We start from the raw sequence: 288,358 nt of genomic DNA, 5'->3' as shown, positions 1-288,358 counted from the left end.
CTGTGCGATAGCTTCTTCCCCCAAAGCATTGACTCCTGCAGCCACATCCATTAGGCCTGCACCACACCATCGATGTCACTTATGTCGTATTCTCATAACATTTCTATAAGCTGCTTGAAGTCTCTGTAAGCTAGTTAAGTGTAAAAGTATAACGAGGTGTACAAGTAGAGACAAATGTACACAGACTAACCCACTGTGACAGAACGTTTGCATGTGCATACAGCCTGCAGCATGCCTGTCAGTATTTACTTATTATCTGATGATGACGGACAGTAAACACCTGTCACACATTTACATGGATGATTCATGTGCACACAAACATCCACTGTGTCTTTAAATCATGATATATATATATGTTTTCAATGTTTGAATACACGCTGATTTGTAGATTTAGCTGTCACAATCACTGCAGAAACGCAGTAAAATAAAAACATGCTTAAATATCAGAGAGACTGCAAAACAAACATTTTTAAATGGGAAGCGTCCTGGAGCCCAACTTGACAACATTTGTATATTTAAATTGATTGCTTTGACGTCTTCAACAATGACATGTTAGATTATATAAAGTTATGTATGCTTTTGTCCTTGACACACAGTTTGGATAAATTCCTCTTAGTCATTTGTACCATGTGAGTGTGCAACTGTAGCTGTGTGTATCCTTATCTTGTCTTTACAATATGTTGAGGGTGCTGGTGGCCTAGTGGATTGGCCGCACGCCCACATTGAAGCTATAAACTCTCTTATTCATTGTTGTTGTTGTTGTTCTGTTTGTCTCTGTCCTTCTCTCTCTCTCTGCATCTCCCTCCATCGCCTCCTAACCCCCTAACATTTCTACATATAACTGTTCAACATGAGTCTGGTTCTACTCGAGGCAGAAGCCTCTTGCTCTAAATGTTATTGCTGTGCTCGTAGTGGATTAATGTTGGGTCTTAAATAATACAACGTCATGTACGGTCTAGAGCTGCTTTTTATGAAAGGTGTCAGGCAGCTTACATTGTTGTGAATTGGCGCTACACAAATAAAGATAAACAGATTGATAGATATCGGAGTGTGCGATATATATTGTCGAAGATAATATCGTAAACGTTAAATGATCATTTAAATGATAACATCGAGTCAGTTATTATGATCAACAAATGTCTTGACGACTCATACTCGCACCGCTGGATCTCAACACTTGCTCTGGTGATTTCAGTGTTTTTGTTCTGCGTTTACCTGGATGACTCCGTTTGAAGGTAATGACTAAGACCTTTTCAAAACATTTTTGAGTTTTTTTTTTACACATTTTGAGTGATACAAAATATGGTCAATTATCGTTATAAAAACATCAACATATTATTTTTTGTCAACATCGCACACTCCTAGATATAAGTTATATAATTGTTATATCTTTTCAGCTTCTTTAACACTCTCCACTATCTTACTGAACAAAAGTTGTTCTTGTTGTTACTCTTAAAAGTTTATATTCTAACGTTTATGATCAGCTGTAGATCATGTTTTCTTGGTTTTACGTCTCTGTCTGTTATTAATGTGTATTTACATTGTAAAGTAAGTATTCTCATTTCTTGTATCGATCTTTATTTGTAAAGCGCCAATCAATTAATAACAAATGTTATATAAAGACACTTAACACAAGAGCAGGTAAAACACCCAACATTAGTCCACGATTAGCACAGCACTAAGCAACTTTTAGCAAAGTTACAGAAGCAAGAAATAGGAGCAGAACCAGACTCATGAAGAGCCATCTGTAGAAACTGTGCTGGACTTAGTTCAGGTTCAAGTTAAGTTATCTTTATTAGTCAAATGCACAACATAACAGGCAAAGCAGTCATAGCTGGCAATCAGATTTTTGTGTTCCAAGCTCTCCCTAACAATGCAAAAATAAATAAATTTAAATAAAATACAATAAAATAAATAAAAAATTAAATTAAATAAAATTAAAAAAATTAAAAATAGTATAGAAGACTATTTTTGTGTTCCAAGCTCTCTTTAACAATGCAAAAATAAATAAAATAAAATAAATTAAAATCAATTAAAATAAATAAATAATAAACAATAAAATTAATAAATAAATAAAATAAATAATAAAATAAAGAAATATTTAAAAAATAAAAAATAGTATAGAAGACTATTTCTGTGTTCCAAGCTATCCTTAACAATGCAAAAATAAATAAAATAAAAATAAATAAATAAATAATAAATAGTATAGAAGACTTATATAGATAGAGATACAGGAATAAGGAGAAGAATAGAGACTTATTTGTACACACATTTACCCAAAGCAGCAGAACATTTAACCCTTTTACAGAAACAGATATCATCATTATAACATGTTGTGATTATGAAAGATAATTCACTTTATTAAAAGACAAACAAAGGCCGTGTTTTTGTTTTTACCTTGGAGTACTCCTGAGCCAGCTTGCTGTATTTAGTCTGCAGGTCTGTGACGTTAGCCATGATGCTAGTTAGCTTCAACTGTTCCGTTAACGGCTAACTCCGGTTAGCTTAGCTCACCGTGACAACTTCACTATTGTTCGTCCCGTTACTTTGTTAACATTATGACAGCTAGCCGGTAATGAGTCCCACAGGAAGACCTGCTCGGTGGTCATGTGATTTACAATAATTTACAAAGCCGGATGTTTTAATCTGACATGACAGCGACGCGCTAAGTGTGAGTGAGCTAACAAGCTAACCGTGTAGCAAAACAAATCCCGACATCCGAGTCACACATGCAGCTCATGTTATCGCGATACTCCGCTGCTGCGTCCGCAAATCGTATTAGAGCGCGATCACAGCCAGTGCTAAGCTAAACTAACAGCCACTGAGGATCCATTCATGAGACGAAACAACAAACAGTTTCATTTTCGGACCCGCAAAATCCTCCTCCACTGATGCTGCGTTCAAGTTCCGTCGGAATATATGTAAAATGTACATTCTTATTCTTCTTCTTTTAGATATTGTGGCAGTTTAGACGCATCTAGGCGTGTTACTGCCCCCTACAGGCAGACATAAGATAAATCATTTGACTGAACATCACTGACATGTAAATACAATCCTGTGGCATGTAAGAAATTAATAAATGCTTTTGCAATCGAGTGGTGGTCCTCATATTAGCCAGGCAAAAAAATAAGAAATCTGGGCTGCCACGTTCACAAAGTAGAATATTTATTTATTCTGTAAATACTGTCTTAACCCACCCAGAGGTGCTGCTTGGGGCCCCAGACCAGTAGGGGGGCCCAACCGAGGACTGACAAACTTTAAACCATACGTAAAAGTGACTCAGAATTTTACAATGACAGTAGAAAACCTCCCTAAGGGGGGTCCCATCTGACAGTACTCACTGTTGTTTCAGCGCTAAGCGTCCCAATATTCCTGTGGAAACTTAAATGTGTCACTTTTAAGTTGCCGAACATAATGGTGATGAATGCTAGTTGGAGGGGCCCCCAGCGAATTTTGCTTAGGGCCCAAACAGACTCTAGATTCGCCCCTGAACCCACCGTGCCCCAAGTCTCAGTCTAGTTATCTTATCTACATGTCCTGAATAACAGATATACTTCCTAATGGTTGTAGATTTAAATAATGTACCTACAATTTTCCCACTTGTTTTCTTGCCACTCCAGACCTTCTTTGATTTTGCTTCTATATTCAGTTTTTCCAAAAACTGTAGTTTGTGTCATTCAATCCAATTAAAACAACTTTATTAATCCTTCATGTGTCAATTGGTTGTTGTCATAAATGTCCTGTAACTGTTGTGCATTTGATATTGGCCAACTGTTAAGAAGTTCAGGCAAAGATGATGTGATTTAATTCTTGATAAAATTGATTTGCTTTTATGTTGGACGCATGTATGACCTCATAATCAGTCTCTTCTTTTAAAAACATCCTGAAAACTCACTTTTACAGACTTGTTTTTCTGTGATGTCATCTTCTGTCTTTTAAAAAAATAGATGTAAATGAGTTCTGAAATATTGTCTTCTTTGTTCACAGATACATTGTAAATGCTCACGTAGATTAAAATCGGAAAATTAAGACATCTTCTTCGTGGTGTTCATCGACGTAACGCCAGCAGTCTACCAAACTTGAGAGATTAAACTATCCGAGGAACACTTGAACGCATCATGAGCTCCTACAAAAGCGTCAGAGGTCAGGAAACAGAAAAGTGTGAGCTGGTTTTAAAAGGGCGCCATCTAGCGTTTCAATTCTCTCTTCTTCTTTTAAAGTTTAATGGCTGTTTAAATACTTTTACAGGTGCATTAGCGCCACCTTGTGGACTAGAAAGATAGATAGATAGATAGAGAGATAGAGAGATAGATAGATAGATAGATAGATAGATAGATAGATAGAGAGATAGATAGATAGATAGATAGATAGATAGATAGATAGATAAATTTCACAACTAAGATTTTTTAAAGTTTGTTTTTTTATGCCTTTATTTGAGAGATTGAACAGTGGATAGAGGTACAGGTCGGATCCAAACCCAGGCCGCCCGCTTGGAGGACCACGGTCCCCTTACATAGGGCGTGCACCCTGACTACTGGCGTCCCCACAGATCTTTTAAAAAAAATCAAATTTTCTGGCTTTGCAGATCTGACATTTTAAATTTAATTGATCAGCTACATTTTTTTTTACAATTTCTGCCCGTTGAAAAGGTCACTAAATGTCCACATTTTTGATCCGAAAACTTTTTCAACCCTGCATGCAGAGAGGCCTCTTTTTGAGAGCTGCCTTTATCTGTCTAAAGGTGAAGAAACACTGGGCTAAAAGGGACTGGGCCTTACATCGAGATGGGCTCTTATTTGAAGTTTTCTGGTACTTATTATTCACACAGGTTTTATTAATCCACAAAGCAGGCTATAAACTGCACTGTGTATATTTGTACTGGTTGTGCAGAAAGATCAGGAAATGAAAGATAAAATAATAAGATAAAAATAAAGATATGATATTCTAACTCCATCCTTTCCTCTCCTTTTAAGATGTGCATAAAGGCATTTACATTTAAGTACAGTGATGCTTCCTTTAAATTATTTACTGCTGAGTTTCATTGGGCTTTGGATGCACGAACAAAAAACAAGGTCAGAAATCACCAGCGTGCTGCAGCCCTGTGAAGGATAGTCTCCTTTAAAACTCACATGACCTCGTTTGGGGGACGACAAGTGAAACGGCACGTTGCTAACGCAGCCATCACTGCCTCAAATCCTGCACGATTATTTCACCTAATCCATAATAATCTCCTCGTCGTTTCACCACATACAGCAAGCAGTAACACTGCTTCTTTAAAGAAACTGTTTCTTTTTAAATTCAATCAGCTGTTTTTCTTATCTGAAACATGCAAAAACATTCAGGAGAAGGAGTTTTATGCTGAAATAAAGACGTCTCCTCTGCTGCTGTTTTCTCCTGATCTTAAATGCACACAGGGAGAACACAAACTCGCGAACACACACGCACTCACAGCCAGTGGCTCCAGCATTGTCTGGTTGCCTGGCAACTGTCGGCGTGGCGTGGTTGCTAGGGCCGTGTGGGAGGGGAGGGGGGGTGATGCTGCTCTGATTTCCAGCTGAATTGAGGCAGTCAGTAGGGAGAACTCCCCCCCCCCCTTTCTCTCTCCCTCCCTCCCTCTTCCAGTCGACACACAGGACTCTATTGAACAATAGAGCCGTGCCAGCGGGCCTGAGGCTAGTCAGACAAGCCCTTGTTCAGGGTCACACTGTGTTCATCCCACAGTCCTCCATGACTAATTAACTTACAGCCCAGAGTGTCGTTAGGACATCTGATGATGCATCCATCAACTGGCACAGCCCAGGAATCTACATTAATGTGAGGTGTGGAGCTGGCTGGCTGCCATGTCGGTGCATTCAACAAACTCAAAGAAGAAAGAGAAAGAAAGAGAGGGAGTTCTTGTTTGTTTTCGACTGTTGGATTCAGGAAAGAAGTTAACGTAACCTGGAGATTTCTGCAGAAATATCTCAGACTTCATTATTAACTAATCTGAATAGTTGCCGTCTGATTAAAGCTCCTGTGAGGAGTTTTTAGCCGATTATGAAACAGACTGAAATTAATTCTCTTCATGACCTTAAAAAGCAAACGAGACCCTCACTGAAAAGGCTGATTATTTCTATTAAGGGCTGCCACACTCTGCAGAAAGCCTTTTAAAAAAAATATTTATTCTTGGGATTTTGATGCCTTTTGACCGCAGAGTCGAAGAGTGGACAGAAGAGGAAATCAGGGAGCGAGAGAGAGAAAGCGGGGAATGACATGCAGGAATAAAAGCGACAGGTCGGGACCAGAACCTGGACCCATCAGCCTCCGTACATGGAGAGGAAGCTTTTCGATCCTGATGTCGATCCTGTGGCCGTCACAGCAGGTGGCATCGTTGCTCAGAAATGTTGCTAATGCAGACTGCTAATGTAAAGCAATGCAGTCTTTTGTTGTCGACGTCAGAAGAAGAAGAAGATGCTCACAGGGTTTAACAAGAACAGGTTTTTATTAATATTTTGTAATACCATATATAATGCAATTGCATATCTTTGGCGAAAATAAATCTTATAAACATTTTATCAACAGAGGTTAGCATACAAAAACCAAAAAAGGTGTGTCGGCCCCCGATAGACGTTGGCAGACAACTGACACAAACTGATACTGGGTTGGCAGCTTCGTCAACAAAATGATCATCATACCCCCTAAAAAAAAAGGAACTGCAACAGAAGTTTGAGACTCACATAACCAATAATCAATAACAGCCGATGAGCAGTAAAGCGGATGGGGGGGTTTGAGTCGGCCGCTCGTCCACTTCCAGACCGACATTACATTTGTTTGTTTTTTTGCAAGTGCTACAGAAAGAGCGAGCGAGATTCTTCCCCTACAAGCCTCTCCATAATTTCTCTGCAGTTGTCCCAGACACTCAAGACGGGACGACTCGTTTCAACGTCCCGTAACAATACCCTGGAAGCATGAGTTACGATGGCAGTATTCGTTTCTTTAGATTTCTAATCTGTGATGAGAGCTTCAGTTTGTGACTACTTAAGTCTAAACATGAACATGAGACAAATATAAAAAAAAAAAAAGATTCAATCGTCTTTAAATAACCTCTAGGGTACGTGGGGGGAGTGAGTTCGCTTCAGATTTCTTCCCCCCCAGCTGTACGTTCAAATTTGGCAAACGACAGATTTTCAGGATCAGTGTTAATAAAGAGTCCTCTATCAGGACCAACACAAAGCAAAACAAAACATCAACAAAACCTGGCAGTCATGGTTAAAGTGAAAATAAAAACACCCGCTCTAAAATTAAAAACATTGGCAAAAAAATACTTCATCACTATGACATAGTGAAAGGAACAAAAAAAAGGCGTATTGCTGTCAAATAAAACGAGGAAAAAGAAAAACGCATTTAAAGGAGTTCACAGAAGGAGAAAAATCTATGTGCCTAGCCCGTTTCAAACGACCAGTGTTTGATAAGAGTATGCATTCAATAATCCCATAAATTAAAGTCATAAATAATGATGATTAATGAACAATTATTTTGTTCTGTTGTCTTTTTTTTTTCTTCACAGCTAAACAAGACCAGTGTATGCAAGTCGAACTTTTGGAGAACTGCAGCTTATTCTCTCTGTTCTGAGAGCAGTTCCCACTCTAAAGCGACAAAAATAAATCAAAAAAAAAAAAAAAGATTGGTTAAGTCACTGCGCTTGACCAGAGTCCTCTCCTGCTCATTTCCTGCTCGGATGAATCAGAGAAGTAGGGCATCGTTACTCTAACTCAGAAAAAAGGACATCGTGGCAGCAGGGGGAATAAAAGAGAGCACGGCCCCCCCTTTGCAGTCTAACATCAGTGGCACGAGGAAACATTTGGCACCCACCATGCATGCTATACTAACATTGTCAGTGACACCATGTGGTCAAGTACTGTGGGAAAAAAAATCTTGTGTGTGTGTGTGTGCTTCCATGCTACCTTGTGTTGTGCACTGCAAGTGTGCAAACTGTTTAAAAACCCAAATTAAAAAAAAAAGAAACTGACTGTGGCATTTTTACACAACTTCCCGTCAGCGAGCTGCATGCAATCAACTGACAATAAACACTGCGCTTTACCGCCTGAGAAGAGAGCGTGCACTTCCTTATTTTTGTTCTAAGAGGAAGGGCAATGAGGGAAACGCTAGAAGCCTGCAAGACTGAACTGAGGGCACAACATGAGAGCAGCAGAAGGTCGTCAACTTCTCACCTGTTGAGCCTGATTTATACTTCTGCGTCGACGCGCTGTATTAATACACATCTGTGCATTTGGCCTGCATAGCTCTGCAATACTCTGCAGCCTGATTTCTATTCTAGACATATTGGCAGTTTTCGGTTCCCCCACACGCTCTGCTTGTTTGTCTACAGGAAACCATGGCAACTGAAAGTGAGCATATTCTATATTGTTTTGGAGCTGGCACATAATGTGCAGCAGATGATCATACTGGTTTGTAGCGCTCTTACTTTGGCAGAATTTTGAAAAACGGTAGTGACACCTGGAAAGGTTGTTAATGCAGGAAATACGATGCAACCCAGTGGTCCAATCAGGGCTGGCGGTTGGGGTCGTTTGGACGCGTAGTTACTTTTTTGAGGAGAGAGCATGTCAGGCTTTTCTGTGACTACAAGGCAGTGCAGCAGTGCTAACCTAAAGACTATAAATCAGGCTTTCGACCTCTGCACCAAAGAGCGTATAAAGAATGGACAGCTCAATCCCTCCCCTAAGGTGAAGCCAAAACATTTAGCGCTCCCCCTACTGGCTGGCTGCAGTACAGGTCATAAACCTCCACCTCGGAGGAGACACAGGTCAAACAAAAACACATTTTTCTCAAACCCAGTTTGGGTCTAGAAAGAAAGTTAGTTATTATCACACTGATTTGTTTTCAATCATCTTCTTCTGAGAAGTTTATTTATAATTAGTTATTCGATGCTATAAAAAAGTATAAAACGCGATGACAGCTCTGTCGTTGAATGCGGCTCCCGCGGCGTTGTGTTTGACAGTAATGAACGCGATCACAGGAAGTCAGATCTTTCATTAACAGTGAGCGTCTGCTTCAAACTGTCAGCGCCCATATCGGGGGGTATTTTGGCTTCATTTCTGTTCAGCAGGGGGAGGCGGGAACACGTCGTCCATTCTTTATACAGTCTGTGGAGCGCGCTCACGGAGTTCCTGTTCTTTTTATTTTCCCCTTTAACGCCCCGACATCTCTCGTTTATGTTAACTGAAAGCAGACACGCTGGTTCTCAAGGTGGGAATTAAGTTGGCCACAGAAAAATGAGCCATGTTGTGATTTTCTAAACTACATGGTTAAAAAAAAGAAGAAGAAAAAAAAAAAACACAATCTGTAAATCCAAATGAAGGAGAGTGAAGAGGTGGTAACTTTTGACCACTGTTATTTCACGTTCAGGCTGAAGCTGACATGCACTATGATACACACACACACACACACACACGCTAAAATAAAATAAAAGCTATGGAGGAGAACCTATGAGCACACGGTGAACATCTGGCAACACGTGCCAGATGTTCACTTTGCATAGGTTGTGGACAAACATGTGACTATATGTCCTGGCGTCTGCACAGAAAATGTCAAAAAACACACACTGATGGATGAGCGAAAAAATAAAAACAAGCTTTCATTCCGATGGCCGCGCGTTAACCGAAGAGAAGTAGTTCAGCTAACTTTGCAACTGAATTTGGCAGTGGCAGAGGAATACTATTTCAACATCTTGCTAATCCTGAAATAGAGCCCCGAGCTCGTCTGTGGCATAACAAGATCGTAGTACTGCTCCGTTCATTCTCTTAATTGTAAAAGTTGAACTTTCATACTCGACTCTGGAAAAAAAAAAAACGCCCACGGTGAACTCAAGTCAATAAAGTTAAGGTTGTGGATTAATTATTGCATCTCTCATAAAAGAGGATTCATAGAGCAAAGAATTCCTTTCAGAAAACAGTGGCATTTTTTTTTTTTTTTTTGTCTTTAGCACAAAAAAAGGAGAAACCGATAACACCAGGAGGTTAGATTTCGTCTGTTACAAACATGCACTCATTCGCTTCATAAATAGATTCACTTGGAAGAGGATACAGGTTTGAGGAGGAAGCATGCAACGCTTTGAGTTATAAAAAAAACCTTCAGCTTTTTTCCCCAGTCTTTGTCTTTCAGAGGGGAAACTCCTGAATCACAATCTTCTCATCCGACAGAAGCAGGCAGGTCGTTTTGGATAGGTTTGTTTTTCTTGATGGTTCTCCACAGCTCCCCAAAAAAAACCGAACCCCCCGGCAGTCACCCCCCGAGTTACAAAAGTCTCTATATGGCTTTGTTCTCCTGTGTGAACGATACTATTGCCATTTGTTTTGTTGGACAGGGGTAATCCCGAACAGAAAAAAAGGCTCATAATGGTCAATGAACGATCAGATAAGGAGAAGGAGGCACACTGGGACACACGATCAGGGGTCAGACCTTAGGGTTCACAGGGAGTCTGATGGGGGGGGGGCTAAAATGAAACAAAAAAAATCTTCATTTCCTGTTAAGTTTTGTGCTCTTGACAGTGCGTTTGGAGCTCTCTGTGCAGCTGCGTATACCGGCGAGGTGCAGCAACGAGCCCGCCGCCTCCTTCAGCTCCTCGTCCAGCTCTGGCTTGGCCTCTCGGCGCGGCCTTTTGCCGACGGGCCACTTGATGGTGGGCGGGCGGCGAGACGTCTGGTGGACGCCCCTCTCGTCCCAGAGGTCGGAGTCCTCGTCGCTGTGGAAGCCCTCGCTGCCGGCGCGGTGGGACTGCCGGCGGTCGCAGCCCCCTTCGTCCAGGGAGGAGAGGGATGAGGAGGAGGAGCGGGAGGAGCAGCGCTGCAGTGCCACGCTGCTGTAGTTGTGGTCCTGCTTTGGATCGCTGCTCACCAGGACCGAGTCGGGCCGGGACAGGTCCAGAGGGCCTTCAGAATTGCCTGCAGAGCAGAAAATAAAAAAGGGAGTAATTACGCATTCAAATGCAAACAGCCTTACTAAAGCTTTCACTGTGAATGTTATGGTCGTGTTAAACTAACGTTACAGACGAGCTGAGGAAAGGGGGCGAGCTTTGTTAGTTTCAAGTTCAGGACAAAACATGAGAAACCTCTCGGAAAAGGATTTTAACATCTAGAAAGTCAAACAATGAAAGTAGTGTTTTGGATTTATCTTTGAGGCAGGCGTCCACTGATGGAGTTTGTTTTTGCACTCGCAGCGCCAATTTTCTATCCAAAACTATCACAGCAAAAAAACACAACTCTATGGAAGTCTGCGCGTCTCATTTCTTGTCAAAAACATCTAATCACATTTATTTGAAGCCACATTGAAGTCCTGCCTTTCTCACCTTGAGTTAAAAATAAATCTGTCTCTAGAGCAAGCGAAATGTTGTTGAGTGTCTCAGTCTCGAGATCACTTTATGAAGGTCTCGTCTCGTCTCGGAGTTGAAAGCATTTTTACTCGGTCTTGTCTCGGTCTCATTTCATTTGTAGTTTGATTTTTATCTCCTGGTTACTGCTGCAACCTTCCCGGTGTTACGATCTAAATGCCTGCTGCACACAAGATAGTGACTTTTCTGTGATATTTATGGTCTTGATCTTGACTCGGTCTAAATGTTTTGGTCTTGTCTCAGTCTTGGAGCACTCTGGTCTCGGGTGTGTCTTGGTCTTGACTACAACACTAGTTGAGTGTCTTAAAATGAGATGCCCGTATCTAAATCAGTTCTTACACTCAACAAGAACTTTTTTCTCGCTCTATTGGCAGATTTGTTTCAGGTCTTCTTTCTTATAATACAATGTATTGCTTGGATTTGAAGTTTTTTGCAGTGAGTTTTTTTCCTTGGTGTCTGAGGGTTTTTTCCAATCTCAGTTGAAAAAAGTTAAAAATATTGAAACACCTGCTCTCGTCAAAGTCACTCCTATCTCACCGATCAATCAAAACCAAGAAGAGGCAGAACTTCTGATGTCACGTTTGTCAATAGCAGAGGAGAAACTAATCCTGATCCTTGCACGGTTTATTTCATGCACCTAGACTCGAGGGTACAGTCCAGAGCTCCAGGTCACGACTCATTTCCAGCGTTTTTATGGTTTCTTTGTAAAATCTCCTTAAATCAACGGAAATAATATTTAACATCAAGAGCAAGTTTAAAACAGATTTTAACGGTCAAAACCAAGGCACACAACTCTGGTGACCTAGCAACAGTAAACAGGGATTAGATAACAGAAGATAGAACTTTATTAATCCCAGAGGAAATATTGGATGAGAAGCTCTCGGAAATTAAGACGGTCGTCCCCGCCTGCACATAAAACGCCCCAAGTGAACACTGACCCTCAAACTACCAGGAACAGGACAACACATGACCTAGATGTTTTTAAAAAAGGATGTGACTGATACAGAGTAAGAGTTTAAAATAACTTTAACTTTTTTTTTTTCTATTTTTCTTTCTGTGGCACTTTGAGATTTTTTTGAAAAATGTAAAGTGCATTACAAATTAAATGTATTATTATTATTATTATTATTATTATTATTACTGTACACAGCCTTCTACTTGCTTTTAAAAATAAGCAGAAATCAGACAGCGTGAAGGGAACACTGACGCTCTAAGCGGCTTTGTTTACACGAGGAAAGCAGAACTAAGACTTAGCCTCGTTTAAAAATATCTTTCATGCTAAAAGTGTGTCTCATACACAGGATGTAACGTCAGTTCTTGATTATCAGACGGTTTTTCCAACGACATGGTCGCAGCCTAAAATAGTCCGAGACACAACCTTTATAAACACAAAGAATTGGGCATTTCTAACCAGCACGATTTACAGTTTAAATGAGTGAGAATTAGAAGCGCTACAACTTGGATTTGGTCACCTCAGGTTGAAGCATTTCTAGCTTTCCCCCCCAGAGTCTCCGGTGTTCATCCTCAGCCAGGTAAACCATTTGTTGGCTTTAGTATTTCCCAAATATTAAAAACTAATCCTTAAATGTCTTTTAAAGATTTTTGACGGGCAGAATTGGGTGCAACGTTTCTTGATTACGATTCTGTGCATGAACCAACATTTTTTACTTTGTAAGAACATGTACACATCACAAAGAAAAGCACACAAAAGAAAAAGAGGAAACAAAGCAATGAAAGGGTGGTATATGTGTGAGAGTGGAATCAGACAAACAGTTTGGAAGAACAGGTGACAGTATGGCTGCTCGTGGATTCTCTTACATGGGTCAACGTGGTGCCCGGGGGCAGAGTTTAAGAGCATCATGGCAGTGGCAGCATCAATGTCAGACTCTGGAAGAGGAGAGAACATGCATGATGGTCAGTCCTACGGCGCGTGAAAGCAATGAAAGCTATGGCATCTCAACTCTTTCAGGACTGGGAGGACTGTGTTTGTAATGGGATCATTTTAAACTACAAGTTGCCCTTTTCACACCTGCACTCCTGACATTTGGTACACAATTCAAGACTCACACACATGCACCTCACAGCGCGAGATAATCTGCAGCCGATGCCCTCTCACAACTCAAAATACTTTATGTTTAGTTTGGGGGAGGGCGGGGGGCTGGGTAGTGCGTGCATTAGGAGGTGGAGCCTTCAGTAACTGTTTCTGGTTTTGCATCCCTACAACTTGTAGGAGGATGTTCCAAAAGACGCCCCAACTTCTTGCAGACATTTTTACTTTGAGGCTGGCAGAAAAAACTAAAGTCGGGAGGAAAAACTCATGCAGGCCACCTGGACATTTTTGGGCATGCAGTTCAAGTGTGAAAAGGGGCTAGCGTCTACTGGACTGATTTGATAAATAGAAGGCTCAACAAAACCAAAAACAATCAAGAGGATGAATTCAAGCCACCGATACTGAGAGTGCATCCCGATCTTTTCAGACCTGAAGTGTGTTAAGAGCCTCAGAGCTCACTTCTGGGGCTCTAAATTATTAATGATTACAGTGAGACTGAGTGCTCGACACTCTGCACCGGCAGAACCTCTGCCTGTCGTCAAGGTTACAAATCCAAGAGGCAGAGGAGGGGAGAGGGGAGAGGAGGAGGAGGCTGAGACTTCGACTGGGAGCTCTCCACATCACGGTCTACACGAGGGCATCAATGACTTGAAAAGCGATACACATTAAAAACCAAGAGTTGAGGATAAAAGCGCAGTGATGCTGAATGTTCTGGAGCTGAAATGTGCAAAAGGCAACAAAATCAAAATACTGCACAAACACAAAAGTGGAAAACTGCACAAGTTGGATTTGTTTCTGATTCTTGCAGTGCAGGCAGCTTTAACGGTGAACATTTGGAACTTTAAACACTGAGATGAGTCTGCAACGCTCTCACCTTTGAATGAGCAGCCTTGAAGAAAGAGATGGCGAGGGGGTGAGGAGGCACTGCAGGAGGTAAACAAAGGACAAAGACAAAGTGAGATGTGACCTTTCAAAAGTTTCAGTTACAGGAATACAGACCTCACACATCAAATACAAAGCCCCGCAAATCAATGGATAATGACTGAAGCCAATACATGATCTGCTGTAACCCAGACGGGGGTCGGGGGGGATGTTTACCTGGGTGGGGAGGCGGGTGGTGTGCAGAAGGCATGTGCGGCAGGGAAGTGCTGCTTCTTTAGAGCTTGGATCAGGTTGGGGCGGTACTCGGGGTCGACGCACCACAGAGAACCTTTCCCATTGGCCTGCAAGAAAAGAGAAAGAATAAAATTAAACGTCTACAACCCAGATTAACAAAGTCTCGCTGTTTTTACATGTAGAGTTCTCTAAGACGTCAGGACAGCCTCACAGTGGGAGGGGTTCCCTGTCAGCTGGGAGGGCGGGGGGGTGTCAGGAGGCATGACATGGGGTAAAAAGGAGGCTGAGGTCGTGATGTTTACAAGATATCAAGGATGACAAGTCTGACGCTATGACAGTTTTTGTTTCAGATGTTAAGAGTCTCAATGAAACAGTGGTGACGTGATATAAATGTCAGAATTGAATTCCTCGCTTGCCCATGATGAAATTTCCAGACTTTTTAACTGCTGCGTTAACAGATCGGCTTCTGCCCCCCCCCCGAAGTCTGGGTAAAGTGGGAGTGAACTTTTTTTAAAAACATCATGACATTTTCAGGAGTTTTTTTGCACGTGTAAAAAAGCTAATTTGGACTCGCAGAGGATCGGGATGTTCTGCAAAAGGGGAGGAGAGATATGCTGAAGTGAAATAGGATTGTTTGTTTTAGAACTTATTCTGTTCAGAACTTATTCTGTTCAGAACTTTTATTCAAAAAGTTCAAGAAGCCCCCACAGTGACGTCTAGTAAACAGAATTAAGTTGATTTTGTTTTTTCCCCTCCAGAATACTTCAAGTATATTTCAACCCCAAAATAAAACATGGCTTCATAAAACATTTACTTCATTAAATAATGCATTGTTTAGTTTCATGTTTGCAAACTTTCAATCCCTTTGTCTCTCTCTTCATGAGCTCGTATGCTGCAACATGTGAAAAAAACAACAACAGCAGATGTGAAGATTCAATGAGAGGACACAATCAGTTTATTTGGCTGATTGCAAAGTGAGTAAAGACGATTATTATTCAGAGATTAGTCTTTATGTCAAAGTGATCATCTTTAAGACAGCGAGCCTCACAGCAGATCCAGAACAAGAACTCTAAGATGAGAATGCTTTCAAGAAATAACTCAGAGCTTTAGAGTATTTGTGGCATTTTACTTATTGTGCAGACATGAAAAGAAGCACAAACGTATTTGTCAAGAGGCTTACACTCACATCCAGCCAGGCTCAGTTTCTCAATTTGCACAAAAGGCAAAACTTGAGAGTGAAACTTTCTCAGAGGAAACACAAGAGATGGAAAGTAGAATATGCATCACTAAGAATTCCTTAACAGCCTCAACAAAGGGAGGAAATAAGTCCTCCAGACAGAGCTGCTCCAGGATTCATTTGTCTGTTGGTGATGATGTGTGCAGGAGTGTGTTAACTGTCACTTTATCTGATGGCAGCGCTTTGCCCAGTCTGGGAGGAGAGCATAGAGAGAGAGCGAGCGAGGGAGCGAGCGAGCGAGCAAAGGAGGGAGGAGAATAACCTTGACTCAGATTACCAACCGGCCCTGATGCAGGAAGAAGGAAATGTCTCCATGGCAACGGAAACCACCAGCCAGTGTCATGTGAAACTGGCGCTGGTGTCTCAGCAGACGAAGGGCTCACGCTGAGCACCTGCACGCTGAGCGGCCTGCGCCTTCACCATGTCACTGCTCGCCGAGTGCTAACCGCCATCCCCCTCCCACGGTGGGAAAATATGAGGTCTCAGCCAGGCACAGCGCTGGCATCACAGACTCTGCCGGTCACAAGCATGAACTCACACTGAAGCTCAATATGGCCGCTGCTGACGATGATCACTGACGGTTTCAAATCATATAAAAAGCTTTTTTTTCTACTTTTAAATCTGACTCAAGTTTCCTCATGACTTCCTCTTGCTCCTCACTCTGTTTTATTTAATCTCCCTTATTCCTATTTCATCACTTTCTGGGTTTATGAATGAAGGGACTTGACAGTTTAAATCCATTAATTAGTCGAGAAACATGAAAGTTAGGTCGAACGTTAAAGGATGGACAAAATATCCATACGGCAATGTAACAAAAACTGACACAATTATTGAATTGCTGGTGCCAAACATACTTTTTTTTTATATACAGCACTCTTAACATATGTCCCCTTCATCACTACCTCATGACTCATTAGTTTACAGTTAGGACATGAATATGAGGGGGATGTGAACGCAAGTTAATTGGCCAAAGAAGAAATTGACAGCGGGAATAAGAAGAAGACAATGGGAAAAGAGGAGAAGAAGAAGAACACAGAGATAAGAGAAGAAGAAGAAGACGGGGATAAGATAAGAAGAAGTCAGCGGGATAAGAGAAGAAGAAGAAGACGGGGATAAGAGAAGAAGAAGAAGACGAGGATAAGAGAAGAAGAAGAAAGCAAGATAAGAGAAGAAGAAGAAAGCAGGATAAGAGAAGAAGAAGAAGACAGGGATAAGAGAAGAAGAAGACGAGGATAAGAGAAGAAGAAGACGAGGATAAGAGAAGAAGAAAGCAGGATAAGAGAAGAAGAAGAAAGCAGGATAAGAGAAGAAGAAGACGAGGATAAGAGAAGAAGAAAGCGGGATAATGTGGGACAGCGCTGAAAAGAAGTGTGATAAACTCAGAAACTGACACCAAGTTGCAGAGAATAAATGAACTCATCCTGAATTTGATCTTTTTAGGGGCGTTTTCTAATCTTCAGTTCATGATGTTTCCTTTATGATGCATCATTAAGAGAACGTCTTACAGTAAATCAGTAAATCCCAGAATCGCTGTGTCATGATGTCATCATTACCGTAGGCCAGTCACCGTGTGATTCTCAACCCTTATTATTCAACAAGTCTAACACAGGAGGGACTGTACACACAGACATCATGTGACTACACTGTAAAACTCTGACAATTAAAACTTGACTGAAACTAAACACAAAATCAATTCTTCACGGTCGTATCAAAGTCATATTTTGATGTTTTGTAATGACCGTCATTGAAACAGTTTTTTGGCTATGTCACTGGATTCTGTTTCTCTGCGTTACATAACAGAGCGACTAGGATTGAGCAACGTTTGATTAACCTGTGATGACAGGTTTTGGCTTTGTTTGCAAACGTTGCCGTTGCCACTGTCGATCAAATATGAAGAAACGCCACCCTGACAGGCTGGGCACAGAGGTTTGGTGACTCTATCAGGATTAAGTTCACACAAAGGACATGAAAGATTGTTTTGTTATGAGCTTAAAACTTCCCAGGAAAACAAAACCAGTAATTAGGTTTATTTGTGCGGCACAGAAACAAGCATACGAGTGATGTAGTAACCGAAAGCTGCTGCGAGAGAAAGAGAGAGAGAGCACTGTCTGAATGTTTGGGTATGGACATGTTGGCAATAAATTTGTGCAATCTATAAAGTTTTTAAAAACAGAGAATTAGCCAATTTCCGGGGCCTAGGATTGGTATTTTTGTTGCCATGGTATCAAAACAGCCAGGTGGTGATTCTTTTTGATTTTACCAGTAGCATCATTTCAAACTAACTGATAAAGACAAATACCGGTAAGTGGTTTTGGGAATTCCTGATGACATCACAGTTTGGGCGTTCCTGGAAAATAATTTTTAAAATGTTGATTACTCATACTAAACTGCTGCTTCCTAAGAAACGCTTTCTCAGCTTTTTTCCCCAAAGAAGCATAGGACGTGCCTGCCTACTACGAGCTGGTTACTGGTTCTCTTTTGTGTTTTTTGCCTGAATGTTCGCACAATCGGTGCTTTTGGAAAGTCTTGATGCTCTGTCATGACTCCTAAACGCCCCCCTCTGACCTCAAAGAGGAACATAACAGACTCAGATTGAACGCTGCAAACTATTAAGATATTTAAAATTTTAGTGTTGCTTAAGCCTTTATTCACCCTCACACAAAACTCCTGAAGTACACGGGTTGAGCTTCATGTGTGAACGTAAACAGGATGTATTTTCACAGACTTCACCCGGAGTTTCTCCTGCCGGTCCCTTTAGTATTTTTTCCAGATGAAGTCAGAGTGAGCGGATGTGAGAGCGCAGCAGGATATAATCAGGAGAATTCCACCTTGATCGAGTGGGAGGGGGGTGATGACGTGTATTCCCTGCAATCAGTGCACGACTATAGACTACATCCATAAGACTGATGCCATCTCTGTGCTGTAATGAACCTGCTGCGTTATGTTTCCTGTTCTCCAGGATGTTCTTCTCCACTCTTTTGTTGATATTGTGATTCTGTCAAACTGCACATAGCATTGATATAAAGACAAATATTCTCATTATGGAGTCGCATAGTGGACTGTCACTTCAAGGTCGTTCTTTTAAAGTCAGGTCTTGCATCAGGAATCCCCCCCACCACGCCGTCTGACAGGGATATTCTCCCACTATGAGGTGCATGTATGAACAACCAGATCAGGACGATTTCAGGGGCCCTCCTCCTCAAATTAAAATAGAAAATTTCAGTGGTGCACAAGTGAAACCGGCTTTATTTAGTCGTTTTGTATTCCTTCTTTTTTATACCATTTCTGCTGGTCAGCACATTTTCCATCACTAAGGTTTGCTTGATGAATGAACATCATAACAGTTAGGAAGTAAATCAACAATTGCCTGACAAAAAGAAGACTTATTTCCCATTCATTGCATTCAAAAGTCTTTCTCTTTGTCACATGAGAGGGTCAACTTCTCTATTTTCTTCTCTACACCGGGACACTGACTGATGTGAATGAGTGACACACATTCCTCCTGTAAACTCTTTAGTGCCCTTTAGTTCACATCTCCTTCCTACTCTCAGTGAGACTTTGAGGTTTTGATAAGCGACTCTCTCTCTCTGCTGGGTTAAAACAGTTGCTCTGCCTATGTGGTGCTTTGGGAGATAGAGTGCTATCTCAGTGCGCTGTGTTTGCAGTTTTCTTCTGGAGGAGTATATCGGTGACCTTGACTGGATTCCAGCTTTATCTCAGCAGAGTCAGAGGTCTCGGCGACTGTGTTACAGCCAGCAGTGTCACATGAGACTTACTGCAGCTTCACCAAAAAAAAATAAAAAATGTTCACCTTCAGCGTTTGGCCAAACAATCGAGCCACATCTTGAAGGTTTAACATCATACCATCAAAAAATAACACAATGTTACAGTTTTAGAAAGAGTGAACTGTTTAAATTTTTAACTTTACAATCCCAAAGAATGTGATAATTTACAAAACCAATGAGAGACCATATTTATTTGAAAAGGGCGCAAAGACGATTCAAAAATATTCCAGTAGAAAACAGACTCTGTGAGATGTGTGAGTTGGACGAAGTTGAAATGGAGTTTTGCATTGTACAAAATATGATGATTTAAGAGAATTATTGTTTCATGAAGTAAAATCAGAAATATCGGGGCGGTCAGATGTGCAGAAACTGGAATGGCTGTTTAAGTTTGATGTGTTTAAACTTGCTCATTTTGTTTCAAATGCTTGGAAAAAAAGACACAATATTCTGTTTGATTAGTTTGACCTCTTGTTTTCTCTTTTTGTTTCTTAGATGAATATAGCTTACCTAGTGCACTCTGATCCGGGAACGTTTTTAATTTATGGTGTCATGTAAGCCCATGCGGGATATGGATGTATGTATGACACAATAATAAAATGAAAAACTAAATCTAACACTATTAAACTGAGATTGTTTTTGGAAAAATGTATAATGCCCACATTGAATTTGATGCAAACAAAATGTTTCTAAAAAGCTGGGACAGGGGCAACTAAAGACTGGAAAAGTTAAGAAATGTCTTTTCTGTATATCTGTGTGAAGTGAAAGTCAGGAGAGAGCTTGTTAACGTACCTTTCCCAAACTCCGTTCCACCTTGCGGAAGCATTTGTTCAGAGACAAGTTGTGACGAACCGAGTTCTTCCAGCCGGTGGGAGCGTTGGAGAAATAAGGGAAGTGCTCGAGAATCCAGCCGTAGATTTCTTTCACAGGCAGAGATTTGCTGGGAGACTGCTCGATGGCCATGTAGATGAGGAGGGAGAAGGAGAAAGGGGGCTTCGACTTCATCGAGTCCCGCTCCCGGCCTCGGCCGTTTGGCGATGATGACGACGAGGAGGAAGACGGGCCCTGGCTCGACCCGTAATCTCCTTCTATGTCGAAGAGGGGGCTGCCGCTGGGCTGAGCCTCGGGACCCCCCAGAGTGAAGTTCTGAAGCAGGTTCTCGTGCAGCCAGTTGAGGTTGGTGAGTTCCTCATCCTCCGCGCCTCCTGCGCGATCCACGCTCGTCGCCAGCGGACTGGACGCGCACTCCGCCTCGGGCAGCGTTCCCACACCGCAAACACCTCGGAGGCCCGTCCGCTCCTCTTGCATACCCGGAATTTCCGTTTTCTTATCTGGTGACATCCCAATGATTGGACCCATTAAATCAAAGAGGTCTGGAGAGAGAGAGAGAGAGAGAAGAGAAAAACAGGTGTTAAAGTAAGAAATCTGCTTTAATTATTTAAAAAAGGAAAATAACTTTATAACAGAGAGTCTCTTTAAAGGCTTTATATCTGATTTTTTGATCCAGCAGATGAGCACCAGCATGAAACCAAAACAACTCGCGCTGCATTGTTGTGTTAGCATGCTAATGCTAGCGATCTTTATTATGCTCGTATCTTCACACTGCATGTAAATTTACCTGAAATGAGCGTGATCTAGAAACACAGTTAAGCAGTGAGTACAGTATGTTATTCTTCTTTTCTCTAGTCCCTCAATTAAACAACTTTTATACACGAGGGGAGGAGTCAGCCGGCCGTCCGGGCGATGTAAACAAAGTGAAGATAGGACTCTGAAAACTCTGAAAACATCACAGACAGTGGGACTCGGGTGTTACACCCATTGTAGACAGTCATGACTCACAGAGTTATTTTCAGAGGATATACTTGATTTATATTATATTTAAGAGTGAAAAATCACATATTAAGCCTTTAAGCATCTCTGAATATCTGACTGCAGATCAATGTTTCTATATCGTAGAAAACAAACTTGCCATTTGGGTTTTATGTTGCTTCAGTGTTTGACAGAAAATCACAGTTTTTGACTGACTTCTAAACAACGTTGGCAGTATGACAAAACTGGATGTGACATATTGGAATGATGTGCTCGTCCAAGCGTTGACCCTGTTTTCTTAAGTCTTCCCCCCGGGGCCACACCCCCCTGCGGCTGTGCCTGTCTCTTGCCTCTGTTGCTCCCCCTGTGGCCCTCTCACTGCCCCCTCTCGGACGCAGGAAGAGGCTCTCAGCCGTCCCTCTCCTCTTGACTCGAGTCGAGGAGGAGGACCTCTCAAGAAACTGCGCCGACTTAAGGCTCCACTCCTCGACGCCCACCTCGTTTTGAGACGAGGCCCAGCTGCTCGTTATGTGTAAATGAGCGTGAAACCATGAGACGGCCGCAGGAATGAGTGGAGGGTCTCCATCTTACAGAGTGGATGGCTCTCACAGACTGATCTGCATACAGCGAGGATCAAGACTCAATTTGTCACATGTCAGATGAAGTAGTGTGAAGAGGCTACAGAGCTGGAAGTCGTCGGTCATTAAACAGCACTAGGAAATGTAATACAGCCTTCAGCCCTGTACTTAGCCAAGTACCCTTATTAATAAGACAATGATACTCCAGCTTTGGAGGAATTGTTGGTATGTCATCTTGTAAAGCAGCAGCATAATGTGAACCTAACGTATGAAGTTCAGAGATCCCTCTTTGGCTCGGCTAACAACAAGCCTTTTGTCCCGAGCGTCACCATGACAAACACACCGTGCCCTTAATTAAGAGCAGAAATCCCACAAACAGCATGTAAAGATGCAGAGGAGTAAGTAGCTGTCTCTGCCTGCTACAGATGACCACTTTAGTAGAAACCCCGTGGCTGGACACAAGATGGTCCAGACCAGAAAAAGGGGGATCCAGGATGTTCTGGAGGGGTTGGAGAGCAAAAGGTAACACAGAGAGAGAGAGAGACGGATATCTTTTTTATTTCTGCGATAAGATAAGAATTGGGTCAACCTCGAGAGTGTTTGCACCGTGGGTGAGACAGGAGAGGGAGTGTACACACGCACACACACACAAATCAGTTTGTCAACGAGGACATGGGGGGGGGGGGGGAGGAGGCATTAGTGCATTTGCAAAATGACCACTCAGCTCTCAACGAGGGGGATAAACATATAGCAGGGATCCTCTTTTTTATAGTGGGACTTCTAAGTCTACCATCATGATTTATTCAGCCTTTTAAAGCACTTCCTGTCTGCTCTTTAGATGACGTCATGTGAGCTACATTTTGTCCTGGATTCTGCCTCTCCATTGTCTTCGTTTTATATGTCAGCGTCATTGAAATGATCGGTCTACTCGTTATACTTCTACGATTTGGAACACTTAAAAAAAAAAAGAGGAAGTCACAGAGCTTTCCAGGCCAAAGGCAAAGGGACAGGATGAGTGTTCAGAGGAAGGGACATAACAATAGGGAAATCCTTTTATGGAAGGCAGAGAGAGAGAGAGAGAGAGAGAGAGAGAGAGACTCAGTGAGGTGGGCTATGTAAGTTATCCTCAGTCTAGGATGAATCACAGCTCTCAGCAAAGTAGAGCAATCAGATGTGTCAGCCGGCGAGAGAACTGCCCATTTGTGTTAAAAGAAAACCTCAGCTCAAGAGACCAAAACACAAAAAGATATCCCTCAACATGACAGGCTCCTACTCTGGATGAATTTACAAATAGACAAGGGAGCAATGCAGACAGACTATAGTCTGCAGGGTCTGAAAGACAAAAATCATTCCTCTACTTCCAAGAATGATTTCTAAATTAAGACTTTGGCAGAGTGCACCAGCCGAACATCCAGTGCATTTCAAATCAAGATAGAAAGATAGATACTTTATTGATCCCGAGGGAAATTCAAATCAAATGTTGAGGCAAGGATTTGGTGACACGGGGAACGACATAAACACAATAACTATGCCGATAATTATCTTTATTTGTATTAATCACAACATATAATTTGACAATGCTGCCAGCTTGAATATCGTTTTTAATAAAGGAAGCTTGTAGAAAGTAGTACGTTTATTTGTGTCGATCTTAGCGCCCCCTGTAGACAAAGCAGTATCTCTTTGCTTTCTAAATTGTCTCTAATGGTTTTGTTTACTTTTTGTGTCGCGTCAAAGCACCATCATCCGTCCGTTTCAGTGAGGTTCACTTGTGGACAAAAAGATCAGGAGAATTTCAGGGGGCAGTCGTCCTGAAATTCTCTAGAAGTTTTCAGGAGTTCATATGTGAAAACGACCAAAGTCTATCGATATGCTCTAAAGTTTTTTTGACATTTTAAAGTCTTTATATGTGATTTTTCACACTTAAATATAATAGAAATCAAGTATATCCTCTGAAAATAACTCTGTGAGTCATGACTGTCTACAATGGGTGTAACACACGAGTCCCACTGTCTGTGATGTTTTCAGAGTTTTCAGAGTCATATCTTCAGTTTGTTTACATCGCCTGGACGGCCGGCTGACTCCTCCCCTTGTGTATAAAAGTTGTTTAATTGAGGGACTAGAGAAAAGAAGAATACCATACTGTACTCACTGCTTAACTGTGTTTCTAGATCACGCTCATTTCAGGTAACTTTACATGCAGTGTGAAGATACGAGCATAATAAAGATCGCTAGCATTAGCATGCTAACACAACAATGCATTGCGAGTTGTTTTGGTTTCATGCTGAGTGAGTAAGGTAATGAGTAATGAGTAAGGTATTTTACCTGCTTCTTGTAAAGTGTCTCGAGATAACAATTGTTATGAGTTGACGCTATACAAATAAAAATTGATTGATTGATGCTGGTGCTCAAGGGCGACATCTGCTGGATCAAAAAATCGCATATAAAGACTTATAAAGGCAAATCACTTTTTATATTTGTGTGGATTTCATAAAGAACCAAGACAGGATTGAGAACGCTATTTGACAAGGATCCCTGGATGTCTCATTTCATGCTGTTAGCTGTGAGTTTAAGTCAAGTCTACATCAATGACTGTGTTACCTAACAGATGTGGATGACAAACATTTAGGTCACACACTAAACCACAAGCCAACACAGGTGTGGCAAAAAAAAGGCCTTGTGGCTGAATTTGGTCTTTGTTTGATTACAGGTGTGGCCAAAGTGTTTTATGGACCCAGGGGTCGGCTGTAAACACTCCATAAGGTTCTCTTTTCTTCTTCTTCCACGGGCCATAAATGCCCAGGCTGTAATCTTTATTCAGTCTTAAGGGCGGAGCGATGAGAAGAAGAAGTCCAGGCTGGGTAAAGTGTCAGGACTCTGATTAACCTTAAAGCACAAGAGAGCTTCACCTCCGTCCGTCTCCACAGCCCTGACCTCTCAGCTGGGCCCTTGGGTTGTCAGAGAGTGCTTACCCTCGTTTGAGAAGCTCCTCCAGAGGACCGCCAATTTGAATATCAACGGAGGCGGGGTGGACGACCGAGAGAGAGGGAGAGCCGCAGCCAAACACAGGAAGTGTTTTACAGTGACTGCAGCTGGTCAATTACCACTGGTGTTGCAATGATCGCAGTTATCATTGCTCTTATGAAAAAGGCATCAAAGAGAGGCGGCTGGGAATGCAGTGAATAATGGGACACTCGTGTGCAAAAGAGTGGCGAGGGGGAGAGGGAGCTAATAAGCCGCGCTGGCCTGTTGACTGCAAGCTCATCCTTGAAAATACACCAAAGCTGCGACGGTGCTGACCTGGTGGCTCATCTGCAAGTTAAAATAGCCTCGCACACCGCCCAGCCTCATCATATTCATGTGCAAACAGGCAGCCACTAACAGCAGGTGCCAAGCCACATATCCCCCCCCCCCCCCTTTTTTTTTCAAACTGCTCTTTTATCCTGTTAAGCACTTAGCCTATTCAAAAAAATACACAAAGACATATGGAGATGGCTGTAAGTGGCAAATCAAGCCATTGATGTGTCAAATATGTACGGGGGGGAATGTAAAGGAGACGATAGCATCGCTAAAAATGAAGAGGTTTGAGATGTTCTCTGGAAAGCGAAATCCCACGATCAGGACTCAGTTGCCACGGCAGCCAACGTTGTAAGGGGAAGCAATTGTGCTCATGTCTGTGCATGAAGAGAGAGCTAATGTGGGGAGATCAATACAGGCGGAAAATGCTGAGGCCAGCAGTCTGCCGCTGTTCTCCACAAACCTGTCTGACAAAGAGCAGCGGGGAGGTTCCAAAGCCAACCTGGATGTCATGGCAATAATTACTGAGTGACATTAAGGCGTCCTTTATGACAGCCTTTTCCATGCAGCACAAAGCATATCTTTCTGGCAACAGATACAAGTATAAAATAAATAACAGGTTCTATTTTTTACTATAAACATAAGACATTTAGATGCAACTGCCTTCAGTAGCCACACCCTTTTCACACAAAATAAACCAGTTGACACAAACCAGTTACACGTCTGTAACAGATACACAAAGGTGTGTCGCAAAGCCCCATGGCAAAGGCTGTTATTTGAAACCCTAACTGATATTTAGGTGACTACCCAGTCTGGCTGGAGCTCTGAAAATGTGAATGAGACAAAGGGGGAGTGAGTTAGAGTGGGGAGAGAGAGAGAGAGAGAGAGAGAGAGAGGGTTGTCCAGAGCGAGGTAGCCAACTAGCTGTCCTCTAGTTTATGTGAGAGGAGAATTATGTCATGCTAAATAAAGCACCCGAGGCTAATCAGGCTATCGATAAAATGGTTCATTTTAAATAGAACTTCTGAATGGATCAAAACAAATCCACTAAACGAGGTTAAAAAAAGAAATGAGAAAGCTTGTGAAAGTGTTACGATTGGCCCCGCACTGGGCTCGCACAAAGGAGCAGTTGTTTTTTTTTGCTCTAGTCATGTTTCTGCAGCGTTCAGTATTCACCTCACAGTTTTTCACACCGAGGACTGGGGAGGGGAAAGGAAACACCTCCTGCCTGTTGAGGAAGTTCATTTTCAGAAAACAATTTCAGACTTCACACAGAGACAGTTCGGCCCCTGCTCCACGCCAAAACAGTGGACTCTGAGCAGCGAGGGGGGCCGGGGAGGTAGCGATTATTGGGAGCAGCAGCGTTTACTTTGGCAATCTATGAATTCCAGCGGCGCGTAGCTTACAGACTGCTGACAAACAACCGAGCAAAATCTAATGAATTGACTGATGCAATCACCAAACAGTCCGGGGACAAAATGAGCAAACAAGACGATGGATAATAATGATTGTGATGTTCATCGAGGCATTAACTTCTCACAGTGATTTTAAACTCAAAACACACACACGAGTGAACTACGAGGGCAGGCTCACCCTCAGCCAACAGTGAAACCTTATCTCTTGGGTCATGTGGCTTAGAGTTCAGTGTACAAACAACGTACACAACAACAACTTCATACACTTACCAAAAACAGCACTAAGAAAGCAGAGCAGTGTTCCAGAGCCGTGTAATAAACAATGAAACATGTATTCTCATTTTGTACTTTTAAAAGGAACAATAAATGTCCCTTTAACAGTTCAGCTGAAGTTTCAACATAAACCCTTCCAGGAATGTGCGCTGGGTGAGATTACCTTCCATGTAAATACTACAAGTGTTTGCAAATGAAATTTTGTGCACAAGGAAACTCACCCCTCGCTGTAAGGCTCTGCAGGAAAATCAAGAGACAAAAGCCTTCATTTCTGAGTCAGAGCAAACTCTTAAAAATAATCTGTAAAAGGTTTTCAATGTGAAATAAATAGAGGATAAACAGAACTCTCATAAAGAGAAAAGAAAAGAGCATGAGGCCTTGGCTTTGGAGGCTTGAAAACATATTTACACAAGATTCTGAGGTGTGTAAATCAACAACAACAAAAAAGGCTGCAAAAACAAAAGATGACTGTGTCGTTAAAAGCTTTAATCTATAAATTCAGTTCTCTGAAGCGTGCGTCCATCACCACTAAAAGCCTGGCTATGTGCTTCTTACATTACGGTCTTTATTATTTTCCTTCCACTCGCTTCACTTCATCTTCATGTTCTGAAAAACAAGGCTCTATCAAAATAGAGTATTTTGCCTCTTATCAAGTTTGAGTAATAAACCTGACATCAGTTCCCTCCAACACCAGTACTTTAATAGAAAGTTACATTATTATCACCATGGTTAACAGCTGAATTATTAACCCTGTATTAGTGAGATATTATTGATAAACTGACATACGGCCGAGCTCAGAACTGGATCTCTTCCTTTAAAACGAGCTAACTAGTGTTAGCAACAGCTCAGCTCGCAGCCTCCTGCCAATGATCTTTACTGCTTTATTGGGTTTACTGGTTTTAATCATCCAAACTTTGAATGAGTAATGGGGAAACACCAACTCCTTCGCTAGCAGAGAACTGTTATTCACTATCAGGAAACATTTTTCTCCCTGAAATCAATCCTTTATTGTTGCGTACACCCATTTGTACCAACTGTAAGGATGAAAAAAAGTTCTACTGTGCGATGCTACAAAAGTACTTAAGGTATATTTACCTATTTAACTCTACAGTGGATTCATAAAATGAGTTGGAATAATCAACTCATTATTGCAACTCACTTGTTGCATGACATGCTCATGAGAAACCAAAATCATAAAAATAAGAGAGTTTGAGGTATCATCTTTATGTTTTTATTTCAGTTTGACCAAAACACCTCACTAAGACTTTACCATCTTTCTTCTAACTATCACACAAAGTGTTAAAGTTCTGTTGCAACGTGCAGAGCTCACATCGAGAAAGGATCCTCATCGTTTGCACTCAAGCGGGTCAGCCCCGAGTCCTTGTTGTCATAACTACCATCAATTAAGTAAGTCCCGTTAATTCAGCCAGGGGTTAACGAGACAAAGAGCCATTGTGACACGGGACACAGCCGTCGGCCCTCTTCCTTTTCTCTCGATCGAGGAAACTGTTACATCAGTGGTGCCTTCAAGGAGGCGGGACCTAATGAGCTGCATCTCGAGTCCCACTCCACATAAACGAGACAGGCACGGGGACAGTTAAGGGTTAAAGAGGGGCAGGGAGGTGACAGAGAGTGTGTGTGTGTGTGTGGGGGGGGTGCTTTTTATAGAGTCAGGGCCTAACCAGAGTGACCAATTGAAACAGTAAACAGGGAAGAGAGGGGGATGCAGCTTCTGTATAATCACAGATTATAAAGAAATGTGGCCGAAACTTTCAACTGTTATTTTTAGATTTCCTGACCTAAATATCATCATGCTGAGTTTTAGATCAGGACATAAACAACAGGGTTCACCTCTGTAAGAGATGCTACATAGAGTCTGTAAAAACCGAACCAACAAAAAGCGAGTTGATGATGACCAGACAAACTTAAGAAAAAGGAGGCAACACGTGTGTGTGTGTAAACTCTCGGCAGGCATTAACTTCTCAAACTCAGAGCTCCCACCTCTTGTTTGATTAGCAGAATGACACCGACCCGAGACAGCAGAAGCCGACACGCTCTCGGGGAAACCCCTCCTTCACAAACAAACACACACGGGGGGGGGGGGGGGGCATGAGCAGGTGATGCAACATGTGCCGTTTCAATCACCCAACAACCACAAACTCCACAAGCCAGATAGGTCAAGCTGTGAGTTCACCGTGGGAGGCAGAAGGGGAACGATATGATATCATATCGAGTACTTTCATATCCTTAAAACTCAATTTTATTTTTAGTCATTTTCCACTTTGCATGTGTGAAAACACGGCAAGCGAGCACAACCACAGCACAAAAATGGCAACAACAGTCGCTTTCAAGTGAACCCAAAAACTGTCAACTTCCTCATTCTGCCAGTCATCGAATTATTCAACCCTCCTCCATTACACCGGTAATGGCTAGCTGCGTCAAACTGCGCGGGTACAGTCTGTGAAATCAAAGTCACAAAACGTCTCAGTAATTACAGGGGTCTCTCAGTGAACAGCGGGTTATAAAACTTTGAGTCTTTTTTTCTGCTCCGGCCAATCCGTGAGAAAAAACAATTCAGTTAAGCAATTCAAAAAGGGAGACAACAACATTTTAAAACCACAGTCGCTCATTTAGCCCCCCGAACACCGCGGTGGATTTTATAGAGGACGCAACCTTTCATTCACTCTGGGTCAGAGTACACACTGTCTGATAAGACTGATTACATGGCAACAGCTCCATTTTGAAGGGCAGAATCCTCTCGACTCTGAGCTATCTCACATAGTAAGGAAGGAGTCACAGCTTCAAGATAACAATCCCACATCAAGTCATTTTCCTTTTAAATGGTTAAAGTCTGTTCAGTGTCTTTTGTAGACTGAGCCTCATTGGGTTAAAAAAGTACAATGGTGATCTCTTTTGTCACCTGCTTCATTGTCATCATACTTCCTCAGAGAAATACCTTCCTTCTATTGTCAAAATAATAACGCATGCTCTCAGAAAAGTGACACCAAAGTGTTGTAAAAAAAAAAAAATAAATAAAAAAAAAATAAAAAAAGATGTGACATTCTCCAGATTTCAAGACTGCACCTTGAGATCTATTTGATAGCGCTGCTGTATAGTGGATTCATATAGAAATGGAACAATACATTGAAGTATGTGACCGTCAGGAATAACTGCTTCACAGAAATGTCTAGACTTTGATCTTAGATAATAAAAGAAGTCGGGCCAACGCTGCAGGTTTTTTACAGTCAGCATTATATGACTAAAACAACAAACCGTACTATGACTCATGTAATCATGTGGTCATGTCAACTGGTTGTAAATTTTTGGTTTTAAGTTTCCAAACATTTTGCTCTGTAAGCTGACCTACAAAAAGAGAGACCAGAATAATCACAAAGACGGTGACAGGCGGCCTCAGGTTTCATCAGCATTTCACCTCTTATTGACGTCCAAAAGAACCTGAAACCTCAGTGTAATGCTATCCAATGCCAGGGGTTGACATTAAGCTACATTTGCCTTTTCCAGATCCGACCCCCACCACTGCAAGCACCGATTTACTCCAGAAATGAAGGACATGAACTGATCTGATTCAAAAGCAATTTAAAAAATGTTCTAATTCATCTTAACTTGTCCGCAAGTCTCTGCAATGATCGGCAGATTAGGCAAGGGACTCAATTTTTAGCGGCATCGTGTTCCAGCAAACTCTCTCTGGACACTTCCAATGATTTTCTTTAATGTTGACCGCTCATTTTGAAACTCACATATAGTGTTACAATGCTGCGGCTGCCTTTCAAATGCGACACACGAGATGATATCACAAAAATCACTTCTGAAATACCTGAATCAAAAAGGTAAACGATGTGAAAATATGATTTATGTGTTACTGTATATTACTATTTTAATTATTTTTGAAGATTTATTTTCAGGCTTTTTATTCCTTAATTGGAGAGACAGGACGGTGGAGTCAGAAATCAGGAAGAGAGCGAGTGGGGAACGTCATGCAGCAAAGGAGCCATGTTGGATTTGGACCCTACAATTCTACAATTCACTTAGCAGACGCCTTTATCCAAAGCAACGTACATCAGAGAGTAAGTACAACACAAGCAAGGGAACAATGTCAGTAAGAGCAAACGATCAGCTTTGAGTCTGATTGGACACACAGGTGCTGACAGGAAGTGACCAGAGGCAAAGCACAACATTGAGGGCAGTTCTTGAGAGCTCTAATCAGTATAGAAACCATCTTATAAGTCGTCGTTATCAAACAAAAACCATCGTCATTACCATCATCATCATCAATAATATGGAGACCATCATCATTAAGTTAGTAGGTATTCATGAAAGAGCTGGGTCTTTAGCTTTTTCTTAAAGGTGCAGAGGTTTCATATGGGGTGCACGAACTAGACACTAGTCCACTGGAGCCCCACTGTTTTTTATTTTTAAGGCCGTGCAATCAGCTGGCCTGAAGTCATCATGGGTGTCCGGGGCCAGTTGTAATGTCGAGCGCTGCTATTCTAAGTACAATGATGTAGAGGTATGTTCCAGCTATTTAAATAACCTCATGATGCTCCTCCTCCACTAAAGATAATTCTGTTCACTGACAATCTTTTAAATCCATGTGCTTATTAAAGCCAGTTTTTCATCAGCAATGATACTTGCATCACTGGGTTTCCACGAGGCTTATTTATAGTAATGAATGTCAGTCAACTTAGCAGACCCTCGTCTATTTCTGGGAGGCAGAGGTAGTTACCCTTCAGAGGCTCCTGTACTCACAAACAGGACCCGGAGAGGGTACATGCTAACATGCTACTACTACAAACAACAGATGGTTTGACCTACAACGACCATGGAGGTTGTGTCTACACTGTAATGGCAGATTGACAACATCTGCTTCTTTTCTTTTTTCTTTTTGTCTTCTTCTGTTTTTAAAGCTCCTGCTGACTTTGTCTTCTGTGCAGCACCGGAGCTTTAAAAACCCGACAGGCAAGAGAGAAAGGAAACGTCTCTCTCCATTAATGTCACAACCTTTTTACAAAATAAACACATAAACCTCGGCGCTCACAATGAATTTTAGATGAGGTTTCTCCAGTTGGGTAAATACAAAAACTGACAGGTTGCAGGTAAATAGACTGTGAGGGGAAGATGCCTGAACCCACAATAACAACATGTATAAAGTGTATAAAACTGGATATTTTTCCAACACTCTGGCATTGTTTGTAGAGCACTCCATATCTGGGATAATCTTGTCATAATCCATTACATCATGTGCTTAGCTACACGATGAAGCCGCCTAACCTCTGGTGCCGTTGGTATAGTATTTTAAACTATATTGAAATGTTGCACCACTTGTACATTTGAGGAGAAGATTGTTTCTGTCTTCAATTTGCAGCAGCAGCAATGTAAGGGACACTGAAGACAGCTACAAGAAAGTGTTACTCCTCCAATCAGAGACGTGCTACAGATACTCGTTCTGCACATGCTCAGTTAGACGTTCCTCCCACCAGGAAGACAGAAGTCACATTGAACACTGCTACTGCTTTAATTGAATACATTGAGAACATCTTGGGCATGAAAGTATTTCTGTCATGAGCGGATTTGTCTCCTTTCTGTCCTCAATCTTTGTATGTGTAAATCTAAACTATGACTTTGATGCGATCCTTGATTTGTTGACTTTTAAGTGACACAGAAGTCAATGTATATTCTTAGCACATGCTGTTCTGTCATGGCTGGATGGGTTTTATTTATTAAATTAATACATGATTGACTAAACGGTGTTAGAAAAAGGTCTCAGCTTCGGTTAGGGCTGTGAAATTAATCAAAAAATAATCTAAACCAACATTCAGAACCTCTAACCGATGTAATCTTGCCCATGTCGATTATTTTGATTATTTTCAGGGCAGAGTCATGTGACTACACGTCCAATCAAACATGGAAGCAATGTCCGTCGTTTGGACACATTTAGACGACACTGAACTAAAAGAAGTTAAATGTAAACACTGCGGAAAAAAAAAACTTTTGCAGGAAATACAAGTTATTTATTGTCTACTGTTTCAGAGAACTTAATTTCTACTTTAAAACTAAAATGTGTCGTTTTCATTTCAAGCGATGCTTTAATTTCAGTTTGAAATATTCAATAAATAACCACAAAATAGTTCCTCAGATATGACACTCTTTCATTAGAAACATATCCCAGCTTTAATAGTTGAACATATTTACAGTATAGAGACCTCATCAGTGAACTATGAGGGCAAAAAACAAAAACTAAATACTAATTCATTAATTGTAATCGAGGTAAAATGTGCAATTAATCTAATCGTGAGGTCAAATCGCCCAGCCCTAAGATGGGATCAGCAATATCAAAGTTTTCACATTTAAATAAACACTGTGAACATATGTGTGTAAGCATCTGTAAATGCTTTGAATTAGCAGAAAGAAGTAGGTTTAATAAATATAAATAAGGTTGTATTTTTGTAGTCCAAAAATTCCCAAAGGTGTCACATCTGTTCCCAGTCTCCCCTGTTTTCTTCTTCTTCTACAACCTGAGAAACTACGCCGTAAACAAAGACACAACATCAATCATTAGGTGTGAAAAAAAGATTAACTCAAAAGTGTTGAAAGCAAAGAAAACAAAAGCAGGTCTGAAGCTATAAAGGCTGAGAAGAGAAATACTGAGGACTCGACACACACTCAGCAGTAACACAATGAGGAACACAAAGTTACACGTCATGACGTTTGGACGTTATTGCACAACACAGCCCCGACACACGGGACTCGTTATGAAGTTATTTATACACTGATACAGCTCGGGAAAGAGTTGTGTGAGTTTTAATGAGATTCACAAAAAGCTGTGAGGGTTTACCGACAGTGTTAGCCCAACCAAAAGAAGCAGAAGCAAACCGTGAGTCGGAGCTGGCGTTAGCTCGATGGGTACAGCTAGCGGTTAGCATAACATTTTTAACTCCCCGTGTTAATTTCCCATTCTGGTTTCGCACATCAAAGTGTAAGCCGCCTTTGAGCGTTTCCATGGATACCCGTCTGTTAACTCGTCAAGCTTCAACACGGAGAAGTAAACGTTTGACGTGGAGCTAGCTGGCCACATGCTGACGCTTGATCTGCCATGCTGGTCTCTAAAAGCAAAGTCACTTGACCACATTTACTTTTAGCTTGTTCGAAACACGAACCGCACAAACGCCGAGACAAAAAAACACAATAAAAATGAAAACACTCACAATCATCCAACGGCGTCGCCTCGGTCCGGTGTTGTTTTTTATTTTTAAAAAAGCGACACGTCTTGTGCGCAGTTTTATATTCAGATGTCTCTCACACAATGTCAGAGATCAGATCAGCAGCTGCTTCCTCCATACACGGCAGCAGCAGCAGCAGCAAGCGCGGATCACACACACACACACACACACACACACACAAGCGCAAGGCAACGCTACCAAAACCCCTAGCCGTCGTCATGGCAACAGGCCCTACTTCAGCCAATCAAAACCCCTCCCCTCCTATCTCCCCTGGCAACTGCCGCAGCGACCGGAGCTCCCCGGGAGCGCGCACGCAACGCTCTCCACCATCCTATTTTGCATCGTGCAGTGTTGCTTTCACTTTTATACAGAGAGGAGGGAAATATGTCGTAGTATGTCGTGTTTTTTTAAACACATGTATTTAATAACGAGGGTTTTTATTTATAGGATAGGATAATACTTTATTGATCCCCAGAGGGGATTACAGCAGCACAGACATGAAAGCTCAAAATACACATTAAACAGAATAGATAAGATAAATAAAAATAAAAACAGGGGGTATATGCAAGGAAAAAATAGCAGCAAGTAATGTAAAACAGCAGAGAAGAGAGGCAGTGTTCTGCCACAGTAATGCAGAGTGCAGTTATATAATATAATGTAGTATAATATAATATAATGTAGTATAATATAATATAATATAGTGTAATATAATTAAATTGTATATAATATAGACTAATATAATAATATAATAAAATTATATAGAATGTACAGTAAATATGTATATATATATATATTATAGTGATTTAGTTAGGGAATTAGTTATGAATTAATAAAAAGTGTCTTGACATACTAATCTAATTTTCTGACATACTAAATTACTACATACTACATTTACTACATACATACGGACATACTAATTTTCATGTCATGTACGTCTTGTAACCTGATACTGGATGCTTTGAATTTCCCTCGGGATCAATAAAGTATCTATCTATCTATCTATTTGTATATCTATCTATCTATCTATCTGTCTGTCTGTCTGTCTGTCTGTCTGGCTGGCTGGCTGTCTGTCTGTCTATCTGTCTTTCTGTCTATCTATCTATCTATCTATCTATCTATCTATCTAATCCCACACAAACACTCACGGCATTATTTAGGCTACATAAGCACCTCGGGGCGGGGAGAAAGGATGTGTCACCACACCCAGCCTCGTGACGATACAGACCCCTCAACAGGGCCCCTCCTAGAGTAAACGGTGACACAAGGGGTTAACATGACTTGTGTATACTAAACAGACACATGCTGGCTGATGCTGGAGCGTTTAGATAAAGCAAAGACAAGAATCAGAAGGAATCATTTACTTTTCCACGTGTAGATAAATCACCTTTTGCACGCATGTTGGAAACATTTAATTGCAGAAAGGTGTGCTATAACAAGCCTGTTTTGTGTCTTTTCCAGTTTATCTGATGAGTGACGCTTTCCCCCGGCCAGCAGACTTCACACCAAACTGTAACTTTCACACAGTGGTGATACCTAACTCATCTCACTTACTCTATTTCATAAGCGTACCCAAGTGGCTCTCTGTGAACGGATCCAATAGCCTCTTTAATTTGCTTTTTTTACACTGTATAAACTCCAGATACCTGCCACGCACTAGTGCAGTAAATACTTCTGCAGCCGTGTCGATGCACACCCTTGTTTTTCAGTTCCTTTTAACTGGACAAACAGGCTTTGCAGCTACGTGATGTCAGAGTGAATACCTGAACTGACACTGTGGAAAGTACGGTACTTGAAACAATTAGAGTCACTGATGTGGCCTTAATAACAAAGTGGCATGGCTGTGTTTGTTTTAAACAGAAAAATTACAACACACAGGCAAAAGAAAACATCACACAACTTAAAAACGAGTTCTTCAATTTATAGGTGTCGCACATATTTGTATCTCTTCTTTGTCTCATGAACATTAGGATGCTTTGTTGCATTTTTGTTTCTTGTGTTAACATGCACAAAAGATTCACTCAATTTAGCAATTTCCCAGCAAAGAAAGCAGTATTAGTTATTAGTCAGCGGTTGCAGAGCACCCTTTGAATTCATTCATACATTCACGTTTTTTTTTTTCAGGCTTTGCTCAGGTTTGCTGTGGCATCATTTTCCTGCAACACTGAGCTATTCTTAGGGCCTGCATGCTGCATAGACTCTGCCCCATTTTTTCCCCCCTTTCCTTTCCTGTACGACTCCTCGGGACGATGAAGTTGCAACGCTAGCAAATGAGAGAGAGAGGGGGGAGAAGAAGATGCATCAATCACTGCAGGGAAACAGGTGATTGAGGATGCCTTGAAAAGGACAGAGCGCATTAGTCTGTGTGCCTGGGATGGTGCTAATCCGATTGTAAAACTGTTAGGCTAAAACAACATGCCCTAATGACCACCATCAGATATAAGTTCATAACTGCATTGAAGCATTACCTGGTCAATATAGCACGCTATCTTGAAATGTTGGTAAGAAGGGACTTTAGGAATCATTTGTTTTGTGTCCTGAAAATATAACACTGAAAAATGCATTGTGAGAAAAATCACAATTTTTTTTATCAACGGGAGCGAGGTGAAGAATAGCCGGATTACAGACTATGAGAGGAGTCCATGTAGGGCTGTTAAAGTGGTCCTGATGATGGGATGAACAATGAGGAAGCTCGCCCGTGATGGAGGGTAGTGACCGAGCATGAATGAGGGTTGCAGTGTGTCTCTCTGCAGCCAAGCCTATGGTGGCACAGCGGTCAGGAGGCCTGCTGCTTTAATGGTCCATAAATCTGCGCGGACTGGCTGGTCTGATGCCGCCCCAGTGGGACCCTCTCATGCGGAAAATGAATCAGACCATTTTTAACGGAGCGCAAGTGTGGAAGCTCTCACCCTCCCCTGCTGCCAGCGAGCCGATAAGAGCTGCTGCACGCGCACCGCACTCCATTTCAGCAGGTCTGGAGCTCATAAAACTCTCTATTAGTGACAACCCTTGTTTGTGTGTGCTCCCCTTCATTCAATCAGTCCTCTTGCCTTTGTTGTTCCCTCTCTGTTTTCTTTCTCTTTTTTTCTCATTACACCTAGCTTTGGTTTCTGGAATGGAAACAGGGAAGGTTATAGTTTGGTACACACAGACAGTAAAGAGGAGATAACCAGCTAAAAGAGGAGACTCTGGAATGTTATATAACCTAGATTCAGAATCATCTTGGACATTCATAAGAAACCAATCCTTGTAAGAAACTGATCTTCAAAAGTAACCAATCTTCAAAATGACATATTGGGTCTGGTGGCAACAGCCAATAGTTTGGGGTAGCTGTTGTAGCTAGGTGTTAGTTGGATAAGTGTCAGGTACATCCAGGACTTCCTTTTCCCCTCACTGGCTAATCTTTACAGTCTATAACAAGCAACTTGAGAGGTGGGAATTAAATTGGAAACATTGTTATCAGTAAAGATACCTGATTTATAGAGATAAAAAAAAACACTGAATCTTTGTCAAACATTTGTTGCTGGGTTCTACTTGGGGGAAAGCCAATGTGTGGTTGAAAATTCACCCTCATTATTGCAACCTGACAATTCGCTGCTCAAAGTATGCTGGGATACCGAGCTATAGATAGATAGATAGATAGACAGATAGATGGATAGATAGATAGATAGATAGATAGATAGATAGATAGATAGATAGATGGATAGATGGATAGATAGATAGATAGATAGATAGATAGATAGATAGATAGATAGATACTTTATTGATCCTGAGGGAAATTCAAAGCATCCAGTATCAGGTTACAAAGACGTACATGACATGAAACATTTGTTACAAATTAACCACAAAAATGACGGCCGACTTTCCAACCATATATATTAACCCGAAAAAAAGATTTATAGAATCCCCTAGATGAATCAAACTTAAACTGTGCGATTAAAAATAGACTTATACAAGAAATGTACATAACCCGTGCAGGGATAAAAATATATGTGTAATTTAAACAAGAACTTAAAAACAGTTGAGGAAAAAAAATCTGTAATTAGACCTGAATGTAAAAAATAAAAAAGTGTTGACCTTCTGAGGTTGTGTTGTTTATATATGTAGCAATGTTTAAAGAGAAGATAGTTCAAAATGATCAAAAACCAGACATTAGATAACAGTCAGTGCAAATATATGAACCGGGCTGGTGGTGCCAAAATGACCCATACTGTTTAGTTTTAAATAAACCTTGTAGGGTACTGGTTTGTTTGAAAAGACAACTTAACTCAAGTCTACAAGTGACACACAAAGGGGGAGGGGCAACGCGACTCGAGGCAATTTGGTTGCTTTCAGGGTAAACACAGTATGAATTCATTACGGCTGTTGTTTACCACTTCTTCTGCTCTGCACATTGAAACAACATTATGGAGGAATTCAGATTTAGTGTGCTTTGGCTCACAACTGAAAGTGCAACTTCCTGTACACCCGTGACCTCTAAAAACCCGACCTATTAACCAAAACCGTTAAAGTAAAATACATAATTATAGACAGTAAATTTGCTCCGACATCTATAAAAGTTTTTATAACAAAAGGTCAAGTGCTGGCTCATTTTTCACTGCTAGTATTTTGTAATTTTTATTGAAGTGTAGAATTATGTATAGTGATATAACAGCATATGTGTTTCTTCATATCTGTACTGTTATGGGATGTTACATCATTGAAAATTAGACGCTGTGTAGTTTATTACTCTGCACTTGTAAAGGCTCTGTGCCATACATCAGTTACATGCTCTGGATTGGATCTATGTTAGGATTGCATCATCCCTATCAAATAAAATGAACACAGTTCAATTCTATTACTCTCCTGCTTAGTTGCACTTTAAGTATCTTGGACAGGTAAGGATATCTAAGAGTGTTTAGCAGCTTTTAAAAGTCCCTGTTCTGGTCCCTTGCAGAGGATTCACAATCTCCTGCAGTTGTTACGGCAGCGAGAGTTGACAGACAACCCTGAGCTAATTAGTTTGAACCTCCTTTGAAATGAGAGGCAGAGGAGTCATCGAGAGAATTGTGACGTAGATTAAAGAGTGCTAACACACACGAGCGTGTATGTGTGTGCAAGAAAAAGACATGTGTGCACGTGCACGGGGGTGGGGGGGGGGGAAGGGGGGGGGGACCGCATGTCCTCACTGAGTCTGGTCAGAGTGGTAACAGGTTAAACAGGTAGTATTTGCATTCTCTCCCAGGAAAAAGAGGGACACATCAACCGTCTGAGAAGCTGCCAGAGGCAAAGACACACACTAAGAGATAAGACTATTCCTCTAAACCAAGAAAAAACACTTTAGTTTACAACAAGCACTGCAGAGAGCTTATATTTATCCTCAAGTGCTGCAGCAAAATACTCAGAAGCTAAATTATCTACATTGTAGGTGAAAAAAAAGAAGTGTGAATGCCACTTGTAAACGCCCTCTAACTGTCAGCAGATCAACCAGGCGTGGTCAACTTGTTTCAAATTCAACACTTTCTTTGTTCTCCAGGTTTTTTGTTTTCCCTGGAGGCTCTCCCGGCGTTTGCCCGCAGTTATCCTGAAGCCGAGGAGCGTGTTTGCCTACAGAAGCCTTTGTTTGACGATCCTCTCTGCTTATGAATTGTGTCAGCGGTGTGCTGATGGTCTGTTATCTGTCAGCCGATAAGTACCTCCTTTAATGCACAGGCAATAAAATACTCGACTCGATGTAGGGCATGGGGGTGGAATGATCTCCTCAACAGTCAAACAAATATCCTGTAATTCTGTATTGATTCAGTCTATTTGTCAAGGTTAGTCTGGGCAAACGCTTGTGTAAATAGACGCCAGTGTCAGTTTGCTCCAGTGGAGGATTAAACATGTCGGTAAATGAATTAAGAACAGTAAATGTAAAAACTGTATTAGGGCTTAATCAAAAAGAACTCAAGTGTTTAATGAGACAAGAATGGGCTGATTAGTCAAAATTGGATTTGTATCTTTGAATTTAGAAGTATTAGGGGTTAGCTTTTTGTCACAAACATGGTGAAACTACCCATCCTGATTTTCTGTAACATGTCATCAGTTAGAGATAAAGCAGGTTTTAATTTTAAATTCAGAAGAAGAAGAAGAAGACATGCTTTATAAATCCCTGAAGGGAAATCAATTGTTTTACACTCAAACATGTGACACACAAAGGCGAGGATTACACACACAAGCACAAACATGATCCTCATGCACTATGATGGAGAGATGTCAGGATTAGGGGCTACACCTGAAAGAGCGCATGCACGAGCAGATAGGGTTGACTTGCTCAAGGGCACCACAGCAGTTGCTCAGGGAATGACGGGGCACCTGTGGGACGGCTGTGGCTCATTTGGTAGAGTCGGTCGTCTCCTAACTGGAAGGGGGTTTGATCCCCAGCTCCTGCAGCAACATGTCCGATGTGTCCTTGGGCAAGACACTTAACCCCAAGTTGCTCCCGCTGCTTCTGATGGTCTCACTAAACAGCAACCACTGCCATCAGTGTGTGAATGTGTAGGTGTGACCTGTAAAAGCGCTTTGAGTAGTCAGAAGACTAGAAAACGACACAAGATCAAGTCCATTTACCTCTCCAGCAAAGAGACCAAAATCCATACTTTTGGTCTGAACAGGGACTTGAACCAGGGTCCCTCTGGTTCCAAACCCAACTCCCTCTAGACTGAGATACGTCCACCCCAATTTAAAGAAGCTCCTGCACAAGTTCAGTCAAGAACACAATAAAAATGTCTTCATGGTCGGGTCTAACTGCAGTACTCATCCAACCAATCGCATGGCGTTCCTCCATCATTGTCGGCCTATCATCGATCTGCTCCCCTTTTAAATATTCTCTACCTTTAGTTCCTTCATGCCGATGTTTTTTCGCGCGCCCCTCCACCTGTTGTTGTTAGTCACCATTACAGCAGACAGACTTTGGTTCCTCTGAATCACTGAACACACTGTGATTCGACTCACTGCAAGCTCAATCAAAACATACAAATAAATGTACATGAAACCGAGCGGCTGCTCTGTGGTATCCATGGACACAAACAAAAGGTGCAGTAGAATGTTTGGGTTGCTTGGCAACAGGTCAGATTCAGTTAAACTGTGAAAGTAGTTGAATTGGTGGAGACAAATGTATGCCTATAATCTGTAGTTTGTTTTACTGCTGTCTTCTTTATGTGCTGTTTGTTTTACTGTCTCGATGCTGAGACGTTGTTCTGGATATCAGCACTGCTGTGATTGTCTTCAGCACTCTGTCTGCAGCTTCCTCATGCCTTTACGACCGACTCACAGCTCATGTGATGTTGCTTTAATTGCAGGTGTTTTATTAGAAAGTGCAACCCATGTAGATGTGCTATACCATGCAGCTCTGTGCAGTTCTGGCTCAATGGTAGAGTCAGTCGTCTCTCAACCGGGAGGTCAAGGGTTTGATCCCCAGTTTCCCCAGGCATGTGAATGTGTATAAATGGGATTAAGAGTTTTATTATAGAGTATCAAAGCACGCTTCCTGTTTCCTTCAACTACAAAGTGCAAATGCAGCGAGTGGTGTTTTAAAGTGATTCACTGGGAGCATTATCTGATAAGGTGATAATTGTTCGTAGATATATGCTTCCCTGTAATCTCTTCCCTGATTACTATAAACCATGAGGATTTTTTTTCTGTCTGCATTCACACCGCCAGGGTACCTACTCTGAAGCAGGAACTAAAAAGGTTCCTCTAAAAGGGGTTCTAAGTACTAAAATAGTTCATGGTTCCTGTGGTGTGGAATCGATAGAAAAGGGGGTTTCATAGAACTAGGAAAAAGATCCTGCAGTCCGAGAACAGAGTACCAACATTTGCTCTCCATACTACAACAAGCATTCATGTGGAGTGACCGGTGAATTACTGTGATTTTATTTTGTTAGGGGATGCAGATTTTGATTGGGGACACAAATGGCCTCTGCTATTGCTGAACTTTTGGTTTCTAAAACGCTCAAATGAAAGGAGGAAAATAACGGAAAATGATCTTCTTCAATGAGTATCAATGAAAAATCACAAAAGACACACACATCCGTCAGTGGGTGCTGGATCCAAAAAACACCAAAGGTAAGGAAAGAAAAACAAGACATGCACACCAAGAAGCTCCGTTTGAAGGATTTACTATGGAGCGAACATGTTCTTCCTCAGACTCGGGTTAGGGTTAGGGCGGAGTCTGAGCTTCTTGGTGTGCAGGTCTTGTTTCCTTTCTTCAATCAGGATCATCCAGTTCAAATCTTTCTGGTAGATTTCTGAAGAGTGGAAGCCGAACCTTCATAAATATAAACTGATATTAAGTGCTGACTAAAGAAAGAGTTGAACAAATGTAACAAGTGGCCCACTAGATTCTCATCAACAACACCAAACACAGACACAAACAAAGCAACTGGCTTTCATCTTAAAAAAGGACCAAAGAAGGGGCGTTGCTAGAGATGCTTCCTCCTCCCTGAAGAGATTCGACACTCTGCCCCCTCCTAATTAGTGCGCATAATTAGTTCAAAACCCCTTTTGTCTAGTGTAAAGACTCCTCCACACCCACAAAACTTGATAAACATTGATTATAAGTAGGACACGGGGAGAATGGATTATCTGCAACGTAACTGGATTCATCTGGCCATGCGGTCCCAGGTACCACAGCGGTCAAAGGAACGCCAAACCTCCCTGAATGATTTGAAAAACGGGGCAGAAATCCCAGAATACTCTTCTCAAGGATGGTGTTTGATATCTGCTGTTTTAACCTTCTTTCTAAAAGTATGGTCATTCTCTTTGTGGATTAAAGTTAGCATTTTTTTTTACACTTTTCAAAGGACAAATGTTAAGGAAATGTTTAAATAACAATAATAATAATAATAATAATAATACTTTATTTAAGTAACAAAGTGCTTTACAACAGAAAATAAAAGCAGAGAGACAATTAAAGCAACAGGCAGAGAGTAAACAAGCAGACAACAAAATCAGACTAATAAAATAAAAATAAGAACAATTACCGAAATCACAGAGTAAAAGCATTTTTTTTATAAAAGAATGTCTTGAGTAGGGATGTAAAACAAGGGACTGAATCTGCAAGTCTGATCTCCTCTGGCAGGCCGGTTCCAAAAGGCCCTGTCCCCTTTAGTTTTTAGCCTGGACTTTGGAACAGCCAGTAGAGGATCTCAGACTGCGTAGTGGTTCATAAGGGGTTAAAAGCTCAGAAATATACAGTGTAAGTTACATCTGGTCATCAATCAAATAAATCCAAAATAAACAGAAGTTTTAAGTTCTCATTTGTACTGCAAACACTGTACACGGTGACAGCGTTTCCAGTAAGTGAAGTAAAGCCTGCCTCTTTGGTCCTCTGGTTATACGTGTCTGTTTTGTTGTTGTCACCAAACACACAGCTCTGAACTTTGCTCTTTGTTTCTTTTCCTTTATTGCTCTTTTTTTCTCTCTCTCTTCATTGGCCAGTATATCCGTGCTATCTCATTGCACTTTTAAGCACACTAAAACTGCAGGACTCCTGTATAAAGACCTTCAAATGGTCCCGACTATACAATGCACCACATGCAGAGGCAATTGAATTAACCCATTGATCCCTGGCTGTTCTATTGCTAAGCTAAACTCTGTTATTCAACCTAAATGACTGCTCCTCGCAGGCAAATGAACACTTGAAGTAAATTAACTGTGAAGCGGGAGGAGGACAAAGGAAAAACAACAAACCGCAGCGTGTACCTGGGATCAGAAAGATCCCGCCGATGACTTCACTGTAAACAAAAACACAACAACAAAAGCCTTGTTCGTTGACACTCCCTTATCTCTCACAGCCTCTGGTCCTCCCCGCCTCGCCTTGGTCACAAACGCACTTTATCTTGTGGGACAATGGGGGTCTTGTGCCCGGCAGTATCGTCTGGCACAACCAGCTCCGTAGTGGGCTATGACACGTATGAGAGATTGCTAATGTTCCTCCAGCCTTGTGAATGAATGTGCTGTGTGTAAACGCTGCAATAATCCGTTTGGCTGCTGCTTGGTGATATACGTCATACACACACATATGAACAATTCCTACAAGATTTTGTTTTGTACAATTCCAATTTCTCCAATATGTACTCACAAAAGCAACATATTGTAGTGACCATTTTTGTGTTAGCTAGCGGCCAATTCACATCAGGAAGTGATGGAGCACCTGGTCACCTGCTCCAATTATTATTATTGTCCGACAACAGAAGACAAGCGATCCGATTTGGTTTAGTAAAGTTTGGTACAGTCAACCGAGATCTTGTTTGTGTTTCCACAACCAACCGCGCCTTGGTAGGCGGGGTCTAAGCCGGACGGCGAGTTAGGCAATAGTGTGAAATCATAGCAGCGTGACACATTGTAGCCTGCCAATAATTTCAACAAAGAAGAAGAATGCTTCACAGTTAACAAAAATTAATGAACCCTAGGAAGGTCTGCACCTCCCCAGGGGGGTCAATGGGGCAGTGCTAGGCCCTGAAATTCTCAAATATTTTAAATATGATGCATTCTGTGTTTGTCCGAGGTGAGGATTCCATTCGACCAATCAACGGACTGCAGTGTTTCTAGCTCCACTCTTTAAGGGTTTGGATTTGTTCGCTTGTCACCCCAAACAGAAGGGTAGCAAAAAACTGTGACGGTACAGAACGGTCATTTTTGCACCATTCCCAACTCTTGAAGGTGAAAATGTCAATAAATGCGTCCCACACTAACACTGAACAGAACTGGACTGCTTGGATGGAAACAGAGCCAAAGTGTCTAAAGAAACATCTCCAAGAAAACATGAAAACGATGTAGAGGTAACATGTTCTGGTGTTAGCAGCAGCTCTACACCTTGAAACTTTTACCCTCGAAAAGACGAGTCAGACTAGCGTATCCTCGGCCGTTGTTGACAAAGCTGATCTCAGAAGTCCCGCCCCTTCTTGATTTTGATTGGTCAGTGAGGAGAAAATGAGATTGACAGGCGTGGCGCTGTTCTAAAAGTTGAACGTCTTTCAACTGAGATTCAAATGGGCGCTACCAATTTTAAAAAAAAACGCTGTCTGTGGACACAAAATCAGGCTTTATAGATGTTTTTTTAATTGTTTTTATTTAAGCAGGAAAAAGTCTCATTGATTACAGGGTTTCAGACATAAAATACATGAATACAGGAATCACAAAAAGAAACATTCATCAGAATCTGTCATAAGTCATCAGCAACAAAGTGATCAAAAAGAGGCAATACGAGTTAGCTAAAAACATCTACAGTCCGATATTTCTGCCTCCAGATCATTAAGACGACCTTTAAAAAGATTCAAGGAAACCAGCTCCCGAAGATTTAAAGTATCTTGCGACCGATTCCAAGAAGAGGGAGCAGCATACTTGAACGCCCTTTTTCCTAATTCAGTCCGGGCTTTAGGGATGGTTTTACTATCCAATATCTTTTCTGTGGCTGGTTAATCAAGAAATGGAGATTTCACAGCACTTTTTCAAATTCCCTTAATTTTAGGTCTTATATTCCAGTATAACATAATTCAGCATTGAGTGTGACTGGAGGAAAATGGCCTTCTTGTAAATATACTGTATCAAACCAAATCATTTGGAGTATGTCGTGTCGGCCTATAAACAAAAAGCTTGATTTTGTCCAACATGTTCTCTAGGTATGTCGGCCAAAACAGACTGGGAACCCACATTTTGCTGCAAACCTCCCAGTGTTGTCTGCACTGTGCATGTAAAGTGAGTGTGACCCGATGCCTGAGGGGCGGCATATACCCTGCCTGGGTCTGAGGGGAGCCTGGCTGTGAGCGGGCACACGTCTGTAGTGTGGAGAAAGTGGTGCAGTGCCTCTCTGTGCCTGGCTGAGCACTGGGTAATGAAGCATGGCAGAGGAGAGAGGAAAGGAGTGTGTCTGCAGGGTAGTAGGCATGGCCCTCGTGTTCCTATGCAACCAGGGCGGATGGCTAGGTGAAGCAGGACCGCCTCCATTCTGCTTACTTGTCATGCTGCTGCCACGCTTTCTGGATAGTTTGTTCTTTTCCTTCCCTCCATTCTCATCCATCTTGCCTCCCAACACATGCATTAAGCACATTTACATAGCTGCCATTTTCCTCTGAGAGCACAGTCAGGGACAGAAGGTCAAACGCTGTCATAACGTTGTACTGCTGTATTTCAGTTAGTGTGTTAAATAAATGTTGGGTATGTGACACTCAATTTATCACTCAACAGACAAGTGAGAGCGAAAAACTGAAGGAAACCTAGCCATATAGAAAATACATTTGATAACCCCTTTAGTCTCCTTCAGCTAACGTTAGTATTCAGGCGCTTTTTAAGTGATCTTTTTGGGGCCTATATATTTGGGACAGCTGAAGAAAGACATGCAACGCTGGGAGGAGAGAATAAGGGATGTCATACAGCAAAGGGCCGGGGTCAGATTTGAACCCAAGGTCATTGTGATGTGGACCATTATGTTTTCTGTTTGTCAGTATGTTCTTCTCCACTGCAATGATGATACTACAAATATGCCCAACAACACGCAGGATTTTTTTTTAAAAAGGCTAAAACTGCCATTAAGCTTCAGAGTCTTGGTGCATCCTTTTTACTTCCTGTATTACCCCTCCCATGACCCGATCAGCGCTCAGGCCGTCTGAAATCGTCTAGAAGTCAGTAGTGCATGTGTTTTTCAACATTACAATAGGCAACAAATCGCTTTCAAAGACTTCCAAGCTAAAATTGTCAAGTTGGTGGCATAGACTGTATATAAATATGGACGTAGTCTAAGTGATGTTTACCATTGGTTTCTGAAGCGGACTTTTGAAGTCCGTCAGTGGAGGTGGCCATATTGGAAATGCTGTCTCACCCTCACTTTTAGTCAACCAAGTAAAAAGTAAAGAGCTGGGACTGACTGAAGAGGCCGGGCCTCCAGACAAACAACAAAACCCCGTCTGTCAGGGAACTCAACAGCGCCCCCCTTTTTTAAAAATAAATAACTCATATCCTTTATAAACTCAAAAGGGATATGAGTTATAAATACAAAAGGACTAGCAGTACGGTGTGTGAGCCAATCAAGGACATTTGTTTTTCAAACCAGGCAGTAAACATGTTCATTTCTGCTGTAAAAATTTGCTTTTTTGAATGGGGTGTGTATGTGACTTCTTGGGATTTTGCAGCCAGCCTCAAGTGGACACTCGAGGAACTGCAACACCGCAGATTGTCCCCTGGTTGGTGGGCTGGATGCTTATGTCAGCAAACAGTTTCTAAATTGTATCAACTTGTAAGTTTATTTGCTGGTCAATCTGGAAGACGTGAATCTAGTGTCAGAAACCTGAAATCTAAAACCACATCTGAGCTTCCCTCTCTGACGTCAGAGGGAAACCTCGACGGGACGCTGTCAAACATCCTGCTCCAAATCCCTAAAGGACAATATGCAAAACAAATCTCCCAAATCTAATCAACCAACATTAATGATTGTGGTAAATGACAAGAGATTAAACACATTTAACAATGACAAAACAACCATTTAGTAATTGCAAACATATTTTAAGCTAACATGTTTTATTCATTTAGATCCGACGCTAACATTTTGTTTATTGATTCACCTTTCTGTCTGTGTGTGTGACAGTTGGCTGCTCTTGCCCTTTTAACCGGAGGTCTAGTGAGAGCAGATGTGCTATTGTTTCAGAGGTGGTGTCTTGACTGATATACTTTCCGAGGGCCTCACCTCACCCGTCCGGCTCTCTCCTATTTTTGGCGCACATTTTGTATTTGCATACGGATGAATAGATAGGACATAGCACACAATGGGGGGGTCATTTAAAACAAGGGAAAATGACTGGAGTGCTCAGATGAATATCAAAAATAACAGAAAAAAATAATGTCTACATTATTATCACTGTCATTGCCAGGTTTTGTGTGTGTGTGTTTGAGCGTGCATGTATTATTTTCCCTTTTTCAATAAGTGACCAAATCATTGCCACGGATTGTTTAGACACTTAATAGCAGAAATAGACAACCTATGATTATCCTCAGTGAGTGATTTTGGAGCTAGAGAGAGCATTACACTACTACAAAGACTAACTCTCAACATATTATCATCTATTGTGCAGCCACACGTTTCCTGTGGGCAACAAGTGTGGATGTATTTTTAGCCGGTGGCCTGGGCTTCAGCACTTCTCTGCTCCCGCTCCTCATAGGTTGGGACGGGACGAGGTGTGATCCACTCCTGCCAGGTCCCACTGTGTCCGTGTAGCCCGCGTCCAGCTGTAGAGACGGTGGGGCCCATCGACCATCTGTCCCCACCGACCAGCAGATTCAAGGCTCGGTCCCCAGAGCAGGCAGCGAGAGGGGGCGGGAGGTAGATGAGGTCGGATTGGGGGGGGGGGGGGGGGGGGGATCAGCTTTGTGTTGCCATAAAGCTGTCTTTACTCTCTCCTAGCAACGGCCTCCCATTTCCTCGTTTTTTTGGGCGGCCTGGTCCTGTCAGTCGGTCTGCACGGCCCCCTCGCTCACTCTCTCTCTGTCCTATTTATGGTAATGAGCCATCTGCCCTCTCTGTAACAGCCGCCCAAATAGAGGAGCGGCTGAGTGGGGGGGTGGGGGGGGGGGTCTCTGACAGACAGGAGTCTGAGACAAAGACGCTTATCCTGTTGTGTCTGCCTCTGCCCCGGTGGATGCCTTCAGATATGGACTCGATGATGACCAAGAATGAAAACATGAAAACAGTCCCTTCACATGTTCAGTGTTTTTATTAGAGGATGACCTGAAATAGGGTTTTTATGTGAAGTTAGCCTAAAAACTAATTTTACTCCTAATATTTCTTATCTTACATACCTTATGTTATCTGGATTGTAATCTAGTATATGTTTGAAGTCTTATTTGTGGATTATATATCATCTGTAGTGCATTCTGTTTTTCATCCATATTTAACAGATTTATGTTTCTTATCATGTCTTAAGTTTATTTTTTCACATGTTCTTTGTATGAAGTATAAGTGTACATTCCCATATGATATTGATTTTTTTCTCTGCCCCTCATATGCAGCGTAGGAACTGACAATTGTGCATCAATTGGTAACTGTTTTTATCTGTGCTGCTGGCCGTTTTCTGGATATGTAAGAGCTTTCTTTTTAGCCGCTTTCCATAGTTTTTATTTTGCATTCATGTCCTGTGTTGTTGTTAAGATTCTTTCACTCTGTTTTATTATTATTTCATAGATTTTTTTTCCTTTTTACTTGCTATTATTTGCACGACGTCACTGTAAAACCTCAGTGTCTTTCAAGTTAAAATAACAGTTTTGAATTGAATTGAGTTTTAGTGTCTTGTATTTCTATTTCTATGCAGTGATTTCATTATAGATGTACATGCTATAAGTCTGTGTGTACATGACTTTATCTTCTTGCATGACAGTGAAAGTGACCCAGACAGAGAGCAGGTCACTACATTAGGTAGTTCAACACAAAGAGCATTTGTCATGTCAGAGCATGGTTGACCCCTCCCCAATCACAAACACACACATGCACACATGCATGCACACTCGCACAGACACACAAACGCACACATAATTCTGACTCCTTAGCTGCATATTACACAACCCCCTCCATTATTCAGAGCTGTTATAAGGATGAGCCTCTGTGACTCGGTGACACAGGAGAGTGGTGGGCACGCACCAGCCAATACACACTCACCCACCCAGCATTCAATACACCTCTGTTGCCACTGGATACTAGATTGGTTACCAAGCCAACACATGTTCCTCACTGTCATATCTCTGGAAGATTAGTGCAGAAAAACACACATCTTTACAGTTAATCTCTCTGTTTCACAGGTTTTCTTTTTTTTTCTTTTTGTGGGGGATTCAGCCGAAGAAATAAAAAAAAAACTAGTAAAAAAAGTGGAGATGATGTAAGACGGGGCGAAAAATGTTCCTTCCAGCCATGGCAACACTGAGTCAAAGCATTTTAGCATCAGAGGAAAACAGCAAGTGCTCTGTGAACACAAAGGCGATCACTGACGACGGACAAAGAAAAGTCCACTCAGGAAATAAAGTGATCATCCTGATTAAATCATTGATAACTGTTTTGAAAGGTAAATCATTAATGACATGAATCTGAGTTTTATAAATGAGGACATTGAAGCCTGCCAGATGCTTACTTGTCAGCGTGTGATGTGTGCACTCCTCAGGGGATTCTGAGTCCTGAGAGGGCTGACAGGTGATAGGAGTGTTTTTATCTCTTTGAGGGTTAGGAGTCACAAAGTAACAGATTTCAGACACATTGCAGTGAATCAGTTTGAACCCTTAAAGGCTTAATATGTGATTTTTCACACTTAAATATAATAGAAATCAAGTATATCCTCTGAAAATAACTCTGTGAGTCATGACTGTCTACAATGGGTGTAACACCCGAGTCCCACTGTCTGTGATGTTTTCAGAGTTTTCAGAGTCCTATCTTCAGTTTGTTTACATCACCGGGACGGCCGGCTGACTCCTCCCCTCGTGTATAAAAGTTGTTTAATTGAGGGACTAGAGAAAAGAAGAATAACATACTGTACTCACTGCTTAACTGTGTTTCTAGATCACGCTCATTTCAGGTAAATTTACATGCAGTGTGAAGATACGAGCATAATAAAGATTGCTAGCATTAGCATGCTAACACAACAATGCAGCGCAAGTTGTTTTGGTTTCATGCTGGTGCTCAAGGGCGACATCTGCTGGATCAAAAAATCACATATAAAACCTTTAAGGTTTGCTGTATACCTCAGCTTTTTCCTTAAAGGGAATATGTGCAACTTTTTGATCCAGTAGATGTCGCCCATCATGAAACCAAAACAAACGCTGCAGACGCCTCCACCTTACCGCTACACTGCTTCAGGTGAGGATGCTAGGTGGGCTTGTTACGATTTTCTCTTGGACCTCTCCACCCACATTTCAATAGGTGATGCACATCAGTGGATGCACCTGATTGGATGAATGCTCAGCTAGTCCAGGTGGTCCCTAGACTCATTTGCATAGAATAGAGCTCTCTCAAAACTTGCCTCAACGGTCTCAAAATGACACAGCATGACTCCTCACCTAACCTCAGATGGCATGATTGATTATTATAACTAAGACTGAACTTCACATGCAGCTCCTCCTGCAAATATCAGGAGTTTTTCAGAAGTTTTGTGCATGTGTGAAAGCGGATTTAACCTGTCAGACAAAGGTGGGGAGTCTCAGGAGGGGAGATATGACTTAAAAAAAGTGTTGAAAGTCATTCACAGTCCAATGCATACAACATATCCGAGGAGGCAGATGCTGCGACAGTGACAGGTTTTTTGCCTTAATCAATGCTTCTTGTAATTGGACGAATTCACAGTATAACAAAAAAGTGGAAAAAACAATGCTGGCGGAAGACAAGAGCATGAAGCAGCTTCAATAACGTGCACAAAGTTAAAACTGGTTGCTTAGGTATGTGCATGCAAATGTTTGCTTCCAGGGAGTATTTACCTGCTGCATTCACGCATCAGCTTACCTGACTTCTTGCTGACATTTTACAGTGCTGGATCAGGACAAATATTTCCGTTTGTGTTGATACATGCAGCTCACTCCCCAAACATTTCAAGAGTTTTGTGCAAGCACTCATTTGAGGCAAAGGTTACAAACATCAACATTCACTGTGTAATAATAACCATGGCTGACACTGATGGTCTTGTTTGGCGTCGTTGGTCATAAATAGTCCTCAATATTAATTTCAGTCTGTTTCACAATCAGCTAAACAGTCCTGACAGCAGCTTTAGGACACAAGCCAACAGGGTTTTTTTTTTGTAGAAAACAACGGCCGCCACGAGACTCCCCAGTTGACTCCTTTCATGAGGTCAATCACCATTAACCTCGTCAGACCGTCAGACTGACAGAGCAGCTCACAGATGGGTCAGTGACCACGCAGCAGATGATCACAGATGGTCCTGCTGATAGGCGTTGGGGCTTGATTGGGGACATAAAACAAAAACATTATGAAAGCAAACAGATGCATAAACAGGAAATATAAACACCACAAATGTGTGTGGAAGCTGAGAGTTCATCTGTTGTGTGGAGGCTGCCATCTAAAGGCAGTAAGCGGGAGGTTTGAGCTCGGTGTGACACATTTGCTGTAGGTAGTTAATTAATCAGTGGAGCCGTATTCATTAAGAGCAGCCAAGACACGTGCTAATTAATTAGCATGTTGTCAACACATGCAGGCACATATTGATATCCCACAACCATATTATGACATAATCACAACGTTGAGCGGTGTAAAAAAACTGGTTTCAGTTTCCTGAGATCATTAGTCATCGATTTAGAAATAAGACACAAACAGTAGGACAAACACGGTTGTCATGGCAGCAGCCTGGAGCAAAAGGTAAGAGGTCATGATTTACAGTGACTGCATGAGGGGCAAATCTTCTATTTTTAGCATCCGTAAAAAAAAAAAAAAAGCTGAGCTGGATTTCCCAATAAACATACATTTAGAGGTCCAAAGTGATGCTCATCTTACACACAGCATGAACACCCAGAGGTGGAGATGAGGAGACATCTAGTGGACAAGTGGGGGTACTGCGCATGATAATTAAGACAAGCGTCTTCATTAAGTTGAACAATTAGACTTAAAAGAAACCCATGCTAATGAACCTTTTTGACCTACACCAATCACAAAACACTTTTCAACATGTCACAGTAAATTAATAACCAAATATTTATAATATATTTTCTTTAAGGGCGACTTTCAAAGCACTCAAGGTCACCTTCATACCAAGCAGAGATGAAAACAACACAGTAACAATACATTGATAAAATTAACATTAAACATGCAAATGTACAGGATGTTGAGGATTTATGAGACCGGATGGAGAATGATCAGACAGATGTGTTTTGAGATGAGATTAGTACAGTTAGTTGAATGGAAGAAGAAGACCTGAGAGTCGATGCGGGATGTAACCGGGGTGTTAGAATAAAGACTTAATGCTTCTAAATTTTGTCAGTGAAAAAAATAAAATCTCAAGACTGTAACAGATCCTACAAGAAACAAAGAATGAATTGAATTTGAATGTATTTATTCAATAGGGACAATGCAATTTAACATAGTTTCCATACAGAGCATGAAGCTGATGTGCTGCATAAAGAATATGAAGAGATTCCTAATTTCCAACTCTTGTCCCTCGTTGTGCCTTTGGGTAAACAAACGATCACATTCGATCACATAAAACCACATAACACAACAAAATGACAATACAAATTACAGATTTAAGATGGATGATGTGGGTACAGCTCTGGTTTGCTTTCAGCCAGCATTTCACCTTTTTTAGTCTGAGATGAATTTGATTTCAGGTAGTAATAATAATCCAGAGTTTACCGCCTCTGATGGAGGAAGCTGATTGTACAAATGTAGATCTACGTCGTTGTATGCTACAGTATCTTTGTACAGCTTGAGCCTTGATCAGGGGCACCTCTGCAGCTCTCAGTATCTTTGAATCTTTTCTTTCATTTTTATATTGCAAATGAAGCTGCTGGCATGCAAGACAAGTTTTTATTTTTTAATTTTTATAGAATTTATTAATCCCTGAGGGGAAATTCTGGTTTTACAATCTGTTATTTGACATACATGCCTCTCACACAAACAGGACCGGTGGACATGCGTTAGTGGCGCGGTGTCCGGAGTGGGGCTGCTACACAGGGAGCGTAGCAGAGCGGTTGGATGTTTGGTACCTTGCTCAAGGGCTCCTCTCCAGCTACCAGACAGACTTCCATATCATAGTCCTCATCAGGACTCGAGCCGGCGACCGTCCGGTTCCCAACCCAAGTCCCTACAGACTGAGCTACTGAAGCCCCGATTTTAGATCATGTCTGACAATAAAGTTCTTTCAGTCAATAAAAATAAATCATTTAGTGATGCTGAATAGCACCACCATCAGACGAAACACCAGACTTTACTCCCTTTCTCTTAACTCTGATCATCCATCGAGCCATCCATAGCCTTCACCAGAGAGCCTTTTAAACACACACACACACACACACACACACACAGACACACACAGACACACACACACACACACACACACACACACACACACACACACACACAGACACACACACACACACACACACACACACACACACACACACACACCCACACACACACAGACACACACACACACACACACACACACACACACACACACACACACACACAGACACACACAGACACACACACACACACACACACACACACACACACACACACACACACACACACACACACACACACACAAACACACACACAAACACACACACAAACACACACACAAACACACATACACACACAGACACACACACAGACACACATACATGCAGTAACCCTAATGTTGTTTCTTTAACATCTGTTATTATTGCTCCTTTAATAGTCATTCTATGATGTACCCCATTGGAGCGGTCTTTGTTCGTGAACTGGGTTTAAACTCTCTCCTCACCAAAGTCAGAATTAGCAGATTTATTATCAAAAGACAGACAGTAAAAAGGTCCACTCAGAAACTAATTTAACTAAACAACAACACACAATCCCTGACTGAGAGGCACAGCAGGCCCGACTCCAAACGCCTCTCTCTCCTCCTGAACTCAGCACTGAGGCCAGGTGTGCCTCGTAGCTTCGCCTGGGCTGGAGACAACAGAAGGTGAGAAGGGACAAACAGCACGGGGAACATACAGCTGTAACATACTAAAGGACATGGGGATAAATCTAGATCTATATGATTGTCAACTTTTACCCATCAACATCAGCTTTATATGACCCCCTAAAAATTGTCACAAGTATCCCAACATCTCATCCCTCTGTTTTTGAAGTGGCTTAGATGAGGACATTTTCCCACAAATGACTTTGCAATGCCGTAAAATACAAAGATTTTGGTAGGAAGCATGTGACACTTTCTCTCTAGCATTAATGATGAACAAGGATATTTGTCTTACAACTTAACATCAACTTTATAAACTCTAACTTTGAAAAATCAATTAAATCTGTAGTTCAGAAACAAATGCTGCAAAATGCCAAAGAGTGTACTGTATTCAACATAAACTGAGTTTCTCCTCCCAATATGTCTCTCTGAAATTATATTCTTATCCTTCCTGGATTATGTTTAAACGACACCAAATTGATTTCGTCACCAAATCATCCAAATGGGATTTGATATCACTTAATGACCCTTAAATTGAGTGCACAAGATAATTACTTTGTGCAAACAAGATATACTTAAGTTATTATCTTGCGCACAAGATATCAACTTGTGCTCAAAACATGATCTTGGTTGCACAAGTTAGAAGATAAAAAGATTATTATCTTGAGCGCACAATATAACTTGTGCTGAAGCTAAAATCTTGTGCAATTAAGTTATCTTGCGCTCAAAATATCATCTAATGTGCATGCACAACATATCTTGGGCACACAAGTTAGATGATAACAATAACATCTAACTTTTGCGCACAAGATAATTATATTACATTATATATATATATATATATCCATATATCCTCACACACAAAGCCCTTAACCACCAGGCCCCCTCCTACCTCACGGCTCTCCTTCACCCTCACACTCCTGCACGCAGCCTCCGTTCTTCAAAAGCCAACCTCCTATCTCCCCCTCTTAGAACAAAGCACCGAACCTGGGGGGACAGAGCCTTCTCCATAGCTGCCCCCCCCCTGGAACTCACTCCCTACACACATTCAACACTGCACCGACCCTCCTACTTTCAAATCACTTATCAAAACTCACCTCTTCAAACAAGCTTTTAATGTATGATTGTGATGTATTTTCTGTTTTCTGTAGTTTTACCTTTATTGTTGTTATCTTTATGATTTGTGTGTAATGTTGCAATGTCTGTTAGTCTGTCCTTACTGTGCTGTTATTTCTGTTTGTAACTATTGTACAGTGTCTTTGAGTTTTTTTAAAAGCGCTTATAAATAAAATGTATTATTATTATTATTATTATTATTATTGTTATTATCATTATTATTATTATCATTATTATTATTATTATTATTATTATTATTATATTGTGTGCACAAGATAGCCTATATATTTTTGTTTTTGTTTACTTTTCGGGACTTCTGGGGCTCCGTAGCCTATTATTGGTGTTAAAAACATGAAAAGGTTAAACAAAATATCAAGGCTTTAATGTAAAATGTTGTTTTTGTCTCTTGATGGATGCTTGAATGGTAGAAGTAGTAGTAGTAGTAGTAGTAGTAAATATTTATTCCGGTCCATGACCACAAAGCATAGAACATACACGAATAATAATACAATTTAAAAAAAAAAAACAATGGCCGAAAAGGTGTAGGATGAAGCCGAGGCTTATTATGCCTACCCTTTGACATTTCATTTATACAGTATATCAAAACAAGAATAGCTGCCAAAAAAACCAAACAAACAAAGTAACCTGATTTCACAAAACAGAAAACAGTTGTCAGTTAACTAAATCAAAACAATAAAAGGAAATTTAAAAAAAATGAAAAGCTTCCATAAATGATTAATTATAGTCTAATTAATTAAGGATAAGAATAAAAACTGATCCCCAGAGAAATTTGGGTGTTACAGCAGCACAGACAAGAAAGCTCAAAATACACATTAAACAGAATAGAAAATAAAAATAAAAATAAAAATAAAAATAAAAATAAAAATAAAAATAAAAATAAAAATAAAAATAATAAAAACAGGGGGTATATACAGTACGAAATGAATGATGAAGTTAACTGGGGGGAATTGAGAATTGAGACAGTATTTGCAGAAAATGACAAGATAAAGTGACAAGTGATTAAAGTGATGATGGTATGATAAAATAGCAGCAAGTAATGTAAACAGCAGAGAAGAATATAATGTAGTATAATATAATATAATATAGTGCAATATGAATATAGTGTAATATAATGAAATGTTATATAATATAGACTAGTATAATAATATAATAAAATATATAGAATGTACAGTAAATATGTATATATATATATTGATGCTAAATAATAACAATAATACAATTATTATTATATCACTGAGTTTGAAAAGTTTTTTTTTATTTTCTAATTGAGCTGCACATTTTTAATTGGTTGAGCTGGATAAGTGAAAGACATCACCGTGACCGCCAGAGGTCCTGCCCCCCCCTCCCCCCCTCCGCCCCCCCCCGCCCCCCCCCGCGCTGTGACTGAAGCCTGACCGAGCCTGTCTCTGTTACGGCTCCTCCTGCTTCACTTCACCGGGGCCGGAGACGTAACAGCAGCGCAGGGGAATAACACACGGCGAGACGGTGTTCAGGAGCGGACGGCTAAAAGATGGCAGACCGTGCACTGCTGGAGAAAAAGACATAAGATTATGTACCCGGAGGCGCCTCTTCTGCTGTGAAGGCTTCGACGTTTTTCTTCAGGATTAACAACACCCCCAAATGAACTCCGTCAGAGCAAGCAACGTTAGCAGAAGACCCAGGCGAGTGTCGAGGCCGCGCCCGGTGCAGCCGGAGAGGAACCACCAGGAAAGAGGTAACGCTAGCTCTCCTGGACGGCTAGTCATAAGACTGCAGCCAGGGTTGATTGTGTGCTGTGATTTGGGTGGTTTCCGTGTCGCTAATGTTAACACGGAATGAGTACTTTAGGGCCACAGTGCGAGAAAACAGTCGGGTTTCGAAGCGTCGCTCTGCGGTCAGGAAACACCGAGGCTTTGTGTTAGCAGCTAGCATTTAGGCCGCGCTTTGTTTTGCTTGATTTTATGCCCCGACTCGTCCTATCTTTTTATCCACTGTTTCATTTATACTTTCTTTTTTTGCAAACTTACGATATATGTATGTCGAGAAATACAAGCGAGATTACAACAGTTGCTTGATTCGTGGTTGACAAACGCAGGGAAGGGTACACAAAGTGGGTTTGCCAGTTGTCGTAGCAAGCTAACTGAACCTAGCATGTGCTAGCTGTTATTATTATGCTGCATTTACATGCTCGTTGGATGCTCGGAGTTCCCAACGTTTGGGCTTCAGTGTGTTTATGAGCTTTTAGGTCGTGATTTGGTGACATTAAAGTAATGGAAAGCAGATTTATTAGAATTATCTAGTTAGTTATTAAACAATACATTTGCCTTGTTTGACAACTGACACTTTAAGCCTGAGAAAGTGAATTTGCAGCACATTAATTATCAGGGTTCCCAAACAGTCATGGCATGAGAGAAAAAGCAAACTTATTCACCCAATTTCAAAACCGAATCTAAAAGGGCTAAATCATGTTAAGAATCAAATATAATACTGACAGTAGTTTATAGACAATAGTATGAAGAGAGGGAATGAGTGTCACAATTTGTTTTTGGCCACTTTGCTTGTCGAATATCCATGATTTTTAGTTATTTCTAAATTACCATTTGTTGTTATCATTATCAATATTATAATTTTGAGTCTTGCAGGTGCGAGATACTTCCGTTGGCCCTCTTTTTTAAACATATCATCGTTATCAACATCTTTATTGACAGACTCAGGAGTCCATTAGAAATCAGTTAAAAACAAACAGACTAAACACTGCCAATACTATAAAGACAGATATACCAGTGTCTCCACGTGGATGACTGGTGTGCACAGAAATACGACTGGGATTTGTCCGCAGCATAGTAATAAAGTTCTGAGAATTCATCAAACTGCTGTTTAATTGGTACATCAAGTTTCTCATTAGATCATGAAAAGTGTTAAAGCATGCGTTACAAAATACTTCACACTTGCACAAGTCCATAGCCAAGTTTGTATTTTATTTTTAGAGAGGAAAAATTGTTTTTAATTATTGTAACATACTCTTATGAAGAAGTATACGTCTGCAGGTGTATTTGCATTTATTCTACGATCAATTTGTCATCATTTATAAGCATGTAAGAGTTCATGGTTACAACCAAAAGCTGCACAACTTTTTAAATCACACACAGAAAATAGCACACTGAAGGTGTATGGGCACGATGCATTCCTGTCATTTCAGTTTATTTGTCCTGGAAAAGAATCTCCAGAAAATAGCGAGAACCCTGAATAAAAAAGGAGAAAAAACTAAGCCAGCATCAACTTTGATCCACAATGTTTCTGATAAATGTGTAAATTATCTGACTTTTACAGTTTTATGGCTTAAGAGAGCTGTTATGAGTGTATCCTAATGGAAAAACTAATTTTTCCGATTTTTCCATCATCACGTGAATGCATTGTTAGCATGTTAGGCTAGCCATCTGCTTGCTAGGAGTTTTTTTTTTAGCTGTTATAAAGCCCCAACCTCTGCGCGGTGTAAATGACTGATTGTGTGATTATAATTCGTTTATGATTGTAGTCACGTCTTTGTAACAGTTATTAACTTTATATTTATGTTTTTTTCTTTCGTATTTAAGTGTGAAAACAGACGGTGTAACGTTACAAACTGATTACTGGCTGTAATCTTTCAAAGTAAACATTAGCTGAGGATGCTCACTTAACTACTGTTGCCATGGCTGAACTCAAATAGGAGTTATATGGAGAAGCTGATCAGTAAAGTTCATGATGCATGTGTGAATCTGATTCAGTGTTAGTAGGTTGAAACGTGAAATGCATTAATGATGATATAACAGCATCAGTTAAATGGCTGTAAGAAGGAGAGCAGTAACCCATGTGGAGTAAAACAGAAATGATTGACAATAACTTTATTAATTTGATCACATTTTTATCACGATTGATGCACAACTTCTGCCACTGAAAGCACACTCTGAAAGATATTCTGAAATTAGCACTCACACCTCTCTTGTATGTTGCATTGTGGCTGCTAAGGTTGTCATGATAGCAACATTTTTAACTAAGAAACAACACTTAGTTACAATTAATCCGGGTAGCGTCACGCACATAACGAGAATCATAACAGATGTTCTTCTCCATAATCCCAAACATGCACACACTACAAGATATTTAAACATCACGGCACATGACATGCTGCAGGAGTTTACGAAGATTATCGTGCCGGGTGGAGGAACCCAACGACTCACTTGACCTCGTGTAAACAAAAGAGCCGGCAGTTGAATATGCAATTATGTAGAGGAATTAAAAATAAACCGGACAGACATGTTTTGGGTGAAAATATGTTTGGGGAGATGCAGACACCATTGATGGAGTGTTCTTTAGTAAGAGCTGGAGGTCAGATTGTACCTGTCATATATTGTCCAGCGACCTGTACAGGTTCAGCCCCGTTTCCAACAAGAAGTACAGTACGGTTTGGTTCAGTTGGGTACTGTAGACCCTGAATTTGCTTGCTTTTCCACAGCCGACCATATCCTTATTTTGTAAGCGGAGTGTAAGCCAGATGGAGATGGCAGCGTCAGCTATGTATTAGTGTGACATCATAGCAGCCCAACAAAGTGTAGCCCCCTATTAATTAAGTTCAACGTAGAAGAAGAAGAACAGGACAGGATTGGATCGGTACCCGTGGCACCCCGACAGAAGGGTACCAAAAAAGTAGGATGGTACGGATCCCTTGTCTTGGTACCATCCCCAACTTTTGACGGTGGAAACGCCAATAAATGGTTACTGTTCTGAACTGAACCAGACCGCTTGGTGGAAACGGGCTCGCTGCCACTGGTTGCAACTCCTGTCCCATTGTCTCTCGCGAGACGTTTAATGTGGTTAAGAGTCAATGCAATGAAATGAAGTTCACAAACATTCATGATCAAAGGTAAACATAGACACAAATCAAAACATTACTTTCATCCAGAGGGAAACGGAGATTCGCTCAAGTCACTCTGAAAAGCATCAAACAAAGAGAAACAAGCTATTTGAACTGTTATGCTCTGTGCATTATCAGGTTTCTTGAGTGCTTCTCTCCGTCTTAATTCATCAATTAAATCATGACCAGCACCTAGATGTCCGCAGCAGCGCTCTGTAGTCATATTGTGTTGACATTAAATGAATCAACCATTGGTAGCAGAGATGCAACAGTGTAGTGTTTCCTATTTCACAACATTCACAACATAGTGAATGTGTGCTATCAGATCCATTTACATTTCTGGTCATCATTGTGTTTGTTTTGGTCAAACAACACTTGGAGAAAGCACACATTATGTCAGTTTACAACTGTAGAGAATTTGCCTCAGGTGGTCAGGCGTGTTTCTCAGACCGTGTTTGTATTGGTTACTGGGAGAGTAGCCGGGGAGAGTCCTCTCTGCAACCAGAGCAACAAACAGGGAGTTTACATCTCCCATCTGGGGTAGCTATCAACTTATCATGCCATGGTGAATGCACGTTGAATGTCTGCATAAATAGATGTCTGGTTTGGATCGGGGTCGCTGCTTTTGTTTGTTTTGTTGATCCTCTTGATTGCATCCCCTCTTGATAGGATATGATGTCAAATTGTAGCTAAACGAGCAGGTAATGACGAACCTTTCCTGTGTTTCCTGGGTTCAAATGTGTGATAGTGTTTAGGTGATTGCCTCTGTTAAACTATTCTTATATTGTATCGCTTGTTACTGACAAACGAGTGTCTAAAATTCTACATATCTGCAGTAGACAATGAGTTAAAGGTTTATATGTTTGTCCTTCATTTAACTAGAGATGCACATCAGCTTTTCTTCATGATATACGGCCCCCTCCCCAACAAGACAGTAAGTGAATAAAATCTGTATGTTATTATAGTCATAGGGCCTCTTGTTAGTGTTAAGGCAAGATATTAATTTGCAGAGTCACAAGGGACGTTTTAAAAACCTGACATAAGCCGTTTTCACACACGCACTCCTGAAAAATATCTAGTTAATTTCAGGAGAACTGCTCTGGATATTCTCCAGAGCAGATCTCACTCGGACTTGTTGCAGAAAAAATACTAGGGTGCTGTCAGGAGAAACTCCGGGTGAATCCGAGTGAAAAATTCAGCTGTTTGCGTTCAGACATGCAGCTCCTCCTGGAAATATCCTCAAAGAAGCCCTAATAATGAATATATTGCTAAGGACACACCAAAGCGCTCGTTCTTGTATTTCCTCCCACTGCATCATTACAGTATTTCAGGCTAAAGGAAAGCATCACTAAACCATCACTAAACCATCATTGTTTTTTTTTAATGTTTTCACTATTTGCAGATGAGGACGTTGCTGCAGATATGGTCGCAGAAGAATCCGGTCCAGGAGCTCAGAATAGTCCCTACCAACTTAGAAGAAAGTCTCTACCCAAGAGAACAGTGTGTCCGACGAAGACAAACATGGAGGTGCGTGCAGCAGGATTAACAACAGAGGGAGGCACACGTGTCTAAAGAGAGAAATGTTTGATTCTATGGAAACACAAAGAATAACACCATGTCTTCTCTGCCTCAGGGTGCTTCCACTTCCACCACAGAGAACTTTGGGCACCGACCTAAGCGCCCCAGAGTTTCGGGAAAATGTCAAGACTTACCAGGTAACGAGGAACACATTCCACAAAGGTGCATTCATCACTGTTTGTGAGGGCTTGTTTCAGTAAGGTGACATTAATTACTTCTCCCTCAGTTCAATGACAGCAGTGTGTTGACTCATAACGAGATGTGAATGAGGAAGAAATGTCAGCACGCCTCGTACAAAGTGTCCAGTTGCTCTTCACAAAGTCTGTTTCGAAAGTTGCATTTCGAAGCAAATTCAAAAAATGTTAGGTTTCACTTTCCTTTTCAGAACAAAGGCCCCGGTCTTACTGCCAACTTTCCACATAGTCTGTGTGAGTTTGGAGGAAGTGTTCATTCAGGTTTTGGGATGACGACTTTAGAAAATCAGTGCTCTGAGGGGTTTTTACCAATGGTCAAGAATTCTGGTCGACCTGTTAAAACATTGTAGCTAAAGACCTGAAGGGTTTGGGCAGGTAGAGTCTTTTTCTGCCAAAGAATCAGAGATCAATGTTTGTCCTGTTAGGCCCCGTGTCCACTTAGCGCAGCACCCAGCATCATTTTCCTGAGCGCTCTGTCTCTTTTGTGCTGCGGCTCCGTGTGTTCAAGTTGAAAATCTTTTAACTTTTCAGAAAGGCGTTTTTTAAATTTTTTAAAAGATTTATTTTTGGGCTTTTTGTACCTTTTAGTGGAGAGATAGAGGACAGTGGATAGAGTTGGAAATAAGGGAGAGAGTAGGGAATGACATGTGGGAAAGGAGCCACAGGTGGGATTCTAACCTGGGTCGCCCGCTTGGAGGACCATATCCTCCATACATGGGGTACCTACATCCTCTATGCTCCGTGTCTGATCGGGAAATTAATCTAAAAGATTTTAAAAAAGCAGTAAAAAGTAACCGAGCAGTGAGGGCAGCTGTGGTCAGAGAGACAGGACAGACGTGCAGCGCTTTTCTTCTCGGCGCACAAACACTACCGACCTCACAGCCAGCGCTTTTCTGCCCCGGAAAAAACACTATGTGGACACGGGGCCTAAGATGGCATTTGATCCGGGATTTGTGATGTCAAAGTAAAAAGCTGCATCGCCTGGTTACGAGTGCACACAAAGCTCCGATGCCTCCGGGAACTTGAACAACTCGAGCAGTAAAAACTAAAGCTGATTAGGTTTCCATGAGTATGCTCTTATAGTCTGCTGGTGTCTAAACCCCTTAAAGAACCTCAAGCATTAATCTGAATCCACCGCCCATCTCTCCTCCTCCTCAGCAGCTCCGGCAGAGCAGTATTTGCAGGAGAAGCTTCCAGACGAGGTGGTGCTGAAGATCTTCTCGTACCTGTTGGAGCAGGACCTTTGCCGCGCCGCGTGTGTGTGCAAACGCTTCAGTGAGCTGGCCAATGACCCCATCCTCTGGTGAGACTCTTTGAGTATTGGCTGTTGGTTTGTTGGAGACTTTCTTCTTGACCAGTGTGCTCCTTTAACGATTGTGCTATGAATGCTCTTACAGCAGCTTTACTATATAAGTCACAGGGCTACTTGTTCAACTCATTTTACTGAGGTAGCGTCTTCTATTTTGAATTTTTTATCTGATCTCTGAAGTGGTAACATACATTAGAAAGTTTAATGCAGTGTGAAGCATTAAAAGGAATGTGTACGCTTTGTTTTTAGTGATCAGAAACAACCAAAAAAAAACAATTTGATAGGTTATTGAATCAGAACGTGTCTACAGGTCAGCTTAATTCTACATACGTTGAAGAAATCTGTATCATAAAATGTTCCTCTAGTCCTTTCTTCTGATGCATTAGTGCTGCACAAACAATCCTTACACATGACACATTTATCTGCTGATTATTTCCACCATTGAAGGCAGGGTTGGTAGTTTTGTCCAGCAAACATTGTTTGTTATATTTGTTAAAACGTTCTTTAAACCCGGCAGCAATCAATAAATCATGAGCTGCTGTATTCTTGTAAAAACTCTGACCTATCACTGCTGTGAGAGATCGTGATGGAAAGTACCAATCGAATGTCTCCCTTGCTCCCTGTGCGTACTCTACCCTCGCCGTGCATCAGCCAGCGCTCTAAGCACTTCACCGCCTGCTGGAGGTCTTCCACGTCTATCGGAGGATCTCAGAGAAAAGCTCAGCTCAAGTTAGTTGTAACGGCTCGGCCTGCTGAACAGAGCAAGAAAAAAAAAAAGCCAGAAGCAGAGAAGGCTGCGATGACACAGAGTTCAGATAAAGCTAGAGGACGGCGTTCAGAAAGCTTTCAGTGATGGCGGCAACAGAGGAAGTTGAAGAGTCTGAAACACAAATACCTTCTTTTTTTAAAACCAAAAGTTCAAATCAAAGACTCCTAATTTACAAAATAAACAGAAGTTTGAAATCCTGACATTTAGGAAGCTGAAAACATGAAGTGTTCAGCTTCATTGCTTTTCAAAATGACCTCAATGATTAATGCAGCAACACTGTACACATCCTGTTTTTGTTTCATTTTAAAGGCAAATTTCAAAACATCGACAGGACTGCTTACCGAGGTGATTGGACCAAAGCTTCTAGAGTTTCTTTTTTTTTAATATGAATTGTTGTTGTGTCTTCGTCTTTAAGGAAGAGGCTGTACATGGAAGTGTTTGAATACACACGACCCATGATGCACCCCGAGGCAGGGAAGTTTTACCAGATAAACCCAGAAGAGTACGAGCAGCCGAACCCGTGGAAGGAGAGTTTTCAGCAGCTGGTAAGAAACCTCAAGTGGACTGACTTCCTGATTTGTTAATTTCACAGTTTGTTTGGTCACATTTTCAGAACATTTGTGCTGCTCGTTTTACGGCATGTGTGGTAGATATGTCATGGAAAATGTGTTTGAAAGTTGAGGTATGTGCAACTGGAACTGTAAAGCATTAAGTGCATTTCAGAAACAGTGTTTCGTTAAAGGAGCGGTATGTAACTCTGACCCCTAGTGTTTAAAATGGGTACTGCAGTCCAAATTCAAAACATTGCAACGAGCTGTCGCCCCCTCCTCTCTAGAGTCGATGCTCACACAGGTCACCATGTGGTGGACTCTGAAGCTTCAGTGTTTATCCAGCTCTGCATGGGTCTGTAAACCTTTCTGTGTTCTAACCTCTCTCCATTTTTCAAAAAGCATCTCCAATATTGATCCTAGTTTGAGCACGTTTCTGCTCGTGGAGCTTATTAGAAACATGCAGAGGCTTTTTAGGTCTTCTATCTGAACCACTTCTCTTGCCCGCTTCCAGGCTGCCCGGCAGGAAGACTGTAGCTTCTGCATACGGGGCGCCGGCGCTAACCACTAGGCTACCGGCGCCCCATGAGATGTTATTTTGAGCAGGACATTTTTGCCTTGGGCTGCTTCTCCAACGCATGTGGAGACATTTCTATTTTCTCTTGTGGAAACTGCAAACCACATGATGATTATTGACGATGCTTTAAAGTAGTGGTTCTCAACTGGTGGGTTGGGACCCAAAGGTGGGTCGCGGAGCTGTTTTCAGTGGGACGCGAAGGTCTGCCTGGAAGAAAAATGCTGACAGAAAGTCCATGAAGCGTTTTTTTAAGAAGTTTGTTTCTTTGTTATATCACGTTTTGTACTATCTGAGGTCCAGGCTGCACAATTCTTTTATCAAATAAAATCTGATTGATTGAAAAATATCAGAAATTGAGGTCACGATTTTTCATGAAGTTGTTGGGTCCTGAGGCTTCTTCACTATTCTCTCTTGTTTTAAAAAGATTGGGTGCTGCTTCAGTGAAATCTAGATGTGGTTCAGAACGGTCGAGAGGGTAAAAATGTAGTGTCGTCCCCGCTTCCTTTTCATCTTTAAAGGTCCCATATTTTGCTTTTTCTGGTTTTATATGCCCTTTAGTGTGTTTTCCATGTGTCCTGTGCATGTTTAGGCACATCTATGTGCGAAAACTCAAAGTCCGCGGAAACGCGGCTTCTCCTACGTCCTCCTGTTAGCTGTAGCATTAGCTGCGTGTAACGCTCGGTTCTAGCCCCCCTCAATAAAAATGTGTCAGTGCGGCGTCATTGTCAGTGTGAGATCACTGATCTAAGCCCATTGGCTCGTTGTGGCCCTGCAGCTCATGTTGAAATTTCCAAGACGCGTGCTGAACAACTGACCAATAACGACAGAACGGATCGGCAGACCAATCAGAGCAGACTTGGCCCACGTGGGGTCTAACAGTGTGGGCTCAGCAGAGCGTAGCTGACGGACTCAGAGCGGAGAGGGAGCAAGGAGGAGCAGTACATGAAAACAGACACTTCTTTCGGACTTTAGCTATTGTGAACGTACAAAAGTAGATACATAGATTAAATATACAAACTCCAAAAAGGGCAGAATATGGGCTCTTCAAATCCGTAGTTTTGAATCTGCCTCAGTAATGCTTGTAATATTCTATTATTGTATTTTTTTATTTAACTGATGTAAATATGCTTGATTTTTAACTTTTTTATTTTTTTTTATAATTATATTCCTGTTTCCTGTTTTGTTGAGCTGCTGTAGTGCAAACATTTCCTCCATGGGGGATCAATAAAGTTTATCTTTATCTTTAAAACTTTCAATCCTCTGGTTTACAGACAGCTGATGTTGTTTAAAGAGCAACACCGCGGGCCATTCAGAAACCAGACGGACAAAAGAACCTTTTGTTTAAACTGTGTTCCTTTTTCTGATGTGTTGACCTCCAGGATCGTTTGTAAAGACACAAATCTCTCAGGGACTTTCCTTGTCTTGAGCCAAACAGTGTCCCTGTTGTCTTTAACAGTTAACTGTGATTTATTCTGTGATTTTTATCTTCTCAGTATAAAGGAGCACACGTGAAGCCGGGCTTTGCAGAGCACTTCTACAGTAATCCTGCCAGATACAAAGGGAGAGATAACATGTTTGTAAGTGAGCTCTTGCTGTTTTTTTTCCATCAAATGTTCCTCCCCCGGTCTGTACCCTGACCTGTGATGTTTTCTTCAGTACTATGACACCATCGAGGACGCTCTGGGAGGCGGTCAGGAGCCTCACTTTGACGGCCTCATATTCGTCCACTCTGGTATCTACACAGACGAATGGATCTACATCGAGTCGCCCATCACCATGATCGGAGCTGGTATGTTAACTTTCCCCGAGGTTGTTTCGTTGTGTTCACCTTTAGTCTCCATTTTTATTGAACTTTTCTGGTTATTTCGCAGCTCCTGGAAAAGTAGCAGAGAAGGTCATCATTGAAAACACCCGAGACTCGACGTTTGTGTTCATGGAGGGTTCTGAAGATGCTTATGTGGGATACATGACCATCAGGGTAAGACTGTCGCGGTGTACATTTAAAGTATTAGAGGTGAACCTACATGGTTCTTGTGTTGTTCTGACAGTTAAATGTTCTCGTCCCCGCTGCAGTTCAATCCTGACGATAAATCCGCTCAGCACCACAACGCACACCACTGCTTGGAGATCACGGTCAACTGCAGCCCCATCATCGACCACTGCATCATACGCAGCACGTGTACAGGTATCTGACAACTTCCTCTCACTCCATCAGCTGCATGCACTACAGCACCATTCGCTGTCAAGTGCAGTCAAAATACGCTTCAAGTCTGTTTTTGATGATGCACTGCAGGCACCCGTCAAGCTGGACTGATTAGATCGAGCCGGTCAATTTCAAAATAAAACACAACATACAGACTGACAGCCGTATTTGTCACTTTATCATCAGGCACCAAATTAATAACAAAGCAACATGTTTGCACGTTTTTCTCTGTATTCCCGCGTGATCTTGTAGTTCTCCTGTGATGTGTGTTCAAACCCGTGTCAGCATGCACAGACTTTGTGGAAATCTGCAGTAATTCGGCTCCTCCGTCATCAGTATGTTCCTGTATTTAAAGATCTCACATTTCATGTTGTCAGTCTGTGGAACCTATAGAGAAGCTTTGCAGCTCAGAACAAGCCGTTTAGCGCCCTCTGCTGGATTATCCTGGGATTACTTCAGCAAACATTTACCTCATGATCTGAAACTTTGCCCGCCATAAATATGGAAATCCAGCTTTGTAACACCATATGTGAGTTTTAAAATGCAAACTATGTCACCTTTAAAAGTGCGTGATCTAAAGGGCATGGCGCGAGTGTACTGAGGGCGGGTTTAACCCCCTGCTGCTTGTGAGATTGTACAAAACTGGGTGGAGAAATAGGCGCAGGTGGAAAAGGATTGTAAAGATTCTCCTTATTATTCCTAAGTGTATTTCGGTCAGAGCATGAATCAAAACGACTCGAGTATTGTCTACTATTCCCTTTTGATAGCAAGGTGCACTCGAATCAGGCACATTTCTGCACACTGATAGTCGTTTTTTTAATGAACAGGATTCAAAGAACCCAGGCTGATTAAAGCTCCTCCTCCCACTGTGTCGCTGTATGAAATATAGAAATGCACAGATTGGAGTAAATGTTGGAGTGAAACTTGGATTCTCCTCGATGGAGCTGAGATTGTTTTTGTTTATTTTGACGGACCTGAGTGCACTGATTCATTTCCTTTTCCTTGTTTGATTTAGTGGGCTCAGCGGTGTGCGTCAGCGGCCAGGGTGCTTGTCCCACGATCAAGCACTGTAACATTAGCGACTGTGAAAATGTCGGCCTTTACATCACGGACCACGCACAGGTAATAAACGACTTTGAGTCACCTTCTCAGATTGTGTCAGTCAGCATATTAATTATAGAGTAACATGAAGTAGAACCAGATAAAGATTAACCTTCTCCATCTTCAGGGAATCTATGAAGACAACGAGATCTCAAACAACGCGCTGGCTGGGATCTGGGTGAAAAACCACGGCAACCCCATCATCCGACGTAATCACATCCACCATGGGAGAGACGTGGGTGTTTTCACGTTCGACCACGGCATGGTAAGCTCCGCCTTACAGACAAAAAAACTGCTGACCGACAGCTGCTCTGATGAGAAATTCTGCCTTTGCAATGTGACTGTGACACGAGGTAATTCTGTTCTCTCCCCGTCTTATTTCCAGGGTTACTTTGAAAGCTGTAACATCCACCGGAATCGCATCGCCGGCTTCGAGGTGAAGGCGTACGCCAATCCGACCGTGGTCAGGTGCGAGATCCATCACGGGCAGACGGGGGGCATCTACGTGCACGAGAAAGGCCGAGGCCAGTTCATCGAAAACAAGATCTATGCAAATAACTTTGCCGGCGTCTGGATAACGTCTAACAGTGACCCCACGATAAGGTCAGTGTCATTTAAAAAACGTGTCTGAAGCCTTTTCACACACGCACGCCAAAAACTTGAGGTCGACCACACTTCCCAGATGAAGTGGAGCTGAGAAAGTTGTTTTCTTCTTTTGTGAAAAATCTGTCTAATAAAATAATTTGTTCTGTCCACTTACAGGGGCAACGCAATTTTTAACGGCAACCAAGGCGGCGTTTACATTTTCGGCGACGGCCGAGGCCTCATCGAGGGAAACGACATCTACGGGAACGCGCTGGCAGGAATCCAGATCAGGACGAACAGCTGCCCCATCGTCAGACACAACAAGATCCATGACGGCCAGCATGGGGGCATTTACGTGGTCGGTATTTTTTTTTTACACTTTGACTTTTTTTTATGTCCTCATTGTTTTTTAAACACGGCAGGGATTTATGTTTCATTATTCTACACGCAGCATGAAAAGGGGCAGGGCGTCATAGAGGAGAACGAGGTGTACAGCAACACGCTAGCGGGCGTGTGGGTGACGACGGGCAGTACGCCAGTGCTGCGGAGGAACAGGATACACAGCGGGAAGCAGGTAAGAAGAAGATTTACTTTATTAATCCAGAGAGGGGAAATGTAATTCACACTCTGTTGTTGAGACATGCTACACACACACACACACGCACAAACAGGATGCTATAGACATGCACTGATGGAGAGATGTCAGAGTGAGCGCCCACAGCGAGCGATACTAACGTTAATGTTAGTCTGGCGTTGTGCATTTTAACATCAGGGATAACCAGAAGCTAAAACCTGGCACACACTTTAAGATTTTAAAAATTGTGAGAGAGCCCAAACATGACGACAAATCATCACAGATTTAACAGTTTTGTTGAGATCGTATAAATTGAACATGTTATTAATTAATATCTGCGGTTTCAAATTGGGGCGGCTCTGATTTTCCGAGCAGATCGGTGGGAGGTTAAAATCCCTCTTAAAGCACCTTTCACCTCAGGAGAATCTGGAAAGAACATCTTTGGACCCGTCAGATAATCAGGCCTCTGCTGACTTTGGTCGGAAGGAAGGAGTCGGGCTGAATATCATGTGGTGTGTACCACGCTTAATGTCTTTCTTTTTCAAAACAGGTTGGGGTCTACTTCTACGACAATGGCCATGGCGTCCTGGAAGACAATGACATCTACAATCACATGTACTCTGGAGTTCAAATTAGGTTTGTGCCAAAAGATGATGTGGAAATATTCTCTGAGACACTTAAATGATGTTTGGACAGAATGTGTTTGTGTTTAATGCATTTAGTGATAAGCAGCGTCTCTGTGTGTCCTCCCTTTCTAACAGGACCGGCAGCAATCCCAAGATCCGGCGGAATAAGATCTGGGGAGGTCAGAACGGAGGCATTTTGGTTTACAACTCAGGTGAGATCAGAGGGAACTCTCCTGCTTTATTTAATGTGGACTGCCTTTTTTTTTCAAGTAGACTATTGTGTTGTTTTCTTTATAATGAAAAACACATTTTTTTTTTTCATCTTGCAGGCTTAGGCTTCATCGAGGACAACGAGATCTTTGACAACGCCATGGCAGGAGTGTGGATAAAGACGGACAGTAACCCGACTCTGCGGAGGAATAAGATCCACGACGGGCGAGACGGAGGCATCTGTATATTCAACGGAGGAAGAGGTAACTAAACAACTTCTTCACCCCCAATAATGTCTCTCAGTTCAACAGTATAATTCAGGGGTGCAAACTCATCAGGGATGAAAAAGGTGACATGGATCCAAACCCCCTAGGGTGGTCCAGGGGCATGCTCCCCCGGGAAGATTTTTATTTTTATTTTTTAATATCAGCTTTAAAAATGAATTGAAGAGTGAATTTACAAACGATTTTAGCATTCAGACCAAAAAGAAAGAAGCGGTGCAAACAATAAGAAAAACACAATTGCTTGTTTATATCTATGTTCTGTTTTAACTTTTTGATAAAGTTTCAGTGAAACATGAAAACCCCATGCTCTCAACCTTTAGTCCCTTTTTATAAATGCCCCCCCCCCCCTTCTAAATGTTTGTATTGCCGATCTAAATGAATCACACAAATGACCTATTTGGGATCCAAAACAGAATTTCGCCGAAAGGTGACAAGTTTGCACCCCTGCTAATTCCATAACACCTATATACGTAGAAATATATCATATATAGATATGCACAACTTGCCGTGTCGATTCTTTGAGCACAGCCCTAGTTTGTGCTTAAATGTCTTTTTCCTGTCGTCAGGTTTGTTAGAGGAAAACGACATCTTCAGAAACGCCCAAGCAGGAGTCCTCATCAGCACCAACAGTCACCCCGTCCTGAGGAAAAACAGGATATTTGACGGCTTCGCTGCAGGTATAGAATGATAATAATCCATCGTCGTTTAACAAACCTAGGTGAACAAAAAGGTTCTTAAAATTGACCCTTTTTTTTCTGTTAGGTATTGAGATCACCAATCACGCCACAGCGACTCTCGAGGGCAATCAGATCTTCAACAATCGCTTCGGGGGATTGTTTCTAGCATCGGGTGTCAACGTCACAATGAAAGGTGGTCACACGTTCTCTAGATCGACGCTGTCTCTCGCCGTGTGTGCATAAAAATAAAAAAAAACGAGCGCTGCCGCTAACGGATTCCTTTTGTGTCTTTCTCTTCCAGATAATAAAATAATGAACAATCAGGATGCCATTGAGAAGGCTGTGAGCAGAGGTCAGTGCCTGTACAAGATTTCAAGTTACACCAGCTACCCAATGCACGATTTTTACAGGTAATCTGATGTTTACGCTCGCCACCAAAGGAGACCGGTTCATCCTTCAGCCGATTGGTCGGTTCTGCGATCTTTTAACACGCACGCTTTTGTGTCCCCGCAGGTGTCACACCTGTAACACGACAGACCGCAACGCCATCTGTGTGAACTGCATCAAGAAGTGTCACCAAGGACACGACGTGGAGTTCATCAGACACGATAGGTCAGTGTCGATGTCGCACACGACCACAATAAACACCCGGTGTGACGCCGTAGCTCGACCAAAGACGGGCAGAGAATTAAAGACTGAATTCCACCTGCTGCGTGTTCGGTCTGTTTCCGTCCTGTTTATAACGGCGCTCATAGGTTTTTACTTTATTCAATGTGTGTGTGCTTCCACTGGCCCCGCTGCTCCTCGGCTCCGTCTCAGCTCCTAAGACTCTATTTTTGCCGTATCCCAGGGCTGCAAACTCACCTTTCGGCAAAATTCGCATGATTCATTTAGATCTGCAAAACAAATATTTGGAGGAAGAGGGGGGGGGATAAATCTGTGAGCTGTCATGAATCTAAAACCTTATTCATGCTTCTTGCGGCCGGCGAGCACGGTCCCTGCGAACGTCGAGTTGTTTCAACACTGCGGTCAGAGCGCTCAGCGATCAACACGGCCTGAATAAAGTACTTCCAGGCCCTGTAGCCAATCGCTGCAATGGCGCAAACCTGTCTGCGTTATTACAAAATCTTGGAGGTGCGCGGCTGGGCGCTCAGACACTCCGCGGACCCTCCTCACGCCGGCCGTGATTGCGCAATGTCGCTGTGCCGACCGCAAGAAGCATGAAACCTGATTCAATGAGTCGCAGTGTGCAGCTCATGGCTAATTTACATAACATTTTTTATATATATATATATAATATATATACCCCCGGACCCCCGTGGGAGGTTTGAAACCATGTCACCTTTTTCATCCCTGGTTGTTTGCATCCCTGCAATTAATTGGAATAATGACAAAATCTGCCATGAAATCATGAAAACCAGAAAAATGTCCATCATAATATTTGAGTTAAATTTGAGACAAAACTGACTAATTGCTTTTGGAAACTACAATTTGGCGCTCTGGCAGTGGGAATTAAATTAATGTGGCCCTTGCTGTGACCAAAGTTGCCCAACCCTGGTCGAGATAATGTCATAAGACACAGACCTAGGGGGCGCTATAGCCCCATCACAAATCTGTCTAGCCCAGGTTAAGCCCCCTCATGTAGGTCTGCTTTTATTTGGGAAAAGAAAGAACTTAAAAAGTAACTGAATTCATGAAAATAGACTCGTATCATAGCAACCAAAATATTAATCAAGCGCCGTCACTGCTGCAGACACGCTCGCTTAGAGACGAGGATGAAGGATTTTCTTTCTGTCTTGTTGAAAATCTTTAATCTGAACTGTTCCTTCATTCTTTGGATGCATTGAACAAATAGATGAAAGAAGGAACTGTCGTCTGCTTGTTTTGAAACCCGACCTGTGCTCGTCCCTGACATTAATCTGTCTTCTCTCTCTCCTCCCTCAGATTCTTCTGTGACTGTGGTGCCGGGACGCTGTCGAATCCCTGCACGTTAGCGGGAGAGCCGACTCACGACACGGACACACTGTATGACTCGGCTCCTCCTATAGAGTCCAACACGCTGCAGCACAACTGAGCCCCACAAACCCCCCCCCTCCCCCCGGTTTGTGCTTCTGCAGCAACGGACACGAGACACTTTACGCTGTGCAGCGGAGGAAATCCAGATTCACTTTCTCAGAGCGGACACAGGGACTTTAAGAAGACATGGATATGCTAACAGGAGACATTAAGAGAAGACAACAAGGTGATTAAGGATGCCTCGCTTTTTCTTTTTTTGGTTATTTGAACAAAAAAAAAAGACAACAGCAGGGGGGCGGAGCCGGACGAGCAGCTGACTCAGGGTTTGTGGGTGTGTTTGTTTTGTGAGTGAAAAACCGCCGAGAGACGGACGAAAAGCTGCCGAGGCTCGTCTGCTTTTAGAGAGAGAAAAAAAAAGGAGGAAGATCCCCGCAGTCATGTACAGCCCCATCGTGGACGGACGCTCAGAAGTCAAAACAACTTTATTCATATGAGGCCGCAAAAAAAGAAACGGCCCCCGAAATTCAACAATGCTTCCATCACTGAGCAAAACCAACGAGCTCGGACGAAAAAGTTCGAGAAAAACGACCTAGCACTTCAGCTTTTTTTTTTTCCCCCCACTTGTCCCCCTCAAACTGTTGAGATTTGATTTTAAATGCTTTTTGTGTAGTTTTGTATTTTCATGCAAAAATCTTACTGTACTTGAATGTCTTTATTTTATTAAATGTGTTTCATTTGTTTTGTTATCATACCCTAGAAATGCTGTAATTTTACATGTCGCAGTATCTAAAACTTCTTTCTGTGAAAGAGATCAGAGACGAGAGGAAAACACTAAAAAAATAAAACATTCTCCAGCCACGTTGACTCGATGACAGAAAATCACAGATTCATGAGGCTCGTTTTGCTGTTTGGAATATCATCGTTAACGTTTGTTTATGCAGTAACGCCGACATTTTAGTGTTTCTTTTTTTACTCCTATGCATTTTTTCTCTCGATTAAAGTTGTGCAAACTCGAGCGTTTGTGCGACAACTTAAGGACGATGTTTAACCCGTTTTATTTGAATGAAGACACTGCCTCTTTACGTTTTTTAAACCATGAGGAAATCTCATTTCCTGTTACGTTCCCATGAGAAAAAGCAGAACGAGTCGACCTCGATGTGTTCGTTTGTTTTTTGCCAACGTTGCTGGAGAATTGAAGAAGCTCTTACTCTCCTGACGCTGAGACAAGTATCTATATATGCAGCGCTATATTGTTTCATTACCCCCCCGCCTCCTCTCCATCCATGTGTACTGGTGATTGTGGGTTCCCATACAGACTGAAATGTATGCATGTATCATAACATCTAGACTTAATATATTGTGAAGTATTCAATAACCGTTATGTAGGCGCTAGCGTGAATTAAAAGGGTTTAATTTCCTAGATGAAACATTGTCCTTTTTTAAAAATAAACTTTATTAGATCATAACAGTAGTGTTTATTCACCTGCCGAGGAAACAAACAGCAGAAACTAAAGAGTGCGTGTACAAACTAGACGCTGTGCAGCATCTGAACCAGTGAAGAAAACTGTGTGTTTCCGGGTGTGGCGTCTTCAGCAAAGTGGCACAGCTTCCTGCGAGAGAGGAAAGATCACATGTTACTATGGGGCGTTAATCTTCACTTCACACGATACAGCAGGTGCATATTTGTAGACGTACTTGAAGAGGCGCAGGCTGAGGGTGCTCTTTTCAAACTCGCGGGCCTTCCTGTGCCCCGATTGGATGACCTCCTCGGGGAGGTTTGCGAGTCTGGCGGCGTTGAAGCCGTAACTCTTAGGGCAGGCGCCGGAGATGAACTTGTAGAGGAAGGTGATGGTCTCCTGACTCGGGTCCTCGCACTCGTTCTCCACCATGCACGCCTGAGATACAGACAGACCAGATTAAACCAAATACCAAGATTCAAAACACATTTAAAAAATTCAGGGGACTCTCAGTGTTTGCTGCACATTACTGCAGAAGAAGAAACTTCTGTTACAGCTTGTGGTTAGGAGAATCTCCCACATTAACGATGACAGCAGCAGGATCACAGGTGTGCCCACAAACAGCTGCATACATTTTCTCATAACACATTATATTTCAGGTATTTACTGCAGGGGGAGGGATTGTAGAGCAGCTAGAGCGATTACTAATGCACAAATAATCAGCAAGTGGATCGGTGGGAGCTGCAGGAACATGCACAGTCCTTAAAGTAATTTGTAACCATGGAACAGAAGAACTGAGGTTATTGTTTGTGCACATTATAAAACAGATTTGACACTTTTTTGGAAAAGGTTTACTTTGCAGCTTTCACTGCGGGTTCAAACTTGCCACTTTATAAGCACAGAGCAAAATAAAACCAAAACTTGTGAAGTGCTTTATTCCATAGCCACTTACATCAATCACAAGAAAATGTGTTCGCACAAAAAACACCAAACTGATTGTATTCAGGAAATTGTCAAAAGTTTTTGCACCCAAAATATTTAAGTTGTTTCAAAGTTTGAAATAGATATCTGTGTTCTAATGAATGGATTAGGACCTGAACTTGCATGAAACGTTTGTGCGCTGAGAAGAAAAGCAATGCACGTCCGTCCTGTCTCTATGACAACGGCCGCTGTATGACCGACACGGCTCCGTACCTTTTCACTGCATGTTTTATATTTGAGATCGTTTATTTCCCCATCAGTGGGCACAAGACACGATCCGTGCAAACTACATTGAATATCAGATTTGGAAAAGAGCGCCGATGACGCCCCGGCAGCCGTCTGACGCTGCACAGATCTTCACTTTGACTCGGGGTATAAAGTGTTTTCTGCGTCGTCGTACTCACCATGTGGCCGAGCCGCACGGCGGAGTTGTTGGCGTAGTCCTCCACCAGCGAGTGGTAATGAGTCGAGAAGAGCGTGCGGCAGCAGATCTTCTCAGCGAGCTCCTTCACCACGGCGCTGGCGATCGCTGTGCCGTCATATGTGGCCGTGCCCCTTCCTGCAAACAGACCACAGCAGAGAGGGGGGGGGGACAAAGTGAAACACGAGGCGAGAACTGAGGAGGCCTTTGACACACACACACACACACACTTTGAATACGATTAAAGTCACAGCAGGAACGTACCTAATTCATCGAGGAGCACGAGGGAGTGTTTGGTGGCGTGGTGCAGGATGCTGGCCGTCTCACTCAGCTCCACAAAGAAGGTGCTCTCTCCTGCAGAGTGAAGATCAGACATTAAGTTTTAAACATCAAGTGGAGGAAAAAGACGACGCCCCATGAGCAGAGTATTCTTAACTTAATACCAGTTAAGATGCAGAGATGAGCAGCTGATATCTGTGAAGCTGAGTCTTAACTCAGCTTCACACTACTAAACTTATAAACATTTTTAATTTAACTGAGAAAATACACAAATATACAGATCTAGAAATAATTTAAAATGCGTAATACAGCCATTTCTTCGTCTTGTGTCTGCAGAGAAGCATCAGAGACACACTTAATTGTTTTTAATTAGAAGGCTTGTTTTATGAGATTCTCTTTTTCAGTAGGGGTCTTCCTAGGCGACTAACGTCCTAGTTAGTTACCGTAAAATCTGGAATATAAGTGCAAAGACACAGTCAGAAAAAAGGTTTCTATTGTGTGCAGCTTCTGTGCAGCTCTTTTAGTACCACAGTTTATTTAAGAGTTCCTTTGTTCCTCCCTGCAGGTTCACATCAACATGACTGTGTTCAATGCGGACGCCCACTGCTCCGGTCGATACTCCAGTTTGACCCGACACGTCCTACAAACCTTTTTATCTCCGTTTTATTTGGATCAAAAATGCTGCCAACCCGAGCTGCGAGTTTTAATCCGTTCCATGTTTTCAACTTCTCTTGTGGTAAACACATGAAGAGTTGGAATAGCTCAGAAATGTGTTGATGTCAGAAAGATTTGTAGTGAATTGTCCTGATTTTGTTATATTGGCTTCATACTGTATGTCCTGTTATGCTCCATTTTTATGTTTTCAATGTTTGTTTGTAATTTTCAATTGGGGTAAATTTAATTTGTGATAGTAAATATTCTTTGTTATTTTTACTGTATTTTATGTTAACTTTGTTTAATCTCTTACAGTGAGGTTTTGAGATAAGCCCTCATGGGTTTCTACCTCACCTGCACATGTGTTTTATTTTTTATTTTTCTGTTTGACTCTTCTTTAAAAAAATGTGCAAATAAACTAAAATTAAAAAACTAAAATAAAACAAAGCCCATTGAGTGAAAGGTTACAGGAGGTCGTGATGTTACCTGCCATAATCCGATCTGAAGCCCCCAGCCGAGTGAAGACCCTGTCGACGGGGGAGAAGCGAAGGCTCTCAGCTGGAACATAACAACCCAGCTGAGCGAGCATGATCACCAGTCCACACTGCACGAGAAGAGCAACACGCTGCATCAATAAGAGCCAAACCAGAGGGTTAAAACACACCTGCAGCGTCCTGCTGTGAGATCACTACCTCACCTGTCTCATGAGAGTCGACTTTCCGCCCATGTTCGGCCCCGTGACGAGCACACACGAGGCCCGAGCGTTGTCGTCCTCGCCGCCTCCGGGACAGCCGATGAAGACGTCGTTTGGGATGAAGTCGTCGCCGAAAAAGGTCTTTGTGACGCAAGGGTGCCGGGATCCAGTGAGGTCGAGGAAGGGCGCCGCCCGGTCATCGCCTTCAGGGAGCACCACCTGCGGCCTGGTCATCGGCCCGTCTCCACCCTGACTGTAGCGTGACAGAGCCAGCAGCACGTCTGAGAACGAGAGAAAACACTCACTGAAGACTAAAGTCAAGAGAAACCTGCGCTGTGTTTATGTAGAGTCTGACCACTACGGGTGTTTTAGACCTTTATAGGGAAATATTCACTTATTGCCAACATGGCGTTCCAGCGTTCATTCATTCAACTTAGCCACTCCCTCTGGTGATCATGCTGCATTCATGTGGTGTCAGACAAATCGGAAAAACAAGTTTCCCAGTTGTAAAATGTACATGAACACCTGCTCAAGTCGGAACAACAACTCAGAAACTCTGAAAAGAATGAGGTGCCCGACTTCCCGACTTGACGTCAGAATCGTCATCACGAGGGGCAAAATATGTTTCGTTAATGTTAACATACTTTTAATTAATTCAAGTATTGCAAATCAACTTTTTGTTCAAATATAACTTTTAACAGTTACATTTCACTGATCTTCTTCTTCGTACCATCAACGCTGTTTGGTGCTGTTGTTACAACATTCTGACTTTCCGAACTGAAATCACATGAACACTGAAGTCGGAAGAACGACTTCCCAACTCGGGAACTTGGACCACCCGAGCAGCATCAGCTGATTGTGGGCGTTGACTCTTTAACTAATTAACCAACCAGATTCTGTCACAGCTTCTCTCGACCAATCATCATCATCCTGCTGCCGACAAGATTTTAAAATCTGTTCTCTCTCTTCCGCAGTCAATTTGTCTTTTCAGTGCGATCGCTGCGACCCTCCACTCCAGCGCAGCAGAGTTCAGATCCAGCCTCAGAAACCCACTCCTCATCACATCCTGCACACCTCCATCACCACCAGGGTCTAGACTCCATAGGGGGGGGATCCTATCCTGCTGAGTGCATGAAGTCTAACTTTTTTCCTTCTTTCAAGATTCATTTTTGGGCTTTTATTTGATTGGACAGAGGACAGAGTAGGAAGTCAGGGACGAGCACGCAGGAAAAGAGCCACAGGTTGGACTTGAACCCGGGCTGCCCGCAACCTCGGCTCCTGCAGGGTTTAAGGATTTTGATTTCTAGCCACAGATGAGAATAATACTGACAGGCATGCTGCGAGCTGTATGCACAAGCAAACATTGTTGCTTGTTCTCCTACATTGCACCTTTTGTACATTTTGTGTTTTTTTTTTTAATATTTTTAAATTCAATTTTCTATATTGTAATATCTTCTTATTCTGTATTATTTAAGTTATTACTAGTTCTGCTTTATTTCCTTGTTAATTGTTTAGCACCAATACACCAAGTCAAATTCCTTGTATGTGTAAATGTACTTGGCAAAAAACCCAGACTCTGATTCTGATTGTTTATGTACTTCATTAAACCGCTCTGCCATACTGATGGATGTATGTTGAATAAGTCTCGTTCAAAAGGTAAAAAAGAAAAAAAAAAAAGGATGTAATTACCGAGCACAGCCATGCACTCCACGCCGGTCTTCCAGTCTTTGTAGTTCTTGTCGAAGTTGAAGAAGAGTCTCCTCATGCAGTCCTTCAGGGCGGCGTCTCTCTTCTCCTCGAATCCCTGCAGCTCCGCAAACAGCCGCTCCGACTCCTTGGTCACGTAACGCTTCCAGCCTTTCTTTGTGGACTTCACCTCGTACTCCTCGGGAATATTCCTCTCCGAGACGCTGTCGTGCACCTCCATCTGGAAGCGGTTTCGCCCGGTTCCCCAGTAAGCCATGTTTTTGAAGCCGAGTCTCTTCTTCTGTCTGTCCAGGTACTCCTGCAGCTCGCGCTCGCAGCGTTTGATCGAGGTCAGAGCCTGGTCGTACTCGGCGTCGAAGCCGGTTTTCGGGCTTATGACGCCTGTCGTGCGCGCTTTCTGGTGGTCGAAGGCGGTCTCCCAGCGCCTGAGCTCGCCGGAGAGGTCGGGAAAGAGGCCGTCCTTTTCGGTTTTCCGAGTCACAACCTGGCGGAGCAGCGAGGACCGGGTCTCCTCCGCGACCGGAGCGAGCACGGAAATGATCTCCTGCATGGTTTTGAAGCCTTCCAGCGCCGACAGGAAGTCCGCTATCTTGCGTTTGCTGTAGGTGACCTCCTCGTAGAGAACGGCCCGGCTGTCGGGGTGATCCTGCCCCTTCAGAGCGCCGATGCTGTGGATCTTACTCAGGAGACGCTCCAGGTCTGGCAGCGTCTTCAGCAGGTCTGAAACCTCTGCGGCCTGACCCGGAGCGGCCATCATATCCTCCACGGCGTCCAGTCGGTCCTTTATGGAGGCGGGGTTACACAGGGGGGCGCAGAGCCACTGCTTCAACAGCCTCTTGCCGAACGGGGTGCAGCAGGTGTCCAACCTCTCCAGCAGGGTCCCCTCCAGTCCTCCTGAGCCGTTCTGGAAGATTTCCAAGTTGGCCAGGGTCACCCCGTCGACGACCATGCGCTGACGAGTCTGAGCGAAGAAACTGGCCGTCCCCGCGGCGTTCTCCATCTCGACGTCAACGGGGACGTACTCTTCAAAGTTGGCCATGGAGAGCAGCTCTCGATCCACCAGACATTTCTTCAGGTAGAAGACGCACCCGCCCAGCGCCGACAGAGCGAGCTCGTAGCCCTCTTTGGGAGTCAGGCCCAGAGAGTCGCTCTCAGACGTCATCTTTTTTACGAGAGGAGGGAGAAAACTTCTTCCCGCTTCCTGATCCTTCCCAGAAGTCTCTCTGAAGTAATCCTCTTCCGAGAAGGTTTTAAGAGTCTTCTGCGCGTCCCAGAACTGAGCGCCTGAGTTCAGTCCTTCCTGGAGCGCCGACGACAGAGACGCTTTGAGTATCTTCCTCGTTTCGGCGGACGGGTTCCCCTTTTCAAAGAGCACCTCGGCGGGCGCGAAGTGAGCGATCAGCGTGCGCAGACGCGAGCAGTGGCGGTCGTCCGGGAACTGACCGACGTGGAAGTAACCGACGGAGGTGTCGACGAAGCAGACGCCGTAGGTGCGGCAGCGCCCGGAGCTCTCCTCCTCGGCCTTCTCCTTCAGACTCAGCAGGAACTTGCTCTGGCTCTCCGAGGGAGCGCCGTCCAGCACGCTGTACGTCTGCGTTCCCCGCGTGATGATGCGGCAGACCTCTCTCCGCACGACCTTGTCGAACTTCGTGGGCCTCAATAAGGTCTTGCAGCGGGCTTCCATCATCTCCGGCGTCTCCGTCTGCTCCACGCGCGCCACCTTGTAGCCCTTTTGGACGAGGCCGTCGGAGAAACGGGCGAAGCCGATCTCTGGGAAGCCGGAGTGCGCCCAGGTTCCCTTCATGAACGTCAGCCCCAGCTCGTTGACTCCGACCACGGCGTCCATGTGGTAGAGCTCGTAGAACTTCCCCACCTTGTAGAAGATGACCGTGTCGAGCATCTTGGATTTGAGCTGCCACCAGCGCCGCATCCCGGGCGTGACCCTGTTCAGGAAGTCGTCGGGCACGTAGAGGCTGCTGGGATCGTAATCCTCCTCCGACTGTCTCCGCCTGCGCCCGTCTTTCCTCCTGCCGTCCTGCAACCACTCCAGCTTCTCGTGGTCCCAAACGGTCGGACCGCCGCTCGTCCCTGATCCCTTCTCCTGGCTCTCGAAGGTCTCGGGAGCGGAGAAGGCGGACAGGCGAGATTTTGTGTCGACTTTCACGGCTGCGGGAGCTCGTTTGGGCGTGCTGGCCGGGACGGACGGCGTCTTCGCTTTAGTGGAAGAAGAAGAAGAAGAAGACTTCTCTGCAGGACGTTTGCGCTTCACCGGCTTCACAGGACTATCTGCTTCTGACTCCTCCTTCTCTTCTTCTTCTTCTTCTTCTTCTTCTTCACTAACCACCTCTTCCTCCTCCTCGTCCTCACTGCTGGACGCCGCCTGATCCGGTTTGAATTCGTCATCGGATCCGCTGTCCGAGTCGAGGACGATGCGACGGCGCTTGGCCTTGTTTCCGTCGTCTTTATTTGCACGGGACGAACGGCGGCTGACCTTGGGGGACTTCACGTCCTCGTTTTTGTACTCGTCCTCGTCAGTGAGCTCTTCATCGGTCAGGGTTGACTTGTCGAGCTGGAAAAAAACAAAAGGAGGAAGTAGAAGAAGAATTATAATTTCTACAATACTGGTGATTTAATAAATATTCTGTGTTCTGCCCTTCATGTGTTTTATATGTTAAAGGACAAAGTTTCACTGTCGTTTGAATAAAAGATTATTGTTCCTTTATTTTGAAATCTGTAAAGACACAGGAAGCAGGAAACAGGAAGTAGAAAGTGTGTAAACAGAGAAGGAAAACGATGGCTCTAAGTCTAACTTGTTGTTTACATGTTTGATCGTCTATATTGAGACATTTTATGTACGTTTATAGGAGTTTAATGCAAATTTACACTCTACTACTGTTTCATGCCAACTACTAAATGCAGCTTGTATTTTCTTTTCTAGTTTCACTCCGATTCATTTTCATCTTGTCTACTTTGAAGAAGTAATTTAAAGGAGCAGGCACGCTCACTTCCTGTTTCTTGAAAATTTGTTTGGCTGGCTGTTTATTTATGCTAACACTTGTGAAGTACAACACATAGAAAGAACGGTACATTCTGTCTGCATTCAGGTTTATTATCCAGGCCGGGGAATCCCCGACAGCATCAGGGAATTACATCAGAAATATTAGATTTTTATTAGATATTGATTATGTATTTTTTTAACTGTTGTTGTGTGAGAATGTTTTTGTTTCTTTTATTTATTTTTTTCTTTCATCATTAGCTCAGTATTATTATTATTATTCTTGTCTGTACATGAATTTGATGACATCTAGATGTTGCTTTGCGCGGGGGGGGGGGGGGGGGGGGGGGGGTCTGTGAACTGCTGGTACTGTCTTGTCTGCAATGTGTCTATTGTTTGGGGTAAAATTAATTAAAATAAAATAACTGAAAAAAAGAAACATGAGATTTTAAAAGTTCACTTCTGACCGGTAACAAAAATGATTCTGCGGCTGGTCATGAACAAAATGTTGTGAGAAGTTTTAAAAAAGCTGAATACAGAATTTGTGAAGAAAACAGAATAAAGACATTTTATGGAAAGAGAAACAAATCCCAATGTCACCTCCATCTCTTCATCATCGTCTTCATCATCCGACGGGTCCATGCAGAGCGGCATCTTTAATCTCTTTTCCAGGCTGTCAGACAGAGCGTCATCAGCGAGCTCCATCGCCCGACGGATTACAGGCTTCCCGCTGAAGAACGTCCCGCCTGATTTAGCCTCACTGTGGTTGGAGCCTGCGGAACATGTAAAAAAAACAAAACACTTAATTGGAGGAAAAATAACAAAATAAAACCACAGCGACAGATTCAAATTCACTAATAAAAAAAATAATGAAAGGAGAAGTTGTCGCCCACCTTTGTACTCTTTGACATATTTGGTGCTGACCCATCCTCTGGTGGGCGGCTCATCGAAGAAATGGACGTGGATCCGCTGGCTCCGCCCCTTTCCCCTCATCTGCTGCCCTGTCAGAGGTTGGGGTATGACCATGCACGGCCACCAGGGGTGCCCCTCCAGTTTGGTCCACACGAGAGCCCCACCGTGTAGAGGGCATGTTGGGCTGCTGGGAGAAGGAAGAGAAAGAGACATATTTGAGCTACTGTTTACAAAAGTAATGAATTCTTAGAATCAGGACATTTCCTAAGAATTTCCTCTTAAAGTGACGACTAAAGATGAAAGTTATTCACAAAGTGTCTCAGCCCTTCAGAGAGCTCCTCAGGTGTCAAACTGTGAAGAGTGAGGAGGACTTCTAACGGGCGTTTCTAAAGCTGAGGAGGAAAAGGAGAAATGTTTTTCAAACACGACATGAAGATTATTATTATTGCATCACAGAAAAATTATTTGTGCAGACATTTCAAGCCCACAATTACTTTTTATTAGTGCAAAGTGAGACTTGAATGCATGTTGAGTTTCTCTACATTTGGATACCTCCACAGGTGCATCTAATCTCTAATTAAAGCTCTTCACATACTGATACAAGATCAAAATAATAAATAATATTTAGACATCCAAATTAAGACTTTGTCAAAGCAAGCTGAAAAGATTATGAAATACAAATTCCGATTTCTGTGAAACAGCCCACAAATAAAACTCAACATTTGAGTCTCTTAGGTAACTAAATGTCACATATTATACAAACTTCATGTTTCTCTAACACTAATATGTCTCCTTAGTCTGTCAACAAAACCCCCCAATGATGAGGAAAGTCCATCCTAGGGTAGGACTATTTCAAGACACTTAAGAACCTCTTTCGTTTACATTTAAGAAAACATATTAAAATGTATATTCAGGACATTGCTTTACTCTTTTAGCATATTTAAAAAGTGCATGCATTGAGTTATTATCGAGGGAGGAGACTGGCATGACATGACAAGTTTCCTCAACAAATAACAACTTCTGACGGTCTGTCTAATCAATCAATCAAACTTTATTTATAAAGCACCTTTCAGACAAATGAAATTGCAGTTCAAAGTGCAGAAAAGTAGTTTATAAAATCATTGAGAGACTAATGCACACCAATAAGAATTAAAAAATAGGTATGAAAATAAAATAAAATACGACACATAAAAGCAACAAGATATTAAAATAAATACATAAGAGGAAAATATTAAAAACTGTAGTAGGATAAAAAAGACAGATTTGAATTTATATAAAAGCCAGACTGAATAATTGAGTTTTAAGACTGCGTTTAAGAATGCTAAATGACTTTATTAAATTCTAATAAATGACATGTTGTGTTTATTCCCTGTGTTATGAGCACACATGGGCTAAAACTTCCTGCAAAATGCATCGTGTCGAGTTTTCTGCATGATTCCAAAACATGACTTTTTACACTTTCAGCAGACGAAAGATGTTGTTAAAGAAACATCAGGCACACATGAGTCGACTAACTAAGAAAGCTGTGTTTTTTAATTTAAGATAAATTCCCTTTTCGGCCTTGCACACTTTGATCTGCAGCGGGGATTAAACAGTGACTCCAGTAATTAGACAGATCCCAACACTGACTCACTTGTGTTTGGCAGCAGGAGCTTTGTCTCCAAACAGTTTGTTAAATCCTCCTTTAGCGGACTTCGAGTGACTTTTCGGTTTGTTGCACTTGGCTGGCTGCTGCTGCTGCTGCTGCGGGGTCTGTTTAGCTTCCTCTTTCGGAGACGAGTTGGATTTCTTCACCGAGGAAGGCAGGTCCGCCTCGGTCGGAGAGGGGCCCGGCTTCGTCTTGGAGGAGACCGGCGGAGGAGACTTGGGGAAGAAGTTGAAGAGGGAGCTTTGTTTCGCCATTTTTCCCCAATTTCAAAGTTTTTTATTTTATTTTGCTTTTGCACGAGAAAGCGCTGAACCTTCCCGCATCACCTAGCATCCAGCTAGTGACGGAAACACGGCGGCAATTCGCGGGAAAGATACGCATGGAACGTAGTGGGCGTGGAAAAGAGGCTCCTCCAATCACAAGCCGGGATACTACAACCCGGAAATGATGTGACTCGTCTTGGCGCTAAGAGTTTTATTTTTTTTTATCTCAACTTTATTTGGATTAAAGAGGATACAAACATGAACCCTACTGTGAGTACTGTGCACATTACTTCTTCTTTTATTTACAAAAAGCACCGAAATTAACTTCAATGTAATGATTAAAAAACATGTTAAACAACTAAAAACAAATAATACAATTAAAACTGATAATGCACATTTTGAGTGAACAGATAGAATATAATAGAATTACTTTATTGATCCCAAACTGGGAAATTGTGGCTTTACAGCTGCAGGTTGTCCAAACACACAATATGAGCAAAAAAACACAATGTTAGCAAATCTAAACACAATATAATATTAAATACAAAGTAAATAAGTACTAAAAAATATCAAAACTAAGAATGAGAATATATACAACCAGGATTTAACTAAGAAAATAATGAATACAACATACTTAAGGTGACATAGATAAGGTTACAAACCTCTAAATGCCTAATAATAAATACAAGACAAGAAGTGAAATCAAGCAACCAACATACATATTTTATTACAATAATAATCATTTAATTCTGAATATTATTCAGTTTTTCGTCGGGCTGCTCGATTATGCCAAACAAAGAAATCTTAATCATGGTGATTGTGATATATATTTTACTTATTTCCCCTAGGAAGTTCTAAAAATAAATATGTATAATCCTCATTATAAATGTTCCCACATCGTCTCCGGGTGGTTGAATTATATAAATATCAAATATCAGAATCAAAATACACTTTCCCTCAGGTGACAGTATCAGAATCAGAATCAGATTTATTGGCCAGGTATGCTTACACACACACAAGGAATTTAACTTTGGTGAACTGTGCTCTCTTATGTACAGGTACAACATTAAATATCAACAATAAACATAAAAAGAAAAGACTAATATTTACATGACTAAATATGAAACAGTGCAGTGGTGAATAGTGTAAAAGATGCTGAAGTAACATGATAATAAGTAAAATTAAGTTATGTGACAGATGAGTCAATTAAGATGTCAATTACAGTATTTACATAAATAAGTGTGCGTATATCGATCATTTAAATTAAATAATATATAGCTTGCAATGTACTAATTTATGCAGGGCTGAAACAGAGGAAAATGAAGAACATACAGAAGCTGTGCACAAACGTTTGTCAATATGTTATCAAGAAATAAACGTCCAATAATGCAGCTGGTAACGGAAAACACACCCTTATAGTCATTCATATCACCTGGAGCCATATGAGAATGTTTAAAGCTTTTATATTTAAGAAAATAGCACAAAGAGCAGTTTACATATTCATGTTTTGAAAGTGCATGGGTTCCCAAACTTTGCCGTGCCAATCACTTTTCTAAATCACTTTGAACTGCACGTTGAATTTAACTGAAATGTGATTTATAAATAAAGTTTGATGTTGTCTAATATTGCCTATTGCTTGTGCATCAAATACGATGTATTAATCAATTTTCCTGGCCTTTAAGTTGTTGTTGAAAAGTGGAAATGGGGGATAAATAAATAAGAGTAAACTTCATGCTCTTCTTTATCTAACATGTCGTTTTGTTTTGTGTTGACTAAGTGAGTCAATATCACTGTTTAGATTCCCTTTTCATATTTTCTGCTGCTTTTCTTGCCTTAATCTTTCGTATTTTATAATATGTTTGAAATAAATATAACTCAATGTTCTTCCTTTATTCAGTGTGTGTCATAATGATAGACTGACTCTATGAGCTGCACTTGTTATTTACCACCAGCAGAGGGCAGTAGAGCCCCGGAAGGTTGATTTCTTTACATTACATTCATTCACTCAGCTGAGGGATGACATCGTTATAAACACTTTAATTTATTTCCAACATTTAATTGTTAAATATTCTTCACAAATATGAATCAAATACTTTCTCTTCCCTTTTATCTTAGCTTTAAAAACCCACAATAGCACTCACACATAGAGGATGATTTTGAGTCCTTTTTTTTATTAAACATTTTCTGTTACACACATAGCTCAATGAGCATTAAAGCATGACTCAGCATTTTATATATACAGTACAGTGGGGCTTGTTTCTGCAGAAATCTATCAGCTGAAATATTACCGTCCACCAAAGTTACTTTAAATGCCCGACTGCATGTCTGAAGTAAATTTAGAAGCACCGGAAAAAGATAGTGAAAGTCATTCACAACAACTAACAATCCACCTACTTGTGACTTTTTTGGACATAAGTGGGAGACAGAAATCCTCTAATGATGACAGTATAGTGTTGTAGTCAAGACCACAATAACAGAGACAACAAGACCTACCCGAGACCAGAATGCTCCAAGACCAAGACCATGACCAAGACCAAGACCAAGACCAAGACAGGGAAGACGTAACCGAAGGATAAAAATGAAATTATGAATGAATTGAAATTATTAGTTTTTTAAGAAAGAGGCGTTTTCCTTGTATTCACATTTCAATTCAATTCAATTCAAAAAGCTTTATTGGCATGAATGTGTAAAATATATTGCCAAAGCATATAATAACATATAATACAATAGTAATAATGAAAAGTAATAATCAGCAATTAAATATTTTAACAATGAAAAAAATAAACAAATAAAAAAAATTATAATGAAAAAAAAAAGAAGTGTAATTTATTATTTTATAGTGTGTGCGTGTGTATGAGATTAACACAAGTGTTATGTGTATTTGTGCCTTGTTTGTGTCACATTCTCAGTGCTGCCTCTTTGCCATTGCAACGTCACATTTTCCTTTCCTTGCTGTGCAGGATGACCCTTTATCCCAGCTTGGTTTTCAGTCCTCTAAATTGGTGTTTTTGTCTCTCAAAGGCAAACTAATAAAGCCGATGCTGCTGTGTAGCGCCGACAAGGTTGATGGTTGATGCTGTGAGTGTCTGTTTACGACTTAATCTGTAAAACTTTTATAATGTCAAATGTTTTCTCACCTCTGACCCCTTTTTAAGAAACGAAACCTTCAGAGCAGAATGGACACAGAGAGAGAGAGAGAGAGAGAGAGAGAGAGAGAGAGAGAGAGAGAGACACAAAGAGCGAGAGAGAGAGCGAGAGAGAGAGAGATACACAAAGAGAGAGAGAGAGAGCGAGAGAGAGCGAGAGAGAGAGACACAAAGAGAGAGCGAGAGAGAGAGAGAGACACAAAGAGAGAGAGCGAGAGAGAGAGAGACACAAAGAGAGAGAGAGAGAGCGAGAGAGAGAGAGACACAAAGAGAGAGAGAGAGAGCGAGAGAGAGAGACACAAAGAGAGAGAGAGAGAGAGAGAGAGCGAGAGAGAGAGAGAGACACAAAGAGAGAGCGAGAGAGAGAGAGAGAGAGAGACACAGAGCGAGAGAGAGAGCGAGAGAGAGAGCGAGAGAGAGAGAGAGAGAGAGAGAGAGACGGAGAGAGAGAGAGAGACACAAAGAGAGAGAGAGAGAGCGAGAGAGAGAGAGAGAGAGACACAAAGAGAGAGAGAGAGAGCGAGAGAGAGAGACACAAAGAGAGAGAGAGAGCGAGAGAGAGAGAGACACAAAGAGAGAGCGAGAGAGAGAGCGAGAGAGAGAGAGAGAGACACAGAGCGAGAGAGAGAGCGAGAGAGAGAGCGAGAGAGAGAGAGAGAGAGAGAGACACAGAGCGAGAGAGAGCGAGAGAGAGAGAAATACATCCAGCTGTGTTCGCCTTGTAAAGAAATAAGATTCCCAGAAGAGCAATTCAAATCCTCTTTAAATAACAAAGACATTTCCAAGAACAAATGCCACTTTAACCGTCAGGTACTTTATCAAATTAAACGGGTGCAGCCTTGACTTGAGCATTATGAAATGTTACATCTTGCTCCGCCCTCGCTCGGGACGACGGCCTTCACCCGGTTTTTGAAGCTGCTCCAGGAAAAGATTTACGTCCCAGATTCACGCCTCATCTCATCTGCCTAAACCTTGAATAAGGCTGCAAGACTAAAGATGTGTCAACGGCTTCAGATTAAAAAGTCATGCTCCGGGAATGGTCACTTGTCTTTGAGCAGAGGAAATGAAAAATTCAACCTTGTGAGAAGAAAAAAAAAAATTGTCCTCCCCTTAGCGCTGCAAGGAAGCTGGACTCTGCAGTTGGAAGATAAACCTGCCCCTGATGGATTTCTTTTTTATCAACTCCCCTCTGACAAGTTATCGAGAAGAGGATGTTAAAAACACTCGCTGTGTGATGTCTGGATGATGACAAACATCAATCACTTGTTGTCCGTTTTAAACATCATCTTCAGCTCTCTTGTTTTTTGTGCACATTGGAGTTTTCAGAAGCAGAGCGGGATTTTGTCAGGCACAACTTCACCAGCTACCAAGATGCATGAAGATTGAAAGGAACAGTTAACACTTGTAGTATGAAGATCAACTTCATGATCTTTTGTTTTGATCTTATTAAGATTATGTTCAGGGGAACTGAAGGAGTAGCCGAGGAGATCGTCGGCCGATTTGACATGTTGAATCAGCATCAGCGGTCACTGAGAGGAGTCTCTCTGATTGGCTGTTGGGAGGTTTCATTCCTCTCCAGCTCTCCTCTCAGGTTCAGTAAAGCCCCTTGAGCATGCCGCTGTAGTCTCCATGCTTTCACCCATTAGTGCGGTTTCTCCTTATTTGTCTCCTCCTCCTCTGCTTTTCTTTTTTCCACTAAAAGACCAAGAGCTGACAACGCCAGCGCCATTTTCAACTTTTTATCAGACATTATTCTCCATTAGTAGGCGACCTATAATACGAGTGGTGAGCGACAGCGGTGTGAAAATGGACTTCTTGTATCATAACAACGAGCTACCGCCCCCTGCTGGCAATGGAGAGATATTTCCTCTCATGCAGGAACAGAACAGTACGTGGTGGTTGGCCGTCGGCTGTAGTCTTTGCGGTGCGTTCAAGTGCAACTTTTTGGAGGTATAAATCTCCAGCTCCTCTGATTAGCAGATCATCTTCAGGAGGTGATGGGAACAGATCTCAGCGGGGTGGCCATGTGGAGCAGGAGCAACACAAAACGGCCGGATCTTTGTAATATAGCAATAAGTAAGGTCTTTTTACCTGCTTTTTGTAAAGTGTCTCGAGATAACACTTGTTATGAGTTGACGCTATACAAATAAAAATTGATGATTGATTGATTGAAAACACAGACCGGTCAGGACGTAACAACTTTATTCGGCTTGTGCAAGCACATGACCCTGATGAAGTCCACAAGCTGGAACGTTTCAGTCTAATAAAGTCAAAAAAGTTGATCTTCATTCTGGTGCAGTTTGAAGGAAACGTTCTTCACTGCAGGTTTCCGTTATCCCTCAAAGGCAGAGAATAAAGCTGAAGCGACACAGTACCTAAAACATCCAGCTTTGCTTCTAAATCACAAATTTACACTCTGTTGCCTGAATAATCAGTGCAGAAATCTTAATGTAAAACCTTAATTTCCATGATTAATACGGGTAATATGCCAGCCAAGAAATAGTCCCGCATGTTAATCGTCTTCATCCATCAAGTCCTGGGACTGAGAAGCTCAAATTCAAATCATCATTATTTCATTGCTTCCTGATCGATCGCCGACTAAAAATGAAATAGATATTTAAAATACAGAATCAACGCGCTCATACTTCAAGGCAGAAACTAACATAATGATAAGCGAGGCCGAGGGGTTGATTTCATCCAGCTGGATTTATGACCAAGCTTGAAAAAAGGCGGGTTGATATGTGAGGGATAATGTACAGTGAGCGGGTTGTTATCCCGGAATCAAACCCCAACATGGGTGAAGATGACCCTCACAGCAAGGCGATAATATCCTGCTCTCTGTAGGCTACATTGTGCAGAAGGGGGCGTGGCCTGAGTTGAGGCTTGTCGCAGACTGATTATTTGTCCAAACAATCCTCAAGTGTGTCGACTCCACTGTGAAACCATTACCACAAACAACAGAGCTGTGTCTGACCACGCCCCCTCTCTGGAAGGGCTTGGGTGGTGTAGGTTGCATGGTATATCATTTTGGATTTGCATTTTCTTGCAGAAGAAATTATGTGAGATAAACTGACTTCGTCTTGAAACATATGTGAGTAAAACTTTCCTTTGGAGACAGAATTTGGAGTTAAAGGTGACATACCCTCCTCCTCTTCAACAAGTTTAAATAAGTCTCAGAACTCCTCAAAACATGTGTGTGAAGTTTTTTATTCTAAATCCACTCTGATCCTGTATTTGATCATGTCTATAAACCCCTCTATTTCAGTCCTGCTCAGAACAGGCTGTTTCTGTGTCTGTACCTTTAAATATGTAAATGAGCTGTGTCTGACCACGCCCCCTCTCTGGAAGGGCTTTGGGTGTACTCGGTGCTTTCTCGCTCCATGTCCTATTGTTTACGGTGAGAAGGCAGACTCAGAGGGCAGAACAAACACCTAGCTGTGGGAGTGTCACCCACCTGGGGGAGGGGCTACTGCCCTTTGTGATGTCATGAAGGGGAAATCTCCAAATGGCCTGTTTGAGCACACATTTTCTGAACAGTGGAGCAGGCAGAAGACGGAGAGGATGGACTTTTCTCATCATTAGGGGGGTTTGTAGACGGACTAGAGACACATATTAGAGTTAGAGAAACATGGAGAAGAGGATTTAACATTATATGTGACCTTTAAAACAGCTGTTACCATCAGAACCACCACTGGGAATACAAAATACTCTTGATTTCTTAGTATGAACTTTAAAAGGAAGTGAGCGGCAGAGCTCAGCCTGCTCTATTTTTTTATCGCTCTTGTGTAAGAGAGAAAGAGGATATCTGTCAAATAGACACTGACGTCGTTTGAGACGCATCCAGTGAGGTGCTGAATTATATTTCTATCCATCAGTGCTGAGAAAGTTGTGAACACTTGGTAAGAAAAACGCAAATATCTTCAAACGAAAAGGCTATTTTTAATATTTAATATAACAAACAATCTCTGTGGACGTCTCAGAGAAGCAATAAAGAGATTTCCTGCAGCATCTCCCTTCTTCCTCTGACATGCTACTCCGTCTGTATTACCTCATGTAATTTATGTTACCCCCCCCCCCCCCCCCCCCTTCTCCTGGGGGTCTTTCCTCCCCAGTTCACTCCTGAAGCCGCGCTATTGGAAAGCAGGCTCTGTGGGACTCCTCTTCGCATAATGACGAGCGCACATCAGGCTCATGTAGATCCCCGAGGCGCTGCTGGGACTGTAGACGAAGACGTGAAGTAATCGCTCCATCCTTCCTCTCCTCCTCCTCTCTTACTTCCTCCCTTCCTTCCTTCCTCTTCTCTTCACTGTGCAGCCACTTCTCTCTTTGTTGTTTCGCTCACTTTACACCAACATAAAACAGATTTTATGATCACAGGCTTTTTATTTTTCCCCCTGATTTCTTCAACACAGAGGCCAATTAAAAGTACTAATCCGAGTGATGAATACCTCTTGCAGGGTTTGCATCCGCTCTGTTCTGCAGCTGAACCTTATTGAAACGCCATAAATGTGTAGAGAGGTTTCACATTAATTCAGCCGCCCTCCGGGGGAGCTGAAGTGGGGGACAGCCGCTGATAGTGGAGTGATAGTGCAGTCAGCAGATTTAACCGCAGAGCCGCAGAATCTATTTCTCTCCAGACAGAAAAAGAGGGAGTATTTGTACAGATGAGACAGAGGGGGGAAAACGAGACTAAAGAGAGAATGAGAAAGATATTGCAATTGTCCTCCTCCTGGTGCTGTAGGAACAATTTGGTCTATATTTAGGCGCATTTAGTCGCTGCAAACAAGATTATCCGCAACACCCACACAGATAAAAAAAAAGAAACATGCAGAAAGTGTTCATAAAAGATCAGCAAGAATATACCTGCTGCTTTTTACTTTTCTCTTCCTCTCTACCGGCTCCCCTCTTCTACAAATGATGCACCACAGTAGTGCACACTGATTTGCAATTCAAAAGGCAATTTACCCACCCCCCCATTTTTAGAATCTAATTCTCACTCAAGAGTTTCAGAAATACCGTTGTGTCTATCACAAAGCGGTGGAGCTTTCTCTTTGCCTCTAACAGCGTAAACAAGCGAACAATTCGATCCATCATCTCAGGACCTCTTCATGCTCTTTTGGGAAATTGGGAAAAGTGCTTTTGGGTACTCTGCACCCTCAGCCCTGGAATCTGTTGCAGAGTGACTTAAAGCTCAAGTGAAAGACATGGAAGCAGATTCTATAGGATGTCGATGTTTTAGCTCGGCTGTTTGAACGACTGATTCCCAGATCTGACTCATAGATGGTTTCTATTTTAATCCAAAATGTTGTGTTTTGTAAATCGTACTTTGTCTCTCTTTGTATTTCCGTCTTTAACTTTGTGTTTTTGCTGCTGCCTGTCTTATCCAGGTCTCCCTTGAAAAAGAGGTTTTTAATCTCAATTGGACCAACCTGGTTAAATAAAGGTTAAAGGCTTTATATGCGATTTTTTTGATCCAGCAGATGTCGCCCTTGAGCACCAGCATGAAACCAAAACAACTCGCGCTGCATTGTTGTGTTAGCATGCTAATGCTAGCGATCTTTATTATGCTCGTATCTTCACACTGCATGTAAATTTACCTGAAATGAGCGTGATCTAGAAACACAGTTAAGCAGTGAGTACAGTATGTTATTCTTCTTTTCTCTAGTCCCTCAATTAAACAACTTTTATACACGAGGGGAGGAGTCAGCCGGCCGTCCAGGCGATGTAAACAAAGTGAAGATAGGACTCTGAAAACTCTGAAAACATCACAGACAGTGGGACTCGGATGTTACACCCATTGTAGACAGTCATGACTCACAGAGTTATTTTCAGAGGATAGACTTGATTTATATTATATTTAAGTGTGAAAAATCACATAGAAAGACTTTAAATAAAAAAAAATTAAAAAGTGAACAGCATCGTGAAGTTATATTATAGCTGCCTTTTCATCAGAAGAAGAGGGCCCAGATGCAAGCCTGTAAGTTTTACTGTTTCTGAAAGGAGAGGAGAGGTAAGTTAAGCAACGCTCAACATGAAATAACTAATGAGAGACAACAAATGAAAACATAACCTAAGAGGCTGGGATGGACATGACACCTTTTACATAAAAAAAAAAAAAAACAACTGCAAATTTTGCAGAATCTGCTACAACAGGAGTGTACACGTTGAAACCTGCATCCAATATTTCTTGGTCAGAATCAGATTTTTATTCAAATGCAGAAAGAGTTCAATGAGAGTGTACCGATTTTTTTTACCTGCACTTTATAACCTAGAGCTTCACCTGCTGTGCAGCACATCGTCATGTGGAAGAAGGTCGGACAAACATTGAGAGAAGATAGAAGAGGGTGAATCTCTTTGACTGTGAATGTGCAGGAATGTTTTATTAAGCAGGAAGTCAGAACGTTTGAAGCGGTGCAGTTCAAAAGTCAGCTGTGCACCTGAGATGAAATAAAAATGCTCAATCACTTGGAAGGTTTAACCCTGTAGCACTTTAACGAGCAGCAGAGTTTCATCTTTAAAGATCTTTCTCCCCGAACATTTAAATGATCTTTCCAAGCGTCTGACATCGTCTTCAAGTTTAACCAATTAAGGTAATTGTGTGATCGTGGTAGCTGCAATTTATTCCAGCAGATTTAAAAAAAGCTGTAGCCACATTTTCAGTAACAATGTCTCCTTATTATATTTGTAAGATAAACCTGGAACACACCTGTTGATGCACAGGAAGGGGAGATCTCAGACAGACCTGCAAAAAACACTTTTATTATAGGAACAAAAGAAGTGAACCTGCCGAAAACAGAAATATAAGTAAGAAAAAAAAACAAAAAAACCCGGCAAACTGGAAATTACTGTGACTGCGGGAATTTGCATAAATGTCTTATTACACTGTCAGCCGCTCGGAGATGAGCTACCGAGAGTTTGCTCTGCACCTGTGAAGAAAACATAATGTTGGATTATTTCGAGTTTTTCTCCCAACTCGCAGGCTCTCTCTGTACTTCCAGTTTGATCATTTATGGGGACACTTTTCTCTGAGATTTTCACATATTTCTAAAGAGGCTTGTCCCCTAACTGTGGGTACATATGAACATGGAGACTTTATACTAAAGGGGGGGGGGGGGCATCACAGATGGGGGGGCACGCTGAGGGAAGGGCAGGAAGAACAGGAAACATGAGGAAAACAAAAAGTAGAAAGTAAAAAATCAGAGTTAAAGCAATGAAACGGGGCGCTGGTGGTGCAGTGGTGCAGTGGTTAGTGCGCACACCCCATGTGTGAAGGCTGTGGTCCACCAGGCAGGTTGCCCAGGTTCGAATCCTTTCCCGCATGTCATTCCCCACTCTCTCTCTCTCTCTCTCTCTCTCTCTATCCACTGTCCTGTCTCTCCATTAAAGGCACAAAAAATAATCTTTAAAAAAAAAAAAAGCAATAAGACGAAGATGATATCACAGAAAAGCAAATCTACAAAAGTGAGTTTTAAGAAGTGTCTCATTCACCCCCCTCAGGGAAGTCGTTCCATATTTGAGGAGTCCTGAAGGCAAATTGGATTTATCTTCATCTGACCACAGGTCCTTTCTTTGGTCTCATGCCGAGTTTAATATTTGAAAACATGGATTCAAAGAGGATGATCCAATCATCTTGTGTAGAGAGACTTCTTCTTTATTTCATTTTTTTGAGATTAAAACCTGGATGAAGACAATTCCTTTAATCTCTACATTTTTATCAGAGAACCATGAAGAAGAAGCGGGACGTTTTTCTCTTCTTTTCTGCTTCAGATGATAAAAAAAAAACATTCTCATTGTCTTCACTTCTCCTCGATCTGAGTCTCAGAGGTGTTCAGAGCTGCGCTGTTTTTCTCTCCTCTCCTCTTGATTAGTATTCATTTAAGTTTATCTGCTGTGAACTGTGCGCTTTATTCCATTGACACTGAAGGATTCCTGCCGCGGGTGAGCACAGCGCTGCGTTGTAATCTGACCAAGAGATCATATTAAACTTCATTAGCTGAATCGGAGTGTTTCCCTTATCTATTAACCTCTCTCTCTCTCTCTCTCGCTCTCTCTCTCTCTCTCTCGCTCTTTGCATTGTAATTGAAAGAGCAGATGTTATAAGGTAATTGCCTCATCGCTCAGGCCCCTCTACATGCAAACTGTCGCATCCCCACAATGACTTCTGATTTCCACGCTCTGCCTTTAACGGCCGACACGCTCGCTGCTGTCTCTTCAGATTCACTAACAGCTCTGCAGGCTTTTCTCTCTCTCCACCCACCCTGTGCATTCTGGGTAGGCTGATGTAACCTCCACACATGAAAGACTCGGTAAAAGGAGGGCTGCGGGGTTCAAAGTGACTCTTAATGTGGCCTCACATATCATGGCCTCAGGTGGATATGAAGAGAAAGCGAGCCTGAAGGAGAGATGTTACTATAAACGTCTAAATTTATTCCAGAGACATTTTTAAGTGTTGTAGGTCAGCGCTTTGTCCTTATCACATATTCAAGAGTCCTTTTTTGTCCTTCTTTTTTATTCTGAAGAGACGGTCTGTTTTTTTAAAAGCAACAGTTTAACGTTTCCTCCTCAGAGCAGTAGCTTCAAAGTCGATCTGATAGTACAGTAACTTTCAACAGCGTCTCTCTCATGTCCACAGAGTGCGCTTCAGTCACCTGTTTTCAGCACTATGTAACTTTGGCAGCGAGCCACAGCTCCCTCGCAAAGTGAATATAGAGCGCCGCAGGAATGAGTCCTATGAGTCCCCCGGAAGTAAGTTAGCATTTGAGCGCCATGGGGTCTAACGTCTAAAAGTCAACGGGGATTTTGAATGTGTTTGTGGTTAGACTCCTGAAATAAGGTCTGTGGTTAACACAAGCTGAAGAGATGTTGGTGTTTTGTTAGACCACATAAACTACGTTAGGTAATACCTCCACTTGTGAAGTTTTTACTCGTCTTTAAAAAGGCGGTTGCTAACAAGTGGCTAAATGTGACTACAGCGGTCGTCGGGGACATTAAACGTCATCACGCCGGACACAGAGGGCGGGAACTCTCTCACTAGTCGGAGATGTCTCCTGTAGGTTTAATCTTTAGGTTAAGGTGAATATTATGTTAGTAAACTATTTATTAAGCTACGTGGATTAGTTTATCGGAGATCGTCTGAAGCGTAACGCTAGTGACGTCACAATCATCCGACCGTGGTGTAGTTAGCTTGTAGCGTAACGTTAGCTTTTCACTTCTGTCGGCCGCGTTAACGCTTCAAACATCATAAAAATGGCGTTCATCTGTGAAGATTATCCTGCTGAACAAAACGCCTACGCTTCAGAAACGTGTGTTTAACACAGAGATTATTTTCTGCAATGATCCAAAATCCAATGAAACAATCCCAGAGGAGGATTCTGGTTAGACCCCGTGGAGATGCTACTTCAGGGTTGGCCTACAAAAATACGTCATATGGTTTGTTCTCTGTAGCTTTACAGCACTAGTTCACACAGCAGCCTGCAGTTTAAAAGAAGCTTTACTGTTTGATACAACGGCTGAGGCCAAGAGACGATAGAGGACGGTGACTGATGAAGCCAATGAGAGAAAGAGAGAGAGTGACCGAGCAAGACGCTGGACTAGAGTAAATATATGAAAGGCTTGAATATGTTGGCGAGACAGTCTGACCCCGAGTTGCTTCTGTCAGTACATTATGTGTTTTAATCAATCAATCATTATTTGTAAAGCGCCAATTCATACCAAGTGTTGTATTGAGACGCTTTACGAAAAGAGCATATGGGATAATAGGCAGGATTTCTATTCCTCGCGTTCCTGTTGTCCACATGTCCTTGCCGCTGAGGTGGAGGTCGGAGAAGGGCGTGCATGAATGAGGACGGCGATGGTTGTGGGTATGACACAAAAAAAGTCCGATGGTGTCGGGTGTTGGTTGAGGGACGATACGGTTTAAAACCTTCAGAGGGCGCCAAAGTGCACAAATCCAAATTCCTTCCAAATGTTGCCTCACAACGTGTCGTGCTCAGCACCTTGTTACCAGAGGCTGCAACAACTTCTTAAATACGGTCAATGGGGCAATAAGAAGAAAAAAAATTAAACTGTGACGCCCTATAAATTCTACAATTCTTAAATTCACTTAGCAGACGCTTTTATCCAAAGCGACGTACATCAGAGAGTAAGAACAACACAAGCAAGGATCTAGAAAAAAGGGAACAATGTCAGTAAGAGCAAACGATCAGCTTTGAGTCTGATTGGACACACAGGTGCTGACAGGAAGTGACCAGAGGCAAAGCACAACATTGAGGGCAGTTCTTGAGAGCTCTAATCAGTATAGAAACCATCTTATAAGTCGTCGTTATCAAACAAAAACCATCGTCATTACCATCATCATCATCAATAATATGGAGACCATCATCATTAAGTCAGTAGGTATTCATGAAAGAGCTGGGTCTTTAGCTTTTTCTTAAAGGTGCAGAGGGACTCTGCAGATCACATGGAGTTTGGTAGTTTGTTCCACCACCGGGGGGCGACAGAGGAGAAGAGTCTAGTCAGCGTCTTAAGACCCTGCTGTGAAGGTTGAATCAGACGCCTTTCATTGGCAGAGCGAGAATTCTGTAGGATTAACAAAAAATAAACGCCATTGTGTGATATTAAGAAGAGCTTCCAAATATAGCGATCAGGACGCTATAATCTTCAAAGGTCGACCATCTGAGCGCGTGTCGCTGCTCTCTCCTCACAGACTGATCAAAGCGTTTATTTCATCTGACAAGTGTTTGATTCTCAACAGCTGGTCGACCAAATCACTTGTGACATTTCTTAAAATGAAGACAAATGACATGTTCCTGTAATGTGAGCGTGAAAGGGAAGAGCCGGAGTCCACATCTTTATCTCCTGCTATCGTGTAACCAGATCAATTCATCTCCGAGCAGTTTGTAGAAATAGATCGATCAGTAATGTGAGTGTTTATGTTTGAAAAAAAATAAATCTGAAGTGAGGAGAGAGAGAGTGAAGAGGAAACAGGAGGAGACGCGGAGAGACAGTGGGGATCAGTTCATGGCAAACAGCGGGAATCTGAGTTTTTCTGCCGCAGTGAAGGAATTGACTCTGACATGCACGGGCACACACACACACACACACACACACACACACACACGCACAAACACACACACACACACACACTGACAGAGACCCAGAGGAAACACTTCAGTCTGCTGCTGGAGGTTTAACTGCAGTCCTGTCTCCCTGTGGGATAATGAAACTGTGTTACACTGTGTGTGTGTGCGTGTGTGTGTGCGTGTGTGCGTGTGTGTGTGTGTGTGTGTGTGTGTGTGTGTGTGTGTGTGTGAAGGAGAGCTTTGTTTGTATGCACAGCAAGGGAAAATTACTTCAGAGAAACAGGCTTTAAAAAAAATAAACAGTTTTCTTCTGCTGTGTTTATCCTCAAATTGTTTTTTGTGCTTATTTTTACACTTCAATTGGACTCTAATTAAAAATTTATCATAATAATAAGTTTCTTTTAATTGTATCTAATGTTATCTTTTCCATTTGTTTAATTTTACCTTTTTTTAAACCTTATTTATACAAATTGCTTCTAATTTTTCTATTAAAGCAGTAAAGACAGACTGCTTCTATCTCCAGCATTAGCAGAGTCTTTCTAACTTTGTAATAATTCCCCCGACAACATCCCTGGACTCTTTAATGTCCCGGTTAATCGCAGAACGCTGGCCTCTCGCTGAACAGAAAATGACCGGTCGGGCTCAGACTTTGTGGCACATTTCCTCCTCACGGACTCATTTCAACCCCGGAGCGGTGAGATCATTCATGTTGTTTTTCCAGCATCATATTCCAGGATTAGACTCATTTCAATAATGAATGCAATTACAGGTTCCCCCCCTTTATGACTTACATCCTGATCTGAACTATTACTGAAGAGCCACGCTGTTCCTTAGGTTCCTCCCGACAGGCTGCATTTGTTTTCTGAATACAGGAACCAGTGAGGCTGGATTAAAGAGGGATGCACTGGGGAACATTTGAACCAGCTGTTTGAATGTAAACACCATCAAATTTATTTTAATGAAAGGAAAAACACACCCAGATTCTTTGGTCTTTGACACAGCAGCTCTATAATCACAAAGTCATCAACCTCCGGTGTTGAAAAATGAAGCCAATGCGGAAGTGCAAAATCCTGCAGTTCCTCGAGTGTCCACTTGAGGTTCAGCGTTCAGCGTTCCAATAACTACATACAATCATAGACTGTAAATATTCATGTTTGAAGCCTGAGTGACGTCACCTATCTGTTCCTGCAGGGGGCGCTGGAGGCTCATCAGCAGCATCCGCCATGTTGGAAATGCTGTCTCAGCCTAACTTTTCAGTCAACCTAACGACAGGCTGAGAGCTGGAGCTGAGGCGGGTTTTAAGCCTCTTGATGAACTGTTACATCGCGCCCACCTGTCAATCATGTCAGCTACGCGGCTAACTATGGATAACATGTATTGTTTTTAAAATAAAAAAAGAGCCGTTTTAGAAAAATTCACCCCTGTACAGTGTGTGCCCATGATGACAATAACTAATCAGACCTATTTTTTTTTGTACCAGGCTGTAAACATGTTAATTCATGCTGTAAAAACAATTTTTTTTGGCTGTCGTGTTAATGTGACTTCCTGTTCTTCTGCAGACAGCCTCAAGTGGACACTTGATGAACTGCAGGATTTTGCACTTCTTCATTGGCTTCATTTTTCAACACCGCAGGTTGCTGCTTTCATACGACACATAACAATATAAATGCTGAAGACCCGCTGGCTGGCTGCAGAAACACAGGAAGTCACATACACACCCATTAAAAAACAAAACCTGGTTCTACTTCTTTTGTTTTCTGATTGCGATTAGCTATCAGCTTATCGTCTGACGGTTACAACCAGTCATCGGCAGAAAAATTTAAAAATATGTTTTTAAAATGAGATAAAAGTTAAATTAACTGTATTCTTTTTATTAATGACTTCTCATATAGATTTATAACCAATCATGACCCATCCCATATGCTGCAACCTTGGCAAGTTTTCTTTTATGCACATGATCATTCTGAAGAATAACAACTGAGGAAATCAGAGAAATGTCAGTAAATATCAGTGTTTAATGGAACCCCGTCTTCTTCATTACATAAATATAAAAAGTACAATCATTGGTATAAATGTGCAACTTGCAGACAGAATAAATTTGCATACATTAACCGGATGTGAACACCACAATGCAAGCAACATGAGACACACACGTGAAGGTGTAGAAATATGTTGTTAGAGCAACATACACAGACTTTTTATGTTGAGATCTGAACGTGGTCTGTAGCTCCACGTAATTGGACTTCATAGTGAAATCAAGCGCCTCGTGTCGCGTCGATTTGGACATCCTGATCCAGATCAGAGCCGGCCATGTGACTCTCGTTAAAGATCAGAAGCGGCCGAGCCGAGCAGCCGTAAATCATTCTGTTACGGAGCCACTCAGCTGTTTACCAGGCATGCTCAGTGAGCGCCATGTGAGTGTTTTATTCCTGACACGAGCGGCTTTAACAGTCTCAAAATATTGGAGTATACACGCTCCTCCTGCAGAGAGAGAGTGTGATGGATCAGACTGTGATTACAGAGAAATAAAAGCTTTGCTGAATATATAATTATGCCATTAGCTGAACACCAACATCAGTTTCTGCTTCTTTAAGACAAATTGTTTTATTATGAGGCCGGTAATGGCTGCGGAGCATGACACTTTAATGGCGCTATTTTACAGTCATATTATTGTCTTCACTTCAGAGCAGATTTTCAAGGGGGAACGGAGTGAAATCTGCTTTTTTGTTGGCAGATTTCTGCTCAATTTACAAGCAAATTAATGCAGTTCCGCTGTGATCCAAGTCTGCTACGTTCACCCGGTGGTGTTCGATAATAACTGAATATAATTTAGCTTCAGATAGGAACATGAGAGGCAATAACTACACACAAAGAAAAAGTCAGTGATGTCACATTTAAGAGCATTTCCTGCTGAGAACAAACACGGACGTACAGTAAATCCTAAGACCACCTGTCTCCTCTTACAGAAGACACAGAGGACAGCGGGGCAGTTAGAACCATTGCAATCAATGGAGATCAATTTTGCAAAATGCAAAAGGATTGTATAGTACAACACACAAGCTCTACACTAAAATCTTTTTTCAATAAGGAACCTTTTTTTTGTAATATGCAAGGACTAAAAGTAAGGCATTTGATTTCAAGCCAGGCATGCGTTTTAGTCGAGCAAATTACTCTAAACACTATTTTCATGTTTAAAAGCTTTTTTTTTTCAGGAAAAATACATTTGAATGAATATTATTTTAAATTGAATATCTTCTGGGGGGAGAGAGGGGGGCATTTCATTTAAGATATAATCCTTTTATTCTCATTTCCAGTCGGTGTAGACGGATGCAAACATACACACATGCTCCTTTGCAAATGGTCAACGATACAATGCAGCTAGCGACACCCCCAGAGGCTACAGACGCTTTTAAAAATCAGTAAGTACATCCTGAACCCTCTGCTGTCGGAACCTTAACTCTCAGGGGGAACGTTTAGGCGTGCCTCATTATTCAGGGAATAAACGTAGTGTGATCTAAAACGTCTCCTGTGACACATTACAGCAGGCTGAACGCCTTTGAATCCAGACTACAGTATGCGATCACTTGCTACAACATGCCGTCCTCCTGCCCAATTATCTCCTGCGTTTTGACACTTTTCCATGTCTGCCACGTCACAGCGGGGGGGCTCCACATCTGTGACACCGCGAGCTTCACAGCACATCACCAGGAGGAGCTCAGACTGCGTCCCATGAGCCACTGCTGGGAAGTGATAAGGGTCCTGACACACCAAGCAGACGGCAAAGAACTATAGTGGCAACCTCACGTCGCCTTTACTTCTTGGCCAAAAAAGTTGCACTTGAACGCACCGCAAAGACTACAGCCGACAGCCAACCACCACGTACGTTCTGCGCATGCCAGAGGGGAAATAACTCTCCATGCCAGCAGGCGGCGGTAGTCTGTAATCGTCAATCCAAAAAGGGGAAACCGGAAGAGGAAGAGGACGAGGACGAGGACGGAGAAGAATTTGGATAAATAAACCGTTGCTAGGATACGAGAAGACCATTTTCACACCGCTGTTGCAAACCACTCGTAATATAGGTAGCCTTCTAATCGAGAATAAGTTATGATAAAAAGTTGCCTCTTGACTGTATTTGTCACTTCCGTTTTTCTTCTCGTAGCTGAACAGCCAATCAGAGTGATTCCTCTCACCAACCATGATTAACATGTCGAAACGACTGAAAAAAGGCCGACGGGTAGCGACGGAGCTGGACAAGCCGCAAAGAGTAGAGCGACGATCGCTCACCGACGCTCCATGTGGGACCGACGGCCGACGATCTCTTTGGTGTGTCAGGGCCTTTAAAGGAATACCACAACATTTTGGGAAACACACCAAACCCACCATTCACTCCCTCACAAAGAGTACGATGAGAAGGTTAATACCACTCTACTGTCTTCACAGTCCAGTCTAGTGCACGGTTATCTTCTTTTAGTAGGACTGGAAGTAGCTTGTTAGCCACCTTGCTAGAAACTATATTGAATTTCTCTTCAAATTTAGGTGTAAATCTCACATTTGAGATCGAATGTGTTTATGCCCTTAAGACGTGTCCTTAACTTTAATTTACTATCTTGGGACGGAGCCAGGAAATTGCAGTGATTAGTTGGTTAGCTTAGCAGAAAAGGAAACTGTTAGCACTGCGATTCACTTATTATCTCGACAAATCATTCTTTAACGTAATGCTATTGTTGTTTGAAATGACTGATACCAAAAAGGCTGAGAATGTTACTTTTAACTATGGGAATTCTTTCTCCATCGTTGCAAATTTCAGCACCATGGACAGAGACCCTGCTATTCCAAGGAATGGGAACCACTGGCCCGAAAGCATCCCCTGCGTATAGCATCAATTAAAAACTGTTACCATCATGGTATTGATATTAAAAAGATGTGAAAGTTGCATATTGTGGTTGAACACCTCGCTCGCTCCAGTCTTTATCCCAAACAAAGCTAACAAACTCTGCAGACACAACAGTGGTATCAATCTTCTTACCCATGACAAGACTGAAGTGAATCGGCATGTTCCCAAAATGTCACACTTCTCTTTAAAATCTGAAAAAACAGCGTTGCATTTGTAACCTAACATCCATGATTCTTCACTTCTGACTGCTGCTCCAGTAAGATAAATATGACAGTGAGACTTCTTCAATCATTCACGTGTAGATATTTGAAAGCTATATGTAGAAAAATAGACTTGAAAGAGTCCTCTGTTTTTATATACAGCTATCTTTTATGGCTTTACCGTAATGGCATGCAGGAAAAAAGACTAAAGACGAGCCTGAAGATTTAACTACCTGAGTCATTTTCTCTCTATTCCTCCGCGTGGAGTAGTATCGGAGTACAGGAAATTATTCAGATCTATGCACAAACAGGATGAAAATAAACAGAGATACCAAACCAATTCACGCCTTTTTGTAAAAGCGCTTTGTAAGACATCTCAATGTGATAAATATATATATATATATATAGATTTATGGCATGTCTCATCTTATTCACAGTGTACGGGTGATGAGCGTGAGGAGAGAGCAGAGGTCTGCGAGGAAAAGGAAGCAGGAGGATTTTTAGTAGGGGTGTGTCCAGGGGTGGCCTGGGGTGTGGTGGCCCCCCCTTTAAAAAAAAAAAAAACCATGGTGCAAAAAATATCAAACTAAACTCTGATTGGTTGTTTTCCTGGTCAGAGGCGGGACTTAGTTCAAAGCAACTTCTTTGGCCTTGTTTTTAGAGGCTTTAACCTGCCACCTATAACAGGAAGCACATTGTTTTGTTTGGGTTTTGAGTCTTTAAAGAATGAAATATGGAAGGTTTGAAGGGGCCACATTGTTCAACACAAGACCGAATGAGTTGAAGTATCGAAAAAGGAACTTAAAATTCAAAGTATTTTCCAACATGTATGTTTGTGCACACACACACAAATCATGCCTACGCTGCATTATTTTTTTTCCCCAGTTGGGCCAACCCGACTCAAAAAAGGTCTGGACACGCCCCTGTGCTTTGGTGCAGTGTGTTTAAAGATAATGCAGAGATGACAGGGAAGAAGTGAGTGGCCTTGGAGGATATTGGTTTTTGAAGATGGACGCCAAGAAAAGTCTTGCTCGTGGCTTAGAGAGTGCCATCGATTTTTCAATCGGGCATGAATTTGGATATGAAGGGGGAGGATTAACACCCTCTCTACCCCCGTCTCTTCTGCTGTCACCGGGGCCGTGTATCTAGTCCACTTCCTCCTTCACCGCCTTCCAGACAGTTAAACTAAAAACGTCTCCTCCTCTGTCTGCTGTTCACAAAATGTCAAACACCATCGCGTTGCTTTTAATCACTGATGTCTAAGAAGGGATGGCTGCCTGCATTGGAGGACATTGATCGTGCAGCCTGACAGGGAAGAAACATATCCTCTGCAAACACCTCCCATCCGTTAATCCTTGGCTACACTTAAACACTTTATTCAAGGGGAAAGCCATCCTCTGCAGGCATTTGGTTCATGCTTTGTATCTGCAAAGAAAGAAAAAAAAATCCTCACAAAAGTTTAATCGATAAGTGGTAGAATCCTGGAGGGTTTTTGTTTTCCACTTCAGCGTCTTAGATTGACCCGGCTTCTTTTTAACATAATACGCCTGCTGGATAAATCCATCTATAGTTTACCTCCTTCTTCTTCTTCTTCTTGACTCCCTTACTATTCACTTAAAAAGACATAAACTTCCCCCTCATTTATTCTGCTTTATAAATACACGAGTCTAAATACTGCTTTTGAAGAGAAATAAACACATTGCATGACTTTATCATTTTTTTCCCCTTGCAGACAGACGTTAGCTTAGGTGCCTTCTTTACACCCTCCGAGTCAAAGTCTTTGGACGCAGAAGCATTTTCTGAGCTGATAAGAAGGCAAGTTCCCCTCTCACGAGAAATGGATTTTCATTCTTCAACTCAAGCTGGAGCTCTAGGAAATAAACTCTCTCGTAGTCCGTTAGTGCGGCAGACTTACAACAGCTCTGTCACAATCAGCAGCATCGCAGCCATGCTAAGCTAAACGCTTCTTTCCTTTCCCGCCTCCAGATTAAAAAAAAAAGAAAAATCCATCACGAGGGTAGAACTTGAACCATGTCAAGGAAAAAACGGTTGTTACACAATCAATGGAAGGTCTAGAAATGGTGCAAAAAAATGCATGAGAAGTAAAATGCATAGATCTGTATGTGCTATATCATTCAGTGATTACACTTTATATGTCAGCATTCAATATGTACATTCAAATAAAAACCCAGAAACAATTGCACTGGTCGCTTGTCTCGGCTCCATCACAGCTCGACATGTCCGAGATATATTGAGCGTGTGTGGCAGATTAAATTCTCTGCGGCCTAACACTGACATTAAGGAGACTCTCGGGGATTTGTTCTGCGTTGTGTTGGAGGTTAATGAAATGGATGATGGGTTGGTATCCATGCTTCCAGGTAGGGCTGCCCCGGGCTAAATCATTTCCCCTTTCGACTTGTCGTCATTATTTTTAGCCAACAGGCAAAGGTAGCCACATGTTTTTTTTAAATGAATTGAATAATATAATTATATATATATATGTTGAGGAGGTTGTCAGTTAACATTCTCATCTGCTGCTGTGCTTCATTACAGAACAAAAAGGTCATAATAAGCCTTCAAGATTTCAACTTAGCAATTATTATAAGCGAGTTGCCTGCTAATGACAATGCTAACAACAAAAGGGGTCGCCTCTATGATCCTTTATGTAATGGAAAATACAGAAAGGAGACACCTTTTTTTACAGTATAATAAGGTGCCTGCACTTCTTCATACTCAAAACTGCAGTTTGAATACTTCCTGTATTTTGTATAAGCTGATTCAGTTACCTTAAGCCTGGCAGCCTGGCGTAGCTGCTAACTAGCAAACTAAGTAGTGAAGAATGGTTCTGAGATGTCATGTCAACTTAGACTTAGGCATAAATCAGGCTCTTAGTTTCATGTGCAGTAGACTACATACACAGCTGTTTGCACAGCCACAGCACTTGACACTGTATTTAAATGCATCCTTTCTGCAGACTACTGTAACGTAACAACTCATGAGCTTCACTGCGTCTGTGGTACATCTTTATGGAGAGGACACTTCCCACAATAAACCTGCAGAAAGAAGCACAGTACAACAATCAGTCCCTCCAGAAATCCGGGACGTTGCGATCACAACCGTTATTGCAAATTCAACCAAGTCCTACCGCCGCAACTTTTCCACAATCTCGATGAGAGTGAATTGTGGCAAAGCAATCAGCTAAACGTGCACACTCCCCGGCTCAGCAAATAACAACATGAAGTGGGTGTTGCTCGCCTGCAGCGCAACTCTGTCTGTTCAGGGCTTTGACACAGGCTTTGTGCTGGAATGGATTTGCATCTTCATTACAACGGGATCCCTCGTTTAAACTGATGTCTCGCATGCATTGAGTCCAAGATTATCAAAAGAAGCCGATGCAAAATAAAAAGCCTGTGAAATCCTGCAGGTACTGAACGATGTGCAAACCCTTCTTTGGTCCTCAAAACTGTAGTTTTGAGACTTCCTGTTGATTCAGCTGATTCCGTTACCTTTAGCCTGGCGTAGCTGCTAGCTAGCAAACTAAGTAGTGAAGAAAGATTCTGAGAGGTCAGGGTAACTTGGCATAAATCAGGTGCTTGATTTACTCAGTGCTGTGGACAGAATACACATCTGTTTGAACAGCCTCGATACTTGAGACTGTGTACACTCTCTGCAGACGGCTGTAACTGAAATCCTTGTGCTGTTCAAGGAAGACTCACTTCTCATAACAAACCTGTTGAGTCTTGTTTCCTTTGAATCCAACTAAGGCTGGGTTTGGTAAAACTACAAACAGGTGCACACACTGGCTGACAACAAATAAATAGCAGCTCTTCAATGTAGTTTGAGGTCTTTTTATTCCTTGACTACCTGACCTATAAAAACTTGGACGGCTAAGATGCTTTTCCTCGACTAACGCGCGGCCGGGTATGCCGGGGCAGCCCTACTTCCTGGTCAACCTGGGTTATTTTGTTGACTCTGTGGTTCTCTCATCATGCCATCATCAAACCATTGCTACAACCATCACCAACATTAACCTGTTTTCTCACCCACAGGCTTTTTAATTCCAACCAAAAAAATCATATGCGTCATGCATAACAAGTTTCATTCGCAATCCATGAAAACAAAGCCTTATATTTTTTCAAACAACCTCAGATTTTGTTACACAGTTTAAGTATTAAGAGCTCCCATGCTCTGTTTTCCATGTTGCTGCGTCTACCTGGAGTTACTTGTCTCTGCCAGCCTATTGTTCATGATACCGAGGGCGCCGACCCCCCCAGAGAATCCGTTGTGGCGCGAGCTGCCGCAGACCGTTCTGGGATATCCATTCGCTGACTCAGACAGCTGCTTCTGCATGATGGCAAGCGACACCTTGTTTGAGGCCGCCAAGTCTTTCATTGAAATCATCTCCCCTGACAGTCTGCGTCCCTCAGTGTCGCTGTCACAAGGTCCGTCTGAGTCGGGCGACGTGGCAGACCGAGCCTGCCGACCCTTGGAGCCCGGACGGATGGCGTTACGTCTCCCCAGGAGGACGTTGGCCTTGTTACAGCGCTGGCAAAACAAGCAGCTCATTTTCTCCAGCATCCAGTTGAGCACCTGCTTGATGACAATAGAGATGACATTGAAGAGCGAGTAGATGCAGCAGACGCCCGTCAGCATGAAGAGGAAGTTAGCCACCCTGTAGAGGCTCTGATACTCGTACGCCGCGCTCTGACTGCTCACAAAGTCTCCGAAGCCGATGGTGCTGAAGGTGACAAAGCAGAAGTAGAGCGAGTCTAAGTAGGCCCAGCCCTCCACGGGGGTGTACATGGCTGACGCGCAGCAGGAGATCGTGATGGCTGACAGGGCGAGGATCAGCATCACATGGTACACAGATGGCTTCCAGCCCGGGAGGGAGTACTTTGAGAAGTCGTGGCGAATCCCCGGTGGAAGCAAACCGCTGTTAATGATCCGTCGCTCCCTCACCGCCTTCATCACCACGGCCAGCAGCGTGATAATTCGCTCCAGGAAGAGGTTGAAGAAGAGGATGGTGGCAGCGCAGCCCAGGAGCCCGTAAAAGATTAGGAACACCTTGCCGGCAACTGTCACAGGTGTTGTCATCCCGAAGCCTGCAAAGACAGAGAAGAAGATATCAGCAGTTAGTCTGAGGCCAAAAAAACAGATTTTCACCCAACTGGAAGTTTTCAGATTTCTCTCAAGAAGTTCCTGATTAGAGGCAAATGAAGCGAAGCATGAAAGCGGAAAAAGCCCTCAAATCCAAATGAGGTTTCTGAATTAGGCTTTAGTTATGTTTCTTAACGTTTGTGAAAAATGAGCTAAGAGTGGATTAAGTGGAGTGCAGACAAGTGCTGCACAGAAAAAGGGCTGGATGCGAAGTTCTGTTGAGGCGTACATACGACTGCAAGCTTTTTCTGCAACGTGAAAAAATGGACAGAGAAGATGTAGACAGAAAGTAATTGTGGGGTGATTAAGAAAAACGTCTTTGCAAATGAAGTTTCATGTTGTTGAGAAAAAGAGAATGAACAAAACGGGCCCGTTAAGTGACCAAGCATAACTTTTATTAGCTACAAAACAAAAACTCAAAGCTGTGTTCCAACAAACTTTTAGTCCCAGGTTCCCTCAGCTTGTCTGCATTTTCCAACAAGGTCCAAAGGGGTCCATCAAGACTTGGAAAGTGTACCCGCTGCTGATGTGATTTAATGTTCTGAAGTGCTCTTCCCTTTAGAAATGTTCAGCCCAACCTCAGAGTCCCTGTACTTTTAGATAGCAGTAGCCCTTATCAGCAATGTTTTGAATGGTACATTTAGCCCCTGAGACATCATTCAGAACCCATATTCTAATGGGGGAAAGGCACCAAAGTCCATCCCGGGAGCCTAGTGGTGATGACGCACGCCCCCATGTGCAGAGGCTGTAGTCCTCGATTGCAGATTGCAGTTTGGTCCGAGTCCGACCTCGGCCCCTTTGCTGCATGTCATCCCTCGCTATCTCCTCCCAACACTTCCTGTCTCTCTTCAGCCGTCCTATCTAATAAAAGCAAACATGGCCCAACAAATATATTTAAGAAAAAACTCATGGCAAAGTCCCTGCAGCTGGACATCCTTAAGATACACTGACATTATTGAAGATGACATTACAATGCACCTGATACTCATACCTCTAATGTGATTGGCAGGGCGACAAAGCACAAGGTCACAGGAGGAGTAACCTTGAGCGGAGGGGTAAGGATGCCAGGGGTAAGCTCAGGTGAGGCTGTGATTTTTTTTTTTTTCTGGGCTGTGTGGTTTTTGGCTTCCTGCTATCTCTGGATATCTGAGTCAATTAGTCTGAGTGTTCAAGCTGAGGACGGGGTTACTGGAGGAGACGAGGAGAGGATGTTTATGGATTCAGCTGAAACTTGAAGAAGCACTCCGCGGTCTCGACGAGAGTCACAGGTGCAGCTCTGACTCTGCCAGCTCTGATGTTTAAATAAGACGACGAGTCTGTTAGTGTTTCAAAATCATTTCTATTTATTCTGAAGAGGGCTACGACTTTCAGGACTGGCGACTGGCAAGAACGATCGAGGAAAGATCGTTTAGCTCAGTTTTTAATTGCGTTGAAGGTCAGGTTCACGACCTTTTTGTCTAGTAATGCCTGAAAGTGAAGTAGAATAGATGCCACATGTAGTATTTCGTAAAAAAAAAAAAAGGTTTTGTACATGTTTTTGATGATATCTTTGATTGTTAACTGTTATGGAAAATGAACATCATGTGTTTACAAGGAAAATAAAGGCCTTCTCAAGTTTTACTACCCAGTGATTTCTAATTCCCCCAGTCACAGTCAGCTCAACTAATTAAATCTTATTTGTAAAGCAATGTGCTCTACAGTGAGATATGGGGAAGCACTTTGCAGCAGTAACATGGAAAAGCTTCCTTTCAACAAACCTCGAGCAGAACCAGACTCGTTGAATCAGAACCAGGCAGACATCGGCTTCGACTGGTGTGGGTGTCCAGAATGCAAAACCTAACGACTGGTATACGATGTCTACAAGCCAATTCATGTGACATTGGAAATAAGGCTGATTTAACACCACATTATAGGACATGATCATCGTGTAGACACATGTTGTGAGCATCTACTACTTCAAATCACAGGACAACTCGAAGACGCCCTCTTTTAACGATTAAAAGTGTTGAAGAGTCAGTTATATTTTAAACCTTAGCTGCCATGAGAGAGAGAGAGAGAGAGAGAGAGAGAGAGAGAGAGAGAACTGTTTAAATTGCACAAACACATTAGCCATGTTTTATACCAAAATGTTACCAATGTATTGGTGCAATTTGGACAGTATGCAGAAGTTTTCCCTCACTTTTTTGTACATTAATAACGAGAAATGACCCTGTATTGGGTGCCTCAGACTTCTATTTTTGATGCTTTGGTATCAAAACAGGTATCGATATCGTTTGATACTAGCATCAAAGTTTTATATTGTGGTATTGAGACAACCCTAGTATAGCCATGGTTGTGTAAGACCTTTAAACAACCTGTGACATGTTTCGGCACCAGGGCCTTGACTTCCTTCAAGTGTGATCGAGGCTTGATAACACAAGTTGGAATATTTTTTTTTGCGTCTAACGTCAACATGCTGTGACAAAAAGGCATTTATTGGTCCAAAAAAGACAGCACCTTGAAGTTTTCCTGATCCAGTCATCTCTAAAGTCGTCCCAAAATAACTCTTTTTGATGCTGTGAAGTTATCCTTTTTCAGGATCTAAATTTTTCCCCGAGACATTTTTCTCAAAACTGAAACTGTAAAGCGTGTTAGCACTGAGGATAAAATCAGGGGATCACCAAAGCCTGTAGGATCCATCCTCTGGGAAATTTAACGACAATCCACAAAATTGTTCCACATCTGAAGTCCAAAAGGACAAAGTGCAGTATAATGTCAAAATAACAAAGATGACTTTATGTTTTCTCTTTTGAATCTTGTGACCATTCCTGCTCTTCCCCTTGTGGAGTCCCATTGCAGGTTAAGAATAAATCCTTTACCACCTAAAAATGATGTTCTTATATTCTAAACATGTGAAATCTAGAAAAGAGTGCAGGACTTTTTTAGCATCAGGCAGCAAATGCAAGCACATGCATTTGCAATATTTCTTATTTGCTGATGTTGGATTTTTCATGTGCAAATTTTCTGCCTCAAACATTATATGGTTATTTTTATGCACACTTACAAGCACTCATCCTCTCGTCCAGGGCTGATGTAAGCACACACACATGCACACACTCTTCTTTAAAGCACACACACACACACACACACACACAGAGTCATTCCCCTTATCCACAGAACAGCAGATGGTATATTTGTCAACAAATAAAATCGTGCTGAAACATCAAGCGGTTCACTTCCAGGCCAAGGTTAATTGATTTTTCCATCATGTCGATCCTCCGTTTCAGTCTTCTCAGAACATTAGGAGCAAAGCTTTTCCCATTTTTTCAACCGAACCTGGCCGTAATCATACTTGTCAGGTAATAAATGACATCAATATCTGGACAATGCTTCCTTTATGATACCCAAAATGGCTTTTCTGGCCTCATCGTTCGCACTGAAACCACTCTCCTGTGGGCCTGCTGTTGACTCGCTGGGTCATTTAGATCAACACTGATTGATACAGATTGTTTTATAGAGACAAGAGGGAATACAGGCCCCACATATCTACAAATGTACACACACACACACACACACACACACACACACACACACTTTAAGGTCTAGGCCTGGCTGACAAAAAAATCTTGACAAGAGTTGAAGAAAATGTGAGCGACCCGACACCCGATGACAAGGAATAAAAGCTTTAAACGTACAATATGTAAAGTTTTACGACAATATTTACATTAAAATATCTAAATTAATTAAAAATTTGACTAAGCCTTTGTTATATTTTTTTTTTTTGTTGAGTTCTTACATTACCTCAATTTTTTTCCAACAGTTATCAAAGCCAGAGAAATCCGTAGTTTTATAGTTCTTACAGGATTTATCTTGTTAAGACAGCCGCCATGACAGACAGAATGTTTACCGTTGCCATGGAAACACCGGATGTTAGGTCATGGATTGCTACTTAAGGAAGCGTGAGCTGCTGCTGAAAGCTGCCGTTCTGTTGCTGTTTGTGCTGCTGTGATAAAGACGTCGTGTAAATTATACTCGGATACATCAGCTCGTCTGTAAACACGTTCTCTTCCTCAGGTCGGATTCACCCGGTCGTCATGACTACGGTCAACACGGAGTAGAGTAGCAGAGAGAACTCCCATGATTCCCCCGCCAGCTTCGACGTCATCTTTTGTTATTGTAGTTTTGATTGAGAGCCCCCTGGTGGTGGAATCTACATACTGTATCTTTAACAGTTTTGTTCGCACAGTTTGGAGAGCAACAATGAGGGTCTGTTTCCACAGGTTCCCCGTTTTCAATACAAAACCAATATCAATCCACTGTGACAATCTGTTCTCGGGGATCCCCATGTGTTATCGAAAAGTATGAAAGTATCAGACGTTTTGATAACCTTACTCTTAACATATCTCACAGCGCAGGAAAATGTGGCAAGATAATCTCTGAACCATCAAAAAAAGAAGAAGAGAGAATTGGCTCTTTTTCCTGACGCCTTTGAACGACATGCTTTGGTAAAAGGATCGAGACAAAGTTCAGGATCAGACGTTTAAAGCTGCTGAAAGGGGTTGAGGGGCAGCGATTACCCAAATGAAGCCTTCCAAGTCAAATCCTATTTCAGTTTTTCATAGCTAATTAATTAGCAGCACCAAGTCTTTTTAACCCGACTTAATAATAGGCAAAGCAGATTACATCTAGAGAGCGCGCGCAGAGACGGCCTCCTGCACCGTCTCTCATTACAGAGTAAATTACCTCAGAGAGGAAAAAAGCACCAGGCATCGATTCAGTGTAGCATTTCAGAGCCATTACTCCAGACCAGTGTGTCGGGACGCATTAGTGAAAACAGAACAATAATAGAACGTAAAAGGAGAAGAAAAGCTGCAAGTGAAGATGCAGACTCCACTTTGTGCGTCTTTGTTTGCTCGTACATTCACATCTGCATACTTACCGAGTAGTTCAATAACGATGCCATTATTGACGTAGTTAATTCATGAAGCTACAAACTAGTTAAAGCCATAAAAGGAAAGGGATGATGCTGATGTATAACTTTACTGCTGAACTCCCTTTGAGCCAGTTCTTTCTTTGATCCTGACCGCTGTGACGACATGCCCCGGAGATGCATTACTCATACGTTTTGAAAACCAAAAAATTTGCATGAAAAGTTGTTTCGTGCAGTTTGAGAAGTTATCCGAGTGAGTTAAACTGCTTGGCTCGATATCTCCACCTGAAGTCGAGTTTCTGGAAGGTCAGTGTCTGACTGATGGACGCTCTGAGCTGATATTCTTTTCTACTCTCCCATGACGGTGAGAAGAAAAATACATTTATTGCAAAGATTTGGGGTCGATGTACGGGTCAAACAACACAGGACTGTTAGTTATACTCACTTCATGTAGGTGCAATACAAATCACCAGAAGAAGAAGAAGACCGATCTGGTCCTAATGTTGTCATTATTAAAAAACCTTTGGTGGCATTTGAGAGAGTGCGGTCATACGTCTTCTTCTCTCTAACTTTTAAACCTACTAAACATTTTTCTGGGATTCCCGAGTTTTTTGTTCCTAGACCTAACCAAAGAAGCCGTTTGACTTCTATGACAGAAAGAAAAAACAGACGCCATCGTTTGCATCTGTATGACGGACATTAGACACAACCTGAGGTGTGTTTGTATACGGCACAATGAAACTGATTATGTCAGCTGCGGTCTCTTTAAGGCCTCCCTCTTCTTGGGTGCGGGTAGCGTTGTGGTTAGTAGGTCCGACTTGTGGCTCTTTTCCTGCATGTCGCTCCCCTCTCTCTGATTTCTGACTCTATCTACAGACCTATCTCTACAATATCTCTTCACTTCACGTGCCGACTTTCTTCTGATTGGTCAGCTGTGTTTGCAGTCTTAGGGAATTTTGAGTGAGCTTCTTAGTGGGCGTGTCCTTGAAAGACCGTATAAGGGCGTATAAGTTTGCTCTATGCCACTCTAGTCAATGATTGTGTTTCCACAGCGAGCGTCACAGTCCGTCTCTGGAGCGTGCTGCGTTTCAAAGACGCTGTGAGTCTAATTTTGAGGGGGTACGCATGCAAGCATGTGTCAAGCTGGACTGAATAGATCGACCCGAACAGGAAGTCACTCAAGGAAACACACAGGACATCGGGCCAATTTCAGAATAAAACTTTATCAACATGACGTCAAAACAGAAACCGGATGAACAACAACCCGTCCTCAGAAAGACAAAGCTGCGCTCACATTCCAGAAAGGGATCCAGTGGGGCAGGGCGGGCGTTGACTGACCACGCCGTGCACAGTCTATGTGGGAATTTGGGGTTCCCACGTTAGCAGAATATGACGCCCGGTTCTGGCAAAGTCTCGCTAAGTTCTCGTAACATCTCGTTGCGCAGCAGGAAACCACGTCTGGGGATTTTATACCAACAACTGTGTATCTTAGACGTCTAACATCGTAACCTTATATTTACTTAAACATCGATCAGCATAATAGATCTCTTTAAAGAGCCCATATTATGCCCTTTTTGGGGTTCATATATTTAATCTATGTACCTACTAAAGTATGTTCACAAAATACAAATATAAATTAGTTTAACCGTCTAATAATGCAGGTGTTGACTTTTTCAACATTATCTCACCCATGCCTGATTTGAATACCTGAGGTAAGAACAGGATGAACTTTTTTCTTGGCTTGAATAGATTTTTCCCTTGGGTAGCTTTTCCCCTCTTTGTCTTCATCCAGTGCAGTAATTGGTATCTTGTTAAAGCTTTCAACGCAGCTACCATACACGGGTGACTTTCTGTCATTTGGATATTTTTTAAACTCTTAATTGTTACGACTGGAGCCGCGCCGTCCAAACCAAACGCTCCTGCTGCTGACCTCAGAGGAGTCGTTTGAATCCAGCAGAAAAGAAACAAACCATGTGGGTTTTATCCCATTAAATCAAAGCTTTGGTCGATTATTTATTCACCATATTAGTTCATGTATTCTCGAGCCGCTGTAGAAAAATAACGTGATGCTCTAATAGCTAATGATTCTCACATCACACACATAATTACACACTGGAGATTCAGAAAATGGTGCCATCAGTTTCCATTAATTACGATTTGACAGATTTAAGAGAACAAGAAGGGGGGGGGGGGGGGGGGGGGGGGGAGAGATGCTCGGACGGTTATCAGACTGCTGGGAAATCAAAAAGCAGAGGGAGACTTAAAAATAGATCGCTAGTGATTGGAGCGTTCGGGTCAAGTTTAAATCACACGTGCTCTGCAGCCATCAAATCCAAATTTAGATTAAGAGGACTCGTTACAAAGCGATGGAAAAATGATAATGTCTCATCGAGTTAAATCAGGATGCAAACAAATAGAAGAGCTCGTCGACGGACTCTTCATTTCATTTGTTACACTTAGAAGAGCGGCTCTCCTCTCAGCAGTAATCACTCATCAGATCTATAGCCGCTCTTGTGATGTGAAAGAAATCTGCACAGATCTACAACCCTCAGCACACACTTCATTATCAGGAGAGTCTGCAGTGCAGCGGCGTTGACAGCAGCTATTAAATGTTAACCTATAAAGGGCACTGGGTGAAATCACCTCAGGCGAGAGATTTTTATTTTCTGTTATTCCAGAGCTGCGTGTGTGTGTGTGTGTGTGTGTGTGTGTGTGTGTGTGTGTGTGTGTGTGTGTGTGTGTGTGTTTCTTAACAATGAAGCAGGCGGAATGATTTTTCAATAAGCTCATAATCAGAATATCACAACAGCTACATCGATGTACTCTCAGCGTTTTTTACAACGATGAAAGGCTCAGCGAGGGCGGCCATGTTTTCTTTTCTTTTTTAAGACAACAAATGGATGTAATGATGATGAGCCAAATATGTGTGAGTTCATTTCTCAGTAGTTTCAAACTTGATACCCCGTCTGTTACCCTCTCAAACTCTGGGAAGACTAGTCTGAGCTGTGGAAATGATCTCACATGAAGACCCCAAACAAACCAGACTGCTTCTTATCTACCGCTGTGACTTATATTCAGCAGTTACAGTAAGTTCACCATTAAAACCAAAAGACATCAGTGATGAGTTTAGTTTGTTTACGCTGACCCAATGTAGCAAAACGACTTCTTATCAATTCATATTAGTTTTCAGCAAATGCGTCTAATAAAGGAGTCAAGTAATTTGTTGGCTGCATGTTTTAAGCTGCTCATTTGGTTCACTAGTGAGTAACTAGGGCAGCAGGGCAGTTTACAAGGGGAGGACTCAAAATAAACTTTGGCCAAAGCCCATCAGTGCACGACTTTGAAGGGCCCGACCGATAAAAAATCCAGTACAGATATATCGGCCAATATCTTTATTAGCTCTATGTTCGACCGGTAGACCTAGATAGAGTAAGATAAACAATTAGTGTATTGATCCGTCAAATGCAGTCATCAAACACTTGTGGGAAAGATTTATAACGATGACAAGATGGTCGCTCAACTGGAAAGTAACTGAGCATGTACGTGCATCACCGCTCGACACTCTGGAGAGTGATGATGTTTGTTGTAATCCATATAGCGCCCTCTGCTGGTGAATGAGAACGGCTAGTGTAATACAATGAAACTCAAATGAAATGCTATTTGACTGGTTATTAAATCGAGTTATATCGGTGCAAAATTAGCCGATACTGATTGTCACTGGATTTGCTGATATCGGCCGATATTATCGGCTGGCCGTATTATTCTCTATCTCCCTTTACAGGTTTGAGCACATCTGTAAAAAAGCAAGCAAGAATAATCTATTCAGTACTCGATGTAGACGAGTTCAGAAGAGTTCACCTTGGGAGCGTGCGGCAAGTTTGGTCGATGCAAATTTGACACCGTTTAGAAAAAGTATCCAGAAACAGACATTGATGAGACAATCACAAAGAAGAGAACATTTCATTCTTAGGTCTGAAAATGTTGCATTTAGGGCCGTGATAATAGAGTGAATACAATCGTGGTTGATTTTAATGGCTTCAGCTACAATCACAATAAAGAGAGGGCGGGCGGGCGTGCAGCTCCTAATGTACCGCCATGTCAGACTATATAGGGTTATAAAGGGGGAGTATAGGCACTCAGGCATGTTCCTGTGTCTGAATGAAGGACATGAGCTGTACATTCACTCGTCTCCGAGCTGTATTGAATCTGAAGGTCGCTGAGAGTCATCGAGGTCACACGGCTCCCACAGGGTCTGAAATGGACCCAAAGATTTATTGTAAGACCGTTTTGCAAACTTAAAAAAATCTAATCTCTGCCTCCTATTGCCCGTGCATGTCTCCACTTAACGAGCTAAAAAAAACAAAGCTCCAGGTCAATCCGAGCGTATCCCACTGGTGGGAATAGTCTTAAATCGACCTGATAGAAGCCGCAACAGAGAACGCCACCTCCCTTCTGATGACTGTGTTTCTGCAAGAGAACAGGAAGTAATTAGTCACGGGGAGGCGTGGCGGGGGTCTGCGGAGAGGACAGAGGGCTGAGGAAGCAGAAACATGGCCAGACCCCGAGACAGCATCACCACACCATCTGCCGAGGAGCCGCGAGGAGTGATGGCAGACGGGATAATAAAAGGAACAATCACACTTTGCACCGCAGAAACCTGAATGAAGATTAGGTCAAATATGTGGATGTTTTCTTAAAGCTCCCAAGAACCAAATCCAAAACATCCTCATCATATGTTACTTATACATTATGTAGAAAACAGCAAGCAGCTGAAAGTGCCGTAAAGTAGTTTAATCCATGTTATAAGTATCTATTGGGCAATAATATGCAGGACCTCTCATATAAGGAGTACAACATTAGGACCTGTGTCCACCTGGCGTTTTGTCCCGGGCAGAAAAGCGCTGGCTGTGCGATCAGGACTGCTTGCATGAACTGTTGTGCGCTGAGAAGAAAAGCACTGCACGTCCCTCTTGTCACTATGACAACAGTCTGTGGACAACTGCTGCTGTATGACCGGCACAACTCTGTTGCTTTTTTTTGTATGTTTTTTGGTAACTGAATGTCCAAGAGAAAGCAGACCAACTGTCCGTCATATTTCCCGGTTTGAACGTGCTCAAACAGGCCGTTTGGAGATTTTCCCTTCACATCACAAAGGGCTGTAGCCCCTCCCCCCAGGTAGGTGACACTCCCACAGCTAGGTGTTTGTTCTGCCCTCTGAGTCTGCCTCCTCACCGTAAACAATAGGACATGGAGCGAGAAAGCACAGAGTACACCCAAGCACCTTCCAGAGAGGGGGCGTGGTCAGACACAGCTCATTTACATATTTAAAGGTACAGACACAGAAACAGCCTGTTCTGAGCAGGGCTGAAATATATATATATAATATGATCAAATACAGGATCAGAGTGGATTTAGAACAAGAAACTTCACACACATGTTTTGAGGAGCTCTGAGACTTATTTAAACTGAAGAAGAGGAGGAGGATATGTGACCATTAACAACAAATAAAGGCATTTCAGCTGACGTTGCACATTTATGCTAACTTCTATGATATGGATTTTCCAGCTCGCTATTCAGTTACCACTTACATTCATTTTCTCTTCTACTTTCTACTCTCAGAAAACACAAACACACTGGATCTCACATTTTTTTGCCATGTAGATGTCTATCAAAATGAGATCTGACCCGCCCACACAGTCTTAAACCGCAGCAGTTTATTTTCACTCATCAATCTGATATCATGAATGCATGTTTACTAATTCAAGTCAATTTTCCAGAGGCTTTGAATTCATCCCGGTCTAGCTATATTTATAAAACACCTGAAGCTTCCTCATGCAATATTTTATATAGCGCGCTGAAGCAAAACAGCATCGCTCTGAATTTCACACCCACACACAATACATGCAATATGTAAACACAGCCTGTTCTGCATGTCAAGGCTCTGATAACGAGTGTTTTGTGACACACATGGCTGTGCAATAATTAGAAATAATTGACTGAGGTGTTCTGAGTCAATGCAGGTACAAATTACAGCTCAGACCTGCAAATAACGAGATAAGAGCAACACAAACGTGCGAGATAAAGCACAAACAAAAGGACTTTCTCTCTCTGATTTTCTGCTTTGTTTAACCTCTGTGTTTCTGAATCCACTCTGTTTTAAATTGTATCTCAGTGCTTGATTCACTCGCAAAAGAGAGCCTGGAGGATTGATGACTCCGCCGCTGTCTGCATTGATTTGTTGTCCAAATATGCTGCATCGTCTTTGGATCAGCGCCAACGGTTACTTCTCTTTTTTCTGCTTCATTTTTCAATCTGTTTTTCATCTTTGCAGATTTTTTTTAAAAACAACTGCAAAGACTCCAACATGCATGGATAACATCGCCGTGCAGCCTCACAGATAAGGAAGTGCATTTCAAACCGATAATGAAATAAAATAGAAGGAGGACTCGTGGGGCTTTATCGTCCGTCTGCAAACAGTAAGAACAGATTTTGTCCTTTCATGTGAGCGCCGTCCTCCTCTCATCAGACTGATAGCTTCTCCCTGATTGATCTAAAGGGTACGTCCTTGTGTTTCCTATTATCTCGCACTGTATGCACAGTCAGTGTTTGAATAAAAGCTCAGCTTCATAAAGCCGACCTGTACGATTCCCTAAAGTAAACACACCTGTCCAGGTGGTGCTTTTGAAACACTATCGTCCTCAGATCCCTGCGGTAACCCTTCATGTTATATCGAACATATCAACACTTTTAAATGTACTGTGAGACTTTCACTAAAGACTTCAGAGGAGATCTTAAGACATCAGATGCAGAAATGGAAAGTAACAAAGTAGATATAAAAAAAATGTTTGGGCCTTTTTGCAGCTGAAGAGAGAGACAGGAAGTAATGGGAGGAAAGATCGGAGGACGACATGCAGCAAAGGGCAGAGGTGGAATTCGAACCCACATCCGCTGCGCTGAGACCTCTAGCCTCTGTACATGGGAGCTCAACATAGCCGCTAGGCGATCAGTGCTACAAAGTATTTTTTTGACAAGCTTTTTCTTTTACCGTCTACTGTTTATACTCCTTACATTTTCAAAAAGGCTTTTACTCTGGCTTCGTTTCTTTTGAGAGGATTATTTAGATTTTCAAATGTATGAACGCCTTTAAAACATCAAGACTGATTTAAACATGAATGGACGGGTTTATTAGTTTCTATCTTATACTGGGACAAGGACAGTGGTCCAATTAGTGACATTAGTGGTCGATCTATAACAGCAGCTTGACTTGACTGTGCATGCAAACGTACTGACTGGTAGACTCAGTCATCCCTCAACCAGTAGGGGTTTTATTTTATCCAAATTGCTCCTGCAGTCACACGTTGAACTGTCCTCCAGCAAGACACTGAACCCTGAAATTACTCGAGCTCTGAATGTGTGTGAACGGATCAGTACTGTTGGATTACAATGGCATTCACAGCATCAATGGACCAGTGGAGGAGATCATACCGGTCGAGCAGAAAAGAGTTTCAAACAGCTTCATTACATGCATGAAGATTGCACCATGTTGCATTACAAACATGCACTTGCTTGCTGTGAAGTTTCATACATTTGTCCAGCTGTGCTCACACATCAGCTCACCCCGACTTCCCACGCAAAGAAAGGGTCTGTCAGGGAAAAGTCCAGGTAGCTGTTCACCCTGAATATTTCAGAAAGTTTCCAGGCGTCCAGTGGATGTGTACAGAAGAAACACCGGTAGAGCTCAGTTAGCTCAAACAGAAACAGTCTGCAGAAATGTCCCTCAGAGAGACACTTTTTTTTCAACTTTAACGCTGTGAGTAAATTTCAGAGTCTGCACTTTTTCCTTTTTACGTCAATGGATTCAGCACCTCTACACTGTTATTTTCACTCTTCCTGGGTTAAGGAATATGTGTACTATTGCCCCCTGTGAACTGTGGAATCAGACACCAGCAGGACATAAATGCTTCAGGTTCAGCTGACGTACCGTTTAAAGATTTTTCATGCGGACTAATATGAAAGCACAACTCCCTGAAATTTAAGTCTGTGCAGGAACTTGATTAGTGTCAGGGGCCGCTCAGCCACTGACAGCTGCAATAATCATCTCGGATCAAACGCGGATCACACCGCCTAGGAGAAATGAAGAAGCAATGCTCTGTTGCACGCAATCAAACGTTCTATATTCTATTAACTGAATGTGCCCACTATGAGTCTGACACTCTTTGACTCTGCCAGCAACAGAGGAGGCTGGGTAATTTGTAAAGGCATGGCCAAAGACAAGCGTTTCAGCACATTCAGCGACGTGTGATCCCAGTGTTTTTCCAGGGATAATAAATCTTGCATGATGAAAAATCAAAATGCATGCCAGATGATTGTAAGAGACGTACAACTGTTTCTTGAATTATTTAGGTTCTTGTGTGCATGGCAATGAACCACCAGCTCATAAAAATCCAGTCTGTCAATCCGATTTGCACTCAGAAAATCACATTTTTACACGAGAGAAACACTCTATTCTGAAATTAAAAAGACACAAGAGTGTTGTTGTGTTTCATCCTGATACATTTTCTACCATGGCCAGTATCATGGCCAGTTGGTTCCAGTACTCAAAGCTCTGGTGTGGAGTTAATAAACCAGCAAATTAATTGAGCCAAATTTGTCTTGTAATTATTCATAAAAGAATTAAGAATTGAAATCTATTATCAAAAATGTCTTATTGGACCATTTGCGACGCACAAGCCAAGCTCAAGAATCAGTACTCACACTGAACGTGACAACTGTCAAAGATTTCTTTGAAAACGGTCACAGACGGAAGCTGAAGTCAGATCTGTACATTTCAGTTCGAACACAAACACAGTCAAAGCACTCGTCCTCTCACCCGCACACACTCTGACCAACAAACACAAGCTAACAAATCATAAAACATATCCTCCAGCAGCTGGACGTCTGCTGATGTTTCCTTCTCTTGTTCATATCTTTCATTATAAGAGGGGGAAGACACATCAAACAGACATGATGATGTTGCCATGGTGCTTTCAGACGCTGTCTGCTATTTTGTAGAGTCGCAATCAGGAGAAAAAAAAGCCTGGATATCAGGGGAACAGCTTGTGGTTCTGCTCTCACTGTGCCAGAGACTGCAGCTGTTTGAACAAAAATTTCACACATGACAGAAAAGTTTCTAGTGGTTTGGTAGCAGCTGATCAGGCTGTGACCAGCCCCCGTGCCCCCCGTGCCCCCCTTTACACTGCACGTTAAAGCTAAGCACCATCGAGCTAAAATTTGGTCCAACTTCAAAATCAGTGGTGCATCCAGAAATAAATAAATGGTCAGAATTGGTCTCAATTCTCAGGTAAAATTGGTGTATTACAGGCCGAAGACACAAAAAATACGATTCAGACTGCTTATTCAAGGTGCGATATTGTCGTCCCTGTGATGTTTCAGCTTCACTGTGAATGTCACAGAGCTGTAATGGGACGACTAAGTGATCCCCCCTCAGTGTGTGTGCATCACCTCCAGCTGTTTCTCTGCTTCCACAACAGCATAGTGAACTCACAGACCTGCACACCAGGTATATCACATCACTGTGGAGTTAATATGTACAAAGACATAACCAAGATGCTGTCACAGAATCAAACTCTGGAAGAAGGCTAAAGTCTCCAAAACTCTTACAAACGCCGTACAAACTTAAACTAACTTTAATCATCAAGGCATTGTTTTGTTTTTCATGAAGATTGTCATTTTAATTTTATATTTATAGCGATCAAAACGACTTCTGTACAAGGTTACTAACATGTTTAATTCTGTTGTAAAGTTAACCATTTTAACATGGAGCCTAATGAGGATTGACTCACTTTAGGAGCCAGCCTCTAGTGACCACTCGAGGAACTGCAGCTTTTTGTTGCTCTTAGCCGTCAGCTCTGAAGGTTGCCGTTCGGTCTAACAAAGAAAATGTAAATGTCTTCCCTCTTGGCACATCACTCTTCAAACTTGCCCTTCAAGAGCATAAAAGAGCGGGCCACGGTCCGGCATTCAGCCATTTGTCTTGAAAGCTGATGTGTAATATGTCGTAGCCATGACTCCCACTCGCATGATTCACATTTCAGGCTTCAGGGATGACAGAGTGGCTCCGTCACTGTTTCCATCTCGTAATGACATCATAATGATCAACCGTCTAACTGATTCAAGGTCGTACTCAAATGTCATGTGTGCCTTCGCTTTGCCAAGTCCGACATTGATTTATACAGTTTTTTACTCCGGTTTGAAGGCTGCTCTAAAAAATATGAAATTTAATCAGCTACAAATCTTTTGCTTTAAAAGCATTCAGTATTTTGTTTGCATTGAAGGATTTAAGATACTAAAGTGCAGAACGTCCTCTTGACTCTCTTTTCTATCACAAAGTGCTTGTGTACTTCACGCTGACAGACCGTTGGCTGCCAAATGACGCCGCTCGCCAACTTGCTGTTCGCTTATTATCATTGATAAAGATTAATATCAATAACCTCCAAATTGCAAATGAATGCTCTGCTGGAGCAGGAGGGCAATATCAATGCAGGCTTCCCACAAAAAGGGCAACACTTTTCCACTGCGGCAAAGGTTGCCAACTCTCCCAAAAAGTTTGTGGAGAATGACTTTTCTGCTTATGGGGGGGAAGTTTAAACTCTTGTAGCTGCAAGTCAGCATTATCAGCAGCACCAGTGCTAATTTAGAGTGATCATGACGGAAATATTAACACCAGAATAGGAAGTGGAAATAAGGCCTGATAGGAAGCAGGTCAGAGGCACACAGGGTTTATTCGCTCCTTGTCTTTTCTGTGCAAAGAGCAGAATCAGTGAAATGCTAATCAGTTTAAAAAGGAGGAGGAGGAGGAGGAGGAGGAGGAGGAGGAAGCGCGGCAAATCTGCTGTGTCCTCTAAAATGATCTTGGTATCACTTCTCGGCCATGATGGTTTGAGCCTGAGAGTTAAGTCGAGGACGCACTTTTAGCGAGAGCCGGGGCTGATTTATGACCCGCAGAGACAGAGCGCGGAGGTGTGTACAGCCATCCTGTACAGCAGCAGTTAAGGATGGGATTTATTGAAGCCTGTGCCTCTCAGCAGGTCTGCCTTTGCACACACACACACACACACACACACACACACACACACACACACACACACACACACACACAAAACGCCGAAACACACATGCACTATTGCACTCATCACCTGGAAGCACCCGGTCAGGAGGAGGGAGAGGGTTCAGAAAGTGTGGGGATGTTTTAATCAGTCAGAGCATATATTGATTAATTTTATGAAATTTAAAGTAGAGCTTGTTTTAATTGGGGAACAAATACCTTTCAAAAATATATTACTATGTATATTACCATTACGAATTAATGTAGTATTCATCAATTTAAGCATCAAGTAGTTTTATTTTGTTTGTTCTTTAAGGATGTTAGCTGCAAAATGGGTCAGTAGGTCGGTTCGTTGGTCAATCACCAACGTCCACACAGATTTATGTTTAAACTAAAGAGCTAAACAGTGTGGTTCTAGAAGTCAAAATCCCGTTTGTTTTCTCCATAGCGGTTTCGATTATTACCCAGGATGTCATAACCATCAGAGGCAGATTGACCCCGAGCTACCTGAGTGTGAAACGATTGGTTTATAATGCTCCTGTAGAAGACACAAGTCATCATCATCGTTATGTCATCATGGTTTATTCTTGATCTCAGGAAATGGAACTACATTACCCATGATCCTAGAGTGTCTGATTGGTTGAGACACATTGTTACCATGGAGATTTTTACAATACGACAACATTTTGATTAACAATATAAATACTACGAGATAGATAAATGTAGAAAGAAGGTCCTTGTACGTTCAGATAAAAGCGCACCAAACTATCCAACGTTGGGTCTCTCGCAATGGATTCTGGGATGCGTAGTTCTTTCACTCCTGGAAAAGAAATATGTTCAAAGTATGTGCCTTTTATTTGTTTCCAATTGTTTTTTTTTGCGCTGATTCAAATGTTTTATAGTCAGGAGTATTCAGGTAGCTGGTTGGCTTTTTTTCCAGGATTAAAAATATTGATTTTAGGATTTTCTGAAACGTCAACGGAGGATTTGAATGGAGAAATTATTTCCCGAACCAGAGCGTCTGAAAAAGTGGGTGGTCACTGTTGAGCTCTATTAGATGGCCTGAGAGGAAATGTTGCTCCTACTTTTTGTGGTTCCCATCTGATTCATTTGTATGATTCTGATGAGTGACTTTGAAGACGGCGTCCTGCTGCAGCTAGAAACAAGTGATTGTGAGAGCAGCAGTGACCAGATAGAGCTGCAGTGAAAGGTCCAAGATTGAATCAGCAGCTGAGAGAAACCCAGAGCTGACTCACATCTTGTCATTTGAATACTTTTTTCTTTTTTAGCAGAGTCATTGTTCACAGAGCACGGCAGCAGCACAAGCATGACAGGCTGTAAACTTTACAAAGTGAGGTCCAAAACAAACTGACCTGTTGACCCAAGTTAACCCCCTACATAGAGCAGTTTAAAGATCTAAAAAAAACCCCTCTCCTTTGGTCGAGGAAGAGGTGGCTCTGCAAGATGAGCTGCTGCCATAGAGAGTATAAAACATGACTAAAACGTCACTGACGTCACCCATTGGTTTCTGAAGAGGGGTTTTGTAGCTCAACGATGGCGGTCGCCGTATCGTAAAAGCTAACTCAACCTAACTTTTGATCCATCTAGAAACAGACAATGAGGAAGAGTTGAGCCTCCTGGTGAACAGATACAACACACCCAGCTGTCAATCAACTCAACCATGACCATAGGTATGCAAATTGTGAATAACTCTGAGCCTTAATATCTTCAAAACGGATGAGTTGTAAAAATCTTCACCCCTTCTACCAAAAAAGGACAGAAAAAACAACAACTTCTGTCGAAATTTGATTTCTGACATGAGACCTTAATGGGGATTAAATGGACACTGGAGGTACCGCAAGTTTTTGCACTTCTGCATTGGCTTCATTTTTCAACACTGCAGATTGCTGTTTGCTTGTTTCAAGAAACTCAGCTGTTGTTAAAGGCTTGTTCACAAAGTGTTTTTACTGAAGCTGAATCATCCTCAGAGGTCTCCTTATTTCTAAAATACACTGACCAGAAAATGAAACCAGTAAAAACAATGAATAACAGGCTAAACATCTGGGACTCTCAGCTCATACTCAGCGTGGGCAAAGTGTCAGATCATGAGGAAAACGTGTGTTGGAGTAATCCCAGGATAAGTCTGCAGCGGGCTTCCCTGATATAAAACCAAGAATCTCACAAGACGGCTTCAAGCGTCTATGTAAGCTGACATGGGGGCTCTCGTCTCCCAATGTGGAGAGCAGCCATTCCCTGGAAGCCCTGCAGCGTTCTGCCACCCAAAAGGCTTCCAGATAACCGGCCAATCAGAAGAAAATGGGCACTTTGGGACCCCCTCCTTAAAGAGGCAGCAGCTGAAACAAACTGTTTCAGGCAGAGGTTGAAATGTTTTTTTTTTTTTCTGAGGCCAGTATCAGAGAAATGAGATGTTTTTCGAGCTGCAAATCATGCAAAGCTGATCTAAAGGTTTCACAGACTGAAACTGAGACAGAACATGAAAGGTGTAGATGAGGGGAATAATCGGCTTCTAAATTATACAGTTACAAAGAATAGTATAGAAGTCTGCTACAAATGCTTTAATTTTCCCTGATGTTTAAGGCTTATCGAAAACTCACCAATAATTTGTTTCAGAAACTATCACACATGTAGGCTTGTATAGACGAATAAGAGTCATTGAAGTTGGGTGCAGCCCTGTACGTTTATCTGTGGGTTGTAAACCTCAGCAGTTAAAGTAGTCCTCTTCTATCCAAATAAAACACAACAGCTTGGTTGGTGCAGCTTTAAGGTAGAAATCAGGCGTGTAACACAGCGACTGGGTTCGTTTAGTCACAGCCTCGTGGACCGTCCATGCAGCAGCGGTGCAATTTGGCTCCTCTGCCTCACTGGGGACAACATTTTTGTGCTGAGCTTTTGGACTGCACACAATCTGAAGCGACCCCCAGTGCCTTTCATGTGGCTGAAGGTCCCTCTGTTTTCCATTTTTAACAGTGACATTTTCTCTGAGTCTGTGATTTCACAGAGCAGCCCATGAGATCTAAAGAGAGAGGGGGGGGGGGGGGTAAAAAAAGACGTCAGCAGCAGCAGAGATGAGGTAAAGAAAAAGAGTCACGATGACCGGCTTACTGCTTGTGTAACTCGCGCGTATACTCTGTTTTGTAACAGTTGAATTGTCAGTCTGCCGGGATGTTTGGGCATAGCCTCAATGACATCATCAGTTTGTTTTGTTGGCTGCATTTTTTGAAGCTGTTGGATTCAGCATTTTGGCTGTTGCCATGTGGGATTTCTGGAGCCATGAGTGACAATATTTGAACCAAAGGATGGACCTGGAACCCAAGGATGGACCTGGAACCAAAGGATGGACCTGGAACCAAAGGATGGACCTGGAACCAAAAGTCCGGAGCTGGAACTAAAGGCCGGACCTGGAGCCAGAAGGCTGGAGCTGGAGAGGACTGAAGGGTCACCAAACACCGTATATGGAGTATGTTTCTGTGGCTGACTCATTTCCAGTCAAGTGAACTATTTAACCACAATTTCTCCTATTGAATAAAAAACTTTTTGTGGTCTTTGCTGACTGGAGATATTTATTATTAGACCAAAGAAGTTGAGAGAGCTTGTGAATCGAAGCTGACTCACCACTCGCTCCAATCTCCCTTGAGAACCAACAGGGAAACTTAAAACTTCCAATCTTCCCATAACTTGACGCAGTGGTCTACTTAATCTACAAGAGTAATTTTTGAGCCTTTAGTGGAGAAACAGGACGGCGGATAGAGTTGGAAATTGGGGCGAGACAGAGAGAGAAAGTGAGGAGTGCCGTGCGGGAAAGCAGCCACAGGTCGGATTCAAACCCTGACCGCCTGCTTCAATGACTTCAGCCTCTGCACATGGTGTGAATTGACCACTCTGGCACCTCTGAAAGTGCTGTCTCAACCCAACTTTTGGTCAAGTAGCAGTCAAAGAGGTGGAGCTAAGGCTGGCTGTAAGCGTCCACTCGCAGTTATATGTTACATGTTTCCTCCTGTGCTACATTATCATACAGTATATGTATACCTGTGTACCAACCATATGGGGGACAATAAAGTGTTGTAATGTATATCAGTCACGCCCCAATTGATGCATAACTATCCCTCAATTATCTTGCCATTCCCTGCACATACTGTCTTAATTCCCTGCATAATTAACTTCATCATTCATTTTGTACTTGTACCCCCTATTTTTATTTATCTTATCTAATCTATTCTGTTCAATGTGTATTTTGTATGACCTTACATGTCTGTGCTGCTGCAACACCCGATCAATAAAGTACTATCCTCTCCTCCTATCCTATCCTAATTTTAAACAAATAAGTTACAAAATGTGCACTCCCTGTACAGTTGGTCCCGATAAAGAAATTGAATATTCAGGTTCAGGCCGAAAAATGTTTTTTGTACCAGGCTGTAAACATGTTTATTTCTGCTGTAAAAATTGGCATTGGAACATTGGGTGTGTACGGGATGTCAGGGGCTTTTGCAGCCTGCCTCAAGTGGACACTAGAGGAACTGCACTTCCACGCTGGCTTTACTTTTCAAAACCAGAGGTAACTGCTCAGGATTCAAATAATACCTAAAACGTTTCTACAATGTTTCTACATTGTTTGTTACAAACAGAAGACGAGTTGGATTTCCAGATGTCACACAGGATATCCAGATGTTAGACAGGAGTTAAGACGGTCTGTGAATGTCTAGAAACATTATCTTAAGTGAGAGACAGAAGGCGAGGAGAAGTGTGAAACATTACTGCATATCGATGAATCTTCTTTCACAGATTGCAAACCTTTTCCCTCCCGCCTCCTGAAAGCACATTTATAACATACACCAACAGTAACACCAACACAGATGGTTTCTGTCCCAGCGAGGCGGTTAATCTAAACAAGAACACGACATCAAAGCAAAAAAACACAACCTGCCTCCAGGGATCCACGCTGTCTATCATGTGACATTTCAAACTGCTTGAATGCCAAAATGCACGCTCTGCTAGTCCGAGGTGGTTGATGTCTTGTAACGTCTGAGACATGTGAATTTCACAAGGCGGAGCACGGTGCCGAGAGCAACATTTGGTTTGCAGTTTCATTCAGGGATACATGGGTTCTGGTCAGGGAGGCGTGTAATAGTCACACAGACCTCACAAAGGTTTCAAATCAGCAGTTTTTTAACAACGGCACAAGTGGAGGAGGACGATAAACTGACTAAACCATTCGACTTGTTGTTTACTCACACTGCACAGTGACACAACGAGGGAGAGGATGTGCATGACATAATAAGCGTTTAGTGTTGTTTGGGTTGTCAAAAGTATGATTAATTAATTTGCACACGCTTGTTTCTGTTTGTTTGATCACAAATAATCACTTTCTTGATCACAGCAACTCAAATATTTTTAGGCAATTACAGGCATGTCCTCTTTGGCTTTGTGTAGCGGAGGCAGAGGGTCAGAGCTAGTGTTCATTAACTGGACTCTGCAGACTGTTCGCTGAGTCTGTAACATCTGTACTCATTTCTCAGCCTCTACATGGTGCAGAGTTACACAAAACAAGACTGGATGATGCATCGTCTCTCTTACTCGGGGGGGAACTCTAATGTGCCTGATGTGATTTTGCAAATAAACTTGAGATCCTAAACACAGACGGGGCGATTTCTAAATTCTCATTCCGATTCTGCAAATGTAGAGGAACAATGTATTTCGGCTCTATGGCTTGACTTTTAGAGGTAAAATGTTCTTTGAGTTTCCTGTCAGAGGCGCTGAAGTTTTATAACAGACAACGTTTCAAACCCATAAGTGCCATTTGAGATGCGTAAAAAATCAGCTTCTTTGAAAACTGGAAGTTTCATTCTAGGACTGTGATCTGAGTGAAAAAAGACTGAAATACATGTATGACTTAAAAGGTATAATATGTGACATTCTTTACATTAATATAGCAAAATCTGGAGCTTTACAGCAGTGGCTCTGATTCAAATATACACCAATAAGTCTATTTTCGACAGAGCACGCTGCAAGCACTCGTCAAGCTGAATAGAATAGATCGACCCGGAGAGGAAGAGAGACGAGGAAACACACATCTGGTCAATTTCAAAATAAAAGACAATACACAGACTCCCAAATGTATATTCCATCACTTTATCAACATTACGTCAAGACAGGAAGCGAATGAACAGCAAATCTACCTCACATGACAAATCAACATGCTGTATGCATGTTTTTATACAGACCCAGTGGGGCAGTGCACAGGCCATCAGATGGAGCAAAACTGTGGCGCTGATGTAAGGCACAGTATGCGTGATAGTTGCGGGTTAGCCCTGCAACCACTTGGGGGAAGAAAATGGCCCCACCCACTCACTAATTCTGCTTGCAGAGGCATAACTGCGGAGTGTCATTGCAAGAGTGCAACTGAAGAAGAAACAACAGACTTTCCAAACTGAAGAAAAGACTAAAAAGATATAATTCAAACCAACTTTGGGATGCAAACCCAGAACCCGTGGAGATTCCCTCAAACGGCTGCACTCGGCTCAAACTTGAATGTTGGGACACGGAGGTGAGAGGGGACAGAGGGACAGAGGAGGCGTGGCCAAAGAGAAGTTTTTTTTAAGTTTCAGAGACTGATGCTAAAGTGCGACATCGACTGGACATCTACTCTGAAAGTCTCATTTTATACTTTGAAGGGAAGGTGAAGAAACTTAAACAAAAGGGAGCTCATGCTTAAATGACCAATATGTGACTCTGACCCCTAGTGTTTAAAATGGGTACTACAGTCCAAATTCAAAATATAGGAGAGAGCTGTCTCCACCCGCCCCCTTCCTCCCTTGAGTCAGTGAGCATGCAGGTTGCCATGTCGCAGAGACTGAAGCTTCAGCGTTTAGCCAGCTCTGCATCGTAACCTTTCTACATTCTAACTTCTCTCCATTTTTCAAAATAATAATCTAATAATTCAAAACTGTACCCAAAAGGAAACTGGTTCCCATCCCCAAAGGCTTCTCTGGATCTGAACTGAAGAAGCCTATTGATGAGATGTGAAACATCTTTAAGAACATCAAACATGCCAAGTTGCCTTTTGGATAAAACTTTGAAAAACTGTACACACAAATTTCATGTGATATCAGCAGTCACAGATGATTCATGTTTTTTTTTTTTGTTCTCGACCAACGCTGGAGGGAACAATCTGTCTTTTAAGTTACTGGATGCTCTTTTATGTTCAACAGTTTTTCAGATTTTCTCTTTAGTTTTGGGTGCTTTTGCTGAAAACCCCATGCACGCTGTTACGGGAAACAAAGTCAATACCAAACACACACAGGACCACAGGTTTCAATTTTGATTTGTGCAGCTTTAAGCTGCATGTTTAAAGGTATTTCTCATACAAACTGATGTGACACTAACAAACAGCAACCCAGAAGAGAAGGGAAACCATACAGCTGCTCCAACACCTCTCTTTGCAGTCTTAACTGAGAGTGTACATCACAGTACAGCTATTAGCTTAATGAGACCCCTTTGAATACCACAGTTCATCCTAGAATCAGCGCTTTTGAGAGGGAAGAGACGATGCCTGTCCCTGTGAATCTTTAGAGAAGATCACGCTGTCATCTTACAGCAGCACCAGTTCCATGCAGTCAGGGTTTAGCAGGATGTCATCTTCTCCTAACTGTGCCCTCCCCTGACAACTGCCTGGTGGTTAAATGTGCCTCATTTAAAGGACAAAACTGCACCGAATGTCTGTTTTTGTGCTGTTTGTTAAACTGTCCTATTTGCTTTGTCTAGCTTTTGTGGCTTCTCTGAGTGGGCGGATAATCTTGTGATGGAGCAAGAAGCTGCAGCAGTGGCTGCCAGGGGCAAGAGGAGGCGAGTCGAGTCCATCCCCAGGAATAAATAGCCCAGAACACAATCCAAAACTCGCAGCTGAGTATTATGTAAAAAACCTGCCAAACCACTAACTGCCATAACTGGTCGGTCCCACTTCATCTTAACAAGTTGAAAGTCTCAGATCAAACAGCCGTCAGTAAGTACTCTTGCATTTTCGATGAGTGTTCCCATTGAACCACTTCAAACGCAACACAGCGTTCCCTCCAAAATGTCATTACAGTAACTTACAATTAGACCAACGGGCCCTGCAAACGGCCGCAGAGAGCCGTCCTAATTGGCAGGCAGCAGCTATCAATCAGCCTGGCGCGCTATAAATAGCTTTTCTTATGAATAGAAACAAACTCTTGTGCCCTCTTTAATGAGCGTGATTACAGTAAAGCTGCGTCTGAAGATGTAGGGCAGGACAACCCATCTTAGAGTTTTGATGCTGACAAAAACACAAACTCTTCGATCCAAGGCTTCAACGAGATGAGACAAAACTACAACAAGAGCCTCAAGAGCCACGCTGGCAGCACTTTGGGTTTGCAGAGAAAATGCTGATCATCCACTGATCGTAAGATTTGCTGTTTGATCAACATCTCAAAAAGTGTCCTCCTCGGGCAAGATACTGAGCCGTTGGTGTGTGAATGACAAAGATTAGATCCTGATGGGCAGGTTGGCATCTTGTACAGCAGCTTCTGCCATCGGCGTATGATTGTGTGTACAAGAGAGTAAATGTGGTTTGTAGCCTAAACGCTTTGAGTTGTCCAAAGATTTAAAAGACAGTGTGAGTGAAGAACATCGACTATTTACCATCTTTGCAGGCTGTACTTACACACAGCTGTCCTTCAAGCTCGATGGTAATAATGATGCTAAAATGGTAACTGAGGCAATGGCAACATATTGATGCTAACCATGGATGTATTATCGGAAATGCATACCATGTCAATTTTAATTTTTTTCATACTTTCGAGTACCATAGAGATGTCAGAATATTTCACTGCACTACAGAAAAACTCACAGGATCCCCAAAGTCCTCAGGACCCATCCTCTGGGGTCCTGTGTGTGATGGTCTCTGCATAATTTAATGCCAAACCATGAATCAGATCAGATTTGATTGAATCTCTGTTCTTGTTTGATGAAGATATTTAGAGAAAAGTCAGCTGGATTCATCCTCTAAGCACCAAATAAATCTGTACTAAATGCCACATCAATACCTCCAATGGTTGTTGGGATATTAAAGTCTAGGCTGTGTTGGGGAACTGACTGTAAGACCGACCAGTATATATTAAAATGTCCAGCCATGCCCGCCACATGGCTGAAAAGTTGAGGCCGACAGGAAGTCTGTGACCTTTGAAACATCTCTTCTTGTTTTGTTGCCAGCTGAGACATTTCCATGACACCTGGGCGACTGCAGAAGAAGTTTGAGTGAAAACCTCCAGCACAACATTTTAAAAGTGTTTTTTTTTTGCCCAGTGCTGTTTGCAAGGACATGAATACACATCTGAACCTTTCAGTCCTTAAAGTGCTCAGAGGAAATGGAAATTTTAAGAAAAAATCGACAATTTCATGACAACTGGGCAGGAAGGACAATGTGAGACGATCAAAAGCTCAAGAACTTCTACTGAGTGGACTCTGTGATGAGATTTGAGTTTTCAGAGGAAAGCTTAAGTTGTAAAAAATAAAAAAAAATAAAACAAAGAGCTGATTCTGTTGCATATGTTTTTGTGCCTCTGTGAACAGAAATCTGCAGAGTCTGAAAGCAGAGGACAAGTTTGTCAGTGTGGGCAGCGTTCTTCTTTCCATTTGGAGTATGAGTCGTTTTGTCCTTTAGTGTTTCTGCAGGATCTGGTTATGTAAAGGTAAAGAGTCCATGTGGAGCGAAAAAAGGTGGACTGCACCAGCCTTAAAATGCTATCCTGGAACCATAAGGTCATCATCTGATGAAAATGTGTTATTGTAGAGAGCTCTATGAACAGATTCTGGCATTAACGGGCAGATAAAACCAAGCAGAAATCACTCACTCATTCCCACCTCCCTTTTCACTATATAGTGAGTTATATGTAGTGGACTATATAATGCATTTATTCTGCAAAATTTAAAAAACATGTCCGACACTACTCGCCCACAGTGCCGTCATTGTTGTTGCAAAACTAAAACTTGCAGCTCAACTCCGCCCGAGGATCGAGAATAACCTAAACTAATTATTTGTACTCACAGACTGGTCGTGTGCTTGTCATCACCATTTGGACAAACTACCGTTACTTCCCTGACAATCTTTCTTGATTAAAAAAGATCATAGATTTCAATAAAAATGCTCCAAATAGGGGGCGCTGGTGGCGCAGTTGTTAGTGCGCGCGCCCCATGTATGGAGGCTGTGGTCTTCCAAGCGGACGGCCCAGGTTCAAATCCAGCCTGTGGCTCCTTTCCCGCATGTCATTCCCTACTCTCTCTCTCTCTCCCTGATTTCTGACTCTATCCACTTTCCTATCTCTCCATAAAATGCACAAAAAGCCCAAAAATAAATCTATAAATCTAAAAAAAAAAAAAAATGCTGCCAATATGAACTTTATTGTGTTTCTGTGGTCCTCCTCTCGTCAGTCAGAGAGTTAAACACCACTACCAGCTCATGAAATATATTTAAAACGCAATGCATGTTGGTATATATTGCTCGGATAGTGACCATCGGTTGTACACTACTTTTCACAATGCATTGTGGGATACAATGAGTGGACTACATAGGGTATGATCACGCACGCTCTGAGAATTTGGACAAGCATCAAGTCAAAGATGTTGCTTCTACACTCCAACTCTATTCTTGTGTCTGAAGTTAATAGTTGGGTTTGTAAGTACCTCAAGTTAAAAGACGTTTTGCCCTGAATAACCTTGATGTCACTTGTGTGAGGAAATGCTTGCAGCAGAGCTCGAGACAAACATGCAGTCCCTCCCAAAGGCTACACTGCCATCAGATGATTAACCAGACTGCATTTGTTAAAACTAGTTTTTTAGGCAAAGCTGAGATATGTTGGGTTTTTTTTGTTTCCTGTTTGTCCCGAAGCTGGAAAACAGAACACTAGTTGCAACACAAATGACCATTAAATCTGTCCAAACCTCTGTGTAAACGAGTGCCTCAACCGGCCGCAGCCTTACTTTTCATGCTTCAAAGTAAAAAGTGTGGAGGCGCATCAAGGGGAGCAGTCGAGTGTCACTGCTGATTTTAAAACCTGCAGCAGAGTCAGAGCAGGGAGGAGCATGCAGAGTGCACAGGGGATGCCAAGGCTGATAGAGATGTGTGGGGAGGCCCCCCCAAAATCCCTTTTATATCCGCAGCTCACAAGCGTGTTGAAAAAGTAGCACACAAGCCTGAGGGAAGGAGGGGGGGGGGGGGGGGGGGGGAGAGAAGGAGATCAAAGAGAGACAGAAATCCAGACAGAAAACCCCGTGCAAGTCTGAGGAAAAAGACAAAAACCTGCAGACAGACATCATCCTTTGTTCCCCCCCAAGCAGCTGAGTCAGTTTATCTGATCCGCTAGGCTAGGGGAAGACTGCGCTGTTGCATGACAACTGGAGCACAAAGACATTCAACCTGCTTCGGACATGTATACAAACACAGCTGCCGTGGTTTACCCTCCTGCGTCTGTGTATCTGAGAGCAGAAAGTGGAGGGGGCCAATAAAGCTCTCCTCCTGACAGGTCTACAGTAAATAAAGTTCTGACAGGTCTTCTGCTCCTGTGGAGCCATCAGTTTTCCTTATCACTCCCTACACCCCCTGCTTTCAATTACCCGGAGGAGCTGGAGGCATCCCAGAGTGTATGTTTGGTGTATTTGTGTCTTCAGCGCAAGGTCAGAGATAGACGGATGCTGTCAGCTCCAGTGATCACCTGGACCTTGTTTATTTGTTCACCCATCCACACTCACTCCCTCACTCCCTCACGCCTCTCCAGCAGTCAGCGAGGGAGGGGCAGAGGATACAACCAAGCGGGCGTTGGGGTCCATCAGGCATGCAGTGCAGCTCACCATTGGCCCTCAGGCTGCCCTGCGAGGGACACTTGCTCTTTTCTGACCTATCGCACGAGTAAATGTTAAAATGAGGGGGGGGGGAGCAGACGGGGCTTCTCATTGACATTCCTGCCGGTTTTTGAATGAAAATGTGGCAAAAAAAAAAAGAGCGAGAGACTGCACCCATGGGTGCTGTCCTATAGCCAGAGATGAGTGTGCCGTTCCTGGCATGCAAGGCGAGTCAGATGTCGCCCCGTTGCCAGAGTCCCCTCGCAGCCAAAATGTAACACATGAGTGGAAAAAAACTAAAAAATGTTAATCTGTTATTCTGCATGTACAACCAGTGGAAAGAGGCAGCCTGAGGGATGGAAGCTCCACTCCTTTTCCCATCCAGACTGTCACTAATAATGAGGTTATTTAACAAGCAGGACACATATTATTATTAATTATGTAACTTATTGGCATGCATGTTAATTTGAGAGAAAAGGTCCTCAAATTGGCTGCCAATGCCACCCCCACTTGGTCAAATAATCAAATTATCTTAATTGTGTAAACTGATGCATTGTTGATTTTTATCCTCTCTTACTATGTGCTTGGAAACACATGGTTTCATGTGAAATAGTGCATGTTTTTAACAAGTATGCCTGCAACCAAAATGGACATAAAGGTCAGGGGAATTAGTAAAATGCTGCATATAGATCACCAACCTATAGTCGACACCACAGTTCCAACAAAATAAAAAGCTCCTGTAAAATCCCATCGTGGCCTCAGAGCGTCCGCCCGGATCCCGGCGGCGATGGCAGCCTCGTACTCCCGCAGGAAGGAGTTGAGGTCCTGCAGGCTGATGTTGAAGGTCTCGCTGAAGTTGTGGAGCGTCCCGTTCCAGCGGCCGTGAGCCCGCAGCTCGGAGGGCCTCTCGATGGCCGAGAAGACCGCGGCGCCGCACAGCAGGTACAGGACGATGAGGACGGCGAGCAGCACGAATCGCCCGTTGTCCTCGTTCAGGTGCAGGGAGCGGCAGTCTTGCAGTCGCTGGCCAGGCATCATCCAAATTTCAGCACCAGGCGCGCGTCGGACAGCGACAAGCTCCACATCGGAGGCGGCATTCACTCCGCTGCAGGTGTCCCCTGGAAGTCACTGTCCTGCTGCTCTCTCACTGCACTTCTTCTGAGGGAAACATTTCCACTGGCGAGCCCTCCACGTTGTCCCATTGTAGTTGTAAAGTGAGATTACGTAAAGCGGAGAGGCTGAGAAAAAAAACGCTCCACTTGTGGATTTTAAGTCTGTACATCCACGACAGAGTTCACGAGGAAAGCTGCAGGCGCACGGTTTCTTATCAGACACATTTTCTGAATAGTTGTTGCAATGCAGTTAGTGTTTTTTTTAGTGGACTGCAGCTTAAATCCAACCAGACGCGCGCCCAACGCTTCTTTGTCCAAAATGCAAGCAGTGGTGTGGTAGTATCCTCTGGTGTCCCCTGCACCAAAAATGTCTCACAGCAAAAGACCAGCAGGACGCACGAATCCCTGCAAGTTACAGATCTAAATCCCGATCATGTCCTCAGATAAAGTCATCTATCCTCAAGGCTCGCTCAGAGTGTGGATCTGCAGCTTTTCATGTGTGGCACATAACATCCTGTCAGCGCATATGGTGAGATCATTCTTCGCTATATGAACTGGAGGCTACAGCATCCCGACACTTTAAAAAAGGAAGAAAAAAAAACCAGCAGATTGAATGAGGCGTTCAGGCTGTGCAGAGGGCTGAGGAGAAGCAGTATATCCCCGTGCGTCCTTAGATGAGGTAGTCCTCAGATAACAGATCTACATGTTCACTTGGAGAGCAGCCGCGTTACTTCGTGCCATGCGCACTGAGGGGCTTACACACTCACTGTGGACTGGACTCACATGCAGAAGCAAATACACACTCTGGAATTAAGCTGCTCAATAAGTGTCTTACATCTTCAACACGGAGCTGGAACAATAATAATATGGACAATGGAGAAGTCATCAGTTATGGAGAAAGCATTCAGATCATAAAGTGAAAGAAGCCATGAAACTGTCTCACTTTCAAATTAAATCTCCAAATTCCCAAGATCTAAATTTTGCATAGTTACCTTGAACTTAATCCTGATTGGATATTTTTAGTCAGTACAACGGTTTATCAAAACAAACCAAGTACAGCTCACAGATCAGACAAATATTTAAAGAGACATTTGAATTTGATGTTGTTAGTGACATGCAATGACCAAAACATTAGATTAGAACTAAATTAGAACCAATTCTTAAAAAAAGAAAAGAAAAGAAGAGGGACAGTGGATTCAGAGTCAGAAATCTGGAGGAGAGAGAGTGGGGAATGGCTGTAGGGGCGCCACAGGCTGGACTCGAACCTGGGCCGCCCGCTTGGACATGCACACATTATAAAAACCACTAATGAATATTCTAAAGAAATGATGTTTCATACTGCTGCTTTAAGCGTAAAAGTATTGCCAACAAATTATGCTTCAAGTAATGAAATCAGAAGTGATCCAGAAGTGATGACATGGCATCCATGTTTTAATTAATGATAAAAAAAAGTCTATAAATATCACAGATTTATAAAGAAGTGGTTCACAACCTTAACTTTGGAGCCCCCCTATTGCACAGAAGAAAAAGCTGAGACCGCCCCCTCAGGACACACACAAAAAAAAAATGATACAAAAATGAACATGCCTTAATTGATTTAATTAGAACCCAAATTACAAGTGTGGCTTATTCATTTTGTTTAACATAGAGACAGTGTACATTAATGAACATGAACATGTAAATATGCCAGATGTTTGCCCCGGGCTCATTTCCATCTGTAGTCACTTGGCAGGTCGGTGGTTCACACGTATACAAATATATATATAATCACAGTGACAAGCAAAAACCAAACCACAATTAAGTATTAAGTAGCCTTTGAGTGAGGAGACATGAACTTTGAACAAGGTGTAAGTGTGGTATCATTATTTTGGTCAATATGTGCAAATCTAATTCATCCAGATTAATCTCAAGGTTTTTAAATTTGTCTTTTTTTATCCCTTTATTCTAGAGACAGGACAGTGGGTAGAGTCAGAAACCGGAGAGAGAGAGAGAGAGTGAGGATCGACATGAGGGAAATGAGCCTCAGGTCAGATTTGAACCCTGGCCGCCTATTCTCAAGGATTTAAGCCTCTGTACATTGGACGTGCACACTAACTGCTAGACCATCAGTCCCCTATCTCATGTGTTTTTTCACAACTGATCAATAAACCAATCAGTCTTATCGATGTAGGAAACCTAAAGGTCAAATCTGTAAGATGTAAAACAACAGGAGGAAAACGCAGATCCTCAAAGTTTGAACACTAGATGTTGAGATTAAAAAAAAAAAAGATCAGACTCATAGATGACGATGCATTATGCACTGAAATGTTTGACCTCAGTCCACAAAGTGCCTAGATGTAAAATCTCAGTTTGCAAAGCAATGAACCTACAGTGTGTCTCTCTGAAACGAAGAGAAGTGATATACTTATTAAGAACGACAACATTATACCAAAACACAACACATCAATCTGCCCAAAGGATTTATTTGTGGGTCTATGCAAACTGCAGGACAGTGGTCAAAGACAGACATGATCTCATCCTGCTGTCACTGTTTCACCTGATTTAAGGGGAAAAGCAGCCTGCATGCTTTTACAACCTGACACAGGTTTTATTGGGAAGATTAGGAGTTTTCCAAAGCCCTCATTTAACGGGATTCACTTCCAGGTTTGTCCCTGTGGCAGAAAAAAGATAACTACAGACCCTGCATGGCTGAACACATTTACAGCAAGTCAGCACTTCCTATTGACATTCTGCAGAACAAAAGACATGCGTGAGTGAACTCTTACAAGGCGCACAAGGCTCAAATTACGGTTTTAAAAAGAAAAAAGAAAAAGAAGAAGAGGGAATATCCTTTTTGGGTTTGTTGGACACGCAGTGGAGAATGTAACAAAATCAATGACGACCTAGAGGAGCTGATCCGTGAGACTACCTGAGGAAACATCGACTGAGGCTTAAAAAAAAGACACATTCAGAGACTGGTAGAGTAAGCGGTGATTCAGGAGTGACGTTAAAGTGTTATAAAAATAAAGACAAATAATAACTAATCCTAAAGAATGATGGCGGTTAAGAAGAGAAGAAAAGTTTGCTTTGGATCCGACCTGTTGTGATTATTCCTGTAATGAGACGACTCAGTGAGGTCACATAGGATGGCTGTATTGATTAGGCTTTCTAATCCCGCTAATTGACTTACAAATATCAAGGCAGAATACAGAACGAGGCCATGCTCAGCGCGGTCATCTCAGCGGCTCACAGTCTGTCCTTGTCAGTCCCCGTCACTGGCTCAAAAAATGTCCAGAAGCGGCGGGACATTAATGTAATAGAAGAAGACAGTCAATAAAACTCTGCAGCATTGACAGGAGGCTGGAACGGTACTTAACTCTTTGTCATACAGAAAATGTGCATTCATAGATCCAGCCTCTTGGTTTCAAATGCAAACCAATGTTAAAGTGCTTTTGACCATCCGATGTAGCATAAGACGGAGCTGGATCGATAGGTACGGCGAGCGGCAACTAGTGAAAGTGACCTCAAATCGGTTTGCTGAGTGTTGTAGTACTTGAAATAGGTCTTGGTCTCAAGTCCACTTTTTTGAAGGTCTCGGTCTCATCCTGGAATCGAAACTATTTTGACTCGGTCTTGTCTCGGTCTCAGACTGAGCAGAATCTGGACTTTAAATCAAGGCCGGTCAAGACCACCACTATTTTTCCACGTCATTACTGTGATTAGAAGGACCTTCCGGTTTTAGATGCGACGACTCTACCATCTGAGCTACAGCCGCCCTAGATGCCTTGGTCTCGGAGCACTCCGGTCTCCGTAATGCAAACGTTAGCAAAGCTAACACCGACGTCCTCCTTGCAGCTAAACGTCTTTAATGTGGTTAAATTATTGATCAGGTGCCAGTTTATCCTGACACAGCTTACATACACCTGTATCTCCATTTTCTACATCAACATACTCCCATGTGATGTGCTGCTCCTGTGAGATGCTATCCGTCCTCTGAGCTTGTTTACATCCAGGTAGTAGAGCAGAGAGAGTTGAAACCTACAGCCGAGTGGTGAGCGGCTGCATTTCAGCTTGGGCACAATATTTCAACGGCAAAGAGGGCCCACAAAGAGAATTATCAATCATTAGTTTAACCCTCTTCCTGGTTCTCCTGGTGCTGACTAGTGAGGGTCACAACGTTTAATTGTTTAGTCGGCGAGTGACGCAGATTCCCAGTCGATACGGCATGAAGTTCATTTTGCTAATTGTTGCCCGTTTTAAAATTGACGATTCAGCAGGGTGGGCTTTTGTTATGGCATGCTTTGAAGTGTCAAAGACACACTAACACAAATCCACTCTGTGTCTTAATGGTCACTTCTGGAACTAAAAATACCGACATGGCGATGGCCAAAACGTCAAATTGGAGGATGTAAACGAGGATTCACAAACCAAATGTGTGACGTCAAAAGTAACTGTGTGCATTTCTTTTCCGCACACTTGTTCCTTGAATGCTCGGAAGCTTCCAGACAAACACTAAACATTCGATTCAGAGAGCATCAATGATGAGACATGCGAGGAAAACACTCATCAGTGGAAATGATGTGAAATACAATATGTTCCCCCTCTTCTGTCGTTTACATTCTCCTCCCACTAATTTACTCTCAGGGTCACGGGAGGCAGTAGACAATCCCAGCATGCACTGGGTGGAAGGCAGGGGCGTCATTAGAGACTCTCAGACTCACAGTGCAGACACTCATGCAAACCTCCCCAGGCAATTAAGAGTGTCCTCTCTCCTCCACCCCACCCCCCCCCCCCCCCCCCCCCCCCCCCCGACTGGGTGGGAGGAAACCGACGCAGCCGAGGCAGAAACTCATCCTGGGTTCAGATGTTTTCAGACATGACGAGACGCTGTTTCCATTTTTATTTAAACAGGTATAAAACAAGCAGATTGAGTCAGCCTCCAGTTCGTTTTAATCACAAATTATTTTTACATCCATAATCAATGGAAACACAAACAAATGATGTTAAAATTATCAATATGTAACTCTGACTCACATAGGATACAATATGAAACAGTATACGACACAATACGTTATGATACGATGAGATAGGATAAGATACGACAGGATAAAATAGGGTAGGATGGATAATAACAATAATAATAATAATAATAATAAACTTTATTTATATAGCACTTTTCAAAACAGGGTGACAAAGTGCTTTACAAAAAAACTAAATAGAGAAATGTGAGGGAGACAATACAGGAGTTCCAGAGATTATACAAATTAGAAGGATACAGAACAATTTAAAAACCAGCAAGAAATCACAGAAGAAAGAGGAAAAGGTAAATATAAAACCACCAACAAGATAAAAGGAATGAAGGAAGCAGATTAAAACCATAAAAGGATAAAAGAGATTAAAGATACTGCCCTGGAAACTACCATAATTAGGAATAAAATAATTATCTAAGACAGCCTTTCCCAAACTTAAAGACTGCCACGGCCCACTTTGAAATACAAAATTACTCCGGGGCTCATTATACATTTTTTTTATATGACTACATCTTTCAGTAAGGGTAAATTATTGGACATTGCAACGTGATATTATGGCAAGACAGACACAAAAGTTTACTAAACAATATGTCCATGAATAGTCATGACACGCCTCACTAATCACTTAAAGGGTTCACTCATGGTAAATCATCATTATTGTGATATTTATTTTATTTTTAAAATTGGTGGAGGGCTTTTCGCGGCCCACCAGCAGTACCCACACGGCCCACCAGGGGGAAGCACTGCTCTAAAATATTAAAACAATAAAAAAATAAAAACTATACGATATGATAGCAAACAATAGGATATATTATACAATAGGATACGATGTGATAGGATATAATATGACAGGATATAGAAGATACGATAGGATACAATATGAGCGATATGATAATATAGGATACGATGGGAGTGGATAGGTTAGAATAGCATTCGATTCAATTGGATACGTTTAGGTACGACATGGTACAGTATGTTCTGACACAATCCACTTTATTGTCCCCTTGGAGAGATGTTGTCTCTGACTCCAGTGCTGCACACATTCAGCTTCCTCCTCCACAGTGGAATTATTTCTACAGACGGTTTTGCAGCTGCCCTGACAAATCATGTTCTTTTGCATGCAAAACACACACAAGTGGTACATACACCTTAATAACAACACGCTCCTTGAACTTTGACCCTCTCGCTCAAACATCTGTGGTGTACAGTATGAATATTGATGAAAAAAAAAGGTTGCCTTAGCAATACTAAACGCAGGACCCTGACTTCCCCCAGTGCAGTGAGACAGAATATGAAAAAGTCAACCAACATACTAGGATTTTTTGGCATTCTGCACTTGCTGAGACATACTGAATCAAACTAAACAACAGGGTAGTGTGTGTATCAGAGCGCAGCATTAAACAGTAAATGCACTCTAGTAATGGCTCGGCACGCTCTTTGGTGTCCCGTTACAGAAGACACAGAGGGCATCTGGGAACGACCGAGGAGAGACAATCCTTCAGAGTGCAGCAACAGGAGCTCCCGCCGTGAATAAGGATGAGGAAGACAAAGGAGGACACACAGCCACTTACAGTGACAAATGAAACTACAAGACGAGGCGATGAGGGATTTCCTCTCACCCCGCTGAGTTGTAGCTGCTCCCAAATGATTGAAAACACACGTTGGAATCAATCACTTTGGCATCCTCAAAAACGCTTCACACGGGACAATTTAATGGATAAATGTAATGCGATTCCTTCCACAAGTCCAACGCGAGGTTGATGCAAGAGAGAAAAGCAAAAAAAAAAAGGAGGATTGCACAGTAATGTGGAAAAGAGTGAGGGTGTATTGATCTGGATCTGACTTGACAAGGCCAATTTGCTTGACACAGCCCTCTGAGATTTGAGAGGAACCCTGCCATGGAGGCGTTAGAGGGGATTGACTCAGAGCAGAGCAACAAACACCTTCACAGCAGGGGGGCAAAGGTCAAGACAGCTTTGTGTCCATAATGGTTCAAATCAAGAAGAAGAAGAAGAAATGTGGCATGTAAAACAAATCCAAGAAGATTTAACGTCCATGTCTGTCTGTGAAATGATTCTGCAGCTCATACATGTTCTGGTTCTTTCTTTCATGACTAAAAAAGTGTTTCATTGTTGTGTTTCCCATTATGACTCAGGGTTTCCCTTTTTTATCTCTGAAACGAGCACAGACAAAAAGTCCAAGTCAATCTGAGCGTCTGTAACCACCTCTGAACTTCCTGGTATTTTGAGCTTGTGCCATTTTCTGTGTGTGTGTGTCTGTGTTTGTGTGTGTGTGTGTGTGTGTGTGTGTGTGTGTGTGTGTGTGTATATGTGTGTGTGTCTGAAGGTGTATGTGTATGTGTGTATGTGTGTGTGTGTGTATGTGTGTGTATGTGTGTGTATGTGTGTGTGTGTGTGTGTGTGTGTGTGTGTGTGTGTGCTTTTAAAGAAACCCATTTCCACACTCCTCCAGCTGAGGAGAATGTGCCATCAAGAATCAAATTAGATTTACAGTCCAACAACAATAATCTCCTCTGAAGCGGAGGTGGATTATTGTCAGGTAGGTTTATGTACAGGTGGTTCATTCTGTAACCTGCATTTCATTGTGTTACAGAAACTCTGTGTGTCCACCGTGCCTCGGCAATGGATCAAGGTTTTCGAGCCCTCTGTGAAGAGATATGATTTTCCATCTAAGTGTTCTGTTTTGTGTTTCAAAGTGTGAATCTGTTTTGGTTAAGATAACTTTCAGTGAAAAGCATCAGCGCAGCCCCGAGGGCAACATCAAAAAAATGCTTTCAAAAACATTAGTTTTAGCCTGAGATCTTCAAATCATCTAATGTTGTGTAACATGAGGATGAAAAGCAAAGTGAGTCAAAGATTAAAACACATTTAATTCAGGCAAGCCAGGATGAAAGAGAAACATCACTTTGAAATTCTACCCAGGGTCTCCTGCAGAAAACAACTCGTAAATGAAATGATGGAGCAGAAAGGTTAGCTCTCCTCATGTCTTCCTGTGGAGAGACAAAACACAGAACAATACACTGTCACCTGCTGTCTGTGGCCAATCAGGGAGCAGGACACAACCCGTCAAGTTACCTGAGGTCATGTTTTCCTTTTTCGTTCATTTATTTAAGTATTTTGTCATTTCCTGTTTTACTTTGTTCTTACCCGTGTCTCTGTCTTTCAGATCCTTCTCCTCATGTCTCTTTTCCCCCTGATTGTCTGTTTATTGAAATCCTGTTGTTGCCAGTTGGTTGTGTTTCCTCGTTCCAGCCTTTTTTCTTCTGCAGAGGCTTTTTAGGTCGGGTACAATCACTTCTATCTGAACCACTTCTCTTGCCCGCTTCCATCGCTGCAACACCTGTTGACCTGATAACTGCTCTCATATCTGGCAAACCGAGGGGCGTCCAAAACGGCCATTTAAGGGTCGCCTTAAAACCGCCGCCTACCTTCTCTGGTCCAAACAAATCCAGAGCATTCAGGAGCAGAATCTAAAGTTAGAAGGAGGACATACTGGCTGCTGCATTGTTGTCAGAGAAGCCAGCACTTCAACATGTTTCCTTAATGATCAGATAGTAAGGTCACTTTCTCATTTCAGTCAGTACAGGGGAGTACCGGGGGAAATAGCACCTTGAGCTCCTATCTCTCCCTTTCTCATTATATTACCGCATGTCGCTATCTGTAAATCTGAGTTACCATCCTAGAGCTATGTGCATCTATCCCCTCGGCTCTTTTTATGGATCTTTGTATTTCTGAAGCCTCAGCTGTGTTAGCCATTTCTCAGCTTGAACTTTTGTACGACCTCTCGCATCCTTTTTTTTCGAGAGGATCCTCTTGTGCAGAAACCTATTTCTCTCACACACTCATGACAACAGCCCCAGTCATCGTCTGGTCCGCAGCGAGAGCTCGAGAGCTTTGCTGCAGCTTTTCCAGCGTTAGTACACCTTTTTCAAATCCTCCACTCACCTTTTTTCAACAACTCACAGCATCTCAAGGGCAAGCCAGCGCAGCGGATTTAAAAAAAAACTAACATATCATAACTTTCCAACAAGCTAGTCTGTAAGCGTCCCCCAGGGGTATTTTAGCTTACACATTGCAGGCTCTTATACTGTCATCATCTTTTATTATCAAACACCACTTCAGGATGAGAAGCTAATAAGCGAGAGGAACGCCTGACAGTGGATAAACCTACAGTGGAAGCTTATCTCCTCAAAACATGCTCATGTTAGAAAACCACTGTCAGCTGCAGGAGTGATGCAACACTATTTACTTCCACATTCATCTCGGCTGGTCGTGTTTTAATGCAGACTAGATGAAAACAGAGCCTTGATTAGTTGCACCACCGAGGGCTTAAGCCTTCTTCTCTCGTCTTCTAAGACCGGTCGTCAATCTTACACCTGGTCAGGAGGAGGAAGCGTAAAGTCTCGATCTAGGCCGTCACTGTAGTGTTGCACCCTTGAAATGAACTCGTCCATCTTCACTTTTAACAACTTTTATTAAAGAAATGCCCCACAGCTTTACACAAGCTTCGTTTTTCAGCGTACACACACCTCTGTGTCTTCTTCACTGAGCCTCCCTTAAAGGGCCGGTGTCTTAAAGGCTTTATATGTGATTTTTCACTCTTAAATATATAAATCAAGTCTATCCTCTGAAAATAACTCTGTGAGTCATGACTGTCTACAATGGGTGTAACACCCGAGTCCCACTGTCTGTGATGTTTTCAGAGTTTTCAGAGTCCTATCTTCACTTTGTTTACATCGCCAGGACGGCCGGCTGACTCCTCCCCTCACGTATAAAAGTTGTTTAATTGAGGGACTAGAGAAAAGAAGAATAACATACTGTACTCACTGCTTAACTGTGTTTCTAGATCACGCTCATTTCAGGTAAATTTACATGCAGTGTGAAGATACGAGCATAATAAAGATCGCTAGCATTAGCATGCTAACACAACAATGCAGCGCAAGTTGTTTTGGTGTCATGCTGGTGCTCAAGGGCGACATCTGCTGGATCAAAAAAATCACATATAAAGACTTTAAAGGGCCAGCGTCTTAATCTTAAAAGGTAGATAATAAAACACACAGTATTTACTGTTTATAACTTTGTTTTCTTTTACTGATGATCTTAGAAATATAAATTAACTTAAATAATTCTGGAAATTAAATTAGTTTAACTAGACACACTGATATAACAAAATGACAGAAAAAAATGTGAAAATATGAAAAAGCATTTTCAGCGCGTTACCATAGCAACAACATTAAAAACGTCAACATTAAACTGCTTATGATGGCGCGCCTAATCTTCAGACTTCACAACGAGCAGGCGGGGAGAGAGTTATGAGAAATCCACCGGACATGTTTTGATTCTGTAGGAGGGACAAGTTCTATTTGCACTCTACTGCCTTCAAATTGCCTTATTTTTTGTATATTTTGTATATTTGTATATGTTATTATTGTTTTTATTATTATTATAATTTTTATTTGACTATGTTTAATTTTAATATTTTATTGTTGGCATTCATTGTGGACAGCAAAGAAAGAATTTCATTGTACAGGGAAACCTGTTTCCTACTGTGCACATGACAATAAACATTTTTGAATCTTTGAATCTTAGGAGACATCATCGGCGTCCACAAGTCCATCACCTGTCGGGGTCATCGGCAGGTTGTCACTGGCGCTGACAGGATGTCAACATTCCCTCTGAAGTGGTGTTTAAACATCATTCAGGCCAAAATTGGCTTCAATACTTTTCACTTCATGAGTTACATGAGAGGATGCCAAAACCAGCAGCATGAGACATGTGCAGAGTTTTTCTGTTCAGATTCTCTTTATTCTTTTAAAGACCACAACAACAAACTGAAGCCAAACTTTAAAGAACAAAAAAAAAAAAAAACAGCAGAAGGAGAAAAAAGCAGCGAGGTTCTTTCTATTAATTGCTTGAAAAAGGGCTGATCGGACAGCTTTACATCCCACGGGCTGCATCCCTGCTTTCCTGCAAATCCCCTGAAGCAGCAACTTTCACGCTCGAGTCGTTTCGCTATGAAACCAAGAGCAATGGAATAAATAAAAAGTATATCAGGAAAAATTCCACTTCACTTCTATGTGTCTTTACTTATTCAACACTGGAAGTTCTAAAAAAGAAAAAGTGGATTTATTTACGACAGAGAAGCGTCATCTCCGGGAGAGAAAATCCGACTGATCCACAAAGACGATGCAGATTTCCGCTTCATGTTCTGCGTCACTTAAAGCTGACTCATTCGACCCAACCGAGACTTTGCACTGTACGGTGATGGAAGTCTGACTCTCCCAGCGCTTCATTCATCACGGTGACAAGTCGCTTACAGGATGTTGTCTGTCTCTCCTCCAGCTCTGTCTCTCTCTGTTTAAACACTTTCCCACTATACTCTTCTCATTTAGATGTGCAGAGATGATAGCATGGGCAGCACAAAACACACCCGGGATCCTCCAACAGAAAACACACAAACACATGCTGCCGTTAGTCTTTGCACAGAGTACGTGGATACTCCTGTGATATCAATCAATCAATCAAACTTTATTTGTACAGCACTTTTCATACAACAAATGTATCCCAAAGTGCTTTAACATCAATATTTAATCAAACAGCAACAACATGTCTCCCTCCTCCACCCCCACTATCCCACAATCCAAAAACAAAGATAAAAATAACTAGATAAGAACAGGTACTGAGGAAACACTATCATTTATTGTAAACGAGGAAACACAGGAGGTTCAAAATGTAATAAAACTAGATGAAATGAGATTCAGTTAAACGCTCTACTAAAAAGGTAAGTCTTGAGTTTGCTTTTAAAAATGTTTAAATGGTGTTCTGCCCTCAGGTCTCCTGGTAAACTGTTCCACAGACGGGGGGGGGGGGGGCATTGTAATAAAAAGATGTGATAGAAGGGTGTAACGATCCGCTTCAGACCCAGGAAGGAGCCCAGTTGATGAAAAAGATGATGGAAAAATCAGTCAAATACCAAGTACAGAGCCATTTGAGGTGAAGTGTTGAAATGATCAATAGATGGTATCAGGGTTATATGGAGGAAGCTGGAAAAAAAAGGCATTTCAGTGAGGGGTCTCTGACCTCTTTCCATCAGAGAGCTACTCTGAACATGTGACGGTGGTCAAAGTGCTGTTTGCATCTCATCGTTGTAATAGCTAGTTCTGCTAGTGCAGCTGTCGCGGTTGCTAGGTGACAGGGGGATAGCGCTTAGAGGTCACAGCCGTAGACACACAAAAAAGGGAGAAGGCTGTGACCTTGGAAGGATGCTATACCCCTGACGCTGAAATGGTGACATATGGTAAGGACAGCACTACACTGGTTGTCATATGAAGCACAGGTGTGCAGATAATTCAAGCAGAAATCTAAATTTGTTCTTCGAGATGCTCTAAACCAGAAGGGCTCAACTGGTTTAACCTCGGGACCCACCACCAACTCCTTCATGGTAAATGGACTTGAGCTTGTTTGCACCACAGGTCACACCTACGCATCCACTCACACACAGATGGTAGAGGCTGCTGTGTTCAGTGTCAATCCATTCATACACACTCATACGCTGCCGACGAAGCAGCGGGAGCAACTTGGGGTTAAGTGTCTCGCCCAAAGACATGATCGAGACCCCGACCCTCCGGTTGAGAGATGACCAACTCTACCACCTGAGACACAACTGCCCCTGAAAAATCAAGAATCCAAATCAGATTTATCAAATGAAAAATTGAGCAGTTTGAACATCACATGGTACAAAATGTGACAAAACAAAGGGATGGAAGGAAACAAACAGGTTTTATAAATGCTTCATAGTGACCCACTTTTGGGTCCCGACCCTGCAGCAGGGAACCAAACAGCAAAACTAAAGGTTTTAAATCTGGTTTTCGAAAAGATTTGAGCATTTACTCATGATTTTTGCTTCACTTTCATCAAAATGTGATGAACAATAGACTAACCAATGTGAATATATCATAATTAAATGTCATATTATGATTCATATGACAGCCCATCAGTCATATTTAACTAGGGCCCAGGTGGCTTAGTGGTTCGTGCTTGTGCACCATGTACAGAGGCTATGGTCCTCTAAGTGGGCGGCCCAGGTTTCGAATCCAACCTTTGGCTCCTTTCCCAAAATACATTTCCCACTTTCTCTCTCTTTCTCCGCGATTTCTGACTCTATCCACTGTCCTATCTCTAAAATAAAGGCTTAAAAAGCACCCAAAAAATTAACCTTTAAACGTCATCACATTCAAATCGAAAAGACAAAAGACTTCTTTTCCCTCAGTCCAAGAACTTAAACTTCACCCTGGTCAGATACACTTTTAATAGGGATTTAGTCCTCTAGCAGCTTTTTTCATGTTTAGCATAAATACAGGAAGAGGAAGTAAACACACAGTTTAAATATCTCTGTTACATTCACTGCCTTGGCAACCTAACGAACCATACAGACACTTCAGGCTCCCTTAATCCCTGCAGAAAAATGTGAAACAAATAATGTCTAAACTCTGTTTCCAGGCCAAATCAAAGCTGTGAGGATGTGAAAAATAAACAGTCGGGACCATGAAGTAATTTATTCAGTCGCTCTTGATTTACTCCTTTTATCTTTAATGTGTGTTTTTAATTATATTTTGGCATTTTTACAAAATGACTCATAAACGGCGACCGCAGAAGCTCAGTAATCACCAGCTGGATGTTCAGCAGGTGTTGCGAGGCGTTGAGGGAATTACACGGCCGTGTCTTGTTGTTGTGAAACAGAGACTGAGGGGAGGAAAAGTCCCGTCGTGCTACATTAAAGTGATTTGATAAGGTATGCTGACTCCTTTAGTAAGCGTCTTAGTCAGCAGATTGTGGGAGCTCGGTGCAGCCCCACAATGCAGCTTGTTAAAAAAAAAAAAAAAAACAGGCTTTAGAAAAATCTTTTACCAGACGGTTGGACTGCTTTACGAGGCGTTCATGGTATGGATCCAGTATGTGTGGATGTTTCACACAGAGAAAATGAAATGCTTCCTCCACAGTTCTTGGGACTGGTGACTGATCACATTCATCCTGACATGCTGTTAGAAAAGACTTTCAAATCCCTACAATTGTCAAAAGAATTGGCTGAAACGATGACTCGCAGTGATGCATCAGATTTAAATCCTCATGCCTCCCTGCAGTGACTTCAGTAAATAGTACTGTTGATGGTTATGTAACATATTGTTCTGTTAGTAATGAGATTATTTATAAAGATGTAAATGTCCAGGGAAAAGTGCCCACACACAAAAAAAAGATGCAAAATGAATCTGTTGATTACATAATGAAATAAAATGAACTTAATTTGTATAGCACCTTCTGAAAGAAGTCACAGAGTGCTTCACTACAGCAGGATAAAAATACATTTTAATAAAATATGTGAGAAAGAAAAAAACAATTTATCAGACATACACAGCACAGAGTTAAAGGAGCAGTCAGTAAGCTGTGTAGTGAGTGAAATGATAAAGTGAGCTTACTATCTGATCAGACATTAAGGAAACATGCTATGTTGAAGTGCTGGCTTCTCTGACAACAATGCAGCAATTTAGATTCTGGTCCTGAATGCTCTGGATTTGTTTGGACCAGAGAAGGTAGGCGCTTTTAAGGCACCCCCGCCAACACGGCCGTTTTGGACGCCCCTCAGTTTGGCAGATATTAGAGCAGTTATCAGGTCAAACCAACAGGTGTTGCAGCGATGGAAGTGGGCAGGAGAAGTGGTTCAGATAGAAGTGATTGTACCCGACCTAAAAAGCCTCTGCATGTTTCTAATAAGCTCCACGAGCAGAAACGTGCTCAAACTAGGATCAATATTGGAGATGCTTTTTGAAAAATGGAGAGAGGTTAGAACACAGAAAGGTTTACAGACCCATGCAGAAATGTCAAATTGAAAGCTGCATGTGTGAACGCAAACAGATGAATTATTCACTCCGACTATAATTTCTGCGATTCATGTATCTCTAAAATATACCTGCTGGAGGATGTCAGGGCAACACTCAGCCTCATATGGGATTAAACAATCATTGATTTACCCGGGAGCAAGAACTAAGGGCCTTAAAAGTGACAACTTAAATCCTAAAATCAATTCTGAGATGCTCAGGAAACCAACAGGGCAGCAATCTAATACTGGACAAAGCGCTCGTCCATAAAAAGACTTGCAGAAAATAACCGCTTGCAAATCCATTTGAGCTGTCGTTTTGAACATCTGTTCAACCTCTGTGTGATGTTTACCTCCTCACGGGTGACCTTCTGTGTCGTGAATTTGTCAGGGGAAAATGTCACCTTGTGTATGAGTTGAAGAAAAGTGCAACAATAAAATGCTTACACAAGGAAGTCACAGTCAGCAGAAAGTGTCCAGACAAGTTAAAGTTCAAGCGCAGCAGTGATGCAAAGGACAGAGTTGTGTGTGTGTGTGTGTGTGTGTGTGTGTGTGTGTGTGTGTGTATATTGGAGGCAGCCAAAGAATCCAGTGGCCTCTTTTTTTTAAGAGTCTGGCCGGCGTTGTCTTTTTGAATTAACCACAGTCATGAAGGGTTGTTTTCAGTTGAACATGACTGAATCATCTGAAGATGTGATGAATGCGTTCAAGTTCAGAATATGACAAAAACTAAACAAAAAACTTGAATACGAGGAGAGCCTTTTTTCTAGAGTGTGGGCATAAACTCTGTGATACTGGACTGCGCAAACCCTCACATTTGTTTGTCTTCACCTTTTTTTATAAAGCAGGAATCTTTTGAAACAAGGCAATATGAACATTAGCCATGCCCTTACTAAAGTGGAGAGGACATTTAGGGTAACTTCAAGTCCGCCAGCTGCTCAATTATGTCAAAATAAGTAATTTTTCATGAAACATAGAAGAAAGATTTCTGCACGTTTTCATTTTTAAAACTAGAGAAAAAGACGCTGTATCCAAACAGATCCGATGTAAGATGCTGTTTGTGGATCTGTCACATCCCTGTTAATTGTTTAGCACCAATACACCAAGTCAAATTCCTTTTATGTGTAAATGTACTTGGAAATAAACCATGATTCTGATTCTGATCCCTTAAATGTTTGTGGAGAGGATACAGGGCGGTCTGATCTGTCATCATTATAATGAGAATGTCTTTATGTGATTCCTGTAGTGTATCTTTTAAATGCCAGATTCATACATCACACAGACTGTAGATCTGACAAATTGCATCAACTGTGTTTTCAGGCAACTGCATTAAGAGGGCAATAATCATAAACCTCTGATCCACACCGCCCACTCTGCAGGCCCTCGTCTCAAAACATCTGGAGATGTTTACGCAAAGGGAAAGCTACAACAGCAACATTTCTATTGAAGATGCAGGAAAGCCAGGTATATAATATAATATAACCCAGGGGTGTCTGGTGCATCGTTCTCCAGGGTGGGCTCATTTTCTCACAGATGGAACGAGATATAAACCTTTGTTTTTGCTAACACATACTGGTGTTAACTGGCTAACACAATTAGCATCACGATCATTTGAACAAGCAGAATAAGCATCATAATTATTTGAATGTAGGACTACAACAACCTCATATACACTCGTTCATACTGAGGACTCATGTTAGTCCGGTCTGCAGCTCTGATCCAGTGACAAGTTAAATAAAGTGCAGAGTGCCAACAAGTTCATCCTGCAGAATCAGAGCTCATTAAGCAGCTGAATACTGCGCGGTACAAAGGAGGTGAAGGTGGTCCTCATCCTGGGCATTCTGAAGTCCAAAGTGCATACTCAGACCAAAAGGGGGGTGCAGAGGGTCAAACAAACACGGAGCTCTCGTGTGCCTGTCAGCAAAAAAGAGCAGAGCCAGAATGATGTGTTCATTTGAATCAAAAACATACACAACCAGAGAGAGAGAGAGATTCTGTTCTCACAGGATCTTTCCTTTGCAGTAACTCAAAGCAGAAATCAATGAATGGAAATTAAAGATGCAGAAGAAGTCCAGGAATCAGCATTTTTCGGATTTGTCTGGATCTCAAACTATAATCCCCCTAAGATCCAGGATGTAATCTTGCATATCTTGTCTGTATCATCGAGGATTATAGAAGAAAAAAAAAACGACCTCATAAAGTTGTGCACGACTTCAAGTAATTAAATGTGATTTTTTAAACATCGACTGGGGATTGTAACAGCACAAGCTCAGATTTATGTAACACAGAGACACATTTTCTGACGCTCATCCAGCAGGCGGCTCACTTTACGAGGCCGCTCATAAAGCCGAAGTCAGGTGAGTGAAGAGGTTATCATGACACCCGGATACAGACAGATATCAGCCGATGTAAACACACCGAAACAAATGGGACGTGTGTGTTTGCCGCGGGGCAGAAGGTTGAGATTACAGATACAGTTAACTGATGCTGCATCTGCTCCTATAGGGCATGATCAGATTATCGCTTCCTTCTTCTCTAATAGCTTCTCTGTCTCAGGCCCACCTTCAGCTCTAAAGGGGGATGGGGTGGGGGGGGGGTCACACTTAGCAGGAGGGAGGCTTTTATCCTCTGCCACAAAGCTGCATTTTATCACCACTGGCATGCTGATGAGAGGACACACAGATAACCTCTCCTGCCATTACCCAAAAAAGAAGCATCCCCAGCTTGTGCTTTGTACGACTAAAACCTGCAGCTGCTCTCTTATCTGTGCTTCATCAACCCCCCTCTTCTTCTTCAAGGTTGCACTGTGACAATGGCGACCCACAGTCAGGACAAACTGGAGACACTTGCTTCTGATCATTGTCAGCAACAGATGAGCATCTTTCTTTCTGCGGCTGCGAGATTCCTCGTCGCATTCTGAAAAACATGAAAGTGTAGCTAATTAGACGCGCAGCCGCATCGGTGTAGAGGCTAATTGGAACTCGCTTGATTTGGTTCATGGAGATAAGTGACGAGTTTCAGCTCACCGGTTATCATGCTGCAGTGCTTCCTCCTGTCTGATATTCACACACAGCAGTCTCCCATTACGTCTGCATAATAAAGTTGTAAAACAATCTGTGCGGAAGCCGGGGAGTTTAAATATACTTTAAACGTCCCTGCAGTGCACCTACAGTTAAGTTAGGTTAAATAAAATACAATAAAGCATGTTTTTTTTTTATAGTTTTGTGTAAATTTTCAATGGCTGGAATCAAGCACAAGGTGTGTAGATGGAAAAAAACCTGGAATGAAAACGTTAAGCACCAGGGTGTTCATGCCATCTGGATTTACCAACGCCCCTCACCGCAGAGAAATATAGAAATCCACCTGCCTGAGAGAAAATAATGCTCTTTTTTTAAGAGTCTGCCGTTGTCTTTTTTAATTACCCACAGTCATGAACGGCTGTTTTCAGTTAAACATGACTGGAGTAACAATTGTCTGAAGAGGATGTGATGAATGCGTTCAAGTTCAGAATATGACAGAGTGAACAAATACGACAAAAACAAAACAAAAAACTTGAATATAAGGAGAGCCTTTTTTCTAGAGTGTGGGCATAAACTCTGTGAGATTGGACTGTGCAAACCCTCACATTTGATTTTTTAGACCCTTTTTTATAAAGCAGGAATCTTTTGAAACAAGGCAATATTAATGTTTTAATGGAGTGGTTTTTGTCGCTGATTCTGAGTGTTTGTTGTGTTTTTGCTTGTTTTACTGTGCTTGTAATCTCGACAGCATTGAGCGAAACCTTAGTGTCCATACGAGAATAAATAAAGGTTTTAAAATGACTGGGACCAGCGCAGCCTTCTGGAAAACCTATCCTCGTAACATTAAACATTCATCCAGGTGTTCCCTCCTCCTCTCAAGATGTTTTCACAGCGGGGGGTCTTCCTAATAAACAATCTCGTACTCATCAAAAAGAAGAAAAAAAAAGAAAGAACATCATAATCCCAGCGTTGCCTTTGCAAACAAAATCTTCATTTTAGCTTTTGTCATCTCTCAAAGTGTCAGAAATATGGAAGCAGAAAAAAATTTCACTAGCAAAGTGAAAGACTTAGGGTGGTTTCACACGAAGGACTCGGCAGGGCAACGAGTGTGAATACTGTCAGGTCCTTAGGGACTTTTCCAACTGTCATTGCAAAAATTAGCACATTATGGGTCGCTGCTTTAGTTTAAATTTTGTCAGAGCTCTGTGGCCCCCTTACTGGTCTGGAGCCCCAAGCAGTTACCTGCCTTGCCTGTTGACAAGCAGCGCCTCTGAGTCCGGTTCATTTGATCAGTGTGAGCACAAACGTATCGTACTTTTATCGTACCTGAGACCACCTCGTACCAGTGACCTCGGGCACAGAACAATGGTACTAATGTGAACGCAGACCAGCGGGGGAGCGATAGACTTTAATGGCCCCATTGGGAAATTCCCTTTTCACAGCCCAGTTTCTGTCCAACAGACAATTCCCACCAAAGAACAGCACATACACAAATCACAGTGTATAAAACAAACATAGTTGAAGATCAACCATAAGTTCCCACTCTGGCCAGTTCAGCGAGGCCTTTAGTTCAGGGCAGCTAGAACAGAAGGGATCAGGCTTTTCCCGAGGCGAGCCCTTCTGCACCTCAGTCCTATATCTCCATCCTGTGGGGACGTGGATTGAGCAGGATTCAAATATGTTCCTACTTCCTACATCAATTTTAAGGAAGGTTATGAAACACTGATGGGTGAAAGAAAATAATTATGGCCTCTGGGGGGAAATGTAATTCTGTGAATTTGCAACTGTGGGGAAAGCCTTATACTGACTTTTATTTCTGGAGAATGCAATTTATCTGCTTTACATTTTATATTCATTTGAAAAAACACCTCAGTAAATCATTGAGATGTCTGTTCTCTATGCTGGATAACGACTTTGACATCGCTTCCTCGCAGGGTAAAAATAGTGGAGAGATTTGTCTTGTGAAAAACGGCAACATGAGACATTCTGAAACATTTAGTTTCTCTATCAAAAAAATAAATACTGACATATTATCTTCCAAGAATTATCAATGCAAAAGTGAGAATAATAGATTCTAATTCATGTTGATGTAGTCACAGTTCCTGAGGAAATAAATGTAACTTTGCAAATGAATGCAGCTCTGAATTTTTGATTTGTTCTGTGAAGTGGTCCTGAAAAAGTCGGTAAAATGCCAGAACGGGCAAATTTAAAAACCTGCTTTAATCTGAACTTAATTTAATTTATTGACACAGAAGGTTTTAACATCCTTAATTGAAATTAATTTTCTCTGGTTTGAACGACATCATCTAAACTTTGTGAGTGTATTTAATGTTCTCTTACTCTGTAAAGCACTTTATAGTAGTGCTTTGCCTCAAAGGTTAATTTGGGATTTAATTGTGTGGTTTATGTGTATACAAGTGTTGTGATGCCAGCCAATCATATCCTTTTTCAGTCTTTTGCTTCATTGTCAGGCTGCCAGTTTTTAATGAAATACATTCAACCATTCAGCAACATTTGCCAAACAGTAGAGCTCCTTATAGGAGCAACAAAAACTGGTCATACCCAATCCTAACATGTTTGCAGCACCTCTGGATGAACTGAAGCCATAAGTGCCCATATATGGACAAGTGGGCAGAGTCTATGATGGACCAGTTGTTTGCAACAAGCCCTGGTGTTAAAAAATTAATCCAATAAAGTCGTGCAAAAAACTGCAGTTCCTCAAGTTTCCACTTGAGGCAGGCTGCAAAATACATATGTCCCATTAACACCCTTTACATACAATCTCATTGTGACAATAGCAATAAAAATGTAAATAGCCTTATTAAGATAACAGTTTTGGGGCGCTGGTAGCCTAGCGGTTGCTGCGCGCGCCCCACATACAGAGACATTGACCTCCAAGCAGAAGGCCCGGGTTTGACTCCGACCTGTGGCCCCTTTCCTGCATATCTATCCTCTCTCTCTCTCTCTCTCTCTCGCCAATTCCTGACTCTATCCACTGTCCTTTCTCTGAAAATAAAAGGCATAAAAAGCCCCCCAAAATGTTAAAAACATAAAGGATGGTACAAGCAACAATGATGAGCAGGCGTATACAGGGGAGGTTGGAAACCTGTCACAGTGGTGCCAGGACAACAACCTGCTCCTGAACGTCAGCAAAACCAAGGAGCTGATTGTGGACTTCAGGAGAGGACAGCAGAGGGATTACACCCCACTGAGAATTGATGGGACGCTGGTGGACAGGGTGTGCAGCTTCAAGTACCTACACTGTATTTATGTGTATTAGTAATTTGAGTGTTTATTGCATGGCCTTGCGGAACAGTCCTTACATTTCACTGCACATCTGTATGAGCATGTGACAAATAAAAATCTTGACTCTTGAATGGACTTGAGCTTATATAGCGCTTTTCTAGTCTTCCGACTCCTCAAGGCGCTTTTACACTGCATGTCACACCTACACATTCACACACTGATGGTAGTAGTCACTATGTAGTATCATCCATCAGAAGAAAAGAATCCCATTCATACACCGCCACCGAAGCAGCAGGAGCAATTCAGGGTTAAATGTCTTACATCAGACATGTTGCCTAGCTGGGAATTGAACCCTTGATCTTCCGGTTGAGAGGCAACGACTCTACCAACTGAGCCACAGCCAGCATAATAAGGATAAGAGGTATTAATACAATTCGCATATTTTGGGGTGTGGCTAATTTGACTGACAGGTGGGTGGATTATAGCTATTTGCCAGGAGACTTAATGCCGCCTCAGCTCCGCCTCTTTGCCCGTTTCTAGCTTGACTGAAAGTTTGGTTGAGACAGCATTTCCCATACAGCGACCGCCATCATTTGGCTTCAAAACTCAGCTTCATGTTATCCCTTAGATGGTGTAGCACAACTCTACACAGTTGCCTGTAAACATGCTTTAGTTCTGCTGTAAAGTTTGGAATTTTGACATGGGGCTCGCTGAGATTCACTCACTTTTTAATCCTGCCTCATGTATCAGTTTGATAGACTTGCATTTTAATTTTTTTAAGTTTTAGCCAAATGGTCTGCTGGTTGCTTCCTCCCTTTGTTTCCCCCAGACACTCTTTTATGTTAATGTTTGGACGTGACTGTCGGTTCAGTCCAACAAACCATGTCCAATTAAGTGAGCATGAATCCAATTTATTACAGCTGCAGTTTTTGTAGTTTTTTTGCCACCGCTCTCTGTGGTTGTGATGTTGAAATCTCCAGTGTGATCGCTGAGATCTGGGAATACAATGACATCCACAGAGGGTCCAAAAAGGGCAAGATACAATCTGTCAGACAATTAAGCAGCATGTGAACAAGCTAACAGTTGCTTTTAGTGCACACAGCAATCAGGCAGCATGAACAGGATCAACTCTGCCGTGACTTATAGGGATGTCTAAATGAAACACAGCAGAGGTTAATGTTGTTAGTAACACCTCTCCTTTACCTGATGAGTCAAGATGTCTAATACTGTGGAAAACAATGATATCTCACTGTCATGGCTTAAGGATCACATAACTGGGACACCTGTGCTCTCTTGGAAAGACAGGTGAAAATATCTGCTGAGAGAAACAGTCTGACAGCAAGCTTTCACATGGAGCTCGAAGAGGTTGCAAGGTGACTTGTTAACAATGTGGAACATCTGTCGAGGCGGCAGATAAAAATGAATCCTCAGGCATGGATGTGCACAAAACCATGAGTCACAATTTGCAGAGCAATATGTAACTGTGACGCAGCGTTTAAAATGGGTACCGCAGTCCAAATTCAAAACATTGCAGAGAGCTCCCTTTAGAGTCGATGCTCATGTGGGTTGCCACGCTGACACTGAAGCTTCAGTGTTTATCCAGCTCTGCATGGGTCTGTAAACCTTTCTGTGTTCTAACCTCTCTCCATTTTTCAAAAGCATCTCCAATATTGATCCTAGTTTGAGCACGTTTCTGCTCGTGGAGCTTATTAGAAACATGCAGAGGCTTTTTTAGTTCCGGGTAGAATCAGTTACATGTCATGTCATATTTTATGTTGGTTAAGAAAGACCGAGCTGCATTTCTCCCTCGCTCTTTTTTTCCCCCTCTACTAACATATGACACACATTTATCCCTCGTGCTTGTGTTGCAATGCATGGGTAGCTCCATCTGGTGGCTCTGCCCGCCATCAAACAACAAGGCAACAACATGCAGAACATTCAATGAATGCTAAAACGATTCATCAAAGATTCAACAGAGGAAATAACACCAACTTTATCTACTTTTGGGATGTAGATCAGGGACCTTTAGACTAGATGTGATTTTTTAAATGTAGAGTGAAACAGATATTGTAAAAATATAACACGTTTTCTACTGGGACAATAAAGACTCTTTTAATGAAGAGCTTTTCACAACAAAAGAAACCCTCTGCATTTCAGTCTCTGTTCAAAAGCTGCAAATTCTCTTTTTGGTGCTGCATGACGTGTTGGTCCTTTTCTACACCTTCAATACTGCATCAGTTCAATCAGCTCTCTGTTAAATGCTTGTTAGCTACATGAGAATATTTGCAAATCATCACGTTCTGTTTGTTCTGCACAGGCTCGATGGTTTGCTCCGGTATAGCCGTGCAATGCTTCTCCGCATGCCGGTGGCAAAGACGTTTTATAAAACAGGCTCTCCAAGCTGGCACGGCCTCACTGTGACAGGAGGCTTGGGCACGAAACAACCAGATGATGACACCGTGGGAGATGGGAAAAGGGCAAAAGCTGGTCAGTGCACCAGCTCCCTTAATCATCAATCAGTGTCCAAAATAGCCGTTACATCAACCTGAGAGCAGGAATGACACATTTTCAACCTACAAAAATCAAATATAGAGTAGAAAGACTGTTTTTTTTTATTTTTATTTCAGGCTGCTACATTCAGACACAGATTCTTTAATCACATCAAATACTTTTGTGCAAGTTTTTCAGGACATTTGGATTGATGTAATTGGGCATTTGGTAGTCGGAAATCTGATGGGATCAAATCAGATTTTACCTCTTGTAAATCCTGTATCGCCTGCTTGATCACTAAGAGAGGGGTTTGGTGTTTGACTGCATCCTAATTGTCTACTTTAAAACAGCTTTTAGTAATGATGAGGGGGTGTCAATACGGGGAGCAGATACTGAGATGCTGCAGAAAAAGGTGTAGCATGTGGAGGTAAGAACGAGTTGTGAGGAGGAGCTGAAGTCAGGGTTGGAGGAGTGCGTCAATATCTAATCAGTTTGGTCCGTTTTCTCAAAAGGTGCTCTCCGGGGAGATGTGTAGAGCTGAAACTTTAGGATAATGCATGAGACACAGTTTCGACCTATATGGCTCTAAATGTAAGACCATGTCAGATTTACATCCACTGACTGTTTACCAATATGGACAGCACATCCCGGTCTCCTTCTGTTGTACAGAATTGAAGCCAAAAAAAAATTCCCCTGTGACGCAATCACATATTGCACTGACTTTGTAATTTGTAATTGTCCTCAAGCAAAGGACAATTCTGTCCACTGCTTGTGCTTAATGGTGCTTAATTATGGTGCTTTAATTCATAACTCCTTATTTGAACGCGAGAGGAGAGGGGTTGGAGGTGTGACGCTGGAGGAGAGCGGAAGCTTCAGAATAGCGGAGTTGTCGCCAAACAGCAGTTTGTTATTTGTTTTAGTTTAATGCTGATGCTCAAGGGCGACATCTACTGGATCTACTTTGCATGTTGCACATTCTTCCTTTAATATTCAGTGTATTTTTTTTTATAAATATGCACAATATTATCATGGATAATTTCATTCCTCTTCAGAATCACATCACAGTATCGTCATAGTTACCAGAAGTAAATAATTGGAGTTCCAGTTAAAACTTCCTCAAACTGAGAAAAGAGAGTAAATGTGTACATGTACTTCATTATGAGACTAAATTGCCCTTCAAAACAAAAACTGTCACAGCAGAAAAACAGCAGCCAATCCCTCTATTTTGACTATATCATCTCTGCCACTCGCCTCAGGGCACAGTATAGAAAAAGCTCCATAACTCTGCCGTTAACCACCCATCATTCATATTCAGTGTTCCAGGCACCCATCAAACATCAAAAGACCCGCTGAGTTATAAACATTACTGCTAGAATGATGGAAAATGCAAATCACATCTTCATTTCAGTCGTCTCTTTTAATGGATTTGTGTTGCAAAATGGTTTTATATATTCTCTCTCTTAAAGGTAGCAAAGTCTGAATCAGAAATGTTGATTTCAGATGTTTGCACACGTGGCCAAATCCCAACGGTAAAAAAAACCCAAAACACCACATATTGAAACCATGACTCACGGCGCCATCTTTTCTGTCGACTTCTCTGTCTGTTACGGGTTTCATCATAAGGACATCATGACTCAGATGAAGAGCAGACATAAAGATTTTTCTATTTTTGCCATTATGCAGAATAAAGATTGGTATTAAAACATCTGAGTGCAGTGATCCAGATCATCAGATTTAAAAAATAAGCAAGACCTTGTTTCTGCTGTGGAAATACATTTGAATTTACAATATTTTGTAAATAGTTGTGGCTTGTGCAAAATGAATGTTACAATTTACACAAAGATGATGAACGCTGTGCCTCGGATGACAGGTTATTCACATTCTCCTCTGCAGGAGAAATCAGAACGGATGAATGATGTTCTCTCACACACTCTAACAGGATGAGTGTGTTGTGCAACTTCACATAAAGGACTTGTACGTGAATATTTTATCTGAGAGCTAAAGCATTTAAATGTTGTGTAACTATGCAGATACAGTTACAGCATCAGGAGGTTTCTGATAGTAAAAGCTGTGATACTTTGATCACAAATTACCACTGTCTCTTTAAAAAATAAGTATCCAAATCAGACAAAAAAAGCTGTGACAGAAGAGGGCAAATACTTGTGACTGCATGTGCCACTCTTCTGGTTTTCCTTTTGATTTTGACTTTAAAGGGACGATGCCAAAGAATAACGAGGAAGTGAATATTCATTTTATCAGGGAAATAGTACCATTCATAAAAACCTAATAGTACATGTAAATGAAAGTATCTGTGCTCTGAGCTGGCCTGAAGCAATATCATAGTGGTTAAACAGTGCCCTCTACTGGGAAAAAGCTGCTGTTGACTTCCTCTACAACACGTTTAACAAGCAGTAACTTTACAATAGACTGCAAAAAAAGAAAATACATTTGCCAGAATCACTGCCAAGAAATTATGATCGGGGAAGTTAGGGTGCAGGCTGGATTGTTTGTAAAAGGTTCTTTAGAGTTTAAACACATGTTAAGTAAAAACAAAACTTAACCCTTCATGTTAGAACCATGAAGAACTTTACTGAGATTAAGACAGACAGCCAACATATGAGGAAGTACAAAACACAGGTAAAACTATGCATGGTCACAGAGTGACCCCTCATCCCTTCCCTCCTTTCTCATCGCTTCCCTCCTTCCTCATCCCTTCCCTCCTTTCTCATTGCTTCCCTCCTTCCTCATCCCTTCCCTCCTTTCTCATTGCTTCCCTCCTTCCTCATCCCTTCCCTCCTTCCTTATCCCTTCCCTCCTTCATCATCCCTTCACTCCATCCTCATCGCTTCCCTCCTTCCTTATCCCTTCCCTCCTTCATCATCCCTTCCCTCCTTCATCATCCCTTCCCTCCTTCCTCATCCCTGTTTTAAATCCCTGTTTTTATGAATGGAGTCTGGTTGCCGTGGAGACGGCAGTGTAACCGCTGCTGTATTGTCATCAGTATACCTGTGTTCAGTGCAGGTGGTCCTCCAGGCGTGACGCTGTACACCTGCAGAAAGTCATTGTTCAAAGCGTCTACAACCTGATGCATCTTCCTCCAACACCTTCAATCTACTTTTAAAAAGATTTAAAGAGAGCAGCGGCCCCTGACGCAAATACTCCTGCAGCAGATCCCAGCCTGCTTGAGCAGCTCAGAATGCAACCCATCCAATTAAAAATTAGACCTATACCAAGAAAATGTACATTACCCATGCAGAAATATACAAATTAGAGTAGAGAAGTGCAATTTTTAAATGAATCTGTGCATACTTCAAGGTGCAATTATGCTTATATATTATTTGTCAAGATGAACATTAAAGTGTCCAACTAGAGGTCACCAAGAGTCACTTTGCTTTCCCCCCTGCTATAACATAACAGGGAGGTGTAGAGTGAAAATAAAAAGTAAAACAAAACCTCTAAATGAAAACCTCTGTGGGCTTTGATTCTGTTCAGTCTTTGCTTTTATTCTCCAAGAGTGGCGCTGTAGTTAATTTAGCCCCAGACCGGACTTGCCCTTTAACTCTGACGTCTCAGTTTTCCTCCACGTTGGCCGCACATGCGCAGAGCGTGCTGTCACCTGCTGGATATCCCAACGCGAACAAGGAAGTCTGGCACCGCCGGATTGGATGTCGGGCTAAAACGAAAACAAAAATACATCTCCGCCGTGTGCTAGTCACCTGCTCGTCGGCTGTTTGCTCCGTCGGCGTGACAAGATGTTTAAAAAACTGAAGCAGAGGATAAACGAGGAGCAATCCCCGCAGAGGAATGCGCAGTCACCACAGCAGGCCCAGGTTAGTTGTTGTGTTGCTGGAAGCTAACTCAGCTAGCCCAGCTTCGTCTGTTTACACTTCCCAGAAGGCTAGTCGTCGTTTCGCCGCTGCAAACGATATCAAAATCGATTATTTTTGCAATATATTATTGATATATCTCCAAAAACTTTCAATTAAGACCATCAGTTTGCCCCTTTTCTTTCTTCTTTACGTTAGCTTAATGCTAGCTCAGTTAGTTTTCAACTTAAGCTGTCATCCTCAGCTGAGGTGCGTTCATGTACACACCTTTAACTGGGAAATCTCACTGTCCCAGGTGGATAAAAAAAAAAAAAAAAAACAATATCCAGCGATCCTTGAGATTCGTTGTTGCCAAAACACAAGTGAGATGTCTTACTGTAAGTGCTGATATTATATGGGTGTGTCTGTTGTAATGTCAGCTGGTCATAATCCTGCCCATGCCGGACGCTGTGATGTCATACTGCATGAATAGAAAAAGGTCAGTCCAAACTAGTAAAGTGGGTTCAACATAGGAGTCAAAGCAAATACACTTTGCAAACAGTGCTGCTGATTGATATTAAGTTTAAATGGCAGCAGACTTCATATTGAATGAGTCCACCATGACCCCGCTGGTAAGATTCAACATTTCCTTATTTGTCACTGAAGTCTAAATCTTCGACCTATTCTGCTCTTCATTATTTGACAGACTGCTGCTAATCTACATGTATACCCAATTTTTTGTTTTTTGCATTCAGTGTGTTTCAGAGATGCTCTCACAAGCTGCATGATTTTTATTTGGTTGCTTCTCATTTGACTTGTTCCTACAGCACCTACAGTTTGTTTGTGTTTTCAATGCGTTACATGCATTTGCTTGTGTTAACACCGCCATTCAAAAGTGACCGGGTTCAAGGGTTAAGATTGACAAGTACCCATTGGGGGGAAACAAAATGGGGGATCAATAGATTGTATCTTTATCTTTAACCAGAGGGGTACAATGTACAGATGTTTGGATACTGACACCAGCAGAAATAAGTAGGATACCTGCCCTCTTGATAGACATCAGCAAATAATGTGGCATGTAATGATTGAGGTAGCTGGTGTGTTTTATCATGTAAAATCTGGACAACTAAAATAACCTAACTACTTAGTCAGAGAAGAAGAGGTTTTTTATTTGGCAGAGGAAGTCATCGGATGGACAAACTCTGATTTGTTTTCATGTTCTAAAGCGTATCATGGCGGTGTGGTAGTCTTACACCGTCTCTGGGATATTCCGTTTGTGAGACGTGTACCAGTGGCATCTCAAGGAGGAGGGAATATGTGGCAATAATTTATATTTCTATATCATTATTGTAGACTTTGATATCAGTTTCAGCCCTCATTTTTCACAATGAGTGCGTATTATCAACGCTTTATATCTTCCAGTCCCTCCTGTTTGTTTTAGTCTTTTTTTGTTTTGTTTGAATTAGCTCGTTTTTCTTGTCGCACCGCAGAACGACACATGAGGTCATTCCTGCCTGTGGCCATCTGACTTTACAACTCCTCCCTGTGAGAGTCAGACACCCATTCTGTATCTGACCTGTGGACTTATTTCACTCCTATAAACCTAGTGTCTTTATGTAATTGTAACCCCCCTCTGGAGTTTAATAAAATACTTCAGATTCTTAAAAAAGGATCAGACTAATTATTTATCTTTATGTACTCTTACAGATGGGCGCAGGCGGTGGAGAACGGCGCAGTAGCCAGACCCCCAGCTTCAATCAGGATGGCTCGCCCTTGCCCAGTGACAGAGAGGTGAGAGAGGTTTCATCCAGCGGTCGACTTGTTTTTAACATCTTTGAACTCAAACTGCAGTTTGCTGAGATTTCTTCCCCCCCGCCCCCCCGCACAGCTTCTGTTCTAATTTGCCCCCACAGTCCCGTTTCTGTCGGACGTTCAAACCTGGCAGGTGTTTTGTTCTGCTTGATGCTTCCTTAATAACAAACCAGAATCTTTTTGATCGCTATGTGAAGCTGAAGTTAATCTGTGACCAAAGAGAGCTTTAAGCTAGAATCCTGAAACATGATCTACTTTCAAATCAATTTAAACATCCTTGACTCTCTGACTCAGACCGATCAAAATCTGATTATACGAGAAAAGACGTTGGAGATTATTCCTGACAGTTATTTCCTCAGCTGATAGAAGCTGTTCCACTCCTTCAGATAACACATGATGGTCCTTTTTGATTTCATAAAAACATATCTGCTGAAATAACATTTTGTTAATGATGTTTGATGTTGTCCAGAAATCAGCGGGGTGATTTCATTTTCTGCAGGTATGATTTTTTTTTTTAAGCTTTCCCTTCATTTAAGTGCATGTTTTAAAAAAGAGGATGATGATTAAAGATTTAAATCTGGGTTATTTTATTGCAAGATAGTCTTCTGTTTGGACTACAATTAATGTATTAACAATATAAATGTATTAACTGGTTAAATGAGACAATTAGCCCTTTTCAGGCCGCCGTTCCAAGCCTCAATATTTACGCCTCTGTGACGTTTTAACCTTCAATCTGAATGCTCTGTTGTTCTTTTGCGCTCTTTTTATTTTATTCTTTTATTTTCCCTTCCTTTTTTCTCACTCTTCTTCTCTGTCGTAGAATGAGCTAACAGAAATATTTATCCATGCCTGTATAGATGATGCACTTATAGGTAGATCTTCTATACAACTCATATACAAATGTATATATGCTCATTCTGACAGTTTATGTTGTTTTTCTTCAAAACTATCAAATAAAAAGTATTAAAAAAAAAAAAAAAATTAAATCTGAATGTTGTGGAAGCTTAACTGAGGGAGGAAGTGTTCCCTCCCTCTGTATCATCTTTGGAGGCCGTTACAGAGGCGTAACAGAGGTGAGATGGTTTCAGTGGGCGAGCTCAGCGCTGTGTGTGTGTGTGTGTGTGTGTGTGTGTGTGTGTGTGTGTGTGTGTGTGTGTGTGTGTGTGTGTGTGTGTGCGCATGTCTGACTGTGTGTGTATGTGGAGCTTCCTGAGACATAATAACGGCGTCTCAGAATCACAATGAGTGTACAAAGACGTGATGACGGCTGAGGAAACAGCGGTCTGAAAGGGGTTAATATTATATTCTATGTTCTATGCTCACAAACAGATTCTCTCCTGGATGCATTAGGGTTGGATATTTTATTTATTTATTGCGGTGAGCTGACCGTATTTCATTTTGTGTTTGAATAATTGATGTTTCCTCCTTCCTCTCTCTTTTTTTTTTTTTTTTTTTTTATCTCCGGTGATTTGTTGTGATATCCCCCCCCCCCCCCCCCCGCCGCCATGTGTAGATGTGCGATCTTACACAAGACGTCTTTGATTTATTAATCCAAGGTTGAGAGGTACCGACAGTAGCTGTAGGCCTGATGACGATGATGATGCAACACACGGTTAATACATCTGTGTTAGAGCTCACACATGGATGTTTACACTCTTCCCTGTTTGATCTCAGCTACTTTACTTATTCATGACACGATTTCTACATTTCAACACTGCAGAGCCCAAACTGGAGTACCGCAGAGCCCCCTTTTAGGTCAGGTTTTCTACTCTGTAATTTCCCCTTCAGCTGTAGAAACGTCTTTTACATCACACTGTGAGTGCGTCTTTATTTTCCACCTCACAAATCTCAAACACTTTGACATCCCTGAACGATTTCATTTAATTATTGGAGGGTGATTAAAATTTATTTTGGCTAATATTAAAACTTAATGACTTCAAGCAGGGACGTCAAACTGTCACTCATAACATAAATGTTTATTCAGTGTTTCACTTTACCGTTTTCTTGTTTTTATTCCTCCCCCATGCTGCTCTCTCTGCTCTCTCTCTCTCTCCATCCATCTCTCTCTCTCTCTCTGTGGACACTCCCTCCGGCGTTGTTTCACTCTCATGGTGTTGTTTTTTCTCATTGCTCTCTGTGTTCCTCTCCTTTCCCCCCCCTCCACCCCCCTTCCACCTGTCGTCCCGACACTGCACTGACGGGGTCAGGTGCTGGCCGGGATGATAGCAGAGCCCGCTTTTCTCTCTGAGTATACTATCTTTGCTCTGGACCATTCAAAACGACCCAAAACGGCCCAGGTAGCCAGTGTGGTGAGTTTGTCCTCACTTCCTGTCTGTTCCTCCTCATCTCTCTCCTCAGTCCTCGTCCTCCTCCTCCTCCTCCTCCTCCTCTTCTTGCCCCGTTCCTCCCTCCCGTCTCTCTTGCGCCTTTGGGGGAAGCGGTAGAGGACTGTGGCCCCGAGTAGGGACAGCTTGTTCCCTTGCTCTCTGTCTCCTGTTTCCTTTGGATTTAGCAAACAAGAAGGCATCTCATATCTAGGCTAACCCTGCATCCAATGGGAGTGATGGTTTTACACTGTGGGATAGAAGCTTGTGTGCTTTTTCCGTATGTTGGTTTATTGCCCTTCCTTTCAGTTGTTGTTGTTTCATAGAATTCAATATCGCCCTTAAAGGAATCCTCAGTTGCTTGCTTTATAGACCCTCAGCACCCTGTTTTTGTTGTTTGATGGCCTTTTTGTCCCTCTCCCCCCCCCCACAAGTCTGTTTATTTGAAGAGCTTACTTTTTTTTTTTTTTTTAAAGCTGCAGGAAAGATTTTCAAGCAGTTTATATGTTGAATTGTTTGTAACTCTTCCAAGTAAACAAACAGACCAAACTGTTGTGTTAGATCTCCTCGTGGAGCTCAAGATCGAGAGGATGTGTGTTCATGTGAGGAGGCAGTGAGAAAACTTAGAGGACATTAACATTTCAAGTGTTCGTCATCTGAGATAGAAACTGATCTACATTCATTTAGCTTTGTCTCTCTGTCTCTGTCGAAACATCTCATATGTTTTCACTGTAATTTAAAATATTTGTTGTTTGAGGTGATCGGGTTTTAGCAGCTCATGTCGTCATCTTCTTTAAAACTCTAGTGACAGAAGTATTCACAAGAACTATTTGATATTAAAGTGTCAGTAAGCAACACCTGGAAAAAAAACCTTCCGCCTCTCCCTCTGCTTTCTATCCCTCCGCTAAGCCCCGCCCACCAAATGATGCACCAATTAGACAAGCCAACCGGTTTCACTGCAAACAGTCTGTTCCATAGACTGAAAAATAAACACGGTCAAAGTCTCAGTGATGTCACCCATTGGTTTCTGAAGGCCTGTTTTGTCGACCTGTCCGAGGCGGTTGCCATATTACCCAGAATCCACCAGATACGTGTGCATGACGTCTCCTCTACGGCTCAATACACCCTCGTTCATCAACAACCACAGGCTGCTTTCTCAGAGCGCAGCACGGAGAAGCACGGTGCAGAGACAAAGGAGTTCTCGTGGTTATTACAGATTCACTCGCAGAAGCATGAGATAATATGGTGTACGAGATTTAAAACCGTTATCAAAAAACACACATAAGGTCGTTTTTCTGAACCTTCAAATCGGAGTGTTTTATTCTGAAATCGAACCGTTTGTTTTAACGTTGATTTGGAGTGTGACTTCCTGTCCCGCTCGATCTGCTCTCTGTGGTAAATTGATGCGCCGTGCTACGGCATAGGTACCTGGATTAGTGGTAACATATATACATGCTGCATTCAGGTGCTCCTCGGATGGTCCCAGTGATCGAGTTGGGATGTCGTTCCGACTTCAGTGTGTTCACTTGATTTCTGTTGGGAAAGTCAACAACAAAAAACAGCGTTGAAGCTACGAAGAAGGAGATCAGTGAAATGTTACTGTTACAAGTTAAATTTGAGCAAAAAGTTTATTTGTAATACATGAATTAATAAAAAATATCTTAACATTAACAAAACATATTTTGCCCCACATGTGATGACAATTCTGACGTCAAGTTGAGAAGTCGGGCACCTAATTCTCATCTGAGTTTCCGAGTTGTTGTTCTGACTCGATCAGGTGTTCATGTGCAATTTACAACTCGGAAACTCGTTTTTCCGATGTTTCCGACACCACATGAATGCAGCATTAACCTGGTTAGTTTTGACTTCTGTGAGTCAGGACCTTAAGGTGAAATAGTATATCTGGTTGATTACGATCTCTGGTCACCCCTACTTATAAATAGAATTACATTTAAACTTTATGAAATGTTTAATTAGACTTTAATCAAACAGGATATTCCTTAATGTTTCCCTTTGCAGACACTTCTTAAATCCAGACTATGGAGCCTGTCAGGGATTTAGTCAGGGGAATATGATTATCTCGCAGCTGCATTTAAATTTGTTTGTCACTTTCATCTCTTGTAATGAACTACACATATCTTTAATCCATCGTTATATCTTCGTCCTGTTCCATCTACATCTTACTCATTCTTATTGACACGACGTCCTCATAGAATATTATTTGCTTGATCTAATTACGCGCATCTCATCGAATTCAGTTTGTTGGTTTTGTCGCAGGAGGTACAAACCTGTTTCTCCGGCTTTGTTTGTCCAGTGCTTTACTCCAGGACTCTCTGCGTCCTCTTGGGATTAAGTCTTTGGTTGCCAGTGTTTGATTGAGGTGGTTTAGATGATGAGCAGCAGGATTTGGGATTACGAGCCGCTTTGAATTAGTCACTCATTTGTTGTTTTGTGGTAAGCAGAAAGTTTGGTGCATGGATGAGAATCAACAAAACATAGAGAGGGAACGGGTACGGCACGATGTGAAGACACTAAGCTCGTCACAATAACACAGTTTAAATCTTTATATGAATCTATAAAAAATCAAATGACAAAAAGAAAGAAAATTCAACATCCTTCATTCCTTCTTACACTCCCAAAAAGGAGTGTAAGAACTCCTACCCCTTTTTCAACGTTTTTTGACTGGTGAATAAATCTCATAATATCGGCGCATATCTGAAATAAAATTAGCCGATACCAACGGTCACTGGACACTCTAATATCGGCCGATATTATCGGCTGGTGGATTAATCGGTCGGGCTCTACCATCGATATTATCTTAAAAGTAACGGAGATGAAGTATAAAGAGTTTTGACATCTTAAGAAGAAAGAAGAAGGGAAAAAAGTCAGGTATGATGGGTTTCTACATTCAGTCCTTTAATCCTGTTTATTCAGATTAACCTGTGAGAATAAAGGTTATCAAGACTCATTATGTTTGAAGAAAAAGCTTGAATCTTTACCCGTCTGGATTGTATAACTTACAATAAAAGTAGAGTTTATTTAAATGATTATTTAGCATTTGTCTTCTCTGGCACACAAACTCGAGCAGACATTCAAACACATTTCCCTCCACACCTTTAAATGAAGGTCATGCTCTCCTCAACCCCCTCCATTAATTAATTCAAGCTCCTTTTATTCCTGCAACATCCACTGAAGGAGATCACAGAGGAAGCTAATTTAAGAACACTTCCACATGAAACAGGACAGAAAACGTTGAGAGTTTTTGAGTCATGCTCCAGAGGATTGAAGGATGGAAGGAAGGAAGGAGTAACTCGGGAGCTGGACGAGGGAGGAGAACATTTGCTTACTCTGATCCTTCTTCTAACAAGTCCACTAAACCAACTAAGCTGCTCAGTGTGTACTAAATTCAACTATCATGTGCTCTTGTAATACAGCTGCACACGGCACTGCCAAGCACCTTTTTTAATTCACAAACCGGCTCTCCTACTTGACTTTGACTTGTCTGTTTGTTCTGACCTCATGGCTGTTCTGTAGAGTCTAGTTTTAACCCTTTTTTGTTTGATGTTCTGTAGAGATGCCTTCTGTTATGTATTTAACCCCTCTGTTTTTTCCAAGTTGCATGAGGGTACCCCGTTGCCCCTGCATTGCTCCCAGCAATACTAATATTGCTCCCTCCAGAGTAATCAGGGAGAGCCACGCTGGGTGTGGATGACTAACTGGTCCAGGTCAAGTTCAAAGGCACAGTTTTTTCCTCTCTTCTCATAATGTCTTTTATATCTGCAGAGTGCTCCTAAAGGACCAGCTCGATCGCCCAGAGGAAGCATCAACGGGGACGGGAGTGCTTCTCCACTTGTACGTGCATCACCGCCTCTCCTGCAGCTCGTACTGAAATAGTGTCGCTCAGTCGTTTTGTGTGTTTTTAAATGTGCTTTGTTTGATGCTCCTAACAGAGAGAGGAGACGCAGTCCTTTGCCCAGAAACTGCAGCTCAAAGTTCCCTCCATGGAGTCGCTGATTCGCGGCGGTGCCAGTCGAGCGGAAAACCTCTTCCGCTCTCCCTCCAAAGACAACCTGACCCGGAGCTCGTCGCGCGACTCCCTGACACCTTTGGGAGAGAGCGACTCCCCGGGCGCGCCCACTTATGACCCTCCGTCGGATATCGAGAGCGAGGCCGAGGAGCCGCCGGGAACCGCGGAGACCCTCTCCAAAGAGCAGCTGGTGCACCGTCTGCTCCGAGTGGAGAGGAGTCTGGGGAAGTACAGAGGGAAGTACTCGGAGGTGAGAAGATTATCCACCTGTGTGGGGTAAAGCACTCAGCAATGCACATGTGGCTCAGTTGGTAGAGTCGTCGTCTTTCAGCCGGAAGGTTGAGGGTTCGATCCCCAGCTGGGCAACATGTCCGATTAGTTACTTCTAATGGATACATCAATGATGAATCTGTAGGTGTGACATGCAGTAGTCTGATGACTAGAAAAGTGCAAGTCCATTTACCATGTATGGCTATAACGCTACTTGAGCGGTGGCCTGTTTGACAACTCAATCTGAACATTTGATCATTACTAGAAAATTATGAACACAAAAAAAGACATGCTGCCTCTCACGCTTTTAAAGAACGACGTGTTGCCTGTTGGCATAATATGGTTGGACTTTTATTTTGAAGAGTCTTTTATTTTGACGTTGACATGTCAGCCTGCTGAATGTGACCAAATCCATACACCAATCCATACTGTAGACCCCACAGAGGCAATGTCGTGAGTAAATTGATAAATATTTCATATACTTGCACTTATAAGTTAAAGTTAAAAACATAATTTACATTTAAAGGTATTTTATTTGATGTGATTAAAACAAAATATTTACATGTATTTACACTGTGCAAAAGCAACATGTGGTCATCAAAAACGTTAAAATATTGTTTTTTGTGTGTTACAGTTTTCACTCTGTCTTTGTATGAAGATGTTACGAGCCACAGTAAACAGCGAGTAAAGCTAACTAGAACTCAAGTCATCTTCTTGCAAGGAAGAGTTTAGCTGGTTGGTTAACCTCAGCTTCTACGCTGTAGTGAAGACAACATAAACGATATAAAGCTTCAACTAGCAGGCTTTTGCACGATATAAACTGGACAAAAAGCTCCATCAACTACAGCTTCCTGTCACTGGTCAATACGTTTATTATAAATCCCTGTACGTTACAATATGTGAAAACGTATTTCAGACCTATCAGAGAGAGTGTGATGGTGATGTTATCAGGCAGGTAAAGGTGCTGAGGCTCTGGGAGGAGGCAGGATGTCTTGTCTGTCATGGCGGTTTGACACGGGCCGTTGCAAACATAAAATAAAGGATTTCTCTGGCTTTGATAACTTTTGGAAATATTTGAATGTTTATTCACTTGTTATTTGAAAGCTTTGTGCACAAAGGTGTGTGTGATACAAAAAGGTGGGCGTGTTATTAGTCTTCGATACGGCAATATGACGCTTTCAGAAAAGTCCTGCTTTAATGTTTCCTCCTCTTCTTCTTCTTCGCAGCTCGTTACTGCGTACCGAACCGTACAGCGAGACAAAGAAAAAACCCAGGTATCTTATTCTGACCGTCATGTTCGACGTGATGATTTAAATGAGAGAGTTTACCCTGAACTGATCAGGTATTCTCGTCTCTCTCCTTCCTCCCCCTCAGGTCATCCTCAGTCAGAGTCAAGACAAATCTCTGCGCAGGATAGGAGAGCTGCGGGAGGTATGACTCTGTGTGATTAATGTCACATCTGTCTTCCTGTTTCCATCTTTTTTTAAACCTATGAAATCATCTTTAGGAGCTGCAAATGGACCAGCAGGCAAAGAAACACCTGCAGGAGGAGTTTGATGCTGCCCTGGAGGAAAAAGATCAGATGATCACTGTTCTCCAAACACAGGTGAGGGTTTCTCTGACAGCTGCAGGGATGTTTTTTTGTTTTTAATTATGTGGGGGAAAGGCTGCAATTAAAGTATTGGGATTTGGAAGCAAGAGAAGCAAAGTAGGACTTAATCGTGTAGCGGAAATAAATATGTTTTTAAAATGATGGATTGCATGTATGGAGGCTTCACACAAAGAGCTACACATCAAGCTGGAAGGAACATGTCCCTCAATTATTATGCTGGTAAAAGTAACAGATTTTGCATCAGACGTTTACTTCTCTAACTCCATTCTGTCATCTTTCAAACAGGTTGCTCTGTTGAAGAAAAGAGCGAAGGGGGTCTCTGCTGGGGCGGTGCCACCTGAGGGAGATGCTGCTCAATCAGAAGATTCTTCAGACTCCAGGTCTTCCATGCAAAGTCCTTCAAAGGAGGACGGAGCAGATCCTGAAGTTACTGAGGGTAAGTTCATTTTATTCTGAAAAATATTTAAAATATTTAAAATATTAATGAATGAGACTCATTGAGCATGTCCTCTATTTATGTGTCATGTTGTGTTAATTGCACTGTCCTTTTTCTGGCCAGCAGAGGGCAGCAGTGATCCCACCAAACTCATGGAGGGGCTGCAGAAGAGAGTGAAGCGGCAGGAGAACCTTCTGCAGAAATGCAAAGAAGTGATGCGCACACACAAAGAGCGCAGCGCCCAGCTGGGAACCGAGAACGAAACTCTGCAGGAGCAGCTGCAGGAGAGGCTGCAGGAGCTCGAGAAGACGAAGGTGGCTCAACGTTTTTTGTTTATGCAGCGATGATACTGAAGGGTGGACCGTGGTTTCATACATTTTTTGATTATATATGCAGAATCAGAAGATGGTGAAAAGCAATTTCTTGAAGACAGATACTCACTAGATATCGTCGGGTAGTAATTTCAAAGAGATTGGATAAAATGCAGCTGGGCTGACGTGCAGCAAATTACTGAAATGTTTGTTTAAGGTCGTTAATGTTGTGCTCAAAATGTCAGCCACAGTCGTTCCGGTCCACTGATAATGGGAGTCCATTATCTCTGTGACACTGTGGTCCACTGTGGTTCTCAGAGTCCCAACATCCAAACTCTGTGGCCCGGCTCCAGAACGAGTGACCATGTCAGCGTGACTCGACTGAAACCATTGTTTTCATTGATTCCAAAACATTTTGCTCCACTGGTATGATCAGGCTTGTTCAGCTCGTCCGTCTGTAGCTGTTCTGAAGTTTTGCAGCGTCTGATAACAACAGTTTGTTGTTACAAAGACATTTGCTTTGACATTTGACATTTTCAGCTTGTCTGATAAGCTGTTTGAGGGCTTCATTAACAAAATGAGTGGTCCCTAACCCTATACATTGTATTTACAATGGCAGAGATTCAAGAAGGGGACAAAGATTTACCCTGAGGTGTGAGAATGTGTCCCAGAAATGTTACCTCTTGTGAGACAAACTGGAGTTTGCTCAGTGATTCTTTGTGGCCTTCTTGACACAGATGTTTCAACAGAGCATGATTGTCCGTTTAGCTCTGCTCCTTTGTGGGGGAGCAGATGAGAAGATCATCCACATACTGCAATAGGGCCGACCCACCGGTCAGATCTAGAGTGGACAGACTACGAGACAAAGCTGCTTTGTACAGTGATGGAGAGGAAGTGAGAATGTGTATCTCTCCCCATCAAACAAAGGGAAGATAATTTCACCAAGTGTCCTTTTCTATTACAAAACATCAGTTTCTGTAATTAGCAACACTAACAGTAATTTTCAGTAGACACATATATTTCCCATGACACTGTAAGCGTATGCGGGTCATTTTTGAGTCTAGTCTGCCCCATGTTTGGGAAAAGGGTGTTTCCTGCGTCAGGAAAAGCAAAGGTTAACAGGCGTGTAGACCTCTTAAGCAGCATGAAGGCATCCTGGAACTGCTGGGCGGGCTGTGCTCATCCCCGGCCTCAGACAGATATCCCATAAAACAGACCATCTGTCTCTGATTCCAGACGTACAACTCAGGTTTACAGTCTGGTTGATGTTGGGAATTTTTCTGAAGTTGCCTTTTTGTAAATGTGAAGTTAAATCATAACTCTTCAAACTGACCTTATTTGTTTATTTTTGATATCTGAATACTCTTCATCCTAAGAGAAACATGCCTTGTTTCCCTCAGAAGTAAAGTCTTCAGCATTTCATGTTTAGTAACCACTTGTTGTTTCTCAGTGGTGGCACAGCGTCATCACTGCTACATGCCGCTGGGCTGTAATTTGGGTCGACTTGTTGGTTTAGCCGGGCTTGTATACACTCTCTGGTTATTTGGTTTGTGGGCGAGGCATCCTGGGTGGTGCAGAAAACATCTGATGTTGTCAAACACAGAAGTGTTTACATCGCATGAATCTCAAAATCACAAAAGCCTGAGCACTCATTTGTCTTTGTTGTGTTCATAGGAGCTTCACACGACAGAGAAGACGAAGCTGATCACTCAGCTGCGAGATGCAAAGAATCTCATCGAGCAGCTGGAGCAGGACAAGGTGAGTGAGGATGGCGTCACATTGAATAAAAAGCTCCGTCAGGTTCACTTTGTTTTAGAAAACTTGACATGTTTTTTTTCTTTACTGCTGAGTTAAGAAGTCTGGCACCTTCAAGTCCCACATTGTTCCCCTTAACCTTTGACCCCGACCCTGCAGGATGGACAACAAGTCATTAGATCTGTGTGAGGAATGTCAAAAGCACTTCAAGTCAAACACAGTAAAAAAGCACAAGGCATCGAGTGTTGAGTTTCAAATTAACAGTTTGAATTTTTAGGACCGGTTTCTTTCTATTGAACCAGGAGAAAAACTCATTGAGATAAAAGTCCCAATGAAACAGAACTTTAAGAGTATCTCACCGCCGCGTTTTGATGTATTTCCGTCTGAAACAGGGTAGAACCAATCACAAAATAGAAGGCGGGACATAACGTCGGGATGAATCTGATAGTATGGTTAGCTTTGACAGAGCATTTTAACCTCCCTGAGTGCAGGATGAGTGATCAGACATTTGATTCACTGATTTAGATGTAAAAACACTCAGATAATGTTTTATTGAAATATATTTGGCAGATAAATTAAACACAGCAACACTGGATTAAAAGCGGAAAAAAATATTTTTAATTTCATGGACACTTAAATCTCTTTCTCAAGAGTGTCCTGGTAAAGACAGGCAGCAACACAGGTGACGACGTTTCTTGCAAACAACTAGCAGTCGTACTTACAAACACAATATAAGACACATGAAAACATCGAAAGACATCAAATAACAAGTCAATCAGCAAATCGTGGAACTCTAAGGATCAGAGTTCTTCCCTCTCTTGCAGAGTTCAGGGATTTTAGCCATTTTGTTTTTTAATTTATTCAACTTATGGACTTAACTTAATGGATCTCAGTGCTTTTTGTAATCGATTTTAATTGTTTGTTGTTGTTTTACTGTGCTTGTAATCTCACCGGCATTTGAAATGAGGGAAACCTCAGTGTCATTTTCGAGGAATAAATAAATAAAGGTTTGAAATATTAGTAGTAGTAGTAGTAGTATTAATATATATTTGTAGTCTAGATCGACTACAATCATAAATATATCAGGCAGAGAAAACCAACAGCCAGATGTGTCTGCATCACATCCTCTTAGAAGCATCCAATGAGAGCAGCTCGTTAAGTTTCAGGTCTTTATTTCAATTTACCAAGCAAAGAAAGCAGCAAAATTTAACGCCTTCTCCTCAGTTCAGTTGTCCCCCTTTGACTGATGGAGGTCTGAACGAAGTGTACCTTAAATAGAACATCCTGGAGTTAAAAGGAGGATTAAGGTTGTTATGCCGCTGTCTTTTTCAGGGAATGGTCATTGCTGAGACAAAGCGACAGATGCACGAGACTCTGGAAATGAAAGAGGAGGAGGTGGCACAGCTCCGCTCCAGGCTCCAGCAGACGACCACTCAGAAGGAAGAAATACAGGAGCAGAAAGAAAGGGCCGAGAAATCCGGTCAGTGAAATCCACTTCTGTAAGAACACAGGGAACAGGAATGTTTTGACTACATGTGTTAATGACGTGTTGTTTCTTTTCTTTTTCTAAAGCATTTGAAGAACTTGAGCGGGCGCTGGGTGTAGCTCAGAGGGCGGAGGAGGCCAAAAAACAGCTGCAGGTTCAGCTGGAGGAGCAACTGAGAGAAGTTGAGAGGGCGAGTGAGGAGGAGAGGAAGAGTCTGCAGCAGGAACTCACGCGCGTCAAACAGGAAGTCGTCACCATCATGAAGGTCAGCTGCTGAAAACTCATCATTTAGAGAAGACGTTTTGATACTTTAACCTTACTGCACTGACAGAAAGTCATCTTTACTTTGTGTCTTAGATCTTTTCATTTTTGTTTGTGGACATCTTTAAAACACAGCACATTTATGATTTCTATTATTAATATTATTAGAAATCATCCGAGGAAACTGTCGCCAATCTGGAAAAGTTCCACAGTGAAGCTTTGGCGGCTAAAGAAGAAGAGACGTGCGCCAGAATCAGCAAAGCCGTGGTACGCGCCTAAAGGGCTTACACTCATTTAATTTCATAACAAAATCAAGTGTATCAAATAGAAATAAATATCTCTCTTTTTAAATTCTTGTGTTTGTGTCTTTAGGAACAATGCAAAGAGGAGTTCGCACAGTTGGGTCAGGAGCGAGATCAGCAGGCCTCTCTGGCTCTGGAGGATGTGGAGCTGCAGAAAACGGCTCTGAGGAGTGAAGCCGACAACAAAGTGAAAGACATACAGCTGGAGCTGGAAGCTGCAAACACTGTGAGTCACTTTTACAACTGCTTTTAACTAAAATGTATCTAATATGCTAATGTTGGACGTATAGATTTGGACTGACTGAAGGCTTTGCGGCTGAAAGATTTGTTTATTTTCATGTTAGATTATGAACAAAATTAAGAATTGAATTTACTGAGTTGTGTGTTTGTTTGAATGTCTGCAAGTCCGAGTCATGACGGACTCACAAACAGGAGGGAAAAAATAAAAATCATACTCCCCATTTACTGTGTTGGTGTTTTCACACATGCACTCTGGAAAAATTCCCAAATTTTTTGGGATGAGCTGCACAAGTGAATGTAAATTGTCAAGTGTTTCCCCCCCTCGACTTCACCTAGAATTTTCTGAGTGGTCTGGGGTGATGTCATTAATATCACACTACCAGTGAGATCTTCATGTTCATAAAAAATCAGACTCTTTTCTGCTTGCAATTGCATTCTTTACCACTTACCCTGTGATCATGTTCATGCATGCAATTACACTTAGCATTAATATGAAGGCAAAAAAACGTCATTAATGTGTCGGACTCTTTGCTGCTTGATGTGGTCGTTGTAATTTCATGAAGGCCTTGCATGGAGGGACGGAGCGATAGCAGGCTGGGAAGCTGTTGTCATGCTTCTTAGTGGTTCTTTATTCATTTATTATTTATTCTGGTGTTCTCGGCTCTGCAGCTTTTACAGATAAACTTGTTTTATTAATTGTACGATTTGAACTGGCGCACTTAGGCATCTCAGCACTTTTAGCCATGTACTGTGCATTTGCACTTCGTGTGTTTTATGCATTGTCTATGGACTCTCCCTGCAGCTAAATTTACCTACAAGTAAAACTTAAGTAACCTGAACCTGACTTTGTTGCTCCATCCACAATTACCTCTTTAACCTTTTTAGTCTGCCTCCTCGGGTTCTCCCCCCTTCCTGTCCGACATGTATAGCCTCCTTCTGTGAGATGTAGATCTAGTATTTTCAGGAGTGCATGTGTGAAAACGGCTTGTGAGAGAATGCATGACTCATAAGTTTGAACTCCTTTTTACACATTTGAGCCTCATTTATAGAAGAGCATTTAACTTTTGTTGTTGCATCTTAATATATTGAACACATTGATAAATTGTGCTGCAGTGGTGTTGTCTTATATTTTTAAAATGAAAGCATCTTCTGATTCAGTGTTTTGACTTCCATAGCATAATCTGATACCCTGCATTTATCTGATTGCAGAGAATAATGGAGCTCGAGAGCTCGCTGGAGGAGATCTCACAGGACGGATCAAGTCAGTCCCGTGAACTTTCCAGTCAGCTGGCCGAGCTGAAGGAAAAACACGAAGAGCAAATCTCTGCATTAGAGCGAAAGCACCAGGAGCAGCTGGAAAAGCACAAGGGCGCCCTGACCCAGCAGCAACATAACGCGGACCTTGAGGAGCTGAAGGAAAAACACAGAGCTGAAGTGGAGACCCTTCTGAAAGATAAAGAACTGCAGTTCCAAGCACACGTCCAGGACATGAATCAGAAAACTTTAGAGAAGCTGGAGGCAGAGCAGGCAGAGCTGGAGGCAGTTTCCGCTGAACTTTCTGAGGCTCTGAAGAGTAAACAACTTCTCGAGGAGAGATTGGTGGCAGCTGAAGATTCTCACAGCTTAGCGCAACAGGAGCATGAGAAGAGGCTTCAAGATCTGGAGGCAAAGCACAATTTACAGCTTTCACATATTAAACAGGAACACGAGCAGTCACTGGGAGGTGTGGAGAAAACTCTGAAGGAGGAACTCAATGCAATTAAGATTGTTGTGAGGGAAAAGCAAAAGGAGAATGAAGATCTGATCCTGAGAGAAAAACTACTACAAGAGGAATCAAATTCTGCTGTGCAAGAATTAAATGTCAAAGTTAAGCAATTAGAGGAGCTGCAGCAGCGTTTATCACAATCCCAGCTGGATGACGAGAGCTTCAAGGAAGCTAACTCGCAGCTGAGTAAGATGTCCGAGGAGCTTGATCGGTGTAAGAAGGAATTGACGGATGTGGGGCGTCTGTTGGAAGAGGCAAAGAGTGATTGTCAACAAAAAGAGAAGTCGCTTCAAGAACTGGAGCAGCAGTTGCAACAGAGCAAGAATGAGCTCTCGGAACAGGAGAAGACTTTCACTGCCGACCTGAACGCCAAGCGAGAGGAGCAAACGCGCCTCCAGAAACAGCTGGAGGACGAGAAAGCTGCCCACGAGAAGAAGTTGAAAAACACTGTGACAGAGATGGAATCCAAGCTGAAATCACAGGAGACAAAAATGGAAAAGTTCAAGCAGAAGGCCAAAGACATGCACGAGAATTTTAAGAAAAAGCTGCAACAGAATGAAGAGACCCTGAAGAAGGAGATCGCAAAGAAGGACAAGGAGCTTCAGAAGAAAGAGCAGCAGGTTCAGGAGAAGCTCGTGGAGATGTCTCAAAGCTCCCAGGGCCTCAGCAGTGCGATGTCGGAGCTGCAGGCAAACCACAAGGAAGAACTGGAGAAGCTTCACGACGCCCATAAGCATGAGATGGAAGAGCTGGAGCATCGCTGGCAGGAGAAGTTAGGACAACAGGAGGAGGAATTAACAGAGAAACACTCGCAACTTCTGCAGGACAAAGCTCAAGAGGTGGAGGACATTTCTCAGCGACTGAACAGAAGCAAAGAGGAGAACGAGCAGGTGTTGTGTGATATCAAACTTTTGAAGGAGGAGCTGTCGATCAGAGAAACCACGGTGCAGAAGCTGCAGGAGGAGCTCAACGGAGCGGCGGTTAAGCTTGAAAGTTTGTCTCAGGGCGAAGCGATGCTCAAGGAGCAACTGGAGTCTGTGGAGAGGAACCTGAACCAGGCTCTGAACGAGAGAAACTCCCTCCAAGACGTGCTGAACACGACAAGGGAGGAGAGCAGAGAGAAGTTAAAGACCTTGTCGGAGAAGCTGGAGGAAACGGAGAGGCAGCTTGAGGCGGCGGAAGGCTCTAAATGTAAGGAAAGCGAGGACCTGCAGAGGAAATTCAAGGAAACTGCCGGTCAACTGCAAGCCAAGGAGGCGGAGTTTCAGCAGCAGCTAATCATGATGAGAAACCAAATGGAGCATCACTGTAAGGAGGTTCAGTCTAAGGTGGATTTTGGATCGGATGAACTGTGTCAGAGGGTTGAATGTAGGATGAATGAGCTGAAAGATAAACTGATCTGTAATCAGAAGAAGGTAGGGCATCTAAAAAACACTATCCTCATGAAAACAGACAGAATTTGCACTTTAGAGGAGAATCTCCGGCAGCAGACGGAGCAGAATAAGAATCTATGCATTTCTTTAGAGCAGGCGACGGCTCAGGTAAACGCTCACGCCGAGCAAATCAAAGCCTTAACGCAGGAGAAGGAGGATCTCTCTCAGTCTATCAGTGAGAAAGTTCTGAAGCTTGAGGAGCTGAGTGAAGCAAACAGCATCATGTCCAAAAGTATGAAAACAAACGAGGCCGATGTCAGCAACTTAGAGAGCATCATCGGCGACTTGAAAAATCAGCTAGCAAGTAGCATAGCAGAGAAGGAGGAAGCCATAAACAAGCTGAACCAGCAGTATCAGGAGGAGAGGCGACAAACGAAAGAGACGATGGAGAGATTGGAGCAGGAGAGAAAGTCCGCTTTGGAGGAGGCAGATGCTCTCAGAAAGAGCGAAAACGCTGTCAGGTCTCTGCAGATCAGGATCGACGAGCTGGAGCGAGAAGTCTCCGCGAAAGACGACGCTCTGCAAAGGCTGAGAGCCAATATTGACAATCAGTCCATCAGCAAGTCTGAGATGGACCAGGTGTTGAGCGAGAAGGAGCAGAAGGTGAGCGGACTCACCTCGGAGCTGGAGGGTTGCATCAGTCGACTCGGCGAGCTTCAGGAGCAGATAGCCTTAAAGACGAAGGAGTGCGAGCAACTCACAGCCGACCTCAAACAGCAACACAGCATCAGGGAGAACGAGAAGCGAGAGTTGGTGGAGCAGCTGCAGCAGAGCCGGCAGCAGTGCACGCAGAGCGGCGATCTGGAGCAGGAGATGGTAGAAAAACTGCACTCCCTCGAGGAAGACAACCAAAAGTGTAAGCACAAGCTCGAAAGTCAGAGGGAGGAATTTGAGAAGGCGAAAGACGAGATCCTGAAGAGCAAAGAGGAGAGTCTGAAGGAAACCGAGGAGAGGTTATCCGCAGAGAGCGCTCGGAAAGTGTCGGAGCTGAAGAAGAAAGCCGAGCAGAAAATCGGTCAGATTAAAAAACAGCTGACGTCGCAGCTGGAGGAAAAAGAGCAGTCGATCAAGGCTCTTCAGACCGTCCTGGAGGAACTCAAGAGCAATGAAACTTCAGGAAAACAAACATTAGAAGAGAAAACGAAAGCATTCGAGGACACTCTCGTCAAGCTGCAGGAAGAGCAGGAGAAACAAATCGAACAGATTGTGAGTAAAGAGCGGCTCGAGAGGGAAAAGTCTTTAGAGGAGCTGAAAAGAGAATACGAAGGGAAGTTGTCGACACTTCAGAGGGATGCAGCGCAGCGAGGGGAGCTCAAAGAAACAGAAGAAGCGCTGCAAAACATCCAGGCGAAACTTAAAGAAGCCGAGGAGCAGAACGGAAACCTTCTGGCAGAAATAAATCGTCTGAAAGAAGAAATCGGCGAGAAGGACGCCCAGATCGATCAGCATCAGGCGGCCATCAAGCTGGTCCAAAATTCATCGGAAAGTGAGATGATAGTGGAACACAACAGCATACAGCAAACCCGGAGCTCGATGGAAAACCACTCCATGATGCATGAAGAAGTGGACGGAGATGCTCTGGAGACCCTGAAGAACAATCTGAGTCAGGTGAAGAACGAGAAAGATAAAATCCAGAAGGACTTCACCAGGCTGCAGAAAGACATACGATCTCTGAGGAAGGAGCACGAGCAGGACCTGGAGCACATGAAGAAGGAGCTGTTGGAGGAGAACGAGAAGAGGATGAAGTGAGTTGATGAGGCGACACTGATGATAGTTATGATTTTTAAAGGTCACATATTATGCAAAATAAACTTAAGCATGTTCCTCTAACTCTAATATGTTTCTCTAGTCTGTCTACAAACCCCCCAATTATGAGAAAAGTCCATCCACTGTGTCTTTAGCCGGCTCCACTTTTCAGAAAATGTGTGCTCAAACAGGCTGTTTAGAGATTTTCCCTTCATGACATCACAAAGGGCAGTAGCCCCTCCCCCAGGTGGGTGACACTCCCACAGCTAGGTGTTTGTTCTGCCCTCTGAATCTGCCTTCTCACAGTAAACAATAGTACATGGAGCGAGAAAGACTGAGTACACCCAAGCCCTTCCAGCGAGGGGGCGTGTTCAGACACAGCTCATTTACATATTTAAAGGTACAGACACAGAAACAGCCTGTTCTGAGCAGGGCTGAAATAGAGGGGTTTATAGGCATGATCAAATACAGTAGAAACTTGTCGAAAAGACGGATAATATGTGACCTTTAAGCCAAAAATAATAAATTGCAATGATATACAATACATTTCTGAAAATAAAAAACACATTGTTGGTGTTCAGACTAATCTATAAATATTCCCTTTACTAATCTGTTATTACAGACTGGAGTTGGAAGATGTGGAAATGAAGCACAATTCTGCTCTCAAGCAGTTAATGAGGGAGTTTAACACCCAAATGGCCTTGAAGGAGAAGGAGCTTGACACAGGAGTGAAGGAGACTATCGGTGAGGCTTCATTCAACACATTCAACTTGTCGGAAATTTGTAGTGATGCACTGCAACAACTCAAAGCTCACCGGGTGTTTTCCTCCAATTTCTACACGGGCTAAAATTAGAGTTTTTGTTTTGTGTATATTACAGTACGATGCTGTAAGGGATTAAAATAATCATCTTTTGTTGTGGGGAAATCTTGTCGCCTGCTTGTGTTTTAAGCTTCCCAACAACTTCCATCAAATCAAAGTCATATGATTAACCATCATGTACAACAGTAGGGTGGGATTACTACATGGAAACACGTTTTTTTAACACAGGGTGGAACAAAATGAAGGGATCATTACATTTGGAAACAGTGCGTCCGAAGTGTTTCCTTGTTTCCTCTGTGGTTAAATCCTGATTCATTACAGATGGGATGTGTCTGAGTGGTTTCGGAATATGACTTTGGTTAATTTAGTTTTCTTTTTTTTTTGTGTGCTAACGCTGGCTTTGCCCTTTCCCTTTTCCTTGACACAGCCAAAGCCCAGAGTGTGGAAGCAGAGCTCCTCAGCATCCACCGTGAAGAAGCGAGTCAGCTGAAGAAGCTGATCACCCAGAAGGAGGATGATTTGCACAGAACTGTTCAGAAATATGAACAGGTTTTACAGGTAAATCGACAAAGCTTTAACATATATTTACTAAACTCAGATCCTCAGATTAGGGACGGTTGGTGGCTTGGACAAAGTTTCTTCCCTTTATTGTATTACAACATCATTAAGGGCTGGAAATAAAACAATGACATGATGGAGGGATTCGACCGACATACTTGAGTCATGATGCTGAGACGAAACACAGGAAATGACTCGACTGTTGTTTTATTTGTTTATTCGTTTGTTTCAGAGTCGAGAGGAGGAGATGGGAGACCGAGTGTGGCAGGTCCAGAAAGAACTGGAGGAGCTGCAAGGAAAGTGCCAGGGCACTACTGAGGTACACAAATCTCTGACTCACTGTACACCGTCAGAGGTGTAAAAAGTATTCACATTCATTACTCAGGTAGAAGTATAGATACTAGGGTTTAAAAAGACTTCTGTAGAAGTTGAAGTATCAACTTGAGCTTTTTACTCCAGTAAAAGTGTAAAAGTACTTGTTTCAAAACTACTTAAAGTATAAAAGTTATAATGTAAGGGGAAAAAAATGTCATTAAGGACAAAAGCTTAGGCCGCGCCACAGGGGCCTATAGTGCACTACCCCCACCTCCCCAAAAAAACATTTTTCTAAAGGCCATAATGACTATAATGTTATATTAAAATGTTAATGTTGAAAAATTGGGTGGGTGTTGGAATGGTATATATTTATACTTCTCATCCAACTACAATAAAATTCACTCTATCCGGATGGAGCGACTTAACTGGATAGGTTTTTTTTGGGGGGGGGGGGGGTTTGAACGATGACAAGCCGGAATGAAAACAAGCCGAAATAAAATAGGAGTAACGAGACTATTGTTCAAATGTAAGGAGAAGAAAGTACAGATAATTGTGTGAAAATGTAAGAAGTAGAAGTAAAAAGTCGGCTGAAAAATAATTACTCCAGTAAAGTATAGATACCCAAAATTTCTACTTAAGTAAGGTAACAAAGTATTTTTACTTAGTTATTTGACACCTTCAACAGGTCTCTAACATCTCCCACACACTGTTCACCTTCAACAGGTCATCAAACATCTCTGACCCACAGGTCACCAAACATCTCTGATTGGCGTCACAACTGCTCGATGTATCACAGACATTTTTTCCGCTTAAACAGATGTAGAAACTGGTACCTGCCGCTATTAAAGTCCATTATATTTCCAGACTGGAGCTTGAGATTGGATTTATGTAGTGATTCTAACTAAATCGTAAGTCATTTCAAAAATGGCTGAATGAAATCACTTCTTTTTGGCTCCCTCTGGAACAGGTCTGATAGAAACATTACGAGTTTTGAATGACGGCCTAATAATCCAGACGCACTTTATGTATCCGCACAACCCCTTCATACATCTTAATATTTAAAAAGTTCACATCCAGGTTAGCAGACAGTCGTTGCTTATCTCTTTTCTTTTGTCTTGCCCTCATAATTGAAGGATTCCCGAATTAGAGCTCAGGGACATATGTTGCTCTGATCGGTCTCTCGCTCTGGTCGTGTGGCCGCTCTCCAAAGCGCGTCCGATCCTGCGGAGCTCGTTTGAATCGCTCAGGAATGTCCTCCTTTGGGGGAAACGGAGATTGTGAGGCAGCAGCCGGCCTCGATCTCTGTTCTCAATTATTATCATACGAGGTGATTCTACGCCTCGGATTTATTCCTCAAGAATCACTCACGTGTCTGATGTGCAAACTGGAGAGGCGCCAGAAAGGATCAAACTCCTCCAGGGAGACATTTCTAGCCCTGTGTTGAGGTGCAGTCAGACCCCTGCGATGATTCTTCTACCTTCACATCGTGTCCAGATGCACACAAAACTTAGAGAGTTACGCTGCTCGCTCTGCTGCATTTTTCCCCAGTGAGGTAATATCTTTATGGGTGGATTGTATGGGCTTAAGCTCGAGGACGCTTTCCCCTCACAACGGGCCTCAAGAACCATTTTTCATTCAGACAGTGGGTCAGTGCCCCCCCACACAACCCTCCACCCCCCATAAAGGAGACCGCAGACCAACACTCTTAAGAAGTACACGTCGAGTTTAGTCTGTTTGTGTAGACGCAACAAACAGTCCTTTTATGTCATTGTGTCATTAAAACACAAAGCAGATGGGATTACAAAGTGTTGTTATTATTCAGGAATACCTTAAAAAGACCCAAAAACATGCTGAAAGTGCTCCCTGAAAGACGAGCTGTCAGCAAGTTAAAACACTAAATATTTCAAACTCACCCTAACCTCTAACCCTCTTGTGTTGCTCGTTGTTGTTTACCAATAAATGCTGCTTGTAGAACTGTTGTAGAAAAGCAGACGTATAAACCGGGCACTGCTGTGCTACATTAAAATGAGTACAGCTCTAATTATCGTTAGCCTATGACACATAATAACTTTATAAAGCACCATTAAAAACAGATGTTTACAAAGGGCTGTGACAGACGAAGCAAGGCCTAAACTCAGGACAACAACAGAACAGACATGGGGCGCCGGTGACCTAGTGGTTAGTGTGGCGCCCCATGTACAGAGGCTACCGTCCTATCCACTGTCCTGTCTCTAAATAAATGCACTAAAAGCCCCCCAAAAAACTGAGACACCCAATGATTCCCAGCCCTACATATCAGTATAGTTATCCTTTAAAGCTAAACTGCAGACGCTTTTATCCAAAGCGACGTACATCAGAGAGTGAGTACAACACAAGCAAGGATCTAGAAAAGAAGAAACAACATCAGGAAGTGCAAACAAACAGCTTTAAGTCCGATTGGAGACACAGGTGCCGACAGGAAGTGACCAGAGGCAGAGCACAACTTCAATGGCTGTTCTTGAGAGCTCTAATCAGCATCTAAAACATCTTAAAACCATCATCATCATCAAATCATGAAGGTCGTAGATGTTCATAAAGAGATGGGTCTTTAGCTTTTTCTTAAAGGTGCAAAGAGACTCTGCAGATCGAATGGCGTTTGGTAGTTTGTTCCACCACCAGGGGGCGGCAGATTTATTATTAATGTAATTAATATCATGCCCTAACAGACTGACTGAGTATATATTTCTATATTTCCTGCTGTTGCATATTGCTCCTGTTTAATAATTCTATAATAACAAACATTATATTTCCTTTTTTCCCTTTTCTGTATCTGGGCCCAGATGACCTCAGAAGAACTCCAGGTATGTCTGCTTTATCCCCTGTTCCTGTGACTCACATCAATTCAACACGTAACCATAGTAACGCAGCAGGTTAAACAAGAAAACATAGATCTCTGATAAGAACGTATTGTTTGTGTTCATCACTGACGTAAACACTTCCTCCTCCTCGTTCTGTCCCTCAGGCTCAGCTGGCCGAGAAGACGACTCTGCTGAGCGAGGCTCGGCTGAAGGAGCAGGGCTTTGTGGAGAGAGTGAGTGTCGAGCTGCGTGTGTGTGCCGCTCTGTGTGTGTGGGGGGGGACAAGCGAAAAAGAAAATCCCACGCAGCGTATTCCCAGGATTGTGTGGCCTCCAGCGAGAGCGCAGAAGCTCTCCTGCTGCATCGACTTAATCGCACAGCACATCTGTTTACATTTGGTTTAACCCTATAAAGAATCAGAACGACGCCTCCCACAGCTTTTCTCACACACATCGTCATTTCTCACAAACATCCCTCGAGGAGGATCCACAAATGACGAGCTTATGTCCCCCCTGCAACAATTAGCCTTATGTATAGAATTAACCCACGGGGGGTTAAGTAGCTTTTTTTAAATGATTAATCCGTGTGTGCTTGTTTGTTTCTCCATGCTAGATTCACTCGCTTGAGGACAAGATTAAATGTTTCCACCGGAGCACCGTTGTAACTCATCTGGGGAGCACTTTCAAAGGTAATGTCGACGCTGTGAATCACTTAGTTCTGCTTCTAGAGCCTCTTTCCTTTTTTTAGATGAGCACAGCAAAGATGCCGTACAGAATGCTTTAACACAACACGATACCACGGGACACTTAAAAACCTCCTCTACATACTCCTACAGCACATCCAGGTTGTCTAACTGGTACATGCAGTACACATCAGGATATATTGTGTTGACATATGAATTTTATAGTTCAAGTCCCAAGAGCCTCACTGCTCTGTAGAGTTTCAGTGTTTTGACAAACTACCAGAAATCTGCAAGGCCTAGAATCTCTTCATGGATCAGGGATGCAGATCCCGAGCGATGACGAGTGGGCGTTTGAGTTGGTTACAATATGCTCTCGAGGAGATTCCGCCCCCCCCCTCCCCCAAGCGTGGTTTTAGTCTTGATGAGAACTGCAGTTATAATAACGGTTTGGTGAAGGTCAGAGTGAGGCTTAAATGTCATAACCACAGTGGTCATGGTTATGGTAAGCCTCTAGGTGCAGACTTTACCTCAAAGCAGTGTCCTCAGGAATGTCATAAAGTGAACATGCTGTGAGGACTTCATGGGTCAGAAATCGACCGACCTGAACCCTAATGGACCCTGGAATGTAGTCCAAGCCCCGATCCCTTAGTATGTAAAGAGTTTTCTACCTGATCAAGTTTTGGGTGAGATATGAAAAAGACTTCATCATAAGTATCTGTTAGGTGGGGGTTGTTTCTATAGTAGATGAACAAAGATGAATCGTGAAACAGACTGTGGATCATCTTAGATTTATTCAGCCGTGGTCAGACAACATAGAAACACAACACACATGGCTGACAAAGTGCCATGCTGACCAAGATCTCACAATCATTGACAATCATTGACAGACATTGGCCATCATGGGCAAAGTGGCAAAGTCTTCATCTTCACAGTGTTGTTTATATTCTACTAGAAGGTACAGACCACAAATTCCTGGCTGCTTCGTTACATCTCTAAAAGGCCAGAAAGACGACATCACCTTGACTCGTACATATCAGACATATACATTTCTTCAGTCTCAGAGTCACATTTCCTTTTCAGCTCACAACAGACACTTGGCTCCAATCCAAATATAACTCTGCGTCTATGAGGTCTCTTACACATGTGTATTAGTTTCACAAACCTAAAAGAAGAATTACTCTGATGGTTGACACAATTCAAAGATATATCCACAAAATTATCAAGATGAATGAATTCATGAAAATACTTACTAACAGTATCATTTCCCAATCTTTCTTTGTTTTTCCGGTTGTACCTTTCCTCTCGGCCCGCTACTTCTCTTAAACATAGCTTGATTGCCTTTTGTAATAAACATCCACATGCCGTTTTGGACGCCCCTCGGTTTGCCAGATATGAGAGCAGTTATCAGGTCAACAGGTGTTGCAGCGATGGAAGCGGGCAAGAGAAGTGGTTCAGATAGAAGTGATTGTACCCGACCTAAAAAGCCTCTGCATGTTTCTAATAAGCTCCACGAGCAGAAACGTGCTCAAACTAGGATCAATATTGGAGATGCTTTTGAAAAATGGAGAGCGGTTAGAACACAGAAAGGTTTACAGACCCATGCAGAGCTGGATAAACACTGAAGCTACAGAGTCCACCACATGGCAACGTGTCTTGGGAGGAGTTGGCGGGGGGAAAACGGTTCTCTCCAATGTTTTGAATTTGGACTGCAGTACCCATTTTAAACACTAGGGGCCAGAGCTACATATTGCTCCTTTAACAGTCTGGTACATGTTGTATTGTTGCACACATTAGCTCTTAGCGTCCTTTCTGGTGGTTTCACTCGGTGCTGGCGCTCAACTTATTTATTTTCACTTTGGTAAAGATGCTTTGAATGTTTTTGCTTTGTCATCTTAGTCTTGCTATCAGTATTAATCAGGGGTCTTCTTGGACCCACTAAGGTATTTACACATAATGACAAACAGACCCGAACTCACGGTTAAAGAATGGGACTGACCTGGACCCAAATCATCATAGTAAATGATGGTCCTGAACCTGTACAGGTCACAGGTTGGGGGTCTCCTGTTGTTTGAAGACCTCTGAGGGAAATTGGTGTAGTGATGGAGCAGATTGAGTGAATGTTACCCCCCCTTCTCCTCTCCTCTCCTATCCTCCCTGCTGGTGTAATAAAGAGAATCTGCTGTCAGAAGCGGGGGTAGGGGGGCGATGAGGAAGCCGTGCTCGGATTTAATGGCTTTTGCAGATTGTGGTCTTGACGTGTCCCTGCTGGAAATACTTCTCAATCCACTGGTTTAAATCCAAAGTTATAGTAGTTTTATAAGAGTGAGAGTGCTCTCCAATCATATTCAGCCTCCTTAAATCGAGGTCATGCACGCTTTCAGGTAAGAAAAAGTTAATCAGAAGGCGTTTGACATTTGGTTTCTTGTCTGTAGCTTCCTGCCCTGGTGGGATTTAAAGCTCAGCTGGGGAGTCATGGGGGTCAGCAGGACAGAGGCTGCAGGATTTATTGATGAACGGCTATTTTTCTAAGCAGATCAAAGAGTAGTTTGCACCTCTCTATCACCCTTTCTACAATCAGATGGTCCCTCTTAGTGTCTCAATGATTTTTCCAGATAAGCATGGAGTAAGTGGGTGTTGTTCCGCATTAGAGACCTGACGGGATGTTTCAGTAACAGAAGCAGGAGTTTAGGTCTCACCAGCCGTTTTCCATGCAGTGAAAGAGTTTCTCATTGGTAGTTTTTTAAGAGGGAGAATGGTGTTATAGCTCAAGGCTTGTTTGAATTAAAACGTTCTTTCACAATCCGACAGTTTTAATGTGCTCATAAAGAGCCTCCCCTTTCTTTCCTGTGCTTATCATTTGTACAAACTGAAAACAAATACAGCACAACAACAGGACCACTGAGTCATAACAGAGAGATAGAGGCTTCACAGTTAGTAAATAGTTCGATTTTTTATTCAATATCGGTCCAAAAGATGACTTTATGTCTGATAGAAAGATATTTCTTTAAAGGTCACATATCCTCCTCCTCTTCTTCTTCAGTTTAAATAAGTCTCAGAGCTCCTCAAAACATGTGTGTGAAGTTTCTTGTTCTAAATCCACTCTGATCCTGTATTTGATCATGTCTATAAACCCCTCTATTTCAGCCCTGCTCAGAACAGGCTGTTTCTGTGTCTGTACCTTTAAATATGTAAATGAGCTGTGTCTGACCACGCCCCCCTCTCTGGAAGGGCTTGGGTGTACTCAGGCTTTCTCGCTCCATGTCCTATTGTTTACGGTGAGAAGGCAGACTCAGAGGGCAGAACAAACACCTAGCTGTGGGAGTGTCACCCACCTGGGGGAGGGGCTACTGCCCTTTGTGATGTCATGAAGGGAAAATCTCCAAACGTCCTGTTTGAGCACACATTTTCTGAAAAGTGGAGCAGGCAGAAGACGGAGAGGATGGACTTTTCTCATCATTGGGGGGTTTGTAGACGGACTAGAGACACATATTAGAGTTAGAGAAACATGGAGAAGAGGATTTTACAGAATATGTGACCTTTTTAATTTTTCCAAAACTAGGGGGAGGGTATCTTTACAGTCTTACTTTGCTCTCCAAAATAAACTGACCCACCTGCTCTCAGGTAAATTAAAGACTGCTTTTGCCTCCTTTCACAGATCCTGGATTCACTGACGCACTCTCTGAAGCCACAGAGATTGAGTACCTGAGGAAGGTGCTGTTTGAATACATGATGGGACGGGAAACCAAAGTACGTCTTTCTTCACACTGAACAAACCGCCTGGTCATTTCTACGCTTCATTGTTTGAGTGTTTTAGTTCCAATTGCCCATTATCGTGATCATCAGACAAAAAATACCTGTCCCCAATTCTTTATAAACTGTTGAACATAAATTTAAAACAAACATACTAACAATAACGAGCCTCCCACATGGCAAGCTAAGCACTTTTTATCATGGAAAGTATGGCCCCAGCCTTAATCATTCTTTCCTCTACAGGCTGTTTTCTATAAATACATTAGGATGTGGTCAGTACAGTGAAGCCGTCCAAACCACCTAATTTGAATAAATCTAGGAGTCCATCCTGTGATTGTGATCAGGTAGCCATGACATCCACCCACCACACAAGTCGTGGGATCATTTACTACACCTTATAAAAGTCATGTTGCGTCCAGCTCTCCACCGCTCAGATTAACAGTGAACTCTCTAATTAGCGGTGCTGTTGACATGGTCCTAAAGTCAGCGGGGTTTTCCCCCAGCTCCCTCAGCGAACAGTCAGCCTTTATGGCGGCGCTGCAGACCTCCGCAGCGTGCTGCATGTCCCCCAGGCTGCCTGCTAGCACGTACAGCGTGCATGACGCAGATTTACCATTTAAAGACATGCTGGCCCTGTTTAGTGTTAGCTGAGCGCTTAGCAGCCCTGTTTCTCATTAACTCCTGTGTTTATGGGGGGGACTCGTGCACTCGGGCAAATCAGCCTGGAATTTATTTTTTCCCCCTTTTTTTTGGTTTTGTTGGGTTTTAATTGTTGCAGAGTTTCTCAGTAGCTTGAATGGATTATTGTGTCAAAGGCAGATTTATGAAAGAGGAGTCGACAGTTTGTGCAAGCATCTTATATGAAGCACACATGGAAAAGAATCGTTTGACACTGAGCTACACACTAAACAAACAATAAATAATAAAACAATAGAATGTTAGAAGACTTTTAGTTTGAGGCATGAAGTCACTTTTATGATTGTGATAATAAGTTCTTTAAATTGCTATGTTTATTTGCTTTTTCCCTGTTTTATTTCAAAGTTTATTTAATGTTCTTATATACCGTCAAACTCCCAGGGAATTAAAGACGAGCTTACTGCGGCACATTTTCACAATAAAACTAAAAGTCTTCATGTAGAAAAAATCTGCATGTTTCCATCTTTAAAAAAAACAACAAACTAAACGTTTTCTCTTCACCTGTAGACGATGGCCAAAGTGCTCACCTCCATGCTCAAGTTTCCTCCGGACCAGGCGCAGAAGGTTTTGGAGAAAGAAGACTCAAAAACATCTGTAAGCATCCGTTGACATGTTCACTGTTAATACACCTGACCGTCATAACACCTGTGTGATTCTTAAAGTCGTTCTCCTTCTTGTCCCTCCACAGCCGTGGTTGAGTGTCTGAATAATTCGGGTATATTTGGGATGAAAATCTGCTGCTGCTGCTGCTGCTACTGCTGCTGAAGGGGACGACTGCCATGGACTCATTTAGCCCTTCTCTTTGCATTTATTGTCATTTTATGCGTGTGTTTGTGTGTGTGTAAGGGAGCGTGTGTGAGTGTTTGAGCACCAATGGGGGCATAAGAGTGGTGTGTGTGTGTGTGTGTGACTTTATCTAAACAGGTATGAGGGACATAGACAAAATGCCAGAAACATAAATCTTCCATGAATCGTTTGTTAATTTATAAGTTTTAGATTAAGTTACTTTTTTTTAAATTTTAGACGTCGTCGTCATGGATACGGATTGGCTTTGTGCAATAAATGATCTCACTTATCACGTGTTGTTGAGGCTGACAGGTCAGTTGATTTGTAGGTTTGTGTTGTTGTTGTTGTTGTTGTCGTCTGAATCACTTCCTGTGTGAAACTGTAAACGACCCTTTAACTGTGCACTCGCACCACGTTGACTCGGACCGGCCTCGGGACCTCGTCTGTGTACCACAGCTTTTCTATGCTTTATATTGGTCACATAGAAACACTAAAAAAAAACAGAAAGAAATACACAAATTGTAAATTGTATTCTGGTGATTAAACTGTACTATAAGGCACTATACTGTATGACTACGTTTTCAGAATAACAGATTAAATCCTATTTACAGAACGCTGTGTGTCGCTCTTTTCTCCTCACTGGTGTTGTAGTCAGGACCGCCCGAACCAAGACCGAGACATACCAGGGACCAAGACCTAGAGTGGGGGGTGAGACCCATACTAGACCAAGATATACCCGAGACCAGAGTGCTCAGAGGCCGAGACAAGACCAAGACGTTTAGGGATCGAGACCAAGACCAAGACATTTAGAGATCAACCCGAGTCAAGATCAAGACCAAGACCAACGCAGGGCTAGACCGAGTCAAGACCAAGACATACCTGAGACCAGAGTGCTCAGAGACCGAGACAAGACCAAGACTTTTAGGGATCAACCCGAGCCAAGACCAAGGCAGGGCGAGACCGAGAATGACCAAGACCTAGTAAGGGTGAGACCCATACAAGACCAAAACATACCCGAGACCAGAGTGCTACAAGACCAAGACCAAGGCAGGGCGAGACCAAGACAAGACCAAGACATTTAGGTGTCGAGACAGAGTCAAGACTAAGACTTTTAGGGATTGAGACCGAGGCGAGACTGAGACCAAGGAAGGGTGAGACCCATACAAGACCAAGATATACCCGAGACCAGAGTGCTCCAAGACCGAGACAAGACCTAAGACATTTAGGGATCAAGACCTAGACCAAGACATTTAGAGATCAACCCGAGTCAAGATCAAGACCAAGACCAAGACCAACGCAGGGCTAGACCGAGTCAAGACCAAGACATACCTGAGACCAGAGTGCTCAGAGACCGAGACAAGACCAAGACTTTTAGGGATCAACCCGAGCCAAGACCAAGGCAGGGCGAGACCGAGAATGACCAAGACCTAGTAAGGGTGAGACCCATACAAGACCAAGATATACCCGAGACCAGAGTGCTCCAAGACCGAGACAAGACCCAAGACATTTAGGGATCAAGACCTAGACCAAGACCATAAATATCTCTGAAAAATCGTCATCTTGTGTTTAGGAGGCGTGTCACTCACTTAGACTGTAACCAGGGGGACAAAAATCTACAAATTAGTAATTTGTTCTTTTAATAGGAGGCGTTTTCCTTCTAATCAAAGTAATAACGTGAAAATAGCCGATCAGTGGTGGTCTTGACCGGTCTTGATTTAAAATCCAGAGTCAGTCCAGTCTGAGTCCGAGACCAGACCGAGTTAAAAAAGCTTTTGATTCTGAAACTTCCCAAAAGTGTTCTTGAGACAGATTTGGATTACTCCAACACTTCTCCTCGTTATCACTCCCCGTCCTGCCTGTGAGGTCACATTATCTCTCTACCTGCTTTCAGTCGATGTCAGAGGTCTAACGGCCGATAATCTGATAACGAGCTGTTTGAACACACCAGAGGAATGCAGACATCTCATCTGTGTCGTAATGATCCTGTTGGTATTGGGAGCTGATATCAAGGACGGAGTAACCCGAGTCTGACCTTTAGTTTCCCTCCTACACCGCAGAAAAAAAAAATGGTGTCAGACATTTACAAACCTGCGAGTAGGAAGGGTTCTTATTGGTCTAATGTGTCCGTGTAGGTTCTCAGTCATCCGGGTCGTGGTGAAATCTGAGCTGTAGAAGACTTGAGAAACATCTTCAACCGAGTCAGGCTGACTTTGGATCAAGCTTCAGATTGGTCAAATATGTTGACATGTACAAGAAGCTGACTGTTATAGATGTTAAATACAATCCTAGTGTGTGTTAACAAAACACACAAATATAATATATAAAACACGCTTGGTTTGTAGGTTGCTTAAAATTCTCCATTGGAAACATTTAGAAGCTGTAAAGATTCTTGTTTCCCACTAAAAGTAGAACAATGTTGAATTAAAAAGTTCATTTGCGAGTAACTTTCTGATGTTTTCTATCTGAATATTGAAGTATGTAAATGTCCAATCTATCCATGCATCATCTGCTGGATAACGCCCGGGAGAACATGCAGACTCCACAGAGAGAGGCTCCTGTCAGACGGGGATTCAAACCAGGAACCTTCTCACTGTTGCCTCATCGGATAAAGGTCAAGAATCAATGAGTTTAAATGTAATTTTTGTAATTTAGATTAACAATATGCATGTACTGGGGCGCTGGTAGTCTAGTGGTTAGAGCGTGCGCCCCATGAACAGAGGCTTAAGTCCTCTAAAATGCTCAGCCTGGGTTTGAATCCGACCTGTGGCTCCTTCCCCTCATCTCATTCCTCACTCTCTCTCTGTCCCTGATTTCCAATTTAATCCACTGTCATGTCTGTAAATAAAGACAAAAAAAGCCCTGAAATAATTCTTAAGAAAAACAACATGCAGGTCTTGTAGTCAGTGTTATATTTTTATCCACACCCGAAGATTTCATGTTTGAATTATTCTTAATTTCTCACCTTTTAATATCAGATAGTAAATGGAAAAAAATACAAATATCGCAAAAAACAACCTCAGTGGGTCATTTTCTACTCACCCATGCATCTAAGAGGTTAATACTATTAATAACAATAATAATAATAATAAACTTTATTTATAAGCACTTTTCAAAACAGGCTTACAAAGTGTTTGCCCGCAGGTCCTGTGTGTGAGAACAAAGCATGTATCTCTATAACCAGAAGTGTAAACTAGAATAATTTCCTCCTCAGGATTAAAACAGTATGTTTAAAAAACACAAAAATAGACAAGGACTTAGACAAATGCATTCGCTTAGATTTGAATTTTTGCAGTGTAATGCTTGTTTTTTTCTGTCTCTCGTTTAATTTTTTGATTCATTTCTTTTAAATTCTTATTTAATCCTGAAGTATTCCAACTGAAACAAGAAAATAGCATCCCTGGTTTTAATTGGGAGACTTTAGCTTCAAGGGGACAGAAGCAAAGAAAATGTTTTTATTATGAAAACATTCACAAACATGTGTCTCCTTTGAAAAGTTTACTCAATGCTGTTTTACACTTTGACCCCCCAAACTGTCACAAGTACATCAATGGAAAGGACAAATAAGATGTGTTAAAATGGGAAAATGCAGATGTTGGTTTGGTAAGTGTTCGTGGGGGAAACGATAGGTGGCAGCACTGAGCCCTCACTTCTCGGTTAAGGTTGAATGGAGCCCCCCAAAGCCCACGGGTGTAATGTGATTCTTTGCGCCTCAAAACCACTCGCGTCTCTCCATGACCGCGTCAAAACGTCACCGCGCCAGAGAGGATCACGCAGGTTCCGGTTTCACCTTTCACATTTCAGCCCTCGCTTGTGAGTTTGGAACCGTCGGGTGAAGTTTTTTTACCAAGAGTGCTGCTTTTATTTTGAAGGAAACGCCCACCTCTCCCGGTCTTACCTAGACTGCCTCTCGCAAGCTTCGCACATCTGACCGCATTTATCTCCGCGACTGGGGCTCCCGCGAGCAACAACTTTCTCAGATTGACACAGAATGGAGAGAAGCTGACGCACCGTTATTTACCGGACCGTTAACTTTTCCTCTTCGGAGCCTCTCCTCATGCCATCACAACATACACCCTGCGCGACACCAGGAGAAAACAAGTGAACACGGAGTTTCTATAACAGTTTGAAGAGCTGAAAGTTCCCTCCTTATTGTTTTATCTGCTTTTTTTGGACACTTTTTACTGCGTTTTTACGCACGATGCGCAAAGGGATGGATCCTCTCCGGAGACTTAAAATGGGAGTGCATCATGTTTTTTACATCTTTCTTTCTTTTTCGCTGGCTTATTCTTACAATATAGACTTAGAACATCCTTTAGTTTTCCGCGGACCAGATTCTAGTTTTTTTGGCTACTCTGTGCTGGAGCATTATAATGAGAACACACGCTGGTGAGTCCAATCTTGTCATGTTCCTGGAACTGCTGTGTGATGCAATGAGTTTGTTCTTTTGAAATGTCAAAGTTTCTCCCGCAGACTGCATCCATAACCATTAAATACGAAGTGAGGATTTTTCCTCATGAAAAGGCATATCTGTTTCTTCTGTAGCCTTTCCCTCTTAATGGTTTCTGTGATTCTGTGGGATGATTTGTGAGTGAAATCCCCCTCTCTGTGTCCCATCCTTTTTCCCTCTCCTCATGTCGGCAGGCTTATAGTAGGAGCTCCGAGGGCAAACTCTACCTACAGTAGCTCTGTGCACTCTCCTGGAGCTGTGTATAAGTGTCGGATTCACAGCAACCCAGAGCGCCGCTGCACAGAGATGGACCTGGGAAGAGGTCAGTCACTCACAGCCTGCAGCAGAAATACAAAACGCACATAATGATATATACATGAGTGCAGCAGCCTCGGGGCAACTCATGCATCCAAAACACAGACCTAACAAATAAACACTCATCTATAACAGAAAAGTTCACTACACACACTCATGCACACACCGGGCTTTCCTGCAGCTTTTCCTTGTCCACTCTCTGCATAAACTCCCCCCAAGCATCTGTTTTGTTTTATCAGAATAATGCAGCCTTATACCTCTCTTAACAGTGCTGAGTTGTTCTCCCAGTTCTCAACCTGCTGAAGGGGGGGGGGCATGTAAAAAGAAAAAAGAGGGTTCTGTGTGCAGAGGTCCATAAATATTATGATAAATATGATTTATGCTCTTGCTAATATTTTCCAAGCATGTGAGCCAAAAGGTTGAGCTTCAAACCCCCCCCCCCCCCCCAATCCCTGAACTGAACCCCCCCCCCCTCCGGCTCTGCTCTCGTGGTCAGGAGAAAGCCGGGGTGCACGCATGGCTTTAATATTAACCCAGCGCTCAGTCAATGTGTCACCAGAAAATAAACATGTATGATCAGAGTGAGCGTGTCCCGCCTGGTGCTCGGCGAGGAGCATGAACCTACAACACACACTGACACACACACACACACACACACACACACACACACACACACACACACACACACACACACACACAGCTACATGCCATTGTGCTGAATCAATCGTCTTCAGGGAGAATGTGGACGACCATCGGAGAAGTGGGGAGAAAACTAAGAGAGAAATTAATGTGAGATTGTGGCTTTTTCCCTGCATAGTTCTTTGTCCTTTTATTGGCTTAATTGTCTTTATGTTGAATATTTAAGTTGACTTTATCTTGATAAAGTTCCTGATCAGCTTTCAGATTAATGATCTTCACAAACTGACTCAGAGACGCTTATGTTAACTGCATTACAAAGCAGTAATACATACACATCAGTAAGTTGAATATTTAATTATTTGGGTTATATTTGAATCATGTGAGGAAGAAGATATCCCCGCACACTTACTCAAAGTCCACAAAAAGTTTTTATTCAATCACAATCACAACATTTAGACCAGACGTCTCCTGCAGGTGATCATTCTTCTTCTTAATTTTTTGTGATTGTGATGGAATAAAAACGTGCTGGCATTTGAGTAAGTGTGCTGGCATATCATCATCCTCAGACTGCCGTTGTTGCACCTCCCTGCACCTACATGATGTGTGTATAACTACCTCCTTTAACTATATTTGCATGTGCACATATACACAGCAAACAGAAAAGCACACTTAATGTCCTTCAAAGTTTGTATACGAGCAGCAGTGTTTGTGACGTGTTTCTGCACAAAGCCTTCATCAGCGTTGCAGACTGACACATAGACAATATTTATTCACAAAATGTCTTGATTCAGCTTTTTTCCATTCCTCTATATCTATATACAGAGCATGCATATGACAATTTACATATATGAAAGTAAATCGTGCAACATTTAGAGTTTAAAACGATCACATTTAATGCGCCTTAACCCCGGGGGACAGCATGCAGGGGGGCTGAGCTTTTAAGACAGACAGAACTTTTGTAATTTGTGTGTCATGATGGATGTCATCATCTCACTGTCTGCAAAACAAATCTACCTGCAGGTACAAATAAGGGAACTTAAACCTGAACTTAAACCAGAACCTGAACCAGAATCGTGCAGCCCACATCCACTTCATTAAATTACAAGAACCTTTTGATTTGTTACAGCGCTTTATGGGTCCTTAAAAACATTTGGTTTTTATGCAATATAGAAAATGGAATCTCACAATATTGCCAATGTTTTTGTTCACAACAACATTGGATTTTGATACTAACCTGAGATTCACTCTGTTTGTTTTTCTTTGAGTAAAGGTTACAGCGTGTTGACAGCTGTTCAGAAACAGGAGAGGTGTTGTGAAATACTCCAAATAACCACAAACTGTTCGTCCAACTGTTCAATAAAAGACTTACACATTCAGCAGAATAAAGAATAAAAACACACAACACAAACAAGCTGTGAGGTGACATGTTGCTCGCTCGGAGGCATCCTCCCTCCTGATGACTCAACGTCTGCAAACTGCTCTCATTGTCTTGTAGGAAACCGGCTGAGGGAGTCGTGTGGGAAGACGTGTCAGGGCGACCGGGACGATGAGTGGATGGGGGTCAGCCTGGCCCGCCAGAACAAAGCTAACGGCAAAATCCTGGTGAGTTCAAAGACAAAAAAACAGAACTCTAACTCTGCAAACCACACACACACACACACACACACACACACACACACACACACACACACACACACACACACACACTCATAAAGGCAGACCAGAATCATCGTCGTACATGTCTGACATGAACCACAACAGAAAACTCCTCGAGTGAAGAGGTCGTTTCTTCTCTTCTTTGTTACATGCTTACAAGTTTTGAAATGCACAAACTGAAACAGCCAATAGTGAGTGTGTTATGTTCAGAGGGTTGCAGTCAGCATGGCCGCTTTGGAGAAGCAGGAGTACCAACGAAGGCGCTCGGGGATGTAGGAAAACATATTTTATCAACTTACAAAGAGTCACACTTAAAAAGAAAAATTTTCAATATTTTCACAGCCTCCGCTTCATCCTTTTAGCTCCATGCTCTAATGTAGTGGATCAGCTGTCTGAGTCAGAAACTGCAGCTGAACGTTGACACCTTCTATGTGCAGCATGCATCATAAAGAATGTGATTTCAATGGAAAGGTGAATCAGTTACCTCGTTTGAAAACACGGTGAGCATATGAAGTGATAGGGCAGTTTCTTTATGGAGCTAAATTATACATCTCTCCGGCCGCAGAGGTACAAAGGATTTCTGGATTTTTAACTATTCTAAGTGCGGTGGTGTTGTCTGGTGTTGACGCACTCACAGTAAGCAATCTGTACCGTGTTTTACGATGTTTTGTGTAAGAGGTAATCGTGCTCAAGACCAGTTTGTAATTCACATTTGAGCAAGAATCGTGCATCCCTACTGGTTATGAAACAGACCTAACATGATATTAGTGATTCTCCATGACATGCAAAAGCAAAACACACCATCAGATAGAATATTGACCAACCACTGCATGACGCCCCAGCCTCCACCATCAGACTGTGTCGTCCCCACAGCCGCCGCCGCCGTCCTCATTCATGCACGGCCTGCTCCGACCTCCACCTCAGCGGAGAGGAAGTGTGGACAACAAGAACACTTAATTACATTAAGATTTTTCTCTGAAGTTTGATGATGAAAGAAACGCTTAAAGGGTAACCCAAGATGCCAAGATTATGTTCATAAATAAATAGCGCTAGATATTAAACAATCTTGGAAAATCTCACTTGCTCTCACAAGGAGAAATCCTTCCTGCATATTATCCCATCTGCTCTTTTTGTAAGCGTCTCCAGATAACACTTGTTGTGAATTGGTGCTATACAAATAATGATTGATTGATTGACACCACTGTGTTGGACTTGGATGAAGCCTCTCTTATCATGCAGACACAAAAGAGCCTTTTGTTTACATCTTCCCCTGCAAAGATTAAAAATGTATTTATTTATTTTGACAGGGACAGTGTACAGCCAATTAGCTGTTAGCTATAAGCTAATTTACATCTGTAGTTCCTGTAGATCCACAAAGAACAGAGTCATATTTATTACGTTTTGAAAGATCTTTGAATCAGGTGTACGATGGGAGGGAGCGTGGGAGCAATTTGTCATGAGAAAATGAGAAGTACGTATAGTTTAAAGACCGGAGATTCTTCCTTATAACTCAAAACACACTTGTAAAGGAAACGACAGGCAGAGAGATTTATCACAGATTAAACACAAAATGAAAGTTCCTCTCAGTCGCCTGAAATTATGTTTTTTTTTGCAGAAACAGTTTTTTTGGAAACTGCCTTGTTGTTACATAACACTGTGAAACATTTACCTCGTGTTTGGAGCTGGACGAGTCAGTGGAGCGGGGGGTTATTTAAGAGCGGGTTGTTGTTTATAAGAAAATCAAGTGAGGTGGCTTTAGAGAAGTAGAACTTACTTTGTGGTGCTAATCCCAGAGGTGCTCGGCTCGGTGTTTGCTCAGAGATCAGAGGGCAGCTGGCACAGTTTGTTTAGGCTGAGGACCCTCCGCGGTGGTGGTTCCCCTTCCAAGGCTGGCCTTTCATTAAACGTTAACCCCCCCTGTCTCGTGTGCGGTGGGGTAATGACTGGAACTATCCGCCTTCAGGTCGGTCTGCTGGACTGCAGCGCTCCTGACAGGTGTGAATGTGTATGAATACCTGCTGCTGGTTGACCTCCTCCTGAGGGAGTCAAAAAGAATTCCTCCTCCTGCAGACTCGGCCTGATAAAACCTCTGTTCTTTTCAAAGTGTTTGTCTTTGTTCCATTTTTTTTTTGTACCTAGAGGAATGTCCTGGCATGGATTTCAAACCCTTACCCTTGGCTTTGCTCGTCGGTCAGGCGTTCTGGAAATGTGAAGACTTCTTGGAGTTGTCAGTTTTTTAGAGTTTTACATCAACAAGCTTTGAGATGAGGTTATTATGATAAAATAAAAAAAAAAGGAGTGACTGTGCAGAGAGCCACGTGTTGCCGAGCGCCCCCGTTTGGTTCTTTATCTCATCTGAGTGGACTCACGTTTCTGTGCAGCGGGGAGGGAGGGGAAGCGGCTGCTTGGCAGATGTTTACAGTGGTGATTTCATCGGTGCTCTCAGTGAGGGCCTTGTTTGTGACCAGTGAGCCCTTAAAACTGAGCAAGAACATCATGACAACATCGTCTCCTTAACCCCCTCAATCCATCGAGGCTGTTTCTGCTGCTTTGACAGAATCCTTCAGCTGCAGCGAGCTTTGTTTACATCAGCTGATCGACCTTTGTTTTTACCAGCAAACCTGATTCTACTTAAAGTCTTTATATGTGACTTTTCACACCTTAAATGTAGAAATCAAGTATCTCCTCTGAAAATAACTCTGTGAGTCATGACTGTCTACAATGGGTGTAACACCCGAGTCCCACTGTCTGTGATGTTTTCAGAGTTTTCAGAGTCCTATCTTCAGTTTGTTTACATCGCCAGGACGGCCGGCTGACTCCTCCCCTCGAGTATAAAAGTTGTTTAATTGAGGGACTAGAGAAAAGAAGATATATATAGATATATACATACTGTACTCACTGCTTAACTGTGTTTCTAGATCACGCTCATTTCAGGTAAATTTACATGCAGTGTGAAGATACGAGCATAATAAAGATCGCTAGCATTAGCATGCTAACACAACAATGCAGCGCGAGTTGTTTTGGTTTCATGCTGGTGCTCAAGGGCGACATCTGCTGGATCAAAACATCGAATAGAAAGCCTTTAAGAGGGAGAAGAAATAATGTAAAAGAAGGAGGATGAGAGTTGAGATGGTTAGTGGTTGTAGGCGATGTTGAAGAGGTCAGTTTTTAGGGATGTCTTGAAGGAAGTGAGTAAGGGGGGGGGGGGGGGGTCTCTGATGTTTGAGTGAGTTTATTACTTATTGTTTATTTGTTTATTTGGATCCCCATTAGTCACTACCTAAGTAGCGACTACTCTTCCTGGGGTCCACTCATACAAACATGAATTTAAAATACATAAAAAAAAAAGATTCCAAGACGGAAAAAAAAATTGAAATAAATGACAGCACAATAAGAGTTCCAGAGGGTGGGAGCGGCAATGGAGAAGGACCTGTCGGGGGGGGGGGGACATGAGGTTTGCATCATCAGCAGACCTGAGAGTGCGGGGTGGGAGTTTGCCAATGGAGGAGCTCAGACAGGAAGGGGGGAGGAGCCAGGTTATGGAGGGCTTTGTAGGTGATGTTGAGGAGTTTGAAGTGGAAACGCTGGAGGATGGCGAGGATGGAGGTTATGAAGGATGGGGGTGATGTCATCATGGGATCCATCCATCCAGCGTTTCAGGCATTAAAAATGACGATATAAAAATAGTAAATCAGGTCTGATTGTGATCTCGTTTGCTTTGCAGCTCATGAAGAGGCTTCAGTAATTAAAATCAGTCTGTTTCATAACCAGCTAAGAACTCCTCACAGGAACTTCAAGAGCAGCAAAATGTGCTTCTGATACTCATTTGACCCTCGGTGTGCGCCCACAGTCTGCAGAGTGTGCAGACTGTGTGTGTGTGTGTGTGTGTGTGTGTGTGTGTGTGTGTGTGTGTGTGTGTGTGTGTGTGTGTGTGTGTGTGTGTGTGTGTGTGTGTGTGGGATTTCCAAAGGGGAAATGAAGTGAACTCTGTGTGCACAGAGGCATCCAGCTCTGTCCTCAGAGCCACAGGAGCCCCCGCCACCATCCCCTCTCTGGGTACCAAATGATTTCCACATTGACACATTTATATGCGGCCTGATCTCAAAATCCAGTCTGCATGATCCTGTTAGCGTACGGATCTGGGGAATGTTTTATTTCGCAAAAAAAAAACACAGAAGCAAAATATTGTTTTGAATTACTCGCTGTCAGTTTAAGAAATGTACTCCCTGTTTTCAGCTGCAGCACAATAGAGCAGCAGTGTGTTCTCTCTCTTTTCTTTTTTCTTCTTGTCTGAACTTTTGGCTTCTCCAGCTGTTTGAAGGAGCTGCTTTGAAATTAAAACTTAAAAAAAAACACACAAATGTAACTGTGAATGTTATCTCGCTGCACATTAAACTGCCGCGTGGGAGAGGCCGATCTGGAGATATTTCACACCACAGACCATGGCTGTTATATGGTCAGGGTTATGGAGGGCTTTTAATTCGCCCCCCCCCTCTCATTGACGATCATTCGACAGCCGCAGAGACACGCTGACTCCAGCCCCGGCGAGGACGGCGCTTAAATAAACCAGCGCGGTGGAGAAACGGCCCGACTGAAGTCTGAAGTCGTTTGTGTTTACAGATTAAGTTTGTCTCTGAACTTGTTTTCTTCTTCTTCCTTCAGGCTTGTGCTCACCGCTGGAAAAACATTTACTACGACTCGGAACACATCCTCCCTCATGGATACTGCTCCATCATCCCCGCCGATCTGCAGGGCAGGGCCAAGCCGCTCATCCCGTGTTATGAAGGTACGGCACGAGGCCCAACACTTTGATCTAGTAACCAAACGTGCAAGTTCCCAACAAATATTGTCTTCTTGGTTTCCCACAAAAATAATCCAGTCCCATCCCAATACTAGTAAAATGACTCCCGTCCCTTTCCGCTCCAGTTTGTTTTTTAGTTTTGTTATTACTTCACGTTCTCCGTTTGGTCAGTGCATTGGCACTACTAATGACAGCTTACCTGTGGTGCTGTACCATGAGGATCTGTTGCCTTAATCCAAAGATTCTTCACTGAAGAGAACAAACAAAAGATGTATAAAACACAATCATACGACAGTGAAGTTACATGTTTAACAAACTGCATACAGTTTACAGACGGAGGCTCATTTTGTCAAAGGCGTCAATGCAGGGGCGCAGATGGACTAGTGGTTAGGTTGCTTCCCAATGTACAGAGTTTTATAGTCCTCAAAGCAGGCGGCCCGGGTTCGAATCTGACCTGCAGCACCTTTCCAGCATGTCATTCTCCACTCTCTCTCCAAGTGTCCTATCGAATAACGGCATAAAAACCTGAAAATTAATCTGAAAGAAAAAGATTCAATGTCTGATCCGAGAAGAGGAAGTCTAAGCTTTGTCAGCATGAAAACTGAAAGCTCTAGTTTTCTTATTTTTGGATGCATTTAAGCAGGAAGGTAAAAAGCTTACTGCTGCTGTTTCAAAGGTGTGAAAGTGACTGATAAGGGTTTTTAAAACGTCTTTGAGAGAGAAGTTTACACCTCACTTTCTCACTTTTCATTTGGCCAGTTGTGACGGGAAATGTCTGTTTCCGAGCACGCTGACATTCAGCTCTAAAAAAAAAAAAGCTGTGACTATTTTACAGCCTCACAGAGCTGCAGGTGTTGCTGCGGGATAATTGTGTTATTAATCCTATTACGACCGATCAGAGTCATCGTTTCACTCCACCATGAGTGGTTTGGAGCGAGAGATTTAGTCCGTTTGTTTAGTCCGTTTGTTCTCCTCTGTTGTTGGATTTATTTGATCACGGTGATCTGTGTAGAGCCAGCACCTTCAGCACTCAGCCCCTCACATCTGCTTCTGGCTTTTCTCTGGTGTTTTGGCGCTGAGGATCCAGTAGCAGGAGAGCCTTGAAGTGTGATCTCGCTCCGATGACAGCTCCGTCTTCTGAAGAGCACACAGGTTGTTAGGCTGAGAGTACGAGCATACTTTCTAAAGGAGGTGGAAAATGTGTTTATTACCTATAAGCAGCTTTGGACAAAAATAAAATTATTGCAACTCTTTAAAGCACAGATTTTTGAGTTTATTCTCCTGAAATGAGACGCTAACGAGGAAAGATTTGTGTGGAAGGTCGAGAATCAGGATGACATTTTGTTTTGATTGCGGTTAATCAAATCCATTCTTTCTGCAGGTTGTTTTTCCTTTTGCACATCCTCTACAAGACTTTAAAATCAAAATCCATTTAAAATGGAATGTGCTGTGTTACATCTTCATCTGACTCCTGCTCATGTTTTGATATGTGAGTCAGAGCTTCTTAAAAAAAAAGTCTGTTTTACACCTTCATTGAGCTCCCAGGTCAGGACTCCACTTCCTCCCGTTCCTCTCGCTTTACCAACAGTTTTGGAGAAAGCAGATCCATTTTTGCATTCTGCACAGATCCAATCCAAGCTCAATATTTGTGTAACCTGAGAGTATCGCCCCCCTCCCCTCCCCCTCCTCTCTTTTTACTTTCTGAATGTGGCATGGCACCCCTTCTTCTTCTTCTTCTTCTTCTTCTTCTTCTTCTCCCTCTCAGTCTGCGTTCTGCCCCCCAGACTCCTCGTGCGTGGATGGGGACCCGGGTCTTTGACGAGCTCCATATGGAATGCAGGAAAAAACTCCAGTAAAATGCTGGCTCAGGCACACAGTGAAATAATTTGTGGTTTTGTTTTTTTTTTCTTTGCAGACTACAAGCAGAAGTACGGGGAAGAGCACGGCTCGTGCCAAGCCGGGATTGCGGGAGTTTTTACCGAGGTCAGTAACCGCGCATGTTCATCTTCTTAATGTATGTAATACTTTTTGTTTTTTGTCAGTCGAAAATACAGATTGTGTTTGTTGTAATCCAAGATACAGTCATGAGCCATTTTCAAAATATCCTCCTGAAAATATCTAGATCATTTCAGGAGGACTTTCTCCTGAAATCCTCCTGACCTGGTTGTTCACACATGCACCTCACAGCTGGAGACTATCCCTGTCTGACAGGAGGGGGGGCCGGGGGTCTTCTGAGGGAAGACATGACCTAAAAAAAAGAATAATCTTTATTTTATATAATAATCATCTTTATTTATAGAGCACTTTTCAAAAACAAGTTACAAAGTGCTTTACAAGGACAGAAAATATAAAAACAGGCAGGTCATAGAATAATTAACAAGGCAAGATTAAGGAATAAAAATCACTTTAAAATATAAAATCCCTTTTAAAAGAACTTTAAAATACATATACATATACCCCCTCCCACTGAGTCGAGGTGAATTCTCCTGATTGAACCGCTTCTACAGAATCACAACATCAGCAAAAGAGCGGAGCAGATCATACTAGAGAACAGAAAACATAAAGCAGCAGTTTAATGACGTGCATGGAGAACGCAGCGGCCGCGTGCAGATCGTCTAAGGTCGTGCACAGATATTGCAGCAGTCGTGTTCACATTAGTTCTCTTGAAAGAGAAAGTGTTTTTGTCTCTGCAGTGTGAGCACAATCACTAAAGATTTATTACTGGATTTGAAGAGGGACGGTTTCAGTGGCGTCTGGTTACAACCAAAATTACAAACATAAATTCAAATTAAGTGCAGTTGATGTTTCTGAATTTTTATGTTGAAACAAACATTAAAAGAAGTCAGAGATCTTTGGTTGCTCAGTCGAGGATTAGAATCTTTCCTGTTGCTCTGGAAGTCAACAGAATAAAAGAACATCCTGGAGGAACACAGACGGGATGGGATTTAGGAAAAGTCGAGAATGAATTAATGTAATAAATGTGTTTTGAATATCCTGAAATGTTCTGGAGAGACGATGTCGACAGGATGAAGAGTTGGTTTTCTTTCAATCTTTCTAGTCTGGCTGGTTATTCAGTATTGTTAAGTGTCTACCTGTGGTTTCAGGTCTCTTTGTACTCACTGTGACTCTGTTAGGCTGTGTTGGGCTGGACATATTTATGTGTGACACAACAATCAGATCAAATCCTCTTGTGCATGGTGGGGTTGTTTTTCAGTGAGTGTCCTAACTTTCAGGGTTAGATGAGATTGATAAGAGAGAGTTCAGCACCCGGACAGCTCTGTGAATGAAATGGTTTTGGTGGTTCTGGTGGTTCTGGTGGTGCCCGTATCTCTTCCTGGATGTCAGGAGGTTGAAGAGCTGGTTCAGAGGGTGAGTGCGATCGCCTCTACGATCATGGCTGCTTTGCAGGACGAGGCAGGTTTTTGGAGATTTTCAGGAGGTTGGGGTCCAGTGATGAAGCACTGTGGGAAAAACTGCAATCAGAGGCATGACTTCCTCACATTTCTGTATCAGTCTTTTCAAAGTAAAAGCCATCTAGTGCTTCATATATTAATTGGTACCAATGTTTATTAAATAATGACCCGCAACCAGAAGGTCAGGGGTTTGATCCCCAGCTCCTGCAGCCACATGTCCTGTTAAGTGTCCTTGGGCAAGAAACTTAACCCCAAGTTGCTCCCACTGCTTCATCTGCAGCGTATGAATGTGTATGAATGGATGAGTTACTACTGATGGAATCTTTACTCAGCAGCCTCTACCATCAGTGTGTGAATGTGAAGGTGTGACCTGCGGTGTGAAAGAGCTTTGAGTAGTCAGAAGACCATTTTACCATTTTACCAGTGATCTTAGTGGCTGTCTTCATTATTTGCTGCAGCGTCTCAAACCGCACAGCGATCATGCAGCTGGTCATGATGCTTTCAATGACGCCTCGGTAGAAAGAGCACATGATGGACTCTGGGCTTAAAGTCGATACAGACCCATGTGTCAGTAACAAAGCAGTAAATTAAAGTTAACATTATCATGCTTCAGTTTTCAAACAACCCTTGTCTCTGTTGACGTTAACTCTGTAGGATTCTGAGAAGAGGAAACAGAGACGTTATATGTTCGGGCTGGAGGGGGGATTTTTCCTCCTCCCTTGAGCTGTTTAAGATGTCAAATGATGTGGAAAATCTGAATTCTACATTCAGACATACATGAGCATTGGTATCAAAGCCGCCGGCGCTCCGCTGACTATCTGCTGATAACTGTTTGTCAGCGTATGTTTCCATAGGCTGATAGTGGAGGAAAGGCTGCAGCGACCTCACTTAACCTCCGCTGTGGTTCCACCAGATAAAGACTTTAAAGAAAATATACGAGCTTCCTTTCCTCCTCAGCATAGACGTGCCTCTGTTTTTGTATGAAAATGACATCATCCCTGGTGGCACAGTACCTTTTTTGTATCTCATCTTTTTAGTTTCCCACACATTTTCTGTGAGCAGATAGAAAGATGAAGCTGGCGCGGTGAGCAGAAAAAGTTACAGATTTAAAAGTAAGAAAAGGAATCCAAGCCAAAAATAAAAATGCACACGAGGAATGCTTTTAAATTCAAGCATTTTAGACGTTGTTTTTTTTTGCTTTCTATACATTAGCGATATAATTCTCTCCTGATGTTCTACGAGTCCTTTTAAAGTCTCATATTACTGTTACGCTCAGTTAGTGGAGAACAGTTTACTGTGAGCGATGTAAAAAGCGTCCTCAGGGCACGGCTGAACATTCAGGGGGAAATGGATGGATGGATTTTGATGGATGGATGTTACATAAATCATGGACGTTTTCTTTATTTTACTTCAACCTAATGAAGTTAAAGCATTGCAGAACATCTGATGTTTCTTTACCTGATCCACAAAGACAATATGAATCAAAAGTTCTAGATGTATTGATCATTTTGAAGCTGAAGCAGATTTACTTTCTTGTCCCTAAATATGTGAATTCAACGCTTTACTTTGTTTTATAGACTTAAAACACATTGGCTCTCGTCCAATGATGATTAAGCCTCTGTCAGCACTGGCCATTATTTTTTTAAAGTTGGGTGTTAAAGACCCCATGTTATTCCCATTTTCACTTTTCATGTTGTCAGTCTATTGAGTAGCATTTATATCCTCATTTATCAGATACTGACGTCTTTAAAAACCTTCATTTCAGCCTCGGCCTGAAACGTTTAATACAGCTGCTGTCTCTTTAAGACTCCCCCTCCCCATGTGCACACTTTCTTCTGATTGGCCAGCTCTCTGGAAGCCTGTCAGGGGGCAGAATGCTGCAGGGCTGCCAGGGGAGGGCTGCTCTCCAGTGCTGGGAGAAGAGAGGTTTCAACGGGTTACAAAGAGGCTTGAAGCCGCCTCATGAAATTCTTGGTTTCATATCGGGGGATTTATCGCATGATTTGCAGAACAACCTGTTTAGCGCCCCCTGCTGACTCATCCTGGGATTACTCCAACATGTGTTTACCTCATGATCTGAGGTGTGAGGGAGATCGATCACCTACTGGTTGATTTTGTCTGAAATGCCGATCAAAGCAGAAAATGTACCCGAGCGGCCCATATAGGTGGGAAACAGTGCACACTTCATGCTCCACTAGGCCGCATGCGTCCTCTCTGAAATGTGTCTTGAGAAATAGAGAGAAGCATGAGTATTGAAATCGATTTGTTTATTTCTACATCCGTCGTTAAGGCGGAGGCCGAGCGTTGATAAGGCGGCTGTGTTAACCATGAAGCACTGTGGGAAAAAACTGCAATCAGAGGCAAGACTTCCTCACATTTCTGTATCAGTCTTTTCAAAGTAAAAGCATCTAGTGCTTCATTTATTAATTGGTACCAATGTTTATTAAATAATGACCCGCGGTCCAGACCCTGATGACCTCATAGCTGGTTACAGCCGAGCGTGTAACATCTGTTGATAAGAAAAGAGAGGAGTCGTTGACTTTAGGAAAAAAGAAAAGTTTCAGATAAGTTTCAAACGACAGAATCGTTCAAACCCTCCTGACTGAGGACGTTAGAGTTGATCTGTTGGGTTTTTTTTTTTAACCCCCCCTCATTTTAAAGAATGTGAAGAATTCAAAGAGACTGTTCGACCTTATCCTTGTCTGAACCGCGGAGCGTGCGCCTGGTGGTGCCCAGATGTTTGACACACCGCAGCACAGGAGAGGAGGACTGCTGAGTGAGGTCCTCTCTGTGTTGTTCAGCTTGTTTGAGTTCTCAGTGGTGTCTAAACATCCTGCGACACTGATACCATCAGCCGAGAGAAAACCAGGAAGTGCTGAGCAGATCTTTTAAGTGTACTGTAAAAACAGAGCATCTTTATTATCCTGCTCTCTGGTCCCTTCAGCAGCCGACCGTCCCGACAGAAAGCTGTGAACGACTCATTTTTACAGACGTCATTTTGCCCCGACTTCAAAGCGGGCGGCTTCGGCTGGCACGCCATCTGGACGTGTGGTTAACAGCAGATAGACACAAACCAGTGTGTGGCTGCTGGTTAACCAAATGCTCACCCGGCAGTGTTTTTCTTTCCTGACATTTTTCTTCAGCAGCTAATTGCTGCGCAGACAGACATTCAATCAAAGTCATTAAAACAAAACTGAGTATGCCTTTAAATCTTTGCTGGATTGGCATGTACTTAAAGAAGGAGGATTATTTCCTCCTCTTCCCACTTACCCGGCTTTAGAGACATCATGTCTTGCATGACTCTAGAGATTATTGGTTTCAATAGGACACATTTTACCGAGCATGGCGCTCCTTCTGGGTGTTGCTATCCTGATTTTAAGTGTCAATTTGAGTTTTTCTTGTTTCTTTTTGTGCTTTAGGTTTTTCTCTCTCATAGTGTTAAAGATTTGTGAGCCATCTTCTACTTTCTGGTGATTTATTTTGATCTTTTTGAATAAATGACGCTCCTTGTCTCAGAGTCTAGAGGAGGAGCAGGGCAGGGTGAAGACAGTGAAATGAAAAATGGGCAAACTGGCAACTCTAGGAAGGACGCTAACTCGAGATATCACCCAGCCCTGAGACGCACTTTATGTTACTCTGCTTAGTATTTGGTTCCTTTAAAGCAGTGGTTCCCAAAGTGGGGGTCAGCCACCAAGAGGGGGGGTCGCGAGATGCCTTCCATAAAAAATAAAAAATAATTTAAAAGTGCATAAGTATATATTTTTACCCATTTTTGTAAATATACAAAAAGTAGTCCAATGTCATATAAGACAGAATCATTAAGTCAAATGTAAATTAAATTAATGTGTACATTTTTTATAGTTTTTAGGCTGTCGTATTATTTTGTGTTCCTAGTTTTTGGATAGGTTTATTAGTGTGTGCGTGGCTGTCGCTACGTTATATACCTAACTAACCACCTTAAAGAACAGTTTCTGTCTCCCTGATGTTGGGGGTCACGACCTGAAAAGTTTGGGAACCCCTGCTTTAAAGGGCTGTTATTTACTGACTGTGATGTAGGGCTTTCACACTTGCAGAAAACTCCTGATATTTCCAGGAGGAGATGCATGTGTGAACGCAAACCGCCATGTTTTTCTCTCTGACTTTATCCGGAGTTTCACCTGCCGGCCTCCTAGAATTATTTCAGCAGAAAGTCAGAGTGAGCTGAAGTGAGAAAGCTGCAGGAAATTATCCAGAGAATTCACCTCGACTTTCCATCTCGTGTTACCTCAGGAGACGTCCCGCCCCCCCGTCTCGTCTGACAGGGATAGTCTCCCGCTGTGAGGTTCATATGTGAGCAGTCAGATCAGGATTTCAGGAGCAAGTCCTCCTGAAATGATCTAGATATTTTCAGGAGTGCAGATGTGAAAACAGCTATAGACTGTGTTTATTCTGATTGAACAGTTGTCTCTTCTGTAACGTTCAGAACACATCTTCTGTGATCAGCTTTTGTTTTGGTTTCAGTGTCCTGTTTGGTTTGGGTAGACGGATGTGTTATGACATGGGGGTCAGTGTGTTTTTCTGCTCTAGGTGAAAAAAAGACAAAATGTCCATTCCCTTTGTTTTCTCTGTTACGTTCGATTGACCATCATGTATAAAAATTGAGGGAAAATTAAAAGAAAATTCCTCCTCATGAATGTGGTTGTTTTGTAATTTTCAGGAGCTGGTGGTGATGGGGGCGCCGGGGTCGTACTACTGGACCGGGACCATCAAGGTGTACAACCTGACGTCTGACTCCTTCTCCAGCCCGAACAAAGACGACATCGACTCCCACAGATACAGCTACCTGGGTGAGAGAACCTTCTTTTTGTGAACTCTCGACTACGAGAACCAAAAGAGCGGCGGCTGATTCTCGTCTCTGTCCTCAGGCTACGCGGTGACCGCCGGACACTTCTCCTCCCCTAACGTAATCGACATCGCTGCAGGGGCGCCTCAGCACAGCGGCAGTGGAAAAGTAGGAACCTCCATCTTTTTTTTTTCTCTTGTTTCCAGCTGATGAATTAAAAGTTTCTTCTTGCTGCAGTGATTTTTTTTTTTTCCTCCTGCGCAGGTTTACATTTTCAAAATCGATGGTGCGTCTTTGGTGAAGAGTTTTCAAGCCTCGGGGAGAATGGTATGAGCTGGGACGAGGTCTTGTATTCTCCCTTCTGTTTTGAATTAGTTTATTTTAGTTTAGTTTAGCTTAGCTTAGCTTAGCTTAGCTTAGCTTAGCTTAGCTTTGTTTAGTTTTCGTTTTGTTTTGTTTTGTTTTGTTTTGTTTTGTTTTGTTTTGTTTTGTTTTGTTTAGCTTAGCTTAGCTTAGCTTTGTTTAGTTTTCGTTTTGTTTTGTTTTGTTTTGTTTTGTTTTGTTTTGTTTTGTTTAGTTTTAGTTTAGTTTAGTTTTAGTTTTATTTAGTTTAGTTTAGTTTTAGTTTTGTTTTGTTTTGTTTTGTTTGGTTTTATTTAGTTTAGTTTTAGTTTAGTTTAGTTTTAGTTTTATTTAGTTTAGTTTAGTTTAGTTTTAGTTTTGTTTTGTTTTGTTTTGTTTGGTTTTATTTAGTTTAGTTTTAGTTTAATTTAGTTTAATTTAGTTTAGTTTAGTTTAGTTTAGTTTAGTTTAGTTTAGTTTTAGTTTAGTTTAGTTTAGTTTAGTTTAGTTTAGTTTTGTTTTGTTTTGTTTTTGTTTTGTTTTGTTTTAGTTTAGTTTAGTTTAGTTTAGTTTAGTTTAGTTTTAGTTTAGTTTAGTTTAGTTTAGTTTAGTTTAGTTTAGTTTAGTTTAGTTTTAGTTTTGTTTTGTTTTAGTTTAGTTTTAGTTTAGTTTTAGTTTAGTTTTGTTTTGTTTTGTTTTGTTTTAGTTTAGTTTTGTTTTAGTTTAGTTTAGTTTAGTTTTGTTTTGTTTTGTTTTGTTTTAGTTTAGTTTTGTTTTAGTTTAGTTTAGTTTAGTTTTAGTTTTGTTTTAGTTTAGTTTAGTTTAGTTTTAGTTTAGTTTAGTTTTAGTTTAGTTTTAGTTTAGTTTAGTTTAGTTTTGTTTTGTTTTGTTTTGTTTTGTTTTGTTTAGTTTTGTTTTAGTTTAGTTTAGTTTTAGTTTAGTTTAGTTTTAGTTTAGTTTAGTTTTTGTTTTGTTTTGTTTTGTTTTAGTTTAGTTTTAGTTTTGTTTTGTTTTGTTTTGTTTTAGTTTAGTTTAGTTTTAGTTTAGTTTTGTTTAGTTTAGTTTAGTTTAGTTTAGTTTAGTTTTGTTTATTTGCACATTTTTTGAAAGAAAAGTCAAACAGAAAAATAAAACAAATAAAAAATAAAACACGTGAAAGTGAGGTAGAAACCCATGAGGGCTTATCTCAAAACCTCACTTTAAGAGATTAAACAAAGTTAAAATAAAATACAGTAAAAATAACAAAGTAAGAATATTTACTATCACAAAAAAAACTTACCCAACTGAAAATTACAAACAAACATTGAAAACATAAAAATTGAGCAAAACAGCAAATCGCTCTGCAGCACATATTTCACATCGAGGCTGTTGTTTTACTGTTGTTTTACTGTACTTTTTCATTATTTTCTAACCTAATCTGCCTCTGGGATCATGTGGTTAAGTCTTCTGATGCATTGCAGACATTCACTGTTGTCAGAAATGTGATGTTTACGTCTGCGCTGCAGTAACCAAAGCCAGGGAGGCAGCTAATGCTTCCCTTACAGAAGGGGAATAAAGGACATTTACGGCCGCTTTTAAAAGTTGCAGATAATAAAGGGGAAGTCAGAGTGTGGTTGGTATGTGAATGCAATGAAGTGAAGAAGAAGTGTCTGTGATCTGACCCATTGCTCTGTGGCTCGGCTTGGTTCCAGATGGGCTCTTACTTTGGCTCCTCATTGTGTGCAGTTGATCTGAACCAGGACGGCCTGTCGGACCTGCTGGTGGGGGCTCCCATGCACAGCCAGCTCCGGGACGAGGGCCAGGTGTCTGTGTACCTCAGCAAGGGCAATGTGAGTGTGGGAACATGAAACCATAACGCACAGATTTATTTTTTTGTCCACTATACGTTTCTTTACCGTTATCGTTGCTCCGCTCGCTCATGTTTGATTTCTTTCCCCACCGTGTTTGTTATCATGATTACAGATTAAAACAGCAGAGCATGATGGGAGTGAGGGAGATTATTTTTACCCAAGCTTCTGTTTGTACCTTTTATATTTATGAGTTGTTCCAGGGAGGAAGTCGGCTGCATGTTTGGTGGTTTAATCGTTTGGATAAAAGCCAAGCGACCGCAGTCCTAGCCAAAGAATTTTATCTGAGAAAAGAGGCAATCATTTCTCTGCAGCAGTTTACTTTTGTCTTCTGCCAGCTCAGAAAATAAATCTTGTGGCTTCTTTTTTCTTTTTTATTTTGCAGGGTGTGATGGAGGAGGCCGGTGTTTTGAGTGGCGACAACGCTTTCAATGCACACTTTGGAGAATGCATCACCGCAATCGGAGACGTAGACGACGATGGATATCAGGGTCAGTAAAAAGTTCAGCGGTAACTTTTTAAAGACTGCCTGCTATATTTCATGAACATGTTTTTGAGTTAAGACCACACACTGTATAAAACATGGACGTAGTCTCAGTGATGTCAACCATTGGCTTCTGAAGCGGAGTTTTGATACCAGATGATAGCGGTCGCCATATTGGAAATGCTGGATGGTAAACCCTGATATTTCTTGCGTTTCCACAGCCAATCGTACCCTTACACATCACTCAATCACAGCAGCGCAACATAGTTTAGAAATCCAACAAAGAATACGAATGTGATAAAGTAAAGAAAGATAAATGATTCCTCGGAAGTTCTGCACCTCCGAGGTCTTCCATGGGGCGGAGCTAGGGTCTGACAATAGTCACTTAACAATATTTTTATTAGTTTTATACAGATTCATACAGTACAGTGAGCTCTTCGAATGAGCAAAAGATACAAAAGGATCAGCAACCCCCCTCCCTCATTCCCTCAAATCCCTGTCTACTGCTGGATGTTCATATCACTGTGCTTAAATATAAAAATCTGGAGTTAAAAGACAAGTAAGGGCTGGAATTCGGGTTTCATAGACCCTGAAATAAAAAGAATGACATGGAGAAACAAAAAAATAAAAAGGAAATAAATTAAATAACATACTGAGTTCGGAAAAATACAAAAGTAGACAAGTAGCAGAAAAGTGAAAACAGCCTTGAAGACTCTCTCCAAATCCACAGGACTTTTGAACATGGTGCATTTTGTGTTTGTGCTTTATTACCGCTGTCACACAGGAAGTGACGAGTCTTTCGAACCAATCAACGGACTGCATTGGTCTAGCTCAAATCTTTAGGGTCGGATAGGTACGCTTAGTACCCCGACAGAAGTGTTTCAAAAAAGTAGGACGTTATGAATCGGTTACTCTGGTAGCCTTCCCGACTTTTGACGGTGGAAACGCCAATGAATGTGTACAGCACTGAACTGAACCAAACCGGACCACTTGGTGGAAACAGGGCCAAAGAGGGGGAACTGCGTTGGCCTTAAGGTCAGTAATTGAGACTGATTTACTTTAAGAGGCTAAAGGCCGAGAAGGCTGGGAACCCCGGACTTTGAAGAGCTTTAACACGTTTTGGTCCATTTAACACAAATCTCTCGTATTTTACAGAAGACTAAGTGAAGTTTCAGGATTTACTCCCATCCTCACAGGACCAATCATTTTAGATTTATTCCACCATGATGGGAAATTGTATTGGCTGCAACTTTACACCTGTGTAAATTGTGTTTTTGCTCGTGATTATCAAAGCGTCTGCAATGCTTAAAAAAAAAAGTACAGATTACTTCAAGCCAGAGAGTCCTTGAATGCACCAAAAACAGAGCAGCCATTAAATTCAACACTTTTCTCCGTCTAACCGCGAAACCATCTCTGGGGCCGCCATTTGGCCAGCCAGAGCTCGGATGGCGGTCGTGTTTTGCATGTATACGTTTTTTTAATGACCCTCCAGTGGTCTATGAAATCTCTAATCCAGACGACGGCCAACACTTTGCTGCAGTATTCATCGCTATTAATGTGACATTGTCCTGACAGTCGTGCAACAGAACTATTTCCTGTGTCGTCTGGCGAGAGATAAAGTCGTAAATTGTATATTTTTCACGAGTAAAAGTGGTCTGTTGGAGAGGTGCAACCAAAACCAAGCGTCCATTTTCACAGACTTTCTGTTTAGTTAACAAGGGGGGAATCTATAGAAAAATCTTGCCCTCTTCTACCCGTGTGTGCACCGAGATATCCTGACACACGCTAAATAATCCACACACACACACACACACACACACACACACACACACACACACACACACACACACACACACACACAGGCGTACATCTACATGTCGGTTTTCCTGGCACTCGTCTGTCTCAAACTCTCAGACTGGAAGCTGCTGCCCGGTTTCATCACTGTGAGAGAAACGCTTCGAGGCTTGCTGCCTGGCACATGTTTGTGTGTTTTTGTGTGTGTGTGTGTGTGTGTGTGTGTGTGTGTGTGTGTGTGTGTGTGAGGAGAAAGATGGCAGCTGGGAAGCATAACTCATCCTGCAACTCGTCGCTCTCGCTGTGTCTGGAGAGCCACACTGACAAATCTGTGATTTACAGCCAAAACTGCTACCATTTAAATCTGAGAGAACTACTGTAGAAAAATCAGAAAAGCACATGTCTCGTTTTAATTCTGCTTCTTCATAATCGGCTTAATTAACGCAACAAATGAAGCCATTCTTCGTCCTGTTTCTGCTGCGGTATGCGCACCGCTCGACCCCGGAGGTGTTTTGGTTTATAAAAAGAACGTTTATATATGGACTCGCTGTGGAAATGGGGATAAGGAGACGTTGTTTTTCTCGTTGCCAGCACTTTATAGTCTTGTTTCCACTCTCTCAGAGGTCGCACGAGTTTTTACGGCCACTAACAACACTTAATTGTCTATTAAGAGTCTTACTGTAACTGCTTGTTTCCCAGGCGCTGGCCAGCTGAGAGTAAACAGAAGGCATTCACAAAAAACAAGCCGTCGCTTATGTCCTCATTTTCTTTAACATCTCATGAAAAGAAAAACACTGTTTTACTCGTTTCTTTAGATGTAGCAATCGGAGCGCCTAAAGAGGACGACTACGCAGGAGCTGTTTATATCTACCACGGTGATGAAACGGGAATCATCAGCAAATACTCCATGGTAAGATTTTGTTTATCTCCACATTAAAATATGATGGATTATGTTTCTTGCTTAGTCATGGTTAGCGATGGAAGATCATCGTTTCCCTCCTTTTCTTCAGATATAATATTTCTCTGTAGCTTCACCGCAGCGTGCTAAACGCTGATGGAAACCATGTGTTCACCTTGCATACTGAGGTAGCTGAGTAATGTGTGGTAAAGTCGCAGGTGGTGTTGTAGCCTCAGGAGTACAACAGAAGAAGACCCACGCAGCTTTAAATGAGGGAAATCAGCAGATCTGCGTGGGAACGTTTTAAAAAACTCCCCACATGATCTAAACTATCACCAGTCCTGAGGTCGGCTTGTGTGAAGCAGTTTTAAAGTTTTATATTCCAAACATTAATATTTAATTTGAAGGTGAAGACAGGGTTGTTGATCAGATAAAGGTGCACGTGTGGGGTGATAGCAGGGCACGGATTAGGTCATTATTCAAAAAGAGCTTTTATGCAGAAAGAAATTCAACTATACAATCAGAGAGATAGTTACACTTAGGACAAGGAAGGATAAAATGGTATGTATACAGGAAGCAGTTCTCCCTGCCTTTAAAGAGGACATATTATCCCCCTCCTCCACCTTTTACAAACAGTCCCCCTGTGGTCTACATGAAACATCTGTGCTGTGCTTTGGTCAAAATATAACATGAATCAAGCACCAGAGGAGGTTTGTGACCCTGTATAAACCAGCTCTCTCAGAACGCTCCGTTTTGGTGTGTGTGTCTCTTTAAATGTAATGACCCCGCCCCCTGAGTTTTCCCGGTAGATATCACTCCTTTGCTAACGAAAATAAAAATGGCGGACCTGTGCAAAAGTTTTGTTCTAGTCTGGGGGTTGAGTCCATGGGTGGAGATACCAGGGGAGGGGAGGGGATTTATTTTACCAGAATCCCACTGTGACATCACAAGGAGAGCACATTAGAAACAGAGCATTTTTCTCTGTGTTGTAAGACTTATGCAGACCACAAACAAAGGACTGGATGGGTTTATTTCACATTTTTTGGTGGACACAAGATACTGTATATGTTCAAAAACACTGTAGAAGTGGATTTTTCACAACATGTCCCCTTTATGCTAAGCTAAGCTAATTCCTGTTTTGACCCTGGCTCTTTAGCTACAAGTAGCATCAAGCTAACTCTGTGCAAGAACGCTACCAAGGAAATATCCCGACATCAGCGATGCAAAGCTGCAAAATGTATCTTATGAATTTGAACAAACAGATCACACGATCTTCTAGCTCGCTCGCTTTCTTCCATGTTTGCTCACACATGTTTTTATCTGACGGCGGGTATCATCTGTTACAGAAACTGTCTGGACGCAGCGTTAGCCCTGGTCTGCAGATGTTTGGCCAGTCGATCTCAGGCGATGTGGACATGGACAGCAACGGATACACAGGTAAGTTCAAAACCAGATGAGATGAAAAGTTTCATTTTCACAGAAACATCAAACAGGAAAAGGAAGAGATTGTTAAATATTTAGTTTGTGCAGCCTCATGGTTTCTTGCAGCAGCAGTGCAGAGACTCGTGATAGAGGCATCTTGTTTACTGCATTCCTCTGCTGACATTCAGACTCGGCCTGTGTGACAGTTTAACTCCTCTGTGCATTGTTTTGGATTTGCAGGTGTAAAGAGTGCTTTAAGCAGAAGCTACATTACTGTCATATTGAATCTAGTCGTGTGCCTGTCTTTGTTGCAGATGTCACCATTGGAGCGTTCATGTCAGACAGTGTTGTGCTGCTGAGGTGAGAAGCTGTATCATTTTGTGACGCTGCTGTTTTTCTTTGCTTACCTCTGTCTCGTCTTAATCTCCAGTTTCTCCCACTCTTGTGTTCCTGTGTGGTTGCAGGACCCGGCCTGTCATTACGGTGGATGTCTCCATCTTCCTGCCGGTCTCCATCAACATCACGGTGCCGCAGTGCCACGAGGGCCAGCACCACCAAAACTGCTTCAATGTCACCGTCTGCATGCGCTTCAGGGGGAAACAGCTGCCCGGGCAGATAGGTGAGAAAAAAATCCTCCAGGAGAAACATCTAAATCTCACTATGAGGGCATCAAAACTAACTGAGTGACATCACCCTAAGACCCAACTGCTGTCACCCACTGAAACAAAAACATCTTTCCACTTTGAGTGTCCCTGACTAAGGATTTAATTCTACAATTCTACAATTCACTTAGCAGACTCTTTTATCCAAAGCGATGTACATCAGAGAGTAAGAACAACACAAGCAAGGATCTAGAAAAAAGGGAACAATGTCAGTAAGAGCAAACAATCAGCTTTGAGTCTGATTGGACACACAGGTGCTGACAGGAAGTGACCAGAGGCAAAGCACAACATTGAGGGCAGTTCTTGAGAGCTCTAATCAGTATAGAAACCATCTTATAAGTCGTCGTTATCAAACAAAAACCATCGTCATTACCATCATCATCATCAATAATATGGAGACCATCATCATTAAGTTAGTAGGTATTCATGAAAGAGCTGGGTCTTTAGCTTTTTCTTAAAGGTGCAGAGGGACTCTGCAGATCACATGGAGACTGTTCACTGTCTGTTCTGGAGAATGAGAGACCTCTGTGTATGATTGTGCACCCTCTTATAACTATGCACTGAAATTCACATCTGCAGTCTTTTAGCGATTATTGGAACCGTTATTCGAGTTATGTGCTGTATGTCTTGGCAAACCAGCACCTTGGCACAGTGAACTTCTAAAGCCATACTTTTGAGCTGTCATTTTGTGTTTTTCAAGGGATTGAAAGTCATACTACGTCGTTTAAATTGGGTAAAAATGTAAACATAATCCGGCTGAGAAATTCTCCCCAGGCTTGGAGTTCAGTCAGCGCGGTTAGCCTTTGGCCTCGGCGTCGGTGCGTTTGGCCCGACCCTTCAGGGGCGACTGGCTCGAGGGTGCGGTGCCTGTTTGAGTGCTGAGGTGCGGTCCTGTTTCCAGTGTTTGGGTGTGGTCACTCACCCTCCCCCCCTCCCCCTCCATGCCCAACCCCAGGGGAGCAGGAGCCCTGTCGTTACATAATGACTGTGTCCTGGCTCTCAGGAATAAAGCCTCTCTGTTCAGCCGTCTGGAGAGCAGCATGGAAAGTGTTTGGTGACTCCTCTAATGAAGCCTCCTCTGGAGTGAGCTCATGGCGTTTCCCTCTGTTTGGAGCGGAGGAAACAGGGAGGCTTTGGTCCAAGTGGGGTGTGTTCCGCCACCCTTCCCACTGTTTTACCGGTGTGACACCCTCCTGAGGCAATTACTCCAGACTGAGGCTGATTCATTCAGAGGGACCTAAAGACCCATGTACGGTTTTCCTGGAAGTGTTAGTAATGTTTGACATCATGCTTTACGATTCTTTAATTCAAAATAGATTTTTTGAAGGAGCTCTCCATAAGGTCAGGGGGGGTGGAGCCAGCAAGGAATGTTGTTTTTGAAATGTTTTTCTTTCACAGAAATACAACCTCTGGCCCAGCCGCTGGAAGATTAATTTCCTTTTTTTTTCCCGCTAATACTTGTCTGCTCACCTGAAGCGGAAAAAAAAATCTAAATGTCAAAGATCAGGTTGTCAGCAGTAAATCCTAACCCCTCTGTCTCCATAAGCACATCTTGAATGTAATAACTCAAAAACTCTCTTAAATAAAAACGATCTTAAATAAGAGCTTTTTATTTGCTTGGAAGATAAAACCATTGAGGATCATTTGACCAGTGTCTGCACATGTCAAACTGCTTTATTTATTGTAATGATGCAACAATCCAACTTTTTCAGGAACGGTACTGCTCTGATACCTGGGCTTTGGATATCTACAGAAACAGATACCTATCCGATCTGATACCAGTGTTTAATTAATCACCTGTATTCCTCACAGTGAGGATGAGACTGGGAGCCACTAACATGTTAAACAGCATGAGGTTTTCAAACATTATCTCGATTTCCTCCAGAGCCCCCTGCAGGCACAGATTCATGACATCACTCAAGCTTCATCCATTGATATTCACAGTCTTTGTATGAACGTGATGGCAAACTGTACCATTGTTCCAGGTGATTTGTTGCGTTCAAACCATCACCAGAGAGTCTTAACACACTTGTCACAGAGATCTCGTTTGAATCCGTATCAGACCGATATCTGATACCAGGATTGGATCACAGCCTTCCTAACTAATTACATTTTCTTGGTCTGTTTTTTTTGTCTTCATGTGAAGCTTGTCGTTGTTGCTGCTGTCTCGGCCAGGAAACCCCGCAGCTCTTCAAGTTTTTTTCTTGCCTGTGGGTGAAAGATTTAGCAAAACGATTACGCTAAATCTTTCATAAACAACTCGACACAAAGAGCTCTTGTTAAAAGTTAAAGTGATATCAGATGATTCGACCAGAAAAATGTTCCCGTCTTCCCTCTGACTCACATTCATTCATACGCGATAATTCATCTCTTCCACCCCATGGTTTGACGGCAATCATCAGAAAACCAAACCCTTGCATACTTGAAGCGTTTCTCCAGATTATCTTTACTCCGATAACCGCCGCTGTCAGTTAACAGGAAGTCTGAACACTCTTTTCCAGATCTGCTCTACAACCTGACGGCTGATGTGGATAAGCGGCAGAAGAGCCAGCCTTCCCGGGTCTACTTCACCCAGAGCGGCTCTCAGATCAGCCAGATGAGCCAGCAGCTCAGCCTGGAGATCGACAGGGAGGAGTGCCAGCGCTTCACCGCCTACGTGAAGGTAAAGGGAGGGATTGTGTGGTGTTAGTGCTGGCCCGGCGGGCTGTGTGTGTGTGTGTGTTGGGTTTGTCCATACGCTGCTCGTGTCCTCAGCTGATCTTTCCCATGACCCTGATCCCTCTCTCGCTCTCTTCAGTGTTGACGTCTGATATGAGATATTTGCTTGTGTGGTTTGTTTTTGGTTGGAGCGTCACAGTTTGTATGTTTCCAGCTCAGATGTTGACAGTGTTGATGATGGGAATTTAGGCTCTCTTCAGGGAGCTGGATTTTATTGGTGCCCTTTTCTGCTCCCAAATATTTTCACCTAGTGCCCATTCTGGTTTTTATCACTCGAATTAACTCGCCATGTTTCGACCTACTGTATGGTAAATATCTAATAAGGCTGGGAATCACAGGATACAGCGATTCTGCAATAACTGACAAATTGCAAAAACAATCATACAATGATGCACCACAATATCTGATTAGGTTGAATGTTTTTTTTTATTCACCGACATTTGGATTCAGCTTCCACCTCTCACCACGCTTCATCCCGTTCTTCTGCCTTACATGATGCGGCTGTCAACCTCTTTTAAGACTTAGGAACTTCAGTTCATGTCACACTCAAAACCAACACCGTTAGGAGTCATGGAGAGAAACTGGAAGGGGAAATCTGTTCAGAGCGCCATATTTTCTTCAATTAAAAATATCGATATTTGACACCAGCTTTCCTACTGGCATGAAAGAGAGAGAGCAGCGATGATCCATTGAAATTCACAGGTCGGTTAAATTGAATCAGTAATCAGAATCAGAATCAGAAATACTTTCTTTATCCCAGGGGGAAATTTGGTCTTACCATTGCTCTTCACGCAATACAGCAGTATAAAATAAAATAAAATAGTGATAATAAAATAAGCACCAAGTTGGGCTACAATGATAGGATATATACAAGATAAAGCAATAAATTGGATGATGAGATGGAATATTTTTAAACGAGGACAATCAAAATCACTTAATTGAACAAAAACTTTGGCAATATTTGGTGATCAAATGCATGAAATTGAACGACAATGGGTGTCTATAACTTCTATTTTTGTTGCAGCAGATTCAAAACTGGTATCGATATGGTTTCATTTTTTACTAGTTTCAAAAAAATGTGTTAATGTGACAACCCTAAACTCTGTCACACATCACATGGGGGTGTAAAAGCAGTAGCAGCTGTAGGTAGGTGTAGGTTTTGGATCAACAAACTCCCGCTGGGAAGCTCTGAGTGTCTCCCTGCTGGGTGAGGTCAAAGGTAACATTCAGACGTTTCGACGGTCTGTGAAACCATGCTGCTCAAGTGTACGTCTGCAGAGACTGACAGGACACAGAGTCTCCTTTGTGGTCACATAGTCCCTCTATTGTGCTCCTCTGTGATTTAGCTGTGTGGCCTCAGTGAGGGACGTCGTCCTGAGGGGCAGCGTCCGGGGGTTTCACCTCCTGTAACACGGAGGCCTGTAAATTTCACAGGCATTCTTAAACGGTGCTCTGCAGGCGCTTTCACAGTGGGAGGCTGAGCTGCATGCTGACTGAGAGGGGGGGGGGGCTGTCACTACCAAGCCTGCCTCTCCTCCTTCAACCACTCAGGCTATAATGAGCGTACATCACACAGGGCACATCACGGTCATAAGTCTTAACGTGTTTATCGAGCTCTTCAGTAAGGATCCAAGAATCCAACAATTAAAAGTTTCACTCTCTCTCTCTGTCTGAGTTTGTGCCCACAGAACTTTTAACAGACGATTAGTCATGTAAATGAGAGCTTCAGCCCGAAGTTAATCCGACATTTTCAACGCTTTTAAACCATCAGGTTGGTGGGTGGGCGAGTGAATTATCAGTCAGACGAAGGCTCTTTGGTGCCAAATGTCTGTGGCCGCTCTCTCGCTGTGAGACAAACACACTAAAACTTAAAGTGTCATACGTTCAGGAAAGACGTTACTTCATGCTTGAGCCGTGTTCTGCAGCAAACTTATGAAGATTCATCCTGAGAGTTACATGACGATCCATGCTACTTTCTTGTCAGTTCATAAAGTCTGCCTCAAGAAGCCGAGGTGAGATTCCCCGACAATGCCAAAGCTGAGAAGCCACACAGGACGGTAAAGGTGTGGCACCCTAAATTACAACATTTCTGTTTACAGGCTGAGTGACCCTTGGATATGTCTGAAAAGTAAAGGGGATAAAAGATTACGACCTTCTGTGATAGCTGCCTGACAGGAGTCTTCCTCATACTTATCTAAACTTGAGAGAAGAAGAATCACCATAATCACTGAAGATCTGGCTCCGCTCTGAGAGCAGGTCTAGTCTAGCTTGACCAATCGGGATCGTTTATCTTCCTCATGCGTCTGCCCACATGAGCCAGTCCAACCCATTCCCCTAGAAGAGGTATGCTAATGGAAACCAGCTGGTTTCTCCACTACATCCCCGAGGGATAACGCGCCCCCCCCCCCCCCCCCCCCCCCCCCCTCCCTCCGCTCAGCTCCAAACATGCAGTGAAAATGCAGGACTTGAGCCTCGCGTCACAGCGGGAGCTTCTGGTGCTGCTGTTGTGTCAACTGGAGCTGCACGCTTGGCGCTGCTGATGGAAAAAACCCTCGCGTCAGGGTTGATTGCTCAAGCCGTGATGCATGAGGGCCGGGGTGGAAGCAGGCCATGTGCTATTCTGAGCGGAGTTTGTAACTCCTCTGACCATTTGTCGACCTCATTTGTTGTCATTATAAATAAAATAAAAAAACACTCTAAAGGGCCTCAGATTTGCAGCTAAATTTAATAAAGCATGGTTCAGGTTTTATTTGCTCATGCAGCTACAGGACTCAATCAGGCATGCTCAATTTTCACCATCTGAGTCGAGTAAGAAACGAGAGCTGGAGCCACTCACTAAATCATGTAGTGTTGAGAAAACAGGGAGTTATTCAGAGAGAAAACAGAACAGAAGCTAATAGCTCAATCTGAAAAGCGTAATTCCTACAGAAATTATGCAAGTCTCTCATGTTGATCATTTTAAATATGTTTTCATTGGCTTTGCCTCACAGCATACCGGCCCTCCAGATGGTCTTTGTTTGGTTATTTTTAGCTAAAGAAACTCCACTCTGGTCTTTTTTTTTTCAGTCGTACCTCTCAGTTTGGAGGGAAAAAACAGTTCCGAGCAGCGATGATGACTGATTGATCGTTCGGGGTCCAGATGACACAGAGGTGCAGTGTGCGAGCCGGGAATGAGTCACTGAACAAAAAACAACCATCCAGCTTTGAGTAGAAATTCTTCAGTTAGATGTGTTGTATTAAGTTATTTGGAATAATATGCATGTTTTCCGGTGTGGCTGAGTCGTCGTTCCTGAGTCACAGCAGCGGTGAAATAGCTTGCAGGTTTGAAATATTCATTCACGTTCAACTGGACGCCTCAGCGATCAGACTATTTTTATCGTGGCATCGAGGATGGAAAAAGCTCTTACGAGTATGGAAAGTTGAAGAGTAGCCAGTGCAGCCAGGAAGGCTTGATTAGATTATTTTAGGCGTTACACACTAGAGGAATTCAGGCCTGATTTGGCCCCCCTTCAATCAGGGGGCGTGGCTTGTATCTAATAAGTGTGTGGTGTCAAAACGATTACTTTTCTGCCCCGAGCCTGATCGAGCTGCCAATGAGAGCGAGCAGACCAGGAAGTGTCAGCCACCAGATGTTCTGATCTCACCAACATGTCAGTGAACATAAAGCTCCTATACCGTTTCCTCCTCCAGGATTTCACCCAAATATTTTTTCTAGATTTTAGTTTTTTTGCTGCAAAAAAGACCGCACACCAGGGCAGTCAGCTGACGACGTCGATCGTCCTCCATGTTTGTTTTCCTTCTGAAGTCCAGTTTGATCACTTGAGTTTCTCTGAGATCAGGTGTCTGTGAAATCGTTTCTACAAACGTCAGGTGTGTGGTCTCGTGGTTTTTCCGAATTATCGAGTTTGTGCGTTCTGATGATTACAATGTTTAAGATCGGTTCAAACTGTCCTCATGTCTTTGGTCACCCATGTTTTTAAAATCAGTTAAGATTTGAAGATTGTCTAGTGTGTGGACATCTTTATCAATCTCATATTCATTCACCATCAAATCAACCAGTACAGACTTGATGATAGCACCACATCATCCTCTAATCAACATAGATCCTTCATCCAGTCATTTAAATATCAATATTCTTTTGAGTTCCTATTTCATATTCATAGCTCGTATGAATCAGTTGTTGTTACCTGCACATGACTTTGTTTTATGTACAAATTTCATGCTCCTGACAAGTTACCCCTCGAGGATTTACAAAGTTGTTTGAATTGACTTGAAGAGAAACAGAAAAATACAGACATTGCATTTAACGAGCAGAAGAAAATGGATCAGTGACATCACAAAAAGCCTTGTTCACACCTGCACAAAACTCCTGGAAAACTCCTAAAACATGGTGTCGCCGGTGGAAAAGTGGTTAGCATGCACCTCCCATGTACTGAGGCCGAAGTCCCCAAAGTGGGACCAGGGTTCAAATCCAATCTGTAGCTACTTTCCTGCATGTTATTCCCCACTCTCTCTCGCTCCGATATCCGACTCTTCTCTATATCCACTGTCCTGTCTCTCTAAATAAAGGCACAAAAATAAATCTTAGAAAATGCCTGTGTGAATGCAAACAGCTGATTTTATCTCTCAGGCCTTATTTGAGTTTTTCCTGCCGGGCCTTACATTATATCTTTTCTGCATGATGATGACCCATTCTCAGTTCTCCCCATAGAGCCAGACCGCTAACTAAGCTGCAAACAAAACAAACGAACTAGCTGTGAAAAATAGTTTGTGCATGCTTTATGTTGAGTGGAGACCATCAGCGTCCTTAAGATTTAATGTAAAACAAGCGTAATGTCAACATCACAAAGTAACCTACGTCCTACTCTAAACTTTTAAAACATTAATTATTCATTCTGTGAAGCTCTATTTAGATGTCAGCTGGCTTTAAAAAGCTCACTTAGCCATGATTTACGGCTAAAAAAATGTTGTATTCCTTTGTCAGATGTTCTGCACTTCTTCCCTGATCACATCGCATGGCATGTTTACATCTTGATGGTCATCTATCCATCGTCGCAGCACGGCGCTGGCGCACGCGAGCCTTGAAATCGTGCCAAGAGCGAGCTCCATTTGTGGTCATGAGTGGTATTGTGTGTGCAGCTCTGCGGACGCATCACAGTCTCCGAGGAGGAGCTAAAATAAGCAGTTAAAGCCGCGGCCTGTAACAGTTGTCTGTTTAATTTAGCTCGTAAAGTATCCTGCTCACTCCCCCCCCCCCCCCCCCCCCCCCGGCCTATATTCACCGAGTATGCGGCCTGTATATCTCATGTACCGCTCCTAACATTTGCTGTGCACAAGTCGAGTATTTAAAGCTCCATCAAACTGTAGTCGGAGGACTGCGGCGTTTATTGGTGCATGTGTGGGATGCACATCTCTCTGTCGGAGCTTAATGCATGCAGGCCGTCGCCCGTCTGACATGACCGAATGGAAACACTGAACACATGTTGCATTTGAGGGATGCAACGCGTGAGATTTTGAGACTGATGATGGGATATGAAGATCAGGGTTCTCTGTATCATGAGCTCTGTAAATGTCATTCTGAAGAGATGATGCTTTAATGTTCCAGTGAGTCTGCTTGTTAGCGTCATGCTGGATCTACTGTAGTTCATTTCTGATCTGGCTCAACAGATGTATCTTTTTTTTCTCCCTCTCATATCGCTATGGAAACATGGATCAGTTCACAACATCATAAAGCTTTACAGCTCAACTAGTAACAGAGGTCATCGTACCAGGTCACTGATGAACCGTTGTAGTTCATGTAGGGATGGAAATCTTTGAGTGTGTCACGATTCGATTTCGATTCTTGGGGTCACAATTCGATTCAGAATCCATTTTTGATTGAAAATTATTCTGGATCCGTGGATTCAAAGTCTATTTTTTATTTAGTACATACTTAAGGATCTACTCCAGTCATCTGTCGAGACTGGCTGAATTTCTTGCTGCTCCATTTGGCATTCTACTGAGTTAAAGAGCTAGCATTAGCACTTAGCAGGAAGTGACTGATTAGCCAAAATTGTTTTGTTTTTTTTCGATTTTTGGAAGTTTTCCCACCTCTTGTAGTTCAGTGTTTTCAGCACTCAACATCCTATGAACCAAAACGCCCCAGCTGTGATTGAAGACAAGATAACTGCAGAGTTTTCACGTCGACACTGAGCACAAATGTCTACCCTTTATCTTCTGGGTTTTAGTGTCTAACAGTAAATAACGTTGTTAGAGGACGGGTGAACTCTACTCCTCTGTGATAAACATCTTACCTGACAGTTTTCAGCTTTGTTATTCAGTGAACTACAGAATCTGTTTGACCTCAGCTGCCATCTCCAAAGATAACCTCAGAAAGCACGGCATGCACAGGAGTTCCTGACGCTGCAGTTCAAAATATTCTCTAGAAAAGACAAAGACTCAGAGCGTCAACGCCGTCTGGCACGTGGAAACCTGGAGCCGGGGCCGCGCTGCCACACTGCCCGCTTTGTTTTGCCTCTTTACAGTTCAACAGAAACGTGCAATTCCCCTGACACCGTTCCCCTGGTTTCATTTACCCCGGGCCAAGAGGGCTGATACAATGAAAGTATATAGCAGGAAGTTAATCAACCCCAGCTGTCTTCTATTACAAATGGCAGCCTGTCAAGCTCCTATTTTTAAAGAATTTAAAGGGAAAGAAAGTCAAAAATCCCATGGAAAATATCATAGATTCCGTCATATATGTATAAATTCAGATTTAAGTGCGAGCTTTTTCTGCAAGGATTAGTGTTTATAACATTTACTGGAAGCTAAAGACGAGCTATTCAGGCTAATTTTAGCTCAGGGTAATGTTTTGGTCAGGATTTCCCTACATGGTCGTGCCAGAGTGAACTTTATACAGTTCTTCTCGGGCCGAGTGCACAGCCTGCAGACTCTTGTGACGTTACAATAAAAGTAACATTTCTCATGAGGTTCCTCTCGTTCGTGTGCGTCGATGTGATGTAAGTCGTGTGTGTTATTTTTTGGTGTTTTTTGGCTGCATGCTCATGTTCCGTCGCCATGGAGAATCCATCCGTTGTTACTCACTCTTAAGACCAAAAGGTTGGGACAGATTTTGATGATTTGTTGATTTTGGCCGCAGAGCATGCTGGGTAAAAAATGTTTCCGCAGTCTTTTGGCCGCTCTGCTGCCACTCGATGCCGCCCGCAAGGCAACGTAATGGGTGGCCAAGTCTGACCACAATGAAAGAGTCTCTCCTGCCATGTTTCCCACTTCCACTGCAGAGGAAACGTGTGTGTGTGTGTGTGTGTGTGTGTGTGTGTGTGTGTGTGTGTGTGTGTGTGTGTGTGTGTGTGTGTGTGTGTGTGTGTGTGCGTGTGCGGCATAAGTGCGGCTCCTTCACCACACCTCAAAAAGACAAAAGGCTGTGATTACTTCATCACTTGGCGCTTCCTTAAACCTCTGCAAACTGACCCCCAGTTGGTTGTTTACACATGATCGTGTTTTAAATCGACCCCTAATTAAAAAACCTCAACGGGCTTTGTACCTTTAATCGTTTAAAAGCTCTGAACTTTGACCTCATCACATTAAATTACTGAACATGTTGTGTAAAACACGGTGAAAACACGCAGCAGCAGGAGACATTTTTTATTTTTTTAGACTTAGAAGTCAGGGAGAGAGAGAGAGAGCAGGGAATGACATGCAGGAAAGAAGCCAGAGGTCAGATTTGAACCCGGGTCGCCCGCTTGAAGGACTACAGCCTCCGTACATGGGGCACGCTCACTAACCACTAGGCCAGTGGTTCCCAAAGTGGGGGTCGGGACCCCCCGGGGGGTTGCGAGTTGCCTTCCAAAAACAAATGCAAACTGGAAATGACTTGAAATCACATATTTTACCTTTTATTGTGAAATTACATTAAAAAAAATGTTGTTCAATTAGTTTAAGGCTGCTGTATTTTGTTATTGTTGTTCTAATGTCAGTGTTTGGATCGGCCCATTAGTGCGTGCTGCTGTGTGCACCGTTATGCTTTAACCACTTCCAGGGACAGAGGGGGGTCCCCGGTCTCTCGCATCATTATTTTGAGGGTCGCGGGATGAAAAGTTTGGGAACCCCTGCACTAGGCTACCGTCGTCCCCCGACATTTTGTAATCCTGCTGCAGGATCATCGTTTGCATGATTCAGTTTGAAAAACAAAATCATATAACTTAAGTTGTCAGATTGAAGCATTTGAAGTTACCTCAAGAACTGAAATGTACATCTTTTATAGATTTGAAACATCTGAAGGTAGTCCAAGAAACGACATAAAGATGAGCTTAAATCCGGAATGTGCTGCAGACATCAAAGGGTTAACAACCTGGCGGTGACCCCTGCTGTCATTTCCCACCACTTGACCCATTTGTTTAATAAAATTCTGATTCGGTGGCGTCAACATCAAACTCCGCTTCCTGCGAGAACAGACGAGATCTCCCACAAAGGAAGTGAAGCCAGAATATACACAACATCGTCTTGTTTACGTCCTGCTGGAGCCCCCGTAGCCCGGCGCTCATTAGAAAGGATTTGACCGAATGTGTGAGAAGCCGTGCTGCGGTTTTTATCAGAGCGTCGTCTAAAAAAAAACAATGGCTCCAACAATAACAGTGAAGCAAAAGTGTCCCAGATTGTAACAGAATCAGCTGCAGGAAGCATCTGGAGGGCTCCTCTATCACCAGGATGGACCCGACTCAAACAGACACACAAACATTTTTATCTGCATACATCCCGTAAATTTTAAATAGATTTAAAAAAAAGCAGTGTCCAATGAGTGCATGTACTTTCATCGTATTGTTCAACTGTCATTACAGGAACCTAAAAACCAGCAGCTGACTTTACAACTGTAAAGAAAATAAATCTTTTTTTTTTTTTTGAGCGGGAATGTGCTCCTTGCAATTAATGACACAGGAGTTAAGATAACGAGCTTCCTGTTTATGCACAGACAAGGTTTATCGGGATGTCGAGGGGAGTTAATCTCTCAAAGGCAGGAAGTCTTCAGAGGCTTGTTGTTCTTTCTAAACAGCAACAAAAATCAGAAATAGAATTATTATGATGCTTTAAGTTTGAGGAGTTTGACCCTCCCCAAAATAAAAAAAAAGATCATCTTGAATCTGTGTGAAATGCTCGACTCTTCTCACAGTAAATCAAAATAAAAGTTTTTTTGTAGGCATGTAATCTGCGTAATGTTTAATGTCAAAGCATTTAAAAGACGGTGGGAGTGTGACCCGCTGCTGCATGACTTGAAAGATTCCTCGGAAGTTGAACATTTGTAGAACATTTCTGGACAGGCTGTGCCCTGAAAGTCCCTCACAGCTGGGCAGCTTTCCCTGTCAGAAAGAGAAGGGATCTTCTTCTTCTTCTGCCTATTATCATTATCATATAAGTCTCATTCCATTACTGTCTTATCACGCTGCATCACAGACTTAATAAAGGGCGACTAAAGCCACCTTGTTTCTATTTGATCCTCACTTCTTAAGGCCCCAAATCTGCTTCCTTAAAAGGACCTCATCTGGATTCTTCTTCTTTTTCTGCAGCGCATGGATTGTTTTGCTTCTTAGAGGAGACCTGTGTGTGTGTGTGTGTGTGTGCCCAAGTGCGTGTGTGTGTGTGTGCCCAAGTGTGTGTGTGTGTGTGTGTGTGTGTGTGTGTGTGTGTGTGTGTGTGTGTGTGTCCTCGCTGTGACTCCACTCTGACTGTCAGGTTACAGTAGAGATCAGCGACGGGAGGGGTTAAAGGTAGATAGAGATGATGATGATGATGATGATGATGATGATGGAGGCCCTGCAGGTCGAGTGAATGTGTGGAATGAAAGGATTTAGCGCAGAACCCTTTTTTTTTAGAATAATTTCCCATCAGTTCTGCTTCTGTTGCTGCTGGATTTTATTTCCAGCCTCGGGGGTCGTTCTCCTTGTAAATGCTCTTAAATGAGATGCAGTTATATGACGCTGAAAATAGCACCAAACAAAGAAAACGTGTTGAGCGTCTCACAATGTGAGGAGGGAACTGACATTGTGGAGGAGAACACATCTGTGTGTTTAAAAAAAACGCTGCCTGGCTTTGTTTCAGACGCAGATATTACCCTGATTCAGCTATAGTTAGCGTTGGCGCTAAATCAAGTTGTTGTTGATGGAACGCAGTAAAAAAAAATAACACGCTGATGTTTGGGCAGTAAAACCTGTTCCATGTGCAGAGATCTCCACCGGGGGGGAAGTGAGGCACCTTTTTCTCTTTTTTTTTTTTTTTATAAATCCCAGCTGTGTTTTTTTTTAACTGTCCAGGGGTCAAATGTTGAATGCCTTCTTCATGATGCATGCGAGGCCGTAAAGAGTTTCCTGTAATTTGTGTTTACGTGAACACTGTTTTAAAAAGCCATAAATTGTAAAGCGCTTTTTGGATTCTGCAGGGGAGGCAGAAGATGTGTATCTCTGCTCCTCTGCACCGCTGGGATCCTCGCTCGAGGAGAGTCGTCTTACTGAAGGTATGAAGCAAAGAGGTGTCTGGTTTTAAAGGTTTCCTGTTTGGAGGATTTTAAGATATTATCACATGTATGTGTGTGTAAATGGATGTTCCTGTGTGCGTGCAGCGTTAACGGGATTGTTGTTTGTTCATGATGCGTCCTCATGTGTGACAGTGCAGATGGTTCACGTTTCCTGTCGGGTTAAGCGATGGCGCTCTTCACTTTTGAGCCAGGAGGAAATATGCGATCGCTCATTGGAGACTTTACAAAACACGGCCGACATACCGAGCAGCATTCTCAGTCTCTCTGCTGGTTTGGATTTAGTTGATTTATGTTGTTACTGACAAAAAGAAGGTCAAACATTTTACTCAGGAGACGTTGTGCTGTTCAGAAAGGAAGCTGATCACTCAATTTTTCTTTTTCTCTCTTTCTTTTTGAAAGTATGAGAGTGATTTATCAAAGTGAGATCTTCATTATGCTCCTGTGAGGAGTTTTAACCTCGTTATGAAAGAGACTTAGAGCAGCAATATGAAACGTTTCTACCTTAAAGGAAGAATGTGCGACATGTTCCACATAAATATATCATAAAGTCTGTCCTGTGTAAATGTGTCTCTGAGTCATGACTGTCTACAATGAGGGAGAAGCTCGAGTCCCGCTGGCTGTGTTGTTGTCAGAGCCGTGTTTACATGGACGGGACGGCCGGCTCCTCCCCTTGTGTATAAAAGCTGTTTTAGTCAAGAACTAGAGAGAAGAAGAAGAACATACTCACTGATTATTTGGATGTTAGTAAGAGTTTTTAGATCACGCTCATTCTGTGTAAATTAATGCTCAATGTGAAGCTACGAGCTAACTAAAGTGCGCTAACATTAGCATGCTAACACAACAACGCAGGACACAGGTGATTGCAGCTCGAGCAAAGGACAATTTTGTCCGCCGCTTGTGCTTAATGGTGCTTCATTATGATTTGTTCTAATTCATAACTCCTTCAGGGTAGTTGGAGGTGTGTCTCTGTAGGAGAGCGGAGGCTTCAGTATGGAGGAGGCGTGGCCAAACTGCAGTTTGTTTTGGTTTCATGCTGGAGCTCAAAGGCGACATCTACTGGATCAAAAAGTTGCACATTCTACCTTTTAAAAAAGTACTTTTAAAGATTGATTTATTAAGGGCACTACTTGTCCACAGAGGGCGCCAAAATCCAAACAAAATTGAAGTTGCTCACTGGAGCTTTACGGACTAAACTGACTGAGGATCTAAATGCAAATATTTCATCAAAATTGACATGAAAAGTTGTGATGGAAAGAATCGAGGAAGGAGGGAATACATTGAGATGTAGAGATGACAGAAACGATATTCCAGATTCAAACCTCATGACTCCTCTGTTGTGTAGATTCACTCAAGAGTGTGAAGGAAGACGAACAGATGTAATAAAAAACAGCGGCTTAATCGGAGTCACAAGGCTTCAAAATATGACATCAAAAGTACCTTACTAGTGTCATTTTTTAACACGGTTATTTAGCAGTTTTTAGATGATGAATTGAAGTCAGATGACGGTCAGTATAGATGGTCACGTCTTTCACCCCCCTGAAGACTTTTGTGCAGGTTGACTGCCTGAACAAGCCAGCAGGCGTCGCCTCATATTTTGCTTTTAATATAAGAAATAATGTAAGATAAACTTTCAAACTTGTCGGAACTTTGTTGTAAATGTCTGATATGTTAGTGGACAGCGAGTGTTTTAATTCACTCCAGGTTGTCGGGGCTCAGTGTGTGATTAATCAGTTTGGTGTTTGAATCTGGACAGACATCTAAGAATCACTGAAGAACCAGTTTTCACTTTCCCTCAAGTGTTGGAGTAAACATGGCTCATGTTGAACGGGAAACAGAAATCAAAAGGCTTGTTTCATACTTTGTGTATGACTGGTAGTCTGGTGTTTTCACATTACTCAGAAACGTTTCATTTGGATGGACTGAAGGTAATGAAACACAAGTGCCTTCAAGTTGTCTTTCAGAACAGGACAGGCCCTAAAAACCGTCTTTATTCTCTGACTCATGACATTACGAAAGGCCAGATAGCTTATTCAAAGCTGCCGTAATCTTTTCTTTATTGGAAAATGAATCAAACGGTCTGAATCTGCGACTCCTCTGGGCTCTCAAAAAGCTCCATAACGAGTAACATCTCCATGTCGTTAATAAGGCGGGCTGCTCTGTGACAAAACAACAAGAGGAAAAAACACATAAAGATCACATGACCAGCTGCACTCATTCACACCATGCACCATGTCCTTGTCAAATGTCCTTGGAGGAAGGTTTTCTACGCTTTTGGGAAAACACCAGGAGCAGCAGTCTGCTCGACGGTCGAGCAGCTCGTCAGGATATTCTCTGTTTTGTTATTTTTAAGAAGCTGGAGGCAAAGGAGGACAAAGACTCTGACCTTAAAGTCACCTGAAACCCAAATGCTACAGATTGATGTATATCATATTATCTTGTGCAAATTATAGTAAGAAACTCAAAGGTACAGGAAACTGTCACTCTATTTGAAATATTGTCATTTAAATTTGTGATATTGGGTTTGAAGTGTGCATGGTTATGCACAGAAATGTATTGTAAAGAAAGTGAGCTGTGCATTTTGTGAATCACAGAAAAATCTCAAAGCAGCTATTTGGATCTTTACACCAAGCGTGAGTTTCTGCAGGGGGCTTTGTGTGAACATCAACCAATCAATCGTTATTTGTATATCGACAATTCACAACATGTGTTATCTGGAGACACTTTACAAAAAGAGCAGATGGGATAATATGCAGGAAGGATTTCTCCGTTCATGTTGTCCACACTTCCTCGCCACTGAGGTGGTGGTCGGAGCAGGCCGTGTATGAATGAACACGGCGGTGGTTGTGTGGACGATAGAGTCCGATGGTGGTGGCTGGGTGTCGGGGGCGTCGGGTGGTCGTAGTATCAGATCACCTCACTGAAGGTTAGGGGGAGCTCCTTCTACTTTAGAGCCTGGTTTCTTCTGACAGGACAAAACCTCCTGGGTTCTTAGTTGAGGGGAGTTTTGTTCTGTATTAATGAATTACTAATTAACCCAACAGAGGTAGCATTTAGCTTAGCATAAGTAGCTTTAACATTTATTTCTGTTGTTCATGGTGTGTGTTGTTTTCTATTGTCTGAGTCTATATGCCTGTGTTTCTATTTCACCTGGCTGCAAACCAGATTCCCCCTCGGGGAAGTTGAAGAAGTTGAAGTTTTGGAAACTTCTCAGCTAACGTTGAAACGGTGTCTGCTTGATGCTTACTATGATTTGGAGAGAAATGCATTTTGTTACTCGGCATTGTCAATGAATTTGTTCCATTGGCAGCGTTTCAGCTTCCTCCTCTTACTCACAAGATCAGAGCACATGAAGTGGAACAACGCTGATTGCCACATGTGCCATTAAAGTTTGCAGAGCCAGGAAGATGTGAATCAAAATGCGAGCATATTGGCCATATGACTCTTGTTTAAAAGAGTCAAATAAGCTGCTGTTTGTGCCAGTTTTCTTATTGCTGAGAAGGTTTATGTTACGCTCAGGTTTTTGTGGATTCTCATTACGATTACTTTATATCATATATTAATTTTTACTACTTCAAGCCAAATGTCAAGATGCCTTTCATACCATGACACATGCAACCAGAAAGATTTAGCATGATTAGGATCATTTTCACAGACACAATGAAGCCGTTAAACTCAATCTCTTCGATGGACTTACTTGCTGAAACAATTGGATGTCGCTCTTTCCTGCTCCGATTCATTTGGACATTTTAACATCTGCTAACTTATTCTGAGCAGAGCAGCTGCTTTAAGTCTGACCTGTTGTCGATCTGGCAGAAAGTTGCACGCTTTAAAACGGCAGAGTTTGTCTCACTTCATCACTTTTTTCCTTTTTCTTTCCAAGGACAAGCAGAGATGAGCTGCTTAAGTGCGTGTGTGCCATATGCTGCAGACATCACTGTAAATAATGTCAAGTTGTCTCCTTGTGCCGCAGTATACTCAACCCCCAACCTCTGACATGCTGAGTCCATTCATCACTTCACTTAAAAAAGCTTTTTCCAATCTGAGCTACGAGACTCCCTCACGTTCAGCTCTTTGACTGAAGCGGCCTCAAACCTGCAAGTCGTCCAAACATCCATTGTCCTAATAAGGAGCTCTGTGTGCACGATCCACTCAGGAGTTAATAAAGACTGAGGCTCGGGGCCCGTATGCTTTTCAGGGAATGGTTTTTGGCTGAGAGAGGGGCTCTTGTGTGTTTCAGCCAAGCATGGGGCGTTTTGAAGATCAGAGCCTTCTGCAAGCCTGACGTCATTCATCGTCCCTGCACCCACCAGAGAAGAGCTGCTGTAAAAGTGTGGAGGGAAAGCTTGGAGCGTTTCCATCATGTTGATCAGATTAATGTGTGAGAATTAGAGGCTGCAGCTCGAGAAGGACCTTCTTTTAAAAAAAGACTTAAACTGGCAACAGCTGGCAGGATTAAATCTAATTCTTAGCAAACATTTTAAGTTACATTGTTATTTATTAAAGGACCAATCTATAAGACATCAACTGCCAGATATGAGAGCCGTTATCAGGTCAAACCAACAGGTGTTGCAGCGATGGAAGCGGGCAAGGAAACAGGTTTAGATAGAATCGTACTGTACAGGAAAACTGGGCCGGGGTGAGTGCGCCCTAAGAGTTTGAAACTGCTGTCTAAGAAGGTTAATCAAGCTAGAGCTCAAATACACAACAATCAGGGTGAAATCTCTTAAATATGGTTGGATTCATTCAAACAGTAGAAGTGCTTATGTTGCTGAAAACATGCATCCATTGTGTAAGTATTCATGAGAAAGAGTTATACACGCAGCAGAGGGAGATATTAGGACGGTGAAGTGGGAATAACGCTCTGCTGTGGATAATAAATGGGTCCTGAGTGTGAACATAAACACTGGGATTGTATATTGGCAGGAACCTTGCTCCACAGAGAGAGGTGAAGGTTTGATTCCCCAGCTGTTTTCTTTAAAAACAAGCAGAGTGGCAGGCTGTCCTCCATCCTGTGAGCCGACTAAATGAACGAGCATTCAGGGAGGGAGAGTTTGGATCAGGAGTCGTCGTAAAGATCACGAGTGCTGTGATGAAAACTGCAAATGTTTGCAGGTTCCAAATGTATGGCGCGAAAATGATGGGAAACACTCGCTTCCTGCTTGACTTTGCTTGCTTTGACCGGAGTCATTAATACGTGATTTTTTGTCCGCAGGATGATGTCCAAGATTTGGTCCATTATTTTTAAAAGACCATGCAGGAACATTACCTCTTTCACTGGCAGCCCTTCCCTCTCTAAGGATACTGTGAATAACCCTTCGTCTTCTTTAAAGCCAGCAGAGTCAGATTTTAAAAATCTTGGAATTTAAAAAATACAGGAGGTAGTTTATCATAACAGATAACTAGTTTGGAACATTTTAAAAGAAGACTTAAGCCAAGGGTGTCAAGGGCACCTGTCTGGGTTGCGTTCTGCCACCGGTCGCCATTACTACAGTTATTGCTTTCCTCCCTTGTCCCTCGCTGTGATTGAAGTCACACTCGACTTCTGCCAGACCTATCATGACGAAATTCTAAATATCAAACATTTTTGAAGTAAATCTGGGCGTCCCCTGTAATCACAGAGCAGATCGGGGACGTTAAGATTGGATCTTTATATGACTTACACTACAAAATAATCTAGACAGATAATCGGGTCCGAGCAGCCTTGAGTCGGGAGCGACCCCTCGATTGTCGGGAAGGAAGAATCAGACCTCAAATCAGCCGATTATCCTGCAGTGTGAGTCAGGCTTAAGAGATCTTATCCTGACTTAGAGTTTTGGAACTTTTCGTTGTTGTTGTTGTTGGTTTTGGCGCCCCCTGTGGACAAAGTGGTACATCTTATCTCTTTGCTGATCCTGACCTAATATTTTCCAATGAAAAATCTCATCCTGCTGATTTAAACAGACAAACATATCCGTCTCTGTGACCCTTTTGCATGGAAAGTGTTTAAGAAAGAAATGTTTTCACAGCTTGCTGTTGATCTCCTCTTCTGACACTGACCTGCCTGCAGCATTTACAAGCATAAAACATCCGAATATAGAAATCATCATTCATCTTTCTGATTGTCTCTTTAAGCTCATAAAGAGGCAATTTATTTCAGTCTGTTTCATAGCCAGCTAAAAACTCCTCACAGGAGCTTTAAGATAAGTTTCCAGGCGCTGTGAGGTCATGGCCCGATGGTCGGACTTATAAACCATTTTCTCTGTCCAATAACATTGCAAGGATAAACAATAGGACCCATTGATCATGGAGATGTGTTTTTTTTAATATAAAACATTTACAGATACTTTCTTGGATGACTGAATGTGATGTTTGTAATCTTGCAACAGAAGGTCTCACAGGACTAGATCAGCATGGGGGCGTTTTATTGCTCATGAAATCAACTTTTCTTTGTGTGAGGGGAAGAACGTTTTATTTCTAAACAGGCAACCTTTTTGTTCCTAAGGTCCACTCTGATTGTAACGGCCTTTAAATAGCACACATCCGAAAAAATTCTCGATCTGCCGCGACCCTGCGACCTCTGTGTTTGAATGAGGATTAACACGGCTGAAGCCTTTGAGCAGAAAACGACCCGTCACAAGCTTCAGCTGCATGTGAGGAACAGTTGTTGGGTCTCTTTCCATGAAATTAAAAGGTAGCAGCAGGCAAGTTAACACGAGGGCCGTTTGTCCCTCTCAGCTGGAGCTCAGGAACTCCTCTGTTCCATAAATACAGGAATCAAACTCTGGATCAGGCGGGAGAAGGTGACAGGGGCCAGGGGGTGTGGACCCCGGGTGGGGCCAATTGGCTGCGCTGATCAAAGGATAATAAAAGCTGCGCGGCCTGCGGCACTTGTGTTATAAGCTTTCTGTGAGTCTTGGGAGCTCTCCAGTTCATTAGCAGTGGTGGTGCAGTCCTGTGTGTTTCAAGCAGAAAGTGATCCTCTGTGTGCACAATAATAAACAGTCTGTTGCAAAAGACGCGGAAATCCCACCACAGCGAACTATAAATGGAGACATTAGGGCCTATTTTCTTTTATGTGCATAAAGCAAGAAGTTGGGCTCCACATTAAGGACGTCATTATGTCCCCCCAATCCTCCCGTGGCTCGTGAAAATGTGAGATAAGCGGTGGGAGTTTGGGAAGGCTGGAGACGCGAGCAGTTCCCAGGGGGTCAGTTCACTCAGAGGCCAGCGGACAAGGACCATTGCAAGCTTTCTACTTTAATGACCGCTGAGGCCGAGGGCTCTGAAAAGTACCACACATTGTACGCCGTCACTGACTATACGACATTGTGTCATGTTACCTCCCAGCTGAGCCGACAAACTGCTGGAACAACACGGTCTCTGTGAGCGCGATGAGGCGTGAAGAGCAGGGCGGTGATGGATGTGGGGTCGACCTCTCGTGTCTGCTGCTCAGCCTTATTATGGACTAGATATTCTGCGGTTCATTCTGTCTTTTTTAAGCACATATGTACCTCTCAGTTGACTTATTCTTTGATTGACAGAGAGAAAATGATTGGCGTTGAATAATGGCTTTATACAGATTTAACATGGAAATGTAGCCAATCAACTTTAAGATTTCCCGACTTCCTGGAATGCATCAGAAATGGTCGACCCAACCTCCACTCAACAAACGAGGTCTGATCACAAACGGAGATTAATCTGCTGATTCATTGGATGAATGAGTTAAAACAAAGAGCTTCAATTTGATAAGTTGTTAAAGCTTTGCTGACTGTAACAACGCCTCGGTTTCATTTCCTATTGAATAAGGCTCAGTAGACGGGTTTTGGAAAACAACCTTCAGGGTTTGAGGCCCTGCACAGTCCAGAACCTGCCACTTATAGGAGTTGATTTATAAAGGGATAAAGACATATTTCTAGGCAGCAGTGTTGTTTGCATTTAAAGCAATAAAAGTGGTTGTTGAGCTTTTTACCAAATATATTTCTAATATATTGTCTTATTGTGTGACGCACTTTGAGTTGCTCTTTGTTTGAATCTTTAAATTCAAGATGCTTTATTGGCATGAGTGGCAACAACCGTTTAGGGCCCGACCAATATGAGATTTTTGGGGCCGATACCGATATCGATATTAGGGAGGGGGAAAATCAAGACCGATATATATATTGGTCGATATCTTTCTTAGATCTATCTTCAATCTGTAGAGATAAATGTACACATTTAGTGTGTCGATCCCTCCAATGCAGTTATCAAACACTTGTGGAAAAGATATTTAATGAAGACAAGATGGTCACTCAACTGGAAAGTAACTGAGCATGTACGTGCATCACTGCTTAACACTCTGCAGAGTGATGATGTTTGTTGTAATCTTTATAGCGTCCTCTGCTGGTGAAAGAGAACTGCTAGTGTAATGCAATGAAACGCAAATGAAATGCTTTTTGACTGGTGAATAAATCGAGTAATATCGGCGCATATCTGAGATAAAAGTAGCCGATTCTGATAGTCACTGGATAAGCTAATATCGGCCAATATCGGCTGTCCGATTAATCGGTCGGGCTCTACAACCGTTGTTGCCGAAGCAAAATAATCCAAACAATCAACAGCAATGTAAAAAATAAAATATCTGACAACATCAAACGTTTGTATGAATGATTGTAAACTTACATCGCCTCGCCTTGATTTATCAGTACATTTGCAGAAGTTAGCATTGGCGTGTTAGCGTCGTCATAGCAAACGTGTTAGCATAAAGCTAAAAGCAAGTGTGGCAAAGTTTGAGCCAACAGAGCTCGTACAGCTGTAAAAACACACTCTCTCTTTTTTCAGTCTAACTCTATATTATGATGTGGTCGTCTGTTGTGGTTTGGACTGTTTGTCAGACAAAACCAGCAGATAACAGTTTGGACTCGGGGCAAACAAATGAAACAATAAATTGATTAAGACTATAATAAGCAGATTAAGATGTCAGCTGATAAAATAATTTAATTTTCAGTCTTATCTATTCTCTGTCAAAACTGCAGAAAATCTCTTCAAACATCTATTGTGTGCCCTGTCTTTATCAGTGTGCCGCACCGTTTCCAAATGAGCCCCCTGTTTTTGTCTATTCATGTCCTGCACTAACGTTCGCTGCTTCCTGCTATACCTCTCTCGCTCTGTTGATGAGTTGGGTGGGTTCTCCCTGCTGGTGATGCCTCTAATGGCTGTGTGCCCGCCTGAGGAAAGAGGATGGGTGGGTGGACAGTGGAAAATGATATGATAATGGACAAAAGAGAGAAAGTGCAAAAGAACGAGTGACCCCAGGAAAACCTTTTTGTGTTTACTCAGCGGGTTTGGCTCCAGGTTGGTAGACATCAGTTGGACAAAGGGACACATGCTGCTTATGGAGCTCATCTGGGATGTAGCTGCAGCTTTTAATAGAGCCTGATCGATTAATCGGCCGGCCGATATTAGCTCATCCAGTGACTATCAGTATCGGCCAATTTTATCTCAAATATGCGCCAATATTTCTAGATTTTTTCACCAGTCAAACAGCATTTCATTTGAGTATCATTATATTCCATTAGCAGTTCCCTGTCACCAGCAGAGGGCGCTATATGGATCACAACCAGCATTATCACTCTCCAGAGTGTCGAGCGGTGATGCACGTACATGCTCAGTTACTTCCCAGTTGAGTGACCATCTTGTCTCCGTTAAATATATTTTCTAAAAGTGTTTGATAACTGCATTTGAGGGACCAACACAATAAATATGTGTATCTATTTCTTCAGATCGGACATAGATCTAAGAAAGAAATCGGCCGATATATCAGAGTTTTTCTCTCCCCAATATCGTTATCGGTATTGGCCTCAAAAATCCTATATCGGTCGCACCCTAGCTTTTAAACACAAAGACCAGACTCAGACGCTTCAAGCAGTCGAGTGCCGCTCTGACTCGATGAAAAAGAGACATCAGTATCTGCCTTTCCCATGTACAGTAGGTCTTTCAGCGTCTAATGAAGATTTGGGATTTGATCACATTTAGCGCTCTGTTTTCATTCTGTCTGCATTGTTTCCAAACTCGATGCCAATTCAAACACTTCTCTTGTGGTCTCACACGGAGCCGCCAGAAACGCAGCTCTGATATCCCTCAGAGGCCGAGCCAGCAGGTTGAAAAAAAAAAAGTTGATGTTTTTCGCCCTTGTGAGAAATTCAGCGGTGGCTCTGCTTTTATTACTTTCAGCAAATTGAGAAAAAGAAGTTGATTAAGGAGACGTATCAAAGATCTTTAAACTAGATGTGTGGTTTATTATCTGTGTCTAACCCCCTGCAGTGACTCCATCACATCCAGACGGTATCATAGTTCTGATTATCTGCACAGTAATCACTCTTTGCACCGAGCGTCGATTGGAAAAAGATGTTCAATTATCGTAATCACCCAGGCAGCTGCAGGACTGTTATTCCTTTGAGGTTGAAATGATCAAAGCGTCGATTGGTGGGACAAATTTTCTGCAACAGCTTTGTCGTTTTTTTTCTCCCGACAGAAAGACGTAAAGGAGGTGTTCACGCCCATCACGTTCGAGGTGGCGTACAGCCTGGGGAAGCACATTGTGACGGGGCATCAGGAGCGAGATCTGCCTGCGCTCACGCCCGTGCTACGATGGAGGAAAGGAAACAAGGTCGCAGTGAGGAATGAGGTAAATACTTTTTAGCATTAAAATCCTTTTTTTTTTGTCTGATTTTTTTTTTTAAGGAGAAGAAAATTGCGAGGAAAAGTCGTCTTAAAGGGTTAATATGTGATTTTTCACTCTTAAATATAATATAAATCAAGTCTATCCTCTGAAAATAACTCTGCGAGTCATGACTGTCTACAATGGGTGTAACACCCGAGTCCCACTGTCTGTGATGTTTTCAGAGTTTTCAGAGTCCTATCATCAGTTTGTTTACATCGTCGGGACGGCGGCTGGCTCCTCCCCTCGTGTATAAAAGTTGTTTAATTGAGGGACTAGAGAAAAGAAGAATAACATACTGTACTCACTGCTTAACTGTGTTTCTAGATCACGCTCATTTCAGGTAAATTTACATGCAGTGTGAAGATACGAGCAGAATAAAGATCGCTAGCATTAGCATGCTAACACAACAATGCAGCACGAGTTGTTTTGGTTTCATGCTGGTGCTCAAGGGCGACATCTGCTGGATCAAAAAAATCGCATATAAAGCCTTTAATGTCAAATAAATAAGGTGTGTAGTTCATGGTGATAAATCAAGATTTTCCCAGACCTGTCTTATTTTTTTATTTCTGCAAATTTTGATAAAATCTGACAGTTTGAACTTTCAGTTTGCGTCCATTGAAACTCTGATATTCTTATCCTCGATTTCTCATCAAGAACTAAATATTATCCTCAGCAGGAATGTAGGAAACTGGCTCAAATTGAGGTTATAATGATTTGGTGTTGGTTACCGGTTTATTATCGTCTGTGTTAGCTTTTCTTGAGTGGAATCCAAAAAAGACGGATTCATTTATTTTCTTTGCGACCACCTCTAACCTGCCCCACATGTGCTCCTCTACCGTCTGAGCTTCATGAGAAAAAAACGGTACAGGGATTTACGTCTCTCAGCACCTTCAGCGTCCATCTATCTCAAAAGTCATCCTCGTAACACCAAAGTTTACCGCTTGACTTAAGTTTCCTTTCAGCCTCGGACCCCAAAGACCGTCCTCTGACTGATCAAAGAGAGATCAGACGGGGAACAGATTTGTCCTCCTGGTTGATAATCTCCTGGATCTGTCGTCCGACAACACAACACTGCCCTCTAGTCTGAGCTCAGAGTCAGTCATGTAGATGAAACATTATGAGGTCATATGAACCGTGCACTCTCCTGCTTCCTCCTCAGACTTGGTTTGAGAAGAACTGCCTGTCGGACGACTGCGCCGCAGACCTGAGGCTTCATGGGAAACTGCTGCTCTCTGGGTAAACACCTCCACCGCTTCACAGATTAACTCTCTGTCTCTGTTTCTTCTTCTGCTGAGCGGAGGAAGCCAGCTGACGTCATAGGCCGCGTGGGTGTGGGTGGTGGAACCATGACGCATGCTTGGAGGATATCCATATGTTGTTCCATACTTAGGGAGTTCCCTTTCTCTTTTTATTGGGTATCTTTTTGCTTTTAGGACATTTAGAGACTTCACATGTCTGTCCTAGTTACGGCCGTTTCTATGTAAAGACCTGAAGAGAGGATCTTAATCTTTTATATTTATCCTTATAAGGAAGATCATACTCTATTTTAAAGGGAAGGGTCTGAGTTTTTAAAGTGGGCTCTGTGGATTTCTGCAGTAGAAGGCAAACAGCACAGCATTTATTTGAAGAAGCCGTAGACTGTATAAAACATGGACGTCACCCATTGGTTTCTGAAGAGGCGTTTTGAAGCCGAACAAATGGTGGTCGCCATTTAGGTAAAGTTTTCTCCGCTTAACTTTGGAGCAATTAAGAAAGAGGCAAAGTTGAGCTGAGGCTTCCTGGCAGAAACCTACAACGAGCCCAGCTGTCAGTCATCTCAGCCACGCCCCCTAATTATGCTAATGTATGCATTACTCTTAGTCTAAGTATTTATTAACAAAAGGGTTGAACAGTTATAAGACACAGACAGTTAGCTCCTTTTAAGATTAAGTGGAGTAACCTGAACAACAAGACAGTGCGTCGATCACGATGTTATCTCAGCCACGCCCCCTAATCATGCAAATGTGTGCTTAACTCTTAGACTTGATATAATCGAAACTGGATAGTAAAAAAAAGAGGGAGTGCAGGAAGTTTACCAAACATGTTTAGGTATTTATTAACAATAATTATGGGACAGAGAAAGCGAGATTATTTTAAGATGAATTGGAGTAACTTCAACAACGGGACAGTGCGTCGATCTCTACGTTGTCATCCCCCTTCTTGTTTTTAATGTCAGTGTTGAAACCTTGGACCAGCAGAGTCCTGTGCATCAAGAACTCTACAGTAAGTGTGTACTGAGGTTAATATAGACTTTAAAAATTCTATGAAAAAGTACGTTACCATGGAAACACAGCCAAAATGATCTAAAAAAGAAAAGTAAAAACAAGCCAAAAAATGCCCAAAAATGAAAACTCCAAGGGTTAAAGCATGATTTTTTTCTTGGCAGTGAAAGCATCCCACAGTTTGGAGCTGATTTCAAACGGCGCTCAGCATGAGTAGGAGCACAGATGTGTTTGCCGTTAACAAGCATAATGGCAAAAAAGGAAAGTCAAGTACTGATATAAAAAAAAAACACTTAAATTAATTGAACTTTTTGTTAGAGCTGACCTCTTAAGTGGCTAAAGTATCATTTGCTCCTCGCCTTGTCCGTCGCCTTTTCATAGTTTAGCTTCTTTGTCTGTTCTCGGGGGGGCGACTTCTCCAAACTGGATCCATCCACTTAAAGATCAAACTCTGTGTGTTGATGTAAATCTGACTGAGCCCTGCTTCAAAAAGTCCAAACTATCCCTTCAAGGACGCCTCTCTTTTCCAAAAAGTCAAAATAAAACAAACTTGATGTCCTTGATTTGAGTCTAAATATTTGCTAGCTGCTCATCCTCTCACATCCCACAGCTGTTTTAGAAAGAAATCTATTTAGTCTCTGAAACTCAAACCCTTTATTTTCTGGTTCCCCCCCGTCAGCCTGCACAGCGGTCACCATTTGGCCCTGGGAGGAGTGAAAAACGTCTCTCTGAATCTGACCATCTCCAACACGGGAGACGACGCCTACGACACCAACATCTACTTCAACTTCTCCAGAGAAGTTTTCTACATCAACTTCTGGCAGCGGGTATGTTGCTCCCGTCACCTCCCAGAGCACCTGCTGTTTATTTCCTCCAGCGCTGGTGTTTATTTCCTGAAATGTATTGATGTAGTGAATCACTGACATGACACCTGCAGCCAAATTATTATTTTTTTTCTTGTGCGACAGTTTGTTTTAAAAAGACTGGAGAAGATTAAATATCAGGAGTGCAGTCTAAACAGTGAGGCGTGCAAAAAGACAGACGAGCAGGATCATCTTTAAAAACTGTGCCTGAGCTGTGAGTGTGCAGCAGGAGCAAAACAGATGTCCTGCCCCGTCCCGACCTGTCACACAGTACAGCCTCTCCAGTCCTGGGAGCTGTGTGCATGAGATAAAAAACAGAACACACACTTCATATTCCCACAAGCTCGACTTAAGTGCCGTTCAAATCACTTTAATCACGTCAAAAAACGTTCAAGTAGCCCTTCTAATCGGGTAAATACCCATCAGAATAGGTGACCTCATACCACTTTGGGAGGTTTTATCCCCCTTTAGGTTGTAGAGTTTTCTATTTGTTTTATTTAGCAACAGAACTATCCTGGAGAAACTTTCAAGGATTCATTTGCACCCACTGAACTCAAAGCATTCTGTCACTGTTAAAGAAATATCTACCCACAGCCATCCCACATTGAACCTGAGAGTTTGAGTTTCACCTCCAGTCCACACTCCTCAAGCATGTGGATGGATTTCACAGCCTCCACCTCTGCCTCTGCTCACGTCATGGATTTTTTGCAAAGAGGGCCAGCTGGTCTGCTCACAGCCGGAGACGAGGCGCCACGTCAGATACCTGCACCGCCCTCCAGCAGCTCCTCACATGCCGGAGGGGACAGCATCCATCATGAAGTTATCTGACCTCCTCATGTTTATCCTCCAGCTGGGGGTTTTGCACCCCCTGTGATGGATAAGAGCGTCTCCTGAAAGCACACAATCTGTGTCATGATTTACAACCCCCCCAACAAAGCCTAAATTTAATTTAAACAGAACACATGCTGCAGGCAAATATTAGAAAAACAGTGTTTCAGTTTGAGTTTCTGAGCTAATCTAATGAACTAAAGCATGGATCAGGTTACCAGCTGCTGCAGAGGAACCTGATAAGTCAGGGTGGCCTGCTGCACAAAGGGAGCAGGAAGTGAGCAGTAGATGACAAAGAGGCTCCTTGAAACATTTCTAATTACTACTGGAGAAGTCCGACGTGATGAAGTGAGAGTTAAGGTCAGCTCTGAATCTTCTCCCTCCAGGCTTTTTTTTCTCTCCAGTGAGCGAGCGAGCGAGGCGTGAACTTGTACTCCCCTCGCGGTGCAGTGCGGGGTGTGTTATCGGGGTCTGTTGTTCTTGCTGCAACACAAGCTGTCAGGAAGCTGTGGAGGTGATTTAGTTTCAGGAGCAGTGTCTTCACTCCTCTGGGACTCTGAGACTGAAGCAGCAGCTTCTGTGTTTTCTTGTTTTAAACTCTGAAATATTTCAGTTTCAGGTTATTTTTCTTTTAAAGGCCAAAGCTGTGGGAGAGGTTCATAATGTTACATTTCTATAGCCGTTTTCACACATGCACTCCTGAAAATATCTGAAACTTTCAGGCCGGCCGCCCCCTGAAATCTTCCTCACTAGCCTGTTCACACATGCACCTCACTGCCGGAGACTTCCCCTGTCATGGGGGAACTCAGGAGGCAAGACATGACAACAAAAGAGCGACGCAGAAGTGACAGACGAAGCAGCAGAGTCACTGCATAGTGTACTTTGACACATTCACAATATCAACTCAAGAGTGTTTGTTTTCTTCCCACGTTTTTGTAACAATATCTGTGGAATCAACTAAAAATGTAAAGAGCTTCATGTGTATATAAGCACTGCTAAAGTCTCATAATACTGCTTTTTCTGAAGTGAAGGGATCTCTGTGTTTAACTGCTTTCTTGGGTTTTTTTTTACTCTTGGAACAAATGAGCGCTGTGGTTTTAAATCCCAGAAATCAGGAATGCATCTGAAAAATGTGTGAAGTTGTGAAACCAAGAAAAAACACAAATCACTGATTTTTCTTGGCTGTGAAGTGCAGCGGTGCACAGCAGAGCCAACGGTAGAGAGGTAAGCGCTCACACCTGTGTCGAAAGCAAACGAGAGGGTGATGAAAAAAAGGGTGCACCGGAGTCTGACTGGATTTAAAAAACACCAAAGTGGATGGAGACGTAAAGAGATGTACGTCGCTGTAGACAGAAGCGTCTGCTAAATGAATCGTAGACGTGCAGAAAATGCGGAGAATGGGCCTTCTGTGTGTTGTCTTCATCTGGTGACATACGACTCCTGTCGAGGTTAACGCAGCGTAAACAATCCTGGTGATTTTTTTTTTATGGGCCTGCAATTTGTGAAAGTCCAGCATGTGTGTGTGTTTGCTCTCCAGAAAGAGAAAGTAAGCAGGAGAAAGGAAGTGACAGAACAGACGTTTGTCGTTCCATCTCTCTAACCCCAGATGTCTGAGCGCTCTGCTGTCTGTCAGCAGGGGAGGGGAGGGGCGGGGGGGGCTGCCAGGTGAATGATGGGTAAACAGACCCACTTCCCAAATCCTGCCCAGCCCCATGGGGACAGGCGGTGTTTGCACAGCAGCACTGAGGACTACAGGAAACAGAGGAAATTCCATCATTGCCAGTTGTTGCTCAGGGTCCCCCCACCTCCCCTTTACAAGGCTACACTCCAGTCCGCATGCGAAGAGGGCAGAGCTGCTTATTTAAAGCTGACTTAATGAAGATTGAAGGCTGGGCCACACCCTTGGACTTACACCGGGGAATCTGCTGAATAAGGGGGAATAGAAGAAGTGCATGATACCACCTTTTAAATATGTCAGCCTTGGCAACCTCTTTTTCTTTATCTCTTTTTGGAAACATGTTGTAAACACAGAGCTGCAGCCCCTGCACGCTGACGCTTTGTATGACTTACATTAAGCCCCCCTCCCAGGAGCTCTACAGTGGAGCATCTCTGCGCTCTTTCATGCTCCCATGCAGCAGAAGAAGAAGCTCAGCCGACAGCCTCCCGGTGAACTCTCGCTTTAAAGCATTCTTACTCCTCGTCGGGGTCAAGGCCGCAGTGTTTACACAGCGCAGCCGGTGAAGCTCCGTAATGTTTAGACAAGCTTCCAAACACACAGACTGGAGGTTGTCCAATTACCCACCCGCTAAGATGTGTGTGTGTGAGCCATCACGGCTTTCTTCTTTTTAATCTAATTTACAACTTCAATAAGATGCTAGAAGAACCTATTCTTTTACACAAAGCAATCTTTTTCTGATAATAAACTCTGATGTCAGGGTAAATGTTTGCAGGTTGGATTGTTCCCCTGCTTCCTGTCTACTGTGTCTTCATCTCTTTGTCTCCACACCTATCACACTTCTGTCTCCAGTCTGTCTGTCTCCATCTTTATCGGCCTCCTCTCACTCTCCGTCTATCTCTCTTTTTTTTTGCAGGAAGAGAAGGGCATTTCCTGTGGACTTGTCGATTTGGACTTCCTCAAATGCAGCGTGGGATTTCCCTTCATGAGAGCTCAGACTAAGGTAGCTCGAAAACCAAGATGGAACTCATTGCAAAAATGTCAAAACTGCATGCAGTAAAAAAAAAAGCTCTCCAATACCAAACACACCTTTCTCTAATGATAAACTCAGGTGGTCTTCAGGGGGGCAAACGTGCTGCAGTGACTCAAACACAAACAGGCTGAAAGTTCGACCTGCAGGCCTGAGGCACAGCCTTTGTTCTGACTGTATATGCATTGCAAGATTTTATATTTGCTGCACATTTCTGTTATTCAAATTATGTCTTCAGCATTTGTTTTTAAATTTGCATCCTTGTGAATTTGCAGCCTGTATCACCACATGTAAATCATTTTGGGTCGCTGCAGCATGTTAGCTCTAGTTGGCAACATTAAAAAAAAGAGAAAGAGGGCAGTTATACACACATCACGTAGCTGCAAAAACAGCAGACTGAGGGAGAAGATATGCCCCGCACACTCGCTCAGGCGCAACAAAAAGTTTTATTTCATCACATTCAAACACAACTTACAGCCATTATGCATACTTCAAAAAGAGAGCGATCAGGAAAGTACACGAGGTCACAGGAAATTAAAACTGCAATAATCATGTTTGAAGCAAGAAATAATTCACTTTCAGGGCAACGTTTCAGGGGTGCAGGGGTTATGACAACAAGTGGACTCAAAGACGCTTAACAAGGAATAACAACACAACAAAGAAATACAACAAAGAGATAATGGGGGGGGGGGGGGGGGGGGGGGGGGGTCTCTGATGTTTTTTGGGAGTGAGTTCCAGAGGGTAGGAGCGGCAAATGAGAAGGCCCCAGGTTTGCATCAGCAGACCTTCGAGCCTGGGTGCAGGAGCTCAGACAGGTAGGGGGGAGGAGCTCTGACAGGTAGGGGGGAGGAGCCAGGTTATGGAGGGCTTTGAGGGTGAGGATGAGGATATATAAGTTTTACTTCCTCCTACTCCTTTTCAGACACTGTTACTTTTTTTGTCCTTCAAAATAAAGTTGTTCATTTATTCACAATGTTTTGACCTGAGGTCTTCTTCTGGAAGTTTAAAAACGATCACCTGAAGAAGACCTTTGATTATTTAAAAAAACAAACAGATTCATGGTTGAGAATCCGTTCAGTGAACACTCTGTCCGTTTCTTTCTAGTACCACTTCGCGGTGATCTTTGATACCAGTCAGCTCTCCGGGGAAAATGAGACGTTGCAATTCTTGGTTCAAGCTAAAAGGTTTGTCTAAAACTGTTTTACCAGTCAAATGATTCACCTCCATAAATGTGCGAAACGTCTGTGTTTGTGGAATGTAATCCTGAATTGACTTTCAAACTTCTTTTATTGTTTTCAGTGCCAATCCCGAGCACAAACTCTCCGACAACACTTTGGATTTCTCCATCCCTCTGGTGCATGAGACCGACACGACCATTACTGGGTGAGAACAAGAACAACACAAGAGTAAAGTTAATATTACACAAACTTCAAGCTGCCTGTGTTAACAGGCTTCAAACGCTGACTTGAACCAGCTGCCCGTCTGTTGGGGTCCGTGGTGGAGGAGCGGCGGGGGCGGGCGGGGGCTCTTGTCAGTATGGAGCTTGTCGACTTGAAAGGCCTTATCTCTGAACGCTTTATCACAGCGCTGCTTCACACAGAGAGCGAGAAGAGGGCGAGATGAAAAACAGCCCAAATCCTCCAGAACTCGGACATCTGATAACGCTGCTGCGGCTGCTGTCTTAGATTTTAGGGAGGCTTGAGAGCAAAAACTGGACCAGAGGCGGCAACAGTACACACATTCTTCACTTCAGATATTTGAGGGGGAAAAACTGGTGAAAGCAGAAGTACTGATAAAACTTGTGTTCTGGAGATTAAAAGTTCAGGCTCTGAAAAGTACCCATAGTTTAAAAAAAAAAGGAGTCACTCTTTGTAAAGATAATTCTGCTGGATGCTATCGTGCAAAGTTAATGAAACTTCAGTGTCACAGGTGGGAGACGTTTAGAGGAAGAATGTGCCACATTTTACTCTGAAGAAATCAATGTAAATGTTTCTCTGAGTCATGACTGTCGAGTCCTACTGAGCCGTGTTTCTATCATGTTCACACGGGACGGCGCATAAAGCTGTGTTAATAAGTTAAGTAAAGAAGTCTTTTAACGAATGATAGTTGCAGATGATTATTTTGAGTGGAAGAATGGGAGGTGGGCAGGTTGATGATCCAGAGTGTGGTGAGCTGAAGCAGGCCGGTTGGTGACAGATATGATGATCCTGAGCAGAAAGAGAAACAAACAGGAAGTAGACTGAACGATCTGCTGAAGAACTGGGGTGTATATGCATATATGCACTGCAGGCTGATGACAAGTGAGCTGGCTGCAGCAGTCAGGAGGTAGAGCAGGTGAGGAGAACTGAGGATGGCCACACCCAGAGAGAGACAACAAGAACCAGAAAGGGAGGGGGGGGGAGTGGGCACTGGAGAAACACAAGGATTGACAACAAGTTCTCCCTGTGGTCTGTGTTGTAAAATCACCTTTTTCTGTTTGAATTGAATTCCTTTGGTTTTATAAGGACGATGCAAAGTAACTTAGTCTGAAGACAGAGCATGAAATAGGTTAAAAAAACAGGTCCTAATACTTCATACCTTTCCACCTCTGAGCTGGACACATCTCAGAATCAGAATCAGAATCAGCTTTATTGGCCAGGTGTGCTTAAACACACAAGGAATTTTACTTTGGTAAACTGTGCTCTCTTTGTACAAAGTAATAATATTAAATATCAACAATAAACACAAAAATAAACAAATAAGCAAAAACTAATATGTACAAGGCTCAATAGGATAATATAATATATAATATTAATATAAGATAATATAAGATCTGTGTCACATCTGAAAAAGTTCCCTGTCCAACTAATAACATGACCAGTCTATTAATTCTTACTCAGCGTTCTCCAACATTGGTTCTGCTTGTTTGTGTTTGTATCTGCAGCGTGGTCACTCCGAGCTCCTTCGTGTACGGGAACTCCATCGATGCCTCGCGCTTCGTCCAGCTGGACGACATGGAGTGCAACTTCCAGCCTCTGAATCTCACCTTTCAGGTACGTCGAGCACAGAAAAACACACCAGGTTTCAGTGTGTTATACATGTTTCTTCTTTACATTAAAGTAACATTTTGTTCCTTCTAACGGTGTGATTTGCTTCCAGGCCATTAACAAGGGGCCCAGCAGGCTGCCTGGCTCCACCGTGGACATCAGGATACCCAACCGTCTGGCTGGCAGCGGAGCCGACATGTTCCACATCATTGAAACACAGGTGGATGCCAACAGCAGTCTATGCTCATTTATATTTATCCAGGCCAAATCATTATTTATTAGTTTATTCACCTGCAGGCAGACACATTTTAAACTCATTTATCCAGCCTCCATCTGTCTGCCCTACTTCTCCACACAGCGGCCCATATTCACTCCAGAGGACACTTCTCTGTACAGCAGGGCCGCCCCAATAAGCTACTAAAATATTTGGTTATAAGAGTCCTGGTCAGTCAAGTTTTCAGGTAGTTGCAGATTTAAATTGGCAGTTTTTTTTTGTTTTTTTTAACAATATGTTTATTGAGTTTCAAACATCCAAGACTTTCCAAGACACACAATTACAATTAAATAAATTCTAAGGGAAAAAAAAAAGAAACATGCACATATATACACGTTCATAAAATAAGGGTAAAAATAAGTAAAAATGTAATAATACAAAATAAAAAAACAAAAACTTTACAAAATGTAATGTTGCAACATTATTACTGTCTGTAATAAATAAAAATAACCAAAGGGAGTACATTGCCATAGATGATTTGTTAATCACAAATATTCTGCCCGAGAACAGTTTCTGCAAAAACGACCACAATTACAGACATTGCCAACTCTTTACCAAGGCAGGTTTTTTTTTTTAAGGGAAGGCAGCTATTAGGAAAGTTGTTTATGAGATTAACTCAGTGAATGTTCTGCAGCATGGAAGTAGGCTCCCTATGGATTGTAAATTTGCAAAGTCAGCAGAATACATCTGCAGACCAGCTCGGGTTCAAACACAGCAGGCTCCTTTTTTAACCAATTGGTTACTGACATAGCTAGTTGGCTAAAGCTAATCGATAAAGTCAAAAGAAAACCAGCGGTCTCCAAACTGGTTATGAGGACTGAAGAAGGACCGTCTTATTGCTGAGTCATATTTCATTGTTTTCACATATCAGGACAACCTGCCCCCCTGTGAAGTTTTAAGGTTGTTATTCTCATATGTCCCTCACAGCGGGAACGTTTTCCCCGTCAGATTGGAGGGAGTGGGAGTGGAGGGGCTCAGGGGGGTTAGGGTTAGAAAATGACAGAAAGGGGACGCTGCTGTTGTTTAATTTACAAAACATCCAAGAGATATTCTAATTTCAAGATCAGACTGGAGTAATCCAGCACACACCAGGATTGTTTAGACGCCAAATGTGACCTCAGGCCCCACAATGTGTTTAAATGTTCAAACAACTTTACATTTTTTCCAACAAATTTATAAAATTTCCTGCTTTTGACTTCAGCATCGTCATCAACCAGGGTCTTGGCTTTGTGGCTCAAAATTAACAAAGTTACAAGACAGTTATTCATTTTTAAAGGAGGTGCTCGCACATCCACCTTTCTCATGAAATAGGTGCTTAGGACATAAAACTACAACACTGAAAAGCAAATATCCTGCACCCTACTGTTGATCGGCATCACCAATTTATTAGAAGATATCACAACGTTTCATTCCCTCTGGACCTTTGCCAAGTGCGTTAATAATTAGGAGGTAAAATTAAAATCAGAGGCATGCAAAGACTTGTTGAGTAATAGCTTAAAGTCAATCTTAAGTCCGGGTCATCCCAAATACAGAAGCAGCTTCTAACCCCGGGGTCTTCTGTCGTGGAGTGGACAGCTTGCTGACTGTGAGGCACCAGTGGGCCGGTGGAGAATGGAAATGAAACTGTTGACGTTGCTACTGAAGCTAGCCAACCGTTTTGTTTCACAACATTTTGCATTTAGATAACGGAACATAATACTCCCACCGGGGCTTCGGTGTTTTCTTAACCCTTGCATTGCCCCCTTTTCATATAGGTGGGTCGTGGGGGAGCTCAGCCCTGTTAATTGTATTTTCTGTGAATGGGGCAGACGGGGGGCGGCGGACTGTATCCCACCCTCATTGAGCCCATCTGGAATCACTTTCCAGGGGATCAGACAGCTTGCACGAAATGGGAATGGGACACCTGTAGAGCTTGGCTACTGCCCCCGTCCCATCCCCATCCTGAAACACACATTATAAACGCTGCTACTCTGCGTCTAGCCCGTGGCACTCTGGACAGTTGCACACTTTATATTTTATAGCCAGATATTCTTACATTTAAAACAGACCTCTATTCGCCCAACGTGACATATATGTTCCCGACTGTTGCTCCATATATTACAGTTTTTCAACCTGAACTTTTATTGCCAAAATGCCGCTCTGGCGAGGGATTACAGCAGGTTAAAGTCAGCGCAGAACATCTATCTTCAAAACAGCTTTGGCAGCAGAAATGCAGGACATGAGAAAATGTGGGCTCAGACATGCTGGGTGGCAAACTGAGCAGACAATGAGGGAAAAAAGGACCAGAGCAGATTTCCACCTCCAGCGCTTCAGGTCGGACCGGGGGAAGAGGGGAAAGGGGGAAGTGTTCCCCAGGGGGGGGTGGTGCAATAAAACAGACACCTTTAAATCACTCCATATGGGAAATCTGCGTAGGAGGGGGAACCAGGTTTCTGTTTGGAGGAACATCCTGTGACTCACAACAATAGTGGGAAGGGGCCAGTTTAGGTGAGGAAAGTGCTTATGTGTACATTCTAGCTGCCAAATCCCACATTTATCCTGTTAAAATACTAGAAAAGATGCAGTTAGTATTTATAGATCTAAAGAAACAAAGACCCCATTAAACACAGCAGGGTACCAATACGATGGAGCTATTTAAGAAACAACATTTTGTCAGGAGCTCTGGGAGTGATTGCTAATTTTTCAGGTTCTCTAGTGAAGCCAGCGGTTGGTGATAAACGACTCCCGGACAAGACTTTCCTTTTCCATGCGTTGCCATTGTTTACAGCCCGACTGGCAACTTGAGAGAGAGAATGGAGTCTGAGTCGGGAGCTGAAATATTTGCTGTATTTGCATGCAGAGAGCTAGCTCTTAAAGTCTCTCGCTCTTGCATTAAAAATTCAGTAATTTGCATTTTCCTTTCATGCCCTACAGCGAAGTCGGAAGATTAAAGTTCTTTCCTCTCTTATGTGTACGTCTTCTAACTTGTTTAATGTGCCTGAAATCTCTGCAGCGTTAGAAACGAGGGAAACCTCACTGTCCTTTTGAGAATAAATACATCTTTGAAATCTCTGTTAGAGGACATCACTTAAAGCTCAATCAGTGTTAGAAGACTGCCGATGGGTTTCAGGATAATGTGGGCATAATGAATGTTTTCCTGCGTACAGTAAGAACTCTCTGAGACAATACATCGGATTAGAAAGAGAAACTGAACGCTAACGATGCCAACATCCGATCCTATGCCTTCCTATTCAGCTTTTTTTTAATGCAGAATCTTTAGAGAAACATTAGGGGGACATAAATCAACCTGACTTGATTAGTTACGGAGTTCCTCAGGCATCTATATTAGGTCCCCTATTTTTTTTATTTTTTACACACAAAATCGATCTGCTAGATTTCAAAACAGAAGAACGAATCATCTCCGTCTTTTATTCAAAAGTGTAATGGGACACAAAGTAAAGTTTAACCTAAGAGATTCTTGACTCTGGACTCAAACAAAGTACTGTCATCTATCTGCTTGAGAACTCTTCTTATGTCTGCCCGGTCATAATAAAGATATCGATCAGTCTGTGGAACTTAAACCTGACAAAGCTGCTTCTCCGAGCCATATTTTTAATTTCACTTTAACTTTGTTGTACTGTATGTCCATTGGAAATGATTTTATCTCACATCTTAGTCATAATAACTCAGTTATTCTTTTCCTTCATCCTGTTTTAGGTGGCCGACGGCCGAGGGAACTGCACCCCTCACAGGAACCCGACACCGTGCACCATCCCCCAGGACAGAGAGAGCATCTTCCACTCCATATTCGCCTTCTTCACCAAATCGGGACGAAAAGTCTTGGTAAATATGCGGCCCTCATGTTGCACTTTGACACTTCAGAGGTCACTGACAGTCGCCCCCCTGAGAGGGTTCTTGTTTTTCTTGGCCTTTCTTTTTTTCAGCCAGTGTAACATCTGTTTATCACACATCTCTCTCTCTCTCTCTCTCTCCCACACACTTTCTCCCACTCTTTTCGCCCCTTATTTCTACCTTTTTTTTTTTAAAGGATTGTGACCGTCCTGGAAGAGCGTGTATGACCATCTCCTGCAGTCTGGGTCCACAGTTAAAAGAGGAAGCTTTAAGCATAGACCTAAAACTTCTACTCAACACTGAAATTCTTAAAAGGGTAAGAAACAAGTCATAAGTTTGATTTATCAAGCTGCAGGTCATTGTGGTTAATAACAACATGACCACCTCTCACCACACAGGATAGTTCCTCTGTGATCCAGTTTGTGACGAGAGGCAGCGTGCAAGTAAGCGACCGAGCGGTGGAGGTGCCAAACGGCCTTCCAGACGACCTTTCTGTGAGTACATCAGACACTATACGTTCCTTCATACCAACGCTTTCTTCAACATAGTGCAAAGATGTTGATATACTGTACTCAAAATTACTACATGGAACATCAGAAAGAGGGGATGTCCAGCAGTGATGGGTTCTCTTGTGAAGTTGGTTTGATGACTTTGTGTTAAGTGAAATCAATCACTTACAATGAAAGGCCCACAAAGAACCCTTTTCTTTTGTAGTTTCCAGACGGCGTTTAGCCCCTTATTGACCATTAATAAACTTAAGGCTACAGCCACGGTTCAGTGTCATTGCTCTTTTTAGTGAATGGTGAAGAGGGTGATAGTAACGGTACACTTCAGTTTCTGTTGCCCCTGTTCTACAAATTCTATTTTTTTGTTGTTGGGCTGAAATGGCCCCTTGACTTTCACTTGAGTCTGAGCTCAAGTATTTCCACATTCTTGCTAAATTTAAGAGTTCAAAGTTTACAAGCTATGCTGTGAGATGTATTAGCTAAACTGCAAATGCTTCACTTCAAAGTTTGGAAACTAAATTGCAATATTTGGTTGTCAAACTTCAAACTGCAACATGTGCAGGCTCAATTGCAAAACCAACCATCTTAATAGCAATAGCAATAGCAATTTTATTTATGTAGCGCATTTTATTACAGGTAAGCTCAATGTGCTTTACATTGAGGTTAAAAACAGAATCAAAACACAGCATACAAAAGAAAGAAAGTGTTTCCACAGTCATTAATGATTCATACACACGACAAAGCAAACATCAGTTACCACAAAAGTGATCATACATACACACACACACAAAAAAAAGAGTATTCATATGCTTTCGAGAACAGATAAGTTTTGAGTTTAGTTTTAAAAGTAGAAACAGTAGTAATGGTCAAATGTAAAAAAATTCACAAGCTATTTTGACAAATACTAAATGTGCATTCTAGACTACAAAACTGACAAATCTGTGAGCTAAACTGTAGACATGTTGATGTTGCTGATGAAGCTGCTATGTCTTGCTCACAGGCACTGAGGCAGGGCAGAGTTTTCCTGTTGAAGGCCAGGTAGCTCCTACACGATTCTGCTGGAAACACATTTATTAATAAGCACTTATATTTAATCTTTGGATGCAGCGTGCTGTGGTTAGACTTCTTCAAGTCACTGACGTGAGTCCAGAGAACAGCTGGGGATTGTGGGTATACTGTACGTCGTGGCACTTCTGTTGGCCTCTTTTCGGGGGTCCTCAGCTGTGCTCAAGGACAGACCCTCCCCCCCCTCTGCTGTTCGCTGAGTGATTGAAACGGCCGAGCAGATCAGATGTGATGATTATATGGAACGCTCAGCACGCTCGCTGTGGGATCTCTGAAGTGATTAGGGTGCTGACCGGGCCTGCAGCCCCGCTGACCCTGAGCTCCAGACGAGCTCGGAAAATTCAGCCCCCGCCATGAAAATGTCCATACCATGCCGCTCTTTCAGCACTTAGCGAGGGGGCTCATTCCAGAGATTATACACCCCCCCTCAGTTTTAGTAAACAGAGTTACCTTTTCCCTCAGGATCCCTGCCGGCTCGAGTACACACTGCATTTAATTTGTGGTTCCTCGTTGAATTGCTCGCAGCAAGACTAACTCACTTTTAATCCCCTGTGACATGAAGCTATGCTTTCAAGTGCATGTCCCCTGAATGCCATAGCGTGAAGGAAAAATAAATGCTCAATCTGTTTATTCAAAATCCCTAAAGATGAGGAGGTCAGTGTCAACAGGTTCTGAATCTAATTCTGGCTTTTTGAGGCCCAAATTTGTAGGACTGGAAAGGTCCAGTATAGCAGCCAGATAAACCCTCCACAGAGCTAAACGTTGTGGCTCTAGAAGTCCTGTTCATTTTCTCCACAGTGGATTTGATAATTAGCCATAAAGTCATAAACATCAGGTAGACTTAGACTGGTTTATGCTCCTGTAGAAGACACAAGTGTGTTTGATATCCACCTCATTTTATAAAAAACAGTTTATTCACAATCTCTGGGAAAAGAACTACACGACCCAGAATCCCAGAGTGTCACAGTGACGTCTCTGATTGGTGGAGCCAACTGTTACCGTTAAAGTTCATGGAAGTTTAACACACTTTAATAAAGCTAAATGTAGAAAGAAGGTATGTGTACGTTTTAATAAAAGGACTCAACTATCCATTTGTTGGATCTCGTTGGAATCTCAGTGGATTGTGGGATGTATTAAAAAAATATTATGTACACAGCTTTGCACCACTGTTTTTTTCTCTATTTTTCAATCGTAAATTTCTGCTCAAATCAAATGTTTCATCGTCTCGATTATTGAGGGGAGCTGGGTGTTTGGGTCCAGGATTAAAAGTGCTGATATTAGGATTTTCTGAAATGTCAATGGAGGATTTGAATTGGGAAATTTTACTTCAAAAACCAGAGTAGCAGAAAAAAGTGGGCGGTCTCTGTAGAGCTCTATGGTCAGGTAGAAGCCTGACAGTCAAAGTAAGCTTTAGAAATTGTGAGTTTTTCTGTGAAATGGTTCATCACGGGTTATGGTATGTTATTTATTGAAGGTAACATATCCTATTCAACCCCTTGTATTGTACTTTATTTGTTGTTTTCATGTCTATGCTGCACCAAACCAATCTCCGATGATTGATGAAACTAAGTGACCTGAATCTGTGAGCTTCTGTTGAAAGTACAGACGACATTTCATCACAGAAAGGGTTTCCACATTCCACCACACATTCCCAGATTTTCACTGATTGCACAAGTTAAAATGGGAAACCAAAAGTCAGAGAGAGAGAGAGAGAGAGAGAGAGAGAGCGACGACCAGCAGAGCTTTCATCTTCTCTGTGCACGCCATCCCCTCGGCATGCAGAACAACGGTCAGATTCCAGAGCTCGACGTGTGTGTGTGTGTGTTGGGGGGTCGGGGGTGTTAATGTGGGAAACTATTCGACAGAGAGAATTCATCTGCACTTGTCCACTTGCTTTTGTCTCGGGCTCACAGTTGGCGTCTCATGCCACGTTTGTCTTCAGCAGAGAAGTTTAGAAAGCGTCCCACCATTGTTTGTGGAAACAGAATATCTGACCTTTGGGAGAGAGCACAACATTTGGCTTTGTTTAGGATCATTAGTAAATAAAACGGTCTATTTAATAAACCTAACGACTTCATTGTTCTCCATTTAAGGCCTCGATGCTGAAACCAAATTTTTTTATTGTTGTTTGTGTGCAAACATTCTGCAAACAGGCGAGAAGAGTTTGAGAGCAAAAGTCTCCACACTGTCGGCAAGATTTATTCACATATCTTTCACTTCGGCTTCCTCAGGTTCTCTCTCCTCTTCATAAGCGTAATGTGTGGGTTTACAAGACTTTTCTGTGTCACTAGGTCGTGATAATTACAGATCATGTGACAACTTAAGTCATCTCAATACACAAAATATCAACTTTACAACATCATCAAGTAAAAAAAAAACTTAATTGAACAACAGAAATAAACATACAGCATCTCAAGTGTAACTTTTCTATTATTAACAAGACCGAACAAACCTGCTCATATTGATTTGTTTGTATTTTTTGTTTTTTCACCTCAGTCAGAGAGCTGTAAATTCAGTGCAGATTCATTAAAGCAATCAAAGTCATTGTGTTGGAAATGAGTCGTGTAGAGAAGTATCAAATGTCTCCAGAAGAGCAGAGTAGAACAAAATCAAGTGATGATAATTGTAAGAAAATCAAAGCAGGACAGCTAAAAGTGATTAACAATAATCGTGTTTACTTAATAACAATAAATACAGCGTTCACCACCACATGTGTTCCTCCATGTGTGCGTTGCGTTGAGGGGACTGAGCTATGCCGTCAGTGACAGATTATCCAGCAGGTCAGTGTTCACTCTGGTCATGGGAAAACATCCCAAACAGAACTTGTTTATTGTGTATTTTCATTTTTTTTTTAAATATGCCAAGCCTCCCATGCTGCAGCAGATAACTGTGAGAGTCGGCCTCGTTCTGGGGCTTCAAGGAATCCGTTTAAAAGGCACCAGGCTCTAAATTCAAAAAAGGGAGTGGATGATGTATGATCTGTATCAGCAGCTCAGTCTGTAGGGACTTGAGTTGGGAACCAGAGGGTCGCCGGTTCAAGTCGTGGTGCAAGACCAAAAAGTATGGGAGTTGGTCTTGTAGATGGAGAGGTGCCAGGTCACTTCCAGAGTACTGCCAGTGTGCGGCTGAGCCAGGGAATGAACCTGTCCACCTGTTCTGGATGCATGTCCACAGGTCCTGTTTGTGCCTGTTTGTAATTCGGGGCCATGTTTTTAAACGCAGTCTTAAAACTCATTTATTCAGTCTGGCTTTTATATAGTGCTTTATATAAATTCAAATCTTAACATTATTCCATTGTTTTTTATCCTACTACAATTTTAAATATTCTTCTCCTATGTATTAATTTTAATATCTTATTGCTTCTATGTGTCGTATTTTATTTTTTCATTTTTATACATATTTTTCTTTAAATTCTTATTGGTGTGCATTAGTCTCTCAATGATTTTATAAACTACTTTTTCCTCAATAACTTTTCTGCACTCTTGTAAAGCACTTTAATTTGTCTGCAAGGTGCAATATAAATAAAGTTTGATTGATTGATTGATTGATGTGTGTGAGAAACACGTCTCTTCCACACTTCAGCACGTTTGCACCTCTATAATCTGAGAGAGAAAACACTTCTTGAAACTTATGTGAGTGAAACACAAAAAAACTTGTGTACACTTTATTCCGCTGAGAGTTGTGGGTGCTGGCTGCAGCATGTGGGTCAAAGGTCACTGTGACCACCATGACCTGACGGGTATCGATTTTCTCTGCAGCTCAGTGTTTCAGAGGATGTTGCTTAACACATTGCAGTGTTTGCGAAATGAATTTGATCCTGCTTCAACTTTGACTGATTTTTTTGTCCTTTTGTAGGATTTTATGTTTTTCTTTGCAAAATAAAGTTCCTAATATCGTCGGCGTCATGCGGTGTCTTCAGATCAGAGAACAGCTAAAGCAGACTGAAGTCAGATGTGTCCCAGTTGTTCTTCTTGCACTACATTGCATCAGTGTTGAGCAGAACATGACTTAATGATCTCTGGTGTGTGTGTGTGTGTGTGTGTGTGTGTGAGTTGTGTTTGAGCATGACTCACCGACTGACTGAAGTGTTGTTGTGTTTCAGCTGGTTTTCGAGGCGCTCCACAGTCAAGAGCCGAGGGGTTACGTCGTCGGCTGGATCATTGCCATCAGTCTGCTGGTGGGAATCCTCATCTTTCTGCTGTTGGCTGTGCTGCTCTGGAAGGTAAACCTCGTGAACACACACTCTGATTTTCAGCTTTAAAAACCAAAACGCAAAACTCCAGAGGCTTGCCTTTTTTATGAATTCTTAACTGAAGTTACAAAGGTTAACAAAAAGCAGTCAGAAGTGGAAACAGCACAAACAGTTTCTACTCACATAAAGAACAGATACATGTGTGTAAAGGAAAAGGTACTGATTCCAGTCAGCGTAAAAAAAGAGAAGCCAACAGCGCTATCTTAAGGCAGTCTTGCAAGAGCCAAGGATATAGTTTCTGGGTTCTATCAGGTTTCTTAAGGGTCCCTGTTTTGTGTTTAGTCATGTAAGCATCAAATCCTGATATCCAAAAACCAAACCTTAAAATGACTTTTAGAAACCCAATTTTGCTACCTGGAGAACTCTGAAAGAAAACAGGATACTGTAGCATGTATACGACTTACCTCGGTTTCTGAGAGCTGCTGACTTCCTGCCTGCGCACGGACGGCCTCAGCCAAGCTACGAGTCAAAGAAACAAACAACAAGAGCGTTTAACTCCTGGAGCGAATACAAAACTGAGCTTTGTCTTTCAATAATGAAAGAATGAAATATAAATGGAAGTTTAGGTTTGGGAGAAACTGAAAGCATCACAGTGCTGACCTGTTCAAGTCTGTGGTGAACACGTATGGTGGAGAAAATCACTGAAGACACATTACTACTTTATTACTATTAAAGGCTTTATATGTGATTTTTCACACTTAAATGTAGAAATCAAGTATATCCTCTGAAAATAACTCTGTGAGTCATGACTGTCTACAATGGGTGTAACACCCGAGTCCCACTGTCTGTGATGTTTTCAGAGTTTTCAGAGTTCTATCTTCACTTTGTTTACATCGCCCGGACGGCCGGCTGACTCCTCCCCTCACGTATAAAAGTTGTTTAATTGAGGGACTAGAGAAAAGAAGAATAACATACTGTACTCACTGCTTAACTGTGTTTCTAGATCACGCTCATTTCAGGTAAATTTACATGCAGTGTGAAGATACGAGCATAATAAAGATCGCTAGCATTAGCATGCTAACACAACAATGCAGCGCGAGTTGTTTTGGTTTCATGCTGGTGCTCAAGGGCGGCATCTGCTGGATCAAAAAATCACATATAAAGCCTTTAATGCCAGCAATAAACAGCATTAAAGCTAAAGCCTGTTTTGAAAATTGAATTAGAGATATTTTTGTTATAAAAAAAGTTATCAAAAACAGAAACAGTAAAGTTAATTTACTTTACTGTTGAATTACAGTAACAAAGTATTTGTACTGTGTCTAATCCTGCAAACATGACAGGAGTGTATCTGGTAGTACAGAAACAGCTGGTCTTGTGGGAGCTCGCTAGTGGCCCCCCCAACAACCATGAAAAAGACAAACCACAGGCTGGTCAATAATTCACATCCTCACTCACATGAAAGAAGAATCTTAAAAGGAAACGACAATCACACCGATGTCCAGACTGTTAGACCTAAACTCCTTTCTTCCCCCTTCTTTTATTCCCTCATTTTACGTCGGGGAGTACCACAACGAAACCAAGGAATGTCGGTCCTGAAATACCTCCCCCCCCCCCCCCCCCCTCCACCGCCCCCCCACGTCTTCGGACCTTGCCAAAATAAACCCCTCTTACAAGAGCAGCACATGTCCTGTATTGCTCCTTTCAGGAAATGCCTGAGGAGAGAACAGGTCTGTATCAATAAACTTCAGATTCAAACCGGGATGAATGAATGAAGTCGTAGTGAGCGAGGCATCGTCCCAGCGAGGCGGCTTTTGTTTGGATTCACACCGAGAGTCTCCCGCTCCCTCCCGTCTGTCATATCTCCTTCATATCAAACTTAATAATAGCACATGTTATATCTCACAGATTACCTTCCTAAAGAAACAACACGTTGCTGCAGGGAGAGATGCTCGACTTGCTTTCCATCTCTGCCGGTGGTTTCCTGCGGTTTGACTTAAATTGTGTGTGTTTAACATTTCCGTCGGCCATTTTTCAAAAGCATACCACGCCGTCATGTCAATTGATTTCCTGACTCCCAGACCTCCATTATCATGCATTTATTTCACTGCTGGGGAAACATCAACCTGCTGGTGTTTTTAATCTATCATACAGTGATCTCAGTGTTTGAGTTGTTTCATGATGAGGCTAACTGAACAGATACTCTCTTTCATGTGGTGCATTCAATGACGCTCCTGAGAGTCAGAATTGCAGAAACAATCTGTGTTGACAAAATCTAGAAGAAATGGGAGATCATTTAGAAGTGTGTTGATCATTTTTTTACCTTACCTTTCTTTTCTTTGCTCGTAATGTTTGGGCTTTAGGGTTTTATTTTTACAGAGCCTCAAGATATTCTCTGTGCAGGACAATCTGTGTGATGATATGAGTTATGGTGATACACTATGATAAGGAGGCGATGCAGTATGTGATAAGTGCGAGGGGAAATTCAGTTTCACACTCTGTTGTTGAACATGTTACCCACACACACAGGTTGAAATACACACACATGCACAAACAGGATCCTGTTGACATGCAGTAATAGAGACATGCAATATGATGCTATGCTATGCTATGCAATATGATACAATACAACTTTGTACCCTCAGGGGAGTTTGTCTGCGACTCAAGTGCTGCACACATTTAGCTGCACTCTTTGTAGTGTGTCCTAACACATGTAGGGTTTTTTACATCTCATGTTATTTGAGTGAAAACAGAACCCACCTGATATTCCCTACACAGGACAATCAAGTGAACAATACACTCTTGTATAGTTTTGTGTCGTACAGTGCCAAGCCGTACTGCACCTAACCGTATCGTACTTCTTCACAGTAGTATAGATAATATTTTAAACAATAAAACAAACAACTATTCAGTATGTAAACCGAGGCAGAAAGCAAGAAAACTAGTCCAGTCCAGCGCAATTAGACATTTGAAAAACACAAACATATATTAGATTAAGGTTTTCCTTTAAGTAGCTAGTGTACGTTATTATTATTATTTAATTATCAGCAGATTAACACCAGCATTTTGCACTAATTACTTATGGATTCATGCAGTAATAGTTTGTGCTGCTTGAAGGAAATGATTTACATTTTCAGAAAAAAAACAAAAAAAAAAAAAACATTTTCAAAGTATTTTTGTTTGTTTGTTGTAAGAGTGAGAAATTTAATACTGCTCTTATCTGTACGGTAAATATAAAGTTACAGCCTGCAGCAGGTGAGCTTGGATTGGCAAAAAGACAAAAAAACATCTAGTCTAGCTTTGTCCCAACGGCACCTGAAAGCACCTTCAAATATAACTCATTATCTCCATTTGATTTATAGCCGACTAACTGCCTACACATGTGAGAGTGTTTTTAAATCTAAATCTCTCTATAAAAGTATCTGGAAGTGTTCTGTGTTTATCCCGCTGATACGATCCATGTGTGAAAAGCTGTTAGACGATAACATGAGCCAGCTCTGCTCTACCTGTTAGTCGGATATGAAACACCTCAAAGTTACGATATGCTTTATGTAAATGCTCTGCAGGAATGTTAAATAAGTTAAAACATTTGAAAGCTTGTCCCTCCTGGAGTCTGATCGGACGGCAGATTCATTCAACTAACCACTTCTTCTTCTTCTCCTTCTTCTTCTTCTTCTTCTTCTCCTTCTTCTTCTTCTTCTTCTTCTTCTTCTTCTTCTTTTGTTCCCTCTCCGTCTCAGATGGGATTCTTCCGCCGGCGCTACAGAGAGATCATCGAGGCCGAGAAGAACAGGAAGGACAGCGAGGAAAGCTGGGACTGGATGGAAAAGAACCACTGAGAACCTGCACCGTGGGGGTCCCAGAGGAGCCAATGAGATTAGGGATTGGGTCGGGGGAAGGATCCAATAGCACGTGGTCTCGCAGCCCAGCCGCCGCCCACAGTGGCACCTTCAGTCTTCCATATGTGGAAGAGGAGAATTTCCTCCATATTTTTTGGAGACTTGATGTATTTTTTTTTATTTTTTTTTGTGGGTGGGGGTCCAGGAAACAGGCCTCTGAGGTGACAGCGCGGCTTTGCCAGAGGACACTTTGCTGTGGAATTCAGCTAATCTCAACGGAGGGAACTCCCGGGCCAGCAGAGCGGAGCTGTTGATGGAAACCTACATCCCGTACGGGGGATGTGGGGACGCCATGAATACTGGTGGACAACAAAACCCTCAGGGCTGTGTTACATAGCGAATTTATTTTTATACATAAGCCATATAGTGTAAAACTGGGCTCGGAGAAGAGTTGGGGGATTTGAAGGCCATTATAAACATACTGCATGTGGACGGTATGTTTTCCTAAAAAGCACTGATGTTTGATAAAGAATGAATGCCTTGGCTCCATAGCTTCACTTTTAATGCCAAAGATATGTCCTGTATAGTAAAGGATGGAGTCGTTTGTATATTCAGCTCTTCCTGGGAGTGAAAGATTGTATCTTTTCTTTACTATGTCCGGCTAATGGAGATCTTTAAAACACATCTGACCGCCCTGCTCTCTCACAGATAATCAGCCGAGTTGTAGACGTACATACGCAGGATTAAAACCTGTGTCATCTGATCGTGTCAAAGCTGTGTCAGTCGTGAAGAAGTCCAAGTGAATGCTCTTTTCTGAACGTGTTTCCACTGCAAAAACCAGAATTCAAAAGTTAAGGTCTGTGACTCGTTATGAGCATTTACTCACTAGACGATTTAAAGGCCTGATTTGCACCATATCCCCCCCCATATTCCCCCATATCAATCAGGGGGGCGTGGCCAGATTCTAGGGTTGTTGTTCCCGATATTTTGTCCAAAGAAGTGTGTAGTGTCACTGAAAATGAAAATGAAAATGAAAATGAAAATGAAATATTTGTGAATCCAGGTCGGAGACCGCCTCCGACCGAAAATACCCGATGCAGCCAATGAGAGCGAGCAGACTTGGAAGCGTCACCAACCGGATTTTTGCATTCTCTGACATCTCACCCCTCGCTCGCGGTCTGAAAGTAAATAAAGCTGCACATGATCCGTCTTCTCAGCACAGACTTCATCCGTACTGTTTTCCTCATTTCCTGTTATAAGCTGCAGAACAGAACACACAGCGGGAGAGCTGACGACGTCCATCGTCCTTATTTGATTTTTGTTCTGAAATCACGGTTGATCACACAAGATTCTATGAAAGCGTTACCCCCAATTTGCACATACTCCATGCACACAGTCCATCAGCGCTGCGCACTATGCCATCGTTTGCCGCCACTCTAGTCAATCTTTATGTTTCCACAGCGAGCGCCAAAGTCAAAGCAGGAGTAAAAACGCCTTATGGTAGCTTTAATGTGGCACAAATACTCATCATACCTTTTTTTCATGATTTGACTTCTACATTTTTAAGATTTTGCTAGATTTCAATTTTTGTATTTTTTTCCTCTCTGCCTTGCTTTGGATCTACAGATGCTTTGAAATTGAAGCAAATGATCTGAGGCTGTTGTGCAAAGAGCTAATGCTCAGGTATGCTGCTGACCTTTTTTTTTTTTAAAGGCCCCTTACAGTTTCAAACGTCAGCTTAAAAACATTTGAATCTCCCTAAAAATACTGTAGGGAATGATCCAGTGTTCAATCTGACATGACACCTGATCATGATTTACTCCCAAGAAATTTATCAGACTTCACCTTTGCGGCCCATATTTAGTTTTACTACGATGTTATTAGGCGTTGGGTTTTTCTGCATGAAACGTGATATACTGTACGTTACTCTCCACGGCCAGATGAGCGTCAGCGATGGGAGTCCACCTTCAAGTCATTTTACGGGGGCCCGTGGAATGAGTAATGCCCTAAAAATAGTCGGGAATGTGCTGCACTCAATCACTACACATAAACGGGCTCTTTGGGGCTCCTGGGAAAAGATTATTTTAAGTCAACATGGAGGAATGTCAGCGCCGTGAAAATGTGCCACTATTAAAGTTCACAGCTTTAACTCGGCTTGTTCTTGAGACCCTTCAAAGCTGGGCCGGATTGTTGGAGAATTTTGCAGAAAACAGACGATTAATTTCATCTGAAATATCCAAATATATAAAAGTATGATGTTTTTTTAACAGATTTTTATCTCAGCCAGGCTCTAAAAGTGATGTTTAATGTTTGTTAGATGACCCTCGCCTGATAATCACAGCATCAAAACAAAGATGTAACTCAGAGGTCTGGAGACTTCGGGCAGTTTTGCAGAAAACCAGAATCAGATATTTTAACGTGCAATTCCAAACGGACAAAAAAAATGTATTTGAATGTTTCACACTTTCCTTTAAACTTCAGTGCAAAGACACTTTATGGCTCTCTCTGGTTGCTTTTCTCTCTGTCGTTCTGTATGAATCTTTTTATTTTAACATTTACTTCCACTGGCATGACGGCCTATACTGTACACATTCACGTCTTCCCTCTGCACAAAGCCACACCGCAGAGAAATCGACACTTGACTTTTTTTTTTTTTGGGGGTTAAATTCTAACTGTGATGGTTATATTTTTGTTTGTATGTTTTTTGTTAATCACACCGTTATTTGGGGTTTTTGTTCCGAGTATACTACTGTCACTGAGTATCATTTCCAGTATAGAGTGCTGTATGTTTGATGTTTAAAGTCATGTTGGAGCTGAATATTTATCTGTTGATAAATTTTAGAGTGAATTTTTCTCGGCTCTGTCTGCTTTTTTTGTAAAGTTCGATGTGGTCGTTTTTCGTTGAATTTTTTTTTTTTGGTGGTGTGTCTGTGTGGGTTCTCAGTCGTCCAAGGTCATGGTCAATCTGAAGCTGGATCCAAAGGCAGCCTGGACTGGTTCAAAGATCCTGAAGACGTTTCACCTCAGGCTTCTTCACCTCAGGTCTAAACTTTCTGCTGGACAGAGCTAGAAAAATGATCAAGGATGACTCACATCAGAGTCGCTAGCTGCGTCGTTGCCACCCCTAGTCGTCTGTGGGTCGTTTGGGTCACATGTTCTTGTGGTCTTCAGTTGTTTTGGGAGAGAATTCAAAACATAATTGAAGGCTGGTGAAAGATGGTGTCTCAAGAGAGATGGGTTTTCCACCGTATAGACGGCTTCTTTAAAACCCCTTTCAAAACAATGGTCTTCCCTGGCCAGGATGTGCACTATGTCACCCTCTAAAGAGTGTCCTTTGTCTTCCAGAAACCTGTCCTGAAGAGCAGCCCATCCTGTGCTAACGACTCTGATATGAGTCATCCTTGATCATTTTTCTAGCTCCGTCCACCAGATAGTTTAGACCTGAAGAAGCCTTTTGGAGGAGGAGAGGTGAAACTTCTTCAAGATCTTCAATCAAGTCCAGTTCACTTTGGATCAAGCTTGGAATTTTTCAGATGGTGTGTGGCGCCCTCTGCTGGCTTCTCTGTGTTAATACTTTAGACAAAAAGTTCCCAGAAGAATCCCTAGGATGCATATTTTGGACTCCAAAGTGCTTACAAGATCATTGATGGCAGGTGTCACTTACATTTATTTGAGCAATTTTTATCCAATAAGTATGATTCAATTGCAACCAGAAGGAACTATACATGTAAATACCGTAAAACTTCAAATAAAAGCCCATCCCAATTCAAGGCCCTGTCCCCTGTCACTAGCCTGTTGTTGCTGCACATTTTGACAAATAAAGGCAGCTCTCAGTTAGAGGCCCCGATGCATTTAGTGTCAAAATATTTTTTGTGGATTTAAAAATAAGGAGAAAAAGCAGCAAGACACAAAAAACAAAGATTATCTTCAACATGTGTCCAAGAAAGACAGAATAATGCTTGTATGTGTGCAGGCCATGAAGCAGGTTTGCACGCTGCTTTACAAAACCAGATCAAATTAGTGATTTATTTAATTTGTTTATCATTCTCCTAAATTTGTAGAGTTTTTACTTCCCCTGAAATGGCTAAGGGATGAGGGGAGAAACAAAACAAATTGAAAATCAGGAATGAGGAAAAATTATTTGTTAAAACGTTAAAGTGGATACACAATTGAAGTGAAAACAAGCTTCTTTTAAAACACAACTAAAGAAATGAAAAATTAAACACCAACACAAAATCCTACTCAATAAAAGAAACTATCAACTTCCAGGCCACCACTCCTACCTGATAAACTCTCAGGGAAACCCTGGTGGTGATACTGAATGAATGATGGCATAATTAATCAAATGTTCAGGAAAAAAAGTAAGCTAATCATTTCATAAAACTGGTAATGATCCGTGTGTTTGGTAAGTTGACCTCAGTTGCTATGATACACTGAAATCAAGCACCTGCTCCTGGAGTCCAGTGAATTATTAATGCACCTGCCTCACCGAGTACAGCAGGTATACACTACATCATAACGGAGCTGCTCCTCGTCTCTTGACTCATGTCTTCTTTTCTGGATCACGGGCTGATCAGGACTGCAGCAGTCGAGCGGGTCATTGCACCGATCGCGAGTCACCTCTGCTACCTGGTGCTGCTGTGTGACAGCGCAGAGGACGCTGAACACTTCAGTCAGCTGGAGGGGGCGGCGCAGGCTGTGGCTAAAGCTACGGAGAACATGGCAGCAGTGACCTCCAGGTTAGTTGAATGTGGGCATTTAGGTAAAGGTCACAAGAATCAGGAGTAACACATTGAAATCCAGCCAGGAATGATGGAAATGTATGGACTCCCAAGAAGGACTGAAAAGCTCTAATGATTAGTGCATATATATACATTTCTTGAGGCGGCTGTGTCTCAGTTGCTAGAGTCGGTCGTCTCTCAATCAGGAGGTCGGGGGTTCAATCCCCAGCTCCAGCAGCTACATGTCCGATGTGTCCTTGGGCAAGACACTTAACTCCTCCTCTTTGTCAGCGGCATATGAATGTGTATGAATGGGATTAGTTACTTGATGGTCACTTTACCAGGAACCTCTGCCATCAGTGAGTGAATGGTTAGGTGTGACCAGAGGTGCTGCTTGTCAACAGGCGAGGCAGTCAACTGCTTGGGGCCCCAGGCCAGTAGGGGACCCCCAATGGCTGACAAACTTTAAACCACAGCTTTGCCTTAAAATGTGTAAATTTTGCAACGAGAGTAGGAAACCTGCTTAAGAGGGCCTCATCTGACAGCACTCACTCTGAAGCGCCATTCCTGTGAAAACCAACATTTTTAAATGAAGGAACCTGAAGAGGAGTTATCCGTCTGGGGGTGAAAAAAGAAAGAGGTAAATAATAATGAACTCTGATTGGAGGGGCCCCCAGTTAATTTTTGCCTAGGGCCTCAAAAGACCCTTGAATCTCCCCTGGGTGTGACATGAGCTGTAAAAGCACTTTGAGCTTCAAGTATCAAAAGTCACTTTCTAACCTCTAACAATAAACTGATGTGAAATGAATAATGGGATGAACACTACGCTCTGTACTTCCAGACATACAAGTGAGACGGAGGATGAAGTTCTGCTCATGGAGACGTCGTCCCTCTTGGAGTCGGTCACCGTCTCAGGACAACACGTGCTCCTTGCAGCCCAGAAACTCAGCATCCAGCCCGGTTTAACCGAGCACAGGGAGGAGCTCATCGCCGCTACACAAAACGTCTTCTTGGGAGTTGTCAAGGTAAAATATGGGGGGGTGGGGTTTATCTAGCTGAAAATTGGCTTTAAGAATGGTACTAAATATACAGCTCAGTTTAAGATGATGCACTTGTGAAAATAAACAGAGATAAAGTGAATCACTGATTTAAAGCTCTGACAGATCCAAACACATTCATCTCAGATGCATCTGCTCTTTATTTTCCCCCAAAGGTTTCCTTAAATGGTGATAGGACGAGGCCAGAATGCTGCATGATTTCAATTTTGCATCCAAAATATCTCAGCTAGTCATCTATTGGCATTCAAAGCAGGTGTCATTGTAAATAACTGCACACAGATTTCAGCTACTTTATGAAATTGTTAGCTACTTACTCGTATCTGTTGTGTCAGACCAGCGGACACACCGCATGTAAAGCTTATGAAATGGAATTAAATCAGCCGTAGCTTGTAAAGTGGAAAAAGGGCACAAAAGTCGACTTTGTCAAAATGTTGTAAATCTCTTTATTGGAAAGCTAAAACATCACAAGTTCCTAATTCTCGTTCTTTCACTTTGGTCGTGGGAAGCTCTCTCAAGAAATATTCCATTACACTCGACCTAGAGGATCATGTGAATGTTAAGTTCGCCGCAGAAAACAAAATCTGACTCACAGGGGTTATGAGTTGGGTTTCTGACAAAACACTGCACTTGAGGTACCAAATGAGTGATCCTTGGGTTTCTTAAAGATGGTAGAAGAACATAGCCATCCAAAACCACCCACTGAGTGGACAGCTGGTGACCCACCAACCAACAGAATGATAGACAAACATAAACTGGAGCCAAAACAAAAGAGAAGTGGGAGTCATGGAATTCTGAATTTTCAGAACCACACACACACACACACACACACACACACACACAGATCTTTGCACTTTTAGAATAATAACACTAACATCAGCATGCTCCAGCAGGGCCCTTGACACACATTCAACGCCAACTTAAAATAGCTCTGCAACCCACTTTTGGGTACCGACCCACCAGTTGAACACCACTGATCTAAAGGACTCATTCCTTTGGGACTATACATGCTTGCACCTTATTTCATAAAAGTTCCACTATATTGCAAAATGGTGGACAGACCAACTCTACTTTGTAACGTATTGCTAGTCTAGGTCAAAAAACAAAGTGATTCCATGAAACAAGTAACCAAATCTGTCTGTCACTCTTAGGTTCTGTTACTGGACGATGATGCTGAAGTAAGGAGAGTTGTTGCTGCTGCTGATGAAGTCCTGGAGTGCCTCTCTCAGCTCGGCTCCTCCTCAGACATCCGGTCTCTGCTCAAGTCTTTTCAGGTGTTCTCCGAGGCTCTGCGTCTCCTCAACAGTCTGACAGTGGAGAGAGCCGATTCCCTGCAGGATCCAAGACAATCCAAACAGCTTTTTGATTCTCTGGACACCCTGAGGAGATGCCTCTCCATGCTGCACACGGCCATGTGCACGACCATCAAACACCCAACCAGCGAGCAGGCGCGGGAAGCAAAGCGGTACATTTTGGACAAGGTGCAGAGCACGGTGAACGACATTATTGTAACCCTAAAGAGTGAATGCCACAGTGGATCGCTTGGTCCTTGCGGGTACTACATAGGCAGGAGGAACAGTCTGCTGCAAGTTCTGACTGGTTCCTCCATATCGTGCATCCAAGCCAGTGGCTTTGACAGCTTGATAAGAGATCTCGTGTTTCACTGTATGGTCGTCGCAAACTCTTCTCGTTGTGAGTTTCAGCAAAGAGTTGTGAGTAATTGTCGTCACATCCTGCAGTTCTATTCGGACTTACAGAAGATTTTGAAGTCCTCGGATGATTCTGAGCAGAGCTTTGAGAAGACCTGCACGCTTTTGGTGCAGCAAATACAAATGCTGGACAAAGCTTTGATGACATCTGTTCTATATCAAGTCTTGGACACGTTTGTCATGGCGTCGTCCACAGCTGAGGAGCTTTCAAAGGTGACCAATCAGATCCTAGTTGCAGAGTCATCAACAAATCTGGATCTGAACTTCATACAGCCTCTCGTTGAGGATTTCATTTCTTCCACTGATAGAATAATCCAGGTGGCAAGTTTCATCTCATCCGTGGCCGACGACGCAAAGAGTTTGGAGAGTGTGGAGAACTCGAGACTCTTCCTTACAAGGCTCAGAGCTCGAGTCGCGCCTCTTTCCCTGGAGCTGGCAGACAACTCAGCGCAGACGGTTCAAAAGCTTCGCGAGGTGTGTCAACATTGGGAAGAGGAGACGGGCCAACTCCAGGATGCTCTAAGTGATGTCGTCGACGTGAGGGAGTTCACCAGCGTCGCTGTTGATGAGATGGTCAACGATCGGCATGGATGCGACTCAGCGTACAGAGAGCAGAGCTATGAATTGTTTAAGGAACTCGCAGGGAATCTTATCTGTCACATGAAGATGGTGGTTCAGTCAGTGAGGAGGCACTTGGAGAGGAGCGATGACCCCATCTACAGGAATGGCCTCCTAGTTCTGCTGAAACCGGTCCAGTCGTCTCATACCAAAGTGGGGGAGTCAGTCAGAGACATGCTTGTAGGTTCCCGTCTAAATGTAGAGGTTTATAGAACTTTTTCAGATAATGTCTCCATGGCGATTCAGCACTTTAAAGTTCTCAGAAAGGGACTGGACGGACAGCAGCATCCACATCTCCTGAGTCCTCTGAGAGAGGGGGCACGTCAGCCTGAGATCTCACAGTCCTGCTCTCCACTCAGAGTCAGCAATGGTTTGAATCTGGTTGACGTGAGAAGAGGTTTGGATTCTCCCGTTTTGGAGGTTATGGAGAGGGATTCCCAAGCCGGACACGAGGAAGATCAATCAGATGAGGAAACTATAGAAGCAGAGCTGCCTCATAAATATGACAGAGATGATTTAAAGATCCCAGCTGTCTCTGCCGAGCCCAAACAGATCCACAAGGCTCATGAATTTGACCTCTTGCCCCTCTTGTACGAGGTTGTGACTGTGACTAAAGGGAAAGACGTGACAGCGCTCAACCAGGCCTGCACTGGAGTCCTCGAGCTGTCGAACTGCTACGCTCAAGCTGCGAAGGAAGCCTTGGCCGTTGTTGACGCGGTCGATCGTCAGACATTGGAATGTTTTAGAGCCGAGCTGGTCTCGTTGACGCCGCTGCTCGTCCAGACGGCTCAAGAGACGGCGATGAGCTCGGCGATGAGCACGGAGAGCGTCCGCAAATACAGCACGCTGTTTTCTGACCTTATTAACAACACCCGAAAGGTTTTACTGCCCGTCACCGGAACCTGGTATCATGCTGTTTTTAATGAGCTGCGGGGAAGTCTGCCAGCGAATGCCACCACCGTGACACAGCAGCTGAGTAAAGTGATGGCTCTGAGTGCTGACGTGGTCCAGCTCTTGACGGCGTCCGATTTCACCTCACAAAGCGACGGTCAGGAAACAATCAGCGTTTTACACAACAAGCTGAACAAAGCCCAGAACAGCACAACATACTTGGTTGAGTTTTCCACCTCGATGGACGGACAGGTGGATCAATTAGATGGCCTTTGTATCCTCTGGGGCTTGTCCATTCAGATTCTACTTAATTCTCTTGACAAAATTTTGGGCACATCAACTGCAATGAACCACATGAGTCCTCAAAAGCAGCTATCAGTCTTGTCTGAGAACTCACTGCGAATCCAAGAGGCAGCGAGGCTCACTAGCTTGAATTGCAGAAGTGCTTACAAATCCAAACAGCTATCGGGATACCAGGACGAACTAAAAACACTGACTGAAGATTATCTTAAAGCTTCGGAAGAGCTTGACATTCTGCCAAATGTGATGCAGCTTGCGACATCAGAGTTCCTACAAAGACATCTCCTGATCAAAATCAGAGTGCTTTCTGGGCATTTGAGCAAAGCAAATAAGGATTACGACTCTGCGCTAAAGAATATTGCCGACATTGCATATTTTGCCGCCGAACACTTTAGGGAGAACAACACAGAAGAAGCAGAGGAAAAGTTTGAAAACGCCGCCCAAACTATTTTTGAAAATGTAAAACTTGCGACTAAAAAAGTTGAGGACTGCTTAAATTATGTACGCGACCCACACGCCCGTTCCACCCTGAGGTCTATCAACGACCACCTCTCTTTCCAGATCTCAGACATCATCAGCAGGGCGAGACTCATAGTAGAGACTCACTACATATGTGACACACTCAGTCTGGATGTGCAGATACAGTGTTGGTCCGCTAAAGCTCACTACGTGGTGGAGGAGATCAGGAAGCAAGATGGGGTTCACCAGGAGGCTAAAGAGTACATCAAGGCTGGACTACAGGGCAGAACACTTGAGGATATCAAAGATGGGTCGACTACAATCCCATCTAAAGTCAAAGATGTGGAATTTCCCTCTGACATGGCAATGTGTTACTCCCAGAAAGGCAATATAGAAAGTTCAGACGCTCCAGAACCAAACTCAAACTTCAAAGCTGTGGTCAAACATGCACCTGAAAATATGGGAAAAGATGTAAGTATCTCATGATCAGCAAGACAATTTACAGCTGAGGGTTCCCTTCATGACATCTTAATCACGCCTCTACTTTTTCCTCTTCAGGATGGTGCATACAAAGAAGCTTCCTCACTCACCTACACCTCCCTTTTTCTGAAGCAAGAAAGTGACAGCTGGGATCCCAAGGACAACCGAATTGTCCAAGTGACCAGGAAGATGGCCGACACGATATGTTACATGACTCAATACCTGAAGAAGAGAGGCCCAATACTGGTAATGACCACCAGAGGGCACTTTGATGACCAGAGCTGTGTCTCAAATGGCGGGGTAGCGTCCTTCAAAGGACCCTAGCCTTCGTAGCCTGTGTAGGCCTCTTAGTGCTGGACTGAAATGAGACGGTCTGGTCTACAGAGGATTTCCCTCCGTTTGGCTCGTGTCACCAGCTGTCCCTACACTTACCCTTTTGTTTCTAAGCGCCGCCCCTGTCCCCTAGCAAGCTCAACAGCTGCACCAGAACAAGCTAACATAGCCAACATATGTTACCGCTAGAGTCCGCTAGCTTGTTTGAATTGGCAGGCAATCAATCTTGGGATATGTTGGGCCAAGAAAGATTCATTAGATACATTCTTAATTTGCAAAGGAAAGGAGGTATGTAAAGGAGCCTTCAAAATGGGGCAGCCTTTGAAATGCAGCTGGGATGTTATCAGTCTCAGATTCCCCCTCAGAAGGATGCCACCCCTTTATTGAGACACAGATTAGATATTGATACTTGAAGACACCTGCATCCTCAGTTACTCCTTTTCCTTTTCAGAGTAAAGAGGCGTTTGTGGCTGCAGCAAAAGACGTGATCTCAAATTGCCAATCAGTGACTCAGTTTATTAGCGTTATTGCCAATCACTGCCTGGATCAACAGTGCACCGTTGAGCTCTCACTGATAGTTGAGCAGATTCTCACCATCACCAACCAGCTCAGCATCATCTCCAGGTCAGAGCAGATTGGTCATAAAATACAAACATGCTCAAAATAATAAGAAGAGAAAGAGTTTTAAATAAATGTATTTCTTTTCCTCAGTGTCAATGCTGTAACACCAGGCTGCAAGTCATCCGATGAGATCCTGGTAAAGAACTCGCAAAATCTACTCCAGACGGTCCTGCGGGGGGTCCACGCTGCAGAGACAGCCTGCATCACAGTAAATCTAACATTCATGGCTCCTTAAACATTTGGAACGGTTATCGCTTTGTTATCAAAACTTGCACTTTTACTTATTTTTATTCCAGGGTTTGAAGCAGCCGGAGCCAAACTCAGACGGAGCCGAGGCGACAGCTCTGTGTTTCCAGTGGAGGAGGAAGCTGGAGATCCACCGAGCCCAGCAGACGTCGTCAGAGACTGATGATCTGGGTCTGAGGAAGACCTCATCTCACCCAGTTGCACCAAGTCTTGCTCCACCAGTTACTGTGACGAATATCTCTTCAAAGCACAAGAAATAATGCAAAAAATAAGAAGCCTAACACATCTCTTTTATTCTATTTGATGTAATAATGAAGATTTGGCTGCAGGATTCTCAGCCTGTTGGATGATTTAAAATTAAGAATGTACCGATACACATCAACAACACATATCACATTACTCGATTAATGATACAATTTTATGATTATTTCCAACTCAACATTTTTTCCAAATGCATAAGATTCATGTCAATTTCAGAATAAAAATGATTCCCTTTATCACAATAATCTGACAGTAGAAATGCTAAATATCATTTGTCGTTGATTTTCTTAATAAATAAATATAATACTTTTTAATTGTGTAGTTACTTATAAAACTGAATATTTTATCTTTACAAAAAGCATCACTGATCAGCGCAACTGCTTCAACGTCAGATGTCGAACAAGAGAAGCAAAAGAAGGGATCGCCCTCTGCTGGTTTAAAAGAGTACTGCAATATATGTTTTTGTCTAACTGACTAAAATGGTCCATATTTATTTATTTTTTAAGATTTATGTTTGGGCATTTTCTGCCTTTATTAGAGCGATAGGACAGTGGATAGAGTTGGAAAGCAGGGAGAGAGAGAGTGGGGAACGACATGCGGCAAAGGAGCCACAGGTCGGATTCGGTCAGATATTTTTAACAATATTTAATTGTCTTGCGGGACATCGTTACATCTCTACTTAAAATATTTTCTATTGAGGGTGACATTTGTTAAATTACTAAACATGTTCCAAGATTGATGCAATTTAATGCAAAAAAATGTCCATCCATATATCTATTCCCGTTTGGGGTCGCGGGGGGCTGAAGCCAATCCCAGCTGTCATTGGGCGAGACGCGGGGGTACACCCTGGACTGTGTGCCAGCCAATCACAGGGCTGACATATAAAGACAGACAACCAGCCACACTCACATTCACACCTACAGACAATTTAGAGTGACCAGTTAACCTAACGAGCATGTCTTTGGACTGTGGGAGGAAGCCGGCGTACCCGGAGAGAACCCACACATGCACAAACTCCACACAGAGAGGCTCCTGTCAGACGGGGATTCAAACCAGGAACCTCCTCGCTGTGAGGAAACAGCGCTAACCACTGCAGCACCACGCAGCCCCAAGCAAAAATGCAACTCGAGTAATTCTGAAACAAATAAACTTTGTGTTCTGTTTATTTCAGGTATCAATGATAAAATCACTGAAGTGTGACGGGCATGTGTCGTTAAAATGTCATACAAGTTTTATAACCATAATCACCTTACTGACAGAAAAAACAAACCAAACGTTACATATTAAAACACTCAAACAGTCTGTACAGGTGATACAAAAGATGAATTTACAGTGTGAATTTTCAAAACAATAAAAAAAGATAGCTTAGTTTCAGTAAAATGAGGATAGATGCACAACTGTTGAAAACATCCCGCCTATCATGACGCCCCCCTGAACCATGTTAGGGACACATTAACCAATTTAAACGTATTTACAGTCAAATCCAACAAAATTCAACATTAAAATAGACATTAGATCATTTATGTGTCAGATATATCTGCAATGTAATCAAGACAGTATTTTATCTTTCTGTATAGTACACTATTTTTCTTTCTTTGTTTTCATACTCTGCTAGTAAAACCAGTAAAATAACACTTTGCTCGCCATTTACAAGCTTTGAAGTAGAGACTGTTTTGAGGCATGGCGGTCTCAAATCACATCAAAATAACCAAAAATAATCCACTCCATTAGAAGGTTTTACGGGTTGATTAACAAGTCCCAAAAAAAAAAAGCCTTCAAATGTAAGGTTATATCCTTAAACATTTAGGCCACTAAAACAGGAAAAAAAACAAACATTGTACTAAATATAAATTGAATATTTGACGTTTCCAAATCAGAAATGTCTTCTCGGATTAAAAGGGAGACATGCAACCGTTTCTGCAAGCTGTTTTAACTTATGCTTCAATTAAAGGAACCTGCTACTAAAGCAAATAGAAAGCAATCACTTCTCTGTGAGTTTTTCAGCAAATCATTTTTAAAAATCATCTGCAATGTTCATGGTTATGTCAGAGGTCGACGCACTGTTCAGCTCAACGTTTGGATCTAAAGGATCTTCCTCGGGCAAATGTGGCAGGAGACACATACTGTAGTCTTTACCAGGGGCGTATCCAGAGGGGTTGCCAGGGGTGGCATGGGTCCCCCTTGACATTTAACAATTTTCACCCTGGGATTAATAAAGGTATTTCTGATCCTGATTCTGATTTGATTGGCCACCCCAAACTCCAAAACTATGATTGACTATTTGCCTAATCAGAGGCAGGACCACAGGCTAACACAGGTGGTTTCAGAAATTTGGTTTTTCTTAAGTGATAATAATAGTAAAAAAAAAAAAAAAAGGTGCAAGTACTTTTTATGCATATTTTGCATTATTTGGTTTTCCCCTGTCAAATGTCCAAGCGAACCCTCGTGCACGCTGTCTAACTTGTAGTAGACATACTTGCTAACAAATGTATTTTTGCAAGTTAGACAGCGTGCACGAGGTTGCACATCTTTGTTTTTCAGTCCCTAAAGAATCAAGCTAGGAAGATTTATATGTGGTACAATTGGGTTGATTGTAAGTTCAGATCATTAGAGGGGATAGAAAAGTTTAAAAAAAAAAAAATTCAGTGCTCACAAAGCTCATGCCACCCCTGCAAAAGTCAGTGGGCCACCCCAGAAAAGAAAAGATCAGGGGCCACGCCCCTGATCTTTTCTAAAGTTAGGCAATCAATGAACTATCATTATCACCTGTTGAACCAAAAAAAAAGGCCATGAGTACAGCAACCACAAGAGGGAGACAGATACCACATGGAGCAGAAAATAAACAGTTGACCTGTTTAAATTAATGTCGCTCATTGGGAGCTGAACTGTGTGCAGACCTTTCTCATTTTTCTTCAGTTAAAACCATTTTTTTATGTCATACACCTGTTTGCATTTTGCTTGGATGTGAATACAGACTCATATCAGGATATGTTGTGAAAAATAACAAAATGTAAAACGTTCTAGAAAACATCTGTGAAAACTCCCTTATCGTAAAAAGTGAGCAGAAACACACAGATCTTAAAATAAGTGCCTTTAAATAAATAAGAAAATACAAAAAGTTCAAGGTCACTCGCTGCTTTCGTCGATTCGTTTGCGTCGTCTCTCTATAAAAAAAAAAAAAAGAGTGAAAGCTAGAGATTAAAATGGATCTATACTCCACAGGCTGTGATCAAGAGTTCAGTAAACAACATACAGCTCAGTCCTTAGTGAAAACTATACAAGGTCTTTAGTCTCTGATTGTTCAGAACACACAAGAAAAACAACAACACGATGATAAAAGACCTGAACATACACACCTTCAGAACACACTTAATATGATTCAAAGGTTTCATCTGTGCACCAACATCATCTCCGTGCTCACACATGTGTGGAGCACAGTATAATGTGATTCTATACAGGAGCATTTTTTATACAGAAATAAATATGTGATATAAAGATTAAAAGTGTTCACTGACAGAAAGGGGAGGCAGTGGGATCAAAAGTCTTGAACACGTCTTTGAGAGTCCGGTCGTCTGCGTCCTCCTCTGGATCGCCTTGTTTTGCTTCCTCCTCCCCCTCCTCCTTTTTCTCCTCCTTGTCTTTGTCCTCCTCCACCTTCTTCTTCTCCTCTTTTTTCTCCTCCTCATCCTCCTCTTTCTCCTCCTTCTTCTTCTTCTCCTCCTCCACCTTCTTCTCCTCCACCTTCTTCTCCTCCTCCTTCTTCTTCTCCTCCTTCTTCTTCTCCTCCTTCTTCTTCTCCTCCTTCTTCTTCTCCTCCGCCTCCTCCTGTGCCGCAGAGCCTTGCCCTCCTTGTTTGGCCTGCCTGGGGTCGGTGTACTGGGGTCGGATCAGCCCGGCCAGAGCTTGGATCGGGAGGTTATGAACCGCGGGGGGTTTGACGGGCGAGGCCGGGGGCGGGGGAGGGGAGTTGGTCCGATCCGAGGCGCCGTCTGTGCTCTTGGCGTCTTCCAAAGAGTCGCTCCTTTGCGTCGGCGAGAGGGACTGTGGCGGGTTGTGGTCTTTCTTTTCTGGGAGTTTCAGAATCCCCACCTTTTTAGGAGGCTCCGCTTGCTCCTTCTGCTGCTCGCTTTGGTTTCGAGGATCGTACAGACTGATGCCCCCCAGGATGGTGGTGGGACTCTCCAGCCCGCCACCGGAGGAGGAGGCGAGGCGAGGGGCGTACGGCGGCAGCCTCTCGGGCTCTTGTTTGGCTCGAGCGGCATGAGACGAGGAGCTAGCCTTCACCTTTTGTAGCCTCGGGTCGACAACTCCTCCTCCTCCTCCTCCTCCTGCGCTCGGCTCTTTCTGACCAATCAGCTTTGAATCCAGACTCCCCGTGCGCTTGAGTCTGGGGTCTAAGGTCTTCTGCTGACGCGGATCTGCAGGTCTTTCAGCGGACGATCTGGCTTCTAGAGATCCAGAGGATAGTCGACTCATGCGTTCCTTCAGACGTGCGGCGGCCAGTCGGGGGTCGGTGGGCGGGGGGCTGGAGACCGGTGGGTGATCGGGCAGGCTCGCT

The 288,358-nt window shown here is 42.5% G+C and overlaps 8 protein-coding genes and 2 long non-coding RNA genes across 15 annotated transcripts in view; 5 read left to right on the top strand and 5 right to left on the bottom strand.

Annotated features, from left to right (window-relative positions):
• ppp1r21 (protein phosphatase 1, regulatory subunit 21) overlaps positions 1 to 2,920 on the bottom strand; it is a 20,231-nt gene extending 17,311 nt beyond the window's left edge. The window contains exon 1 of one of the 2 annotated variants that reach the window (XM_061039549.1): positions 2,398 to 2,920. In XM_061039549.1, coding sequence (XP_060895532.1) covers positions 2,398 to 2,457 — 60 coding nt within the window. In that variant the 5' untranslated portion in view covers positions 2,458 to 2,920. The remainder of the gene's footprint in view (positions 1 to 2,397) is intronic. The other variant, XM_061039548.1, reaches the window with a different exon arrangement.
• A 3,542-nt stretch (positions 2,921 to 6,462) lies between these two features.
• Positions 6,463 to 34,359, bottom strand: foxn2a (forkhead box N2a). 2 transcript variants are annotated; one of them, XM_061039523.1, is made up of 6 exons: positions 34,164 to 34,356; positions 20,364 to 20,944; positions 14,535 to 14,659; positions 14,311 to 14,360; positions 13,205 to 13,273; positions 6,463 to 10,940 (listed from the first exon to the last, which is right to left on the bottom strand). In XM_061039523.1, the coding sequence occupies exons 2-6, from the start codon at positions 20,928 to 20,930 to the stop codon at positions 10,516 to 10,518; spliced, it is 1,236 nt and encodes a 411-aa protein (XP_060895506.1). In that variant the 5' UTR covers positions 20,931 to 20,944; positions 34,164 to 34,356; the 3' UTR covers positions 6,463 to 10,515. The 2 variants fall into 2 exon arrangements, with proteins under 2 accessions (XP_060895506.1, XP_060895507.1); XM_061039524.1 differs by lacking the exon at positions 13,205 to 13,273 and having other exon boundaries at positions 34,164 to 34,359.
• Positions 34,360 to 57,381: 23,022 nt separating this feature from the next.
• Positions 57,382 to 74,838, top strand: fbxo11a (F-box protein 11a). 3 transcript variants are annotated; one of them, XR_009673245.1, is made up of 22 exons: positions 57,382 to 57,680; positions 62,239 to 62,363; positions 62,470 to 62,551; positions 63,767 to 63,911; positions 65,102 to 65,231; positions 67,305 to 67,388; positions 67,468 to 67,600; positions 67,683 to 67,789; positions 67,885 to 67,996; positions 69,030 to 69,136; positions 69,243 to 69,380; positions 69,501 to 69,718; positions 69,878 to 70,058; positions 70,152 to 70,274; positions 70,825 to 70,910; positions 71,036 to 71,112; positions 71,230 to 71,373; positions 71,961 to 72,071; positions 72,157 to 72,264; positions 72,373 to 72,423; positions 72,585 to 72,683; positions 74,016 to 74,154. XR_009673245.1 is itself a non-coding variant. In XM_061039547.1 (22 exons), the coding sequence occupies exons 1-22, from the start codon at positions 57,587 to 57,589 to the stop codon at positions 74,143 to 74,145; spliced, it is 2,640 nt and encodes an 879-aa protein (XP_060895530.1). In that variant the 5' UTR covers positions 57,412 to 57,586; the 3' UTR covers positions 74,146 to 74,838. The 3 variants fall into 3 exon arrangements, 2 of the variants coding, with proteins under 2 accessions (XP_060895530.1, XP_060895529.1); XM_061039547.1 differs by having other exon boundaries at positions 57,412 to 57,680; positions 63,770 to 63,911; positions 72,373 to 72,481; positions 74,016 to 74,838; XM_061039546.1 differs by having other exon boundaries at positions 57,412 to 57,680; positions 72,373 to 72,481; positions 74,016 to 74,838.
• A 644-nt stretch (positions 74,839 to 75,482) lies between these two features.
• Positions 75,483 to 86,212, bottom strand: msh6 (mutS homolog 6 (E. coli)). Of its 2 annotated transcripts, none has more exons than XM_061039543.1 (10): positions 85,821 to 86,212; positions 84,169 to 84,374; positions 83,876 to 84,048; positions 80,263 to 82,849; positions 78,577 to 78,854; positions 78,366 to 78,483; positions 77,211 to 77,300; positions 76,930 to 77,084; positions 75,783 to 75,982; positions 75,483 to 75,697 (listed from the first exon to the last, which is right to left on the bottom strand). In XM_061039543.1, the coding sequence occupies exons 1-10, from the start codon at positions 86,087 to 86,089 to the stop codon at positions 75,616 to 75,618; spliced, it is 4,158 nt and encodes a 1,385-aa protein (XP_060895526.1). In that variant the 5' UTR covers positions 86,090 to 86,212; the 3' UTR covers positions 75,483 to 75,615. The 2 variants fall into 2 exon arrangements, with proteins under 2 accessions (XP_060895526.1, XP_060895527.1); XM_061039544.1 differs by having other exon boundaries at positions 84,169 to 84,371.
• Positions 86,213 to 100,485: 14,273 nt separating this feature from the next.
• LOC132975169 (uncharacterized) lies at positions 100,486 to 197,869 on the top strand. Its single transcript, XR_009673244.1, has 2 exons — positions 100,486 to 100,548; positions 197,359 to 197,869. It is a non-coding gene; the product is annotated as an uncharacterized LOC132975169 (long non-coding RNA).
• kcnk12 (potassium channel, subfamily K, member 12) lies at positions 105,073 to 140,470 on the bottom strand. The gene is made up of 2 exons (XM_061039521.1): positions 139,156 to 140,470; positions 105,073 to 110,521 (listed from the first exon to the last, which is right to left on the bottom strand). Exons 1-2 carry the CDS (start codon positions 139,493 to 139,495, stop codon positions 109,629 to 109,631), a joined length of 1,233 nt encoding a protein of 410 aa, XP_060895504.1. The 5' UTR covers positions 139,496 to 140,470; the 3' UTR covers positions 105,073 to 109,628.
• golga4 (golgin A4) lies at positions 166,836 to 197,869 on the top strand. The gene is made up of 25 exons (XM_061039522.1): positions 166,836 to 167,055; positions 168,739 to 168,822; positions 171,051 to 171,152; positions 174,951 to 175,019; positions 175,118 to 175,444; positions 176,691 to 176,738; positions 176,839 to 176,895; positions 176,972 to 177,070; positions 177,362 to 177,512; positions 177,636 to 177,826; positions 179,498 to 179,581; positions 180,911 to 181,058; positions 181,151 to 181,329; positions 181,494 to 181,592; positions 181,698 to 181,853; positions 183,077 to 186,810; positions 187,434 to 187,555; positions 188,060 to 188,190; positions 188,423 to 188,509; positions 191,325 to 191,345; positions 191,507 to 191,575; positions 191,955 to 192,030; positions 195,680 to 195,771; positions 196,978 to 197,064; positions 197,159 to 197,869. Exons 1-25 carry the CDS (start codon positions 166,978 to 166,980, stop codon positions 197,174 to 197,176), a joined length of 6,309 nt encoding a protein of 2,102 aa, XP_060895505.1. The 5' UTR covers positions 166,836 to 166,977; the 3' UTR covers positions 197,177 to 197,869.
• Positions 197,870 to 201,141: 3,272 nt separating this feature from the next.
• Positions 201,142 to 274,954, top strand: itga9 (integrin, alpha 9). Its single transcript, XM_061039519.1, has 28 exons — positions 201,142 to 201,642; positions 201,898 to 202,025; positions 204,153 to 204,259; positions 208,976 to 209,099; positions 211,030 to 211,097; positions 217,224 to 217,353; positions 217,432 to 217,517; positions 217,614 to 217,676; positions 219,383 to 219,520; positions 219,924 to 220,029; positions 222,632 to 222,726; positions 224,061 to 224,151; positions 224,451 to 224,496; positions 224,601 to 224,755; positions 227,300 to 227,460; positions 248,531 to 248,683; positions 249,879 to 249,955; positions 251,660 to 251,807; positions 255,263 to 255,349; positions 256,481 to 256,560; positions 256,676 to 256,759; positions 258,300 to 258,408; positions 258,515 to 258,622; positions 262,373 to 262,498; positions 262,704 to 262,823; positions 262,906 to 263,001; positions 268,181 to 268,300; positions 272,008 to 274,954. Exons 1-28 carry the CDS (start codon positions 201,455 to 201,457, stop codon positions 272,104 to 272,106), a joined length of 3,093 nt encoding a protein of 1,030 aa, XP_060895502.1. The 5' UTR covers positions 201,142 to 201,454; the 3' UTR covers positions 272,107 to 274,954.
• An 8,179-nt stretch (positions 274,955 to 283,133) lies between these two features.
• LOC132975166 (uncharacterized) lies at positions 283,134 to 283,960 on the top strand. Its single transcript, XR_009673243.1, has 3 exons — positions 283,134 to 283,296; positions 283,384 to 283,501; positions 283,590 to 283,960. It is a non-coding gene; the product is annotated as an uncharacterized LOC132975166 (long non-coding RNA).
• Positions 283,961 to 284,933: 973 nt separating this feature from the next.
• The window catches only part of LOC132975163 (zinc finger CCCH domain-containing protein 6), a 12,688-nt gene continuing 9,263 nt past the window's right edge, over positions 284,934 to 288,358 (bottom strand). The window contains exon 12 of the mRNA XM_061039517.1: positions 284,934 to 288,358. This exon is cut by the window's right edge and continues 604 nt beyond it. Coding sequence (XP_060895500.1) covers positions 287,308 to 288,358 — 1,051 coding nt within the window. The 3' untranslated portion in view covers positions 284,934 to 287,307.

The sequence above is a fragment of the Labrus mixtus genome, chromosome 6 (assembly GCF_963584025.1).
Source record: "Labrus mixtus chromosome 6, fLabMix1.1, whole genome shotgun sequence".
In the NCBI taxonomy this organism is placed as follows: Eukaryota; Metazoa; Chordata; class Actinopteri; order Labriformes; family Labridae; genus Labrus; species Labrus mixtus.
The sequence above is the reverse complement of the archived record's forward strand: the minus strand, read 5'-3'. Positions and strand labels throughout refer to the sequence as shown.

Excerpts from the sequence above, each read along its gene's own strand:
- foxn2a (XM_061039523.1), bottom strand. The coding sequence starts at position 20,930 with ATGGGTCCAATCATTGGGATGTCACCAGATAAGAAAACGGAAATTCCG. Across the intron at positions 14,660-20,363 it reads TGGAACGGAGTTTGGGAAAG|GCCAATGGGAAAGGTTCTCT; the intron begins GTACGTTAACAA and ends CTTTTCTTGCAG. Across the intron at positions 13,274-14,310 it reads TCAAGGCTGCTCATTCAAAG|AGTCTGACATTGATGCTGCC; the intron begins GTGAGAGCGTTG and ends CTCCTCTTCCAG.
- fbxo11a (XM_061039546.1), top strand. The coding sequence starts at position 57,587 with ATGAACTCCGTCAGAGCAAGCAACGTTAGCAGAAGACCCAGGCGAGTG. Across the intron at positions 62,552-63,766 it reads AAAATGTCAAGACTTACCAG|CAGCTCCGGCAGAGCAGTAT; the intron begins GTAACGAGGAAC and ends CCTCCTCCTCAG. Across the intron at positions 67,601-67,682 it reads CATCACCATGATCGGAGCTG|CTCCTGGAAAAGTAGCAGAG; the intron begins GTATGTTAACTT and ends GTTATTTCGCAG.
- msh6 (XM_061039543.1), bottom strand. The coding sequence starts at position 86,089 with ATGGCGAAACAAAGCTCCCTCTTCAACTTCTTCCCCAAGTCTCCTCCG. Across the intron at positions 82,850-83,875 it reads ACGATGATGAAGAGATGGAG|CTCGACAAGTCAACCCTGAC; the intron begins GTGACATTGGGA and ends GTTTTTTTCCAG. Across the intron at positions 78,484-78,576 it reads AGTCGACTCTCATGAGACAG|TGTGGACTGGTGATCATGCT; the intron begins GTGAGGTAGTGA and ends CTTCTCGTGCAG.
- kcnk12 (XM_061039521.1), bottom strand. The coding sequence starts at position 139,495 with ATGATGCCTGGCCAGCGACTGCAAGACTGCCGCTCCCTGCACCTGAAC. Across the intron at positions 110,522-139,155 it reads AACTGTGGTGTCGACTATAG|GCTTCGGGATGACAACACCT; the intron begins GTTGGTGATCTA and ends CTGTCTTTGCAG.
- golga4 (XM_061039522.1), top strand. The coding sequence starts at position 166,978 with ATGTTTAAAAAACTGAAGCAGAGGATAAACGAGGAGCAATCCCCGCAG. Across the intron at positions 188,510-191,324 it reads AGTGCCAGGGCACTACTGAG|ATGACCTCAGAAGAACTCCA; the intron begins GTACACAAATCT and ends ATCTGGGCCCAG. Across the intron at positions 191,576-191,954 it reads AGCAGGGCTTTGTGGAGAGA|ATTCACTCGCTTGAGGACAA; the intron begins GTGAGTGTCGAG and ends TCTCCATGCTAG.
- itga9 (XM_061039519.1), top strand. The coding sequence starts at position 201,455 with ATGCGCAAAGGGATGGATCCTCTCCGGAGACTTAAAATGGGAGTGCAT. Across the intron at positions 209,100-211,029 it reads GCTCATCCCGTGTTATGAAG|ACTACAAGCAGAAGTACGGG; the intron begins GTACGGCACGAG and ends TTTTCTTTGCAG. Across the intron at positions 256,760-258,299 it reads ACCGACACGACCATTACTGG|CGTGGTCACTCCGAGCTCCT; the intron begins GTGAGAACAAGA and ends TTGTATCTGCAG.